The sequence below is a fragment of the Bubalus bubalis genome, chromosome 20 (genome assembly GCF_019923935.1).
Source record: "Bubalus bubalis isolate 160015118507 breed Murrah chromosome 20, NDDB_SH_1, whole genome shotgun sequence".
NCBI lineage: Eukaryota > Metazoa > Chordata > Mammalia > Artiodactyla > Bovidae > Bubalus > Bubalus bubalis.
In genome coordinates this window covers 64655980-64944337 of record NC_059176.1, presented here as the reverse complement: position 1 = coordinate 64944337, position 288358 = coordinate 64655980, and the positions used below count along the sequence as shown (strand labels likewise).

The 288358-nt window shown below is 46.4% G+C and overlaps 2 protein-coding genes, 2 long non-coding RNA genes and 2 pseudogenes across 8 annotated transcripts; 4 read left to right on the top strand and 2 right to left on the bottom strand.

The window, feature by feature from the left end:
- The first annotated feature begins 20149 nt into the window (after positions 1-20149).
- On the top strand, positions 20150-21143 carry LOC102394205 (annotated as a pseudogene).
- Positions 21144-69976: 48833 nt separating this feature from the next.
- On the bottom strand, positions 69977-204690 carry LRRK1 (leucine rich repeat kinase 1). 4 transcript variants are annotated; one of them, XM_025271629.3, is made up of 34 exons: positions 204539-204690; positions 199572-199824; positions 162167-162330; positions 154092-154263; positions 149260-149439; positions 148692-148840; positions 118659-118885; positions 117481-117608; positions 117218-117381; positions 116106-116243; positions 114603-114715; positions 113520-113596; positions 108177-108306; positions 106924-107036; positions 106343-106557; positions 103597-103761; positions 102923-103095; positions 102166-102286; positions 101621-101780; positions 100948-101224; positions 97673-97844; positions 94965-95128; positions 93830-93969; positions 92317-92566; positions 89758-89924; positions 87253-87450; positions 86055-86332; positions 84334-84528; positions 83479-83630; positions 78665-78782; positions 77476-77592; positions 73942-74792; positions 73462-73563; positions 69977-71349 (listed from the first exon to the last, which is right to left on the bottom strand). In XM_025271629.3, the coding sequence occupies exons 2-34, from the start codon at positions 199669-199671 to the stop codon at positions 71172-71174; spliced, it is 6048 nt and encodes a 2015-aa protein (XP_025127414.2). In that variant the 5' UTR covers positions 199672-199824; positions 204539-204690; the 3' UTR covers positions 69977-71171. The 4 variants fall into 4 exon arrangements, with proteins under 4 accessions (XP_025127414.2, XP_025127416.2, XP_044789206.1 ...); XM_025271631.3 differs by lacking the exon at positions 204539-204690 and adding an exon at positions 204232-204385; XM_044933271.2 differs by lacking the exon at positions 204539-204690 and adding an exon at positions 201138-201152.
- Positions 94772-95451, top strand: LOC123330869. Its single transcript, XR_006547113.2, has 2 exons — positions 94772-94943; positions 95129-95451. It is a non-coding gene; the product is annotated as an uncharacterized LOC123330869 (long non-coding RNA).
- Positions 106395-110449, top strand: LOC102392388. Of its 2 annotated transcripts, none has more exons than XR_328648.4 (3): positions 106395-106534; positions 109374-109497; positions 110305-110449. It is a non-coding gene; the product is annotated as an uncharacterized LOC102392388 (long non-coding RNA). The 2 variants fall into 2 exon arrangements; XR_006547114.2 differs by lacking the exon at positions 106395-106534 and adding an exon at positions 108241-108375.
- On the top strand, positions 133122-143791 carry LOC102392582 (annotated as a pseudogene).
- Positions 204691-208187: 3497 nt separating the features above from the next.
- On the bottom strand, positions 208188-251333 carry ALDH1A3 (aldehyde dehydrogenase 1 family member A3). Its single transcript, XM_025271628.3, has 13 exons — positions 251118-251333; positions 245763-245867; positions 243327-243467; positions 238681-238810; positions 238313-238374; positions 235869-235997; positions 234245-234358; positions 232262-232364; positions 229822-230006; positions 219194-219358; positions 217700-217857; positions 216871-216945; positions 208188-210073 (listed from the first exon to the last, which is right to left on the bottom strand). Exons 1-13 carry the CDS (start codon positions 251214-251216, stop codon positions 210001-210003), a joined length of 1539 nt encoding a protein of 512 aa, XP_025127413.1. The 5' UTR covers positions 251217-251333; the 3' UTR covers positions 208188-210000.
- Positions 251334-288358: the final 37025 nt, after the last annotated feature.

Below are 288358 nucleotides of genomic sequence, written 5' to 3'. Positions count from 1 at the left end.
TCTAGGTTGCTTCCATGTTCTAGCTATTGTAAACAGGGCTGCAATGAACAATGGGATACATGTGTCTTTTTCAACTCTGGTTTCCTCAGGACATATGCCTAGGAGTGGGATTGTTGGGTCATATGATGGTTTTATCCCTGGTTTTTTAAGGACTCTCCATACCATCTTTCATAGTGGCTGTATCAATTTACATTCCCACCAGCAGTGCAAGAGTGTTCCCTTTTCTCCACACCCTCTCCAGCATTTATTGTTTGTAGGCTTTTTGGTGATGGTCATTCTGACTGGTGTGAGGTGATATCTCATTGAGGTTTTGATTTGCATTTCTCTAATAATGAGTGATGTTGAGCATCTTTTCATGTATTTGTTAGCCATCTGTATGTCTTTGGAGAAATGTCTGTTTAGGTCTTTTTCCCACTTTTTGATTGGGTTGGTTGTTTTTCTGGTATTGAGTTGTATGAGCTGCTTGTATATTTTGGAAATTAATCCTTTGTCAGTTGTTTCATTTGCTATTATTTTCTCCCATTCTGAGAGTTGTTTTTCACCTTGCTTATAGTTTCCTTTGCCGTGCAAAAGCTTTTAAGTTTAATCAGGTCCCACTTGTTTACTTTTGTTTTTATTTCCATTACTCTAGGAAGTGGGTCATAGAGGATCTTGCTTTGATTTATGTCATCGAGTGTTCTGCTATGTTTTCCTCTAAGAATTATAGTTTCTGGTCTTACACTTATGTCTTTAATCCATTTTGAGTTTATCTTTGTGGATGGTGTTGGGAAGTGTTCTAATTTCATTCTTTACATTTAACTGTCCAGTTTTCCCAGCAGTAGTTTTTGAAGAGGCTGTCTTTGCCACACTGTGTATTCTTGCCTGCTTTGTCAAAAATAAGGTACCCATAGATGCATGGGTTTATTTCTAAGATTTCTATCTTCTTCCATTGGTCTATATTTCTGTTTTTGTGCCAGTTCCATAATGTCTTGATGACTGTAGCTTTGTAGTATAATCTGAAGTCAGGAAGGTTGATTCCTCCAGCTCCATTCTTCTTTCTCAAGACTGCTTTGTGTCTTTGTGTTTCCATATGAATTGTGAAATTTTTTGTTCTAGTTCTGTGAAAAATGCCATTGGTAATTTGATAGGGATTGCATTGACTCTGTAGATTGCATTTGGTAGTATAGTCACTTTCACAATATTGATTTTTCCTACCCAGGAACATGGAATATCTCTCCATCTGTTTATATCATCTCTGATTTCTTTCATCAGTGTCTTATAATTTTCTGTGTATAGTTCTTTTGTCTCCTTAGGTAAGTTTATTCCTAGATATTTAATTCTTTTTGTTGCAATGGTGAATGGGATTGATTCCTTACTTTCTCTTTCTAATTTTTCATTGTTAGTGTATAGAAATGCAAATTATTTCTGTGTATTGATTTTGTATCCTGCAACTTTGCTAAGTTCACTGATTAGCTCTAGTAATTTTCTGATACTATCTTTAGGGTTTTCTATGTACATATCATGTCATCTGCAAACAGTAAGAACTTGACTTCTTTTCCGATCTGGATTCCTTTTATTTCTTTTTCTTCTCTGATTGCTGTAACTAGGACTTCCAGAACTATGTTGAATAATAGTGGCAAAAGTGGACACCCGAGTCTTGTTCCTGATCTTAGGGGGAATGCTTTCAGTTTTTCACCATTGAGAATAATGTTTGCTGTAGGCTTAGCATATATGGCCTTTACTATGTTGAGATAGTTTCCTTCTATGCCCATTTTTTGAAGAGTTTTCATCATAAATGGGTGCTGAATTTTGTCAAGGCTTTTTCTGCATCTGTTGAGATTATCATATGGTTTTTATCTTTCAATTTGTTAAGATGGAATGTATCACATTGATTGATTTGCATATATTGAAGAATCCTTGCATTATTGGAATAAACCCAACTTGATCATGGTGATGAGCTTTTTGATGTGTTGCTGAATTCTGTTTGCTAACATTTTGTTGAGAATTTTTGCATCTATGTTCATCAGTGATATTACCTGTAGTTTTCTTTTTTTGTGTGTTGTCTTTGTCTGGTTTTGGTATCAGGGTGATGGTGGCCTTGTAGAATGAGTTTGGAAGTACTCCTTCCTCTGCAATATTTTGAAAGAGTTTTAGAAGGATAGGCATTAGCCCTTCTCTAAATGTCTGATAGAATTATTTGGAGCCATCTGGTCCTGGGCTTTTGTTTTTTGGAAGATTTTTGATCACAACTTCAGTTTCAGTGCTTGTAATTGGATTGTTCATAATTTCTATTTCTTCTGGTTCAGTCTTGGAAGATTGAACTTTTCTAAGAACCTGTCCATTTCTCCCAGGTTATCCATTTTATTGCCTTATAGTTGTTCATAATAGTCTCTTATAATCCTTTGTATTTCTGCATTGTCTGTGGTAACCTCTCCTTTTTCATTTCTAATTTTGTTGATTTGATTCTTCTCTCTTTTTTCCTTGATGAGTCTGGCTAAAGGTTTGTCAATTTTGTTTATCTTCTCAAAGAACCAGCTTTTAGTTTTATTAATCTTTACTATTGTTTCTTTCATTTCATTTATTTCTACTCGAATCTTTATGATTTCTTTCCTTCAACTAATTTTGTTTTTGTTGTTGTTGTTCTTTTTCCAGTTGTTTTAGGTGTAAAGTTCAGTTCAGTTCAGTTCAGTCGCTCAGTTGTGTCCAACTCTTTGCGACCCCATGGATTGCAGCATGCCAGGCCTCCCTGTCCATCACAAACTCCTGGAGTTCATTCAAACTCATGTCCATCGACTTGGTGATGCCATCCAGCCATCTCATCCTCTGTCGTCCTCTTCTCTACCTGTCCCCAATCCCTCCCAGCATCAAGGTCTTTTCCAATGAGTCAACTCTTTGCATGAGGTGGCCAAAGTATTGGAGTTTCAGCTTTAGCATCAATCTTTCCAATGAACACCCAGGACTGATCTCTTTTAGGATGGACTGGTTGGACCTCCTTGCAGTCCAAGGGACTCTGAAGAGTCTTCTCCAACACCACAGTTCAAAAGCATCAATTCTTCAGTGTTCACCTTTCTTCACAGTCCAACTCTCACATCCATACATGACCATTGGAAAAACCATAGCCTTGACTAGATGGGACTTTGTTGCCAAAGTACTATCTATGCTTTTGAATTTGCTATCTAGGTTGGTCATAACTTTCCTTCCAAGGAGTAAGCGTCTTTTAATTTCATGGCTGCAGTCACCATCTGCAGTGATTTTGGAGCCCAAAAAAAATAAAGTCTGACATGGTTTCCACTGTTTCTCCATTTATTTCCCATGAAGTGATGGGACCAGATGCCATGATCTTACTTTTCTGAATGTTGACCTTTAAGCCAACTTTTTCACTCTCTTCTTTCACTTTCATCAAGAGGCTTTTGAGTTCCTCTTCACTTTCTGCCATAAGGGTGGTGTCATCTGCATATCTGAGGTTATTGATATTTCTCCCGGCAATCTTGATTCCAGCTTGTGCTTCTTTCAGCCCAGCATTTCTCATGGTGTACTCTGCATATAAGTTAAATAAGCAGGGTGACAATATGCAGCCTTGACATACTCCTTTTCCTATTTGGAACCAGTCTGTTGTTCCATGTCCAGTTCTAACTGTTGCTTCCTGACCTGCATATAGGTTTCTCAAGAGGCAGGTCAGGTGGTCTGATATTCCCATCTATTTCAGAATTTTCCAGTTTGTTGTGATACACACAGTCAAAGACTTTGGCATAGTCAATAAAGCAGGAATAGATGTTTTTCTGGAACTCTCTTGCTTTTTCCATGATCCAGTGGATGTTGGCAATCTCTGGTTCCTCTGCCTTTTCTAAAACCAGCTTGAACATCTGGAAGTTCACGGTTCACATATTGCTGAAGCCTGGCTTGGAGAATTTTGAGCATTACTTTACTAGTGTATGAGATGAGTGCAATTGTGCGGTAGTTTGAGCATTCTTTGGCATTGCCTTTCTTTGGGATTGGAATGAAAACTGACCTTTTCCAGTCCTGTGGTCACTGCTGAGTTTTCCAAATTTGCTGGCATATTGAGTGCAGCACTTTCACAGCATCATCTTCCAGGATTTGAAATAGCTCTACTGGAATTCCATCACCTCCACTAGCTTTGTTCGTAGTGATGCTTTCTAAGGCCCACTTGACTTCACATTCCAGGATGTCTGGCTCTTGGTGAGTGATCACACCATGATGATTATCTGGGTTGTGAAGATCTTTTTTGTACAGTTCTTCTATGTATTCTTGCCACCTCTTCTTAATATCTTCTGCTTCTGTTAGGTCCATACCATTTCTGTCCTTTATTGAGCCCATCCTTGCATGAAATGTTCCCTTGGTATCTCTAATTTTCTTGAAGAGATCTCTAGTCTTTCCCATTCTGTTGTTTTCCTCTATTTCTTTGCATTGATCACTGAGGAAGGCTTTCTTATCTCTCCTTGCTATTCTTTAGAACTCTGCATTCAGATGCTTATATCTTTCCTTTTCTCTTTTGCTTTTCGCTTCTCTTCTTTTTGCAGCTATTTGTAAGGCCTCCTCAGACAGACATTTGGCTTTTTTGCATTTCTTTTCCATGGGGATGGTCTTGATCCCTGTTTCCTGTACAATGTCGTGAACCTCCATCCATAGTTCATCAGGCACTCTGTCTATCAGATCTAGTCCCTTAAATCTATTTCTCACTTCCACTGTATAATCATAAGGAATTTGATTTAGGTCATACCTGAATGGTCTAGTGGTTTCCCCCCACTTTCTTCAATTTAAGTCTGAATTTAGCAATAAGGAGTTCATGTAAGGTGTAAAGTTAGGTTGTCTATTCAATGTTTTACTTGAGGTAGGATTGTATTGCTATAAACTTCCCTTTTAAGACTGCTCTTGCTGCATCCCACAGGTTTTGAGTTGTGTTTTCATTGTCATTTGTTTCTAGAAGTTTTAAAATTTCCCTTTTGATTTCTTTAGTAAACTGTTGGTTATTTAGAAACGTGTTGTTTAATCTCCATGTGTTTGTGTTTTTTACAGTTTTTCCTTGTAATTGGTATGTAGTCTCATAGCATTGTGGTCAGAGAAGATGCTTGATACAATTTCAATTCTCTTAAATTTACTGAGGTTTGACTTGTGACCCAAGATGTAATCTATCCTGGAGAATGTTCCATGAGCACTTGAGAAGAAGGTGTATTCTTCTGCATTTGAGTGGAATGTCCTGAAGATATCAATGAGATCCATCTCATCTAATGTGTCATTTAAGACTTGTGTTTCCTTATTAATTTTCTATTTTGATGATCTGTCCATGGTTGTGACTGGGGTGTTAAAGTTTCTGACTATTATTGTGTTACTGTCAATTTCTCCTTTTATGTCTGGTAGTGTTTGTCTTATGTATTGAGGTGCTTCTATGTTGGGTGCATAGATATTTACAATTGTTACTTCTTCTTCTTCGATTGATCCCTTGATCATTATGTAGTGTCCTTCCTAATCTCTTGTAATCTTCTTTAAGGTCTGTTTTGTCTGATATGAGAATTGCTACTCCAGCTTTCTTTTGCTTCCCAGTTGCATGGAATATATTTTTCCATCCTCTCACTTTCAATCTATATGTGTCTTTAAGTCTGAAGTGGGTTTCTAGGTAGACAGCATATATATAGGTCTTTTATTTGTATCCATTCAGCCAGTCTGTCTCTTTTGGTTAGGAGCATTTAATACATTTACATTTAAAGTAATTATTAATATATATGTTGCTATTGCCATTTTATTAATTATTTGGGGTTGATTTTGTACATCTTTTTTCTTTTCTGTATTTCTTGACCATGTAAGTCCCTTAACATTTGTTGTAAAGCTGGTTTGGTGGTATTGAATTCTCTTAACTTTTGCTTGTCTGAAAAGCTTTTGATTTCTCCATCAATTTTGAATGAGATTCTTGCCAGATACAGTAATCTTGGTTGTAGATTTTTCCCTTTCAGTACTTTAAATATATCCTGCCATTCCTTTCTGGCCTGCAGAGTTCTTGCTGAAAGATCAGTTGTTAAGCATATGGGGTTTCCCTTGTATGTTACTTGTTGGTTCTCCCTTGCTGCTTTTAACATTCTTTCTTTGTGTTTAGTCTTTGTTAGTTTGATTAGTGTGTGTCTTGGTGTGTTTCTCCTTGGGTTTATCCTGTATTGGACTCTTCATGCCTCAGGGACTTGATTGACTATTTCCTTTTCCATGTTGGGGAAATTTTCAACGTTAATCTCTTCAAAAATTTTCTCATACCCTTTCTTCTGGGACCCCTATAATTCGAATGTTGGTGTGTTTGATATTGTCCCAGAAGTCTTTGAGACTATCCTCAGTTCTTTTCATTCTTTTTACCTTATTCTGCTCTTCAGAAGTTATTTCCACCATTTCATCTTCCAGCTCACTGATTCATTCTTCTGCTTCAGATATTCTGCTATTGATTCCTTCTAGAGTATTTTTAATTTCAGTAATTGTGCTGTTTGTCTCTGCATGTTTATTCTTTAATTCTTCTAGATCTTTGTTAATTGATTCTTGCATTTTCTCTTGCATTTGCTTTCAAAGTTTTTGATCATCTTTACTGTCATTATTCTGAATTCTTTTTCAGGTAGTCTGCCTATTTCATCTTCATTTATTTGGACTTCTGTGTTTCTAGCTTGTTCCTTCATTTGTGTAGTATTTCTCTGCCTTTTCTTTTTTTTTTAAACTTACTGTGTTTGAGGTCTCTTTTTCCCAGGTTTCAAGCTTGAATTCTTTCTTTCCTTTGGTTTCTGCCTCCTAAGGTTGGTCCAGTGGTTTATGTAAGCTTCTTATAGGGTGAGATTTGTGCTCAGTTTTTACTTGCTTGTTTGTTTGCTTTTCCTCTGATGGGCAAGGCTGATTGAGGTGGTAAACATGCCTGCTGATGACTGGGTTTGTATTTTTGTTTTGTTTGTTGTTTAGATGAGGCATCCTGCATAGGGTGCTACTGGTGGTTGGGTGATGCTGGGTCTTGTATTCCAGTGGCTTCCTTTGTGTGAGTTCTCACTACTTGATATCCCCTAGGGTTATTTCTCTGGTAGTCTGGGGTCTTGGAGTTAGTGCTCCCACTCCAAAGGCTCGGGGTTTGATCTCTGGTCAGGAATGAAGATTCCACAAGTGGTTTGTTATGGCATTAAGTGAAATTAAAACAAATATCCAAAAATGAGAAACCAAAGATGAACCCCAGACAAATGGCAGTTACAAAATCAGACAAATAATAATCAAAATAATGGAATATACATATATACATATACATCCATGAGCAACATCAAAACAGACCAACAAAAATAAAGTACAATAGATTGACCCAGTGAACAAAGGAAATAAAAAATTACATCTGCCAGTTAAGAACAAAACTAACTAAAGCACAAGCTGGAAAAGAAAAGTAAAGCAAGGTTCCAAGTGGGAAATTAAGCAATGAAAACAAAGCTAACAAATATGTTGAGACTCAAGGAAAGAAAGAATAGATAAGCAAAGTTAAATAGAGATAGATGAAGAAGATTTCTATACATTAAAGATTAACTGCAAGGGGAAAAGAACAGTAGGAAAGGCAAACAAAAGAATAAATGTAGAAAATATATATTATAGGTTTAAAAAATTTTAAAGTTAAAATTATATATTAAAACAAAAAAGGATGAAGAAAGAAAAAAAGGAAAACTCCACAGAACTGCAAAGCCCAATGTACATGCAGGGGTTTATGACAACAATAAATAGTGTGACTGAATATACACATATCCATATACACCCATAAGCAAAATCAAAACAGTCCAACAAAAATAAAGTACAATAGATTGACCCAGTGAACAAAGGAAACCAAAAATTATATCTACCACGACAAAACCAACTAAAGCACAAACTGGAAAACAAAAGTAAAGTAAGATGCCTACTGGGAAATAAAGCAATAAACACAAAGCTAACATGTTGAGACTCAAGGAAAGAAAGAAAAGAAAGAATAGCTATGCAAATTTAAATAGAGGTAGATGAAGGAGATTTATATACATTAAAGATTAACTGCAAGGGGAAAATAACAGTAGGAAGGGCAAACAAAGGAATAAATGTAGAAAAAACATATAATAGGTTATAAAAAAGAGAAAAAAAAAAGAGGAAGAAGAAAGAAAAAAAGGTGGGGGTTGGGGGTGGGGAGGAAAACTCCTCAGAACTGCAAAAACCCAATGTAGAGGAAGAGGTTTATAACAACAATAAAAAGTATGACTGAATATACACGTTTACATATACAGCCATAAGCAAAATCAAAATAGTCCAACAAAAATAAAGTACAATAGATTGACCCAGCAAACAAAGGAAACCAAAAGTTATATCTGCCAGAACAAAACTAACTAGAGCACAAACTGGAAAACAAAACGAAAGCAAGGTTTCAATTGGGGAATAAAGCAATGAAAATAAAAGTAACAAATATGTTGAGAGGAAAGGAGAGAAAGAAAAGAAAGAAAGAATAGATATGCAAAGTTAAGTAGAGGTAGATAAAGAAGATTTATATACATTAAAGATTAACTGCAAGGGGAAAAGAACAGTAGGGGAAGCAAACAAAGGAATAAATGCAGAAAAAATAATAATAGGTTTTAAAAATTAAAATTAAAAAAAGAGGAAAACGAACAGACAAAAAGCTCCCCAAAACCGCAAACGAACAACATAGAGGCAGAGGTTTATAACAACAGTAAAAAATGTGACTGAGAAAAAAAAGAAAGAAAAAAGCTCAAAAACTTAGTTAGATTTCATATCACCAATAAAATCGACAACTACAACAGAGGGAGGGAAAAGGGAAAAAAATCCAAAAGAAGATACAGAACAAGTCAAAACACAAGAATAATAAATATTTTTTCTTGAGTCACTGCTGTCAGGGTCCTTTCCCACGTTGGCAGTCATAGTTCACCTCACCTCCCTAGGATGCCCTCCAACACTGTGCTGATCTCTGGACTTGTTGTAGGGCAGCTCAGATTCTAATCTGGTCCTAACTCCTGTGTGTTCTTGCCTCCAAGGTCTACAGTTATCAGAACTAGTGCATTTTCTTTTGTGGGAGCTCTCAATGACCTTTTATATATTCCATAGACACAGAGTCTGCCTAGTTGATTGTGTGGATTTAATCTGCAGCTTATACAGTTGGTGGGAAGGTTTTGGGTCTTCTTCCTTCGTGACATTGCCCTTAAAAGCATAAAAGGGCAGGTCTGGTGATCTGGTCTAGTAGGTGGGGAGACAAGGATGAAGATGCCAGGATGTCAGATGTCTGTCTGATCAGGTTCCATCACATCCCCTCTCAGGAAACCACGCAGCTGCCTCGATGCTGCTGTGTCCCCTTCCATACCCATGAGTGCAAGGTGATGACTTGATTTACACAGCACGTCATACCCCTGGACCACTTAACCTCCAGCTCTCCTCCACTGCAGGCTTGTTATCATCAGCCCATCTCACAGAGGAGTAAAACAAGGTGCAGAGAGTTCTGGGGACTTGTTTAAGGTATAATGGCTGGGAGTGTCTTCTCCTGAACCCATACTCATTCCACACTCTAGAGCCTTTGCCCAGCCCCTGGGACTTCGGCCAGCTTCCTGAGGACATCACTTCTCGCTCTTGACCTTCCATGCCTCACCACTGGCTCAGAGTGGACTCAGGTCCTCTGAGTGCAGTGTAGCCCTCCTGGCTCTCCGTCTTCTCTCTGCCGAGAACGTGCTGATTTACTCTGCCTGCGGCCCGCCAAGACAGCTGCTCCCTACTCCCCAGACACCCAGGCCTCGGTCTCTGCCCCCACAATCACTGCCCACAGTCAGCACTCAGGAGATGCTGGCCTTAGGGGTTTAGAGGAATGAGAGGGACAGTGAGCTCTTCCTGGGAGAGGGGAGCAGGCGTCTTTACCTCAATAATTCAATTAAGGCATAAGTCAAGCTGAAGGGCACACCTCACCAGTGGATCACCTATCAGGCCATGCTGGTCAATAGCATTTTTATACAGATTCTGTGGCTCAAGGAGGCCACAGGTGAGAGCTGGGAAGGAAAGAATTACACTCACAAAGGAGCCCAAGTTCAGTGCTGAACTGGTGGGCTTGGTTGTATCTCCCAGGCTCCTGGGAAATGACCTTGTCATCTTGATAAAACCACGAGTAGGTCCATCTTGGAGGACAAATTCTGTTGGGACCTTTCAAGGCCAGATTCAGGAAACATCCAGGCTAGAAAGTCCCCTTTCAGCCTGGCCTCCCTAGGCACTCCTTGCTTTCTGGGGGTCTCTGGCGCCTTGGCAGGAGGGCTCAGGGCAAGCCAAGCCTGAGTGAGCAGCCCTTCCTCATCCCCACCAAGGCTGCCCTTCCCAGGATACTCCCAGCATGGCTGCCCCCTCCCATCTCACAGTCTGAACGACAGGGAATTAGAAACACACAGCTGAAGGTCTCTGACAGAAACAGGAGGTGTCAGAGATGCCTGGCAGCTGTGTCCTGGTCTGACCTGGGCCCTGGGACGCTGGGGTCTTGCCAGGCTCTGGAAGCAAATGATGGACATTGAGGCTGGGGAGGAGGAGGGTCTGAGGTCGGGGGGTGGGGGATGTGCTGCAAGGAAAATGTCAGTGAACACAGAGAGTTTTCAAGAGCAAAGAAGACCGTTTCATAACTAAATGAAGAATTGCTACTGGCCAACCAGGACTTCCCTGGTGCTGGGGAGGGACAGGCTGGTGTGGGCTGGCCTGGCCCACTTCCATGCTTGGGAGGCCAAGGGCATCTCCATATGCACCTCAAAGAGAAACTGCCTACCTCTCATTGCTAAGCCGTCTACTCCTTTGAACAAGCCTCTAGATTTGTATGTTTTCATTACGGGGAGCAGCTGTATTGGCCTCTCCTTGTCAGACTGGGGCCTGAGGAAATAGACCTGGTTGGCATTTACAAGCCTCTCAGTGCAGCCCACGCCACTCACTGCACAGACCCCATCCCAGTCAGTCTCCATCACAGAGGACTGGCTCTGTCTCATGTAGAGGTCAGACACAGCAGGGTGGGGAGGAGGGGCCAGGACGTAGGCCAAGCAGGGCCTTCAGAGCCCACCTTTGCACACTCTCACTGACCACTGGTACAGCCAGCCCGATTGTCTTCCTCCATGTGGAGCATGGAACTGGTCCTTTTGGGGATGCCCAGAGTCAGGGTTTGATTCATGTGTCTGGTTTGGGGTATGATCTGGGCTATGGGGCAGTGAGTCCCTGGATGAACCCCTGCCCCACACAGTAAAAGAGCTCTCCTCACCCCTGGTTTGTGTAGACAAGCATAGGTGATGTCTCGCTCCCAGGAAGGGGTGTTTATCAAGACACTGAGGCCACAGGGGTGAGTGACTCACCTGAGGTCAGACCAGGGTCCCAAAGCCCTGTGTGCCCTGAAGTCCAGGTTAGTTCCCACAGGAAAGTAGGCATTTAAGGTGGTGTTCTCATTCCTCCAACTCGATCCCTGTTCTTCCAGGGCCAAGCACCCCATTCCCATGACCAGTGTTGTATTATCCCTGAAAACATTTTATTTTTTTTTAATTAAATGCTTTTTAATTGACTGGAGAAGGAAATGGCAACCCATTCCAGTACTCTTGCCTGGGAAATCCCATGGACAGAGGAGCTGGTGGGCTAGTAGGATAGTCCATGGTTTTGCAAGAGTCAGACATGACTTAGCAACCAAACCACCACCACCAGCATTTTGAATTGGCTCCAACAGCACACTGGCACAAAATTCAGAGTGAGCAAAAAGGCATATGGTGAAAACCTTCTTCTCCCCCCCTGCTTCCAGATACTCTTCTCTGAAGATAGCCATTTTCTTGAATATCTTTCTAGAGATAGTTTTACTTGGTTAGCAAATGCATCTATAAAGATTCCTTTGACCACTTTTAATGGGGATAGCAACATACTGTACAGAGAGGTTTGTGCCTTCCTTTTTTCCATTTAGCATTCTATGGAGGTTGTTCCTTGTGCTTATTTGAGCTTCCTCCTTCATTTTAATGGTCACATTGCATTTCGTTGTAGGAGTCAGCATTGTTGTTTGCATAACTCCAGGGGTACCTCTCATGTGGTCGTTGATGTGAAAATCCTGAATAGTTACCTAAACTTATTTAACCAGTTAACCCTGTTAATGGATATTTAAGTTCTGTAGTCAGCTCAGGCTGCCATAAAAATGCTACAGACTAGGTGGCCTAAACAACACCTTATTTTCTCACAGGTCTGGATGCTAAAAGCCCAAATCAAGGTGTCCCCAGAGTTGGTTTCTTATGAGAGCTCTCTTTCTGGCTTACAACAGCTGCCTTCTTGCTGGGGCTTCTTCACATGGCAGAGAGAGGAAACAAGCTCTGTGTCTCTTTCTGTTCCGAAAAGGAACGATAAGGGTCTATGATAAGTGCTTTATCCCATGGCCTCTTGTAACCTGAACCACTTCCTTAAAGGCCCCATCTGCTTCAGTTCAGTTCAGTTCAGTTCAGTCACTCAGTCGTGTCCAACTCTCTGTGACCCCATGAATCGCAGCACTCCAGGCTTTCCTGTCCATCACCAACTCCTGGAGTTCACTCAGACTCACATCCATCGAGTCAGTGATGCCATCCAGCCATCTCATCTTCTGTTGTCCCCTTCTCCTCCTGCCCCCAACCCCTCCCAGCATCAGAGTCTTTTCCAATGAGTCAACTCTTTGCATGAGGTGGCCAAAGTACTGGAGTTTCAGCTTTAGCATCATTCCTTCCAAAGAAATCCCAGGGCTGATCTCCTTCAGAATGGACTGGTTGGATCTCCTTGCAGTCCAAGGGACTCTGAAGAGTCTTCTCCAACACCACAGTTCAAAAGCATCAATTCTTCGGCGCTCAGCCTTCCTCACAGTCCAACTCTCACATCCATACATGACCACTGGAAAAACCATAGCCTTGACTAAACCTTTGTTGGCAAAGTAATGTCTCTGCTCTTGAACATGCTATCTAGGTTGGTCATAACTTTCCTTCCAAGGAGTAAGCGTCTTTTAATTTCATGGCTGCAATCACCATCTGCAGTGATTTTGGAGCCCAAAAAAATAAAGTCTGACACTGTTTGCACTGTTTCTACAGCCACAACTGGGGTTAGGACTTTAACATATGAATTTTGAGGGGAACACAATTTAGTACATAACACTTGTTTCCATCTTTGGCTCTAGTTAAATTAAAAAACAAAACAAAACCAAGGATTAGGTGACCATGGATTTAGCATGTTTGAACCGGCTCATGCTGGCCATGGAGACAAAGCAAGACCTTTGGTCTGACCTCCACTTGACACACTAGCTGTGCTGGGGCTGACTGGCCCTTGTCTAGCTCCGTTGGGGTATGAAACAGTGCAACTTTGTATGTCTACTTAGCAGCTACAGATGTAGCATGTCTTGGATGTGTTTCTTGTTATTTCTGATGAACAGTTGGTTTCTCCAGAAATTGCTCCAAGATTTTTGTGCCTCAAATCTCATTTGTTGCAGCAGAAATGGAAATGACATTTTAATGATCATGGCAAATGAAACCATAATCTTTACCTTATTAGCTGCCTCTTTTTTTTTAATGAGCTGCTTATGCAAGCATTCTTTCCCCCTGTAGATAGATACACATCAACATTTTCCAAACCCTCTTTGAACCATTACTCTATCTTGTCAGCTTGCCAGTGGCCCCTTCCTGCAGGGTTAATAAACTTCAACATTAGCTCAAGAACAATTTGTGTTAAGAAATTTTGCTTCAATGCAATTACTGAAAACTCTGCAGCATCATCAGTCACACATCATTTCACACATGTGCAAATTTACTGTAGAGTACATTACCAGATATGTGTACAATGGATGGTGGTTTGACAGCTAGCATCCTTTCTACCTTCCTTTTATTGTTCTTTCAAAGACTGGAAAGTGAAAAAATTTCCTGCCTCCCTTGCAGCTAGAGTTCTAGATGTGAACTGGGTTCTGCCCAGTGGTATACTGGTAAATATTTAACAACCAGCTCTCCAAAAATTTTTAAAAAGTAAACCCTAGTTTGTAATGCCTGCTGATTTCTCTGGTGTGAGAACTCCCACCATGGTCAGTTTCCATCAAGCTGGTTATATGATGTCACTGAATGTGAGGCTGGGGTGAGCTGGCTCTAGCACATGCCCAGCTCTGCCGATTAGTTGCATGTCACTATGATTTGAGTTCAAGTGTATCCTCCTGATGCATTGGGATATTCCAGCAAGAAAAATTGTGGTGGTTGTTTCTCCTGCAGGGGCATTCCAGTGTTCATTCAGTTCCTTTGTGTGGCTGCAAGGCATGTGTAGAGGCAGCAGCAGTGACCCCCTGACCGCCACCTGCCTCCTGGGGCTGAGGCAGCCAGTCCCCAGGCATTTTCCTGGGCATCACTCCAACAGGCCTGGCCTGTGTCTGTTCCTCCAGCCCTCGCAATAAAACTGAAAGCTGCTAATTTCCTGTCTAAACTCCTTTTTGCTTAAAATTGTTAGAGTGGTTTCTGTTTCCTGTAACTAAATCCTGGCTGATATAAATTAGAATCTGAAACCATTTTTTTTTCCCCTTAAAGCATATATACATTTTTCTCAGGCCTATTCCCTAATCTGTCTGTGCTGAAGAACTTTAATGGGTTATTCAGTCCTGGAGGACAAAAATGAGAATGCTGACCCTTACAAAGCTTGGTAAATCTAGTAATTCTGGAGGGAAGTATCTAAGTACACTGAGAAGGACAGGACCCCCTTCTAGAGTTTGTGAGAATTTGCCTCTTACAGCAGATTCTGCAAGCCCTGCTGAGGCTGGCTGCATTCCTGGGGCAGAGGCTAGGCTGTTGGATGCAGTGCCATTTGGGGAGAGGCTAGATTTTCTTAGCTTTATATAACCAGACACAAGTCAAGAGACTGAATCATTTGTTACTCTAAATGCACTTTGGAGCTGACCTGAATTGGGGATCGTTCTCTCTCTCTTGATTTACCCTCAGGCAGGACTCATCTTTGGGGAGCAAACTCCTGAGGTGATATGGAGAAAGAGGGATGTATGTACAGATGATTCCAGCAGCCTAGTGAGGGGGCCTGATACCCTGTAGAGGCATTCTTTTGACTAATTAAGAAATATCCTCCTTGTTCAAGGCAAATACCTTGGGTACCTTAGTGTGCCTGAGTTTCCAGTTTTTTTTCTAGGTTGACAGTGACCCTGGGCTGAGGACACTTTCCTGGGAGCATGGCTGGGGTAAACCTGTCAGTAGAAAGGTGGTTTGGGGTCGACCTATGGAACTTTTGAGAAAGACCCGTCTGGATGGGGTCCCGTGGGTGGGGAGCTGGGCCCAAAACCAAAGTGGCTGAGAACTGGGGTCTAGCAGACCTGGCTTTTAGGCTCTGTCTCCCCCAATTAGCCCTTGGACAAGTCACTCACCTCTCTGTGCCTCTCTTTCCTCATTTGTGAAATAAGGATTATAATCTCTAACCTCATAATTCTCCTGAGGACTGACTAAAACAAAAACTACAAAGCATAAAGGGAACAGGAAGTATAGGCAGTGAACCAAGGGCAGGCTGTTGGGAGCCGTCTTCCTGGGTTTGGGCAGTAAAGAGGAGACTTCTGTAGAGAAAGGAAGAATAGTGAAATCCGCCCAGTCAGACTGCAGATTGTTTTTAAATCACTGGGTGTGATAAAATACTTTGGCCACCTGATGTGAACAGCCGACTCCTTGGAAAAGACCTTGATGCTGTGAAAGGTTGAAGGCAAAAGAAGAGAATGGCAGAAGATGAGATGATTGGATGGCATCACTGACTCAACGGACATGAACTTGGGCAAACTCCAGGAGATAGTGAGGGACAGCAAGGCCTGGCATGCTGCAGTCCATGGGGCTGCAAAGAGTCAGACATGACTTAGCAACTGGACAACAACAACATGATAAGATACTTTGTTGGTCTAAATTTTAAACAGTTGCTAGGGTTATTATGAGTATATATTATGTGCTACAGATTAGCATGATTTTATTTCATATCCTTTAATAAAGTTTGCAGTCTGCATGAAAGTTAATTTGGAGGATTCCCAAGTGTTCCCAGCATGATTTTATTTCATATCCTTTAATAAAGTTTGCAGTCTACATGAAAGTTAATTTGGAGGATTCCCAAGTATTCACCAACTATTGGTGCTACTGGTAAAGAATCTGCCTGCCAATGCAGGAGATTCAAGAATGTGGGTTTGATCCCTGGGTTGGCAAGAACCTCCAGAGTAGAAATGGCACCCCACTCCAGTATTCTTGCCTGGAAAATTCATGGGCAGAGGAACCTGGTGGGCTACAGTCCATGGGGCTGCAGAGTTGGGCATGACTGAGCAACTAAGAACAAATCACAGGTATACGGTCAGCCCAGAAACGTGCTGTCCAAAGTAAGTTGTCAGAGATTGGAAGCCATTTGGGACATAACTCTTGTCTCTAACCCTGGGGTACTGTAAATTCCTTCATTTAAACTGCAGATTTGACAAATGACAATAGTACAGTGACTGGAAAGATTAAGATCCAGAATTCGAGCTACTTCAATTTTGCCATTCTATGTGACTGCTGAAGATTTTGTTTTTAAAATTTAAACCAGTATAACAGCACCAACTGCAAGGTGAGTACAAATTTCAGTTCATATACAAAATATTTTACTACATATGAATAATAGCTTTAAAATTAGATGATATGCTTCTTACAATTACTAAATGGAAGCTATTAATTATAGAGACCCACATGTCAGAAATTTGGAAGTTGCCACTCTGTCCTAACAACTAAAAAGCTAAACAAAATGAAAAGTCAGCAACTCTTCTTGGATTTGCAAAAGAGGGAGATTTGTAAAAGACATAAGGCCAGTCACTGCCCCCAAGATTGGAGAGACAGAGGTGAAGACACGGAGCCACAGCTTCCCAGGGCAGAGACTCACGGCTGGAAACTATCGTGTCCAGCGCTAGGGTAGGAAATCTGAGCTATAACTAATGAACTGTTGAAAGCCCAGTGTAGACAAGTCTGAGAATTAAAAACTCCAGCAGACCAGTCCCCACTGTACTAAGACTAACCTCCAGGAGTTGACCAGGTCCTCATAGTATCAGAAGAAATTAAAAAAATCCCCTTGTACTTTTGGCAGTGGAGGGGAAAGGGAACCATTATGAAATATGCCCACTCTGTTCTCCTTAACAAAATCTGCCCTCAGGGTACACTAGTGAGCCAGAGCTTAGGCTGCTGGGGGTATTAGCAGAGCCCAACTGACCCCAGGGAAGGGAAATACCCAGCTCCAGACCACTCTAGCCATCCTGTCCCACCAAAGGTGGGGAGGAAACAAAACTGAGAAACACTTGTGAAATTCACAGCCCCAGCCTGCAGACTCACTAAAAGGTTGAGACTGATCACAGAATTCAGAACACTTCCCCACCTCCCACGCCTCACCACTACATTACTAAGGCCTGCTTCCAGCAGTTCATTCTACCTAGTACATCATGTCCAACTATCAAGAAAAATTACAAGGCATACTAAAAGGCAAAATATACAATTTGAAGAGACAGAGAAAACATCATAACCAGACATGACAGGTGTGTTGGAATGATCAGACAGGGAGTTTAAACAACTATGATTAATATGCTAAGAGCTCTGATGGATAAAGTACACAGCTGTTTTGTTGTTTAGTTGCTAAGTCATGTCTGACTCTGCGACCCCATGGGCCCCACCAGGCTCCTCTGACCATGGGGTTTCCCAGGCAGGAATATTAGAGTGGCTTCCCATTTCCTTCTCCAAAATAGACAGTACCCAACACAAATGGGCAATGTAAGCAGAGGGATGCAAATACTAGAGAAAGACCAAAGGGAAATGCTAGAGATCCAAAACACCGTAACAGACTGCCTCTGATAGGCTTACTAGCAGACTGCATGATTGAGGAAGATATCTCTGATGTTGAAAATATCAATAGAAAACCTTGAAAACTGAAGAGCAAAGAGAACAAAGAATTAAAAAAATGAAAACAGAGTATCCAAGCACTGCAGGACGGCTGCAACAAGGGACAGCAACAACACGTAACATACATGTAACGAGAACAGCAGAAGTAATAAATATTTGAAATGATAATGATATGATATGGTAATAGATGAAATGATGTGAAATGCTAATGACTGAGACTTTCCCCAAATGAGTGTCAGATATTAAACCACAGATCCAGGAAGTTCAGAGAACACCAAGCAGGATAAATGCAAAAAAACCTCAACCAACTAACCAACTAAACAAACAAAAAAAACTACACCTAGTGTATATAATTTTTAAACTAAAGAAAATCAAAGATAAAGATAAAATTTTAGAAGAAATCAGAGGGGGAAAAAGCCATCACCATATTTCATAGAAGAATAAAGATAAGAATTACATCCAACTTCTCAGAAACCATGTAAGAAGTAAGAGTTGAAACCACAAAAGGCAGACAAAAATACAAACAAAGAATAACAAACAGAAAATGGCAATAAATATGGTAGACATTAATACAACTATATCAATAATCACCTTGATTCAAAAGGAGGGAGGGGTTTGGGATAGGGAACACATGTATACCTGTGGTAGATTCATATTGATGTATGGCAAAACCAATACAATATTGTAAAGTAATTAAGCTCCAATTAAAATAAATAAATTTATATTTAAAAAAATAAATAAAATAATCACCTTGAATATCAGTGGTCTAAATTAGAAGGCAGAGATTGTCAGAGTGTGTCAGAAAACAAGACCCAGCTTCATGTTGTCTAAAGAAGCCCACTTCAAATGTAAAAACTCATACAGATGAAAAGTACATGAATGGAAAAAATACACCATGCTAGAAGGCAATGGCACCCCCACTCCAGTACTCTTGCCTGGAAAATCCCATGGATGGAGGAGCCTGGTAGGCTGCAGTCCATGGGGTCGCTGAGGGTCGGACACAACTGAACGACTTCACTTTCACTTTTCACCTTCATTCACTGGAGAAGGAAATGGCAACCCACTCCAGTGTTCTTGCCTGGAGAATCCCAGGGACAGGGGAGTCTGGTGGGTTGCCGTCTATGGGGTCGCACAGAGTCGGACACAACTGAAGTGACTTAGCAGCAGCAGCAGCAGCAGCAGCAGCACTAATCAAAAGATAGCAAGAGTAACTATATTAATTAGAGGCAGAGAAAACTTCCAATCAAGGAAAATTTTTAGGAATAAAGAAGTGCATTACATAATAATAAAGGGGTCAATTCTCCAGGAAAACTTAACAATCCTTAATGTGTATGCTCCTAACAACAGAGCATCAAACTATGTGAGACAAAAACTAATAGAACTGCAAGGAGAAACAGATGATTCCACTGGCATAGTTGCAGACTTCAGCATCCCTCGTTCAGACACAGACAAGCCTAGCAGGCAGAAAATGAGGACGAGCACACCTGAATTCAGCAACACCGTCAAGCAACAGAATATTATCACTGTAGGCTCTCTTTATCTGACAACAACAGAATACACCTTCTACTCAAGTTCACGTGGAACATTTACCAAGACGGACCACATTCTGGGCAATAAAATGGACCACATTCTTAAAATATTTAAATGAATAGAAATCATACAATGTCTGCTCTTAGGTTATAGTAAAACTAAACTAGAAATCAATAACAGAAAAATTACTGGAAACTCCTAAAATACAGAGATTAAATGAAATATTCTTAAATATCACATGGGTCAGAGAAGAAATTGCAAGAGAAATTTAAAAAATTATTTTAAGCTAATGAAAAAGAAAACAACTTATCAAAATTTGTGGGATAGAGCAAAGCAGTGCTGAGAGGGAAATTTATAGCATTGAATGTTTTTTTTTTCTTTTTTTTAAAATTTATTATTATTATTATTATTATTTTTTTACTTTACAGTATTGTATTGGTTTTGCCATACATCAACATGCATCTGCCACGGGTGTACACGTGTTTATATAAGAAAAGAAGAAATATCTAAAATCAATAGTCTAAGTTTCCATCTTAAGAAACTCGAAAGAGTAAGTTAAATCTAAATAATCAGAAGAAAAGAAATAATAAAAACTAGAGCAGAAATCAATGAAATTGAGCCCCCCCCACCCACCCCAGTTTCCCGTGCCTCTTTGGCAGCTGGCCACATGGTGAGGGGGAGGTGAAGATGACCGCTCTAGTCTGTGTCTGGTGTCATGCCTGGGCCTGGAGTGTACAGCTGCCCCTCAGCTCGAGCGTATGGCTCTAGGAACTGGTTCTGGGGCCCCAGTGACAGGCCACCTCCACAGCTCCCTACATGGGGTGAGAGTCACCTCTGGCCTGAGAATGGCTACCCCTTGATATGAGCCAGTGGCTGAGATTGGTATTGGTGTCTATGGAACAGTGGTCCCCACAGTGGCCACTTTGCAACCCTCAGGAACATACGAATCCCCTGCAGAAGAGATACCAGAGTGTGCCTGGCCATCAGCATAGTTCGTGAGGTGGGTGGCCTTACTGCAGTGACTGGAGGCTTTTGAGCTTCCCATCCTTGTTGGGCTGATTGATGTCTGTGCTACAGCCCAAACTAATCGGGAGATCAAAGTGACCCTTGAGTTGGAGTGTGTGGATCAAGACCTAAGGACATATCTAGACAAGGCACCCTCATCAGGCTTGCCAGTGGAAACCTTCAGTATTCTAGCCTGGAAAATTCCATGGACAGAGGAGCCTGGTAAGCTACAGTCCATGGGGTTGCAAAGAGTCGCACATGACTGAGCAACTTCATGTCTTAGATTTCCTTCATGCTAATTGCATCGTTCACTGAGACCGGAAGCCAGAGAACATTCTGGTGACAAGTGATGGGACTGTCAAGCTGGTTGACTTTGGCCTAGCCAGAATTTAGAGCTACCAGGTGGCACCACACCTATGGTTGTTACACTCTGGTACTCTGCTCCAGAAGTTTCTTTGAAGTCTATGTATGCAACACCTGTGGACATGTGGAAGGTTGGTTGTACTTTTACAGACATGTTTCATCAAAAACTTATCTTCTGTAAAAACTCTGAAGCTGACCAGTTAAGCAAAATATTTAACGTGATCAAATTGTACCCAGAGGATGACTGGCTCCAAGATGTGTCTCTATTCCAAGGAGGCTTTTTCCCCTAGAGGGCCCTGCTAGTGCAGTTGATGGTACCTGAGATGCAGAAGTTGGAGTACTGCCCTGCAGCTGGAGTTGTTGACTTTTAATCCATACAAGTGAATCTCTGCCTTCTGAGCCCTGCTTCCTGCTGCTTTAGTCACTAAGTTGTGTCTGACTCTTGCGGCCCCATGGACTGTAGTCTGCCAGACTCCTCTGTCCATGGGATTCTCCAGGCAAGAAATCTGGAGTGGGTTGCCATTTCCTTCTTGATTCTGAGCCCTACAGTACTCTTATTTACACAAGGCTGAAGGTAACCCAGAGTGGGCAACAGAATGGACGTTTTCCAAGTGAAAGTTGCTCATTTGTGTCCAACTCTTTGTGACACCATGGACTATACAGTCCATGGAATTCTCCAGGCCAGAATACTGGAATGGGTAGCCTTTCCCTTCTCCAGGGGATCTTCTCAACCCAGGGATTGAACCCAGGTATCCCACATTGCAGGCAGATTCTTTACCAACTGAGCTATGAGGGAAGCCCTAATTCTGTATGAGCTCCACCCAAAGATCGGCAGCCTTACTGCTGCATCAGGGCTGTGTCTGTGGGGTCAGCCACGAGAAGAGAGAATATAGCATGTCTACTGCTACAGCTGCTGTGTCAGCCGGGAGAGGATAAACGTGTCTGCAGTTTCCATGGCTCCTTGAGTCTTCTTCCAGCCTCTTAGCTCACACCTTGGCTACCCTGGGTCCAGCAAACAGTGAGAACAGTGAGATACAGTGAGACAGTTGGCGTCAGAAACAGAATCAGCAACACAAGAACCAAGAGAAGAGGCGCAGACATTTCCCTTCCTTTGAACACTTGAGTGGAGAGCCCTCACTGAGAAGGTGAGCTTCACCTCCATCTCTGAGGCTGTGGAGACTCCTCCAACCTTTTACAGAGAACGTTTTGCAGCTGTAATGACATTCCGTCCCACCCCTCCTTTTGAGGCTTATCCTTCTTCTGCCCCACATGTCCTTACACCAAGGGGTATGTCCCTTGTCCTCCCCTTCCTTATACCTTGATATTGGGATCGTCTTTTATACAGAAAAAACAAAACAAACAAACAAAAATGAAATCAGTGAAATTGAAAACAGGAAATTAATAGAGGAAAAGATGGACTCAAAAGCTGCTTTTTTGAAAAGATCAACAAAATTGATGTGTCTAGGCTTCCCTGGTGGCTCAGACGGTAAAGAATCTGCCTGCAATGCAGGAGACCCTGTGTTGGGAAGATCCCCTGGAGAAGGAAAGTGCAGCCCACTCCAATATGCTTGGAAAACCCCATGGACAAAGGAGCCTGGTGGTCTACAGTCCATGGGGTTGCAAAGAGTCAGACATGACTTTCACTTCACTTCACAGTCAGGTTAATTAAGGAAAAAAGAGAGAGGATTATTAATAAGTGAAAGAATGGACATCACTACAGATCCTATGGACATAAGAAGGATAATAAGGGAATAATTTGAACAACCTTATACCCACAAATTTGACAACTTAGATGAAAGGGACCATTTTCTTGAAAGACATAGTTTGCCAAAACTCATACAAAAAGAAATAGATAATCTGAACAGACCTTTATCTGTTAGAGAAAATGAATCAACAATCAATAATCTAAAACAGAAAGCAATAGTCCTGAGTTCAGTAGTGAATTCAACCAAATATTCAAGGGAGAAATTACATCAATTCTCTACAATCTCTTTCAGAGGATGGAAGCAGAGAGGATACTTTTTAGTTATTCTGTGAGGTCACCATTACTCTAAAACCAAGGCCATCAAAGACAAGAAAAGAAATATGTCTCATGAACAGAGATGCCAACATTTTCAACAAAATATTAGCAAATTAAACCTGACAATGTAGAAAAAGAATTATATACAGCATGATCAAGTGGGACTTATCCCAAATATGCAAAGCTGATTCAGCTTTAAAAAATCAATTATGTAATCATGCCAACAGGCTAAAGGCTAAAAAAGGAAAATTATTTGAACTTATTAGTAAATGCAGAAAAGCACTTGATGATTCATGATAAAAATTCTTAGGAAACTTATGAATAGAAGGGAATTTCCTCAACTTAATTTAAAAAAAATCTATAAAAACCCCACAGTAACATCATACTTAAGGGTGAGAAGCTAGGAGCTTTCCCACTAAGATCAGGAAAGAGGCAAATAAGTCACCTCTCACCACACTTTTCCTTTGTCATTTAAAAAATTTTATTGAAATATATTTGATTTATAATGTGTTAATTTCTGCTGTACAGCAAAGTGATTCAGATATGTGTATACATATATTTATCATTTTTTAATATTCTTTTCCATTATGGTTTTCACAGAATAGTGAATATGCTATACAGTTGTTGTGTAGTTGCTAAGTCATGTCTAACTTTTTGTGACACCATGGACTATAGCCCACCTGGCTCTTCTGTCCATGGGGTTCTTCTGGCAAGAATCCTGGAGTGGGTTGCCATTTCCTTCTCCAGGGGATCTTCCCGGACCAAGGATCAAACTCGTGTCTCCTGCATTGGCAGGCGGATTCTGACCTTGTTGGTTATCCATTCTATATACAATAGTTTCCATCAGCTAACCCCAGATTCCACTCGATCCCTCTCCCACTCCCTGTCTCACTTGGAAACCACAGTGCTCTATGTCTGTGAATCTGTTTCTATTTCATAAAAGCTCATTTGTGTCATATTTGAGATTCTACATATAAGGTATACCTTATGGTGTTCTTTCTCTTAGTATGGTGATCTCTAGGTTCATCCAAGTTTTTGCAAATGGTGTTCTTTTGTTCTTTTTTTATAACTGAATAGTATCCCATTGTACATATGTACCACATCTTCTGTATCCATTCATCTGTTGATGGACATTTAGGTTGCTTCTATGTCTTAGTTATTGTGAATAATGCTGCTATAAGCTATAAGCTATGGGGTGCATTTATCTTTTTATATTATATTTTTTCCCCAGATATATGTCCAGGAATGGGATTGCTAGATCATATGACAATTCTATTTTTAGTTTTTTGAGGAATCTCTATACTTTTTCCCACAGTGGCTGTACCAACTTACATTCCTACCAATAGTGTAGGAGGGTTTCCTTTTCTTCACATCCTCTCCAGCATTTGTTATTTGTAGCCTTCTTAATGATGGCCATTCTGACTGGTGTGAAGTGGTACCTCTTTGTAGTTTTGATTTGCGTTTCTTTAATAATTAGCAATGTTAAGCATCTTTTCATGTGCTTGATGACCAGATGTATGTCTTCTTTGGAGAAATGTCTATTTAGTTCTTCTGCTCATTTTTCAATTGTGATGCTTGTCTTTTTGTTGTTGAGTTGCAAGAGCTGTTTGTATATTTTGGAAGTTATGCCCTTGTCACTCACATCACTTGCAAATATTTTCTCCCAGTCTGTCAGTTGTCTTTGAGTTTTATTTGTGATTTCCTTTGCTGTTGCAAAAGCTCATAACTTGATTATGTTTCATTTGTTTACTTTGCTTTCATTTCCTTTGGCTTGGGAGACTGACCTAAGAAAACATTAGTACAGTTTATGTCAGAGAATGTTTTGACTATGTTCTCTTCTAGTTTTATGGTGCCATGTCTCATATTTAAGTCTTTAAGTCATTTTAAGTTTATTTTTGTGTATAGTGTAAGGGTGTGTTATAACTTCATTGATTTACATGTGGCTGTCCAACTTTCCCAACACCACTTGCTGAAGGAACCGTCTTTTTCTCATTGTATATTCTTGCCTCCTTTTTTTCAACATCATATTGGAAGTACTAACTAATACAATAAGATAAGAAAAGGGAACAAAATGTATATAGATTGTGAAGGAACAATAAAACAAAGAATAAATCAAGTAAGTTAAATATTATAGAAGTTTAGTAGTTGCCTAGTTTTTTAAATCTTTTTCAGATGTTTTTGGGTTTTAAATGAAAATATAATTCACATACCATAAAATTCATCATTTTAAAGCATACAATTCACTGGTAGTTAGTATACTGAAAATGTATGACCATCACCATTTGTCTAATTCTAGAACTTTTTTATTACTGGAAAAATAAACTGTATATCATTATCAGTCACTCTTCATTTCCTCCATCTTTCAAGTCCCTGAAAACCATTAACATATATGTCTATGGATTTACCTATTTGGGGCATTTTGTATAAATAGAATCACATAATGTATGACTTTTCATGTCTGACTTCTTTCAACTTATCAAAATATTTCCAAGTTTGATCTATGTTGTAGCATTTAACAGTACTTTCCTCCTTTTTATGGCTGAATAATTTTCCACCTCTGGATATATCACAATTTGTTTATTCACCCATTAATTGATGGACATTCTGGTTGTTTCTACTTTTTGGCTATTATGAATAATGCCACTATAAAGATATATGTACAAGATTTTGTATGAACATATGTTTTCATTTCTTGGGTAGATACCTAAGACTGGGATTTCTGGATCATATGATAACTTTATGTTTAACTTACTAAGAAACAACCAAACTCTCTTCCAAAGTGGTTGCATGTTTTTATATTCCCACCAGCAGTGTATAAGTATTACAGTTTTTTCACATCCTTGTTAATACCTATTGTCTGCCTTTAAAAAATTATTACAATAATTCTATTGTGAATGAGATAGACTGTCACTGTGATTTTGATTTGCATTCCCCTAATGACTAATCATGTTTAGCATCTTTTTGTGCATCTTTTCGAGGATCTTTACATGCAAATGCTCATTGGTCATTCATATATCTTTTTGGAGAAATATCTATTAAATTCTTTGCCCACTTAAAAATCAAGTTATTTGCCTTATTATTAAGTTTTAAAGAACTTACTTTATATTCTAGAAGTGAATCTCTTATCAGACATATGATTTGCAAATATTTCCCCCATTCTTTGTATTGTCTTTTTGCTTTCTTGATGGTGTCCTTTGAAACACAAAGTGTTTAATTTTGATGATAGCTATTGATTTATTTTTTCTTTTGTTGTTTGTGGTATCACATCTAAGAAATCACTGTTTAGTACAAGATCAGGAATAATTATGCATATGTTTTCTCCTAAGAATATTTCAGTTATAGCTTTCACATTTGTGTCTTTGATACATTTTGAGTTAATTTTTTATATGGTGGGAATCAGGAGTCCAATTTCATTCTTTTGGTGATGCCTATCCAGTTGTTCCAACATCATTTTCTTGAAAAGACTCTTCTTTCCCTTATCAATTTATCTTGGCATGCTTAGTGAAAATCAGTTGACCAGAGATATAGCTCTCTGATCTTTTATTTGAGTTTGTCTTTTCTTTCTTATTGAAAGCTCATCTTTCTTTTCTTATAAAAACTTTTAGAATAACATTTCAAAAAATTTAAGTTGCAAACTTTGACTCTTCACTCGTGTTTTGGTTAGACAGTCCTGACAAGCCCCCAGTGGTCTCACTCACCGCCTCTGGTGGGGCTGTTGGTCTGGCACATTGGTTCTCCCCCATATACCTCTTCAGCAGACTAGCTCAGGTTTCCTCACAGGCACCTGGGTTCCAAAGGAATGACAGTGGAAGCTGCAAGATCTCTTGAATTCTAGCTTGGAGTCAGACAACAGGACTGCACCACACTGGTCAAAGCAAGTCACACACTGGCCCAGAGTAGAAGAGTGAGGAAATAACTATAACTTTTGATGGAAGGAGCTGCAAAGAATCTTTAAAAATTTGCTGCCATTTTTAATTCACAACAGTATCTAAACACATCAGTGTATTTCTCTTAAGAACAAGAAAACTCTCCTGGATTACACATGGATTACATAATACTGTGAAGTAAGTCTTTTTAGAAGTCTTTTGATAGAGACCTGAATGAAGTGAGGAAATGCAGCATGGGGAAGAGTATTTAAATCAGGGAGAAAAGCATGTGCAAAGGTCCTGGGGCAGAAAAGTGTTTGGTGTGTTTGAAGAGCGGCACAAAGAAAAGTGTGAGCGGAAAGAAGGTAGGGCTGTTGTGAATGTCAGATGGGATAAAAATATGCCAAAATGTCATATTATGGAATGATAACAAGGTGAAGTATTACTTTCCATCACCATGATTCTTTCAAGATGTTTCTAGATGGTGGAAGAAGACAGAAAAAGAAGCACCTTCAGTAGTAATACCCAGCTAAGTCAGAGACAGGGACAAGCTTCAAGGATACCACATCCCAGCTAAGTCTCAGCGCTACCAACAACACCTGCCCAAAGTTGGTGCTGCCTTGGAAAACTGGGCCAGTCCTCCTACATGGGCTGAGCACCTGGCTTGGAGCCCCTTTCTTCCTTTATGCTCAGCCCCAGGTAGGTGGTCCGCCCAATAACCTCAGCCAGCTGGCACTCCCAGGGCACCCTGGTTTTCAGGGTCCTGGTTTCAGAGACTCCTAAGGGGGAAGGAGGTTTGAGGGCCTGAGCATCGAGGCATGAAGTAGGACTTGCCCCTGAGGCTGCTTCTGGTCCTGGGGCCTGTGTGAGGGTCCATAGGAACCCTGTCATGCCCTGAGCCTGAGCACTTACAGAGCCACACTAGCTCACCAGGTGACCTCAGGTAGGCAAGTCTTGGCCACTTTTATCTTTAAATATGTGAGAAAAAAAGGAAAGAAAGAAAAAGTAAAAGAAAGCAAGGACAGATGAAAACACGATTGCAAGTATTGAGGTGTATTTTCAATGTATTCACAAAGTGATAGTGGTTAGTGGATAGATAGTCCACAAGAACACAGTGGAAACCATTTGTTCTATTTACAACACAGACCTACTGAAAACCTTATTTCATCGTGCAGCCCAAGGCTGTAAGTACCTGGCAAACAACAGCTTCTTTGCAACGACTTCTTTCTATCCTGCCATCTAGATGCAACTACATTTGGAGAGAAGGTCGCCTAGCAAGCCCTCCTGAGCATAGCCGGCCAAAGGGAGTGGGCCTTTGGTAGCTCTGTTCCCATACAGAGCCTGTCCCGCAGGAGGGGAGCTCCAGGGATGAGGAGGTCACCTTTCTCTGCTTCCTGGCTACCTTCATCCTGTCTGAGAGAAGTCAGAGAGTTCTCTTTTCTCTTTTTCTCTTGTCTCTTTCTCTCTCTGTCTCTCTTTCTCCTCTCTGTGTCTTTCTTCATCTTTTTTTGTTTCTCTGTTCCTCTCCTGGTTATGTCTCTCATTCCAGATGCTGAAGTGGGGCCTTCCCACCCCACTGCCTGGCCTCCTAGCAGGAAAGCTGCATTTGAACATCTTAGGGTTGCGAGACAGCAGACAGTCTCTGACAGGGTGGGCATTTTCTTCTCTCCCAGCTGGAAGGTCCAGCAGTCCCTGCCCGGGACCCCCTGCTATGAGTGGTTTCTGGTCTTGGCTGTGGCCAGGCTGGTGGCGTCTGGTGTCTTGGCAGGTTTTGCATGACTGGAGCTAACCCAGAACATGGTAGAAGGTCAGGGCATTTCTTGGGTATATCCACACCCCAGTGTGGGGAGAATGCTCTGGAGACGCGTTCCCTCTCTTGGTCTTCTAACCTTCTCTAACCAGTTACTGGTCTCCCAGACACTGGGGAAAATGGGTGTGGATGGACATCACAGAGTTTGTCCTCCTACTGGGCCAGGCTTACTGGGTCATACTGGAGGCACGAGGGTATCACTCGGCCTGGGTAGCTGAGGAAGATGGCATACCCCTGAGGCGTAATCTGGCACCACTGTACAAATGTAGTGTTTAAATATTTCTTTCTAGTGGCCACTGGCTAGACAGAGGGCTTCATTTTGGTGGCGGCAACCCTGGAAAGTAAAACAATTTAGATCCCGGCTTGTCAGTCCAGCCTACCAGCTCCTGCTGGGTGGACCCTGGACACAGGGCCCAAAATGCCCAGGGTGAACAGCGAGGCCAGTGAACTGGGGGGCCCTGAAGGGAGCCAAGCTGGTGGGCTACCGCAGGCCCTCACTGAGAAGATCCCAGCCCAAATACCCCAGCTTCTGGGGCCCATCCCAGCTCATCTGCCTCACACTGGGCACTTGAGGGGCTGGTAGGCTGTTGGCCAAGTCTAGGGGCCTGGATCTCATGTGGGCATTGCTGACCTCCTTGCCCTCAGCCCAGGTCAGCAGGTCCTTGCTACCTAAGGAGGCACACCTGCTGAGTCTTCCTGCTTGTTCCAAGCTGGCCCCAGCAGTAACAGGTGGCAGCTCCTCTTTCTGCCATTGTTGGAGAGAGTGAATAAGGCTGAGTTCACCCTGTGGTTTGGACTTGAGAAAGCTGGGTGGTAGGGTCCTGGCCCTGCAGTGGAAAGGGCAGCTGGCCCTGCAGGGTCTGGGCAGCACTGCCCCTCAGGCCTCAGCCAAGCTCTTTCCTATCTTGCACGTCAGGGGCCTGGAGCTCCCACTGGAGAAAGGCTTTTCTTGGCTGAGATTGCTTCTCCATGGGAGTCTGGATATAGCCAGCCCATCTTGGGAAAGATGATGCCTGGAGGAGAGAGATCGCCTAACCATTTCTGGTTTTCTGCTTTTCAGAGATGGAAAGTGGCTCATAGACACTGAGACACTTTCCCCAGGTCTGAGATCAGAAAGGAGTATGGGTTAAAATCCAGATTGTCCCTGAGTTTTCGACCCTCTTCTGTAAGTCATTTATTGGCTATTAATACTTCAGAGAGGATTGATTATTTTATCATAGTGTTTCTTAAACCTCCATTTTAGAGGGAAAGACTGGTCTGATTCCCTACTATGGACTTAAATTGTTTTGCTTACAATGTTACTTAAATATGTAAAAACCTGAAAACAAACTTAACCCCCTTATGTTTATAACTGTTACAGAACCATACTACCAAGACCATTCACAAACAAAACAGCAAGAGAGTCTAGTGGAAGACATTAACCCTGTGAGGAGGGTGATATAGTTTTGCTGACATGAGTCACCGATTGCCCAAGACAGCTGCTGCTTCAGATCCACTGGGCCTGCAGGTCTCCCCACTGTTTTTACTTGATCTACGAAGCCTGTTTGGTTTACATCACATGGAGTTGTCACGTTGCTGCTGTTCAGTCACTCAGTCATGTCCAACTGTTTGCGACCCCACGGACTGCAGCACTCCAGGCCTCCCTGTCCATCACCATCTCCTGGAGCTTGCTCAAACTCATGTCCACTGAGTTAGTGATGCCATCCAACCGTCTCATCCTCTGTCACCTCCTTTTTCTCCTGCCCTCAATCTTTCCTAGCATTAGGGTCTTTTCCAATGAGTCAGTTCTTTGCATCAGGTGGCCAAAGTGTTGGAGTTTCAGCTTCAGCATCAGTCCTTCTAGTGAACTGTCAGGACTGATCTCTTTTAGGATGGACTGGTTGGATCTCCTTGCAGTCCAAGGGACTCTCAAGAGTCTTCTCCAACACCACAGTTCAGAAGCATCAGTTCTTCAGTGCTCAGCCTTCTTTGTGGTCCAACTCGCACATCCATACATGACTACTGGAAAAACCATAGCTTTGACCACATACTGAGGACATCAACGTATTCACCAACCCTGACTCATCCACAGGATGAAACCCTGGGGTAAAGTCAGGGTCTGTATCCTGGTTGCTAAGCAGGGCCCCAAAGGTATAGGGCACTGGTCAGGGAGGTGCGGGGGCAACACTGCAGAGGAGTGTGTGCCCAGAGTGGGATGGGAGTCCTGGGCTTTGAACAGCAGAGAAGCCAGGAAATCCTTTGCTCAGAGTGAAGGTGACAAGAAAATCTCGTGGCCTCCAACCTGTGGCCACATGTGAGTGAGTGAAGTTGGAATGATACGGCTGTCCTTTGTCCCTGGAAAGAGCAGCAGTCGAGCCCGTTCTGCAGGTTCCCTGTGGGCACTGCCTGGCTGGGGCCCCAGGAGTAGGCCAGTCATGCCACTGTCTCTGCCTTAGAGGTCCTGCCTGGTCCTCAATGCCCCTGACCAGCTCCCAGGCCTCTGAGAATGGAGGTCAGGGTAGCGGGGGTTCAGGCTTTAAGAAAGGATGGCCAGATTGAGTGGGGGGGGCTCCCCAGCGCTGACCCGAGGAGGACTGATAGGTTGGGACGCTGACTCAGAGCTGAGCCCCACACTGAGGGTGAGCTCTTGCTTGGTCTTTGTTCTTGGTTGCCATGACCAGCCTCCTCTCAGGCTGAAAGGGGCTTCCAGGAAGCCTGAGACCCCCTTCCCTCGGGACTTCTATTCAGAGTTGATTGTCCCTGGGTTTGTCAATTGGCCTCTCTGGGCAGCTGTTTTCTAATTTGTGAAATGGATTTATGTGTGGATTCCACAAGATGAATGGGCCATCTGTATTCGATTCTAGCCCACTTTCATGGATCTGTCATATATATACACATATATATGTATGTATATATATATAAAATAGATGAGGAAAATGGAAATAGCAACAGATTTCATTTTCTTGGGCTCCAAAATCAATGCAGATGGAGATTGCAGCCACAAAATTAAAAGACACTTCCTCCTTGGAAGAAAAGCTATGACAGACCTAGACAGGGTATTAAAAAGCAGAAATATTATAATGCCAACAAAGGTCTGTATCAGTTTAGTTCAGTTCAGTCGCTCAGTCCTGTCTGATTCTTTGAGACAGTATGAACTGCAGCATGCCAGGCCTCCCTGTCCATCACCAACCCCTGGAGTCTACCCGAACTCATGTGCATCGAGTCGCTGATGCCATCCAACCATATCATCCTCTGTCGTCCCCTTCTTCTCCCACCTTCAATCTTTCCCAGCATCAGGGTCTTTTCAAATGAATAAGCTCTTCGCATCAGGTGGCCAAAGTATTGGAGTTTCAGCTTCAACATCAGTCCTTCCAATGAACACCCAGGACTGATTTCCTTTAGGATGGACTGGCTGGATCTCCTTGCAGTCCAAGGGACTCTCAAGAGTCTTCTCCAACACCACAGTTTAAAAGTATCAATTCTTCGGCGCTCAGCCTTCTTCACAGTCCTACTCTACATCCATACATGACCACTGGAAAAACCATAGCTTTGACTAGACGGACCTTTGTTGGCAAAGTAATGTCTTTGCTTTTTAATATGCTGTCTAGGTTGGTCATAGTTTTTCTTCCAAGGAGCAAGCGTCTTTTAATTTCATACCTTTGGAATTAGTTGATGTGTCAATTATTAATAAAAGAGATGCAAAATTCCCTATTAGACTTTGCATGCCCAGCATCATCCCAGGTAGCACACTGAACTGCAAGGTACATTATCTCATGTTTCCTGAACCTAAACCTTTAAATCTCTGCTTTACAGTGGTTGCCAGAGATTTTATTTTCTGAGGAAAAACCCTGTGTTCAGATATCCTGGGCTTGATGCGAACATAGCATTTATTTTGCCAAGCCCTGAGGACAGAGGGTCTGTTCTTCTAGGAGGTTGCTAAGTTGGTGGGATGTTTATTTCTAACTCCCCTTATAACAGGGAGGCCTGCTTGTGAGAAGACAGAGACAGAGCGATGATGACAAAGATGCTGGATCAAGCTGCACATGAAGCCATCCACCCAGACATCACATGAAACTCCCTTCCCACTAGCACCAGCTCCTCATTTTTCCAAAGAAGTCGTTTCCAACTGAAAGCATCTTAGCCACTCTAAGTACCATTATGGATTAAGAAGGATTAGGACTTTCTCCTCCATCCAGTCCCAGGCTACGACATGTGGACCTTGGGACTGGCACTGCTGGCCCCAGGATAAATTACATCCTCAATTAGGGCCTCAGTCAGATGAGGGGGCAGACTTGAGACAAATCCACAAAGCCCTGTGCTGAGTTTTCCGGCAAGTTTGATTAGGGAAGAACTGACTCAGAGAGGGCTTCCCAGAGGAGGTGACATGTGCCTTGAACTTGAGGGGAGGATAGCATTTCGTCCGAGAGAAGACAGCATGTGGGCATGAGCCAAGCAGCTGACAGAAAATGGAGTGTGTGAAGAAACCGCAAGCGAGGAGCTGGCAGCCCAGCCTTCCCTGTGCTGGAAGGGGGCGGGAGTGGCGGGGAGACAGCTGCAGCCCCACCCTGGTCCCTGCAGGCGCCCCAGAGCCGGCCCTTCTCACTCCACCCCTGCCTGGAGTGTTGGCAGGAAGAGACTGCAGGGAAACTCGGGAAGACACGCATGGTTGAGAGCAGTGGGGAAAGGAAAGGATAAAGTCATTTTCCTTCCAGCTTCAAATGGTAAAGAAATGAGTTTCTCTTGCACGAGTTGGACTTCCTGCAGCTGGAAAAAAATATATTGCTGCCATGTTGTATGATGCCTGCCTGGGCTGATCAGGGCCCAGTTGGCCTGGCTGCCCTGATTGGACAGCGACTGTCCCGCTGGCCGGCCCTGGGCCCCAGGTCTCCATGTCCAGACTGGAGAAAATCGGCTCCACTATAGCTTTCCAAATAAAGTGGTTTTTATTTCCTATTCACCAGAGAGGTTGCAAAATATAATTGGGATTGCTGCTTCTCATATTATTAATGTAATTCTTCCCCCCATCTCCCTTTCCAAAAGCAACTCACAAAGGGTCTTTGTTCTCTGCACATTCAAAGTCAGCTCCTCCAATAGGAAACAAATTGGCAATTACAAGAAGGAGGCTCAGTTTTACTGGCTGTCAGACCAGAAATATGGGATGCATCAAGGTTCCGGCAGGAGCCGGGGAGTGTGCGGTCTGCAGACTGCAGAAGCAGGTGTGTGCTGCGGAGAGGAGGGGCAGGGGACAGGGGCAGCCCACGTCTGCCTCTGTCTAAGCAGCCTCCCCACGCGCTCTGCCCCACAGCCTCGGTTTCCTTACTCATGGAGCTGGGCACTGGTACTCTGGGCTGAAACTCAATCAGAGGTTTCCTTCCCTTCCTTGGAGCTCTGGGACTCTGCCGAGGGTGAGAGTCTCAGAACAGGACGGCCAGGGCTCGGGGCATCATGCCCACTCTTGCCCTTCCTAATGTTTGACTGACCGAATTGATGTCTAGGTCAGATTTTATTTAAGAAAAGGTTCTATCGATGAAAGTTTGCAAAAGGCTGACCTGGATGGTCTTGAAGGCCTGCAACTCAGAAGACGTTGGAGGCTCAGATCCCGGGATCCTGTGCAGCTCTGAGCAGGGTGGCTTGGTTTTGTGGGCTTCTTGTGTCTCTCTGGAAAATGTAGAAAGCTGCCCTAGAGGCTCCAAGTATGTGCCCAGAGGCACAGAGTTTCTAACTGCCCTGCTGGGAAGCCTACTCTTGGGTTGGCTAACTTTGGAAACACAATCTGTCTCTCTCCCATGGGCCCTCCAAAGAGATGAGGTTCTTCCTGTGAGGTGCCCTGGAGTAGAGAGAGCATTTGGAGACTAGAGAGCCCCTGCGTGAGCTTTGTGCAAACTGGAAGGAGAGGCTGAGTTTCTCGGAGGTCCTCCCTACTTGGCTCCAGGCTTCCAGGTCTCTCTAGGACAGTGATCACAGGGTGTCGCAGCAAAGCCAAAGCCAGACTCCAGTGGAGGCTGACACGGAGGCCCTCTGGGCTGAGGGCTTTTCAGAATTGGTACTTCCTTCCACGGCCAGACCGCTTCCCTGGATCGCCTCACCATCACCACTGCTGCTGGCTGTTGAGTTCACTGGTAAACATTGACTCTGGGAGCTGAGACATCAGGACCCAGGAGAAACTCAGGCTAGAGGCACTTTGCTAAAACCAGGTCTTGGGGGTGGCCTCTGCGTTCACATTGTTGTGCAGGAAATTGCTGTTTCTATAATAACAGCGTCCCTGTCAACCGAAAGACCACCAGTGGGGTTGTCGGCGTTCTCCGCAATCGTGGATCCCTGTTCACCCCCAGACTCAATGCACCATAAGAGGCATGCCTGCTCTGGGGGCACTCAGATCCACCACAGAGGTTGGGTCACGAATCTCCCCATTTTACAGACAGGGGTTAGGAGTTGGGCTGCAGGGTCTACTGGCTGCCATCCTGGGCCATCTTCACTGGGTGATACACGTTTCACACTGCGTCTCAGGGAGCAGGCAGGCACTGTGCTGGGTGCTGAGCCTAATGTTATCCCGTTCAGTTCTCAAGCGAAGTCTGGACCAAGTCTCTACCCATTCATTTTACAGATAAGAAACTGGGGGTCAGAGAGGTTGAGTTAGCTTGTGCTGAGTGGGCTAGGATTATAGCTCAGGCCTGTTTGACCCCAGAGGCCCACTGTCTTCCTGCAGGGCTCTGCTGCCTTCGTCGCTGTCTCCCCTAGAGCTCTCCTTAGCTGTTTCTGTGTCTCCCGGGCCTTTCTGGGCAGCCCTGTCCCAGGAGAGCAGGCCCACTCCTGGACATCCTGAAAGAAGGGAGCCTGGCTGGGCTAAGTCAGCCTCCTTGGATTTGAGACATCTGCTCAAATGAAATCCCAAATTTCCAGTAAACACGCTGGGTTAATCTACTTCCTCCAGCCTCCTGACCACCCAGTCGACAGAGGCCTCCAGACACTCCTGTGTCCTGCAGGCCCGTGCTCCTCTACCGAGTGTCTGACCCACATGGTCTTGCTCATTTATTTCTGTGCTTCTTCATGTCAGTGTCCTCTGGAAGAGGGAAGAGCCTTGACTGTCTTGTCCATTATGGTGTCCCTGGGCCTGGCATAGAGCCTGGCACATTGTGGGTGCTTGACCTAAGTGTGAGCAGCAAATGATGAACAAGGAGAGAGGGCCCCACCCATCAGGCTGTGGGTGTCCCTTGACCCCAGGGAAGGAGCCAGTCCTAGGAAACTCTCATCCCATAGGCTGAACAGGAAAATACTGGAAAACAAGCTCTCCTGCAGGAGAAGGGTGCAAGCTGCCTCCACTCCAGAGCTCTCTCCCTGGTCTTTGGTGACTCTCAAACTAACCCAGGTCCTCTGTGAGACTGTAGCCCTGCCCCAGAGTAGGGGCTGTGCCCAGGTTGGTTTCCCTGAGGGATTGGGTAAGGGGTCTGATGAGCACAACCCTTGGTGGAACCCAACCCGAACATCAAATGTCTTGTGCTTTAAAATATGTCCCTGCATCTGCGCAGGAGGGCACCCAAGACTTCCTAGTTCCCAGTACGGCCTTGGCTGGGCCACATACACCTCCTTCAGGGGTGGGCAGCCAAGCCCCCAGACAGGGAACTTTGTGCCAGCATTTGGCAACCACAGCGCTTGTGACCATGGCCTTGGTCAGATGGGCTCACCAGGGCCTAAACTACCCTTTCTTCCCTTCTCATTCCCTCCAGCAGGTGCAGGCCTGACTGGGAAGAGCCTCTGTCTCTGGCCCTCAGGCACTGACGCTCCCTGAACCCACGCATTAGAGCTGCTGTGAGCTTCTCAGGACCCAGGACCCTTGTCTCCACCAGCTCAGTTAGGTCTGGCAGGTGAGACTCAGCCTGGATGGCCTCACAGAGCATCTCTGAGAACCCGAGATGCTCTCATCTGCCTGTTGATGTCGTGATGGAACTTTAGAAATCAGGGTTATCTGCAGAGAGTGGGAGTATCTAGTGACCCTATGATAAATCTAAACGCCATGTGTGAGAAGAAGGTAGGCATGACCCCGAAGACATCTGAGATGGGCTTGGGGAGGTCATCACAGGGGGATGGGGTTGAGCTGAAATGGACGGTATATTTTGAAAGTGAGTAGGCTGCATTCCAGGCAGGCTCAAAAGAATCTTGAAAGTACAAGTGTCAGAGGCAGATGGCATGTCCCAGAAGAATCCCCAGGAAGGCAGGACATGTTGAGAGAGGCCTCAGATGCCATATTAGAGAGCTGGGCTTTTAGGCTACAGGTGAATGATGGCAGGAGAGATTAGATCTCTCTGTCGTTCAGACCCAGGAAATGACCGACGTGCAACCCAAAGGGTTATGGGAGGCCTACAGATGCCTGGTTTTCATCAATGGGTCATCTCCTTCAGCGTCCTGTGGGGCGATCTGGGCCCAGGGCTGGATGCACTCTGCAGCACCCAGGGATTCTACTAGGGGCCTTGGAGCAGTCGTTGCTGAGCCTGGAGCCTGCCCTCACAGCTCTGGATGGTCCCAAGCTATTCCTGCTGGCACTGGATTTGTTCAGAGATCTCAACCAGGACTGAAGACAGGTGAAGTGAAGTTGCTCAGTTGTGTCCGACTCTTTGCGACCCTGTGGACTATAGCCCGCCAGGCTCCTCTGTCCATGGGATTCTCCAGGCAAGAATACTGGAGTGGGTAGCCATTTTCTTCTCCAGGGGATCTTCCCGACCCAGGGATAGAATCCGGGTCTCCCACATTGGAGGCAGACGCTTTAACCTCTGAGCCACCAGGGAAGCCCGAAGATAAGCAGTCACTAAATATGTGTCCCTGGGGCCATAGCGCCTGATCAGCTTGGGCCGCATGACAATGGATCTTTGGCCCTTGTTTCAGGGACCTGACAATCGGTTGAGGAGGAGACAGCTCCTCAAAGTCTGTGCTGAAACCTGCTTTAGGAATCACACACAGAGCAATTTAGAGGGGAGAATTCTCTAGGGACCACTTGGTATAGATGAGGCCTTTGAACATCAGGCTTAACTTTTAAAGACATTTAGTGATGCAGTGATGACTATTTTTGTTACAAAGTCCTGGTTAGAAAGAAAGAAGAAATGAAAGGAGGAAGGGAGGGAAAGAGGGAAAGGAGAAAAAAAGAGAAGAAAGAAAGGGAGAGAGAGACACAAAGAGAGAGACAGAGGAGGCGGGGAGGCAGGGAGGGGAGGGAAGGGAGGAAGGAAGGAAGAGCAAGTTCAAAACTCTCTCCAAGGCTCCTTGGGTGCTGGTGTGTTATCACTGTGATCTCCAACATGCTTGTTTTCAGCACATAGCTGAACTCTTCTTGCTGTTTTATGAAGCGATGGGTCTTGTGCTGTTACTACCAATACCGTTTTCTGGAACTAAGGCAGCTAGTGCCTTGACTCCTGACTTCCTCAGGATGAAAGCACTGCAACAGTTTCTGAAAATTGCATAAGCAATGTCACAATGTGTCAGGAAAACAATGAGTGACTCAAGTATTTTTGTCATTGTCATAATGACAGCTGTTCAGTAAACATCACAAGAAGGAGGAAAAAAAAATCAGAATAGCAGCATTCCCACGTCACTGCTTCCATTTTTCTGGGTTTCCATATTGTGCTTTTCTTCCTTGTGATCTCAAATTGATCAAGTTCAGTATGTCCTGTTACTAGACATTTGCATGGTTTCTAGTTGTGCCTGGCGTAGATAACACTCCAGTGAACATCTCCATGTATGTGACTTATAAAAAAATTTTGGACTATTTCCTTATGATGAACTTCTTAAGTTGGAATCACTGGGTAAATCTGAAGAGGCATTTTCAGGGATTCTTAAGCACAATTCCAAGTGGCCTCTACTCAGCATACAGCCCTGAGGACTGTCTTCTTCCTACAATCTTTTTAAATTGAAGAATCACATCCCAAGCTTGATTCACACAATGCTGGTGCAGATGCTCTGGGGAGGTACTCTGGAGTCCAGCAGGCTCTGGGGTGACCCAACCATAAAGCAGTTTGTGCCACCTCCTCGGCGTATGGGGATGATGGGCTAGCTTCACTCTGATGATCCCCAGGCATTTCAAACACAGTTTGCCCCAGAGTGAACATCTCCCCACCAGAGTCTGCTCAGACTCCAATAGTTCTAGCATCCAACCTGGAAGTTAAAGCTTCTCCATCACCCCATCAACTCCCCAACACACATGCACCTAAATCCCTCACCAAGACTTGTAAATATCTTCTACTTCCTTAGATGCATTGTATTGTATGTGTGTTTTACCTCAATAATTTTAAAAGGTAATTAAAAAGAATCCACTCTGAATCCACCCCTCTTTTCAGCTCCAGCCAGCAGTTTGGTTCAGACCTTGGTCTAGAAGGCTCCGGCACCTGGCCTCCTGCCTCGAGCCAGACCACCACTTCAGAGTCATCTGGGAGCTTTTCAACAGGCACACCCCCGCATCACTCTGGGTCTGGGAGCCAGACCTGGGGACTGGCACCCCGCCTGGCCCCCCGGATGATCGGTGTGTAGACTGATGGTGAAAGTGCGCTGCAAGAGCCGACTTCTAGCAACTATTGCTCACCTTCTGCTGGTTATTTCTGACATTTCACTCTCTAGTAACAACAGAGCTTGAAATCCCCGCCCACCCTGACACACACACACACACACACACACACCCCATATGCATGTGCAGCGTGCTCTAAATCAGCCGGGCCTCTGGGCCTTCCTCTGCCCAGACTGTGCCCCTGCCAGGCCCTTCTCTCTGCCCCCTCATTCATTCCCCCAGGGAGGACACTATCTTTTCTCAGCTCATGTGGGTTCTTGATGGAGCGGGTGCATTCTCAGTACTCACTCACCAAGCTCTTTGGTGGAGCGGGTGGGAAAGAAGCATTGTGCGTAACAGGGAAACCCCAAGACAGGATTTAAAATGTAGGCAGGATAGCTTACCACACTCATTGTGTGTGTGTGTGTGTGTGTGCATAGAGAAAGAGAGAGAGAAAGGAGAAAAGGGATCAAGTTTTCAGAACAAATAAACAGCATCCTTATCTGAAAAAGTATTTTTTCTAATTTATAAAGAAAGCTGAGCACCAAAGAATTGATGCTTTTGAACTGTGGTGTTGGAGAAGACTCTTGAGAGTCCCTTGGACTGCAAGGAGATCCAACCAGTCCATTCTAAAGGAGATCAGTCCCGAATATTCATTGGAAGGACTGATGCTGAAGGTGAAGCTCCAATACTTTGGCCACCTGATGCAAAGAGCTGACTCATTTGAAAAGACCCTGATGCTGGGAAAGATTGAAGGTGGGAGGAGAAGGGGACGACAGAGGATGAGGTGGTTGGATGGCATCACCAACTCAATGGACAAACTCTGGGAGTTGGTGATGGACAGGGAGTCCTGGTGTGCTGCAGTCCATGGGGTCGCAGAGAGTCGGACAGGACTGAACTGAACTGAACTGACGAAAAGTCTCATAAGGGCACAAAATTAAGTGTGGTTGGTTATTCAGTCAACAAAACCACACACAGAATAACATGACATGAAAAAAATTGGAAATATTGAAAGGACTACATGGGATATTTGAAAGTTCGAAGTGGGAAACTTACTCCTAGCCCTTATTGCTAGACAAGTTAAAATTCTCTTTTCTTCAGAATTAGAGCATGGGTCATGGGGACACTGCTGGATTCCATGACAGCCCATGAGAAGATGGGCTTGGGAAGGGGCAGGCTCCTATAGTAGTGTGCCTACTCCCTCTCTCCCTCCAGCATTCTGAGACAGCACTGGGCTGTCCTGGCAGGATTTATTGCTTAACAGGAAAAATGCCTCAGGGAGTTCACCTAAGTTAGGCATGGCTCCACCTGTGGTACCCAAATCTGTTGCTATTCAGGGATCCTAAGTGCCCGAAGCACCTGCTTGTAAAATAAATTAGATTATGCAGTCCATAGGCTTTCCAGGAATCTTGTTTAGAATTCTGCAGGGGGGGTACTTGTCTGGGCCCTAAGCAGGCAATGGCCCAGACTGCCATCTGCCTCTGTTCAGAAGGCTCAGGGGGCTCCACTTCTGCTACATTTGCCTTGGCAGAGACTCTTGAAGACAACAAAATCTGTCACAGAGTGAGCTTTTCAGGGTTGGAGAGGTAGAGATGGAAGGAAGGATGGAAAGGTAGGTCTGGGGCCCTGCTCCCAGATCAGTGCCTCCTGAATGGATAAAGGCAGGAAGGATGCCTCCTCAGTGGATAAAGGTGGGAAGGATGCCTCCTGGATGGATACAGGCAGGAAGGTGAGGGTCTTGGACCGCAGTCAGGGATGAGGAGGACATCTTGCTGGAGAGGAGAGGAGAGGAGCGGAGGGCAGCTTGCTGTAAAGCCTTATCGAACCCCCCATGATACCCCCTTGCTCCCCAGCAGAAGCCCCTGGAGCCGCTGAGATTCTCCTGTGCCAGGGCAGGCCCCAGGCCCTACCCTGCTCACATTTTCCCCTCCAGGCCCCCTGTCTGCCCAGACCCCTGTGGCCCAGCCTCCTTTTCCTTTGGTCCTCCTTACTACCCATTTGACTTTCAAGCAGATCACTGCCTTCTGTTTTCCGACTACTTCTCCAGCCTCCACAAAAACCCACTGTCTGGATTCAGCTGACACCCTCGCCCTTTCTCTGTGGCCACCTCCCTCTCCCTGGAACGGCGGTAGGCCTGTCTCTCAGGCCCTCAGCCCTTTCTCTCTCTCTCTCCCATCTCACTCCATGGCTTCAGTGGCCACTCTGAATAAATGACCCTCAAATTTGTTTTATCCCACTGAGTTCTCCCAATAGCCTTGAAGATCTCCAGATGATAAACCTGAGCACCGAGAGTGCTGGTGACAAGCCTCAGGTCACCACAGCAGAGGCGGCGCTGGCTCCGCGGTGAGGGGCTCCTCCACACTGGGTCCCCCCGCTGGTGGCCTGGCTCTCCTGGGGCCCCTGATACCCTCAGGCCCCCAGGGATAAATGATACCCACAAACTACATGTGAAAATATTTACTAATTATAACATGTTATTCCTAAAATTTTCTTCCCTCTTATCTTAGAAGTATATTTTTACAATGACATGAAAGGCCTGAGTTCAAATTAGGAATGTTAGCACCTTACAAATTCTGCAGGAGAATGTGGTCGTAAGGCAGCCCTGCTGACCGGCCGTGGCCGGTCCTGCTCTCCCCGTAGGCCAGGTTCCACCCGTCCCTGTGAGCAGTCCATCTGTCCATGGACACTTGGATTGTTTCTGCTTTTCAGTTACTGTGAATGAAGTTTCTGTGAGCACGAGTGTGCTTCTTCAACAAATATGAATATTTTCCTTACTAGTGTCGGAGGAGGTGAGGACTTTGAGGCGCTGGGGAGGGGGTTTGGTGCCCAGTCTTCAAGCTGCTTCTCCCAGTCATGCTGCATCGGCAAGGACCCAGCATTTCCAAACTGGGCGGAGCCAGAAAACACACCGTGATAGGCTCATGGCCCCAGAATTTGGTCCTGGCACAAGTGTGATGTGTATCAAGGGGAAAGGAATTCTGACATTGAGATATCAGACTGAGTGTCTGTAAATGAACAATGACAACGTCAGTTGGCTACTATTGGTATTTAGCAAATTAGTCAGCTGGCAATGGACATTAAGTGATGAGACTGGTCTTGAAAAATAGCCACTTGCTAAAGTATAGTCAGTCAATCAGAAGACAATCAACTTTCTGAATCCATTTTGGTCCATGTTGAAGATATGAAGGAGTGAGAGTGAAGCCACACGGGAAAGGGGTTGGGAAGGCTGGAGGTGGGAAGAAGGCAGAGAGAAAGGGTCGGGGGTGTACAAGTGGTATCAGCCACTTTTGATTGAGCACTTGTTGAGTGCCAGGAAATATGTGAATTGCTTCTCACACATGTGGTGATGAAGGGGAGAAATGTTGTTCCTTGTAATGAGTTGAATGGTGGCTCTCCAAATATAGGTCCAAATCCCTCGAAATCTGAGAATGTTGCCTTATTTGGAAAAAAGGTCTTTGTAGATGTAATTAAGGATTTTGAGATGAAATCATCCGAATTACCTGGATGGGCCCTAAATCAATGACAAGTGTCATATAAGTGACAGAAAAGGAGACCCAGAGACACAGAGGAAAAGGTCACATGATCATGGAGGCAGAGATTGGGGCCACAGAGCCACTAAAACTGGACAAGACAAGGAGCCAGACTTCCCCTGGAGCCTCCAGAGGCGAGCTGCGCCCTACAACCCCCAAGTTGGGACTTCGGGCTCCAGAACTGACAATAAATTCTTGCTGCATTAAGCTACTCAGTGTGTAGCAATTATTGTAGCAGCCTCAGGAAATTAATACATCCCTTGAAAATTATATTATTAAAATCTGTGAAGGGGGTGTGGGTGAACTGCAGCTTTGTCTATCAGCTTGAAATCAGCCATTTCAGTTGGCTGAGGCGCGATGGGAGAGGATGGAGCACCAGAAGGGGTTTGGAGGATGGAGCAGCAGCCTGCAAACTAGGGCTGCAGGTGCAAAACTCTGGGAGAGCTTCTCCGCGCACGTCTGATTAGGATCTCATTTATCAGAAGTTTCTATTTGTCAGTTGTCCTGAAAAGCTCCCACCTCTCTCTCCTCGTCACACACTCACACACTTATTCAATGTGACCCAACTGTCTACACATCAGTGCCCGCCAACACTCTGACTATGCTCTAGGCTGACTTGCTTTATTGTAAACCTTAGAGAACAGCTTTCCCCATCTCTATGACAAACTTGTTAACTTTGATCACCATTTGCAACTAATTGTCTTTGTGAATCAGAAAAAAAAAAAGAACTAGAAAACCATCAAGCATAACCTTCAATTTTTAATTGCATCCAGGCCCAAAGCTCTGTCATACTTAGAGAAACAGTGCATTCGGTAATTTCCAACTTCACTTACGTCTTTCCAAAACATTTGGTCCATAATGATTTTGACTCAGATTCCCGCAAGCATCCTCAGTTGCTAACACTCTGAGATTCCTGGAAAATTCCTGCATTCCCAGCTCCTCATGCCAATGCCCCCCCACCCCCCGCCCCCAGTCCCTTCCCCATCTCTCCCCTCACCATGAGCTTTGGCCACATCAAGGTCCCCAGACAAGTGGGATCCTCTGTGGAACACACCATTCCATTCTCAAAGCTTTCTTTTTCTTCTATTTTGAAAATCCACCTTCTTGATTTTGTCCCTTGTGTAAGAGTTGGGGAGCATGAAGTTCGTGTAACCCATTGGGGTTAAATAATTTTCCTCCTGTCTCATCAGAGTTATACATCTAACTACATAAAATATTTTATACCTATAAAACCACTGCTTTTGTCTGTTGTATATAAAATCATGCTTTATTTAAGGGGGAGGGTCACTATAAAATATAGACTTGGAAGGAGGAAGTGGAAAAAGTGGGTGCTTATCTGCATTTATCCACCAGGTCCACAGAGAGGATGCTTGATTGGGTCCCAACCTTCTCAAGGCCTCACCTCGATCTGCAGGTGGGATCCCTCACAACTACCCCCCCCCCCACCCCGCCCCGTGCTCACAGTGCACTTTGCATTAGGTCCCTCGTGCCTTCTGGTCTCATCTCAAACTGGCCCTGGTAGGGAGCTGTGTTCCCCTCTACCAGGGGAGTGCTATTTGATGCCGGGTGTCAAAAGAGAGAGGACTGAACTGTCCACAATGTTTCTCCAGGCCAGAACACTGGAGTGGGTTGCCATGACCTCCTCCAGGGGATCTTCTAACCCAGGGATCGAACCCAGGTCTCCTGCACTGCATGTGGATTCTTTACCATCTGAGCCACCAGGCAAGCCCAAGAATACTGGAGTGGGTAGCCTATCCCTTCTCCAGAGGATCTTCCTGACCCAGGAATCAAACCGGGGTCTCCTGCATTGCAGGTGGATTCTTTATCAGCTAAACTACCAGGGAAACCCCTCTGCAGACACAGATTCTGGAAATAAGGTCAGAGTTCAGATGGATGGCCCAGGCTTTCTGGATTACAACAGGAAAAAACTGTGTGTTTTTAAAATGTTGGGATGTCTGCACATCCTCTTCTACTTTTATGCTAACTATAATATTCATTTCCTAAAACCTTGAACAACAGCCGTCCTCATGAGGAGACGTGCAGCATGGAGGGTTGCCATGCTGCCACTTGCTCACGGTGTTCTGATATTTGCCGGCAACTCCAAAAGGGATTGAAGTTCAAGTTGCCTTTAATTTGGAATTGATTGAGCATGCCTCCTCAGTTCCTATTAGCATGTGGGGCTTTGAACAGAGATTAAGCAATTCCATAGTGCTGGCCTAGAAATCAGTATCCTAATTAGTGTTCAAAGCAGACAGCCATTTCCAAGCAAAACCTCCTGTTCTGGCATAATCGGCTTGGATTTTCAATTTCAAGCCTCTTTTGGAAAGTAATGGCAGTGCCTGATTTAAATTTATCAGAGGATCTTTCAAATGTTCAAGTGTAATTTGGGAGGATTGGGATTATCACTTTGGAGTCTTACGTGTCCTACTGGGGAGAATATTTTGGTTCAAAGATAATGGCTCAGGAGTTATTAAGTGCCAGGCACTGACACAGGTGCTGCAAATACAGTGGTGAACCCAAAACAGAGAAAGTTCCAGCTCTGGTGGAGTTTACCGTCTAAGAGGGGGCAGATACGGGGAAAGGCCCTCAGGAATAAACGCACAGTCACATCAGTGGTAAGACAGAGACATGGTCTATGAGAGCTTATCCCGGGGACTCGGAGGAGTGACAACTGAGTTCTGGAAGGTGGGTAGGTGAGCAGGGGGGGACTGTCCATAGCACAGGACTGCTGGTGTGGCTGCAGCGGAGAGGAGCTATCAGTGCAGGAGCACTGAGAAGTGATGCCCTTGGCCAAGAAAGAAGCGCGGTGCCTGAAGCGCAGGAGCTGGTCCTGCCCCTGGGTTGGGGCGTCGGTGTTGGAGGCAGCTGGCCTGTTGCTTCCAGCCTGGTCCAGTTGTCCCGCAGATGCAAATAACCTCATGGGACACAACACCAGACAAGATGTCCCCAAGGCCGTGATGAAGGGTAACAGACTGAGGTCACTTGACAGTCGTGTCCAAGCACAGACAAGTCGAGGCGCAAACCTCAGAAGAGCACAGGTCCTTCTCTCTGGGTTCAAACCAGCGACTGCTGCTCCTTCACCTCCATCGAGGCTGCCCCCTTGCACACAGCATTTATCTTTTATCAGACGCCCGATCGCAGAGCTGTCCCCACTTCCTGACAACCTCTGTCTAGAGCCGAGTCCCACTTCCGTGGGCACCCCAAGTCCTCAGCCCTGTCTGCATCCTCTGTCCGAATGTCCCAGGTCGCCCTGGGTGGCTGTTCCCTCTCTGCGTTCGGTGATGCATCACCTCTTCCTGGTGGCGATCACCAGGAATCCGGAGCAGGGGAAGGGGTGTCATTGGTGTTTTCCCTCCTCTCCTCCCCAAACTTGCTCAGGTTCTGATGTCTTCCCTGTCCAAGAACAGTGAGGGAAAAGGGCAGGGCAGCCACAAAGCTACTACTTGGACTTCTCACCCTTGCGATCTCACATGGGCAGCATTTTTAAAGAACTCTTTTCTGGGCACTGACTTCTCCAGGGGCCCCACCGCACCCTCTGCTGGGAAGGCTCTGCTGAATGCATTGACCCGGGTGAGCGTGGTACCAGAGGGCTGGCACCTCCAGCTTTTCTCTGGCATCTGGGCCCATAGCACTTAACCTTTGGGACTGGGTGCAGGCTGTCCTTGCCCTCACTCTGCTGTGAGGGCTTCGTGCCAGCCCATCCTGTGGGCACGGACCTACTATGTGCCCTACACTGCAGGGAGACCGCCAGGAGATTCCAGTGGATCCTCTCGGGGCTCGGCTGGTGAGATCCGAGGTGAAGGAGGCGGCACCGTCTGCTCTTCTTCCCTTGGGGAGTGGAGCAGGGACTCAAAGGACACACTGGCTCTTTCCCAAACTCTGCTTTGCATCCCAGCTACCCCTGATACTCTAGACCCTCTGTCGGAGAGTTCAGGTGCCTTCAGAGCTTCAGCTGAAATGCAGAAACTATTGTCTTGGTATTTCAGAGGAAATGTGTGCAACATGCAGACGGACAGGGCTCTTGACACTTCACCCACTGTTCTGCCCACAGCAGGTGAGTTCTGGGCAGTCTAGGGGCAGGAGGGGCCCCAGAACCCTTCCCGTCCCTGCTTCCTACCCTCATGCCCCAGTAGTACCCGACCCTGGCATGAATGAGCTCCCATCCCATGAGCACTCATCTCGGGGCAGCTGCCAATTCTGGCCCCACTACTGAGGACTTGCCGATTTGTTTTCTATGTCTGTGAGTATATTTCTGCATCTGCTCTGCTTCCCTGGGCACCGAGGCCCGTGGCCATCAGGGTCGAACAGAGCCCCAGAGCCAGCCTTGGTGGTGGGCCCCAAGACCCAGGAGCCTCGGTGCACGCCAGACAGCTTCCCCCGGGAGGACAGGCTATGACAGCCTCAGTGCGAGTCCAGGGGACTCCAGCTGTCCTCTGGAGAAGTGTGACCACTGAGTCTGAGGAAACGGTGATGTCCAGACCCAAAGTGGCTAACTTTCCCAGCTGCCCTCCTTAACCAGTAAGGGGAACTTTGCCAAGCCCCAGCTGCAGGAGAGTCTGGAGTTTCTGATGTCATGCTCTTAGAAATGGTCTTTGCACAGCCAGGGATCCGCATGACTGGAAGAAAAAGCCCAGTTTTCTTCTTGGAAGTTCCAGCCAAATCAGGCTTGTTGAAGCACTTCACTAAATTCCAGGAGAAAGACCCTTTGCCTTCAGCCCTGAGTGTAGGATTCCGGTTCTCAGGCGGATTCTCTTCCAGTGAGATTTGGAGAGAGGCCTGGATTTGGAGTCTTCCACTCCTTGTGTGATCACAGGCAAGCCACACAACCTCTCTGGGCTTTGGCTTTCTTTTTTTTTTTAACTTTATTTTTTAATTGAAGTATAATTAATTTACAATGTTATGTTAGTTTTAAGTATACAGCAAAGTGAATCAGTTATATATATATCAGTTATATATATATGTTATATATATATATAATCAGTTTTATATACACACACACACACACACACATACTCTTTTTCAGATTCTTTTATGTTACAGGTTATTACTAGATAGTATTATATCTCCTGGTATACAGTAGGCCCTTGTCTACCTGCTTCACACAGTAGTCTGTGTATAATCCAAACTCCTAATTTATCTCTTCCCCACTCCTACCCCACTGTCCTCTTTAGTAATCACAAATTTGTTTTCTAAGTCTATGAGTATATTTCTATTTTGTATATAGGTTCATTTGTATAATTTTTTTTTAGATTGCACATATAAGAAATACCATGATATTTGTCTTTTTCTGTTTAACTTACTTCACTTAATATGTTAATCTGTATATCCATCCATGTTGTTGCAGTTGGCATTCTTTCATTCTTTTTTATGGCCGAGTAATACTCATGTGTGTATATATATATATATGTATATATGTATGTATGTATGTATGTATATACCACAGCTTCTTTATCCATTCAACTGTATGTAGACATTTATGACTGTTTCCACACCTTGGCTATTGTAAATAGTGCTGCTATGAACATTGGGGTGCATGTATCTTTTCGAATTAGAGTTTTCTCTGGATACACACCCAGGAGTGGGATTGCAGCATCACACGGTAGCTCTATTTTTAGTTTTGAAGGAACCTCCATACTGTTCTCCACAGTGGCTGCACCAATTTACATTCTCAGCAACACTGTAGGTGGGTTCTCTTTTTTCCACACCCTTTCCAGCACTTATTATTTGTAGAATTTTTAGTAATGGGCATTCTGACTGGTATGAGGTGATACATCACTGTAGTTTTGATTTGCATTTATCTAATAATTAGCTAAGGAGAAGGCAATGGCACCCCACTCCAGTACTCTTGCCTGGAGACGCCCACGGACGGAGGAGCCTTGTAGGCTGCAGTCCATGGGGTCGCTAAGAGTCGGACACCACTGAGCAACTTCACTTTCACTTTTCAGTTTCATGCATTGGAGAAGGAAATGGCAACCCACTCCAGTGTTCTTGCCTGGAGGATCCCAGGGACGGGGGAGCCTGTGGGCTGCCGTCTATGGGGTCGCACGGAGGCGGACGCGACTGAGCGCCTCAGCAGCAGCAGCAGCAGCAGTGATTACTGTATTGAGCATCCTTTCATGTGTCTGCTGGCCATCACTATGCGTTCCTTGGAGAGATGTATACTTAGTTTTTCTGCCCATTTTTTACTGGGTGTTTTATTTTTTGATATTAAGCTGTATGAGCTGCTTGTATATTTTGGAAATTAATTCCTTGTTGGTAACATCATTTGCAAATATTTACTCCAAGTCCATAGTCCGTATTTTCATTTTTGTTTATGGCCTCCTTTGCTGTGCAAAAGCTCTTAAGTTTAATTAGGTCTCATTTGTTTATTTTTGTTTTTATTTCCATTACTCTAGGAGATGGATCCAGAAAGATGTTGCTGCGATTTATGTCATATAAAGTTCTGTGGGCTTCAGTTTTCTTGTTTGCACAACAGGGGGAGAAGTGGTTTCTGAGGAAGGCAGTGTAGCTCCACGAGGATGGGCACAGTCCTGGGGAGACAGCTGCTTGTGCCAGGTGCCACCGTGGGCACTTGGGAGTTAGAAGACAGTGGTAATCCCTCGTTGGTTTGCCCTGTCTAGATGCTCAGGACTAAGGAGTGGAAGGAACTTCTGGCCAGGCCTCTGCTGACTTGATTCTTTTGAAACAACAGAGGCTGGAATTCTGCCATAATGATCTCCACTCCTCACAAAGCAGCCTGGAGTCATGTCCCACGTAGCTGGATTAGTGCTGCTTTTTGGTCTGATGTGACAATTAATTGAATGTGTGAGACAACATGAAAGCATGACAAATGACCCCTTCCATGTTAAGATTTCTAACTTTTCAGAGAACTATGTCATATGATGGGCAAAAAAAACCCCCATCTTTTAGCTTCATTCCTCTACAAGAGTTGCTGATCAAACAAAGCAGACAAATAGCCACAGGACACCTGGGTCTCAGGCAGGGTGTCTGGGCAGCTGCAAGGGTTTCTGCCAGAATGCATGCACTCTGCCTGGATCTGTCCCTTCTGGCTGTCTCCAAGTAGCATTGAGTCCTGGAGCAGCATTTTAAAAAGCTGATTTGGTTCAAGCTTTTTTAAAAAGATCAAAACAAAACAAACCCCCACCCCCGCCGTGATGAACAACAACTTTTTCTCAGGCTTGGGAGCTCCGCGGCCAGGTTGCCCCTGGTGACAACACATTTTGGGTTGACTGCTCCTCTGGGCCTTTGTTTCCCAGGTACACAGTGGGGTCACAGAAGGTCAAGCTTGTTTCCGGCTGCACTTTCTGGGAAGCCAAACCCAATACCTCATAGCCTCTCTCCTGCCCTTAGCACCCTGGCAAGCATTGTGGCAGGAAGAATAGAGCCATCTGGTTGCAGGATTCCCAGGGCCTCTTGCCTGGGAACAGATCATCTGACGGCAAATGACGGCGGCTGTTGACCACGCCGGGCCCTGTCTACTGCCCACCACCCAGTCCCTGGACCCGGGGGCACTCGCCCAGGCTGCCCAGCCCCCGGCCCAGTCCCACCTCTGGAACCACAGGGACCTTCTGTCCTCCAGTTTCCTGGAAACCTCTGCCCACCAGTCCCCTCCCAAGCAGTCTGGAAAAGAGAACCAAGCCTGGGCCAGGAGAGACAGGCAAAAAGGAGGCTTGCTCCCCCAGCCCACTTCACCTTTCCACAAAGGCAGCGCTTTGCTCCCACCTCTCCTGAGGCCTTGGTTGCTGCAGTAACCCACGACTTGAGCTCCATTCATGCATCATGCTCAGAATTGCTGAGCACAGGCCAGCAAATCCAGCCCTGGAGCTCAGCCAGCGCGAACGGCCAGCTCTCAGCTGCCAGTGCCTTCCTTGAGCCTGGGAAGATGCAGGCCATTTCTGCCTGGCAGGGTCTGCTGACTTTGGTTCCCTGGGCTGTGAGGGCTCTCAGTAAAGCTACCCTGTAGGAGGCAGCTCCCATGGCCCCGAGCCTGGGTCATTATCTGTTAAAGAGAGACTAACTCTCCAAAGGACTAATGGCATCTCACTTCCTGGCAGCATTCATGAAAGGGGAAGAGGGGTGGTTAACCCAGCTTTCAGGACACTTTCCTTGGCCACTCATGTAGTTTCTGTTGTTGTATAACAAGTCACCCCAACTTAGTAGCATACATCCAACTTCCTATATTCATAGTTCTCTGGTCCAGAATGCGGATAGAGCACAGGAGACTGGCTTGCCTCAACCCTGTTAACATCTGAGGCCTCAGAGCCTCAGGTGACAACCGAAGGCAACCAGATGGCTGGAGTCCTCTGAAGGTGACCGCCATCTTGTTTCCTTCACATGGTGCTGGTTGCTGACCGCGACCTCACCTGGGGCTGCTGGTCAGAGAGCATACACATGGCATCTCTGTGGGGCTTGAACTTCCTCCCAAAATGGTGGCTTCACCATAGTCAGACTCTTACCTGGGGCTCAGGTTCCCAGAGGTGAATGCCCAGCTTCATTCCTTTTCTGACTGAATTTTGGACGGCTACCCACTTCAGTATTTTTGGGCTTCCCTCATGGCTCAGCTGGTAAAGAATCCACCTACAATGAGAGAGACCTGGGTTCGATTCCTGGGTTGGGAAGATCCCCTGGAGAAGGGAGAGGCTACCCACTCCAGTATCCTGGCCTGGAGAATTCCATGGACTGTATAGTCCATGGGGTCACAAAGAGTCAGACATGACTGAGCCGCTTTCACTTGGAGGTCACACAACCTCATTCCATTGATTACAAGCAAGTCACCGGTCCTCTAGATTCAAGGGAGGGGGCGTAGGTCCCCACCAGCACCCTGATGAGAGAAAAGTCAAAGCCAGTTGCAGTAAAGCTCAGAGATGAGAGATACTGTCAAGCTTTGGGAAACCCAGCGGTGCACAGCACTCACTGTCTTTCTTCCCACTCTGCCCCAGTCACAGTTCAGCTACACAGACGGCCTTGGCCAGTCCTCTCCAGTGCCACCTTCTGTGCTTCATGTCTGTGGGGCAGGTCCTCACAGGCCCACCAGGGAGGCCCCTGCACCTCTGCCTGTCTCACCATGGCTGGACTAAAGAGGTGCGTTCAGGGTTAAGTGGAGCTCAGGGGGCCGTGTGGTGGTTCAGTGGAGGATCGCTGGCTGCCCGCCCCCTCCTACCTCCCTCATAATCCACAGCCGTTCATGCGGCTCTGGGTCTTGAGTTTCTTGGCTCTGAACCTACAGCTCCGGAATGAGGGGAGCCAGGGCAGAGCCCAGGGGCCCTGAGACTCCTCCATGGCTGTCATGTAAGGGGTAGGCTGTTCTTTGTGGGGACGAACTGCAGTTGTGCTCCCTGCTGCCCTCGTTGGCTGAGAAAATTTGAGGTGTTCATCTGAGAACAGTCCAAGGATGAGAAGGTCCCAGTTGTGAGGACTGTGGAAACTCTGTAGTTCCAGAAGCTGTCTGCACCAAAAGACTCTCACAGGAAAAGCATTTGGGTTCCCAGACTTCCCCTCCAACCTTTTGTCTGCTCCTGATACGTTGCTGACCCTCACCCTGTGAAAACCCCCAGAGTGGACATGTGGCCCTACTTGGGCTTGAACCTGGTCCACATGCTAGAGAGAAAAGCAAAGCATGTGCACACACACGCACACACACATACACACCCAAGCAACAAATACCACACATCACACTGATACGTACCCACACCGCACACACACATGCACACCACTCCGCCCAGTGCATACACGGGTGCCCAGACATGTACCCATACCATGCACCACACCCCCCACCCCCCACACTTACAGACACACACCCACATCACACACACATGCCTACACACGTACACACACCCACAGAAAATACTCTTCACCAGCCTGTGATATATGCAGAAACCAGGTTACATTTTAAACGATTTCTAGTCCCCGAGGAATGCAAGGTATCGATAAGAAAGTTCCAGGAAGTGCAGTGAAGAGAGCCTGCCGGCTTCCTTCAGCCGCTCCCCAGGGCACAGCAGGGCTCCTGAGGGCGGCTCCAGGGTCTGTGTTTACATGTGTCCACACACAGCCACAGGGCTCCTTCTTCCCCACATGGGTCACACTCGGGAATACTTGGTAAAGTAAACTCATCAAGCCCACAAACTCTTCTCAGAGGGCTGCGAGCCCGGGCATCCATTGCTTTGCAGGCCCTGGCGGCGGCGCCAGGCAGAAAGGCGGGGCTGGGCCGCCGGAGCGGGGCGCCCTCTGGCCGCAGGTCGGGGAACCGCTCCTGCCGGCCTGGGGAAACCGCAGGACCCCGCAGAGGCCCTGGAAACTCGCCGCTTTTCCTGGGCTCAGGGAAGGAGAGGAGTTCTTATGTCTCCGGGAAGTGCATGTCTTTGTGGGCAAGCCCCAAGCTGCTGGTTACCATGGTTGACCAGGTTCTTTCTCCGCCGTGGGAGAGGCAGGGGTCCCAGCCCTGGGACTTACAAAAGGGAGCCATCCTCTCTGTCTGGGGCCTAAAGGTGGCTGGGGAGGAGTGGCTTTCCAGGAGGAGCCTCTGACTCCCACCTCCACTTTCCCCTGGCTCAGCGTCCCCCTACCTGTCTCCCCATAACATATGTCCTCTGGGTCCAGCTGCTAACCTTGATGTAACTTGTTCCCAAGGACTAGGAAGGGTTGAAGAGCGGACGTCTTGCCGTGATTTTGTTTACAGCCTGCTCTGCTTCAAGCAAATGGAATTCCTCTTCCCGGTCTTGTTGCCTGGGGAACTGGGCCCTCAGCTCTGGCCCCTGTGTGCAGGAGCTGAAGAAGGGCATGCCCACAGCCATGTCTCCTCCTTGGCAAGAGCCGAAGTGGGCAGGAGGACAGACACCGCCCTCAGCCTAGATGGTGCCAACGTAGGAAAGCTGTGCAACCTCATGTGCGAGTGCATAGGCGTGTATGTGAGAGAGACACAGGGGTCTTCAGCTCTGTTCTGTGGATATCACCCAAGAAGCATCAATAGGAAAGGTTCTGGCACCTGGCCTGAGCACTGGGATCAGGGTGGGGCCTGTGGCACCTCCCCAACCCCGTCCTTGAGGGGTATTGTCTCCTGAGGGTTTTCATGCCCACGCAGAAGGTCAGCCCATCCTTACAACCTGCTACTGTTCCAGGCCCGTGTGGGCACTGCCTGTGCGCGTACACAAACACACACACACACACACACACACTCTGTGGGGATGCAGAGACCATCTCTTTGACTTAACCCTCTTGTGAGCCTGCAACAAAGTCAGCAACCTTGGTGAAAGAGGACACAGGACCTAAGAGCCTGAGAAGACAACCCTGGGCCTTCAGGGCAATTGCTGGGATTTGAACTTGGGTCTCTGAATCTCCAGACCTGTCCTTGCCACTGCACTGGGGACCAGTCAGTCCCTTAGTCCTCAGCAACTCTGAAAGGGAGGTTTGGGATGAAAGCCCTGGGCACTGGCTTTTGGAGTTCAGAGAGGCTGACCGTAGGGCCATGTAGAGACCCTGGTCCTGGCCAACCCTGCCTGTGCTCAGGGTGTGGTCTTTGTGTCTTGAGGCCCCCTCTGGCCTCCACGTGCGGGGCTCAGTGGTTTATTGAGCACAAGCCATGGGTTCTTCATCAGTCCCTGAGACACGAGCAGGACAGAGGGGCTGGAGGTCCCAGGAGGGCCTGTGGGCCACCCTGCCATGGTGGTAAATAGAAGGAAGGCCCAGTTGGTTTTCTGACTCTCACCTCAGCTGTTGCTCCCCACAGCGCACAGCGCTCTTTCAGTTCCAATCCCTAAGTGAAAGTGATTGGAAAGGACACCACTAGTTCAGAGCTTAAAAGACAGGAGGCTGGGGAATGGACGGACTGGCTGCTGGAAGGGGTCCAGCCCTTGGTTCTCGAGACCACAAAGGCCCTGGGTCCCCACTCCCCCACCAGGAGCCTCCTGGGGAAGGCCATCACCCTCATGGAGCAGGAGGCTGAGTTTGAGCCCATTCTCTGCACCCCGGACCCCACTGAAAGTGGCAAACAATTAGTGTATGCTGGATCAAATCTAAGCCATTGTTATTAGTACAATCTAGACTGAAGTTTATTTTCACTTCTCCAGCTGCATGTGGTTTGAGGCTTCAGTGACCTGACCCAGCTATTTCAGCGCTGAAGGTATTTTCTACCTCCTTCTGCTACATCTACATCTGCGGCTGAAGCTCCCACTGCCCTGGGCTTGAAGAGAATCTGTGCTAAGCCGGTGGGAAAGGGGTCACCTTGTTCCCTCAGCACAGAGGAGCTGAGAAGCTGGCTTCCCATCCCCATGTCCCTGTGCAGGATTCTCATAAGGGACCCATGTGTGCTTGAAGGCCAGAGCCAAGAAAAGGCACTCCAGGGCACTTGGAGAATTAATTTCTGCAGATTCAAAACATGCCCTGCCCCTCCATACCCACATTGTTTTTCTTCCCAGCTTTATTGAAGTGTGATTGACAAATAAAAATTGTACACATTTAGGTATACAACTCGATGTTTGCATACATGTGTACATTATGAAATTATTAACATAATCAATTAACATAGCCATCGTCTCGTATAGTTACCACTTTTCTCGGTGTGGTGAAATCTACTCTCTTAGCAAATTTCTAATACACAATACATTCTTACTAACTATAGCCACCATGCTGTTCATTAGGTCTCCAGAACTTATTCACCTCATAATTGGAAATTTTGTCCTTCGACCAATAAATCCCCGTTTTCCCCACCTTACCCTCAGCATCTGTTAACTGCCATTCTATTTTCTGTTGCTATGAGTTTGACTTTTTAAGATTCCATAAGTCAGTGAGATGCAGCATTTGTCTTTCTGCATCAGGCTTATTTTGTTTAACATAATGTTCTCCAGTGTAGCAGCCTCTAATGTTGCAAACGCAGGATTTTCTTCTTTTTTTAGAACCTGAATAATATTCCATTGTATATACACACCATATTTTCTTTATCCATTCATCTGTTGATAGACACATATATTATTTTCATATGTAGGCTACTAAGAATAATGCTGCAATGAACATAGGGTTGCAGATATCAATTTTATTTTCTTTGGATATATCTACCCAGAAGTGGGACTGCTGGATCATATAGTAGTACTCTTTAAAATTTTTTTGAGGAAACTCCATATTGTTTTCCACAACAGTTGTACCAATTTACATCCCCACAACAGTATATAAGTTTCATTTCTTCACATTCACACAAACACTTGTTAACTTTTGACTGTTTTATAATAGCCATTCTAAGAGGCATGAAGCAGTACCTCATTGTGGTTTGGATTTGCATTTCCTAATGACTAGTAATGTTGAGCATCTTTTCAAATATCTGATGGCCATTTGTATGTCTGTAGTAGCTGTTGTTTATGTTGGTCATTTTTGCTTTTGCTGCCTGTACTTTTGGTGTCAAATTTAAAATTCATTGCTGAGACCAATGTCAAAGAGCTTTCCCCTATGTTTTCTTCTAGGAGTTTTATGTTTTCAGGGCTAACATTTAAATCTTAAATCCATTTTGAGTTGATTTTTGTTTTCAGTGTAAAACAAGGGCCAATTTTATTCATTTGCATGTGGATATTCAATTTTCCAAACATCATTTATTAAAGAGACAGTTCTTTCCCCATTGTGTATTCTTGATGACTATTTCAAATCTTAGTTTTGATGAGTGGATTTACTTCTGGGCTCTCAATTCTGTCTCATTGGTCTGTTTGTTTTTTTGTTGGAATAATACTGTTTTGATTTCTATATATTTTTAATATAGTTCAATATCAGAACCATTGGATCATCAAAAAAGCAAGAGAGTTCCAGAAAAGCATCTATTTCTGCTTTATTAACTATGCCAAAGCCTTTGACTATGTGGATCACAACAGAGTGGAAAGAATGGAAAATTCTTCAAGAGATGGGAATACCAGACCACCTCACCTGCCTTCTGAGAAATCTGTATGCAGGTCAAGAAGCAACAGCTAGAACTGGATATGGAACAACAGACTGGTTCCAAACTGGGAAAGGAGTATATCAAGGCTGTATATTGTCACTCTGCTTATTTAACTTCTGTGCAGAGTACATCATGTGAAATGCTGGGCTGGATGAAGCATAAGCTGAAATCAAGATTGCAGGGAGAAATATCAATAACCCGAGATACACAGAGGACACCACCCTTATGGCAAAAAGGGAAGAAGAACTAAAAAGCCTCTTAATGAAAGTGAAAGAGGTAAGTGAAAATGCTGCTTAAAACTCAACATTCAGAAAACTAAGATCATGGCATCCAGTCCCATCACTTCATGGCAAATAGATGGGGAAACAATGGAAACAGTGACAGACTTTATTTTGGGGGGCTCCAAAATCACTGCAGCCATGAAATTAAAAGATACTTACTCCTTGGAAGAAAAGCTATGACCAAGAGAGACAGCATATTAAAAAGCAGAGACATTATTTTGCCAACAAAGGTCCGTCTAGTAAAAGCTATGGTTTTTCCAGTAGTCATGTATGGATGTGAGAGTTGGACCATAAAGAAAGCTGAGAGCCAAAGAACTGATGCTTCTGAACTGTGGTGCTGGAGAAGACTCTTGAGAGGCCCTTGGACTGCAAGAAGATCAAACTGATCAATCCTAAAAGAAATCAATCTTTAATATTCATTGCAAGGACTGATGCTGAAGCTGAAGCTTCAATACTTGGGCCACCCAACACTAAGAACTGATTCATTGGAAAAGACCCTGATGCTGGGAAAGATTGAAGGCAGGAGGAGAAGGGGATGACAGAGGATAAGATGGTTGGATGGCATGACTGACTTGATGGACATGAGTTTGAGCAAGCTCCAGGAGTTGGTGATGGACAGGTAAGCCTGGGTGCTGCAGTCCATGGGGTGGAAAGAGTCAGACACTACTGAGCAACTGAACTGATCCAAAGTGTGAGGCCTCTATCTTTGTTCTTACTTGAGATTGCTTTAGTTATTTGGGATCTTGTGCTTCTGTACAAAATTAGGACTCTTTTTTCTCTTTATGTGGAAAATGCCATTGGAATTTTGATAGGGGTTGCATTAAATCTATAGATTGCTTTAGGTTCTATGAACATTTTAATAATATTAATTATTCCAGAAGCAGGTTGTCTATGAATGGTTTAGCACTAGGTTCCCCAGGAACGTGCCATGTGTGACGGGCGAGGGGGCTGCCGCCTTTCCAGCCGTGCCGCGTGTCCCAGGAGGAAGGGCTTTCCACACCAGACCCCGGTCCTGGCACGTGCTGGGCTGCGCCCCTAGGGACAGTCTGCTGGCAGGGACTACAGGGGACCAGCTATCCGAGGCCAACCGAGGGTAAGCATTACCCTGTTACCAGAGGCAAACAAGGACACTACAAGAAAAGAAGTTATAGGCCAATATCTCTGATGAACACAAATGTAATCCTCAACAAATTACCAGCAAACATAATTCAACAGCATGGTTGAGGTAGGTACCTTCAACCAAGGTAGGTTGTATGTCTCTAGGAATTTATCCTTTGTTTTGGTGGCTCAGCTGGTAAAGAATCTGCCTGCAATGCAGGAGACTCAGGTTTGAACCCTGGGTCAGGAGGATCCCCTGGGGAAGGGAATGGCTACCCACTCCAGCATTCTTGCCTGGAAAATTCCATGGACAGAGAGCCTGGTGGTCTACAATCCATGGGGTCACAAAAATTCAGACATGACTGAACGACTAACATTTTCACTTCAGGTTGTATGTCTCTAGGAACTTATCAATTTTTTCTAGGTTATCCAACTAATTGGGGATATAATTGTTCATTCTAGTCTCTCATGATATTTTGTATTTCTGTGGAATCAATTGTAGTGTCTCTTTTTTCGTTTCTGTTTTTATTTTTTGAGTCTTCTCTTTTTTCCCTTAGTCTAGTTAAACGTTTGTCAATATTATTTATTATTTCAAAAGGCAAATTCACTTTTGTTTATTTCTCTATTGTTTTTTTGCTACTCTTTTTCTACTGATCTTTGTTATTTCTTTCTTTATGCTAACTTTGGTCTTCATTTATTCTTTTTATTCTAGTTCCATGAGGTGTAAAGTTAGATTATTTGAGATATCTCTTCTTCTTAATGTAGGTGTTTATCACTATAAATGGGCTTTCCAGGTGGCTCAGTGGGTAAAGAATCTGCCTGAAATGCCAGAGATGCCAGAGATGTGGGTTTGATCCCTGGGTTGGGAAGATCCCCTGGAGGAGGGCGTGGCAACCCACTCCAGTATTCTTGCCTGCAGAATCCCATGGACAGAGGAGCCTGTAGGCTATAGTCCATGGGGTCACAAAGAGTCGGACATGACTGAAGCTATGGAGCACGCAGGCACACAGCCCTATAAACTTCCCTTTTACAATTGTTTCTATTGCATGCTGTAAGGTTTGAAATGCTGTGTTTCCATTTTTCACTTTTTCCAAGATATTTTGATTTCTCTTTTGATTTCTTCCTTGATCACTAGTTGCTCAGGCCTGAGTTAATTTACGCATATCTGTGAATTTTTCAGGTTTCCTTCTATTGTTGATGTCCAGTTTCTTACTATTACTGTTAGAAAAAATACTTTCTATGATTTCTATCTTTTAAATTTGATTTGACTTATTTTGTGACCTAACATATGATCTATCCTGGATGATGCTCAAAAAGTGCTTTAGAATGTGTACTCTGCTGCCCTTGGAAAGAATGTTCTGTATGTGTCTGTTAGGTAGATTTGAAGTGTGTGTGTGGCTGAACTAGTTTGCATTCCCACCAACAGTGTAAGAGGGTTCCCTTTTCTCCACACCCTCTCCAACATTTATTGCTTGTAGACTTTTGGATAGCAGCCATTCTGACAGTGTGGAGATTCCTTAAAAAACTGGAAATAGAATTGCCTTATGACCCAGAAATCCCACTGCTGGGCGCGCACACCGAGGAAACCAGAATTGAAAGAGACACGTGTACCCCAATGTTCATTGCAGCGCTGTTTAAAATAGCCAGGACATGGAAGCAACCTAGATGTCCATCAGCAGATGAATGGATAAGAAAGCTGTGGTACATATACACAATGGAGTATTACTCAGCCATTAAAAAGAATACATTTGAATCAGTTCTAATGAGGTGGATGAAACTGGAGCCTATTATACAGAGTGAAGTAAGCCAGAAAGAAAAACACCAATACAGTATACTAACGCATATATATGGAATTTAGAAAGATGGTAACGATAACCCTGTATGCAAGACAGCAAAAGAGACTCAGATGTATAGAACAGTCTTTTGGACTCTGTGGGAGAGGGAGAGGGTGGGATGATTTGGGAGAATGGCATTGAAACATGTATAATATCATATATAAAATGAATCACCAGTCCAGGTTCGATGCAGGATACAGGATGCTTGAGGCTGGTGCACTGGGATGACCCAGAGGGATGGTATGGGGAGGGAGGTGGGAGGGGGGTTCAGGATGGAGAGCATGTGTACACTCTTGGTGGATTCATGTTGATGTATGGCAAAACCAATACAATATTGTAAAGTAATTAGCCTCCAATTAAAATAAATAAATTTATATTTAAAAAATAATAACAAATTGTGTGCGTGTTGATCGCTCAGTCTTGTCTGACTCTTTGTGATCCCGTGGATTAGGATTCACAAGGCTCCTCTGTCCATGGGATTTTCCAGGCAAGTATACTGGAGTGGGTCACCATTCCCTTCTCCAGGGGATCTTCCCCACCCAAGAATCAAATCCAGGTCTCCTGCATTGAAGGCAGACACTTTACCATCTGAGTCACTAGGGAAGACTGAAGTATAGTTCAAGTTCAATGTTTCTTTAATGAATTTGTAAGTGTTCTACCCACTGTTACAAATGAGTTATTGGTGTCCCCCACTATTATTGTATTGCTATTGTATTGCTGTCTACTTCTCCCATCAGATCTGTTAAAATTTACTTCATATATTTCAGTGCTCCAATGCTAGGTTCATTTATATATATATATAGTTTTATATATAAAAACCATTTTTATATTTTATATATAAAACTTCATATATATCCTCATCAATGGTTTTATCCTCTTAAATTACAATGGTTATATGCTTTTAATGAGTTCACCCTTTTGTCATTATATAATAACCTTCTTTGTCTCTTGTTACAATCTTTGTCTTAAAGTCTGTTTTGTCTGCTATAAATGGGTATAGATACCCCTGCCCTTTTTTGGTTTCTATTGCCTAGAATACTTTTTTCCATACCTTTGCTTTCAGCATATGTGTGTCTTTGAAGCTGAAGTGAGTCTCTTGTAAGAGCATACAGTTGTATCTTATTTTTTATTTATTCAGTCACTTACTGTGTTTTGATTGGTGATATATACATATATAAATTATAATTGTACAAAATTATATTTACAAGTGTAACATATAATATAGTGACTCACAATTTTAAAGTTTAGATGCCATTTATAGTTATTATAAATATCCTATTTATATTTAAAGTAATTATTGATAGGTAAGGACCATTGCCATCTTTTTCATTATTTTATGGCTTTTTTGGTAGTTCTTTCATTCCTTTATTCTTCTCCTGCTGTCTTCCTCTGTGATTTGATCATTTTCTTGTGGTGCTATGCTTGGATTTCTTTTTCTTCATCCTTTGTGTATCTATTAAAGGTTTATTCTTTTTAGTTATCATGAGGCTTACAAAAAACATCTTATAAGATCTTAAGCTGATAAGACTTATCTTAAACTGATAAGAACTTTGGTCACATATAAAAACACTATCTACAGCGGGCCATGGTTCAGACTAGATTACCGCTCATCTGGGTCTCCTTTTTGCAGTCTCCAGGGTGGGGAAGGGAAGTCCTAGAGCTGCATGACCATGGGATGGTGTTGGGCCATCCCTGGCCTCCCAGATTGCTGCTATGTGCCACCTCGTGAAGATTTGCCTCTGCAGAATCCCACAGGTGTGCCCAGCAGGGCGCCTGTGCTGATCTTTCCTCCCACAGCTCACTCCTTCTGGGTCCTTTGTGGGTGCGGCAGAGGTGGGGGATCTGCCCTGGAGTGGAGTGGCTTGGAAAAGATGGAAATCGGATGCTGTCATCCTCTGGATCTTTCTGGATCCTAGGTCAGAGAAATGGGGGACCTGGCATTTTAAGATGGCAAACCCAAAGCATCTCCCTAGCCGTCTCCCTCTGCCTTCAGTTAACTCTGGGATCATGCACATTTCCTGGGCGCAAGGCTGGGAACCAGGCTGTGGGCATGCTGTTGAGCTTACATGTTACTGTCTGTACATTGCTGATGCCTAATTTATCTGGCTTGTGAATCTATTAAACATGAAACAATAACCCATCTCTAAATATTAATACACTTCTTATATATCTAACACATAACAGCTGAGTATTGACAATTTTATCTAATTAAACATTTAAAATTTTATTGAATCCCACTTATAAACAATTAAAATCAAAGTCTAAAATACTAGATTACCTTCAGCGCTAAGAAACAGGCAAAACACATATGAAATGCTACAAAGGCTACACAATCAAGTGCTGTACTAACTATAAAACTGTGCCCCAAATGCCTTGGACTCACATTTTTCTTCCTTGTTCCACACTAACCTTCTTCTTAGTCATCTTCATATTCAACTTAGTCATAGTTCTTCCTGTGGTTTCTGAGCCTTCCTAACTTTGCAGTGTATGGGTCTCACACTCAACCCAAATATGGGAGAAGGGAATTTCCATACACCACCAAGTAATTCTCTGAAATCAGCTGGAGGTCTTACAATTCAACTCAAACCTGACACTATCTACCCAGAGACTGCCCTGCCCTTGACACACATTTCACATGCCAATCCAAGTCCAGATCATCACCCGTGCTTCTAACTGACTGGCTATAGACTGGAGATTCCAGTAAGCCCCACTAAAGTGGCTCACAAACCTTAAAGAAACATATTGCTTACTAGATTATGAGTTTTTTATAAAAGGATATAACTCAAGAACAGCCAAGTGGAAGAAATACATAGGGCAAGGAATGGGGAAGGAGTGTGAGTGCCCTCTCTGGGTGCATCACCCTCCACAAATCTCCATATGTTCACCATAGGGAGAAGCTCTTCAACTCTGTCTTTTTGGGTGTTTATGGAGATTTTATTATATAGGCACGATGATTAAATCATTGGTCATTCCTGATCAATTCAAACTCTAACTCATCTCCTCTCCCTGGAAGTCAGGAAGTGGGACTGAAAGTTCTAACCCTCTAATTACATGGATTATGTGATTGGTTCTCCTGGAAAACAGTCTTCATCCTTTGTTGTTGTTATTCTTATTCAGTCACTAAGTCATGTCCGACTCTGAGACCTCATGGACCGCAGTACACCAGGCTCCCTGTCCTTCACTATCTCCTGGAGTTTGCTTAGATTTGTGTCCATTGAGTGGGTGATGCTATTTAACCATCTCATCCTCTTCTGCCCCCTTATCCTTTTGTCTTCAATCTTTCCCAGCATCAAGGTCTTTTCCAATGAGCTGGCTCTTCGAATCAGGTGGCCAAAGTATTGGAGCTTCGGCATCAGTCCTTCCAACAAATATCCAGAGTTGATTTCCTTTAGGATTGAGTGGTTTGATCTCCTTGCAGTCCAAGGGACTCTCAAGAGTCTTCTTTAGCACCACAGTTCAAAAGCATCAATTCTTTGATGCTCAGCCTTCTTTATTGTCCAACTCTCACATCTGTACATGTCTACTGAAAAAAAACATAGCTTTGACTATTTCGACCTTTGTCGGCAAAGTGATGTGGAAACAGAGGCTCTTTTTACACACAGAGGTTTTTTAAACACTGTCTAGGTTTAGCACAGTTTTCCTTCCAAGGGGCAAGTGTCTTAATTTCACGGCTGCAATCATCATCTGCAGTGATTTGAAGCCCCCCAAAATAGTCTGTCACTGTTTCCATCATTTCTTCATCTATTTACCATGAAGTGATGGGACTGGATGCCACGATTTTAGTTTTGTAAATGTTGAGTTTTAAGCCAAATTTTTCACTCTTCTCTTTCACTTTCATCAAGAGGCTCTTCAGTTCCTCTTCTCATTTGGCCATAAGGATGGTGTCATTTGCATATCTGAGGTTATTGATATTTCTTCTTGAAATCTTGATTCCAGCTTGTGCTTCATCTGGTCTGGCATTTTGCATGATATAATCTGCATATAGGTTAAATAAGCGAGTTGTCAATAGATAGCCTTGATGTGCTCCTTTCTCAATTTAGAACCAGTCCATTGTTCCATGTCCAGTTCTAACTGTGGCTTCCTGACCTGCATGCAGATTTCTCAGGAGGCAGGTAAAGTGGTCTGGTATTCTCATCTCTTGAAGAATTTTCTAGTTTGTTGTGATCCACACAAAGGCTTTAACCTAGTTAATGAAGCAGAAGTAGATATTTCTCTGGAATTCTCTTGCTTTTTCTATGATCCAACGGGTGTTGGCAACTTGATCTCTGGTTCCTCTGCCTTTTCTAAATCCAGCTTGAACATCTGGAAGTTGGTTCACGTACTGTTGAAGCCTCACTTGGAGAATTTTGAGCATTACTTTGCTAGTGTCTGAGATGGGTGCAGTTGTGCAGCAACTTGAACATTCTTTGTCATTGAGTTTCTTTGGGATTGGAATGAAACCTGACCTTTTCCAGTCTTGTGGCCACTGCTGAGTTTTCCATATTTGCTGGCATATTGAGTGTAACACTTTAACAGCATCATTGTTTAGGATTTGAAATATCTCAGTTAGAATTCCATCACCTCCATTATCTTTGTAATGATACTTCCTAAGGCCCACTTGACTTCACACTCCAGGATGTCTGGCTCTAGGTGAGTGATCACACCATCATGGTTATCTGGGTTGTGAAGATCTTTTTTGTACAGTTCTGTGTATTGTTGCCACCTCTTCTTAATATCTTCTGCTTCTGTTAGGCCCATACAGTATCTGTTCTTTATCGAGCCCATCTTTGCATGAAATGTTCCCTTGGTATCTCTAATTTTCTTGAAGAGATCTCTAGTCTTTCCCATTCCATTGTTTTCCTCTCTTTCTTTGCAGTTTTTTCACTTTAGGCAGGCTTTCTTATCTCTCCTTGCCATTCTTTGGAACTCTCTGTTCAGATGGGTATATCCTTCCTTCTTGTCTCAGCTATTTGTAAGTCCTCATCAGACAACCATTTTGGTTTTTTTGCATTTCTTTTTCTTGGGGATGGTTTTGATCACTGTCTCCTGTACAATGTTATGAACCTCTGTCCATAGTTCTTTGGGCATTCTGTCTGATCAGATCTAATCCTTGAATCTATTAGAAATTATACATATCTTTTAAATTACAACTACAATTGACATGCTCTAAATAACTTCTCTTTTTTGGTATCATTCCAACTTTTTACAACTTGTGTTGCAGGAAGGATGACCCCTTCCAGGGCCTGAAGGTGGACTCCTGTCTGACCCTGGGAGATGAATTGTCCAAGGAGACATACGTGCTGACAAAGCAAAAGGCTTTATTGGGAAGGAGCATCCGAGCAGAGAGCAGCAAGGTGAGGGAACCCAAAGGACTGCTCTGCCCCATGGTTTGTGGTCTCTCGTGGGTTTTACTCTTTGGTAAAAGGGTTAATTTCCAGGGTGTCTCTGGTCAGTCACTTTTCTTGGCCCCTACTCTGACTCGAGGTCCTTCCTGGTGGTGCACACATCTCAACCAAGATAGATTCCAGGAAGAAGGATTCTGGGATGTTGGTAGAACATGCCAACCCCCCTCCTTTTTCAGTTCAGTTCAGTCACTCAGTCCTGTCCGACTCTTTGCGACCCCATGAATCACAGCATGCCAGGCCTCCCTGTCCATCACCAACTCCCGGAGTTCACTCAAACTCATGTCCATCAAGTTGGTGGTGCCATCCAGCCATCTCATCCTCTGTCATCCCCTTCTCCTCCTGTCCCCAATCCTTCCCAGCATCAGGGTCTTTTCCAATGAGTCAACTCTTCGCATCAGGTGGCCAAAGTATTGGAGTTTCAGCTTTAGCATCAGTCTTTCCAATGAACACCCAGGACTGATCTCCTTTAGGAAGGACTGGTTGGATCTCCTCGCAGTCCATGGGACTCTCAAGAGTCCTCTCCAACACCACAGTTCAAAAGCATCAATTCTTCAGCGCTCAGCTTTCTTCACAGTCCAACTCTCACATCCATACATGACCACTGGAAAAACCATGGCCTTGACTAGACATACCATTGTTGGTAAAGTAATATCTCTGCTTTTGAATATGCTATCTAGGTTGGTCATAACTTTCCTCCCAAGGAGTAAGCGTCTTTTAATTTCATGGCTGCAAGTCACCATCTGCAGTGATTTTGGAGCCCCAAAAAATAAAGTCTGACACTGTTTCCACTGTTTCCCCATCTATTTCCCATGAAGTGATGGGACAGGATGCCATGAGCTTCGTTTTCTGAATGTTGAGCTTTAAGCCAACTTTTTCACTCTCCTCTTTCACTTTCATCAAGAGGCTTTTGAGTTCCTCTTCACTTTCTGCCATAAGGGTGGTGTCATCTGCATATCTGAGGTTATTGATATTTCTCCCAGCAATCTTGATTCCAGCTTGTGCTTCTTCCAGCCCAGCATTTCTCATGATGTACTCTGCATATAAGTTAAAGAAGCAGGGTGACAATATACAGCCTTGATGTACTCCTTTTCCTATTTGGAACCAGTCTGTTGTTCTATGTCCAGTTCTAACTGTTGCTTCCTGACCTGCATATAAATTTCTCAAGAGGCAGATCAGGTGGTCTGGGATTCCCATCTCTTTCAGAATTTTCCAGTTTATTGTGATCCACACAGTGAAAGGCTTTGGCATAGTCAATAAAGCAGAAATAGATGTTTTTCTGGAACTTTCTTCCTTTTTCCATGATCCAGTGCATGTTGGCAATTTGATCTCTGGTTCCTCTGCCTTTTCTAAAACCAGTTTGAACATCTAGAAGTTCACAGTTCACGTATTGCTGAAGCCTGGCTTGGAGAATTTTGAGCATTACTTTACTAGCGTGTGAGATGAGTGCAATTGTGTGGTAGTTTGAGCATTCTTTGGCATTGCCTTTCTTTGGGATTGGAATGAAAACTGACCTTTTCCAGTCCTGTGGCCTTTTGGCCCCTTCCAAATTCTGTTTTCTTGTGGCAGCACCTTGTTCCTTACTGGGACCTCTGATTGCAAGACAATGCTTACAAGTGATTATCATTGTGCCTGGCTACGTAGGCGGTTTGGGTCAGTGGTTACTAAGACTTGAACTATTTCAATTACCTAGTTAATGAACCTTCAGAACTCAGCCAGAGTAAGCCCCTTTTTGGTGGGCCCCTTTATCCTTTAAACACCGTTCCTGAAATCCTTAGATACCCAACTTGCCTCAGGTCCATTCTAAGTAGTATGTGTACGCTTATGTGTGTTTGTATGTACATATTTTTGCATATGCATGTGTGGACGTGTGTGAGTGTGTGTGGAGATGGAATCAGCAGCCTTCTGAACAAAAGCTCTGCTACCCTTCAGTGGAGAAATGCAATAGGTCCAGATCTAAGATCCAGGGGCATACATGAGAATGGCGAAGTATACATGAGAATGGTGACATACAGGTGAGAATGGCGACGCATACGTGTGGATGGCGACGCGTATGTGAGGATGGCAACGCGTACGTGAGGATGGTGACGCCTACGTGAGAATGGTGAAGTATGAAATGGCCACTTTTAATAACAGAGCTCCAAAATGCTTTTGATGATTTTATATACTAGTTTTGATTTTTTAAAATAAGTAACACTCATGTATAAAAAGTCCATCCTAGCCATCTGACTCACTTCTCAAGGCAATTACAGGTCTGAACTCTTGGTCTTCTACACTGAAGGTTATGAAACCACGTGGATGGTTCCTGTGTCACGAATTATGGTACTCCACCTCCATGTCTTCCTTTTCTTTCAGGATGAGGCTTTTTGCCCATTTGGATCTCAATTTCCTGTTCCCTTCCTGGAGAAGTTCTGAGTCTGGGAGAGCAGGGCAGAGAGGACAGCACTATAGAGGCTGGTCTGTGGGCACAAGAACCCTGTGTGAGTATGCTGCGGGTGGGCGTGGAGGCGGTGAGGCATCAGGGCTAGTATCAAGCAGCATGGCCAGGTGAACTTGGGTGACAACCACAAAGCTCACTTCTTGCTCTTGCTGTGTGTCCGTGGTGGAGTGTTGGGACACTCTGGGTCACCTCTCGGAGACTCAGGCTGATTGAACAAGCACCAGCTCTAGCTGCAGATCCTGGGGACAGAGTGGAGAGCTCCCTGGAGAGTCTCACAGGGACAACCCAGTGCTCTCGCCCCACGTGATGGGCAACCCTTCCACTCACCCCACACCTTGTTTTCCAGAACTAGTCCCATGGCCTCTCCTGAAGGCTGGGGGTAGAATATGCAGCCAGACCCCAGGCCCAGAAGAGCAGGGAGCACAGTGACAGCCCACAGGATGGCACAGCCCATGGAGGGCAAAGGGCAAATTTTAAAATTTTATTTGTGTGCCTATCATTACTTCTATTTCATTTTTAAAGCATGTGTTCCCAGTGGGAGTCCTATTGCCTTCTTACACCCATACATCAGCTTTCATCTACTGTGATGTGCGTTACACCTTAATTCTCAAGCAAAGTTAGTAAAAGTCTTCTTGATACTTCAGAAAAAAAAGAGATTTATTTTTAAAAATTTAAAACATTTACTTGGCTGTGCCGAGTCCTAGTTGCAACCTCGGGGATCTTTAGTTGTAGCATGCAGGATCTTCAGCTGTGGGGTGAAATGCTCAGTTGTGGCATATGGGATCTGATTCCCTGATTAGGGGTTGAACTCGGGTGCCCTGCATTGGAAGCACACAGTCTTAGCCACTGGACCACCAGGGAAGTCCCAGGAGATTTATGTTTAAAGTTGGGCTGTTTCACAGAGACAGAGCTGTGTTTCCCTGGAGCAGTTCTCAGAGAGGACTTGTGTGTGTGCTGGGTGAGGGTCCTGTGTGCCCACTGAATCAGGTGGGATGGTGGTCATGACCAGGGGCCAGGAGGCAGTCCTGGCCCTGGGTCAGGGGTGAGGCTAGATTGTCACGTATTTGTCTCTCTTGGTCCCCAACCAACCCTGGTGGGTTAAGACATGTCATGGCCATCTCACAGAGGAGAAACCAGAGCCACAGGACTAGGGTAGCTTGGCTGGGGTGGACGGTTTAAACTTACAGATGTCACACCCTTAGTTTTGGCCTTTGGGAAGGAGGTTGAAGCCCCAGACCTCCCTCTGTACCTGTGGTCGCTCCAGGGACAAGATCTACAGGCCAAGTCGTGCCCAGTGCTCACACTGCAGAAGTAAGCTTCGGCATGGCCAGCCAAAGAATGTTCCAGTCCGTCGTTACTCAGGTCTCTGCCCAAACTTGAACAGATGCTTGTTAGGGTCAGCTCCAGAGCATCACCTGTTAGGTCTCGGGGCTTTGCTTTGGCCAGTAGCAAATACACCTGAATTGCACTTGGCTCCGGGTTAACAGAGAGCAGGAAAATGCTTATACAACAAAGCACTTTCCTTGTCTATGACATGACAAAGAGCCCAAAGGGAGGTAGCTGGGGCTGATGTGGCAGGTGGTTCCCCCTTCACTGCCCAGGGCCTCCCTGCACCCCTCCCCCGGTGAGGGGGGGCCCTGCCCTGGTGCTCCAGTGAGGACCAAGGAGGCGGAGGAGGGCCACAAAGGCTCTTGCCAATTCGGCCCTCACGGATTCTCCTCAAGCCCTACTCAGGCGTCTCCACAATGTCCCTGGGCAAGCCCATAAACAGCATTTCATCGTTGTCTCCACAACTCTTGCCTTACTGTTGGGTCAGGCTGAGTCTTGTTTATGTTCTCTACCTGTTTTCCTGTTGAGTTTTCTCTTTTTCAGCAACAGCTACAAACTTTTTGCTTAAAGGATAAACCAACTATTTGTCTCTCCTATTTATTACAAATATTTCCTCTCAATTGACTGCTTATCTTTTTAGTTTGTAGAAATTTTTCCATTTAAGTTTTTAAGTTTAAAGTATTCAGGTTAATGAACCACTTCCGTATGATTTCTAACTTTGGTGGAGACGACCCCCAAGATGGCTCTCAAGAACACGGGCCAAGCTCACTGCAGCTTGTCGCCATCCTGGGGCTGGGCGAGGGCGGCGGGGAAGGCTGGGACCTGACCCGGGGCTCCTGAGGGCCACAGAGCAGTCCGGCTGCAAGTGAGGTGGAGCACAGGTTTGGGACAGAGGAAGCACAGGGCCTGGTTTGCATTTGAGAAGTTAACTAGGCAGCCAGGCAGTGTGGAGACAGCAGGACGGGGGAGCAGTAATCTCCGAGTCCCTGCTGGGGGTGAACGGCAGGGATGTGGGCTGGAGGCTCAGACTCCAGTCCCCCTGAGGCCACGGAAAGCAAGTGGGGAGACTGACAGAGCCCATCTCTGCCCACAGAAACTGCTGGGGGCACATGAGCCCGGAGGGCACGCCCCTCCTGCCAGGACAGCAAGTGGGCCGGGTGGGTGAGACACGCTCGGACTGTTACTGTGTGCGCTCTACAGACAGAAGCCGTGACTTCATTCTTGAGAGTCTGTTTATTTTCAGATAAAAGGAATCACATTTGCCCAGCAAAACCTAAAGTTTGAGTTTTATAATTTAATTTTAGAAAAAAGTCAACAGTTTGCACTGGAGGATGATCTCAGGTTCCCACTCCTGTTCTGGGTTAAGCAGCCTCAAACAGTTACTCTTGGTGATGATGTGAACGTGAATGCATGCGTGTGTACACACAAGTGTGTGCATCCTTTATGAAAGTTCTTGCTGTTGAACCCATACATCCCCCTTTGACAATTTCACTTTTTAAAATTCTTCTGTACTACTTAGCAAATAGATAATTTCATACAATGTGGTACGATGTGATTTCACAATAAGAGGTCTAACCATGGAGATATGACTTAATATGTTAAAGTAATAGAAAAGCTTATTATGTGCAAACAAACAGGGCTTATGCTGCAGCTGCATCTGAGTTTATTTCACAAAGCTGTAAACACAGGCCCTTTCTCAAGTCCTGCTGATGGATGGAGTCTCTCCTGCCTTCTGTCGGCAGGAGAAGAATGCAGCGGCTGAGGCGCGCTCCGCCCTGTGCGGCTCTTGGCTTCCCAGCCCGTCACTTAAAGGAACCCATTCATCCCCACGCCGGGCAGTGCTCCTCTTGGGGTCCTTCTGAGGCTTTTCACACACAGGCTTTCCCAAGCGGGAGACATCTGATCTCCGCCTGCCCAAGCGGGGCCCCAGGCCCCAGGGACCCGGGAGCTTGAGAAACGTGCTGAGAGCCGGGGAGCTGCCAGGGGAAGGGGCAGGGGTCACAGCCCTCATCCCTCCCTGCCCTGAGCTGCTCCCCGACTGAGGGCCCTAGTGTAATTCCACCCCAGGCCTGGGGGTGAAAGTGGGGAGGCCCACGAGGCCAGCCAGGCCCAGCCCTGAGAGTGGACGGAGGGGGCAGGGGCCCAGTCAGTTCTGCCCACTGCCTTCCCTTGGGCTGTAAAACCAGCACTGGGGGGCAGGGGGTGGTTACCCAGGGGACTGTGCCCTGGAACAGGAGAACCCTTAAACCCCCTGTGTGGTGGGGTCGTCTCAGCATTTCTTAGCAGCAAGTGGTTCGGAGGACAACCCAGCCTGCCTGCCGGGTCCTCAGAGGGCTGCGGGCTGCAGGCAGAGGGCTCAGGCTGCGGGCCCACGCTGGACATGTTCAGCGAACGCTCGCCCCACAGGAATCACCTCCTCTTCCGCACGCAGGCCTCCAGCCGGCCCAGCTCCTCGTAGGACTGGTAGAAAATGTCAAACTCCTGCATGCCCCAGCCCCTCCAGACAGCCAGGCACCACTCCAGATTTTCATTCTCAAAGCCGCACACAACTGTGTCCTTTGCCACCACGGCAGCCTCCGTGAGAACCCTGCGGAGAGAAGGGGTCTGAGAAAACCCACGGGAGTTCCTGCTTGGTCAGGGCAGCGACCCTCACCCTGCACCTTCTCAGAGGACAGAGCCTGGCTAAGGGGGCATCTGTGCACCCCAGTCTGGCACCAGCGACGTGCCTCTCTGTCTGGTGGTCTAGCATGTAGGCAGTCTTTCTAAAGCCTAAAAATGGGGCATCATTTAAGCTTGACCTCAGAGCAGGTATCCTCCCTAACATACCTCAGACCCCAACATGTCCAGAAAAAATGGTCAGCCTTCTGTGTCTACGAGTTTGGCATCCTTGGATATGGAGGGCTGACTGTCGTCCTTGTATGTGCTTAATTGCTCATTCATGTCGGACTCTTTGTGACCACATGGACTGTAGCCCACCAGGCTCCTCTGTCCACGGGATTCTCCAGGCAAGAATATTGGAGTGGGTTGCCATTTCCTCCTCCAGGGGATCTTCCTGACCCAGGGATTGAACCTGTGTCTTCTGCATTAGCAGGCAGATTCTTTTCCCACTGAGCCACCTGAGAATCCTAGGGCTATCATTTTATATATAAGGACTTGAGCATCCTTGGACTTTTGTATCTGTAGGGGTCCTGCAATCAGAGCCCCCGCAGATGCTGAGAGAGGCTGGAATGATCAATTCTATCTAACAGTTCTTGCTTATCAATGGTCTGTGACAGGTTTTAAGCTTTAACTCAACTCCCTTGCCACTCAGTCCAGGCATGATTCTTCTCTATTATTATGTTTCCACACACCTAGGAAATATAGGGGAATATACTAGACAGAAAACCTGTACCAAGTCCAAACTATGTACATTTTTAAAAGCAAGTTCTGCATGACCCAGGCACACCCTACACATTTCCTTCCCGGCCTCTGCAGGCCGTGTGCCCCGCGCTGAGCAGACACTGCCAGCCTCTCCTCCCTCTGCCTATGCGGCCTGACGGCACCAAGGCCACCATGTAAACTGGGATGTGTACGGAAATCTGCTCTCGTGGGCCTTGCATATCTTGGCCACTCAGTAGCTCTTTGCCAAGGGACTAAATGTCTCAGCACGACTGAGTGACTGAGCAGCAGTAAATGTCTCAGACGCATCTCAAAATGCTGGTGGGCTCAGGCTACGGCCTTCATTTTGCTGGCTGCCTGGGTTGCTTTCTTCCTGCAGTGAGGGTGCTTGCTCTTGGTAAACCTGTCTTTGGGGGAAAAACAATGGCAGGGGAAAAGTCAAGGGCACTGATGGTGGACACTCCGAGGTCAACAGGCCCGGGCTCTATAGACATACCTGCTCCCCTGGGAGCCTGACCTGGGACCTGAGGACCACTGCCCCCACACTCAGCCAGCGCTCAGGAGCAAACCCAGCTCCAGTCTCCAGAACCATGGGTAGGGCAAGGGCCACTGGCCCAGGGGCCATGTACATCTCCATCATTAGTGTGCTCCGGGGAAAGCGGGCCGAATGCAATTTCTCCATAAGGGAGAGAAGCGCGTGGGACTCAGCCCAGTGAGGGGTGTGGACGCCGCGGGCTGCCTGACAGCCCCGGGAACACTGGCCAGACCAACCTTGCATCAGTGCAGCCAGGTGGGCTGGGTCCGACAGGCATCCTATGGTGGTGTCTGGCCTGCCTCCTGACAGTGGGCAAGTACAGCTGAGCCCAGAAACGGGCATGGCAGGCATGGACATGGTGAAGGCTGGCGTGGCCTGGCAGCGTGGCTCCACCTTGTGCCCAGTGGGAGGAGAGGCTCCTCAGGAGGGCTCCCCTGCTTGGCAGGAAGAGTGGGGGACCACCTGGATCCCCATTGCCACTGCAGCTGAGCTGGGGCTCTGCAGGCTCCCTCGGGTGGGGCAGGTTGTCCATAGGTGCACGGGGCCCCCCAGAAAAGGCAGCCATGACTGTGACTGATGCCCAGCTCAGCTGGCATTTGCTGATCCCCTGGGAGCTGCCTCCTGCAGACTCTGTGTTGCTCCCCCTCTGCCTCTGCTGACAGGGGTGGATGCTATCGGTTTTGGGTAGAGGACGGAAGGGCCATGGCCATCACGCGGGGAGGTGGCAGCGGGGCCTCGATTCCCTAAGCTACAGCCTGGCTCCCACATAGCTGCCCTCTGTCTTACCCGTGCGGAGTCAGCTCTCGGGCTTTCAAGACAGCAATCACGTGGCCCCGCTGAGTTCCTGCCTCCTTCTCCAGGCTAATGACGATGATATCTCCACCGCGCCTAAGAAACCAAAACCCCGCAGGGGAACCGTTTGTCCAGGGCTGTCCTCTCCAAGGGGAAACGGAGCGGGTGTGCAGAAAGGCAGGGAAACAGACTGAGCTTCGCAAATGGATCGGGTTACCGAGAGGGCCCCAGAGCTGGGTGAGAAGCCCTTTGCCGGTCGGAAACCCGACCACGGCTCTCCTCTTTGGTGCCCTGAGCTCTGGTGGGCCGACAGGCTTCTGTGCAACCCTTCTTAGGTTTGCTAAAGGGAGCCCTCCAGTTCCAGGAGAGAAAGGCGGCCCCTGATGCACCTGACTGTACTTGAAGGTTCCCTGCACTCTGGCCCCAAAGCAAGAGCAGAGAGGGCGCAGGGTGACGCCCCTGCAGGACACCTACCTGGGGACCCAGATGACGTCTTTCACGGCAAGGATCTTCACAGCCTGCAGGTGCTGGCTGAACGCCTCGCCGTCCACTGGGCTCAGGTCATGCACCGACCTGTCGGAGCCCACAGCGGGCTTGGGCAGCTGGCTGGTGTCCTCGCAGTCAGAGGAGAAGGGCAAGCTGGCAGAGCTGGCCGGGGAGCAGGGCAGGCTGGACAGGGCCATGGGTGCCGGGTGTGGCGAGGCCGCGGAGCAGGAGGATAGGGAACAGTAGTCGGTCAGCGAGTCCTGGTGGGTGAGGATCTGCGTGCCCAGCTCCTCGCTGAACATGAAGCTCACGTCGGCGATGGAGCCCCTCGCGGGCTCCCTCGCGCTGGCTGTGGGGCTGTCCAGGGGTGGTGGGCCCATCGGGCACACGGGAAACACGTCCCCTAGGGGGCTGGGGTCCCCGCAGAAGTAGCGGGCGCACAGCTGGTAGGTCGCCGAGTGGTATAGCACCAGGCAGTTGGCCCTATCGTCCAGGCACCACACCACCTCCTCGCCACGGCACTCCGAGCCACACACCACAGATGTGACCACCGAGGGCGCTGCGTAGGGCTCCAGCCGCCGGCGGATCTCCAGGGCCGCACAGTCAATGACCAGCAGGCCTGGCCCGTTGCTGTACCAGACCTCGGACCCGCAGTTGACCACCTCCATGGCCGTCACGGGGTAGGGGTTCTGCCGGGCGTCCTCGTCGGGGATGCTGAACTTGGCCCTGTTGGCTGTGTGCGAGCACAGGTAGGAGCAGCCGTAGTCCGGGGCGCCCCACGCTGCCGGGAACACCGCCACCAGGCCGTCCGCTAGGCCTGCCAGCACCAGGTGGGAGTTCTGAGGAGGGAAGACAGGGTGTTTGATGCCCTTGCAGCTCAGGCATCCCAGGAGAGAGACAGTGTGCGCCCAACCCATCCCTGCAGGTACCCCATGAGCAAGCGCTTTCTGCTAGCACCTCCCGGCTTCTAACAAAGGCCAGGGCTGCCAGGAAGGCCAGGGCTGCCAGCAGGATCTTCCGGGTGTGCTCCCAAAGGAGGCGTGGCTCAGGCCCAGAAGAGCCGCCTCCGCCCTCCTTCCTGGGAGCAGAAGTCCCTGGGAGCGAGGGCCATGTGCTACTAGGACCCTCGGTGAGCCTGGACCTCTTGCCAGGCCAGGAGGAGGGAGCGGCCTTCCCCTCGGTCCCCAGGCCTCCTCCGAGGCGGCAGTGGTGCCCTCTTTCCCCTGAACTCTGCTGCGTAAACTCACGCTGGCTATGGGTGCCCCACTGGGCTGGGACTCCTGCTCGCTGCTCCACAAGAGCAGGCCTGGGTCTGTGCATCCACCCCTGCCCCCAGGGCCGGCCCGCACAGGGAAGGGCTGACTCCTAGCCACCTCGGGGACACCCCCCCAGTTTTCTGCTCAGGTACCAACGGGTGCCTGCTGAGCTAAGTCTTGAAGAAATCACTTCCAGCTCAGTCCTCTAACGGAGGCACCTCTTGGCCACCACGCTGCATGCCCTGCTTCCCACATCTACTCTGAAACGCCTGTGGCCCAGCCGACACTGAGAGGGTTCTTGGGGTGCCCCTGCCCTGCCATGAAGCACGTGTTCTACAACCACTAGAGGTCACCAGGCAGAGGCAGTGCTGAACGCTGGGCCTGGCCCCGGGCGCCTTGGAGCGTCTGTGCAAAGCTGGGAGCGGAGAGCAGCTGAGTAGGCTCTATGCCCAGGTGGGCCGGGAGAGGGGTGGGAAGGGTTCTGGAGCACAAAGCCAGAGCCGGGAAAGGGCAGCGGCCCCGGCCTTGAGCCAGCGAGGGCGAGCAGCAGAAAGCCTCCTTGTCGAGAGCTGGGAAGGCAGGCTGTCCAAGGCGATGAGTGAACCAGCCCCGAGATCAACAGCCCTCAGAACGCTTATCAAAATCCATCTTCAGGATTCCAGGACAGAAAAGAGCCAAAGCAAATAGGAGCAAGGTCTCTCTCTGAGTCCCAGCTCCAGGCCCCAGCCAGGCAGCGAGTCCCACGTCCCAGCTGGGTGTGGACACGCACGTGCAAGAATTCAGGGTCTGCCCTCTGCGGCCAAGGGGCAGCACGTCCTCTGAGGGTGCAGACACGCCGATGGGGAGGCTCTGCACAGAGCCGGCTTTGTTCCTGCCGGCCGCCCGGGCAGCGGGGCCCCGGCTCGGGGCTCTGGCCAGCCATGGCCTTAAGCAACACTTTGTGTCGTGCTCCGTGGTTCAGTGCAACTGGGTCCTGAGCTGCCCAGCCGCGCCTGTGGGGCCACAGTCATAACTGACTCTAAGATTGATTTCAGGTTTTTTTTTTTCCTTAAGAAATGAAACTGTAGAGGGGTGGAGAGGAGAGTGTATGTAGTTCACGACTGTCAGGAAGTAGCAACAATGCTCTCTTTACCCAGTGTGCTGGCCCAGGGCTTTAGGTACGCTGTGCCCAGAGATCCTCCTTACCATCTCTTTTATGTGCACTTTGCAGATGGGAAAACTGGAATCAGACGATGACAGTCAACTTGTTTTAACAAAGCCGCACCAATAATGGCCCTTCGAGCGGGGAGCTGAACAAACAAGTGCCTCAGGGCCCACAAAGGGGTTCCAGAGGCTGGAGAAGCCTTGGGCACATCACCGAGGAGCTGGGGAAAGGGGGGCTCAGCTTCTCAGAGCGGGGGTCATGGCCCTGATCTTCGTAAATGAAGAGGAAGAGGTGTGAGCAGCCAGATCGCTTCTGGAGGGAAGAGCCTGCTGGGCATGTGGTGCTGGGTGGGGAGGGGTGCGGCAGGGCTGGCCTGTGGGCTGGGTCTCATCTCAGCTGCAGCAGCGCTCCGGGTCCTGGCTGGGGCGGGCACCACTTGTGATTCACTTGAGAAAGGCAGGAGCTAGAGGCTGAGATGGTGAGTCTTTGGGGCCAGACTGGACACACAGGGACTGAGGTCTGGGCTGGATGGTGTGTATCCCAAAGCAGGAAGAGCTGGAGGGGGCGGGGATACGGCTGCCCAACAGGGGTGGGGGCCTGCCAGGGCCTGGGGACTGAGTGGCCACGGAGGTGCCGGGCCAGGTTCTCAGAGGGCACATGTGCAACTGCTCCTGGACACCAGCTGTACCAGAAAAGCGTCTCACTCCAACTGGAGCTGTGGCATTTGCCTGTGCTTAGCCCTTAGTTTTACTGGTCACTAGCTTCCCTGGTGACTCAGATGGTAAAGAATCTGCCTGCAACGCAGGAGGCCCAGGTTCAGTCCCTGGGTCAGGACGATCCCCTGGAGGAGGAAATGGCAACCCACTCCAGTATTGTTGCCTGGAGAATCCCAAGGTCAGAGGAGCCTGGTGGGCTACAGTCCACAGGGTCACAAAGAGCTGGACACGACTGAGCAGCCAACACTTAGCTTCTCGGAAACCCAGAGGCACTGAGGATGGCCCGGGCCTCCTGTCTCTATGGCTGACTATGACCTAGGCCTGGTGGCTCTGCTCCCTTCCCTACCAGCCCAGCGGAACAGGCGACGGAGAACCAGAAACCTGTGCACCCACCTCCTTATCTCACCTTTTTTATAACAGGTACCGCCAAGAAGCAGGTGACGATGGCCGGGGTGTCCAAAGCCCGCTGGGGTGTGTTCAGTGGACACATGCCCTTGAGGCTGTAGATGTAGATCTTCTGGTCCTGCAGAGGAAACAGCTAGCATGAGAGCTGGCTGCAGCGGGCCTGCCAGCTCCCGGGGTGCATGCAGCCTCAGGAGGCCCCTCACCTCTAGGGAAGTAACATTTATTGAGGCCTTCTGGTGGCTGGTTTCATACCTCTGCTCTTTCTAGAAACTCTGAAAACTACAGAATAGTCTAAAGAAAAACATAAAGTCGTCCACACCACAATCCAATTTTCAGGGAAAGCCACCTTTGAAATTTGCGGCCCAGACTTCCAGTTTTCTCTGTGTACTGGTGTGTGTCTGCATCCCCAACAACAGTGGGACCACACTGCTGTGCTGTTTCTGTGCTTTTCTTCTCCCAGGATGACAAGTGTGGGCAGAGGCCCTCTCCTCCCTGGTCTGTTAGGGAATGAGGTATGTCCATCACTTGAGTGCACCAGAATTTGGCTTATATGCGCTCAGATGTTTATTTTGTTTATTTTCACTACTGTGACTTACACTGGAATAAGTATTCTTACCCTCCTGTCTTGTCTGAGTGTTTCTCTGTTTGCATGTCTTGGTTTTTTCCTTAGAGCAAATTCTTAAAACTGAAATTACTAAGGCTTACAAAGGCATGAATATTGTTGAGATTTGTGATGCATATTTGAACTATACTTGCCATCTGGAAAGGTGGCATCAATTCATATTCTCCCGCCCAGTAGCTTCAGATCATTTGTTTTTGTGGCATTCCTCTCTGGAGTTCTCAAAAGACAGTTCCTTGTGCCTTCTGCTGACCTCTTTACATGAAAGCAAGAGGCCTCAGAGCTGAGCGGATTTGCTGTTAGACAGGCGTTGTTATAAGAAACCCAGTCACTTCACCAGCCTACCGGGGTGAAACCCTCTTGCTGGGATTCTGCACTTGACACATCAAAGCTACATCCCAGCCACCAGTCAGTAACTAGGCGGGTGAGCCGGCCCTGTGAAAAGTGTAGGCTGGGGTTATATCTGAAGTTCGAAGCGTGCCTGGGTGTCCTGCCTGTTTTGTTGCTAAACCCGACCCCCCAGGGGCAGGAGTTACCCACGTCGATTAGAGCCCTACAGGGACGCGGTTACCTCGGTGGCCGTCCACAGCGAGTTCTGGATCTTGAGTTGGCAGCTCAGCTTCATTCCCGCACAGCTCATGTGCTGCACTTCCAGAAGGCCCTTCTCCGTGTTCACCACCGTGTAGTTCCTACAAGTGGCAAAACAGTACAGTCAGCGCGGGCCCCCCTCCCGAGGGCAGGCCTGGAGCAGCCTTGGAGGAGGGCATCAGCTGAGGGCCTTGCCTACCCCTTCCAGCCCAGGGCCCGATTCTGCACGTTCTGAGGGGCTCAAGGCTGTGGCAGAGCCTGGTTTACCTGCCTGGTGATGCTTGAACATTTAGGCTGAGAAAGGCCATTCCCAATGATCCTCTCTCTGTGATCTTTGATGGCTCAAAAAGTTGCATGAAGGGACACCAGGAGGCTGTACGGGCACCACAGTCACTCCCTGCCCCCTCCCTGGGCATGTCCCCTCCCCGCCCCCAGCAGAGTACACCAGGCCCACTAGAGACACGGTGAATGAGCTGCAGAGTAGACGGAGGGGCGGGGGGCGGCGAGGGGGGTGGGCCTCGAAAAAGCATAAGTGCCCTGAGAACTCACAAGCTGCTGTTTACGAGGGTGGCCTTTCTCTCACCCACCCACCCCTATGTCCCCCCGCATTGCCATCTGTCTCCCCACCACCCTTGATGAACACCCAATGTGCTCACTGCTGCAGGGGAGGCTGCAGCTGGGGCAGGGGTGGGTTCTTCACCCAGACCCTGCAGATCCGTCCTGCAGTCCAAGGGAATAAGTCAAGTGAGTGGCTAGCAGTTCTCAATGTAAAACTTTTTTGCCGTCAAATTTTGGAAACCCTTGCCACGGTTGTCTGATATATCACGTGTATTTGTAGATGACAGAGTTGAATGAAAAATCAGCAAATGAACACTTTCTTGAAAGTTATATTCCACCTCCCCTTTTCTCCAGTCTTTTTTCTATGCACTGAGAATATAAAAAATAAATAACTACATTTAACTTGGAAGAAATTAAAACACAGAGAAACTTACAGGATAACACTCCCCTATTCCCTCCAACAAGAATTTCATGCATGTCCTGTTTTCTGCATGTACCCACTTCCTTCTTACCCCTTTGTTGTTGTCCAACTGCTAATTGACTCTTTGCCACTCTGTGGACTGCAGCACACCAGGCCTCCCTGTCCTTCACCATCTCCCAGCATTTGCTCAAGCTCATGGCCATTGAGCTGGTGCCCTTCTCCTCCCTAATTCAGGATGGTCTCATTTTCCCCTCCACTCTCACTTTCCAGGACCACTGCCCTTTGTGCTCTGGCTTCAGTGAGCGTGTCCCTTCTTCAGGCTGGTGGTGAGCTTTTAAAACCTCCCCACATCACAGGGGCCTTTCCCTTCCCACTGGAGATGAGCTTTTACTGCTTTGGGTAGTGTTGTCTCCAATATTGTGGGTGAGTCTGTAACACTGAGATGGTAAAGACAGCACCGTCGTGGGGCGGCGGGGAGCGGGGAGGTGGGGCAGAGCCGATGCCAGAAGCAGTGCCGAGCACAGCACCCCTGGGAAAGGCCCTGCTGCTGCTGCTCCTAAGTTGCTTCAGCTGTGTCCGACTCTGTGTGACCCCATAGACAGCAGCCCACCAGGCTCCGCCGCTCCTAGGTGTGCAAATGCTGGGTCAAAGGGCACGAGTATCTCAAAGCCATTTAAAACATATCGACAAATTGTTTTTCAGACAGATGTGCAAATTTACATACTCACTAGTAAGGTATGACCAACCTTCAGCAGTTTCCATTATTATGTTTGAAAACAAAGTTTGCCAGTAGGATAAGAAAAAGGAATCTTGCAGATTGAATTTATATTTCTTTGATTATTACAAAGTTCTAATGTTAAAAATATTCCTTGCCTATTTTATGACTGAGATTTTAGTATTTTTTCCCACTGATGTGTAAAAGTCTCTGAAATAACAGATAATAATTTCTAATTTTCTCTATTTGTTTAAAAGATTTTTGAGAGTCTGCTGAGAAAATAAATATTGATGGGAAAATGGGATTTGTTTTTATATTTATACATCTGATGAGCATTTCACTTTGTTTTATGTGTACATTTATATCCTTTAACAGTAAGAGGGCCTTATTTTCACGACAGACAGCATGCCTGTATTTCCTGGTCTTCTGAGAGTGTGACACTCCCCAAAAGCATTTGTGACATCAGGATGCCATCTGTGCCCATGAAAGGAATTTGAAAACTGTGTGTGCTAAGTCACTTTAGTCGTGTCTGACTCTTTGTGACCCCATGGACTGTAGCCTGCCAGGCTCCTCTGTCCATGGGATTTCCCAGGCAAGAATACTGGAGCGAGTTGGCATTTCCTTCTCCGTGGGATCTTCCATACCCAGGGATCGAACCCGTGTCTTTTATGTCTCTTGCCTTGTGCTGTCATTCAAACCAGAGCGCCAGCCCCGCCCCCTCAACTCCTCCCTCCTTTCTTCTTTGGCAGTGTGCATATCACAGCCCACGCGCTCATCATCCAGCTTCAGGAACTATCACTCTCTGACCATGTCAGTTTATCTCTGCCTCCATCCATTGTTTTCTCTCCCCAGATTCTTATGAAGCAAGTCCCCCAAATCATCCTTTTATCTAACTTTTATCTGTGTTTATCTCTAAAAAATTATTAGGAAAAAAATTAGAAACCTAACCACAGGGCATGACCACACCTAAGAAGAGATGCTAATTCCTTACTGTCATGAATGCCCAGTGTTCCAACTTCCCTAATTCTCTCATCATTGCTTTCACAGTTTACTTGAATCAGTAGTGAAAGAAAGCCTGCATTTCTGCTGATTTTTACATCTCCAAGTCTTTTGATAGGCTTCCCTTCCCTTTCTCGTTCTCTCAGAGCAGGTCACATGCTGAAGACACGGGTGGTGCCCTGTGGAATTCCTGCAGCCCGGGGCATCATCCACCTTATTCCACTGCTCCCCATCTTGAGTCTCGATTAGATTTCATCTGATTTCTTGGGCTAGAAGCCGTCCTCATTAGGATGTGCGCTTCTCTTGGGAGGCACACAGTGTCAGGATCTGGCTCCCTCTGTGATCGTTAATGGTCACTGCCTATGTCCGTTACTTCAACAGGGATTACAAAATACTGTCATTCTAATTCTAGTATCTTTCTCCATTTACTAGCTTCATTTACCCTAAAAAGAAAAACCTCCTCCTAACATCTCTTTTGCTAGCTACCCTGGGGCACAGCTCACATTCCAGACAGACTAGTTTTCGAAATATTAAGTTTGCTCTCTAGGAGCCTCCAATGATGATAAATGAGGAGTTTTTTTAATTAAAAAATCTTTTTAATTACTACTTTTTATTAAGTAGCATTAGAAACTTGTGAACGTAAACAATTTGATGTGTCTCAGTTTATTGCAGATGTTTATTCCTGCTGAGGCTTGTTGCCCTATCTTTGGCTCATGGGAACCTCTTCAGGTTGGATCCTGAGTCCGTTTGACCTAGCCTCACCGTCTCTGACGGCATCCTTGTTGTCAGAGTGTCCAGTGTTTCAGGCCTACTTCCTCCCCCAGATCTGGAGTCAGTCACTTCTCCAGTAAGCTTTGGTTCCCTTGGCACTTAGAGAGGACCATTTGAATCCTAGGGGGTCTCATTGGCATTTGGTCAGTCATTGTTTCTAGGCTTTTTCAATGGGCAGAGCTAGGAAATATGAGTTCATTATTCTTAAAGGTAAAATACTCACAAATCTACCCAATTTAAATTCAGAACTACAGAAGTTTTAACCTATTTTTTATATTTTACATGATAAATATCACAATTTGCAAAGCATGGCGTCAATATAATTAACTCATTAACTTTACCCTATAATTATAAGCAATGCCTTAAAACAGCAACACTACCATCACCATTATAATTACTGTGTGTATACACACACACACACACGCATTTTTACATGGATATGGGTATTTATGTACACACTGTTTACATATATACTTTTCTTTTTTCCTTAGGGCATGGTTTCTCAGAGCATGTCTTAGGTCAGAACGCTCCGTCACAGCGGCATAAACCCTGATGAAAACCATACCAACAGTGACCTAAGTAAAATGGCAAAGTCCTTCTCATTTATTTCATTGCATCTTAAGCTTTGCTTCATCTAAGCCTTACCAGATTTGCACACCTGCACATATTTGCACTAGGCTTCCTAGATCATGCCATGAAAGGCTTTCCTGCTTCTGAAGGTGTCACACTAGGTAGGTGGGAGAGGCCAGGACTGAAGCATCTCACACAGGATATGCTTTTCTGCAAAGTCTCTGATGCTATCTTTCCAAATCCCTGGCCTCGGTGTCCTTCTCCTTGAATGAATATGAAATCCTCTCCCCCAGGCCCTTGTCCTTCCCGCCCCATCACGAAGAAGAGATGTGCCTGGAAGTTGGGTGGGCGGCAGCATGAATCCCTATTTGGGCACCCTTTCTGCTTAACCAGGGGCTCCTTCCCTCCTCTCTACTCAGCACCTCCACAAGCACCTTTCTCTCTTCCTGGCCCCCAGCATCATTTACTGTCTCTGCCATCGAGCTGCAAGTAACTCCCACCTTAAAACATAACCCTCCCTTGACCCCTGCCCTTCATGTCCTAGGCAGACACCACATTTTCTCTGCTTCTCTTATTCACAAACCCACATGTGCTTGTCTGTATGCATGTGGACTGTTTTCTCTTTCTCTCTTGAGCAGACGCCATCAGGATTTCAACTTACCATTCACTAAACACCTCTCACCATGGTCATCCACGACTGCTCCCCACCCACCGCTGCCCCCCACTCTGACAGCAGCAGGTTATGGCAAGCCTCGGATGTTACCTGGACTCCTCCTTGCCTTCCCAGAACACCACCATGTACTCCTGGCCCTGGGATGAGAAGAAGGATGTCTGCTTCCCGCAGGGCAGTTGGTACATGAAGGTCGCAAAGGTCGGGTCCTTCATTTGGCTCACCACCGCCAGGGCCAGTGGTCGCTGAGGGAGAGAGGCCCACAGAGACATGAGTGAGGGTCACTTACAACCAAATGAGTGCCCACCCTGTCCTCAAAACTAAGGGTCTTAAACCAGGAAGAAGTAGAATCTGCTTATTCAGGACCCAACCAAAATAAGAAGCCAAAACAACTTCAGATACCAGAAATAAACCCTCCCAGGCGTCTGGTCCATGGCAATTCAAAACCAGGTGGTCAGGTGAGCTTAAGTTCTGATATTCCAACCCTTTTGTCCAGAGACACACAGTTGTAGAAAGAATTTTTCTCAAACCTCATTTACTCTCAATAACCAAATCTAATTTGATAAATGAGTTTTAATCCTGAAACCATTGATCTCTTCCAAAAACAAAATGATAGCTTCAAAATGATAATATGACTCCTGTTTCTCATGAGCAAACTTTCTTCCCATTCCTTTAAAAAGATATGTACATTCGCACTGCTCTTGCCTGTGCATAATGATGTAACATAAAAGTTGGGGAGGAAAAGAAACTTTGTTTTTCCTGAGAGTGACACTCACACAAAGAAAATGAACTGGGTGTGTCAGAGTAATACATGTATCTTTGTAAAAGAGCAGAGAAGAGCCCATTTGTTTTAGACCCTCAGTGAAGAGTGGGCAGGCAAGCACACAGGTGCGCTCTGGAGACCCACAGCCTCCCACCAGCTGCTGGAGCTGCGAGGACCCCAGGTACCTTCTCGGGCTTCGTATCCCAGCACTCCATCATAAGCGCCTGCAGTCGGTGGAACTGCACTTCCTCCGGCTGACCCAGAACTGGGCGGATGCCCTTGGACAGCTTCTTGGAGATCTGAAGCTGGTGCTGGCCCAGTGCGGGCCGCTGTCCTGACAGCAACTCGTAGAGCACCATCCCATAGGAGAACATGTCTACCTGGGCAGAGAGGCAAGCCAAATCAGACACCCTGCCTGGGCCCAGCAGATCTTGCAAGCTGGTCCTGACAGAGAGGGAGCAGGGAGACACATTAGAGAAGGAATGCGTGGGTTCTGCCCAAAGGAAGGCAATCATTAATTCACCCATCCATCCACCTCTCTCCACCTGTCCAAACATTCCACCAACCATCTGACCTTCCATGAATCTGTCCCCTAATCCATTTATCTTCCAGTCCTGTTTTCCCTTCCTTCCTCCCTCCCACCTTTCCATCCAACCATCCATCTACCCACACACATGATCACCTTCCCTTCTGCACATTTATCTGTCTATCTTTCAATGTATCCATATATGCAGCCCTTTGACTGTCCTGTCCATTTACCCGTCTTCCCAAACTTCCTTCCTTCCATCCATCCACTAAACACATGATGAAAACCTGGTGTCAAGCACTGCGTAAGGGTTTGAAGGATGCCATGGTACTTTCCCTTTATCAAAACAAGGCAGGAAAATGCAAACCCTTGGTTTAACATGCTTGATAGTAAGAATACATGCAAATCACAAAAAAGGGGAAAGTCTCCCAGATCACATCATCCTGATTCATCTAAATGTCATGAAAAATCCCCTAAAGGAGAGAGTGACACAGGTCTCCATAAGGGTCAAGAAATAACCTTTTAGCAGGAAAATGGCTAAGACAGACCTGAACATTTTCAATGTGAAGGTTCTGTTATAAATTTAGTTATGAGGTGCTTTGCCGCCTGCTACTCAGAAGCTTATTTTTGTCATCCTGATTTGCCTTTTCTATCTTGGTTAATAGCCACGGTGCTGGGTTAACATGCTTGGGTCATTCGTGGAGCCATCAGTCAATGACTCATCTGCAAGTCACCAAATAATGAGAAATTATAGACAAGAGGAGTTTCACTGCTGGATCGCTAATTAGCCAGGGCCAGCCCTAGATGCAAGGTGAGCACTGCAAGCGAGTTTGGAGTTGTCTGTGTACCTGCACCTACCCAACAGTCCTCAGGGAAGAAGGCCCCGTCCCAGTCAAGGCTGGCCACACGGCCGTCTAGGAGGCTGTGCTGGACCTGCCGGAATCACTCTCTCCTCCTGGCTTCAGTGCTGCCTTTTGATCTGACCAGGGGCCTTTAGCAGCCTTATCTGTCTGTCGCTCATAAGCCACTGCGAGGCTGGTCCTCTGTCCCCCTTTTGCATATCTGCCTGGCAGAAGTGGGACCCAAATCTGGATGCATCTCTGTCTTGGACTTTTTGTCCACTGTGCACAGCCTCTACTGTGTTTCTGAACTGAGGTTTGAGAATTCTGAGGTTCGGTCACTGTTCTGCAGCTAAGGAGATGTCACCCTTGACATTTCCAGGTAGACATAGGCCTCTATGCCCTTCTGGTTCATTCCAGGGCCTCCCGGTCTAGCACGGGAGAGGAGAGATGTGTGCCTGAGGGTGTGTAGAGCCCAGAGCTGCAGGTGCCCCAGGACCAGGCCATCCTGGGCTAGGGGACTGCTGTGGGTGGGCCGTACCTTCTCGTCATACACGATGCGAGGCCGGATCTCCGGGGCCTGGTAGCCGGGAGTACCCTCCACGCCGAGGGCACCCTCGTGGAACGACTGCCGGGAGATGCCGTAGTCGGACAGCTTGATGTTGATGTGCTCCTTGATGTCCAGAGACCAGACCAGGATGTTGTCGGACTTCAGGTCACAGAAGATGATGTTTTTCTTGTGCAGGTAGGCCAGGCCAGAGGCTATCTGGTAGGCTATTTTTTGGGTGAGCATGTGTCCCAAGGGCATAAAGGAGGAATCTTGGCAAAGAAAAAATATCAAACTATTATCATAACAACTCTTATTTTCTTACCTCTGTCTTCCCCAGTATTTTATAGTCTACAGATGCATTCTCATTGTTCTCTAGGCTGGGTGCCAGAAGAGACAGAGGACAACCTTCTTAGGATTATTTATGTTAGAGATGCTTGTTGTGAGTGCTTCATTCACAGTATCTCATGCCTGCAGTGGTTGGTGGTTTTACTAAAAAAAAGCCAGGATTCAAAATTCCTAGAGCTCATCTCAGGCCAAGATTGCTACTATAATGTCAAGGAGTGAGTTGCAGGTATAAGAACTCCATTAAAAAAAAATCTCTTCTGTTGAAAGAGAAATAATTAATTTTCATTGATTAATTTTAATTGCATTTCTTCTTCCTGAGTTAAAAGACAGCTATCTCTTTCCCTCTGTCAGTTCTTTGGAATTTAGTTACTCATTTCTTAGGGAAAGTGTTCTAAAGTTTTGTTGAAAAATAATGTAGGCTAAAACTGACCGCAGGGCCTCGGATGTTTAACCATGGTGGATGGACACGGAGCCCAGAGAGAGACTTGAGCGGCTGCAGGCTTCCCAGGCTCTGCTGCTTGGGGCTCCCGGGGCTGCCTCCTTTGATGGTCTCACTGCCCTCCAAGGGGGGCTATTACCTCCTTTGATGGGTGAGTAAATGAAGCAAATTCCCAGATTATGGCAGAGAACCTGGACTCAGAACATGGTTCTGTCTGACTCCAAGCAGCAACTCCTCCAGCGGTGCCAACGGCACTGGCCGGCACTGAGGCCTGCAGAAACGCTCCCGTTTCCACCGGGCATGGCACACGAGACTCCGGCAGCTGTGCCCGGCCCTGGCTGGCTCCCGGGGCCCTGTGCTGCCCGCCGTGGGCCCCTGGGGGAAGATTCCAGGTGCAGCGCTTACCTCTGGCGTTCTCGGACAGCACGGTGTTGAGGCTGCCCAGCGGGGCAAGCTCCAGCGCGAAGCAGAGCGGGTGGATGCTGATGCCAATGAGGGACACGATGCAGGGGTGCTGCAGGGCGTGCAGCATGCTGGCCTCCTGCCGGAACTCCGAGAAGTTCCTCATGGCGTCAGTGGCCCGCAGGTGCCTCAGCATGGTATCTGCGGAGAGAGCTCGGCTGTCAGCGCCACCAGGGGTGGGGGCCCCGCCAGGCTCACAGCCACCTCTCGGGGACTCCCGGGGTTGGCTGGGGCCAGGACTTGTACCTCCGGGGGCTGCAGTATCGTCACCCAGAATTGAGCACCAAATGGGGGCACTCCTGAGGCATCTGGGCTGGTATCAAGCCCCCTCCTCGGGCACCATACTTGTCAGCTGCTACACTCAGTGTTCCAGACCCTTTAGTGGAGGGCTGCACACCCCCACCCTCGTCACCCACACTGCTGCCTTCCCCTCAGCCTGCTGTTCACCACCTAAGGCTCTTAGCTGCATCTTATTCCAAAACTGCAACCCTGAGGGCCACCCAGAGCCTGGAAAGTAACCAAGCCCCCACTGCTCAGCTGTAAGGATTCTGGGGGCTTGGTCACTGCTGCTCACCTTACCCCTAGAGGCTGGGGCCGTGAAGGCAGACTGGACTACCGCCCTCGTGTCGTCCAGAAGAAAAACCACAGGGCGGTCACGGGCCTGTGACAGGCCATCTCAGGCCAAAGAAGGAGCGTCTACGGGCAACGGTGGGCTGTGCTGCAACGTTCTCACACTCCCCTCACAATCACCCCACATGGAAGGCATTTGCCTGAGTCCCCCTGAGGGGCCTTTTCCACCCATCGGTCACCCACCAGGCTGTGGCCAGCCCTGAGTCACTGAGCAGTATTCACCCGGTACTGCTTGTCCTCTTGGGTCCTGATCTGTCCCTCCCCTGTTCAGATTTTAAAATCAGGAATCACTGGACATGGAAGTTTAAACCGCAGAAAGAAAATCTTGGCAGTTAAAATGGATCGATTGTGCCAGATGGATGTGTGAGCCAGACAAATTTGTTTTTAAGTGTAAAAGTTGTTTTTCACATTGGGCCTTTAAACCATTAATCAAGTATTTTTGACTATGGCTGAAGTCTCTGCCCCAGTTTAATAAACAGCCAGCCTTTCTCTTGACTCCCGACATTACCTCTGTCGTGTGCCAGCCTCTCGCACACATGCAGGCTCTCTCTGTTCCCGACAGGCCCAGCCGTGCCCAGGAGTACCCCACCCTAATGCTTGGAGCCTGGTAAGTCAGGACGTTTGCTGGGCAAGCCTCTCCTCTTTGTCTTCCATTGTGGAGTTTTCCTGGCTGTTTTGGGGTGTTTGTCATTTCACATGCATTTTCTTTTTCTTTGAATTTTAATTTATTTAATTGGCCCTGCTGCACGGCACACAGGATCTTAGTTCCCCGGCTGGGGATAGAACCCCGGCCCCCTACCGTGGAAACACAAAGTCTTAACCACAGGACCACCAGCAAAGTTCCCACATGAATTTTAGAATTAGTCAGATTTCTCTCTCTTTCTCTCTCTGTCTCTCTCTCTCACACACTGCTGGAATTTAGATGAGAACTAAATTGAATGATATCTATTAATTATTTCTCAATAACTTGTGGCTTAATGGCTGCCACGGAAGGCATTGTCTAATGGGTCACTGTTGCCAAATTTGATGTCGAGCTCACATCTAGCAACTGTATCAAACTCTTGCTGGCTCTGACGCTTGTTAATAGTCTCTTAGATTTCCATTCTCTTCCCACGTCTACAGTTTTGCCTCTTCCTTTCTAATCTGGTTCTTCATATTGTTCCACAATTCTAATTTTCTACCAAGAGTGTAAATTCCTTCTGTGATCATGATGATAACCATGCTAAGCCAGGGGCCATGAGAAATGCAACCCCAGTGGCTGGAAGGTAGAAGGCCTCCACGTGCTCGCCTTTGATGGGCATTAGGTGGTGGCAGGTGGCTCTGGAGCACCTCTGAGCTGCACACGGTCAGTGGACAAGGGCGGGAGGGGAGGGGGTGAGGGAAAAGCTACCCACGATGGCTCCCCAATCCATTCATGTGGACTGGGATTGAGACTTAGCCACTATCCTTCCCTTGGTAACTGCATGGGGGGCGGGGTGAGTCCTCAGGGTGAGGGGTCCACTTGAGGTCTGCCTGTGTGCCCATTATGTGGGCACTGTGCTGGACATGCAAAAGATAGAAATTGTAAGGCTGGCCCATGCTCTTGGGGGCTCATGTCAGACAAGCAAGTCACCTCCGAAAGCAATTTCTAGGCCGTGCTCCTCCTGATCCTCAGTCCTGGCCCACGTCTCACCAGGCAGAAAGCAGGACCACCCCTGGGGCCCACACTGGCATCATCCCCCTCTTCCGCTGCCTGTGTGGCCTCGGGCATCTAATGTGGTACAGGTTTGGACTAAGGGAAGACATGTCTGAAAAGAAACAACCCAGGGCCCTGTTTACCTGCAGGGGCATTTGCACAGTTCTTGAATTTCTTGATCTGGAATCGCTTCACAGCCACAGGCTGGCCTTGGTACCTGGCCCGGTAGATGACGGTGCCACTCCCACCTTGGCCCAGGACAGCACTCTCATCCTCGCTGTGCTCCAGCTTGCTGTTCTCCAAGAAGAGCCTGCCAGAAACACCGTGTGTGTGCTGGGGGTCAGAACAGACCTCCCTCCTGCCCCATGTTCCCCCAGAGATTCCCACCGAAGTTAAAGGCGGGTCCTGGGCCGGGTGGGTGCAAGAATGTGCTTGGCTATCAGTTCCCACTGAGCAAAGTCAGGGTTCAAAGCCACCTGGTGGGGGGGGGTCAGACAGATCTGGGATAAATGCCAGCTCTGGGTAGGTCACTTAGCCTCAACAAGCCTTGGTCTCCTCTGGAAAGTGGATTCATAACAGGAACGGTCTCAGAGGTGTGAATGTTGACTGGCATAGGATGGAGCTTCCAAAGGTGGTGGACACAGAAAAAGAATGCCTGTGGACCTTTTCCTCCAGAAGGAAAATGCTTTGAGAGCTAGCATCTATTGGAAATTGCATTTATTTATTGCTAGGTTAGCTGTCTCATTTCTTACTAGTAAGCCAGTGATTATATAAATGGCCATGTAGAGCTCCTGGTCAGTGTGGCTAGTGTCCCGACAACTGATGGCTAGGATTTCACCCAAAGGCAGAGATTTAGACCTTCCCACCTGTTTGTATGTTATAATCCTAGGTCAAAGGCAGACTTCTGTTGGAAGTACTGCAAGTCACTCCTGGGAGGGACGGAAGGTGGATGGGGGAGGGAGGAGGGGAGGGTGGCAGGTGAGCACCCCAATGTCCTCCCATCTCAGGGTCCCCCCGGCCCTGCAGAGGTCCCCAGGTCTTTCTCCTCTGCTACCTCCACCAGGTGCCTCTACCGGAGCTCTCCTGACCGAACAGACTGACCCCTTCTGCCCCTCATCACCATGCAGTCTTGCCCACGCCTTCCAGGAACAGACTGTGCAGCAGCTGAATCTATGCAGAGCCTGACCACATCACACTCCACACAGATGCAACTGTACCCACAGTGGACCTTGGTGATCAGCTGAAGAGGAACCAGGCTATTCTCCAAATGCCCACCCCAAAACACCTGCTCAGAAGTGTGGCCCTTGGGAGCCTCCTGAGACAGGGAACAGTGGGAATGCTGGAGATCCCTCAGGGCCTTCTGTCAGGACTCCTGAATAGGGACACAGGACGAGGCTCTGTGGAGCCAGACTCTCCCTGGCTGCACCTGCCCAAACTCCCAGCTGGGGAGTGTGATGCTTTGAGGTCCTGTTTCAGCCAAAGTTTCCAGAGAGTCTCTGCTGGATTGTGAACCCTGTTCAGATTCTTGGGTTTTTCAACTCCCAGCCAAGTACTTTGGTTTAAGAACCATGCTACAGCTTGTAATTAGATCCAAACCAACAGGAACAACCAACCTGGCTTTCCAGATTCCACACAGTAGATTCCAGAGTCCAGATTCAGTGGGGGCATAAAACATAAAAAGGTTCAGCAAATAAATAAAAACACTAAAATTTGGGGCTGTTTAATTGGGCACCCCATCATGAAATTTGATTCATACATATATAAAACTCTGTATGTGGTCTCTGAGAAGTGATGACCCTCATGTTAAAGATCTAGGAGCAAAGGGAAGTTATTTCGCAGAAGAGTAGTATTTAATTTTCATTTGCACCAATGAGGTAACTGGGGAATATGAAAAAGAACCATGGGGGAATTTCCCCAATGTAGGAAGTGATTTCTTAGTTTAATAGACTCATCCAGAAGCATGTTTTGGAGCCACAGTTCTGCAGTATCAGAGTATTCTACATCCATTTTCTTGGGTCAGGGAAACAATTTGGAAAAAATGATGATACAAATATTCTTACACCCCCAAGTTTAATTTTCTTTAAAGAAATGAGATAAAGCAATTCTTTGAATAAGAAAACAACTCCAAAACACTCCCAAAACACTGCTAACCAACAAGGTCAAATTGTTTCCAGGGAGACCAAATCATGGCTTCTGGTTTCCATGACTACTTGGATTCTGTGATGGTTTCCTATAGGACGGGACCACAAAGTGTTCTCTCTTTTCTCCGCATTATCTCCCCAGTTATTATCTTAGATTAGTATATTAGGGATAGATTCAGGGGATCGAAATGCTCAGCACCGGAGCAGCAGTAAGGAGTCATCATTTGCCAAGAAAGGAAAAGGAGGTGGTAGGTCTGGGAGCGCTTCCTTCTTGGACACCAGTGAATCTTTGTCTTCTATTCCTTGATCTGGCGGCAAAGTAGGAGTCAGAGAAGAGGGTCAGCTCAGCAGGAAAGAGTGCCAGCTAACGTGAGGGTGAGATGGGGTGGGGCCCCCAAGGTGACTTTGCCCTCCAAGTGGTCTGCCTGCTGGCTGGGCCTGTGTGCCTCACAAACAGAGAGTGACAGCCTGGCTCCCTTTAGGCAGCCTAGGCCAGGAACCTAGACGCCACCCGGGGCTGGATGGGAAGCAGTAGGTCTATGTGTCAGCATGGAGGCCTACCTGGCTGGGAAGTCGGTCATGAACAGCTCGGGGACCAGTTCCTGGAGAGGCACCGGGAGGTCAGGGTGCCTGGGGCAGGAGATGAAGTCCCGCTCAATGGCTGTCAGCACGCAGTCCTCCATGTCAAAGTACTGCACGTCCTCTGACCTCTCGCTGGGGTTGCTGTGCTGAGCCCAAGAGGCCTCGCAGACAGGGCAGGGCACATACTGCTCCATCAGTGGGGTCCCGTCACTTTCCGTGGCCGTCAGGGCTAAACAGGGACAGAGCGGGCGTCAGCTCACCTGAAGGCAGCTGCAAGCGGGCCCCTGACAAGCACCTGCACCCCCGGCTGGGTGGGCCTTTCACGAGAGACGGGTCTGCCTTCCCTGGCCTGAACCCCCAGGAGAGGCTGAAATGTGACTGTCACACTCTGGTTCTTTTTTGGAGGGCACTATCCTCAATCCTAAAAGACACTCGCAGGGAGGGGCCAGGGATGCCCTGGACAGTCACCAAGGGGTGCAGACCCTGAGCTAGCTGGCCGAGGAGATGCTGAGAGTCTGGGGATCCCTATGCAGGACACTGCAGGCTGGGTCTGAGCTATGCCACACTCAAATGACCAAGCCACAATCAGTAAGGAGCTGTTCTTAAAATTACCTTCTCGTAGGCCCCTATCTATGCCTTTTCTCCTTGTAGGTCACCTTTCCCGTCAACACGCAAAGGACACCAGACCCTGGAGTCCAGAGCATGCCCAGCCCTGTCTCTTGTTTGCTCTGATGCTCTCCTGGGCAGCCAGCTCAGGAGGCCAGAGGACTGGACCGGCAGGCCAGAGGGGGTGCTCAGATCTCAGACCCACTCTCCACTCTCTCGGTCTCTAGCCTTCCAGTGCTCACAGGGAAGAAGTGGCCTGGTTTTGCTCAAACGGCCTCCGTGCGGGATACCCTGCAGTGGGTTTGTCTCCAGTTCAGTAACAAAACAAACAGAGGACCTCAATGGCTCTACTTCAAAAAGTATTTTCTTTGGGTGGACTGTCAGTGAAGAAACTGATCAAAGGGGCTGGAAAGGGCTGCGTGGGTGGCTGATCACTGCTGGGACTTGGGGGTTTGGGGTAGGCATGGAAGGAGAATGGAGGCTCTTGGCAGGTGTTTGTGGAAGCTTCCCTCCCACCCCTGCGCAAGGGTGGTTTTGGGCTCCCCTCTGGATTTCAGCAGCTTTGTCCTCACCACGTAAACAAGACCATGTGAGGCGCCTATTGAAGGTCCTCCTAGACCACATGTGGTACCTGGGGCATTCTTCCTACACGCTGTGGCGCCAGGGCCCAAGTACCGCCTCCAGGTCCGCATCTCACCCTTGGCGCCCCCGGCTATGCCTGCAGCTGGACCCCCAGGGCTCAGAGCTCCACCAGAGGGCTGCTAGGACCCCTCTGGTTTCCTCGGGCTGAATCCCAGCGGGATTTCTGTTCTCCAAATGGGCCCCACCCCAATTTATAAAGAAATACTACCATGAGCCAAGGCCTGGTTCAAGAATGCTTTCTTACCGGGAAACCACTGATCGATCAAGGAATTGACATGGTCTGTGATAAAAGCCATTGCCGAGAAGTCCCTTATTTCTGATTGGCACATGATTTTTATTCCTCCACTTTTTTTCTTTTTCCAGTTCACATCCGAGGATTCTACACTGCAACCCAGAAACCAAAAGAGGTTCATTGCAATTGGCTGTGAAGGGCCCTGGGATAAGCTCTCTGCCTCCAGGGTGAGGGTACAACTTCCAGGAGGCTGCCCCCCCGGGGGTGGGGAGGTCCTGAGTCCGTGTACTTGTGTGCATGGCCCTGCCTCGTCCCCCTGCTGCCCCCAAATGGTGAGGTGGACACGAGAATCCTGCCGTAAGGGGTGCTCAGGCTGAGCTCTGAGCCTTAGATGTGACGCTGGGGAAGGGTTTCGCGTCTGAGGCACAGGGCTTTCGTCCATCAAGTGACGACTGCGCTTTGAGTGCGAATGTTACCTGAAAGCCCCGGCGCCAAGCATGGCCCGAATCAAGCCCTCACAATAGTCACTTTCCCCTCTCCCCCTCTCTTCTCACAGAGCTGACAAATATTTTTTGAAAAACTCAAAGTATGAAATAATCCTGTGTCTATCAAATTAAACCTGATTAAAAATCAGTTATTAACCTGTTGAGCCAACTTTTTCTCTCCCTCTTTCTCTTCCCCACCACCAAAAAAAAGAAAAAAAAGAGAACAGGAAAAATGTACTGTTAGGTATCACGAGATGTGGTCTGGGGACCGTGTCTTCCCCTGGGGCGCCCTCTCTTAGGACGAGGCGGAGGTGCACCAGACAGCTGCGAGGCCCTAAGGAGCCCCCTCAGTGACCGGGGTGCTGGGTGCTCCGACCCTGAGCTCAGGGGCCGCCCACTGCCCTCCCGCCGGGCTCGGTCCCCACACCCTCCCTGGCCTTTCCTGCCCTGTCAGGAGACAGGAGGAGACGTGAGGAGATGGGGACCCTCTCGGACAGTTGCTAGGGGGGCCTTTCTACTTCCAGCAAGCTTCTGTGTATATACGCTGCCCTTGGGAACGGGGCTCTGCATGCCAAGCGGACAGGCGTCCAGTGGTGGCTTCTCCGGGGGCCATTCCCAGTGCTCCATGGAGGCCCAGTCAGGTGAGCCCCTCATGCACCTACCTGAGGTAGCCCCCATCAAAAGTGACCAGGAGCCCCTCCTGCCAATAGATGGTCTGGTTCCTTTTCACTCTGAATGTGCTGCAACGATTTCTCTGGTTTCCTGTAAAACTATAAATGGTGACTTTCCTGTGCCTGCTCTTAGTATTCTTCCTGTTTTCAAACAGCTGAAAGAGAAAAGACCCTGCTTGAGTATTCTGGGCTCCGTGCTGGCCCTGGGCAGAGCTGTGAGGAGGCCCGTCTGGCCCCGTCTGGACAAAGGACACCGCCTGTCTTCCCGCCCCCCGCCCTCCACATCTTCATCTTGCTGCCAAACGAAATGCTGCATCATCTGAAGGAGTCTCCAGGATACTCTGGGAACACATTTTCCCTAAAACACCGAAAATAGGCCTTTCTTTTCCCTCCCTGATTTTACAAGCAAAAGATTACCTTAGAAAAATGTGGAAAATACAGAGAAATATGAGAGAAAATAAAATACCAGTTTAACACACACGTCATGAAAATTTTGGTATATCTTATTCTAGGTTTTTTCCTATCTATCTGTAATGTTTATAAAACAGCTGAGGCCGTATTTTGTAACTTTGCATTTCTAAACTTCTAATTGTGTGTACTTTTAAAAACTTTGCTTTTCCTGTCTGATTAGAAACTCATAAAATTCATTTTTCTAAATCTCAATATTTTATTAAGTAATGTGTTGAGTCATTCTCTTCTTTGGACTTTTAGATTGGTTCCAGTCTTTTGCTATTCCAGATAAGCCAAATGAACATGAAAAAAGCACAGAGCTTTCTCTGATTTCAAATGACTGCTATAGTTCAGATTTATAGCTGTAGGATTACTGGGTCAAAGGGCTTGAACGTCTTCAGGCTCTGGATTCCTAGTGATGAATTGCTTCCAGGGTGACTAAGCTGTACATCCACTCACCATGACGTGCGAACCTCCCTGATTGTGGAGGAGAGAGCTGTCAGCTCTCTGCTAGTTTGATAGGTGAAAAGTAGTAATATTATCCATGCTTGAATCTGCATACCTTTGGTTACTTCTGAGACTGAATTCCAGCAAAGCTGCTTTTCCTAATTCTGAGTGAGGGACGCTGCTTTGAAGGGCCCTCACCCGGCCAGCCACTGAGCACCCTTAGGAGCTCAGGCCTCACACGACGCCGAGCTCGGTGCGGGGTGGGGGGGTGTGTGACCTCCCACTTAGAACACGGCAGGAAGCAGAGTTCAAAGGGAGGGAGGGTGACTGAGCGGGAACACTGGGACAGCCGGCCCTGCGCCCACTCCTTCCTCTGTCAGCGCACCCAACTGGGTTGCTAACAAGCCTCTTTCCTGCTAACACGAGCTGTGAGAGGTTTTGGTACTTTCAGGCTCTTGCATTTACTTTTGGACATTTCAGTAAAATGGGAAGATCAAAGAATATCTCTATTTAATAGGCAGGAAGTTTAATTCCATAAGGGCCTTGTAACTCGAACATGTCAAAGGCAAACTCACACTGAGTTTACTGACCGTTTTTCAACAATTCTGGCTTATGTCAGGGGTTCTCACAAGGTGAAGTAGGTTGGAATTCTCTGGAAGGCTGAGAAACAGAGCCCTGAGTTCTATACTGGTGCTTCTAATGCAGGGGGTTTGGAGTAGGCTTGAGGGCTACCCTGAGAGCTCAGTTGCTAAAGAATCCACCTGCAATGCAGGAGATCCTGGTTCAATTCCTGGGTCGGGAAGATCTGCTGGAGAAGGTAAAGGCTACCCACTCCAGTATTCCTGGGCTTTCCTTGTGGCTCAGCTGGTAAAGAATCCACCTGCCATGTGGGAAACCTGGGTTCAATCCCTGGATTGAGAAGATCCCCTGGAGAAGGGAAAGGCTACCCACTCCAGTATTCTTGCCTGGAGAATTCCATGGACAGTGGAGCCTCATGACTGAGTGACTTTCAGTACAGATTCACTTTGAGAATCTGTACTTCTAACAAGTTCCCAAGTGAGGCCGATTCTGCTGGCCCAGGAGCCCCACTTTGAGAACTACTGCTCTAGCCAACCGCCACTTCTGTATTATTGCCCTGCATGAAATGAATATTGACTGATAGCCAAGCCCTCCTTCAACAACCCCCGTGAACCCACAGAAAAGAACTCCTTCCATTAGGTCTTTACCCCTCCCAGACCAAGTTAAAGCTCTATGCCAGTGGTTCTCAAGCTTGACTGGACAGTGAAATCAACCACCTGGAGAGCTTTAAAAAATATGATCCCTGTGTGCCACACCCACAGATTCTGACTTGTTGGTCTGTGCCTATTAAGAGGTCCCCAGGGGAGTTCAGTCACAGCCTGAATGGCAAAACCATGATTCTCCCAGCATCACCCCTGAGCAGCAGCATACTCAAGGTCAGTGTCTGGATAAGCAGATTGTGAGTTCCAGTCCACAGCCATAGAGCCAGGGAATGTGGACGTCGGTAAGACTGAAACCATTGCTCCTCATGGGATAGTCTGCCCAAGCCAACTGGGTGCTGATTTGGCATTCACAGAATGACTCAAGTGGGTCTGTGGCCCACAGGGGAGAAGGCAGCCGTGCTGTACCAGGGTCTGGACCCTAAGCCAGCAGTTCTGCTGCAGGAAAGGTCTTCAGTCAGGCTCCTCCAGCAAAGGGTATCTCCCTCCCCCTACTCCCACCAGGGCATGGCCGCAGGTGCTTGGCCTGCAAGTAAATAGTGCCCTATGCAAAAAACGCAATACCTGGAGGTCCATCTCGGCCAAGCTGATCAGCATCCGCGCTATAAACCTCTGCCAGAAGCCAACCGGGACGAAGCTCATCTTAAACACTCTCTGAATGGTGTTGGCTGTGGGGTGCCGCATGCCGTGGGTGTCCAGGCCGGGTTTGGATGGAAGGAGATGTGGCAGGAGATAGCTGAAACACCAAAGGGGGCTGGTGAACCAGGGCCTGAGCTCTGCTGTGGGGCTCTGACCCCTGCAGACAGCCTGGCCTAGGGTGGGATCTGCTGAAAAAGCTCAGGTTGCCTGATGCCTTCCTCCCAGGGCCCTTGGAACCATTTTTAGAAAGAGAGCGTAGTTTATATGGTAAGCATAAATACTCCAAGAGAAAATGAAGATAGGCATAGCGAATCAGTTTGTTGAAGTCTCTAAGATAGAGACTAGAACATGGCGAGGGAAGACGTGAAAACATCTGCGGTCATAAACACAGACACAACAAATCACAGTTGGTTCTCTGTAAACCGGGTTGCGATTGGGGAGTCACTTAAAATTAACTTCGGATGGTGAAGGAAAAACAAATACAGCTGCACAGTTCCAAGGACAAGATATCGGGGTCAGAGAAATGTCTTTGGCTTTAGAAGCTATTTATTGTTCTTGGCCAGTTGAGACAACACAATTACCTTGAAATTTCTAATGAGGCTCTTTGTGCAAAAGAATGATGTTTTATAAGAGCACTCTTACTCATCACAGTGTCAGTGAGCTGTTCATGACTGTGATCATTTGTAATAAGCTGAAACGAGGGAGGTCCCTCCAATAATTCCCTGAAAACCAGCATCTTCTGTGTGTGCTGGAGGAGCTAAGGTAGCCTTGGGCAGAGCCTTGGGTGTGTCCTTAAAGCCTTGCCTTCAGTTCTCCTAATCCTCTAAAATTCCATCAGTTTAGGTCCTATAAAATGTCTTTAGGACTTTCTGAAAGGAACCCCCGAAAATACTGTAGAAGGAAAATTCAAAGACAGCCTGGGGGTGGAGTATCCAGGGTGTCTTCAGCACACAGCCCTATCCCATTGCCATTCTGCTTCCTTGATGGCGGAAGAATGGGGATGCCAGCCTTGCAGGGTTAGAGGACAGACAGTGGCTGTGTAGGTGAGGGCCAAGGGGACAGATGGTGAGGTCCAAGGGGGACAGATGGTGAGGTTTCGGTCCTTTTCAGCCATTATAGGTCTTGGCCCAAAGGACCTTGTCAACGACCCCAGCTGGAATGCCTCTCTCCAGAGCCAGGAATTCTCTGGCACATGCCTTTCAGTTCTGAGAAGTCCTTCTTTATCTCTCTGACCTCAAACAGGAGGCCGTTGTCAGCACCCAGTGAGATCTAGCCTGCTTCTTCTGCCTACGTCATGCTCAGCTTGGGTGCATGGGACCCCCTCCATGGCTGTGCCCTGGGACTTCCCGATTCTTTCTATGTGGCCGGCGTGCCCTGAGGGAGGCAGCACGCTCTGTACCCAGGTGACCCAGCACGCAGCACACACAGCAGGTGTTCAATATTTTTGAAGGTACAGATGACTTAAAAGCCAGCATGGCAAGTGAAGAGGTTTAAACTGATGGGCAAAGGAAGCCCCTCTCAACGTGAGCAGAGCCCTGGGCGAAACCACTGGCACTGGCTTAAGAGCAACCACTAACAGGGTAGGCTGCCAAAGGCGTGGGCTTGGGCAACTAAGAAGGAAGTTCTTCATGTGCCTGCCGACTAGAAAGCCACGAAGACCTGGGCACTGCATGGGGTTTGCACTACGGCAGAGCCAGTCCATGATATGTCCCTGAGGCTGTCTCAGCAGTTGGGGCAGAGCCTTCCCCAAGTGTTGAGAGCCAGTGCACCCCTGCCTGGAAGAAGCACAAAAACTCGGAAGTGCAGAGAGAGGTTTAGAAATGCCCTGAAGGTTTTCCCAGGGACTGCAGGTTGAAAGCCACGCTCTAAAAGGAGCAGCAAATGCCTTTGTTTTTGTTGATCATATAAAAGCTTATGGTGCAAAGAGCTGAAACTCCTTCTCTCTGGGGTACAAGGGACCCATTATATCTACACTTAGAGGCAGGTATAATGCTCAGACACTCCTGACTTTAGATGGAACTAGACACCACTGACTACGAGTACTTAACGCAAAGATAGTAACAATAACAGCACTGATAATCCTTGATGTCCCTGAAGCTCAAAGGTGCAGGAGATAACGTTTCATAGTTCACATGTACTCTGATTTAATTCTCACATTGACTATAATACTAGTAGGTGACTGTATTATTTCTATTTTACATATGAGGGAAAAAAGAGGCAGTTGCTTTTACAGAGTGAGAGTATTTCCGCAGTCCTCTAACCTGTTGATAAAATAATCAGAAAACTGTCAAATTCCGCCAATGCTGTAAACTCACAGGCTGCTTTACCAAGGGCCAAAGTCAAGGACACACCTTGGCCAGGATGTGAGGGGTCATGTGGATTCTGAATTCCTCTTTAGGGTTTCTCTTTTTAGGACTCACTCTTGGTCCCCGTGGGGCTAAAGCAGGAAGGACTGAGGCCCCTCCCATAGTCATTAGACCAAGTGGAAATGTGGGTGGGAGCTCAGGCAGAGATGGCCTAGAGTTGGCTCCCAAGAGACCCAGTTGGTACTGATGGAATTGTTCGGCTGGCCACACAGGGGCCAGGCCAGCCCCCTGAGAGTCCAGAGGGTGTTCCCCCGGAGCTCTGGGGTTAAGGGGCCGGGTGCTGCTGTGTTCTATGACAGGCATCAAAAGGGTCTGGAGATTTGGCATCCTGGCTACTGCCTCATGGTGAACATCAGCATCAGACCCAGGAAACAGCTGAAACTGAAGTAGAGAAAGGAGGCCCTGAGAACGAAGCCAGACCGCTGTTAGATTGAACCCACATGCCCCTCGAGTCCTTGCCCTCCCTGCATTTTGAAACTGGGCTAGATGGTTAGCATGCACACTTTTGTACCTACTCCATTTTTATTCATCAAATAACCAATCAACCGCCCAAAGCATGAACTCCCCAAAGCTACTTTTAAGGCCACTGCCATGCTTACATGTTTTCCTATGCCTTTCCAATAAATGGGTTTCTTTGAACCCCCTAAACAGAGACACCCAAGGCACAGGGAGAAGCAGCCAGCCAGGACCGGCTGAGCCCAACCACCCTGCCCCAGCCCAGGCAGGCAGCTGCTATGAGGTCCCATCCTTGGAAACCTTGTCAGGCCACCAGAGGCCCCAGCCCTAATTCCCTCCTGCGGGGAACAGCCAGCGAGGCCCAGTCTGTCGCCTCACCTGTCATTGGCAACGGGTAGGGCGATCTCAAATTTGGCCAGGAACTGGAAGTACTGCTCTTCTGTCTGCTTCGTGAAGCCCGTGCCAACCAGCAGCAGCCGAAGGTCCTCGGCCCTGATCACCCCGTTCTTGGCCACTGACCGAGAGCCCTTGATGTTGAAGATCCTCTGCAGACACTCGGACAGCCAGATGGGGTCTAGGAAGTAGAGGTTCCTCAGGCCGTGGCTGGTGTCCGGGAAGTGCAGCAGGGAGCCCGTTTCAATGAGGAAGCTGATGGCTGCCCGGGGAGGGGAGGAGAGGACAGCGTCAAACAAAGGGCAGAAGGGGCTCTGGGTGACCTCCTCCTAGAGGGGCCAGGCCACAGATTCTTCTTAGGAAGCTCCCAACACATGGGGCCCTTCACAGCAGTCAGCTGCCTCCTCACAGGTTCTCAAGAGGCCAACGTACTGACCTCCATAATTCATGCATTCCATCTATGCAAATCTGCTTACATGTTAATATGGATTTGCCACCCCAAATCGATAGCTGAAGTCTTTGCTGTCATTTGAAAACATGCGCGGAGCAGTGAAAAGTCTGGGTGCCCCTCCCCAGGACCCCACCCATGGCTGTGCCTGCTGGCACCCAGATGAGCCCTTGTGGCCCGCCCGCCCAGCCCGCCCTTGCTGCTGCCCACCAGACTGCAGATCCTCGTAGTCCTGGATGTCGCTGCAGGGCATCTGGTCTACCAGCTGCTCCAGCTGCCGGTCCGTCAGGTACTGCACGTCGTCGCTCAGGCTGCGGCGCTGCTGCTCCGCCAGCACAGCCTCCTGGAGGCTCAAGTAGCTCCTGGGGATCTGGGGCGGGAGGGCAAGGCTGGGCCCTCGGGGCTTGGGGCCGCCCACCCGCCTCCTGAAGACCGGGCAGGTGGGCTGTCTCTGCCACGGCCCCCCACCTTCCCCTAGAAACCGCTCACACAGGGGCCTCAGGGCCCGATCCACAGCGTGCACAGCAATGTGCCTCAGGGCAGGGGGGAGAGGGAGGTGCAGACCCCCTGACAGGCGGAGAGCGGGCCCTTCTGGCTTCCAGGGGGTGAGGAGAACCCACCAGCCTCCTGCTTCCTGGGAATGAGGGGTACCCACTAGCTTCCTGGGAATGAGGGTTACCCACCAGCTTCCCCGCTTCCCGGGGATGAGGGGAACCCACCAGCTTCCCCGCTTCCAGGGGATGAGAGGTACTCACCAGCCTCCCTGCAAGTCGCTGACAGCCGATGGTGCTGCCCACGTCCTTCATGTTGCACGTGACCTGGAAAATGAGCTGCCGCAGCCCTTCCTGACCTTCCAAGCTCTTACAGGAGAGTTCGCTGTGGGTACAAAAACAAAGCGTGCACACTCACCAGACCCCCCTCTCTGATCAGCACTGCAGGGTCTCTGTTTTCCCAAAGGTTCCATCCCAAATACTGGCAAGTTGAGAAAGCTCATGACAGACAGACACAGAGACTTACTGAGGCCTGACGCGGTGCAGGGCGCGGTGCTGGGGGACCATGGTGTGGCGCCGCAGTCTTTCCAGTGTGCCCATGTCACCCCCCGCGGCACCCTTGCCCATCCCAGCCCTCAAGACCACTCGGACCCAAGAGGCGGCCCAGGGCCACGCCTGGGGGCTGTTCTTGCCCAGAGACCAACAGTGTGCTGGGTGGTGTGTGAGCTCCTGTCTGCTGGTGCCACTGGGGCCACACACACAGTGCTGAGCATGGCGGTGGGGAGACCCAGATGGAAAGTTCAGACAGCGTCTCCAGGCCCTGCCCTGCAGGTCCTCGGGCAGCGCCTCATCTTGCTCAGGCTGAAGCTGCCACACTTCACCCTGGACGGGGCTCCAGAGGATCAAAGCTCCCCCTTAGGAGCCCCTGTGGGCAGAGCAGCTGTCTCTGGAGATGGACAGCGAGGGGTGGGCAGCCACAGCCCTGAGAGGCTGGGTGCACAGGATGCCGTGGGACACTCACTGCAGGTGTTTACACGTGATGTCCGGGAAGCCGGTGGCCCTGGACCCAGAGGGCGAGCGGCAGAGGGCCAGCACGTAGGCGCGTAGAGTGGCGATCCTCTCCACACGGAATTTGGTTTCAATTAAGTCCAGATGTGTTCCCACCACCAGCACCACAGCGTTTGGGGCCTTGGCCTGCAAGAGAGTCTGGGCTGAGGACAGGAACAGTCCCCTGGGCGGCGGGTGTGTCAACCCCGGACGCCCACAACCCTCAGCCGGTGCCCTGAACTCCTCTCTGTAAACCTCGAGGGCCTGCCGCACGCCAGGGGTGTGTGAGGGCCCTCGACTCTTCCCTGGGGTCTCTACCTCTGATTCCTTCAGACCGCACCCCACTTCCTGGCCCACATCAACTTTCCACTGCAGGAAGAGAGCCCTGTTCTCCTCCTGGGTCCAAGATGTGGGGCTCTTACACGGAAGGAAGCAGCAAAGGACAAGGGCACCATCAACCATGTAGTGGAGGAGTGACAGAAGGCTGCGTTTCACGGCGATCTGTGGTCCTGGGGCCTCCGTGACCGTGCAGCCAAGCGCACCCTGGGTCTCCCTACCCGTCTTCTGTGCCCCACCCCACCCCTGAGAAGTGCTGGGGCCCCTGCGACGTCCTGAGGACTGAAGGCTGGAGGGTGGGGGCCCCCTCACCTCGATGTTGAGCAGCCAGAACTGAAGGCTGGCCACCGCCTCCTCCCCCAGAGCCAGGTTCCAGACCACCACATACAGGGCCTTGTCCGTGAAGAAGCACTGGTTGACCGTGGCCATGCTGGCGGGGCCGCCGATGTCCCAGACGGTGAACTCCACAGACTCAACCTACTTGAGCAACAGGGCAGCAACAGGGAGACACTTTAGCAACCAGGGCGTTAGCCAGTCCCTCTGAGAGAACTGATCCCTCAGCACGTCGCACACGGGGGTCTGGAAAAGGCACAGCGGCGGAAAAGCACCGCCCACTCTGCTGTGCGTCTCAGGGACCAGCCGTCAGAGGGACAGAAGGGGGTCCAGCAGCAGGGACAGAGGTGGGCTCTGGGGGGTTCTATCTCCTGCTGTGGGAGCAGTGGGGGATGGACGGCTGGCTCCCTCGGACGGGGGCATCTGTGGAGCGCAGGACGGTGCTGTCTGTATCCGTCTGAGGTGCGGGAGGTGAGGAGACGCCTGTCAGAGGCTGACGGCAGCGCTCACAGCAAGACTGACGCTCCGTCTGAGCGCGGTCAAGGCCACGCAGACGGGCCGCTGGACTGCGCCGGCCAGAGGGCGGCGGCACAGGGCCCTGACGGAGCACGCTAACAGGTCAGCTGCGGGGCTTCGGGGGAAGGCTGGTGAACGGAGCTTTCTCTATCGCGCTATGAGGTCAGAGTCTGGCCCGAGCTGCGCTTCTTGGTGGCAAAGAATCATTCCCACCATGATGCAGGTTGGCCTCCAAAACAGCGTGCTGACCGGCTTTTTCGGTAAAAAAGATGAAAATGGACAGCTGTTCTAAGCTGGCTTAAGGCCCGGCCACACAGAGAGTTCCAGAACTGAGCATTCACAAGATCAGGTGGTTGTCCTTCACTGAAAAGGGTAGGCGGAAACGTGAATGACGGCAGAAAGGAAGTGGTGGGGGGCGGGGGGCGGTCACTCCTCAAACCTCAAGACGGCTATTTGCTGAAGAACAGCTGGAAAAAAGCGACACAGAATAACAGCTCAAAAATGTAGGAGAGAATCCAGAGGTTCTGGTTACTTTCAAAAACCTTTGGACACGCGTTACCTAGGTTCACTTCTGGGGTTTTCTGGGCAAGAGGGCAGTGCTGGTGTTCATTATTCCACTGTTCTGGCCCTAGTGCGCAGATCTCCACTCGCTAGAGAACTGATTTCCGAGTCCATATCTACATTCACCCACCTCACTACAACCGACTCAGATTCATTCCTTTTTATGGCTGAGTAATATTCCATCGTGTATGTGTGTCACAAGCTCTTTATCCATTCATCTGCTGATGGACATCTAGGTTGCTTCCATGCCCTGGCTATTGTAAATAGTGCTGCAGTGAACTGTGGGGTGTATGTATCTTTTTGAATTGTGGTTTTCTCAGGGTATAGGCCCATTAGTGGGATTGTTGGGATGGGCTTCCCTCATGGCTCAGCTGGTAAAGAATCCACCTGCAATGTGGAAGACCTAGGTTCGATCCCTGGGTTGGGAAGATCCCCTAGAGAAGGTAAAGTAATTTGGCCTGGAGAATTCCATGGACTGTATGGTCCATAGGGTCACAAAGAGTTGGACACGACTTAGCGACCTTCACTTTTACTTTTCATGGTAGTTTTATTGCTAGATTTTTGAGGACTTTCCATAACACAAGGAGCCCAACCTGGTATTCTGTGTGACCTAGAGGGGTGGTGGAGGGAGGCTCAAGTGGGAGGGGATATATATATATATATATATATACACACACACACACACACTTATGACTGATTCACATTGTATGGCAAAAACCAAAACACTGTAAAGCAATTATCTTCCAACGAAAGAGATTTTTTAAATTATAAAAAAATAGACATTCAGCTTAAATGCCTAATGACTCAAATTGGATTTCCTTGACTTGCAAAGTAATTTTGTATGAAAGACTCTGCAACAAAATTGGTTTCCAGGCATGGGGAACATCATGCAGCCTCTGGCCTCAAGGCTGCTGAGTTTTCCACAATTAACCTCCTTGCGCCTGTGTCCCTGTGTGGCCACATGTATACCACAAACACAGCAACAGGTCAGGGAGGCATCACTGGCACGTGCCCATCCCTTGGGCTGGGAGAAAACAGGCTCCCTTCTCTGATTCAAGTGTAAGACAATTCTTGCTTTCATCTGTCTCATACTGAATGGAAAACAGGATGATTAACAGGTTCATTGAAGGACTCATTTAAAATAGGGCTTAGAAACTGGACTTCTCAGAACTTGGGGTGAAAGCGGGTGTCAAGGAGGACAGGGCCTTCGTTCCGGGGCTGCCTTCTCAGCCCTCCTGCTAGGGGTAGGTACTGGTGTGTCTCACTCCTATAGTGGTAGTTCATTCTCCACCATGGGGAAGGGCCCTGTCCCAGGCTGTCTGAATCACAGTCCTTGGGGTTAGAGCTGATGAGGCCTGGGCACTGTGGTCTTTAAAAGCTCATCAAAGAAGTCTAACTGTCAGCCAGGCCTGGAACCACTGGCCTAGAACCTCAGCTCAGCTATAAGAGAAAAAATACAAGGACATTTAAGAAATGATTCACTGTCCTTGGCAGGAGCTGGTTTAAAACAGTACATGATGACTCTTGTAAATATCCTGGGACTCAGACACTGGGCAGAGAAAGTCCTAGGCTTTCTGGAGAGGAGGAAGCAGGGGCCCTGAGCGCACCCTCCCTCCCACAGGGACTCTGCACGCCAATCATCCTTGACCTTGGCTCTCGAGCCAGCCGGCCTCTGCAGCTCCCACTTGGTGGTCCTGATGGTGGCCTCGCTGTGTACCACCTGGGGGGCCCTCCCCGTCTGTAAGATCTCCAGGAGGGTGGACTTGCCCTGACGCGGCGGACCCACGATGATCATCTTCATCTGCTTGCACTTCTCTGCTTTCCGCAGCTGAGCACGCAGGTAAGACAGCATTGCTTTGGGGCCTGTGCAAAACCACAGCGGGGCAAAGGAGATGCTGCTGCTGACACAGAGCAGGGAACACACTCACAGTTCTTGAGAAACAAAGTCCTGAATGAAGGAGCACCTTCTGTGTATTCTAATGGGATGAACTGAGAAGACTTTTGGGTCTATGGAGAGAAGGTGTGATACAATTCACCCCAAAGTGAAATCTAAAAGTCAGGGATCTAAAGACAGCATCCTAGTTCTGCAGAACTTGGCAGCATCTTCCCAAATGTGGGAGCTGGAAGGAGGCTCCACGGGTCCCCAGGAGTGTCTACTCCAGGTCCTTAGCAGCTAGACTTGAGCATCTTTCCCTGGGAGGGGGGCTTGTGATGCTGAGGAAGCCCTACCTTCTTTTCTGATCTCTGCAGGCACATTGACGATATTCAGGTCTTCAATGTCCAACTGCCAGAGGTTCCCCAGCTGCCCCAGCTCAGGAGGGAGCTCTCGGAGGCTAGGATTGCTGAGGGCATAAACACACCATGGGAGCACACATACACACCACAGGAGAACACACACACACACCACGGGAGAACACACACCGCGGGAGAACACACACACACACCACAGGAGAACACACACCGCGGGAGAACACACACACACACCACGGGAGAACACACACACACACCACGGGAGAACACACACCGTGGGAGAACGCACACACACACCGTGGGAGAACGCACACACACACCGTGGGAGAACGCACACACACACCGTGGGAGAACACACACACACACCACGGGAGAACACACACAGACACCGTGGGAGAATACACACACACACCGTGGAAGAACACACACACACCGCGGGAGAACACACACACACAGCAGCCTGTCAGCCTCCAGGGCCTGTGGGGCCCACTGACAATCTGTACCCCAAACCAAATATCTTGGGCCCTGATTTTAAGTGTTTCATTTAAATACTAATTCCAAAGACTTTCCAAGTGGCACCAGTGGTAAAGAACCTGCCTGCCAATGCAGGAGATGCAAGAAACGCAGGTTCAATCCCTGGGTTGGGAAGATCCCCTGGAGCAGGAAAAGGCAAGCCACTCCAGTATTCTCGCCTAGAAAATTCCATGGACAGAGGAACCTGGTGGGCAACAGTCCATGGGGCTGCAAAGAATCAGACTGTGCAACTGAACATGCATGGTTTTCCAAAGCCTTTTCCCCTGGGAAGCCAGTGGTACAATGGCAGCTCTGTCTTCTGCAAATCCCCCCACTTCCCCATTTCTTCAATTAATTACACTATCATAAAGATGATCACTACCTCTTCGAGTCAAGGCAATGTAGCCTGAATTATTTTGCACACCATCTGAATCCTTCAGCACTATTTGGCAGTAGGTACTCAGTGAATGAAAGGAGGGATGATTGAGCTGCTCTTCCCATTACAAATGAGTGAAACAGCAAGGAAGACATCCTTGCATAGCTACTCCTACCTCCCCCTCCTCTACCTCTTTGACTAAGTCTGGCTCTGAAAATCCAACTGCTGCTTCTTGGTATGTAGATAATGTCTCCCTGGCTCCCATGTCCTTGGATGGTTCACACAAGGACATTCTGCTTCCTGGGCTGAAGGGCCGGTGCAGCGGTGCTGGCTGTGTACTTACTTCCCCAAGTAGAGCTCTGATAAGCTCTTCAGTAGGCAAACTGAGGGTGGGACTGCATCCAGGTGGTTGTCGTTCAGACAGAGGACTTCCAAAGACTCACTTAGGAAGGCGGGAAATTCGAGTACACACGCTGCAAAGAAATGGCGAAGCAGACTGTACATTGGAAGAGAATTCTGGGCCATGACAGCATGGAGGCCAGGTGGGTGCATGCACTGGTACAACTTCTAGAGGGTATTTTGACAAATCTATCAGAATGAGGTGCTCATCTCACCGACCCAGGGATTCCAACTCTAGGAAATGGTCCTACGGACATCCTAGCATGTGTAGCAAAGATGTGAGAACAAGGACACTCAGTGGCACAGTTTGCAGTAACAAAGGTAGAAGACAGCTTGTATGTCCACCCACAAGGAGTTGGTTAAATGAATAATGGGATTCTATACAATTATTACAAAGCACAGGGTGGGTCTACATGTATAGGTATGAAGAGATACACAAGAGATACTGGTAAATCAAAAAAGCAAGGTGTGGAAGCAGGTATCTAGAAGCTTAAATTTGTGTACCATAAAAAGTGTACAGACATGTGAAAAAGCAGCCCCCCATGCACTTAGATATGTTATATGCATGTATGCATAATTATGCATGTTATATGATGCTATGTGCATGTGTATACAACACACATGCCTACATGCTTTTGTTACATGAAGTTATGTGCATGCACATGTTATATGCATGCACACATATACCACACATGCACATTAATATGTATGCATGTTACATGTTGTTATCAGCATGTGTATATACACTACAAATACACACATTACATATGTGTTACAGTGCATGTCAGACACAAATGCAATTGCTACCACAGACACGTGAAGTTCCGTAGTTCTCTCTGGAGAAGGAGATCACTGGTGTAACTTGAGCAGGACCCTATGGGGCTTTCCCAGAACAGCCCTCCCCAACCCCACGTCCTCTGCTCGCCTCTTGTCTGTAGAAAAACTGGGGCCTTCTAGGCTTTCCCAGCTCCAAAGAGTACTTTTCATCAGAGAAGTTGAGAAAGTACAGAAAGAAAGGAAAACAGCCAAGCAAGCCAAAATAATAATAATTCATCCATTAAACAGAGTCAAGGAGCTTTAGTTCCTCCTCAAGGGCTATAGAGAATATTCTGAGTCATGAATATTTTGAGCTGTTTTGCAGAGTCTGAGACCCCCAGCAGGTGGAAGCAGTTAACTGTGTGCCGTCCACAAGCACATAGACCCCAGACCGGTTGGAACCAGAAAGTGGATGCTGACTCCCGACGGCCTCACCACCAATCAGTCAGGTGAATGTCCATGAGCTGCTCCCACCACCACAACCCCCCTCCCTCGCCGTGTCTTTAGAAACCTTTCCCTGAGAGCCTTTGGGGAGTTCAAGCCCGTGAGCGCCAGCTGCCTGGACAGCTTGCTTGCCTAGACAGGCACCTGCAATAAACGCTGCACTTGCCTTCACCACGACCCAGCGTCGCTATGGTCTTTGCTGGACATGGGTGAGTGGACCCGAGTTCGGTTTGGTAACACTGGAAGACTGAATATTCACTCCACACCCTTGGGTGCAGTTCAGAAATTTTGTTTACCATATATTAATGCATTTATTACTTCTTCAATTGAAAAAAAGCCAGTTAACTGAAAAATAATAATGTGGACTTGGTTTTTATGCTTCCAAGGAACAAGTCAACTCTCTAGTACATTTAAGTGATTTCAGTAATTATGCTGGTTTTGAGGTTCCTATTAAAATTACATCAAATTTGCTGTTTCTACCGCACCAGAGTGTATGAGTTGAGAAAGAACGTGGGGAAAGCTTGGAAACTGATAGGAATCAGAGGGTCGGATTGCAACAGAATCTCTGAAGCGCCTTCTCCTCTCTCCTGAGGCAGGGAGAATGGGGGCAGGTGAGCACCCCCCCTGAGGGTCCCTTTCAGCTCAAATTCAAGATAAAACAACTGCCTCAAAGCCCTCTCAGCCAGGTCTCAGCCAGGTCTCTGCCAGACACACAAGATAGAGAAGCTGGAATTCTTTTGTGGGGTTGAAACGATGCCTCTGCCCTGGATCACAGCTCCTCCCTTAACTCTGGCTTTTCTCCCCACATGTAGACGCAGTCTCAATGGTAACAGGGTAACCTGGCATCAGAGAATGTTCTGAGAGAGACGATAACAGAATACTGATATTGGCGCCTGGATAATTTGCCCGGCTAATACCACATGAATGGGACTCAACACAGTGGCCCCTACAGAAATAAATGTGCAACAGACTCTTAAGGACAGCTTTGTTCTTAATCCTTGTTCTATAAGAAAAATGTTCAAAAAGTGTTGATTTTTTTTAAATGAACAAGAATGATCAACTTCACCCTGCCCTAATTTGCATGAAAAAAAAAAAAAAAAAAAACATCAAGAAAGACCCACTCTCTTCCCAGAGAACACGTTCTGAACACATGGCCTCTGTAGTTTCCATATTTAGTTTCACCTTGGTGTTTAAGAAGCCTCTTTAAGAAACAGACAGATGGAATAAGGGACTTGTCCTCTAAACAGAGACAACACCTGTCACAGACCTCTTGGCCCAGAATGGAAACTCTAAAAACCGGGCTGGGCAGAGAGCACAGCTCGAGGTATTTATGAACTGTAATTACTTATTCAAACGTTATTTATGACTCAGCTGGTCTGAATTTTACTGTAAAAATGGCCATCCAAATTATTTTTGGACAAGACCACTGTGCCAACGTGACTACTTGAATGTACATAAATCTACTTGGAGTTTTCTATCCATCTGCAAACAAGTAGAGATGATGCCTTACCACAGGTCAACAGCCCGAGAGAACAACCCTCCTAGGAAAAGCATCTCTCCCTTTCTCCCAGGCACGGGCCTCAACTCTCTAGATAAAATCGACAAAATCACAGGGCTCTTGTTGCGTGCGGACAGCACAGCGCCCCCACCCCTGCCAGGGAGCCTCCCAAGGGCTTGGGTCCTCCCCAGCTCCAGCCACGCCCCTACTGGCCACCGCAGGGCCACTTTTCAGGGCATGTTGCGTGTTTCTGCCCCGCTGGGCCCCGTGTGCCTCTGGTCTTGCACTCTGGTGGTTTCATGAAAAAGCGGCTGGTCCCCGGGGAGTGCTGGTCCACCTCCTAAGGCGCCGGCACGGTCTGCCTTTCTGGACTAGAGACACCCTCCTAGTCCACTCCAACCCCTGAGGCTTGGCCTGCCTCAGTGGGAGTGCAGCTGAGGTCCACCAGCAGCCCTTCTCCTGCCTGTCAGCCTGTTTGGGTTCCATGAGACAAAAAATGCTTGCTTTTCCTTCCTTCCAAGTGAAATCCTCAGGTCTGGACTCAATTTCCAAAGTCCTAAGGCTCTTTGTTTTGAAAAGGATCAGTTATGAAATTCCAAATTGCATTTCCCTAGTAGCGAGGTTCGAGGCCTTTCTGTTTCTTCCTGGGCCATCTGGACTTCCTTTCCTGTGAACTGTTTATATCCATTGCCCAGTTTCTGCCTATTGGGTTGACTTTTAAAAAAGTCAATTTGTAAGCCGTCTTTGTATATTAGGGACTTAAGCCAGTTTATGTTGCAACAATTTTTGTTGCAAATATTTCCTCTTGGTCTGTTTGCATTATGACTTTGCTTACGATGCCTTTTATTGAACAAAGTTTTCCCATGTTTTTACAATGCTAAAGATTTTGCTTTTTAAAAAATTACTCTTGGATTTCCATCTGCCTACACTCAAATTATATATTTATGCTCTTAAATGTTATTTTCTTTTTTCTTGTATGCTTCAAGCTGACATCTGCATGGAGATATTTGTAACTGATGTAAGGTGGGCACCTACCTAGTGCTGTGTTTTCCCTTCTTTCAGCTGGACAAGCAGTTATATCAGCACTGTTTATTAAAACAATAAAACATTCTTTTGCCCACTGAATTGAAATGCCACTTGTGTCGTACTAAATTCCTATTTTTGGACTCTTCTCTGTTTCACTATGATACATTCTTTTTTCAATCATATATAATCATCAAAAAAGGGCAACAGGTAGGTCGACTGTTTAGTTCACCTCCTGTAAATGTGTCTTGGCCTCTGTGGCATTTCTTATTCCCAGCTGACACCACCTACACTTAAAAAGCAGTTGTCAATATAGATCAATCAAGCTGAAGAAAGAAGTTATATTACGCCTAAAATAACCTAAATATTGGTTCCATTGGACAGTATCCACAGGGATATATCTGTGAGTGTTGATGGCTTTAGAACTCCTGACTTTCAGATTAAATAAGAGGGCTGGTGACTGAACGAGAGGGACAGTCCACACCTCTCGCTGTACCCTACAGAAATGAAGACCTAAAAGAACTATTTTCCTAGAAACGTTCTCTGCTGAACTGGCCTTGTCATGTGGCCAGTCCCAACCCTCTAGAAAAGGTTCTGTTTCTGACGAGTCTGGAGGAAGACCTTGAGCTCCTCTAGAGCCTCAATGTAGCCAGGACAGCCTGCAGGACCCAGGACCGCGGTGTTTCCACGGGCACCTCACAGGAAGCCACGGTGTGGAGGCAGGAGAGCACTGCCCCCAGGCCCAGGGCCGATGCTCACGGCGCTGGCCTGGCTCTCCCGCTCAGCAGCCCCTGCCCACATCAGTTACCCCTGTGCTCAGACTGAATCGGGTCCCCTCACATCCGTGAGTGGGGGCCCTGACCCCCAGCGCGATGGCATTAGGAGACGAAGTCTTTGGAAGGTGACCGAGTTTAGGTGAGCTCATGAGGGTGGCCCCACGATGGTGTTACTGTCCTTATAAGAAGAGACATCAGTGGGCTCTCTCTGCCGTAGGACAGAGCAAGAAGGCAGCTGTCTGCAGGCCAAAAAGACAGCCTTCACCAGAAACTCACTGTGCACCCTGACCTTGGACTTGCAGCCTCCAAAACCTAGAGAAAATCTATTTCTGTTGGTTAAGCCACTCAGTCAGTGGTGCTTTGCTATGGAAGCCTGAATTAAAGACACTCCGGAGGCTCAGTTTCCTCATTGGCAAGATGGAAAGTCACAACCCACATCATGCTGTGATGGTTACAGAGAGACTGACACATGCAAGGTATCTAAGGCAGTTCTCACACAGCAGGCCATCCATACGCGGGAGCTGCTAGACTTACTGGGCTGCAAACAGGAAAGGGGGTTTTGGGACCCAGATTGGTCATCTGTGTGACATGAGCCACGGGCACAGTCAGGAGCCCGAATCAAGCACAAGCGTCTCTGGCATTCCACCGGGCACGGCAGGCGAGAGCCCACCGGAGCCGTCTCCCTCCAGGGCCCCCCAGCCCTCTCACCTCCCGGCAGCAACACACACACCTGCCTCCGTCCCCGAACGCTGGCGGCCTCTGGTGGTGAAAAAGGAAATGCGCTTTGTTTTAAGGACGTCTTCGTTTCTGTAGGGGGAGAAACGTCCAGGTTTGAGGAAAGCATGGCAAAGACGTTTCTTCTCGGTCTGTGACTATGCAATGGCACGCAGAAAGAAGGGAGAAAATACCCCCAGAAGGGTGCTGGGGCCCCTGCAGCCGATGTGCAAGCGTGGACAGCCACTGTCTGCTAACTGCACCAGCTGTGCTCACAAGTCTTTTGGGGGAAAAAAAAAAAAAAAAACAACAAGCAGAGAAGATAACGTAATGCCAGCAGGACTGGCGGTTTCCACTCCTGAGCTTTTCCGTCTCAGGCAGGGCAAGCCTGGCAGGAAGGCCCGCTCCAGGGGCTGCAGCTTTTCTCTGCACTGGGGGAGCTCAGAGGGGTGAGTCCCACTGAGATGCCGCAGCGGTGGCCCTCAGCCAGTGAACTAAGGAAGCTAGTCTTCCTAAGGAGACCTTGGAGGGTACGTTTTATTCAGTCTACACATACTGGCTAGTGACTGGCAAAAACTTTTGAACAGAAGGACAACTGAGGCTGATACAGGGAGAGTCTCCAGGAGTCTTTAAAGATTGGCAATTGTAGGGTACTGTGCTGGGCTGAATGGTGTCCCGCCCATTCTCATGTTGAAGTCCTAACCCCCAGCATCTGAGAATGTGAGGTGTTTGGAGACACGGCCTTTAAGCAGGTTGTCCAGTTAAGATGAGGTCATGAACGTGGGCCTGGATCCAGTCTGCCTGGTGTCCTTACAAGAAGAGGCGATCAGGACACAGACGGCACGGGGGAGACCACACTGACACAGGGTCCGCTGTCTGTGTGCCGAGGAGAGGCCCCAGGAGACACCGGCCCTGCTGCCACCTCCCCTCAGGCTTCCAGCTTCCGGAACTGGGGGAGATCCATGCCTATCGTCTCAGCTGCCTGGTCAACAGACTTTGTCATGGCCGTTCAGCGAGCCCGCAGGGATGCCATCCCATGGGTCTGTGACTGGGCTCACACACATCTGAGAGCTCACCGGGGACAGAGACCCCTGCTTACTTGCCAAAGTGGTTTCTGGAGAGATCCAGGGTTTTGAGCTGTCTGCAGGTCCACTTCTCTTGAGGTGGGAGTGCCACCAGCTGGTTTCCCTGTAACTTCAAGAACATGAGGGCCTATGGCAGAGGGAGAGAGGGCAAAGGTGATGTCAGATACCACAGGGGTGGAGGAACAGAAGGGAAACCAAACGGCTATAACCAATTCACTCTCACAGGGATTCCAACAGTGAGGGGCCTCACAGAGTCTTCAGACTCCTGACATCATAGCAGAAAGGGCAAATGGGACAGTTAATAGATCCTTCCCTTCAGATCAAGGTGAGGCAATTATTCCAGAATGAAAGGAATGAACTGACCCTTCTTAAGAGTGACGATTACTTGTGGACCCATCCTGGGAAGAGCAGAAGAGTCTGAGGCCCTGGAGGTCACAGTGCCAGGGCAGGAAGCGTGGGCAGAGCATGATGGCTCCCTGGGCCGGCCCAGGTGACACCCTGGACAGGGGTCTTGTGGCAGCAACACCGAGGGTGATCCGCCCGGGTCATGGAACCTCTGCCGGCTTGACACGGACTCCTCCGGGGTGATGGAGAGTTCCCCACCCAGGCCTGGCTCTGCGCACCAAGCGGTGACTAGGACCCATGCTGCGCTTTCAGAGGCTCCCACTGGGCACCAAGCAGTGACTAGGACCCATGCTGCGCTTTCTTCAGAGGTTCCCACTGGGCACCAAGTGGTGAATGGGATCCATGCTGCGCTTTCAGAGGTTCCCACTGGGCACCAAGCGGTGACTAGGACCCATGCTGCGCTTTCAGAGGTTCCCACTGGGCACCAAGTGGTGACTAGGACCCATTCTCTGCTTTCAGAGGTTCCCACTGGGCACCAAGCAATGACTAGGACCCATGCTGCACTTTCAGAGGTTCCCACTGGGCACCAAGGGACGAATAGGACCCATGCTGCGCTTTCAGAGGTTCCCACTGGGCACCAAGTGGTGACTAGGACCCATGCTGTGCTTTCAGAGGTTCCCACCAGAGCAGGAAAAGCGGACAGGTCTGGTAACAGCCCTGCTGGGACACACACAGCCAGGGCTCTGGCACAGGGAGGGCATTTCCTGAGTTCATGCCCAGCAATTCCAGTTCTTCCGCTTCCGGGCAGGGAGCAGGGACACGACGGCAGTGCCGCCCGAGCCTCGTGCGCCAGCGGGCCTGCAGGCCCACCTGTGCGCTGGGAAGGAACAAAGCCACAGAAGGTCCAAGGGGCTGCTGGGCTGTGCTTACTGTCAACATTAAAGAAAATCCTAGAAATAAAAACCCATCAGTTTCTCCCAGAGCTGTTGTCATTTTGCGCATTTCCTCTCAATCTTTGCACACAACCATGCATGATCTTGACGGTTAAACTTTTCTTTCAACTTATTTTTTCTTTGTTTCAAAAGCTCTGAAGAAGTACATAGAACTGCAACGTGGAGTGGTTTTCTTACAAAAGCTGAAAATGAGAAATAAGGTGCTATTACTTGACTTACATCAAGTTGGAAAAGTCCCAGGGGAACTTCTTTCAGTGCGTTTTCTGAGAAGTCCACATCCTTCAGGTGGTTCTTCCAAAACACAGCCATTTTGTCTGGTAGAGACTCCAGGGCATTTTTGGATGCTTTGCAACATTTCTAGGAGTATGACAATAAAGAGAATTAATCAGCTTTTTAAAGGCAGAGGGTTCTATGAGAAAGACTTTCCAAATTTAATGTTAAAAATAAGACCATTACAAAAACCTCTGTAATAAATACAATTCAGCTAATTAAGAGGCTACAGACTATTCTTGGGCTTCCCTAGTGGCTCAGCAGTAAAGAACCCACTCCAATATTCTTGCCAGGAAGTCTTCATGGACAGAGGAGCCTGGTGGGCTACAGTCAATGGGGTTGAAAAGAGTCAGACTTGACTGAAGCGACTGAGCACACGCACGCAGACTCTCCTTGCCCTGTTTTCCTGTCCTTGCTCCAAGGAACGGGTGGGAAAGGTTTCCTGGGGAGACCAAGGTGGCTCGTGGTCTTTTCCCTTCCCCCAGGACACCTGGTCCATTGTCCTTGAAAATAATGGGACGATTCAGGACAGTGTTCTGAAGAGGAGCCTACACCCCACGCGCATATATATTTAACCTAGAAATATTAATGTAGGAATGGAGAATTTCCATATTTGCTGTTAAAAATAACAGCAAGAAAACACAAATATACTTTATGCTATCCCATCCATTTTAACAAGCAAACTTGCCAAGAAGCAAAACCACCATTTGAAGGGGAGTGCTATGTATGCAGACTACGTCTTCTTTCCTTCATTCTTATTTTATGGTTGTCCTAAGGAATGGCCTCGTGTTTTTGGACAGAACTCAACCCGGGCCATCCCATTTCCAGGCTGTAGCTGTAGAAAGTCTCGTAGGTGCTATGGTGCCAATCTCAAACCCAAAGCCGGAGGGGCTGGCTCTCAGGTGAGTTACCTGCCTGAGACCCTCAGCTGCTAGATGCTGAGTGACAGACACGCTCATCTATAACATGGGACCACTCTGCACACTGAAGGGAGGAGCACGGTACACCCTCAGCGCTGTGGGACTGACCGCTTCCTTCACGGTTTCTGGCAAGTTACTAACCAAAGGGCAAGCCCAGGCATCTGGAAACGCCTTCAGGTTATTTCTGGAGACGTTGAGACAACTGAGCGATTTGAAAGAATGGAGGAAAAGTGCAGGGAGCTCTGTCAGTTTGTTATCAGAAACATCGAGCTCCTGTAGCTTCCGTAAACCAATCCAGTTCGTGGCTAGGAGAAAATAAGAGAGGATGAATTGGTAAAAAAAAAAAAAATCCCAATCAAGAAGAAAATGTCAAAGTATATCAGGTTACTGATGACGAAACATACCACTCTCTTCTTCAAACAATTTTTCCAAATAGTTTTTTGAAGCCGTCAGTTTTTGAAGTTTTGAGAGATGCAGGAATCCTGGTGGGAGGTGGGACAACTTGTTGCTGGAAATGTCAATTTCAAGTAGCCTGTAGTTGGGAAAGAAGGAAGTCAAGGCATTGGAAGCAAGTCGTGGCTGCGTACTTCTCTGTAAACATGTGTCTTCTCCTGGCACAAGGATAAGGAAGCATGGAAACACCAACGTGACTTTTGTTAATTGTGCTGCTGTCATTGTGTCGAGTGTAGAAAGAAGACCAGAGCTCTCTGGTCAACCCGGGTCTCACACACCAGTAGGGATGTAACCTTTTTCACGTATGTGATAACAGAACAAGCTGGTGTCCTGAAGCTACTGGAAGTCCAGAGAGCAGTGCTTTGTAACCTTTTGGACTCTCGGGTCTGCCCCGGTTAAGGACCCCCAACTCCATGGCACTTGTTTAATTTTTTGTACAGGGCTTCTTTCCCATGAGCTACTGCTGACCCTATGCTCTTATCAACATTCTTCTCCTCACTTCACTTAGAGCCTTAGCTTTTGAAATTAGCTCACATCCCATTCAGAACGAGGGCTTACAGGCATGATCATCAGTACATCAGGGAAGGGAAGGTCCTTCCCCTCCCCGTGCAGCCTCAGCGGGGGGCTTGGGTGTCTTCCCAAGGCCTCCCAGAAAAAGAGACAGGAGCTGCCCACACTGTCAGACCATGGCCAGAGTCCTGTGCAGTTAACTGCTTCTTGGAGGCCCTGCTCTCTTTCCTTGGGAGGTAGGCCAAAAGCTGGGGTGTCTGGGCCCCATTGCTTCCACCAGCCCCCTTCCTCTGATGCCTGCCTGCAGGACCAAGACTGGGCATTGTGGGCCGGCAGGCCTGCATGGCTGCAAAGAGCAGTGGACACGTGGGCCAGACAAACCACCCTGTCAGAACTCTCTGTGTTCACGTGGACAGCAGGCCGGGACCTTGTGCCCAAGAGCTTGCTAAAGGCACGCACAACTTCCTTCTCTCATTTTAGCTGAAAATCTGTTTTCCAAAGCACCAGCTACAATCAGGGAGCACGCCTGCAGGAAGCAGATGCTGCAGGCAGAGGGTGTGGGGGCAGCCAGGCTCACACGGCGAGGGCCCCCCACCGGGGCCGCGGGGCAGGAGCCCACCTGGAACAGATGATTTCATCTGATGACTGCACGCTGGGCAGCTCCCCCAGGTGGTTGTCTGAGAGGTTCAGCTTCCGGAGGTTGATGAGGCCCCAGGGGATGACGGAGGGGAGGGACGCCAGGCAGTTGGCAGAAAGATCCAGCTCTGTGATCTGGCAGGAGATGTCGATGAGCCAGTCCAGATCCACCCAGGGCAGCTTGAGGTGGGACCACTTCACACGAAGAGCCTGGGTGTTGGAGAAACGGGCAAAGCACACGCCAGTGATAAACCCAGGGCTCACACAGACTTGGAATAAAGCAATGGTTTATCCAAGTGTGAATCTGTCTGCTCGTCTCAGCAGAGTCCTGTGAGATCGGGAGCACTGGGAGCACGCTGTCACTCAGGGGGCACCTGTATCCTTGAGGGAATCTCTGCAGACACAGCAACGAGCTCTCCAGACTCGAGAGGGAGCACGTGGGCTTCGAGTCACCTCTGAGAGGGCTGATCACAGCCAGGCAGGACACACAGCAGGAATGGCCCCTGCTCTGTGCAGAAGAGGCCACCCCAACTTGGAGGACCCTACCCAGCCTGCAGAAGAAGGCGGAGACCCAAACCTGGGTCTTCTCCCTTCAGGTCACTCTTCCCCGTGATTAGGGCAAGAAGCGCCTGCGTGTGCTCACACCGTGTGGGGTGCTTTGTGGATGCACCGCTTCCAGAGTGAGCGACAACACACAGGCAACGGCCAGACCACATGCGAAAAAGAAGACTTTGACCCACAACCTGCAGCTATCTGCAACCACAGCCTACCAGGACACTAATAACCCCTCATCTAAACTGGAAGGAGGGACAAAGCTAGGGAAGTGGTTACTTCTCAGTCGAGTCCCAGACGTTTGGGGCCAACTGTTACAGAAGTTACCCTGTAGCTTCCTGGACTGTTACTAGGCGTTGTAGTGAGTCAGGGTTGGGGCCTGGCATTTGGCATTTCCTGCAAGCTCCTAGGTGACGCCAGATCTGCTGGTCTAAGGAACACGCTCTGGGAAGGAAGAGACTGAACTTGACCTAGAGTTTGACTCATTCTATTTAAAGAAATAAAATACAAATTATATGATCCTTTCTTTCAGGTGAGAAGGGTTCTTAAGCCCTAGGCTAAGACAACTGCTATGACTAATTAGGGAAAGTCAAACATGCTCCCCCAACCAGTTATGAAGGATGCCCCCTTCTAGGTCACCACCTCCAGCTTGCCCACCCAACAACCTCCAGACAGGGCACACCCGACGGCTTGCCCTTGTCCGTAATAAAGCCTCTCCACTCCTCTGACAAAAGGCGAACGACGGTGTCTGATTCGCTACCAAAAGCGCTGAATAAATCTCCTTTGCTTTTCTCATTTGGTTGGGTCAGAAAGGCCAGCACCTTGCTGGCACATGGTGGTAAGTGGGATCTGGTGAAGTGTTCATGAGCAGGGCTTTGCTGTTCTTGATCATCCAAGAATGTGGGGCTCACTGAGGCTTCTGGGTAGAAAGGAAATCAGCTCTTTTGGCTAGTTTCTCTAAAGCAGCTGGAAATCCGTATCAGAAAATTGGAGAAACAAGAATTAGTGCTTCACTAAAGGGAAAATGTTGCAACTGGGAAAGATACCAATAACGTGAGGTAAGTTCGCTTTCAAAATTGGCAGCTATAGACTCCCTTATCTGGTCACAAGGTGGCGTGTGCACCTTGTCTTCGTCTCCTTGGCTAACTTGCCAGGACTGGAAAGGCTGGGTCTGCTGTGCCTTCTCAAAGCTCTGGGTTTTGAACCAAGGAGACGGGGGCTCTGTCTCTGTCTGCCTGTCTCTCTCCATTCACCTGGATGGAGACAGGCGGTGGTACACTGGATTTCAGGTCAACAGAATGGAGTTTTAGTCTCAGTTTTATTTTCGACAAGTCAAGCTTGAGCTGTAGGCCTGTTTTTATTATCATTATTGTTTCCCCCATAATTATTTATCTTGAAAAATTTCAAAACTGCAGAAAGGTTTAATCAGTTCAATGCATATCCAATCATATGCACTTCATCTAGATTCACCAACTGTTAATATGTTGCTACATTTCTTTTTCTTCTTTTTTCCCTCCACACAAACACACACTTTTCATTTTTTGCTGAGTCATCTGAAAGTAACCATGGCACTTCATTCACACCAACATTAGCTCGGAAGAAATGAAATCAGTACATTATCAAATCCATACTCCATGTTCAAATATTCCAGAAATTCCTTTTATAACTATTCTACATCTTGATCCAGGATCTTATCAAAAATCATACACCGCATTTAGTTGTCACGTCTCTTTACTTTTCTTGAATCTAGAAGAATCCTCATGCCTTTTGCTGTCCTTTTAAACTTTGACACTGTAAGTTTTCAAGTCATTCTAGTTGTTTTGTAGAATATCCCATAATCTGAATTTCGTTTCCTAATGTTTAGATTCAAGTTAAACATTTTTGGCAAAAATCTCAATTTTTATTCCTACTAACTGAACTCCACAAGAGGGCACCTGATGCCATGTTATTTCACTAATGGTGATGCCAAGTCTGATCCCTTGGTTAAGGGATCTGTCCTTTGTAATGCCACATTTTGTGTGTGTGTGTGTGTGTGAGCACGCTCAGTCATTTCTGACTCTTTGGGACCCCATGGACTGGAGCCCACCAGGCTCCTCTGTCCATTGAATTTCCAGGGCAAGAATACTGGAGGGGGTTGCCATTTCCTCTTCCAGGGGATCTTCCCAACCCAGGGATCAACCCTGAGTCTCTTGCTTGTGGGGTTGTGGGGTTAATAATTTGTTCTCAGTAGAAGGTAGAAGAAACCGGGGAATGGGCCAACTCCTAGAACTGAGGATTCAAGACTAAAGGAAAACTTCCTCCACTGGCAGGCAGACTCTTTACCTCTGCGCCACAAAGTCACACTGTACTCTTTGTGATTAGCGATCTGAGAGGGTGATATTCCGAGACTAGTGAATGCTTTCTGTTCCTACATCAGTTCATCCTGTGGTTTTAGCATCCATTGTTGATCCAAGGTGTCCAGATCGCAGTCTGACTCTCTCCACTCTGCACGGCCCTGTATGGCCATTCAGGTCACTTGAACTGATACGGCAGTCAAATGCAAAGTGAAAAGGAGACTGGGTTTGCTTTTAAAGAACAAACCTTAGGTGTCGATTGAAAGTTTTATAAATAAAACTTTGTAAGGGCCATCAAAAATAAATAAAACAACAGGCATAACTCAGGTTGTTATGGTGACATGAACCAATTATGACACAAATCAATCAGACATCCTTGGGGAACCAGCTGAGACTTTGTGTCCCGACAATGGCAGCCTTCCTCCTGCATCTCCTCTGTGTCAGCCTCTCTGATCCTGGAGCTGCAGCCTAGAACTGCATAAGGAGCAGGGACTCTGCCTCGGGGACTCGAGCCCTGTGTTTGCCTAACTCACCCCATGTGGGGCCTTGTGCAAGCTGAGTGGGGGTGAGCACTTTTTCAGGCACTGTCAGGCTCAACTCCCTTTTTAGGAAACCGCCTGTGGATTCCATGCTGCTCTAAGTCAGCCCAAGGGTCGTCTCCATCTCCTCTGCCCCAGGAGGCAGTGTGGCCTTCCAGAAGCTGGACTGCATGCATCTCCAGTGCTAGGCCTCATGTAACCACCTCTGAAGCTCAGCACTGTGCCTAGCGTGCAGCAGACACTCAAGGAATATTTGTGTGCTGAAAAGAGTCAAGCCACTGCGACCAACAATCCATCTACTACCACCTCTAGCCGTATCCACCACTCTAAACTATCAAGGTCTGCTCAAACCCCACAGCCTCCCGCACTGCAGTCTGTCTGCAGAGAACACCTCAACTCCTGCCCCGGACAGCCCCGCACCTCCACAATCTGCCCCAAACACTCCCAAAATTTCTGACCCACTCTTTCTCCCAAGACCTCTGCCCACCCTCTGGGTTCCTTTTGGCAGATGGCTTGTGGGGTTAATAATTTGTTCTCAGTAGAAGGTAGAAGAAACCAGGGAATGGGCCAACTCCTAGAACTGAGGATTCAAGACTAAAGGAAAACTTCCTACTAAAGCCCAGAAACTCAGTTCAGTTCAGTTGGTCAGTAGTGTCCAACTCTTTGCAATCCCATGGACTGCGGCACACCAGGCTTCCCTGTCCATCACCAACTCCTGGGGCTTACTCAAACTCATGTCCCTTGAGTTCGTGATGCCATCCAACAGTCTCATGCTCTGTCATCCCCTTCTCCTCCCGCCTTCGATCTTTCCCAGCATCAGGGTGTTTTCCAATGAGTCAGTTCTTTGCATCAAGTGGCCAAAGTATTGGAGTTTCAGCTTTAGCATCAGTCCTTCCAAAAAATATTCAGGTCTGATTTCCTTTAGGATGGACTGGTTGAATCTCTTTGCTGTCCACGGGACTCTCAAGAGTCTTCTCCAACACCACAGTTCAAAAGCATCAATTCTTTGGTGCTCAGCTTTCTTTATAGTCCAACTCTCACATCCATACACGACTACTGAAAAAACCATAGCTTTGACTAGACAGACCTTTGTCAACAAAGTAATGTGTCTGCTTCTTATTATGGTGTCTAGGTTGGTCATATCTTTTCTTCCAAGGAGTAAGCGTCTTCTAATTTCACGGCGCAATCACCATCTGCAGTGATTTTGGAGCCCCAAAAAAATAAAGTCTCTCACTGTTTCCATTATTTCCCCATCTATTTGCCATGAAGTGATGGGACCAGATGCCATGATCTTCATTTTTTGAATGTTGAGTTTTAAGCCAGCTTTTCACTCTCCTCTTTCACTTTCATCAAGAGGCTCTTTAGTCTTCACTTTCTGCCATAAGGGTGGTCTCATCTGCACATCTGAGGTTATTGATATTTCTCCCAGAAATCTTGATTACAGCTTGTGCTTCTTCCAGTCCAGCATTTCTCATGATGTACTCTGCATATAAGTTAAAGAAGCAGGGTGACAATATACAGCCTTGACGTACTCCTTTCCCGATTTGGAACCAGGCTGTTGTTCCATGTGCAGTTCTAACTGTTGCTAGTTGACCTTCATACAGATTTCTTGCGAGGCAGATAAGATGGTCTGGTATTCCCATTTCTTTAAGACTTTTTCACAGTTTGTTGTGATCCACACAGTCAAAGGCTTTGGCATAGTCAATAAAGCAGAAGTAGGTGTTTTTTCCGGAACTCTTGCTTTTTTGATGATCCAACAGATGTTGGCAATTTGATCTCTGGTTCCTCTGCCTTTTCTAAATCCAGCTTGAACATGTGGAAGTTCATGGTTCACATACTTTTGAAGCCTCGCTTGAGAATTTTAGGCATTACTTTGCTAGCATGTGAGTTGAATGCAGTTGTGTGGTAGTTTGAGCATTCTTTGGCATTGCCTTTTTTTGGGATTGGAATGAAAACTGACTTTTTCCAGTCCTGTGGCCACTGCTGAGTTTTCCAAATTTGCTGGCATACTGAGTGCAGCACTTTCACAGCATCATCTTTTAGAATTTGAAATAGCTCAACTGGAATTCTCTCACCTCTACTATCTTTGTTCATAATGATGCTTCCTAAGGCCCACTTGACTTTGCATTCCAGGCTGTCTGGCTCTAGATGAGTGGTCACACCATGATGATTATCTGGGTCATGAAGATCTTTTTTGTACAGTTCTTCTGTGTTTTCTTGGCACCAGAAACTACCTGTTCATAAATGAACCACAGGACTCAGAAAGTGAACCCAACACTAGAATTCATAGAAAGGTTGTGGGGCCAAGGGATCGTGGCCTTGCTGTCAGTAACCAACTGACTAACCTGCCAAAGGGCCACCAGGGTTCTCTGGAGCTGTTGGAAACACCAGGATGGTGGGCCTGGAGCCAAGAGAGTCTTGCACAAGTTTACAGGTGAGAGAGGTCGCTGTTGATCCTGGGTTTCACAGGGTTACTCAGGGACCCCAGATTCTGCAGGCGGTCTGGCTTCTGCCTTTGCACTGTCCTGCCACCACGACAAAGGGGACGGGGTGCTTCCTGGTCTGTTTTCTTTCTCCTGGAGTTCAGAGCCCTCATCCTTTGAGTCATCTAAAGCCTCCTGAACCTGCAAGTCCTTCAGCGAGGGTCTGCGTTATGGCCCCCAGTTAGGCAACAAGGATGCCATCCTGCCTCAGAGTCAGCACTTACTTGAGCGCTGCCAAGCGCAGGCCAGCCTGCCAGGCACTGTGGCTCTGGATGCTGCAGATGGAACCAAGGCCCAGGGAGTTTATGGCTCAAAGGAAGAGCTGTGTGTACTGACCATGCATCTAGACATCCTAACTCACCAGTTTCTTGGTTTTCATGGACTAAGAGCATATGATGTTAACCACAAAGCCAGGAACGAACACCCGCTGGGAAGCCTCTCTGCTTCTTTGGAGGCACTATTTATCAGAAGTAAATCATCAATAAGAAGTGAGTGGCTGTGTGTGGCACTCAGTAACCTGGACATAAGGAAGGGGAGGAAGCAGATCCTCCCAGTTCCTAAAATTGAGCTTTTTCTAGGTCTAATGCCCACCAGAGTTTCTGCAGGGTTGAAATCTGAAACTCAAGCTCAAACCCTGAGAGAAGCAGTAAAAAGCAGAAGTCTGAAAACATGATGACACGGACACACTTAGAATTCAGACATGCAAAAAAAAAAAAAAAAAAAAAAGAATTCAGACATGCTTGTGAAAAGACTTCTGGGCTGGATGGTGGTTGGAAAAACACGTAAGGTTTCTACCTGGTCTTGGATTAGTCTGAGAACTTTCACCTTCAAAAGTTACTTTCCTTTTGGTGCACAAACATTACAGGGTGTGCAAGTATTTCCAAAGCGGCAGTGAGGAAGAAGGAAGGAAAAAGGATGCATAGAAACCTAGCTGGGCAGCCCTCATTACTTATTTGTGTTTAGTGCAGACAGGACCACAATAAACCAGGTTCTGAGGGAGACAACCTAGCAAACGTATCATTAAATCCATGCACGCTGAACTGCAAAGTCAAAGACAGCTGGATGTAGAGATCCCAAAATTCAACAGCACCATGGTTAAGGCCACATCACCCTGGAAGAAGAAGGCAGACAAAGTGCTATGTTTGTTCTTAAGCATGAGCCCTTTCAATTCTGGACCAAAGAAAAGGAAATACTGATCTCCCAGAAGGCAATGAAGGTGACTTAAGAAACTTGTTTTCCAAGGCCGTGATGGTAACTATGACCAGTTTAAGGAAGACCAGGACACTAGGCTCAGTACAGAGAATGATGTTTGGGAGGACCTCTGCATAAGAAGGTCTTGTCCTGTGATGGAAGCTGTGGTCCAGGAAGGCAATTGCCTGCCTTGGTACACTGCTGCCTGAAGCTTCCATAGATAAATGTCACAGAGATTGAGTCCAAGACTGAGAGCATGCCTTCTTTCATGCTTTTATGTTGGCACAACCCTTATGGTTGAAGAATATAATGGTTTATGAAGGGCTGAAATTGATAGTGCTTTTAGGCTGGCTTTAACCTGAAGAGCTGAGGGGCTGGCAACTGGGCCCTGAGCAGACACAGAGAACTCTGCTCCACTGCCAGGAGGACGTGCCTCTGCAATCTTGAGCACAGCTCCAGCAGAGCAAGCTCCAATGCTGCCCCCTTCTTAGGTCTCCGTGGAATCCACAAAGCAGAATCTGCATCCCTTCTCCTCATATTCTCATCTCACTGTCCCTTGAGGGGACAGATGGGAACTCAATGACAGCAAGGCATGGCACAAAAAAGGCACTCAGTGCAATTAATCTTTTCAGTCAAGACACATGAGCTAAAATGGGACAGAAATGCATAGAATGTTCTAAAATGTATTCATGGACCCTTAGACTACATAGGGCTTCCCTAGTGGCTCAGATGGTAAAGAATCCACCTGCAATGCGGGAGACCTGGGTTCAATCCCTGGGTTGGGAAGATCCCCTGGAGCAGGAAATGGCAACCCACTCCAGTACCCTTGCCTGGAAAATCCAATGGACAGATGAGCCTGGTAGGCTACAGTCCATGGTGTCCCGAAGAGTTGGACATGACTGAGCAACTTCACTTTCTTTCTTTCTTTGGACTACATAGAACCTAAGATGTCCTTTTTGTGAGAAAGCACATTCCTGGGTGATGGTTCTTTGTTGAAATAGACAATAAGACAAGAACTACCTCCTGACTTCAAAAGAGTAGTCAGGGCACCAGACAGCTGAAGGAGTGCAAATCCAACAGGTGTAATCAGAAAGGAACAGACTCACAAAAAGGTCTGAAGAACAAGCCAAAAGAAACCTAAGAACGAAGGTGTCCAGAGCATCACTCAGCTGCAGAATCTAAAGACAAATCCTAGGCCTCCCGAGTGATGTCAGTGACTGCAGAAGGGGGTCTGTGCGTGGAGGCCAACAAGTTAGAGGTAAATTTCAAGCCTGCAAGTGTCTTCTGGAGCCCAGACTGTCAGAGGAGGCTCTGCGTGATGGGGAGTCAGCTGGATCAGCGTGCTGGAGACAGCAGCTCTGGCCCAGTCTCCCTGTGCAGGTGAGGGCCATGACAAGTGAGGACTGACTGTGCTCCCAGCCATGGCCTGGAGAACCCTCCGTGCAAGGCTCCCGAGTGCCTGCTCAAGTCCGCACACCTGGCAGGGACAGGCTCTCGGGGGAAAGGGGCGTTGAAAGTGGAAGGAGGAGCAGGAGCCTGGACTTGACTGGCTATCTGCCTGTGTGTGTGAGACCACCACGGAGGCAGACTAGGCCAAGGGCAGTGGAGTAACAGCCACAGGATGGTGTCATGGGAGGAGCTGTATCCTGGCAAAAGATATGCTTCTTTTCAGGTACCTGCAAATAAGCTTATTTGAGTTTGTTTGGAAACAGGGTCTTTATGGAGGTAATCAAGTTAAAATGAGGTCACTAGGGTGGGCCCTAGTGTGACTGGTGTCCTTATGGAAAGGGGAGGTGAGACATAGAGGTGGACACATGCAGAGAAAAGAAGAAAAGTCAGGGTTGGGGGATGGCATGAAACTGGAGTGATGGGTCTACATGCCAAGGAACACCAAGGACTGCCAGTAGCCACTGGATGCTAGGAAGTGGCAGGGAAGGGTCTTCCACTGGAGCTGTGACAAGGAGCACAGGTCCTGTCAACACCCTGAGTCAGATGTGCAGCCTACAGAACTTGCGACAATACATTCCTGTTATTCTAAGCCAACTCGCGTTTGTTGCTTTGTTACAGTGGCACTGATACAGAAGGTAACAAGTTAAGTGATGACGGGAGAAGTCAAGACCTGAGAATCCAGAACATTTCATCAACAGAAGCCCACAGATTAAGAAAGGAAATGAAATAAGCAGAGATTCTTAAAAGCCACAGGGATGCCTCTTGAGATAAGCAGATTAGAAACACAATAAAAATGTAGCGAAAGGACAGTGAAACCAGTTATTAATTTAGGGAAAAACCTAGGAGGACTCTATGATGAAAAAGGAGAAATTTGAAAATGACCTTAGGATAACAAAGGGGGTAAGGGAAGGAGAGAAGAGAAAGGGGAGGATAGCCTAAACTCAGAAGAAAGATTAATTAAATGACTCAGTTATTAAATTAAATGACTTAGTGAGAGAAAAAAAATGAAATCAGTTCTGACAAAAGCCTTCCTGCTAAAAATATTGTAAATATCAGAATTAGTGGTGGTTAGCTGCCAATAAAATTTCAGACAAAGGAAAAAAAAAAGGGAAACATAACCAAGCAAGCCAGATCAATGCAAAATGTAAGCACAAAAATAACTTATAAACAATCCTGCAGTGGCATTTTAAACAGTCAACACGGAACAGTCTGTTGCCTAGTAGGGCACACTCAAACCTGAACCCTGTAGGAGAACCTTCTGGAAGTTGAGCTGTGATGGCATGATAATACCTTCCTGGTAACTCTTGGCAAGGCATACACAGAACTTTTTCACATGACCCTCATAGTAACCCTGTAAGCGCAGGTACAATTTGCATATTAACAGCCTCAGTGAGGAAATTGTTTGAAGGTAAGAGAACTAGGATCACAGTTCACATCAGGAGCCTAATGTTCTCTTCCCACTGACTGTGTTCAGTCACAAGGCCATGAAATAGCTGACACGATTTCAAAGGCATTAGGAGAGATAATCAAGGTGCCTCAATGATGGTAAAGCCCCAAAATACATCATGCTAAATCTCTGGGTTCCAATCCAGGACAAATTCATGAAAAACAAACTCATGAAAATTTTAGAAAAATATTAGCAGAATATGATAGGTCTCATATGCAAAAAAATGAATAGAGAATTATAAAATTACACATAAGAATGGGAGTAGGGGCCAGGAGACCAAACTCTTTTCTCAAATCAGTATGAACTTGCACATAAATTGTTAGCATTCTGAGTAAGAAACAAAAGGAAAAGGAAAAAAGGGAAAAGGCAAGCCTCCTGCATATCTTATTGCTGGACAAAGGCAAAGTAAAGGTAGAAATCAATGATGAAATCAGAATTGAAAGGTATCCAATTATTTGGACACTAAAAATGTCCTTTCAAATAATGCTTGGAGCAAAAACAGCTCCCCTGGTGGTTCAGATGGTAAAGAATCTGCCTGCAAAGCAGGAGACCCAGGTTCCATTCCTGGATGGGGAAGACCCCCTGGAGAAGGGAATGGCAACCCATTCCAGTATTCTTGCCTGGAGAATTCATGGACAGAGGAGCCTGGTGGGCTACAGTCCATGGGATTGCAAAGAGCTGGACACGACTGAACAACTAACACCACCACAGGAGAGAAAAACCAATTCACAAGAGTAGAATATATTTTTAGAGCAACAAAAGCATCACAAGTAATGGGGACAAAAACTCTGATAACGGTTATCAAAAGGAAAAAGTAAAGCGTCACAAACTAGCCCTGCCCTGCTTAGAATGGAAAGCTAAAAGAAAGTGGGGAAATGAAATTAGAGTAAAAATAGAAAAACCAAAATGAAATAAAAACAAAGAAGTTGCAAATAAAACCAATTTTAGAATAATTTGAAAATAATAAAGTTGATAATCAATGACTAAATTAAAAATAAAAGTACCTTAATAATCTAAGAATAAAAATGACAATCTATCAACCACTGGAAAATAATGTTTAAGTTATGGGAGATGTCCTCAGCCAGAGCTAAAAAAACAAATAATGATGTTGAAATGCAAGATGTGCTTCTAAAATAAAAAGTTCTCAAAGAGATACAGTGAGAGTAAAAACAAAATAATGTATATGAGACAAACAAGGAAAATAACTAAAGGATCACTCTCCAAAGGCTCCTAATTCAATATAGCTCTTTTTCAATCCAGTCTTTCAAAGAACTAATTGTCTCTGTGTTACATACATGGTTCCTTAACAGAAGACTCACTTCATTTTATGAGTAAAATCAATTATTCTTCAAGAGCCATTAAAATTCTAAGTCAACTACATGTAAACCTATGGATGTAAAAACTGGAACAAAATTTTCTCTAATGGAAATCAACAACTGAACTCAAAGGTTTCAGTTCTCCAACCAAGCAGGATCTATACCAAGAAAAAAGCACAGTGGTAACTTCTGGAAAACCATCAAGCACATTTTGTTAAAGAAAAGTGGTCCTCTTTGAATCATCTAAATGCCAAAACATATTAAAATTTATTATTTTTTCTTCACTAAAATTCTTAAAATAGGTAAACAAGGTCTGCTTTTAAATCAACGTTGTGCTTTTCTCCCTGTAGTATTTTGGTCATTCCTTTTAAAAACAGGAAATTTACCAAAAAATCTTCCTTCCAACTTAAGAATTTTGCCAATAGCAATTTGAGAGAAAGAAAAAAGAAGGAAATAAAAATACTATTCTGCAATTACTACCCTATTCAAGTTACTGTTTGAGAGAACTCTGTTTCCTCAATTTTTAAATAAAGACAATTTCTACCTCATAGATTTGTATAGATGATTAAAGTAGAATGTTTTGCAAAGTACTTTGTTAGCCATGAAGTCCTTTGTAAACAGAAGGTTGCTACATGTGTAAAAATTGATCCATCTGTCTATTTACCTGTCCATCCATGCATCCGCCCAGGGAGCCCACCGATCCATCCACCCACCCACCTATGTTCCATCCATCCATCCATCTAAGCAACCATCTACTCACCCTGTTCCAGGCCCTACACTGAGAGGCAAATACAGGGTGAGCAAATTCTTGCTTTGGATAAACTTCCAGTTAAATGGGGGAATTGACATTAAACAAGAATATCACCCAAACAGACAACCCCAAACTTTAAGTGCTATGAATAAGAGGGAAGGGAGCTCTAGGAGAAGGAAGAGGGATGTGACCCGACCTGTGGGCTAGGGGAGCCCTTCCCGGGCCTGGGGCTGAGGTGTGGCAAGCTGGCGGGGTGGCGCAGTGCGGAGCACGAGCAGGGCACTGTCCCTGCTGGGCAGTGTCTGCCTTTGGGTAAAGCACACCCGCTGCAGTTCCCCTGCTGCTGGGTAGTGGGGGTTTTCTCCTACTTTCTTATAAATAGCCATGCTTTGAGCAGTGCCGTTGTGGCAATTACTTTTTTTTTTCCTTTTGAGTTATGTCCTAGAGGTATCTTTCAGAAAGGAAATACCAAATTCAGAGCTGTTCTCTGCGAGAAAAGCACTTTATAGCTTTTGTCACATGATGCCAATTACTTTCCCCACATATGGAACCAATTCATATCGCCAGCAGCAAGGCTTTGGTGTCCCTTTCTCTTTGACGCTGCCAAGTGTCTTACTCAGCATTTATATTTATTTTTGTGAGTTTAACAGGTATGTGACAGCATTTTCAAGTTATATTAATTTTTATTTCTGTAGTTTCCAATAAAGTTGTATGTGTTTCCATGCCACGATTTACTGTCTGTGTTTTCTCTTATGTAAATTAACCATTCATTTCTCTGAACTTCTTACCCAAGGCCATTTGTAAGCAATATGACCATGGCTCTGGCTTGGGCACTGAAGAGTACTAAGCATCTAATAGATGATCTATAAACACTGACTGAATTAAACTCAATTATCAATTGACATATACTTGTATCAATTCTTTTGGATTTCAGTTTCTGTCAGTTTTTTCTCAAGTATCTTCTAATGTTTTTCTTTTTAATATTTCTTTAAAAGTTATATTTTACTATACTAGTATACTATAGTAAAAATATATCTTACTATATTACTACATTTTACTATAATTGATTTTAATATATATCATTTATCTTATTTGTGACTATACATCTTGACATACCTTTAAAGTTTTGAAATGTAATCATTTTCTTTTATAACTGGAATAAATGTGCTTTTAAAATATATTCTAATGAGTTTCCAATGCTTAACTTTTACCTGTCTGGAATTAATTTGCATAATTATGAATATACTTGTCTATGGCCACCTGATGAGAAGAGACAACTCATTGGAAAAGACCATGATGCTGAAAAAGATTGAGAGCAGAAGGAGAAGGGGGCAACAGAGGGTGAGATGGGTGGATAGCATCACTGACTCAATGGACATGAGTTTGAGCAAGCTCTGGGAAACAGTGAAGAACAGGGAAGCCTGGTGGGCTGCAGTCCATGGGGTTGCAAAGAGTTGGACATGACTTAGGGACTGAACAACAATGCTGATATCCAATAGTTTCAATGACATTTCCTTTTCTTCTCTTATTCTTTCCTTATTGTGTTTTCTGCTGCTGCTGCTGCTGCTGCTAAGTCGCTTCAGTCGTGTCCGACTCTATGCGACCCCACAGACAGCAGCCCATCAGGCTCTGCCGTCCCTGGGATTCTCCAGGCAAGAACACTGGAGTGGGTTGCCATTTCCTTCTCCAATTGTGTTTTCTAGTTTGTCACATATTCCAAATAATAGTATTTCTGTATCTCTATGAATCATTTTCTCCATTGTAAATTAAATGCAAGCGGTTTGTATAGCTGCTGGTTTGTGTTATGTTTGATGATCCATTAGGGACGTCCCATTAGGGACACCCAGCATGAACACCTGCCTGGAAGGTTACACGGTTCCCTGGCTCACCTGTTCTCCTCTGTGACCCTCACTGTCTGTTCTCCAGTTCTAGGAAGCACTCACCGTGCGGACGGCATCACAGTGGCAAGTTTATTCCATAGGGAAAGCATATGAACAGGGCATGAGGGTGGAGAAAGCTGTGGCATTCGGAAACTAGAGAAAACAGACACGTGCAGGATCATCGGCTGAATTCCAGGGCAAGGGAAAGCGGAGCTTACTTCAGAGGCCATGACCGTTCTGAGTTTGATCTCATATCTAGTAACTCTCACAGGGCAGGTGAGGTAGTGAAGAGGCAGACTAGCCAGTGGTGAAGAGGCAGAACCGCGCATATTCAGGCTGCCCCCGCGCTGCTGCGCACCGGCTGGGCGGGCCACACCGCCCACCCCGCCCGAGGAGGCTGCGAGGAGCCGAAAAGGCTCGCGGTACAGATGCAGAGATGCCCTGGAGAGTTCACAGTTCTCAGGTAAGACCCTGACACCAAACCCCAGGCCTAACTGGGGCAAGGATGCGCCCCAGAAGCCTCACCTCCCCCAGCACCAGCGGCCCTCGGTCAGCTGTTCACGGCGGCTGGAGCAGAGCTGAGCAGCCGGCCCTGCGGCGGGGGTGCCCCTTCGAACGCCCGCGTGTTCCTCCTGGGACCCTCCAGACCGCCCTGATGTCTGAGAAAGGCGGCCTCAGCTCCCCAGTGCAGCCAGGCCCTTTGTGCTCCGGCACAGACACCAACATCTGGACGGACGGCCACCAGAAATGTGCAGGTTGCATCAGAAGTCAGAGCTGATCCAAAGTGCCAGCAGTAATAATGACAGTGTAGCAGGTGCAATGAATGATCCTCTCTAGGTTCACTATCAGACCTGACATCATTAGAGGCTTCTAAAGAAAATTGGTAAGTTCCCAACTGGGTAGTTAAAAAAATTTCAGTTCTAATCCACTTACTCCAGCACTCAGACCAGCCCAGCAAGCCCTCCAGCTTCTCACTGCTGAATGGGACAAACACCGTGCCAAGTCCAGGCCCTGCCTTGGCCTCCTGGCATTTGTTTCTTTCTGGCCATGCCAACACCAAAGTGTTATTTCTCATGGCAACAAAGCAAACACTGACAGGATGGTCACCACGAACACAGGCCAGCTCATTAAACATCCAGGCAAGGGTTTGGGCGACTTTCCAGAGGGGCACCCGGGAGCCAGAGCTAGGAACGATTTTGGTCAGGTCTGACTTGGCTTCGCTTTTGCTCTTTGAAAAATGCATCCAGACCATGTGATGCAGGCCCCTAGACTTTCCTTTCCAAACACCATCAAAACCTTAACTGCCCGCTGACTGTGGAAAATCAGTGTGGGCTTCTCGGCCCTTCCCAGTTGCCGGCAGAGATAGATTCTGGCAGCCTGAGAACTAGGCTGGGCCTGACACAGAGGCGTGGGGAACCTCAACCAGCCATGGCTTCCACAGAGGCAGCAATTCCATTAAAAAATACCAACTGGCTGGTGGGGAAGGCAGAGCACAAAAACAGAAGAAAACAAGATGACTGCTTTAGCAAGGTCGCTGCCATGAATGGCCAGGAAGACAGGGAGTTTTCAGGCTGTGTACACACAGCAGCCAAGTACCCTTTTGACACCAAAGCCTTAGTCCAATATTCTAAACCCCAAATGCCAGTTCAATCCCCCTGCACACCTGGGAAGGTCAGGGCACTTACCTCTGGCTCCCGAGTCATCATTCCTGAGGCTGGACCCCCACCACGCTGACCCCCTCTCTTCTGCTGGCAGCACAGAAGGAAAGTGCTATCATAGGTCAGCGATCCGAGCAGCCAGACGCACCTAATGCAAGGCACTTGAGTGTGAAATTCACTTGAATAATAATAATTAAAAAAACACCACCCTCTTTGGGGAAGCACAAAGAATCCTTATGACTCAGGCTGTACTGTAATTTCATTTTCTCTTCCTATGCTACCCAAGAGAGCCAAGGAGAAGAAAATCAACTGTGTCTTGTCTTTGCGTTCTCATTTACAGAATGCAATAATCACGTGCACTCTCTATCCCTGCCCTGGCAAGTTAGCAGGAATTACCGGTTGAAAATATCACAGACACAGATCTCAACCATTTCTGCTTTTAACCTTAAACCAAAAAAAAAGAAAGTTACCAGGTGCATCTTAGAGTCACTTGGGAACTTTCTAAAAAATACTGATTCAGGTCCCATCCTACAGGTTCGGATTTAGGTAGTGTACAATGTGGCCTGCACACTGTGGTCTTTAAAAGCCACCAGGGACTCCAATTACAGAAAAGTGCAAGAACCAGTGATCTACACGAAAGACCTGAGGGATCATGAAATGAGAAAATCCCCAAGTTACAAAGATTCAGATTCTGGTCTCAGCATCCCTGTTTAATATTTTCGGTTCTCAGACAAGTAACAGAATGTCTCCAAACCTCAATATTTCCATCTGGTAAACAAATTCTATTTCTTGCAGTTCTTACTGAAGTGTTATATGGTTCAAATATGATAAGAAAGTGCTAGGAAAAACACTAAACACATGTAAGGGTTAGATGATCAGTATTTCCTTTTGCAACCTGAAGCTGATGTTTAATGTTTATTGAGACTTATTATGTGCCAGGCCTTGGGCTAAGTGCACAGCTGGCTTCCAAGGTAGATACTATAACTACTTCTGTTTATAACTGAGACCAGCCAAGGTACAGAGAGGTAAGAAGGTGTGGAAAACAGAATATCAGTGTTCTCTAGAAACTCGCAAATCAGAAATGATTAGAAAAAGGTAAAAAGGGACCTCCCTGGTGGTCCAGTAGCTAAGACTCTGAGCTCCCAATGCAGAGGGCCTGGGTTTGGTTCCTGGTCAAGGAACTAGATCCCACATGCCACAAATAAGGACCAAAGATCTCTTGTGTCACAACTAAGACCCTAAGCAGCCAAATAAATAAGTAAATAAATACTAAGAAAAGAAAAAGGTAAAAAGGAAATGTTGCTGTTCAGTCGCTGAGTCATGTCTGACTCTTTGTGACCCCATGCTCTGCAGCACACCAGGCTCCTGTGTCCTCCACTATCTCCCAGTTTGCTAAAATTCATGTCCAATGAGTCGGTGATGCTGTCTAACCATTTTATCCTCTGCCACACCCTTCTTCTCCTGCCCTCAGTCTTTCCCAGCAGTGGGGGCTCTTTGCATCAGGTGGCCAAAGTATCGGAGTTTCAGCTTCAGCATCAGTCTTTCCAATGAATATTCAGGGTTGATTTTCTTTAGGACTGACCAGTTTGATTTCCTTGTAGTCAAAGGGATTCTCAAGAGTCTTCTCCAGCACCACAATTTGAAAGCATCAATTATTTGGCACGCAGCCTTCCTTATGGTCCAACTTTCACATCTGTACATGACTACTGGAAAAACCATAGCTTTGACTATATGGACTTTTGTAAGCAGTGATGTCTGTACTTTTTTTTCTTTCTTTATATATATATATACATACATACCCATATACACACATATATACAAGCTGGAATCAAGATTGCTGGAGGAAATACCAATAACCTCAGATATGCAAATGAAAGTGAAGTGAAAGTGAAAGTCACTCAGTCATGTCTGACTATTTTACCCTATGGACTATACAGTCCATGGAATTCTCCAGGCCAGAATACTAGAGTGGGTAGCCCTTCCCTTCTCCAGAAGATCTTCCCAACCCAGGGATCAAACCCAGGTCTCTTGCATTACAGACAAATTCTTTACCAGCTGAACCACCAGGGAAGCCCAAGAATCCTGGAGTGGGTAGCTTATCCCTTCTACAGCAGAGCTTCCTGACCCAGTAATCGAACTGGGGTCTCCTACATTGCAGGCGGATTCTTTACCAACTAAGCTATCAGGGAAGCCCTAATGGCAGAAAGTGAAGAGGAACTAAAGAGCCTCTTAATGAAGGTGAAAGAGGAGAGTGAAAAAGCTGGCTTAAAACTCAACATTAAAAAAACTAAGATCATGGCATCTGGTTCCATCACTTCATGGTAAATAGATGGGGAAAAAATGGAAACAATGACAGATTTTATTTTCCTGGGCTCCAAAATCACTGTGGACATTGATTGCAGCCATGAAATGAAAAGATGCTTGCTCCTTAGAAGTAAAGTTATGACAAACTTAGAATATTAAAAAGCAGAGACATCACTTTGTTGACAAACATCCATATGGTCAAAGCTAGTCATGTATGGATGTAAGAGTTGGACCATAAAGAAAGCTGAGTGCCGAAGAATTGATGCTTTTGAACTGTGGTGCTGGAGACGACTCCTGAGAGTCCCATGGACAGTGAGGAGATCAAACTCATCAATCCTAAAGGAAATCAATCCTAAATAGCCATTGGAAAGACTGATCCTGAAGCTGAAGCTCCAACACCTTGGCCACCTGATATGAAGAGCTGACTCTGGAAAAGACCCTGATGCTGGGAAAGACTGAAGGCAGAGGAGAAGGGGACAGCAGAGGATGAGATGGGTGGATGGAATCATTGACTCAATGGACATAGGTTTGAGCACACTCTGGGAGATAGTGGGGGACAGGGAGGCCTGGCATACTGCAATCTATGGGGTCACACACTCAGATATGACTGAGTGAACAACAACATAATAGTTGACTTACAATGTTTCAGGTACGCAGGAAGGTGGCTCATTTATACATATACACATATATTATTTTTGAGATTATTTTCCATTATAGGTTATTACAAGATACTAAGTATAGTTCCCTGTGCTATACAGTAAACCTTTGTTACTTGTTCTATATCTATTTTAACTTAGAAATCTAGCATTTTAGTCATACTAAGGCAAACAAGTGGAATCAAAATGTCATAAATTTTTTAGTTAGGCAAAAATTCATGTTTCCTAAAATATATATATTATACATACAATTTATATATATGTATACAAAAGTTTTTCTGCAATGCTTTATAAAGCCTTGAGAAAGAACATAAACATAAAAAGAAGAAATTGGAAAACATAAAATGAAATGGGAGCACTTAATATGAAATAGAAAAAGTGAAACAAACTGCATAAAAGATCATCATAGTCCAGTTGTTTTTAAACATGGCTCCTCATTAGAGAGCTATCTGGCACTCTGGAGGAAAAAAGCAATACCTGGGCCTTTGTATTTTTCAAAAAATTCCAAGAAAATTCTGATATGAATCTGGGTTTTAAAAAGAGATTACAGGTTTTGCGATTAAGTGGTAATTTTGGTGATACAGAATTCTATTACTTTTCTGTTGACCAATCGTGATACAGTCGTATTTAATGAATAATAGTTTACATAATCACAATAGTAAAAGATGTTTATCAGTTTCACAATCAATAGCCAGACAAAAAGTAAAAGATAATTATAACTGCAAGCCATAATGGAAACATGACTGACCTAACAATATAAAATAACCACACACAATTTGGGGGGGGGGGGCGGTCAAGGAGAGTGCTGTGGTCAGCGGAAGTGCATACATACACGTTTTCATCCGCTCACCAGTCTATATTTTTTGGTTGGTGCATTTAATCCATTTACATTTAAGGTGACTATCAATATGAATGATCCTATTACCATTTTCTTAATTGTTCTGGGCTTATTTTCTGTAGGTCTTTTCCCTGTCCTGTGCTTTCTGCCTTGGAAGTTCTTTCAGCATTTGTTGTAAAGTTGGTTTGGTGTTGCTGAATTCTCTTAAATTTTGCTTGTCTGTAAAACTTTAGATTTCTCCATCAAGTCTGAAGGAGAGTCTTGCTGGGTAGTCTTTCTTGGTTGCAGGTTCTTCCCTTTCATCACTTTAAATATATCATGCCATTCCCTTCTGGCTTGTAGAGTTTCTGTTGAGAAATCAACTGATAACCTGATGGGAGTTCCCTTGTATGCTATTTGTCATTTTCTCTTTGTTGCTTTTAATGTTTTATGTTCATCTTTAATTTTTGTCAGCTTGATTACCACGTTTCTCAGTGTGTTCCTTCTTGGGTTTCTCCTTCCTGGGACTCTGTGCTTCCTGGACTTGGCTGACTATTTCCTTTCCCATGTTCAGGAAGTTTTCTTCAGCTATTGGTAGGCAATAGTCCTTGTGATCACAAAGAGTCGGACACAACTTAGCGACTAACACAACACTTTCAGAGGTCTGTTACGCTATCTTCATTCTCTTTCATTCTTTCTCCTATATTTTGTTCTGCGGCAGTGATTTCCACCATTCTATCCTCCAGGTCACTTAACTGTTCTTCTGCCTCAGTTATTCTGCCATTGATTCCTTCTAGCTCATCTTTGTATGTTCTTTAGCTCTTCTAGCTCTTTGGCAAACACTTCTTGCATCTTCTTCATTCTGTTTCTGACATCTAGATAACCTTCACTATCATTATTCTGAATTCTTTGTCTGAAAGGCTGCATATCTCCACTTCAGTTAGTTGCTTTTTTTTGGGGGGGGGTGGTGGGTTATATTGTCCCTTCATCTGGGACATACATCATTCTATGCTATTTCATCCTGATTAACTTTCTATAGGGTGGCTTTTATTCTAGCTGCTGTGGGACTGTGGTTCTTCTTGTTTCTTCTGTCTGCCCTCTGGTGGATGAAGCTAAGAGGCTTCTGTCGGCTTCTTGATGGGAGGGCCAGGGTGGGAAAAACTAGGTCTTGCTCTGGTGGGCAAGGCCTTGCACAGTAAAGCTTTAATCCAATTATCTGCTGATGGATGGGGTTGACCACCATCCCTGATAGTTGTTTGGCCTGGTGACCCAGCCCTGGGGTCTACAAACTCTATGGCAGAGTTAATAGGGACCTCCAAGAGTGTTTACTTCAAGGGGGACCTTCCAGGACTGCTGTTGCAGTGCCCTTGTCCCTGTGGTGAACCCCTCCTGACCTAGGAGACACCCCACCCCAGTAGGTAGTTTTGGTCCAGCCTCCTGTATGGGTCATTTCTCCTTTCTTCTGGGTCTGGGTGCATGCAAGATTTTATTTTGCCCTCCAAGACTGGAGTCTCTGTTTCCCCCAGTTCTATGGAAATCCTGCAGTCAAGTCCCACTGGCCTTCAAGGTCATATTTCACAGGGGTTCCCAGTCCCTTTGTTGGATCCCCAGGCTGGGAAGCCTGACACAGGGCTTAGAACCTTTACAGCAGTGGGAGAACTTTGGTGTTATTGTTCTCCAGTTTGTGGATCACCCATTCAGCAGGTATGGGGTTTCATTTTAACATGTTTGTGCCCCTTCTACCACCTTGGTGTGGCTTCTTCTTTGTCTTTGGACATGAGGCATCTTTTTTTGGTGGGTTCCAGTGTCCTCCTGTTGATGGTTGTTCAAAAGCTGGTTGCAATTTTGGTGCTCTTATAGGAGGAGATGAGTACACATCCTTCTACTCTACCATCTTGAACCAGAACTGATGTCTCTGCTTTTTAATACACTGTCTAGAGTTGTCATAGCTTTCCTTCCAAGGAGCAAGCATCTTTTAATTTCATGGCTGCAGTCAATGTCCACAGTGATTTCTGAGCCCAAGAAAATAAAGTCTGTCACTGTTTCCACTTTTTCCTCTTCTATTTGCCATGAAGTGATGGGACTGGATGCCATGATCTTCAATTGTTGAATGCTGGGTTTCAAGCCAGCTTTTAACTCTTATCTTTCACCTTCATTCAGCCCTGGGATTTCTTTGGAGGGAATGATGCTGTAGCTGAAACTCCAGTACTTTGGCCACCTCATGCGAAGAGTTGACTAATTGGAAAAGACTCTGATGCTGGGAGGGATTGGGGGCAGGAGGAAAAGGGGATGACAGAGGATGAGATGGCTGGATGGCATCACTGACTCAATGGACGTGAGTCTGAGTGAACTCCAGGAGTTGGTGATGGACAGGGAGGCCTGGCGTGCTGCGATTCATGGGGTCGCAAAGAGTCGGACACAACTGAGCGACTGAACTGAACTAAACTGAAGAGGTTCTTTAGTTCCTCTTCACTTTCTGCCATTAGAGCAGTATCATCTGCATATCTGAGGTTATTGATATTTCCTCCAGCAGTCCTGATTCTAGCTTGAGCTACATCCAGCCCAGCATTTTGAATGATGTACTCTGTATATGTTAAATAAGCAGAGCAACAATATACAGCCTTGTCATACTCCTTTCCCAATTTTGAACCAGTCCATTGTTTCGTGTCCGTTTCTAACTATTGCTTTGTGACCTGCATACAGATTTCTCAGGAGGCAGGTAAGGTGGTCTAGTACTCCCTTCTCTTCAAGAATTTTCCACAGTTTGCTGTGACCCACATAGTCAAGGACTTCAGCGAAATAGAAAGGAAATAGAAATGTATGTAATCAAAAAGGGGCTTCCCAGGTGGTGCTAGTGGTAAAGAACCCACCTGTCTATGCAGGAGATGTAAGAGACAAGGGTTCAATCCCTGAGTTGGGAAGATACCCTGGAGAAGGGCATGGCAACTCAGTCCAGTATTCTTGCCTGGAGAATTCCATGGACAAAGGAGCCCGCGGGCTATAGTCCATAGGTTTACAAAGAGTCAGCCATAATTGAAGGGACTTAGCACACATGCATAATCCAAAAGATGGAAGGCATAAACCAATATGACAGGTCCTACAAAAATGTGAATTAGGTGTGTTCCTCTTTCAAAACACATACTCTCAGTTGGTATTAAAAACTCATTGCTGTTTACAAGAAATACACCAAAGACAAAGACAAAACTGAAAATACAGGCAGTCACTACAGGCCCTGGGTTTGGTGCAGACTGCTCTGACTGTGCAGTAACGCACTGACAGAGCAGGCGGCACTGACTAGACGCGCAGGCCTCGCTGCTCCTCCCCGCCCAGCCTCGGGGCTCCTCCCCGCCCAGCCTCAGGGCCAAGCCTGAAGTGGCAACCTGGCAGTGACTTTCCAGATCCTTCTCCTTTGTGCAGGTTAAAGCTCCTGTAAGGCTGTATTTGTTCTGTAAATCACTGCTTTTCTAAAGCCTCCTGTTCGTGTAGCCTGATGACCGTTGCGGGGGTGGGGCTGCGTGAGGGGCTGAAGGCATCATGGAAGGAGGGGTGTCTGACTGGCTGCCCTTCCTCCAGGCGTGCGGGAGGGGAAGCACCCAAAGAGCTTTCCTTTCTGTTCTTGTCTTTTTTTTTGAAAAAGGTCTGGGTTTTTTTTCTGTTGTCGTTTTTGTTTTTTTTCTGTTTAAGTTGGGTGGAGGGTGGTAGAGAGGAAAATTAAGTATTTACTGAAGCTTGCTGCTAAGTCACTTCAGTCGTGTCCGACTCTGTGCGACCCCATAGAGGGCAGCCCACCAGACTCCCCTGTCCCTGGGATTCTCCTGGAGTGGGTTGCCATTTCCTTCTCCAGTGCATGAAAGTGAAAAGTGAAAGTGAAGTTGCTCAGTCACGTCCAACCCTTAGCGACCCCATGGACTGCAGCCTACCAGGCTCCTCTGTCCATGGGATTTTCCAGGCAAGAGTACTGGAGTGGGGTGCCATTGCCTTCTCCATTTACTGAAGCTTATACTTTGGTAAAATGTGTGGGTGGGGGAAGGGCAGACATTTTTCTCAACTGCCTGTTATATGCCAAGTGCTTTTCCTTCTGGACTTGATGCTTTTGACTAAGATCATGTTTGACAGACGTAAATATTAGTGTCAAAATAGAAGCTAGGATGAAGTAACACTAATTAGTAGGTGTAGAATTTATTTCAAATTACGTGTCATGACATAATTTTTATGGCTTGGCTCAAGAGACAGTTTTAAGAGCACATCCTCATTGATGCTACATTATTGCTTTCTAACCATCTACTTCGTGGCCTGTTATGATGATGAAAGTTGACAAAGTAAACCAGTATCAACAACTAAGTCTGGTAGATCTGGGAAAAATACAAATAGGTCCTGAACCCACTCTTTGGTTAGCCAAAATTGTCCTGCATGAGATGGCACTGAAGATATACAGAAGCAAGTGGCTGTTATCACACACTGAGAGCTGTAATGCACAATCTAGAAGAGGATGGAAAAGATACCCTTCAGTGCATTGCAGAGATGCTGCAGATCACCAAGCAAGCCATGAGATTAGATGTACGTATAATAGAGAGAAAGCTTGAGAGAAAAATCAGTAAACCTCACAAAGACATCATTGGCATCAGTTCTCAAAACTAAGGCTCTTTGGCCCAGGTGAAAAGTTTTTAATGAGTAAATTTTCATCTCTAAATAAAAAAGAGATACAGACCAAATTCATTGTAAATACTGGTAACCTATGAAAGTTCAGACATCTTACAAACTCTGAAATGAAAGTTAACTTTCTAAAACCAAACTTAAAAGTAAATCTTTAGAAATCAGATAGTTGTCTTGAAACCATGGAAAACACAAGTGTGATGGATAATAAAGCCCAGGCAGAGTCAGATGGAGAAATGTCTTCAGATAATGACTCATACCATTCTGATGAATTCCATACAAATTCTAAGTCTGATGAAGACAGGCAGCTAGCTAACTCTTCAGAGAGTGTAGGGACAGCAGGCTATTTCTTCCTAATTGTGGTATTATTGCTTCAGCACCTCAATTAGGCAGAAGATCTTAGTTTACTAGAAGCACTGATATTAGCATTCATGTTCCTTCAGAGGTTACTATTGCTCATGAACGTGGGCTTGGAAAAGGCCATGAGTCTTCTTTGAAGAAAAGTCCTTCTGCTGACATCATATACACGTTGACTGGCTTTGCCAAGCCTGTAGATATTTGCTGCCACAGATTTGTTCAAGATGCACAAAACAAAATGACCAAGCTATCAGAAACCAGATCTGTTTCTCAGCAGGATAGGAAGAAAGGAAATCAAATGACTAATCAAGTTTCTCATGAAGAAATTCAATTGAATCAATGGAAACAGATACCTTCTCCACCATCTCAATTAGATGTGTCTTTTTCTGCAACAGGCCCACAGTTTGTGTCAGTTGAACTAGGGCATTCAGTTGTATCTCAAAAGACCACCGGCTCCAAATCCAGCATGCTTGAACTTGAGACAGGGCTTCATGTAACTCTTTCTCCTTCAGACAGCTGTAGCAATAGGGCAGTCTCTCCCTTTGGAAAGGTTTGAAGTTTCACAGAACAGGTTGCTAACATTACCCAAGCTGGATTAACCCAGGGGATAAAGTTTGCAGTGGCAAATGTTCAGAAGAGCCCTGTAGACCCTGAAGTAGTTAAAGAAGTCCAACAAAATGGACTTTAAAATATATTTACACAACACCAGACACGAGTAATTCCAATTTAGTTTTTAGCCACACAGAATCCTGTGGTTTTCATTTAATCCAAAAAAAAGGAGGTGTCACATAATCTGTACTCTCTTTGAATTTAAGTATCACAACTTCTAATTATGTTTATTTGGAAAGGTTGTAAAAGGAGACTAAACCTGAGCAGATTTCCAAATTATAGAGCTAGGACAATCGAAGTGCATCATCCTAGGATGTGTAGACTTAAGTAGCTTATACACTGTAGGGGAAATGGCACCCCACTCCAGTATCCTTGCCTGGAGAATCCCATGGATGGAGGAGCCATGTGGGCTACAGTCCACGGGGTCACAAAGAGTCGGACACGACTGAGCGACTTCACTCACTCACTCACTCACTCACACTATAGGGAGGTTTGTCTCTTGAAAAATAATTCAGGAATAGATTACTTTGGAATGTAATAATCTGAACGTTTTTTGGAGTGGGCTGGGTGGGAAGAATGTATGAAATAGACACAAAGAGTGGACATGGATCCATTTAGGTAATTAGCATTTTTCATAATTTGTTTCTGTTCTGGCAGTTCATTTCTGTGTGTTATCTCTACAAGGGAAATACTTAGTTTAGTGACTTTAAAGTGTTACTAGTATGGAGTAACTGGTATTTACATTTTAACATAAAAAACTATTGCTTTAGCTTTTGATGCTTAACCATTCCCTATAGAGTTAATTGAGGGCTAATGGCACTATATAGTCAAGAAATGTATGCCCATTTGATTCTAATTTTCCCCACATTCTACATAAACAAATTTAAAATATTGCTACCTTGTAAACCCCAAAGTCCAGGAGCATTAAGACTTGCCAGTCATAAAACTTGAGATGTCAGATGTGAATATCAGAACCTATTAAGTTTGCTCTTTTCAGAATTATTTAGAATGTACACATATTGGATACTGGTAATGCCTGAAAGAAGTCTTCAAATTGTAATTTTTTGCAGAAGGCAGTCCATCACCTGGAGAAGGAAATGGCAACCCACTCCAGTGTTCTTGCCTGGAGAATCCCAGGGACGGAGGAGCCTAGTAGGCTGCAGTCCATGGGGTCACACAGAGTCGGACACGACTGCAGCGACTTAGCAGCAGTAGCAGCAGCAGCAGTCCATCACATATTGTGTAAACTATCATAACTATTTAAAATTTAGTCTGAAGCACGATTGTGCTAAAACTTTAGGTTTTATGACTGTAACCTTGACCACATGGAACCACGACCTCTTCTGTAAGCCCATCATTAAGAAAGTTGCCTATCTTATTCCAAACAAGTATTGGTTTATCTGGCACCTTTAGAGCCTTATGCTATTGAAGTGATTCTCAGCTAAACATTATGTCTGTTGTAACTTTGACAAGTATATCCACTTTTGTAATTTATCAGTGGTATATCTTTTTTTGAAGTGTCAAATACTGTGACTATGCAAAATAAAATATCATTATAATTTAAAGTGAAAAAACCACAATGCTGTTTATAAGAAATACACCTAAGACAAAGAAAAAACTGAATATAAAGGCTGCAAAAGCTTATACAAGGTGGGTGCAAAGGAAAAAAGAGAAGTGTGGCCATGTGCAGAGCAGACAAACCCAATTTTAAGGACAGAAGCTTTGACGGGGTTAAGGCAGATATTTGACATAATGAATAGGTCCAAATGGTTATAAAGCCATAAACCAGGAGTACAAACCAAAAACTTTCAGAACTATGTGAAGAACTAGATAAAAATCAGTAGATGAGGAAGCCAAGACCCAGAGATGTAAGGAACCAGATGGAGGTCCTAGAGCAGTGAGGCCTGGAGCCCAGATTAGAGCACAGCCAGGAAGCCTCCCACCAGAGCCGTGCTTGACCACAAGCCCATCAACCAAATATTCAGAGATGATGTCAAGATGGTTTCAGTACAGAGAAAAGCCAAAGTGAATGAAGGAACAAACAAAATAAATCATGAAAAACAAATAAAATGTAGTGGTTCCTTGAGGACCTCTAGAATATATAAAACCCTGACTAGCCTGATTAAATTTAAAAGAGAAAAAGTAAAACATCATAAATCTATACCATGAATGGAAATATAACTACAGACATAGAAGAAAATAATTACTGAAAAAGGTAAATGTAACATGCCATGATGGCAAATTCAAAACTCTAAAGGAAATAGATGATTTTCTACCAAAATATAACCTCTTAAACTGCATGTAAACAAAAGCAGAGAACCTGAACTGACCAATGATTTCAAAAGATGTCTGAAAAACAAAGACCTGCTTTATCTAATCAACCATTAGCAATAAATAATTCCTATGAAACTTCTCCAGACTGTAATAAAATGGGAAGTTCTCCAAGTCATTCTGTAAAGCTAACATTGTCTCATACCAAAATCTCAAAGACAATAAAAATAGAAAAGTATAGATCAATTACCTATAGATATAGAAGCAAACATTGTAAATAAAATATCAATAGGTCAAATCCATCCATAATAACACCAATTAAGATTTATTACAAAATTTCAATATTGGGTCAACACCTACTATCATTCATTAGAACGGCAAATTAAAGTAGAAAGACTATGTGAGTATATCCACAGCTGCTAATATAGATCCAATAAAATTCAGCAACTTTTCTTAATAAAAACCTAAGCAAAGAGGAATACATGGAAACTACCTAAATATATAGCAATAGTCTATTTACCAAAAATGCTGATGCCAAGACCTTTAAAATCAGGAACAAGAGAGATACATCTGCTCTTTTCAGATGATTCAACTTTTGACATTTCTGCTAATACACAATAAGCCACGAAATAAAGTTAAATAAATATTAGAAAAGACAAACGTGCTTTGAATTTGCAGATAACTTGATACATACCTAAAAGTTTTGAGGAACTTCTCTGAAAACTATTAGAATTAATAAGAGAAGTTGGTAAGTGGATTGGGTAAAACAAATAAATAGACAGAAGAGCTTTCCTTCATATCAGCAATGTTAAGTTGGAAATGGGAAAGAATGATATACATTCCATTCAAACAATGGCAAAAACAATAAAAAATAAACAAAATAGGTTCAGGAAACCTTTATCAGGAAAACTATAAAATCCTGTTAAAGGACCCAAATGCAGCACAAGTCACCATGGAAGTTACCGGGGGAAATGCACAAAAGGGAAAAAAACAATGTCTGACAACAGTTAGGGTATTTTTGAAAAAAGCAAATAAGGAGTAGAAAACTTGCATTAACCAGTCGTAAGGTTTAAATAAAATGCCTGTAATCAAAACAGCATGGCATTTGAACAGAAATAGATTAAAAGGCTAGTGGACCAGTGCAGAGAATCCCAAAATGTATATAAGTATATATTGGAAGAAATGGCAATGGTGACATTTTAATCCCGAAGGAAAATCAAAGCTTACTTTAAAAATTGTGCTGGAATATTTGATCATCCACCTGGAAGAGAGGAAAGTTAGATTCCCTCCCTCAAACCACATACACAAAGAAATACCAGGAAAACTAAGACCTAAAATGTAAAAAATAAAAGAGTCAAAATGTATAAAAGACTCTAGGAGAAAATTTACATAAAAGTGAGGGGAAAATGACTTTCTTATATAACCTAAATGCCAAAAAGGAAAAGACAGGCATATTTGATTATATATTCACATATCTTTGTTATCTCAAAAGATAACAGACAAAAGACAAATAATGGATTGGGAAAAATATTGGTAACATCTATGATAAACAAAAAAGGTTTAAAATCTCTAATATACAATAAGACGCTTCAAAATTAGAAGGAAAAGGTGAGTAATCCTTGAGAAAAATAATAAACTGTAACAGGCAACTCACATAAGGGGAGACACAAATAATTTATGAGGCTATGCAAAGATGCTCAACATTAAGATAAGAAATACAGACATTAAAACAAGAAGATTCCATTTTTACCCATCAAAGCGATGAAAATTAAAATGCCCCTGGACATCCAGTGCTGGCCAGGGTGTGGGGAATAGAAATCCCCATGTCGCACTGGTGAGAGTGTTGAGTTACCACAGCATTTGGGGAAGTGATTCCAAAGCAGTCCACTTTCAGGACTTTGATCTACATAAGAAATACCCTAGAAATCAGGTTATATCACAGGGGCAAAACCCAGAAATAATCCAAATGTCCACCACCAGAAAAAGGGCTGAGTCAACTAAGCTACATTCACTCTAGATTTAAGGCACATATCGAAAAGAATGAGATACAGCTACATTGACTGAACGAGGGGGAGTCAGTGATAGAGTGCTCAATTTAAAAAGCCAAATTGAAGATAATGTAAATAATGCAATCCTATGTTTGTTATTAAAATGGTAAACTAACTAGAACTAATCCCCATATGTGTTTTTTCCCAGTTTTATTGAGCTACAATTGACATATGACATTGTGTAAGTTATGACGTGTTGATCTAATACATTTATATATTGTAAAACGATTACTACTGTAGCCTTAGCTGACACCTGTACCACGCCACTTAATTACTATTTCTTTTTTGTGGTGAGAACATTTAAGATTTATTCTCTTAGAAACTTTCATGTATATAATACAGTGTTATTAGCTGCAATCACAGTGCTACACATTAGATCTCCAGGGCTTATTTATCATATGGCTGAAGTGACCAACACTCCAGCTATATGACCAACATCTTCCCATGTGTCCCACCCCTCAGGCCTTGTCAGACCATCTACTGTTTCCACGGTTTGGCTTTTTTAGTTTCCACCTATAAGTAAAAACATACAGTGCTTATCTTTCTCTGTCTGACTTCTTTCACTTGGCATAATGTCCTCAAAGTCCATCCACGTTGTTACAGATGGAACCATGTCCTTCTTTCTCATGGTTGAAGAATAATCTGCTGTATGTAAACACCACCTCTTCCTTATCCATCCATCCACAGACAAAGACTACTCACCATTTTTCCCGGACAACTGCTGGGCAAGGCGCTTGCTTCAACAAAATACTTCCTGAGGAGATGTTTGCTGGGGTCAGGACTGTCCAGTAAAATGTAGGAGCAGAAAAAGGCTCCATGCCGAATCAGGAAGATGGCAATATCTTCATTCCCTACAGGACAGAAAGCAGAGTGCTCAGGGCATTCGGGACGCAGAGTGTGTCACGGTTGTCCAAAAGGCCAGACACGCACGTGAAACGAAAATGAGAAGGGCATGGAACTGCTGAACGTCTCTGTTGCCTCCCTTGACTCCACAGGTGCCCGTCACTGAGAGCACTTCTGTGGGGCTTTGCCCTCTGCAGCACGCGTTTGCCGTGGTTGGTCCCTGGCACTGAAATCCCCTTGCAGGAAGGAGTCGGGGGAAGGAAGAAGGACGCAGATCTTTTGAAGAAGAAGCCAAGAACAGAGCTGCAAAACTCCACACAGGCCGCTGGCTAGTCACACGAGTCACACGAGCCAAAGGCGAGTGTGATGGGCGGGCCCGCGTCTCTACAGGACAAAGGCTCTCGCGGGAGGTCTAACCGGGACCCACCTGACTTGATGGCCGCGTACAGCGGCAGGCGCACGATGACAGGGAACTCGTTCTTCCTGACTGCGTAGCTCTCCGGGTCGGCCCCGTAGGTCAGGACCAGGAGCTTCACCACTGCCAGGTGCCCCTGCTGGCAGGCCAAGGCCAGCATCCAATTCAAGAGCCGCTGGGGGCTGCAGGGACCTGCACAGATGACGGGACAGAGCGTGGCTGAAGGGACAGTTGTTTCTGCTCTGAAATCCCCTCCAGCCACGGCCCTGTTTCCCGTTGAAAGTTGCTTGTGTCCAGTTGACAGTGTCTATGGAACAGACCCCCTGAACTGCATATGACATTTCCCCACATCACTATAAACCCACCTGCCCGTCAAATAACACCCGCTGGGGAAAAGGAGCATTCAGAACAGCACATGCAGTGAGATCGTGATGAAAAACGTATGTGTGGAAATAAGACTAGGAAGAACCGCCTACCCTTAGAGCTGCAGAATTCTTTCCAGGTGGTAGGACAGTGAGATGCCCTTACTCTCTGCCTCATCCCCAGCCCTGACCACAGCCCTGGAGCAGCATCACACACAGGGACACAGGTTTTGGAGACAGGTGACTTAGGATTAAAACATTTCAACTGTGTCATCTGGGGCAAATTTCTTATCCTCTCTGTGGCTGATTTTACCCATAAGCAAAACGGGAAGAGGAACACCCTGCCTTCCAAGTTTAATGTGAGGATTAAATGACATTGTATATGTCAAGTACTCGACTCAATAAACTGTCACATCTGACAAGTGCCTGATATAACTCATTGTGGTATGTCATTATGTTCTTAGAGTAATAACACTTTTTGCTTTCCCGAATTATCTGTAATATACATATACCACTTTCATAAGTTAAAAAATACTTTGATGAAGAAACAGATCAGCCCAAAACTTAAGAGAACTGCTCCCTAAAAGAACTGCCTACTTAATTCCAGGATGAAATAACACACTGAACGAACAGGGACAGCATGGTTTGAAATGTCACAGTATCTTTAAGTTCAAAGTAATGCAAGGTCTTTTGGATCTGGCTGCCATGGAAAAATGATCTCATCCCCCATGTGGACACTTCCCAATTGCATCATAACACTCATTTCCAGAGGTGGAGAGTTCTCAGGAACCAAAGTGCTCTGGAGCCTGGAGAGAGTGCCCCTCTCTGTCATAGGAAATTGACCAGGAAATGGGGTGAGGTAGAGAAGGCAAGAATTAAAACCCAGTACACAAGGTACCTGGCATCATGTCTGGGGTGCAGAGGGTGCTAAATAAATATCCCTTCTTTGCCCTCAATTGATGACTAAAATGAACAACTCGGAGGAGGAGGTACATGAGCAGAAAACAAACTGCCCCTAACTCAGTTACGATCAGATGCCCAGCTGTGAGAAGTGCAGTGGTCATGCTGCTAACCTCTGCTGAGGATGGGGTGCGTCCGTCTCAGGAGGCAGGCCCTGTATTTCACAGTCATCATTTCAATATGAGGAGACCAAAGCTCAGGGACAGTCGGGAACTTGCTGAAGGTCCGACAGTTGGTAAATGGCAAAGTCAAGCCTTAAGTTCTGCTTTACCCGCAACCAAAGGGTACTATCTTAACCGTACAAACCCCTGTGTGTATTCTTTGAGGCCCAAATCCAGCTCAAAGAGCCCCATTTTGGTTTCCATCTTTCTACTTCCTCTCTCTCGTCAGCCCTGCTGAGCTACAAGACCAGAAATTACATAATGATGTCCTTCGAATGATGTTCATAATTACACAGTGATGTACCCGCCCACCATGGACCTCTCCTCCCTCCTCTTCTTGGACCCACCCTTGTTCTCCAGCTGCCTCTTATCTTACTTACTCCTGACAAGGGCCACCCTCCCTTCAGGCTGGGAACCCCCAGAGGACAGACACTGTTCTGCCCATCTCTGCATCCCAAGAGGGCTCAGCACAGTGCCCTGAACTCTTTCAGTCCCACTAGCTCTGTCCCAAGTTGAATTAAAGACAGGACACCCCAGGAGCTGCTGAAAACCATGCCCAGCTCCAACATACTCAGGTCCAGCCAAGCTCCCCGCTCTGCAAAGCAGGCAAACCAGGCTCTTCCTTTGTCTGCCAAGTAAACCCTACTCAGTCTGCAAAGCCCAGTTGAGATGTAGACTCCTTCTGAAGACCCCAGCCTGCACGCAGACAAGACCACCCCCTGATGTGTGGTCACAAACGACTGTGTAGACATTTCAACCTCTGCATGGTTACACCACACAGTTACACTTTTCTGCCTCAATTTCCTCTGCTGGACCAGGAGCTACTAAAGGGCTGGGACCACCTTTTTTAAAAAGCCTCTGTGTCTTTCAGGTTCTGTAGTGTGTCCAGTGCTTGGCAAATGCTCAATAAATGTAAGCTATCCAATGAGTGAGTCAGCCAGCATAGACTCTTTGGGGCAAGAACAGAGCTACTCTTGGGGATTCCTGAGGAGAAAGAATCAGCCATTGGCACCTCAGGGGCTCCTCTCTGTCTTCCTATACCTTGCTTGACCCAATATGTGTCTATGGGCCCTAACAGTGCCCTGATTTCTGTTCATAAACTCATTCTTCCTCCAGGCATATGAGGGTCTTGCCAGCTTGGAACCAAATCTGAGCACAAATCTACCTCAAAGGACACAGTCAGACACTCCCTTAACAGTGAAAAAAAAAGTGAAAAGTGAAAGTCATTCAGTCGTGTCTGACTCTTTGCAACCCCATGGACTATACAGCCTATGAAATTTTCCCAGAACACTGGAGTGGGTAGCCTTTCCCTTCTCCAGGGTATCTTCCCAACCTAGGGATCGAACCCAGGTCTCCCGCATTGCAGGAAGATTCTTTACCAGCTGAGGTATAAGGGAAGCCCAAGAATACTGGAGTGGGTAGCCTATCCTTTCCCCAGAGGATCTTCTGGATTCAGGAATCAAACCAGGGTCTCCTGCATTGCAGGTAGATTCTTTACCAAGTGAACTATCAGGGAAGCCTTTAACAGTACTACTGCATAATTTGTGGTGTGTGTGTGTGTGTGTGTGTGTGTTAGTTGCTCAGTCGTGTCCGACCCGTTGCAACCCTATAGCCTAAAGCCCGTCAGGCTCCTCTGTCCTTGGGATTTTCCAGGCAAGGATCCTGGAGTGGGCTGCCATTTCATAATTTGTGGGGTCCCATGTAAAACTTAAAATGGGGTCCCTTGTTTAAAAATTATTACAAATTTCAAGAGGGTAATTGCAGAGTGTAGTGGGCTTCCCAGGTGGCGCTAGTGACACAGAATATGTTTGCCAATGCGGGAGACCTTAGAGATGTGGGTTTGATCCCTGGGTCGGGAAGATCCCTTGGAGGAGGGCATGGCAACCCACTCCAGTATTCTTGCCTGGAGAATCCCACGGACAGAGGAGCCTGGCAGACTACAGTCACAAGACTGCAAAGAGTTGGACACAACTGAAGCGACTTAGCAGGCGTGCTCACAAACCAAGTGTGGGGCCCTTCTAAGTACAGGGCCCTGTGTGACTGCATTGTCACATACCCATGAAGCTGGCCCGACTCCCTTGCAACATTCTAACTCCCAAAGACCACTGCTAAGACAATGCCTCAGCCTATAGCTGTAGCAAGAGCTGTAACAGATCCAAGGCCATTACAGGAAATCAAAGGAGACCAGGATGCCTGAGTCTACCAGAGGAAAAAATTACTTGTTATTAAGCAAGCAACATAGCAAGGAACATCCAGACAATGTAATATTATTCAGTGATAAAATATGTGTGTGTGTGTGTGTGTGTGTGTGTGTGTATGAGCTCTCAAGTCATGAAAAGACATGGAGGAAGCTGGAATGCATACTGCTAAGTGAAGCAATCTATCTGAAAAGGCTATATACCATATGAACCCAACTATATGTCATTCTGGAAAAGGCAAAACTATGAAGACAGTACAGAAATCAGTGGTTGCCGGGAGCTGAGAAAGAGATGAAGAGGTGGAACAGGAGGGCAGTGAAATTATTCTGCATGATACAGTAATGGTCCATATATGTCATTACACATTTGTTAACAGTCATAGAATATACAACCCTAGTACAAACTATGAGTTCACATTAGTAATAATGCATCAATGTCGGTTCGTTCATCAATTTTAACAACTGTACCATTCTCACACAAAACATCACTAACAGGGAAACTGAGGAGGGTGGTATATGAGAATTCTTGGTGCTTGCTCAACAATTCTTCTTTAAACCTAAAACTGCTTTAAAGAATACCCCCAGATTTCTGGATCTGGATTGGTAAACAGTATGAGGACATAAACATTTTGGAGTGCAGTACCCCACCCCCAATGTCTGTCTGGTTCCTAGGAAAAGAGGGTCCCTGAAGGACTTCCCTGGTGGTCCAGTGGTTAAGAATCTGCCTTCCAATGCAGAGGATGCTGGTTCAATCCCTGGTTGGAGGACTAACTCCACATGCTGTGGGGCAGCTGAGCAGGTGCGCCACAACTGGACAGAAGCTTGCGTGCAGCGACAGGGATCCTTCATGCCACAACCAAGGCTCAATGAAGCCAAACAAATAAGAAAATAAGTATTTTTTCAAAAAGAGTGTCCCTGAGCAGGGGTGAAGAACTCACACCCTGGGACTTACCTGGCAAAATGAGTGAAGTGGCTCAGTCATGTCTGACTCTTTGCAACCCCATGGATGGTAGCCCACCAGGCTCCTCTGTCCATGGGATTTTCCAGGCAAGAGTACTGCAGTGGGTAGCCATTTCCTTCTCCAGAGGATCTTCCCACCCCAGGGACTGAACTCGAGTCTCCCGCCCTCCTGTCTGAGCCACCAGGGAAGCAAAGCCTCTTTACCTGGCAAGGACTCGAGTAGCTCCTGGACGACATCAGTGTGCCCAAACTGTGCTGCAACCACGGCAGGGTTGTCGTCAGTGGGCTCCGTCGGTAGCTCCACCAGCCTCTCAGTGAGAAGATACCGGACGGTCTCCAGGTCACCATGGGCTGCAGAGATACTCAGGAGCTGGCCCTGGTCAAAACAGAGCCAGGACAAGACGTCAGCACGAAGAGTGCTGCTGGGAACTGCCAAGAGAACCAACTCTAAAGGCTCACCAAGCCCACGGGCAAGTCTGGGACTGTGCTGCCCAGGACGGCAGGACCAGTCATGTGTGGCTGTTAAGGCTTGAAACATGGCTCACGCAAAGTGAGATGTGCTGAAAATGTAAAATCATATGTGATTTCAAAGTTCAGTTCTGTTGCTCAGTCGTGTCTGACTCTTTGCGACCCTAAGCAGCATGCCGAGCTTCCCTGTCACACCAACTCCTGGAGCTTGCTCAAACTCATGTCCATCGAGTCAGTGATGCCATCCGACCATCTCTTCCTCTGTTGTCCCCTTCTCCTCCTGCCTTCAGTCTTTCCCAGCATCAGGGTCTTTTTCAGGTAATTTCAAAGACTTACTACAAAAACAGTAAACTATCTTGTCAATACTTTCTGGGGCTCTAAAATCACAGTGGATACTGACTGCAGCAAAGAAAATTAAAACACACTTGTCCCTCGGAAGGAAAGCTATGACAAACGTAGACAGTGTATTAAAAAGCATAGACATATTTTGCTGACAAAGGTCCATGTAGTCAAAGCTATGCTTTTTCTAGTTGTCATGTATGGATGTGAGAGTTGGACCATAAAGAAGGCTGAGCGCTGAAGAATTGATGCTTTCAAATTGTGGTGCTGGAGAACTCTTGAGAGTCCCTTGGACTGCAAAGAGATCAAACCAGTCAATCCTAAAAGAAATCAGTCCTGAATAATCACTGGAAGGACTGATGATGTAGCTGAAGCTCCAATACTTTGGCTACCTCATGCAAAGAGCCACCTCATTGCAAAAGACCCTGATGAAAGATTGGAGGCAAAAGGAGGAGGAGGCAGCAGATGGTTAGATAACTTAGACAGTATCACCAACCAAAGAGATTTGAGTTTGAGGAAGCTCTGAGAGATAGTGAAGGACAGGGAAGCCTGGTGTACTGCAGTCCATGGGGTTGCAAAGAGTCAGACAGGACTTACTGACTGAAAAACAAAAACAATCTTGTCAAAAATTTTTATATTGATTATATGTTGGAATGATAATCTTTAATATATTCTAGTTAAATAAAACAGAGTATTAAAGTTTACCTGTTTTGTGAAATTTGACCAATATCTGTGCTTTAGTTAATAATATTGTATCACAGGTTAATTTCCTCTTTTCTTTTTTTTTAATTTAAATTTATTTATTTTAATTGGAGGCTAATTACTTTACAATATTGTATTGGTTTTTCCATACATCAACAAGAATCCGCCACGGGTTTACACTTGCTCCCCATCCTGAACCCCCCTCCCACCTCCCTCCCTGTTTTCTTACAACATGATATTTCTTTATATTTTCAGAATTGTATTAGAATACTAGTAATAGTTATATAATCACAATAGTAAAAGATCTTCATCAGTTTTCACAATAGTCAGACAAAAAATAAAAGATAATTATAATTACAAGCCATAATGGAAACATGATTAACCTAACAGTATAAAATAATTACAATCTGAGGCATTAAGCAAAGTGATGTGGTACATGGAAGTACATATATGCACAAGTTTTCATCCACCCAGCCAGTCCATGTCTTTTTGGTGCATTTAATCTATTTACATTTCAGTTAAGTTTGATATGTATGATTCTATTACCACTTTCTTAATTGCTTTGGGTTTATTCTTTGTAGGCATTTTCCTTCTTTTGTGTTTCCTGCCTAGAGAAGTTCCTGCAGTATTTATTGTAAAGCTGGTTTGGTGGTGCTGAATTCTCTTAACTTTTGCTTGTCTGTACAACCCGATTTTGACGTTAAATCTGAATAAGGTGTTGCCGGGTAGAGTATTCTTGGTTGTAGGTTCTTCCCTTTCATCACTTTAAATATATTGTGCCATTTATTTCAGGCTTGCAGAGTTTCTGTTGAGAAATTAGCTGATAACCAGATGAGAATTCCCTTGTATGTAATTTGTCATTTTTCCCTCGTTGCTTTTAATATTTTATCTTTGTCTTTCATTTTTGTCAGTTTGATTACTACTTAATATGTGTCTCAGTATGTTCCTCCTTGGGTTTATCCTGCCTGGGACTCTGTGCTTCCTGGACTTGGTTGACTATTTATTTTCCCATGTTAGGGAAGTTTTCAGCTCTTACCTCTTCAAATACTTTCTTGGGTCCTTTCTCTCTCTCTTCTCCTTCTGGGACCCCTATAATGTGAATGTTGGTACATTTAATGTTTTCCCAGAACATTCTTAGGCTGTCTTCATTTTTTTTCATTCTTTTTTCTATATTTTGTTTTACAGCAGTAATTTCCACCACTCTCTCTTCCAGGTCACTTATCCATTCTACCTGTGATTCTGCTGTTGATTCATTCTAGTATATTGTTCATCTCTGTTTGTTTGTTCTTTAGTTCTTCTAGGTCTTTGTTAAACATTTCTTGCATCTTCTCCATTCTTTTTCTGAGATCCTAAATCAACTGGATCAAATTGCCAACATCTGTTGAATCACTGAAAAAGCAAGAGAGTTCCAGAAAAACATCTACTTCTACTTTATTGACTACACCAAAGCCTTTGACTTATAGAGCACAACAAACTGTGGAAAATTCTTAAAAAGATGGGAATACCAGACCACCTGACCTCCCTCCTGAGAAATCTGTATGCAGGTCAAGAAGCAACAGTTAGCACTGGACATGGAACAACAGACTGGTTCCAAACAGGAAAAGGAGTATGTCAAGCAAGGTTGTATATTGTCACTCTGCTTATTTAACTTATATGTAGAGTATATCATGTGAAATGCTGGGCTGGATGAAGCACAAGCTGGAATCAAGATTTCCAGGAGAAATATCAATAAACTCAGATACACAGATGACACCACCCTTATGTCAGAAAGCAAAGGAGAACTAAAGAGCCTCTTGATGAAAGTGAAAGAGGAGAGTGAAAAAGTTGGCTTAAAACTCAACATTCAGAAAACGAAGATCATGGCATCAGGTCCCCTTACTTCATGGCAAATAGATGGGGAAACAATGGAAACAGTGACACTTTATTTTAGGGGGCTCCAAAATCACTGTAGATGGTGACTGCAGCCATGAAATTAAAAGACGCTTGCTCCTTGGAAGAAAAGTTATGACCAACCTAGATAGCATATTAAAAAGCAGACATATTACTTGGCCAAAAAAGGTCCTTCTAGTCAAAGCTATGGTTTTTCCAGGAGTCATGTATGGATGTGAGAGTTGGACTATAAAGAAAGCTGAGCACCAAAGAATTGATGCTTTTGAACTGTGGTGTTGGAGAAGGCCTTGAGAGTCCCTTGGACTGCAAGGAGATCCAACCAGTCCATTCTAAAGGAGATCAATTCTGGATATTCATTGGAAGGACTGATGCTGAAGCTGAAGCTGAAACTTCAATACTTTGGCCACCTGATGAGAAGACCTGACTTATTGGAAAAGATCTTTATGCTGGGAAAGATTGAAGGCAGGAGGAGATGGAGACGACAAAGGATGAGATGGTTGGATGGCATCACTGACTTGATGGACATGAGTTTGAGCAAGCTCCGGGAGTTGGTGATGGACAGAGATGCCTGGTGTGCTGCAGTCCATGGGGTCACAAGGATTTGGAAATGACTGAGCGACTGAACTGAAGTCATCTGCGCTATTATTATTTTGAATTCTTTTTCTGGAATGTTGCCTATCTTCACTTCATGTAGTTGTTTTTCTGAGGTTTTATCTTGTTCTTTCATCTGGGAGATAATCGTCTGCCATTTCATTTTGATTAAATTTCTGTGGCTGTGGTTTATGTTTTGGAGCCTCTAGGATTGTAGTTCTTCTTGCTTCTTCTGTCTGTCCTCTGGTGGATGAGGCTGTTGGGAAGGACTGGTATGGGAAAAAACTGGGTCTTGTCCTGGTGGGCAGGGTCATGCTCAGTAACACTGTAATCTGCTGATGGGTGGGGCTCCCTCTCTATTAGCTGTTTGGCCTGAGGTGACTCAGCCCTGGAGTCTACAGGCTCTATGGCAGGGTTAATAACTACTTCCAAGAGGGCTCGCTTGCCAAGGGGCACCTCCCAGAACTGCTGCTGCCAATTCCTCTGTCCCCGTGGCAAGCCACTGCTGACCCACACCTCCATGGGAGACCCTCCACTGTTCATTATGTGTTTTCAAGATTCCACATTGTATTTAGTTGCATTGAGCAGTTTCAGCTACATGTAACAGGTTCTGATAAATTCTCCTTTCATTTTTAGTCTGTTACAGATATTTTCTAATTTTCCTTGTTATGGTTTCTTGGATACACCCATCATTTAAAAGTGGACGTTTATTTTCCAAACACATGGAGTTTTTAAAGTACCCTTGATGCTAATTTCTCATTTTGATATTAGCTTCTCATTTAAATTCTTTCTTCTCTGCAATCACCTTCTGTGTTTTCTCAGTCTTTTAACCTTTTTGAGGTTTTCAATGGCTAAGTCTCTTGGTAACTGTCACATTACACTTGAAAATATGTGGGTTATTTTCAAATATCTTTTGATATTGATTTCTAACATAAGTGCACAGTGATAAGAGAACATATTCTGTATGATTTCAATACCTTTGACATGAAAGTTTTGCCTTTTGTTTTATGTCTCTGGATACGTTCCAGTGTCTCCTGGTTTATAGTCTACGGCAACTTGAATAGAACTTGTACCCTGCGTTGTGTGAGAATTGTATACATCTTAATAATGTTGAATTGATTCACAGTGCTTTTCAGGTCTACTATATCCTTCTACTTTCATGTCCAGTTATTCTATTAACTTTTGAGGGTTTGATTTATTTTGAAATCCCAACTAAAAACCTTAATTTATCTACTTAAAAAATTGTAATACATAGTAGAACTATATGTAACTTTGTTCTGCATTTTTCAAGTCTTCTGTAAATGTGTTATAATACTATCATAATTTAAAAAATTAAGAATTAAGAAAAGTTTACCTGTTTTTGTTTAGTTTTTTAATGCTACTTCTAGAAAACTCTACCTTCTAAGTGTCTCATATTCTGTTTCTTTGGAACAGCATCATTGTTTTGCCAAAAGTTTTCACTTTCATCTCAGGTTCAGATTTGTTAACAAATTATATTATATAGTTATATATATATATCTCCTCATTGTATACAAATTAACAATACAAATATTTATTAGAGAATTATCTAGTCTACTTTCGATACACATTAAAAGAGAAAAAAAGAAACAGCAGAGGACAGCAATAGCATATACACCATGAAACTGAATTTGCTGACATCTGGACTTAAACATGCCTTCCCAGGTGGTGCTAGTGGTCAAGAAACTGCCTGCCAATGCAGGAGATGCAAGAGGTCCAGGTTCAATGGGAAGTTCTGTGTGACGGCAGTCTGGAGTTCCATTTGGGAAAAGGTCCCAGGCAGTGCGACTGCTCTGTGGGTAACACTTTGGACTGTTGCTTCCTGGGTCCCCGCTTACAATCCCCAGGCCAAAAACAATGGGCCAACAACTTTGACCTGCTCCAGTTCTCCCATAAGAAGAGAGGTTTTGACCACATATACTGTGAATTCATAATGGGAGGAATCAAAAATGCTCAGTTCAGTTCAGTCACTCAGTTACATCCGACTCTTTGTGACCTCAAGGACTGCAGCACGTCAGACTTCCCTGTCCATCACCAACTCCTGGAGCTTGCTCAAACTCATGTCCATTGAGTCAGTCATGCCATCCAACCATCTCATCCTCTGTTCTCCCCTTCTCCTTTCCTGCCTTCAATCTTTCCCAGCATCAGGTCTTTCCCAATGAGTCAATTCTTCACATCAGGCGGCCACACTATTGGAGCTTCAGGTTCAATATCAGTCTTTCCAATGAATGATTCAGGACTTACTGCCTTTTGAATTGAATGGTTTGATCTCCTTTCAGTCCAAGGGACTCTCAAGAGTCTTCTCCAACAACACAGTTCAAAAGCATCAGTTCTTCAGCACTCAGCTTTTTTTATGGTCCACCTCTCACATCCATACATGATTACCGGAAAAACCATAGCTTTGACTAGATGGGCCTTTGTTGGCAAAGTAATGTCTCTACCTTTTAATAGGCTGTCTAGGTTGGTCATAACTTTTCTTCTAAGGAGCAAGTGTCTTTTAATTTCATGGCTACAGTCACCATCTGCAGTGATTTTGGAGCCCAAGAAAATAGTCTGTCACTGTTTCCATTGTTTCCCCATCTATTTGCCATGAAGTGATGGGACTGGATGCCATAACTTTAGTTTTTTGAATGTTGAGTTTAAAGCCAACTTTCACATTCATCAAGAGGCTCTTCAGTTCCTCTTTGCTTTCAGCCATAAGCATGGTATCATCCGCCTATCTGAGGTTATTGACATTTCTCCTGGCAATCTTGATTCCAGCCTGTGCTTCTTCCAGCCCAGTGTTTCTCACGATGTACTCTGTATATAATTTAAATAAGCAGGGTGACAATATACAGCCTTGATGTACTCCTTTTCCTGATTTGGAACCAGTCTGTTGTTCCATCTCCAGTGCTAAGTGTTACTTCTTGACCTACATACTGATTTCTCAGGAGGCAGATCAGGTGGTCTGGTATTCCCATCTTTTTAAGAATTTTCCAGTTTGTTGTGATCCACACAGTCAAAGGATTTGGCATAGTCAATAAAGCAGAAGTAGATGTTTTTCTGGAATTCTCTTGCTTTTTCTATGATCCAACGGATGTTGCCAGTTTGATCTCTGGTTCCTCTGCCTTGTCTAAATCCAGCTTGTACATGTGGAAGTTCTTGGTTCACATACTGCTGAAGCCTTGCTTGAAGAATTTTCCAAAAATGCTCTCTTCTCAATAATTATCAAGCACATTGAACTTGACTACTTCCCCCCCAAAATTCTCTTACAACTTTGAGAACAGGCTGGAGGTTTAGTAATTGAGCTATTTCCAGCTATTAATTAAATGAAGACCTTAAACTTGTGCTAATCAAAGTATTGCACACAAAACATCAATAAAGTGCTCTCCTGGTTTACAGCCAATAAGAATTTCCCACAAGGACCAGAACATAGCAATAATCTTCCCAAGCTGTAGGCCAGCAAGAGGGTTGATCTCTATAAGCTTTTGGAAGAAGTTTGGCATATGTTTCAAAATTTTTAAAACGCTCTTACCCACATTCTCAATTTTTGCAAATCTACCTAAGTGAAGAAAATAGCTGACAATAAGAAAACTATCAGGCAAAAAAAATTCAGTATAGTATTCTTTATAGAAATAAAAAATTAGAAACAATCCAAATATCTAACCAAATGGAATAGCCAGATAAATGAGAGTGTCTCTACCAGATGAAATGTCATGTATCCACTGAAGGTGAGGCACATAAGGAACTTATAGTCATACAGAAAATGGTTCATATAATATTAGGTAAAAGAAAGCAGTATGCAAAACTATACATAAATAAGACTCTATCTATATTAGAAACAATAAAAATAAAAAACGAATGTTCAGATCAGCAACTCGAAAAAGAGTATACCAAAAATGCTCAGTGGGATTGTTTGGATGATTAATTTTGGTTCTTTTTTCCTTTACTTTTATATGTTTTTAAAATTTTCAGTTTGCACATGTGCTATTTTATAGTGGAAAAAAAGTATAAAAGACTATATTAGGTTAAACCCTCGACTGTCAGTTTTGTCCTTTTCCTTTCTGTGACCCCCTTCCTGCCCCTGGGAATGATGGCACAGCATGCTTACCTGACAAGCTGAGAAGTCCACTCGAAAGGACTGACACCAGGAGGTTTACATGAGAAACAAGGTATTCAGAACCCAGGAAAGATCCCCATTATTCTAATGATAACAAGAAAATAATTTTCATGGTAACCTTCACTCAACCTGGGTCCCCAGTTCTGGCAAGAAGGGCTGGCATAGACCTTACCTTTTCCAGCTGGGATGTGCTCTCGTCACAAGCTTCTCGGAGCAGATGCTGGGCTCTGCTGATGTCTCCTCGCCTGTACGCAGCATGAATGCCTTCCGTCCTGGGGCTCTGCACCATGGGCTCACTGCCTGGCATGGAGAGTTTGCTGCCCATGTCCCCAGCACCTGGGTGAACAGAGGCACACACACATCACCTCCACCGCCAGTGCTGCTTACGGGAACCACCAGAGAGGAGAGGGGGATGTGCTTAAGCCAGAGAGGGTTGCTCCAAAATGCTGCCAGTGTCGCCCAGCACAGCCAACTTCAGCACCTGCCCCCCGTGGAGGCACTCCTGCACGGAGCCAGACGTGAAGGCGTGGGGAGGCTGGAAGATTATGGAGTGAGACAATGCCCAGAGAGCGGGTCCAGGTCTCCCAGGGCAGCTGCCTGGCAGGTTGGCCTCACCAACAGCAACACCAAACTGCCCCACTGCTGTGTCCCTCAGAGGGATACGGTATCCCGTGAAGGAAGAAAGGCAAGTCAAAACCTGAGTATGTGGAAATCTAGACCCTCTCTGCCTGGAAAACGCCAAAAAGGCATGGGATTTAGAATGGCAGCCCTCACTCCATACTTGCTGGGTCTGAAGACGCAGACATGAAAGCTGTCAGCCCTTGGAGCTCCCACTCTAGAATGGCTTCATAATTAGCAGTCTGTAGATCCCAGAAGGCTTCAGAGACTTCCTGCACATCCTAAAGTTGCACAGAAAATTGTGTGTATATGTGTGTGTATGCACGCACATTTCTCTGGGAAGAAAATTCAAGGTTCCTACTAGATTTGTAAATGTGTTACTGAACCAGAGTCTAAAGTTCTGTCTCTATCATAGAAAAGACTGCAATGAATGAGTAGTTACATTTTGATTGTGTTAAGTGGCAGCAGAAATGGAGACAGAATTCGAAAATCATTCTTGGCCAAGTCCACACAGCTCGTAAGAGGCAAACCGTGACTGAGGTTTGGTTCACCAGCTCTTAGGCTGGGGCTAACCCCACTCCATCTCTTTGAAGAGATGAAAAAAAAAAAAAAAAACGGCTTTTTTTTTCGTGTTAAAATGTAAATGATGATGAAGGTTGCCTTCCAAACATTCACATCACAAAAGCAAATCACATTACAGCGGCTAATGTTTGGAAAAAAGTTTTTTTCAAAATTTATTTACAATAGGATAAAAATTACATGTTTAGAAATAAATTTTTTAAATGATGGATAAGATCTACACCCTGAAAACTATAAACATTGCTGAGAGAAGTTAAATAAGACCTATACAAATGGAAAGACATCTCATGTTCGTGGATTAAAACAATCAAAATTATTAAGTCTCAATTCTCTCTGATTTTATCTGTAGATTCAATGTAATCCCAACCATAATTCCAATAGGATTTGAGGGAGATAAAATTGACAACCTGATCCTCAAATTTGTTCAAAAATTCAAAGGATTTACCCCAAACAATCTTGAAAAATAAGAGCTGGAGGATCTACACTACTTGATTTCAAGTCTTACACAAAACTATAATAATAGTCAAAGCAGTGTGCTGCTGCTGCTGCTGCTAAGTCGCATCAGTCGTGTCCGACTCTGTGCGACCCCATAGACGGCAGCCCACCAAGCTCCCCCGTCCCTGGGATTCTCCAGGCAAGATCACTGGAGTGGGTTGCCCTTTCCTTCTCCAATGCATGAAAGTGGAAAGTGAAAGTAGGAAGTCACTCGGTCGTGTCTGACTCTCAGCAACCCCTTGGACTGCAGCCTACCAGGCTCCTCCGTCCATGGGATTTTCCAGGCAAGAGTCCTGGAGTGGGGTGCCATTGCCTTCTCCGAGTGTGCTACTAGTATATACAAATTTATCTGTAGAACAGAATAGCTTCTCAGCTTTCTGTTGGGAAATAGACTCATACTTGTACATCCAATTAATTTGTGATAAGGGTGCCAACACAATGAGAAAAGCAAAAATTATTTCAATAAATCATGCTGGGACAACTGGACATCATTGAATAAAAAGGGATTCTGACTCCTACTTCTCACCACACACAAAAATTACTTTGAAATGGATCATGGATTTAAACATAAAGGTTAAAACCGTAGTGCTCCTAGGAAAAAAATATCACAGGAGGACATTTTTATGACTTGAGAGTAGGCAAAGCTTTCTTAGATGGGACACAGAAAGTAATAAACATGAAAGGAAAAAATTACTAATTAGACTTCAACAAAATTTAAAACTTATGCTCATCAGAAGGTTGATCTACCATTTAAAAACTATTTACCATTTGACAATGAGTAGGCAAGTTACATACTGGAAGAAAATATTTGCAAAACATACACCCAAAAAACGAATGGTATTCAGAAAACAGGAAGAACTCCTATAACTTGGTAATAAAGGACAAACAACCCAGTTAAAAACAAGCAAAGATTTGAATAGCAGAAGAGGTTCAAAAAGCTCAATATCATTAGTCATCAGGGAAATGAAAATTAAACACCATTACAATCCCACGAAAGTCAGTAAAATTTAAAAAGACTGATAATACTTGGTGAGGATATGGAGAAACCAGAACACTCATACCTTATTGGTTGCGTCTAAAATTGTACAACCACTTTGGAAACAAGTCTATTGGTTTCTTACGAAACTAAGTACACACCTATCCTATGACTTCCTTATTCTATTCTTAGGTATTTACCCAAGAAAATATGCCTAAAATATATCCAATAATGTTTATATTAAACGCCATTGGGGTTGCAAAGAGTCGGACACGACTGAGCAACTGATCTGATCTGATCTGATCTGATAGTATTTTCAAACTGTAAAGGTGTCCATCAAAAGGAGTTGAATAAATAACTCCCATAGTATAGTGACTACTCAGCAATCAAAAGGAATAAACTGCTGATCCAGGAAATGACTGATGGTAATCTAAAAACACACTGCTGAATGAAAGAATGACTTCATAAAATGATCCCATGTATATGCTGTTCTGATCTATGGTGGGAAAAAAATCAGAACAGTGGTTCCTGAGGGTGCGCATGAAGTTCACCAGAAAAGGGCACGAGGAAATTGTTTAGGCATGGTTCTATATCTTGATGACGTTTTCAGTATACAGGTGGTGGCTTTTGTCAAAACTTATCAAATAGTCCAATGAAGATATGTACATTTTCTTTATATAAATTTTATCTAAAAATTATAAACAATATTAAACTATAGTGAATAAAATGAATACTAAAGTATTTGAGGGTGAAAAGTACAGATATTTCCAACTTAATTTGAGATGCATTAATAATAACAGATTGATAGATGGACAGAAGAACAGATAGATGGATAGAAATGAGAATAATTTCATAAAGTGTTAATGGTAGAATTTAGGTGGTGGGTATATGGACATACATAGTTCAATTCTTTCAGTTTTACTGTATGTTCAACTTTTCACAACAAAATCTTGGGAGAAGTAAATCAGAATAACGTACCCTAAATGCAAGGCCTGCCATATGGCATACTGAACGAGTTCCACCACCAGCGCAGAAAAGTCCTGCTTGGGGAGACAAGGAAAGACAAACTGCTTACAGTAGAGGTCCTTGATACCATTCAGAGTCTTTGTAGCTCACTCTAAGCCATGACTATTTCCAAGACAATCATTCTGAAAACTCACATTAAGTGGATTTCAGGAGCATCACTCACAATCTGCACCCTTCCTGAAACATGAATGCAAGACTGTTGTGTTTAAATGGAGTTTACTGGGGTTTGGGCTCTGTATTTTTAGAAAGAGGAATCAGAAAAGGGTATAGTGTGTAAGAAGTTATACATTAGGCAGCTTCCCAGGTGGCGCTAGTGGTATGGAATCTGCCTGCCAGAGCAGGAGACACAAGAGATGCAGGATATTGGGAAGATTCCCTGGAAAAGGAAATGGCACCCCACTCCAGTATTCTTGCTTGGAAAATCCCATGGACAGAGGAGCCTGATGGGCTACTGTCCATGGGACCACAAAGAGTCAGACATGGCTGAACACACACACTTCAAGGCAGCTTCACGTCTCAACGCACACTAACAATCCTCATTAACCTTTATTTTTTTATATTTGTAGTTACCTTTTATTTAACATTTTTATTTCTCTCATTTATCTCTTTTAACTAGAATTACCATCTTATGTCATTTCTTTTTATTTATTTTTAATTGGAAGATAATTGCTTTACAATATCGTGTTGTTTTCTGCCATATATGAATCAGTAATAACTAAATATATATATATACACACACACACATATATATCCCCTCCCTCTTAGTGCTCCCTCTCACCCACCTCTCTAGGTCATCACAGAGTGCCAGGCTTGGCTCTCTGTGTTATATAGCATCTTCCCACTAGCCATCTATTTGAGAGAGTGGCACACCATGTAAAAGACATGTACAATTTACTACCATGTAAAATAGAATCCTCATTAATTATTAATAGTCAGAGACCCTGAAACATTTGAGCGCCACGGGCAGGGAGGAGGGAAGCCACTGGAGGGAGAAGGCTTTGTCGGGGCAGAAGAAGGCAGAATACACGGCAGCGTCATCCATCAGAAAAGGCACTTAGTCACGTCACTGCTCATCTTTCAGAATTAAGCAAATACCCCCCTTAGCTCCATAAAAGACAGGTGTGTGCAAAGGCATAAAGTAACTTCTTCTCTTCAGTTAGGAATAAAGTAAGCTCTTCTGTTCACCTTAGGAACATAAACAGAAACTTCACCTTTACACCCAGGTTAAGCAACACGGCGAAGGTGGAGCCTAGGACATGGGAAATTACAAGGGTGGCAAAGTATGTGGAATAAATGACATAATTAGAAACACTCTGCTCAGTTCTGTTTACATATATATTTGTTTTTAATGCTGTGGTTTTTTCAGTTTGAATCTGATTTTCTTAAGTTACACAGACAACACGTGTCCACTGTCACTGACACAAGAGCTGGGGGTTCTGGTCCAAACAAACTCTTAGAAGGACCTTATGGGAAAATATCAGTTAATGCATATGCATTTAATTTAATCTGCCAATTTCATTTAATTTCCCAAAATTGTAAAGAGAAGGGTTAACATTTATTTAAATTGAAAAAGACCAAAATGCTAATGATAAGTATTACTGATGGGCTGAGGGGAATTAGATAGGATTAGAAAAGATTTTTCTTTATTCCCTAAAGTCTCTGCAATGGAATTACATGACTTAATTTAAAATTTTAAAGAAATCAAATAAGTAATAAAAGAACACATTCTCATTGAAAAAAAATTAAATAGTAGAGAGATACATCATGTAAGGCAGAAACCCTCTTCCCCACCATGAAACGTCTTTTGTTAAAGGTAAATACATGTACTTTAATAGTAATTTTATTTTTACAAAAATACTACTAGAGTTTTATATTGAGAATTGGTGACCTTTGATTTAAACTTAGAGCAAGATAATTTATTTATACTATTTGAGATTATTCAATTATTTTTGCCTATTAATCAAACATTTCCATAATTATATTCTTTAATACAGTAAAACATCACAGTTCTAAATATTTTATTCATACACATTTAAAATTCATACTCAAAATACAACCCCCAAATATATTCTATTTCCATACAATATTAATGTAGCAGAGAACTAAAACTAGTAGGAAATTAATAGTAGAACATTAGAATGATTCAGTGTCAAAATTTTTTTAAATCCTTTTTGTTCTCTATTACAATGGGTGTAGTTATTTTCCTAGATAACAATGAAAATTCCATATATATATATATCAACAGGCATCCTACTTGCTTTTAAGATAAAGTTAATATGCTTAACAAAGAAGATAACTTAAAAAAAACAAGGAGAAGGGGAAGCCATTAGCATAGTTTTTTATTTTTAAGGTTTGATTAGTGTTGCTTGTTTGTTTTTGGGAAAGAGACAACCAGCAGTAAGTAGAAGTAGGAACTAGTGAGGGAAAGCTATAAATGTAGTGGATGACTAGCATTACGGATTTAGCACATAGACTTACTCGAGAATGCAAGAAATATTTCCAATAAGCTGTGACGATGACAAGTGATCATACTTCTGGTGGGTGATAAATGTTAATATTTATAAGGCCCAGTATTTAAATACGCTGGATATGGGCAGTAAACGAAAGTTCATTATGTGAAAAAGTATTTGTTAAAAATAGTCTAAAACATATGAAACCAGAACATCATTTAGGCTTTGATAGTCACTTTCAAGTTAATAATCTATTTACAAAAAAAAAAAAAAAAAATACTTTCAGTAACCCTGTATGTTTTACATATTCTGACATTTATAGGATAAATGTTTTTAGTTGCCAATAACTCAACCTCTAAATGTTATTTCTGTAATTCAGGTTTTAGAAAAATAAATTATTTTGACTATAGGAAAATGGGCAGGAATTATTCTTCTCTTTTATTTTGGGCAAGTACTGAAACGGAATTTCACAAATGTTACAGAATGATACCTGGTGACACAAGCCAAGCCGCTTACAGTAACAGTTCATCGTGGCTTCCCCATCCCAGTCCTCCTTTGTCTGCTGATTCTGAATCTGTGCTTCTTTATATCCTCACAAGGTATTCTTACCTTTTCTTCTAGAACAGAATTTGTTAAATCATTCCTCCTGACCCACAGTCAGACTAAAATTCTCTCTCTACTGCTGTTTTATTTTTCTGTGAATCTAGGCCAATGGAGAGGTAGTATGAAAGTGACTTTAATTCTATCAGTTCTAAATCAGTTTGTCTCTTACCTATGTATATTTATGATACTACTGTTTAATTCTCTCATCCCCATCAAGGAAAGCATGCATGACAGAAGACAAATGTTCTTTCTTGATTCAAAAATCTCTGGCATCTCCTGTGTATCCTAGAAAAGACACTACCATTTACATGAATACATGCTTTAAAAAAAATTACATTCACCTGCATCAATGGACTAGCAAAAAGTAAAAATATATCTAACAACCCAGAGTTCACTGCAGAATAAAGAGTAAATTCTAGACTGCGACTGACCTGGTCATAATTGTTCAATGGCTTTCCTGTGCCACTGTCCATCGAATCCCTATGTGGTCAAATCCTGGGGTCAGGGGCTGTCCCTCCCTGGAGCGGACACCCTCCTGGCACTGCAGGGGCCCATCCACCGCAGTCCTGGGCTCACCAGCCTTCAGTGAGAAGGATGCTTCTTTCTTTGTCAGCTGTCCCTCTAGGGTTTTAGCCTCAGCAGCACTTTTCATCTCTGGGTTGCATTACAGTGAAATCCAACCCTTTACTTCTTCAGGGAAGAGGCAGAGGTTGGGAGTGTGGAGGGCGACATGACCCCCAGGGTGACCCTCAGCAGTAATTCCTCACCGACTCCAGATGGCTGGGGGTCAGCTCCATCAAGCTGGGCCATCAGACCAGCATCAGAAACGAAAGCAAAGACAGAGGTGGCCTTGGCCAGAGGCCTGGCTCATGGCTCACACGGAGCAGATCTCCAGCCGTGCGGGCTGCACGTTTCTCACACCAACAAAGCCTCCCAGCACTGATCGGAAACTTCTCTGTGGATATTTTCACCAAATCCCTGAAATGAATTTTTGCTAATAAAAGGGGCTTGGGCAGTTATACCTACAAGCAGGCTGGACAGAGGGAAATCACACGTATAGTAGTGTGATTATCTTTAGAAATAAAAGATACAACTATTCATAAGACATCATGTTATGTCTACCTGATAGAGTGAAAAATTTAACAAGCTCTAACATTTACTGCTGGCCGGAGTGTGGTGGAATTGGTGCATTTGTCATGGGAAGCCTTACTGAGACAGGCTGGGACCTGGGACCCTTTACTGTAGTTCTGCAGTGCTTGCACCTAGACCAATGTCTCTTGGAGCTACAAAATACAAAGAAAATAAAGAGGCTGAAAGTAACTGATGCATGCCACACTTAGTGCAAATTATGGACAAAAAGATACAAAAAGACCGAAAAACAACAGCCACATCTGAAGAACAGGGAGTAAAAGCAGTGTACTGTACACACCCCTTGCACACACCACCAGGGAAGCAGTGGGCAAAATAAACTAAGCCACCCCTCCAGTCTGACCCCTGGACACACCACCACCTTCACCCCATGATAAGAACCAGCTCCCTCCTCATCCCTTCCCCCTCTAACCCCAGGGAGCAGAGCAAGCAAGGGAAACAGATGAGGGAAGCCAGGATGAAGACACTCCATGGTGACAGGCCAGCAAGCATCAGGGGTGAGAGTGATGGAGCAGGGCTCTGTGGCGCTGGGGCCCACAGAAGCCCCACGACTTTCCTTTCCACTTTCATACTTGAGATAGGCTGCATGCTTTGTCCCCCTAAAGTTCATGCTTTCATCCTGATGCCCAGTCTAAGGAGGTGGGTCTCTGGGAAATGACAGGCTCATCACTTGGTGTTATGGGCGTTATGAGCTAGCGTTATGGATTAGTGCCCCCCCAGAAGAGAGAGAGAGAGCTCACTCCTCTCTCCCATGCGAGGGCGCGGTGAGAAGGTGGCGTCTACAACCAGGAGGTGGGTCCTTGCCGAGAACAGAACCTGCCAGCACCTCATCCTGGACTTCCTGGCCTGTGGAGTGAGAAAGAAATGTCTACTGTTTAAGGCACCCAGCCTTTGGCAACTTTATAGCAGCCTGAGCCATCTAAAGTAGTAGAAGCGTTAGCCGCTCAGCAGTGCCCAACTCTTTGCGGCCCCATGGACTGTAGCCTGCCAAGCTCCTCTGTCCATGGAATTCTCCAGGCAAGAATACTGGAGTGGGTTGCCATTACCTTTTCTAGGGTATCTTCTTGACCCAGGTATCAAACCCAGGTCTCCTGCACTGCAGGTAGATTCTTTATCATCTGAGCCAGCTGGCCCAGTAGGACCTCAGGATACTTCAAAATGAGGAACTACCATGCAACCATTAATACTGATTACATGGAAAACTAAGTAAAAAAAAAAAAAAAAAACTACTTATATGATATTAAGCTAAAAGAGTAGAATATGGAGCAGATAGGAAAAAATGGGAAAATATATAACACAGAAAACAGGTTGGAATCATTTGAAAATACACAGTGAAAGTGAAAGAGTTTATTCCAGGCTTGTAGATGACGTCTTATTAAAATGCATTAAAATGCTTGGGGGGAAAAGGGAGATTTCTAATGAGCACAGGCTATTATTTCTGTTTATAAAAAGTTAGTCTGTGTTTTCCAAAATCTTTTCCTCTTTCTCATCAAATTTGTACTGATTTTGAAATTAAGAAAAGGCAAATGATAACATATGGGTCCAACACAGAGTTAACTCCTTTCAGATTTAATGAAGTAGTTCTTTGATGGTATTATTTAAACTAAAGTAGCTCTTGGGTACACCACGTCCTGACACGGTTGCCCTGGGAATAAAGAGAATAAGAACATTTTCTGGGACAATAATTGGCAAAGGTGTCATGGACTTTAAAAGAGAAAATAAAATGATCTGTGATAACATTTAGTAGATCATTAATTGATACTGATTATTAAGAACTGCCAAATGCTATAAGAAATACTCTACGTACATCCGCCTTCCTCCTAACACCCACGCAAGACAGGGGTTCTTACCACCACCTTTCACCAGGTGACCAGTGCTCTGAGTGATTAGATAAATCGCCTCCACCCCGCTTCTAAGAGCAGATAGGGACTTGAACCCTTGGCCCTGTCATCAAAGTCCAACTCCTCACCTCACAGGCTGAGTGCACCCAACCAAACGTGGGGCCATTGTTCAGAACATAATGTGCCAGGGAAACATGTGGGAACTAAAAGGTAAGATGATTGTCTTGTTGTTATTCTTGAGTCCCTCAGTTGTGTCAGACTCTTTGTGACTTCATGGACTGCAGCACACCAGGGCTCCCTGTCCTCCAGTATTTCCTGGAGTTTGCTGAAACTCATGTCCACAGAGTCAGTGATACCATCCAATCATGTCATCCTCTGTTGCCCCCTTCTGCCCTCAGTCTGTCCCAGCATCAGGGTCTTTTCCAATGAGTCAGCTCTTCATATCAGGTGGCCAAAGTGTTGGCGCTTCAGCTTCAGCATCAGTCCTTCCAATGAATATTCAGGGTTGATTTCCTCAAGGATTGATTGGTTTGATCTCTTTGTTATTCAAGGGACTTTCAAGAGTCTTCTCCAACATGATAATTCGAAAGCATCAGTTTTTTGGCACTCAGCCTTCTTCATAGTCCAACTCTCACATCCATACATGACTACTGGAAAAGCCATAGCTTTGACTAGATGGACCACTGTTGACAAAGTGGTGTCTCTGCTTTTTAATACACTGTCTAGGTGTCTCATAACTTTACTTCCAAGGAATAAGCATCTTTTAATTTCATGGCTGCAGTCACCGTCCACAGTGATTTTGGAGCCAAAGAAAATAAAATCTATCACTGTTTTCATTTTTTCCCCATCTAATTGCCATGAACTGATAGGACTGGATGCCATGATCTTTGTTCTTTGAATGTTGATATTTAATCCTGTTTTTTCATTCTCCTCTTTCATCTTCATCAAGAAGCTCTTTAGTTCCTCTTTGCTTTCTGTCATTAGGGTGGTATCATCTGCATATCTGAGGTTGTTGATATTTCGACTATTTTGATTCCAGCTTATGATTCATCCATCCTGGTATTTTACATGATACACTCCACATAGAAGTTAAATAAACAGGGTGACAACATATAGCCTTGATGGACTCCTTTTTCAATTTTGAACCAGTCCATTGTCCCAAGTCCAGTTCTAAGTGTTGTTTCTTGGCTTGCATACAGGTTTCTCAGGAGACAGGTAACGTTGTCTGGCATTCCCATCTCTTTAAGAATTTTCCCCAGTCTGTCATGATCCACACAGTCAATGGCTTTGGTGTAGTCAGTGAAGCAGAAGTAGATTTGTTCTGGAATTCCCTTGCTTTCTTCATGAGCCAACGAATGCTGGCAATTTGATCTCTGGTTCCTCTGCCTTTTCTAAGCTCCGCTTCTACATCTGAGAGTTCTCTGCTCATGTACAGCTGAAGCCTAGCTTGAAGAATTTTGAGCATTACCTTGCTAGCATGTTAAATGAGCTCAATTGTAAGGTAGTTTAAACATTCTTTGGCATTGCCCTTCTTTAGGATTGGAATGAAAACACATTTTCCAGTCCTGTGGCCACTGCTGAATTTTCCAAATTTGCTGACATACTGAGCACAGGACTTTAACAACATCATCTTTTAAGATTTTAAATAGTCGAGCTAGAATTCCATCACCTCCATTAGCTTTGTTCGTAGTAATGCCTCCTAAGGTCCACCTGGCTTTACACTCCAGGATGTCTGGCTCCATGTGAGTGACCACACCATCATGGATTGTTGTTGTTCAGTCACTCAGTCATGTCTGACTCTTTTTGACCCCATGAACTGAAGCATGTCAGGCTTCCCTGTCCTTCACCATCTCCCAAAGCTTGCTCACTCTCATGTCCATCGAGTCAGTGATGCCATCCAACCATCTCATCCTCTGATGAGAGATTCCTTCAATCTTTCCCAGCATCAGGGTCCTTTCTAATGACTCAGCTCTTTATATCAGGTGGCCAGGTATTGGAGCTTCAGCTTCAGTCCTTCCAATGAATATTCAGGATTGATTTCCTTTAGGATTGACTGGTTTGATCTCCTTGCTGTCCAAGGGGCTCTCAAGAGTCTTCTCCAACACCACAGTTTGAAAGCATCAATTTTTTGGTGCTCAGCCTTTTGTGATCCAACTCTCATATCCATACACGACTACTGGAAAAACTGTAGGTCTGACTATATGGACCTTTATCAGAAAAGTAATGTCTCTACTTTTTAATATGCTGTCTAAGGGGTCATAACTTTTCATCCAAGGAGCAAGGGTCTTTTAATTTCATGGCTGCAATCACCATCTGCAGTGATTTTGGAGCCAAACAAAATAAAGTCTCACTGTTTCCATTGTTTCCTCATCTATTTCCCATGAAGTGATGGAATAGGATGCCATGATCTTAGTTTTTTGAATGTTGAATTTTAAGCCAGATTTTCACTCTCCTCTTTCACTTCTATCAAGAGGATCTTTAGTTCCTCTTCACCTTCTGCCATAAGGGTGGTGTCATCTGCATATCTGAGGTTATTGATATTTCTCCCAACAATCTTGATTCCAGTTTGTGCTTCATCCAGCCTGGCATTTTGCATGATGTACTCTGCATATAAGTTAAATAAGTACGGTCACAATATATAGCCTCGATGCACTCCTTTCCCAATTTTGAACCAGTCCATTGTTTCATGTCTGGTTCTAACTGCTGCTTTTTGACATGCATATGTGTTTCTCAAGAGGCAGATCGGGTGGTCTGCTATTCCCATCTCTTTAAGAATTTTTCCCAGTTTGTTGTGATCCACACAGTCAAAGTCTTTGGCATAGTCAACAAAGAAGAAGTAGATATTTTTCTGGAACTCTCTTGCTTTTTCTATGATCCAATGGATATTGGCAATTTGGTGTCTGGTTCCTCTGGCCTTTCTAAATCCAGCTTGAACATCTGGAAGATCTTGATTCACATACATTTGAAGCCTCATTTGGAGAATTTTGAGCATTACTTTGCTAGCATGTGAGATGAGTGCAATAATGCAGTAGTTTGAACATTCTTTGGCATTGCCTTTCTTTGGGATTGGAATGAATGCTGACCTTTTCCAGTCCTGTGGCCACTGCTGAGTTTACCAATTGGCTGGCATATTGAGTGCAGATTTGAAATAGCTCAGCTGGAATTCCATCACCTCCACTAGCTTTGTTTGCAGTGATGCTTCCTAAGGCCCACTTGACTTCACACTCCAAGATGTCTGGCTCTAGGTGAGTGATCACACCATCGTGATTATCTGGGTCATGAAGATCTTTTTTGTATAGTTCTTCTGTGTATTCTTGCCACCTCTTCTTTATATTTTCTGCTTCTGTTAGGTCCATACCATTTCTGTCCTTATTGTGCCCATCTTTGCATGAAATGTTCCCTTGATATCTCTAATTTTCTTGAATAGATCTCTAGTCTTTCCCATTCTATTTTTTTCCTTTATTTCTTCACATTGTTCACTTAGGAAGGCTTTCTTATCTCTCCTTGCTAGTCTTTGGAACTCTGTATTCAGATGGGTATATCTTTCATTTTCTCCTTTGCCTTTTGCTTTTCTTCTTTCCTCAGCTATTTGTAATTCTTCTTCAAACAACCACTTTGCCTTTTTGCATGTCTTTTTCTTGGAGATGGCTTTGATCACCGCCTCCTGTACAATGTTACACACCTCCATCTATCAGATCTAATCCCTTGAATCTATTTGTCACTTCCGCTGTATAATCGTAAGGGATTTGTTTTAGATCATACCTGAATGGCCTAGTGGTTTTCCCTACTTTCTTCCATTTAAGTCTGAATTTGGCAATTTGGGTCATTACAATCTTTTTTTGTATAGTTCTTCTGTATATTCTTGCCACCTCTTCTTAATCTCTTCTTTTTTTTCTGTTAGATCTTTACCATTTCTGTCCTTTATTGTGATTCTGTCTTATTAGATGAAAAACCAGAGAGGAAATGGAAACCAATTCATCCACGAATTCAGCAGCAGTTGAAAAGAGACACAGAAATACAGACCTACAAAGATGAATTTTTTCCAACATTGAGTCCTCTTCTGAAAATTAATTTATTGCTCACTCATTTTATAAATATTTAATACCTACAATGTGCTGAGCTAGAGCCTGGGGACACACATTGATGAGACAGGTTGGAAAAGCTAGAGTGTGGAGCTGTATTCTTTCCAGATTTTACTTTAAAAAAAAAATAATTGAAGTATGGTTGATTTGGGTTTCCCTGGTGGCTCAGACAGTAAAGAATCCACCTGCGATGTAGGAGATCTGGGTTCGATCAGTGGGTTGGGACGATCCCCTGGAGGAGGGCATGGCAACCCACTCCAGTACTCTTGCCTGTAGAATCCCCATGGACAGAGGAGTCCCTGGGGTCACAAATAGTTGGACACAACTGAGTGACTAAGCACAGAATTTTGCATAGAATTTAAATAAGCAGGGTGACAACATACAGCCTTGTAATACTCCTTTCCCAATTTGGAACCAGTCCATTCTTCCATGTCCGCTTCTAACTGCTGCTGCTTGACCTGCATACAGGTTTCTCAGAAGGCAAGTAAGGTTATCTGGTATTCCCATCTCTTTAAGAATTTTTCTACAGTTTGTTGTGATCCACACAGTTAAAGGCTTTAGCTTAGTCAGTGAAGCAGAAGTAGATATTTTTTCTGGAATTCCCTTGCTTTTTCTATGATCCAACGGATACTAGCAATTTAATCTCTGGTTCCTTTGCCTTTTCTAAAGCCAGCTTGTACATCTAGAAGCTCTTGGTTCATGTACTGCTGAAGCCTAGCTTGAAGGATTTTGAACATTACCTTGCTGGTATGTGAAATGAGTACAATTATGTGGTAGTTTGAACATTCTTTGGCATGGCCCTGCTTTGCTAGTGGGAATGCAAAATGGCACAGCCTCCATGGAGGGAAATTACCAATACCTAGCAAAATTACATGTGCATTTTCCCTCTTAGCCCAGCACTCTGTATTTTAGAAATGTATGCAAAAGATATGAGACAAAAATACAAAATCATGTCTAGTATTACATTGTTATTGCAGGGGAAAAAATCTAGATGTCCATCTATAGAGAACCAGCTACAGAAACTATGGAACATCCATACAATAGAGTCCTATGAAGCAGTAAGAAGGAAAGAGAAAGAGTTCTCTATACTGGGGAGTCATCTCCTATTGCTCTGTGATTCTCAGGGCAGCTCCCATTATCCCTCCCCAGGGTAGGGCACAGGACATGCCAGCCTCCAGTGACCCTGTGTGCTGGGTCTGCTCACCCCATCCTAGAGCTGGGAAGGCAGACTAGCTCAGCAGAGGGCAAGTGCGGAATCTGCATTGCGTCCCCAAGAGGCAGCTCGGCACAGTGCAGCAGAAGGAAGTACAGCACTTGTGCTTGGCTTGAGTCTGACCAGAAAGCGATACTGGTTCCGGGAAGAAGGAGAGGCCCCTCCCTTCATCCCAGCACCTGTGCCCGCCTAGGGGTTACTGCCAAGGACCCTCCTCGTGCCCATCTGTAGTCTCAGAGCGTCCGGAAGTACTGATGGTGGGGAGGGAAGCTGCAAGCAGATGTCTTGTCTCCATCTCCTCATCCTCCTACGTAGCATCTGGATGGCCTTACTGGTGCAGGGCAGGCAGGGCAGGGTGCTGCGGTGTCTTTACCAGAAAGGGCAGGAGCAGGGCAGGCAGACAGAAACAGACTCTCACTAAGACAAGACAAGCTGACTCTGGGGGAAATGCCTGGGAGGTCTCTTGAGAGAACAAGATTAGAGACTGAGGACAGAGGCTGCACTTTGTGAACTTCTGGGAAAGATCTGGGCAAAGGAGTTCAGAGGTTTGGCCGTGTGCTTTAAATGGAATTCCTTGTGGATGTCCTTTCAAAAAACTTAAGATCTAAGCTGCTTTATGATTTTAAGATTCCAGGCTGGAGTTTCCTTGGAATGTGGAGGCCATGAGTGATTTCCCTGGATCTCACATAAATATTTATTTCTCCTTTTCTCCCTTTTTAATGAATGAATTATACTACGATTATGTTCTGCAACTTGCTTCTCTCACTTGGAAGTTCTGTGTCGGCACTCCAAGACCCAGCACAGCTGTTGTCATGGCAGCCCTTTGTCTTCATTGATGGATATTTAGGGCAGGTCTAGTTTTGTGTAACCCCCTCCACTGCTGCACTGAATATCCTTATGTGTGCATTTCTCACACATAACCTGAACTGTCTCCCCAGGTTAAATTCCTAGCAGTAGAAGAAGCAGAGGATATAGTAGGCCTTGATTTTTATAAAGATTACCAATTTGCTTTTCCAAAAGTTGCATCAATTATGTCCTTACTTATCAACCCAATATTAGTTTAAAATAAAATATGAAAAACAGAGCAAAACGTATCTTTGCTGTCTTAAATGATATCAAAATTCCTGATTGTTTACAATCTGCAAAGCAAAATAACATATTTCAAAATTGGTTTTGGTTTCAATTTCTTCTCATATGAATGACATTCAATATATTTTCACATTGATCCATCATTTCTATCTTTTTCAATGAATTAATAAACTCTCTAAATCTCTTCTTTGGTTCGTTTGAAATTGGGCTATTCTTTCTATCACTGATTTACCAGTGCTCTTTGCAGTATATGTTGAAAACAGTTTTGACCTGTTTGTTGGTTGTCACTTCTATTTCTGCAGAATAGTTCTAATTGTTAGGTAATTATTTTATTAATTTTCTCCTTTATGGTATCTGGGTTCTGTACCATGCTTAGGAAAAAGTCCCTCCTCACTTCCAAATTATATTATCATTTTCCTAGACTTTTAGTGGTATTCATTTCTATGTTTAAATATTTGATTCATCTGACACTGATTTTGGTGTGGAAGTGAGGAAGTAATATGTTATTTTTGTCCTATTACCAAGCAAACTTTCTTTTCTGGACAAATTTGAAATCCTAAATAGTAAAGCAAAACTAATGTGCATTTGGCCTATTTGTTGAGTTGTGGCTCTAACCCATTGCTTTTCTTGTCCTTTCCCTCTCTAGTCTCCAACACGTTTCATTACAATGGCTTTGTAATAATTCTAACATTTGGTACTCTTTCTTTCAACTGACCTCCTTCTCATTTGAATTTTCTTGGCTATTCTCATGTTTATTTTTCTACATAGAATTTACTTCTCTATGTTCTAAAAGAATCTTGTTTGTATTTTAATTGAAATTGCACTGAATTATAAAATCAACATGTAGAGAACCAATATATTTATAATGTTGTCTCTCTATATAAGAGGATGATATACTGAAGTATAGTTGACTTCCCTCGTATAGTTGGACTTCCCTCGTAGCTCAGTTGGTAAAGAATCTGCCTGCAGTAGAGGAGACGTGGGTTCGATCCCTGGGTCGAGAAGATCCCCTGGAGAAAGAAATGGCAACCCACTCCAGTATTCTTGCCTGGAGAATCCCATGGACAGAGGAGCCTGGCAGGCTACAGTCCATGGGGTCGCAAGAGTAGGACACAACTTAGTGACTAAAGAGACAGAGAGATAGTTGACTTATAGTATTACATTGGCATCAGGTGTACAATATAGTGGTTTGATACTTTCATAAATTATACTCTAAAGTTATTAAAAATATATTATATTCCCTGTGCTATATATTGTATCCTTGTACCTTATTTATTTTATACCTAGTAGTTTGCACTTTTTCCTTCCCTTCCTTGATCTTGTCTCCTTCCCTGTCTCTTTCCCCTCTGGTAATCACTAGCTTGTTCTCTATAGCTATGAGTCTCTTTCTGTCTTTTTATATTCACATGCTTATTTTTTAAGACTCTACATATAAGTGAAAACATAGTTTCTGTCTTTCTCTGTTAGACTTATTTCACTTAGCATAATACCCTTCAGGTCCATCCATGTGGTTATAAAGAGCAAAATTTCATTCTTTATTACAGTTGAGTAATATTCCATTGTGTGTGTATATATATGTTGTTGTTATTCAGTTGCTAAGTCATGTCCAACTCTCTGTGACCCCATGGACTGCAGCATGCCAGAATTCCCTGTCCTCCAGTATCTCCCTGAGTTTACTAAAACTCATGTCCATTGAGTCAGTGATACCATCCAACCATGTCATCCTCTGTTGCCTCCTTCTCCTCCTGCCCTCAATCTTTCCCAGCATCAGGGTCTTTTCTAATGAGCTGGCTTTTCACATAGGTGGCCAATGTTTTGGAGTGTCAGCTTCAGCATCAGTCCTTCCAGTTAATATTCAGGGTTGATTTCCTTTAGGATTGACTGGTTTGATCTTGCTGTCCAAGGGACTCTCAAGAGTCTTCTCCAGCATCGCAGTTTGAAAGCATCAATTCTTCAGTGGCCAGCCTTCTTTATGGTCCAACTCTCACATTCATACTGACATCTGAATACTGGAAAACCACAGCTTTGACTATTGAGGACCTTTGTCAGAAAAAGTAAAGTCTTTGCTTTTAATACCGTTTGTCTAGGTTTTTCCCAGCTTTTCTTCCAAGGAGCAAGCATCATGGCTGAAGTCACTGTCCACAGTGATTTTGCAGCCCAAGAAAATAAAGTTTGTCACTGTTTCCATTTTTTCCCTATCTATTTGCCATGAAGTGATGGAACCAGATGCCATGATCTTTGTTTCTTGAATGCTGAGTTTTAAGGTAGCTTTTTCACTCTCCTCTTTTACCCTTATCAAGAGGGTCTTTAGTTCCTCTTCACTTTCTGCCATCAAAGTGGTGTCATCTGCATATGATAGGTTGTTGATATTTCTCCCCGCAATCTTGATTCCAGCTTGTGGTTCATCCATCCTGGCATTTTGCATGATGTACTCTGCATAGAAGTTAAATAAGAAGGGTGACAACATATAGCCCTGACTAACTCCTTTCCCAGTTTTGAACCAGTCTGTTTTTCCATGTGTAGTTCTAAGTGTTGCTTCTTGTCTTGCATACAGGTTTCTCAGGAGACAGTTAAGTTGGTCCGGTGTTCTCATCTCTTTGAGAATTTTCCACAATTTGTTGTGATCTACACAGTTAAAGGCTTTAGCATAGTCAGTGAAGCAGAAGTAGATGTTTTTCTGGAATTCCCTTCCTTTTCCTATGATCCAGCAGATGTAGGCAATTTGATCTCTGGTTCCTCTGCCTTTTCTAAATGCAGCTGGTACAACCAGAAATTCTTAACTCACATACTACTGAAGCCTCGTTTGAAGGATTTTGAGCATAATCTTGCTAGCATGTGAACATTTTTTGGCATTGGCCTTCTTTGGGATTAGGGCTCCCAACATGGCTCAGTGGTAAAATAATCTGCCTGGCAATGCAGGAAACACAGAGAAATGGGTTTGATCCCTGGGTAGGGAAGATCCCCTGAAGTAGGAAGTGGCAATCCACTGCAGTATTTGCCTTGAAAATTCCATGGACAGGAGAGGCTGGCAGACTAGACTATGGGGTCACAAAGAGTTAGACACAACTGAGCAACTGAGCATGCATGCATTCTTTGATATTGGAATGAAAACTGACCTTTTCCAGTCCTGTGGTTCATGCTGAGTTTTCCAAATTGACTGGCATGTTTAATGAAGCACTTTAACAGCATTATCTTTTAGGATTTTAAATAGCTCAGCTGGAATTCCATCACCTCCACTAGCTTTGTTCATAGTAATGCTTCCTAAGGCCCACTTGACTTCACACTCTAGGATGTCTGCTTCTGGGTAAGTGACCACACCATCGTGGTTATCTGGGTCATTAAGACCTTTTTTGTACATTGTATTCTTGTCACCTCTTCTTCATATCTTCTGCTTCTGTTAGGTCCTTGCCATTTCTGAATTTTATTGTGCCCATCTCTGCATGAAATATCCCCTTGGTATTTCTAATTTTCTTGAAGAGATCTCTAGTCTTTTCCATTCTATTGTTTTCCTCTATTTCTTTGCATTGTTCAAGTAGGAAGTATCTCTCCTTCCTATTCTCTAGAACTCTGCATTCAGTTGGGAATATCTTTCCCTTTATCATTTGCCTTTTGCTTTTCTCCTTTTCTCAGCTATTTGTAAGGCCTCCTCAGACAACCACTTTGCCTTCTTGCATTTATTCTCGAGGATGGTATTGGTCACTACCTCGTGTACAATGTTACGAACCTCCATCCATAGTTCTTCAGGGATTCTGTCTACCAGATCTAATCCTCTGAATTTATTCATCTCCTCCACTGTATAATCATAAAGGATTTGATTTAGGTCATACCTGAATGGTCTAGTGGTCTTCCCCGTGTTTCTGTGTTTAGTCACTCACTCATGTCCAACTATTTGAGACTCCATGGACTATAGCATGCCAGGCTCCCCCATTCATGGGGGTTCTCCAGGCAAGAATACTGGAATGTGCTATGGATAGATCAACTAAACAGAAAATTAGCAAGAAAACACAAACTTTAAATGATACAATGCACCAGTTAGACCTAATTGATATCTATAGGACATTTCACCCTAAAACAATGAATTTCACCTTTTTCTCAAGTGCACACAGAACCTTCTCCAGGACAGATCACATCCTGGGCCATAAATCTAGCCTTGGTAAATTAAAAAAATTGAAAACATCTCAAGCATCTTTTCTGGTCACAATGCTGTAAGATTAGATGTCAACTACTGGAAAAAAACTGTTAAAAATACAAACATATGGAGGCTAAACAACACACTTTTGAATACCAACAAATCACAGAAGAAATAAAAAAAAGAAATCAAAATATGCATAGAAATGAATGAAAATGAAAACACAACAACCCCAAACCTATGGGATTCAGTAAAAGCAGTCCTAAGAGGAAGGTTCATAGCAATACAAGCCCACCTCAAGAAACAGGAGAGAAATCAAATAAATAACCTAACTCTACACCTAAAGCAACTAGAAAAGGAAGAAATGAAGAACCCCAGGGTTAGTAGAAGGAAAGAAATCACAAAAATTAGGGCAGAAACAAATGCAATAGAAACAAAAGAGACCATAGCAAAAATCAACAAAGCTAAAAGCTGGTTCTTCAAGAAGATAAATAAGATAGACAAACCATTAGCCAGACTCATCAAGAAACAAAGGGAGAAGAATCAAATCAACAAAATTAGAAATGAAAATGGAGAAATCACAACACAGAAATACAAAGGATAATAAGAGACTACTATCAGCAACTATATACCAATAAAATGGACAACTTGGAAGAAATACATGAATTCTTAGAAAAGTATAACTTTTCAAAACTGAACCAGGAAGAAATAGAAAATCTTAACAGACCCATCACAAGCACAGAAATCAAAACCATAATCAGAAATCTTCCAACAAAGAAAAGCCCAGGACCAAATGGCTTCACAGTTGAATTCTAACAAAAATTTAGAGAAGAGCTAACACTTATCCTACTCAAAGTCTTCCAGAAAATTGCAGAGGAAGGTAAACTTCCAAACTCATTCTATGAGGTCACCATCACTCTAATACCAAAACCAGACAAAGATGTCACAAAAAAAGAAAACTACAGGCCAATATCACTGATGAACAGAGATACAAAAATCCTTAACAAAATTCTAGCAAACAGAATCCAACAACATATTTAAAAGATCATACATCATGACCAAGTGGGTTTTATCCCAGGGATGCAAGGATTCTTCAATATTCACAAATCAATCAATGTGATACACCACATTAACAAATTCAAAGATAAAAACCATATGATTATCTCAATAGATGCAAAGATAGCCTTTGATAAAATTCAACATCCATTTATTATAAAAACCTCCAGAAAGCAGGCATAGAAGGAACATACCTCAACATAATAAAAGCCATATATAATAAACCCACAGTAAACATTATCCTCAGTGGTGAAAAATTGAAAGCATTCCCCCTAAAGTCAGGGGCAAGACAAGGGTGCACATTCTCACCACTATAATTCAACATAATTTTGGAAGTTTTGGCCACAGCAATCAGAGCAGAAACAGAAATAAAAGGAATCCAGATTGGAAAAGAAGAAGTAAAACTCTCACTGTTTGCAGATGACATGATCCTCTACATAGAAAACCCTAAAGACACCACAGAAAATTACTAGAGACAGTCAATGAATATAGTAAAGTCGCAGGATATAAAATTAACACACAGAAATCCCTTGCATTCCTATACACTAACAATGAGAAAACAGAAAGAGAAATTAAGGAAACAATTCCATTAGCCACTGCAAAAAAAGAATAAAATACTTAGGAAGAAATCTACCTAAAGAAATGAAAGACCTATATATAGAAAACTATAAAACACTGATGAAAGAAAGAAGACACAAATAGATGGAGAAATATACCATGTTCATGGATCGGAAGAATCAATATGGTGAAAATGAGTATACTACCCAGAGCAATCTATAGATTCAATGCAATCCCTATCAAGCTACCAATAGTATTTTTCAGAGAATTAGAACAAATAATTTCACAATTTGTATGGAAATACAAAAAAACCTAGAATAGCCAAAGCAATTTTGAGAAAGAAGAATGGAACTGGAGGAATCAACCTGCCTGACTTCAGACTATACTACAAAGCTACAGTCATCAAGACAGTATGGTACTGGCACAAAGCAGAAACATAGATTAATGGAACAAAATGGAAAGCCCAGAGATAAATCCACACACCTATGGACACCTTATCTTTGACAAAGGAGGCAAGAATATACAACGGAGAAAAGATAATCTCTTCAACAAGTGGTGCTGGGAAAACTGGTCAACCACTTGTAAAAGAATGAAACTAGAACACTTTCTAACACCATACACAAAAATAAACTCAAAATGGATTAAAGATCTAAATTTAAGACCAGAAACTATAAAACTTCTAGAGGAAAACATAAGCAAAACACTCTCTGACATAAATCATAGCAGGATCCTCTATGACCCACCTCTCAGAGTAATGGAAATAAAAGCAAAAATAAACAAATGAGACCTAATTAAACTTAAAAGCTTTTGCACAATGAAGGAAACTATAAGCAAGGTGAAAAAACAGCCTTCAGAATGGGAGAAAATAATAGCAAATGAAGCAACTGACAAAGAATTAATCTCAAAAATATACAAGCAACTCCTGCAGCTCAATTCCAGAAAAATAAACGACCCAATCAAAAATGGGCCAAGGAACTAAACAGACATTTCTCCAAAGAAGACATACAGATGGCTAACAAACACATGAAAAGATGCTCAACATCACTCATTATCAGAGAAATGCAAATCAAAACCACAATGAGGTACCATCTCACACCAGATAGAATGGCTGCTATCCAAAAGTCTACAAACAATAAATGCTGGAGAGGGTACAGAGAAAAAGAAACCCTCTTACACTGTTGGTGGGAATGCAAACTAGTACAGCCACTATGGAGAACAGCGTGGAGATTCCTTAAAAAAATGAAATAGAACTGTCATACGACTCAGCAATCCCACTGCTGGGCATACACACCAAGGAAACCAGAATTGAAAAAGACACGTGTACCCCAATGTTCATTGCAGCACTGTTTACAATAGCCAGGACATGGAAGCAACCTAGATGTCCATCAGCAGATGAGTGGATAAGAAAGCTGTGGTACATACACACAATGGAATATTCCTCAGCTATTAAAAAGAATGCATTTGAATCAGTTCTAATGAGGTGGATGAAACTGGAGCCTATTATACATAGCAAAGTAAGTCAGAAAGAAAAACACCAATACAGTATATTAATGCTTATATATGGAATTTAGAAAGATGGTAATGATGATCCTATATGTGAGACAGCAAAAGAGACACAGATGTAAGAACAGTCTATTAGACTCTGTGGGAGAAGGCGAGGGTGGGATGATTTGAGAGAATAGCATTGAAACATGTATATTATCATATGTGAAACAGATCACCAGTCCAAGTTCGAGGCATGAGACAGGGTGCTCAGGGCTGGTGCACTGGGATGACCCTGAGGGATGGGATGGGGAGGGAGGTGGGAGGGGGGTTCAGGATGGGAAACACATGTACACCCGTGGAGGATTCATATCAATGTATGGCAAAACCAACACAATATTGTAAAGTAATTAGCCTCCAATTAAAATTAAAAAAGACATCTCCCAAACAGAAAAATAAATAAATAAAATATATGTAAATCTGTAGTATATTAAAAAAAAAAAGAATATTGGAGTGTATTGCCATACCCTCCTCCAGGGGATTTTCCCAACCTCGGGATTGAACTCAGGTCTCCCAAATTGCAGGTGGATTCTTTACTGTCTGAGCCACCAGGGAAACCCAATGGTCTTCCCGACTTTTTTCAATTTGAGCCTGAATTTTGCTAGAAGAAGTCATGGTCTCAGTCACAGTCAGCTCCTGGTCTTGTTTTTACTGACTGTATAAAGCTTCTCCATCTTTAGCTGAAAGAATATAATCAATCTGATTTTGGTGTTGACCATCTGGTGATGTCCATGTGTAGAGTCTTCTTTTGTGTTGTTGGAAGAGGGTGTTTGCTATGACCAGTGAGTTCTCTTGGCAAAGCTCTGTTAACCTTTGCCCTGCTTCATTTTGTACTCCAAAGCCAAACTTGCCTGTTAAATCCAGGTATCTCTTGACTTCCTACTTTTGCATTCCAGTCTCCTATGATGAAAAGGACATCTTTTTTTGTGTGTTAGTTCTAGAAGGTCTTGTAGGTCTTCACAGAACTGTTCAGCTTCTTCGGCATTAGTGGTTGGGGCACAGACTTGGATTACTGTGATGTTGAATGGTTTGCTTTGGAAACGAACTGAGATCATTCTGTTGGTTTTGAAGTTGCACCCAAATACTGCATTTCAGACTCTTTTGTTGACTTTGAGAGCTACTCCATTTCTTCTAAGGGATGTTTGCCCACAGTAGTAGATATAATGGTCATCTCAGTTAAATTCATCCATTCCTGTCCATTTTAGTTCACTGATTCCTAAAATGTCAATGTTTACTCTTACCATCTCGTGTTTGACCATGTCCGATTTACCTTGATTCATGGGCCTAACATTCTAGGTTCCTATGCAATACTGTTCTTTACAGTATCAGATTTTACTTTCTCCACCAGACACATCCACAACTGTGGTCTCTTTTTGCCTTTTCATTTTGTTCATGGGGTTCTCAAGGCAAGAATTAACATATATGTATCTCATCTTCTTTATTCATTCATCTTCTGATGGACACTTAAGTTGTTTTCATATATTGGTCATTGTAAATAATGTTGCAGTGAACATTGGAGTACATATATCTATTTGAATTTTCTTTTTGATATAAATCTATTTTGAATAAATCTATTCATTTTCTTTGGATATAAACCCAGGAGTGAAATGGCTGGATCATATGGCAGTTCTATTTCCAATTTCTTAGGAAACTCTATACTGTTTCCATAGTGTTTATACCAATTTACACTCTCACCAACAATGCATCAGGGTTCCTTTTTCTCCACATTCTAGCCAATATTTATTATTTGTAGACATTTTGATGATAGCCATTCTGACAGGTGTGAGGTGATATCTCATTGTGGTTTCAATTTGCATTTCCCTGATGATCAGTGATGTTGAGCATATTTTCATGTGCCTGTTGGCCATCTGTATGTCTTTTTGGAAAAATGTCTGTTTAGGTCCTCTGTCCATTTTTAAATCAGATTTTCTTTTTGTATTGAATCCTATGAGTTCTTTATACACTTTGGATATTTAGCCCTTATTAGATTTACTTAAACCTAAACGCATGCATACATGCTAAGTCTCTTCAGTCGTGTCCAACTCTGTGCGACCCCATGGACAGCAGCCTACCAGGCTCCTCTGTCCATGGAATTCTCCAGGCAAGAGCACTGGAGTGGGTTGCCATTTCCTTCTCCATTAAATCTAATTATTTAACCTAAATCTTAAAGGTTCCTTTATATGGCCCTGTATATTTATCATTACTTTCCCAAGACAGTGTACATTTAATTTATATTAATTCAATAATTAAGAAAAAAGCAAAACATTTCTACTGATAGCCCCTTGGACATTCAAAGTTCTCATTTCAATTCTTCAGAGCTTGTAGGTGAGACTGGATAGGGTATTTAGTTACCCACTACATACAATGTCAATGCAAAGAGCTCCCAGGAAAGATAAAGAAAGACCAAAAAGGTCCTAGAGGTTGATAAGGAAAAGATATGAAGAGAGAGCTCAAAAAAAGTAAATATAACCAGCTCTCACACACACTAAAACATGCTAAGTCTCACTCATCTTAAGATAAATGCATATCAAAACTATACTGAGACATCTTTTTTCACATAGCAGATTAGGAAAAATCAAAAATTTGATAACACTGTAGTCAGGCCTATAGCGAAACAGGCAAGCACATACACTGTGGAGGCAAACAGGAAAAACTCCCATGGAGGGTGATTTGGAAGCATATGTTCTCTGGCCTGTTGGGGCTTCCCAGGTGGTGCTAGTGGTCAAAGAACCCACCAGCCGATGCAGGTACATGTAAGAGACACAGTTTTCATCCCTGGGTCAGGAAGATCCCCTGAAGGAAGGCACAGCAACCCACTCCAGTATTCTTGCCTGGGGAATCCCATGGACGAGAATCCCATGGACGGGGGAGCCTGGCGGGCTACAGTCCATAGGATAGAACAGAGTCAGACACGACTGAAGTGACTTATCACACACGCACGCACACATTCTTTGGCCCATTACTTTGAGAATTTACTGTGTAGATATACTTTTATATGTGTGAAAAGACATCAACAGCATTATTCATTATATACCTAAATATTAATAGCCCAAATGTCCATTAGAGGGGAATGCTTACTGAGGTATAATACAATAAATAAATACATAAACTGAGCTACAATACAATAGATGCTATGCATTTGTCAAAAGAATGATGATGAATGTGTAAAAGAAAGAGGCAAAGTGCAGAACGGTGTGTGTGATCAGCTACCCACTGTGTAAAAGAGGGAAAATATGAGTCTACATTTGTTTTGCTTGTATACATACAAAGACATTCTGGAAGGATGTAAAAACCAAAGAATTGTAAATTGTCACTATGGTTGTTGAGTAGTATGACTGTATTCAAACAACTAAAGTTTTAGGATCTTGGCAAGGAAAAAGACATGAAGTCATTCACTCTGCCTTTTCCTCTGCATGTCTTCAGGCAGAGATACACACCCTCGAATTCAAACAACAAAAATTGACTCCAGCTGATTTGCCTCAAAACTGAGACTGCCATCTGCCTTCTAAATCTCAAAGCAGGCACACACAAAAAAGCAAAAAGCCAGGATAAGGGGTTCTCTGTAGCTCACAGAGTTATGAGTTGATGTATTTAACACGTGGATTTGAAGGGAACCCCACGGGTGATTACAAAGCGGCCTCTGAAAAGTTAAAAGCAAGCACCACAAATATATCTGCCTAAAAGATAATGCTTAACAGAAGCAAATGCCTGCAGCCTCACCCTTTTGCCCTGAGACAAAAATGCAGAGATTTTCAGTCTGAGTAAGAGTTTACATTCCTGGGCACCCCATTCCTCTGTGGCTAGGTTTGTAGCCTGTGGCTGAGTTGGACACAGTTGCTCTGTGATTGTCATATTCACTATTTTCCTCTATGGAAATGTCCACTCAATGGACATTCCTTTATGGAAATGTCCAATGTAGTACAAACTTCTTTGGTTAATACAACCCTCACCAGACAACAATATGGCCCTTGATGTTTATGAGTGCTGTTCTGATTATTAAAGCAAGAAATGCCACGACTCCTCAGAAATCACAAACATGCCAAGAAGCCTGGGTTCTGCTACTGTGGCCCTTTGCCCACCAAAACCTGACTCAGCCATCACTATTTCTCTGAGTTCAAGGCACTCCTTATGGATAGCTTTTGGCTGAACATTTAGGATACTCATGAATATTAGAACTTCGAGCTTTAGTAAAAGACATACAGGTTTTGTAATCTGGCCAAAAAAAAAAAAAGCATTCTGAAGATAAGGTGAGGAAAGATTTCGACTTCAATGAAAATACTTTCAACTAAAACTTTAATTAAAGTTTTAATTAAACAATTTTGAAGATTAAATTGGGGTCATCACATTTCAGTGATAAACACATTTTGAAAATGAGGACTCGTCAAGTTTTAAATTCCATGCCTTTTATAGCTTCAAGCCTCCAAAATCCAAGATCCCCATTTTTAAGGACCTCCTCATTTTTATCAGTATAATAATATCATCATTTTCACTAACAGAAACAGGATCCAGCTGAGGCTATATGATTTACTGAGGATTTACCAAGTATGCATACTTAGCAAACAGATTCTAACCATTTCTGTGTTACAGATGAGGACTGGGGTACAGAAAGATCAGGATTTGAACCTGGCTCCTTCCAACTGCAAAGTCCACAATTTTAACACCATCACTCAGTTTCTCCTAAGGTTGTGCAAATTGCACACCTGGGAAATGCCAAGGAGAGGCTGGAAGATAAGATCCAGACAGTAGGCTGAGCCCTGACTGTAGCTACAAACTCCTATACAGAACAAATTCAACAAGCCATGTGAACACAGAAAACAAGGAGACCTAAGAGGGCCAGAAACCATTGTGCAAGAGGTGAGCAAGGTTCAGGAGTGCTGCAAGGCTGCATGGAGTGCATCCAGGAAGTAAGGCCTCCAAAGCCACCAGCAGGGGTACTGCGCAGAGGGAAAGCCCACAGGAAGCCCTTCTCCAGTCTGCGCCAGGCAGCACAGGGCCAAGGTTCCTGTCCCTTGTGTGCTAGAGACGAAGTGTGAAACCTCACACTTGGTGGTCCTGGTGGCTGACACTCAGGAGGTGTGTGTAGCCCCCACCCAGAAGACATACACCCAGGTGTACCCCCAGGGCAACCTGCTACAGTCTCCCTGCCCAACTCTCTGCAGCCTGCATTAACAAAAATGGCCTTCACAGACAGTTTTGGGGAATCCCAGATACAAAGATCAACATCCAACCACATACCCACAAACATTTGAGGAAGATTAACATCATAAAGGAGAAGCACCCAACTCTGAGAACCGCGCCTCCAAGCAAGGCAGCTGCAGATAGGCAAGAAGAGACCCCTCCCCACTCCCATCTCCCCCACACGCAAAGCTAGATTAAGTTCCCTGCTATTAAGCCAATGACCTAATGCCCCTGGGGGCATGTTGACTGCCCCCCGCCACCACCACCACCACCACCCAGGGCAGGAGAGGATGAGGCATATTCCACTACAGCTCTCCCTTGGGCCTTAGAGTCTCCAAGGGGAAGTGAGCAGTTGACAGTGACAATGCTTGGGCAAGGCAGGGTCTTACCAGATCTGAGAACCTGCACCTCTTGCTTTCCCCTTACATTACAGCTCAGTGAGAAAACCTACACAAATAACCCAGTCACCGAGATAAGGGGGTGTGGGCAAACTTTGGACTGGCTGATGATTAAACTTGTTATTGGCAACCACTACTCTCATCTGGGAGTCAGTGCCTGAGCTCCCCTAAGCAGGATCTCGGGCTCTAGCTTTCCAGAATCTGGGGGGGCCATATCCACCTAGAAACAGTGTTATATAGCAAGAACAAGCCCTCAAAATAAATATGACTGACGTCTTAGAGAGATACAAGGGGACACAGCATCCATATCAAAGAACTGGCTGAAAAGCTGGGAAATTAAAGTGAAAGAGGTGATCTATAAAACACAAAAGGTTTGCTACAGAGCATAATGGACAGAGCCAGAGGACAAATCAGCAATGTGGAAGACCAAGCAGAGACTGCAGTACCAAGACACAGAGAAGTTAAAGCACAAACAAAAACTGGAGAGACAGGGAAGATGCTCTGGGTAAGCTTCAGGCTCTGCCCGCTGAGAATGGGGTCGGGGGACGGGATGCCCCAGAGAGCCAACCTGAAGAGCAAAAGTTAAAATTTTGCATAACCTTCTCCTTCTCCTCCTGCCTCTGTAACTCGGCCTGCCCCTTGTAAATTCTAGATCACGTAGGTCATGTAATCTCAGAAAGCAGGGCTTACAATCCTAGGAACTGAAGTTTATCTCACTCACCCTTGTCCTGCTCTTTGCAACTGCCGAGCCCCTGCAAACCTGCTTAATCATGCCTGTCCGTGTAAAGGACAGGTACCCCCTTGCTCATCTTGACTGCTGTTCCCGCACATGCGAAATCCCTTAGTTTAAACCAGCCTATTAACAGCTAGTGTTGTCCACTGCAGTCTGTCCATAAAAACTCTGTAACCCCTTTGTTCGGGGCTCAGAGCTTGGAGTGTTAACTCCTCTGGGCTGGCTGGCGTAATAAACCTGAGTTCTCCAACTCTCCAAATATGATGCTTGGTTTCTCGAGTACTGGTTTCTGCGAGAAACCCACAGCAGCAGGGACAGGGAGGGTGGGAGGCTGTTCTCTCCTTGGGCCCAGGCGGCCATGGCCTAATGGTTAGTCCACAGACTAAGGAGTTCTGCTTGGTGACACCCGAGGGAAATGTGTTGTGGGCTACCTCTCTTGAAAGCAGTGGGATGGTTAGCGCAGATTAAAATGGAGTCCAAGGCCGAGATACTTAGTTATTTCAAGGAAGGGATTAAGGGATGCCAGTCAGCCTAGGCAGTGGAGCCAGAGGCAGCAAAGACGGGACTGGCCTCAGCAGCACTGATTTCCCACCAGAGCAGCCCACACGAATATCTGAGAGTCAGCTCCCCGATGCTAGAAGTAAGCAAGCATAGTCTGAACAAATAATCAGAGGATTTGAGCCTCAGATCCAGGTTAATGGTAAAAGCCCCATCAGACCCAGAGCTTCCGCTGCGGGCAGGTCTTCACCGGCAGGAAGCACAGCTGTGTCAACCGCTCCCACACAGATGGACGCTGCTGTCACTTCTCCCAAGACCTGGGCTGCCACTCAGCCTCCTTCCCCTTCACCTCCCAGCGAGGGGCTCTTGACTGGACACTGGCCGCTCCCTGGCGGCCCACGGCTGCTCCTGCAGCCAGATCCCTTCCTGGCAAGGCCCTGTCCTCCCAGCATGCATGAACAGGACACCGAGTCCAGGAAGAGCTCCAAGGCGTGCGTGGGCAGTTACGCTCGGAAAGGCACCCAAACCAGGGATCTGCCCCTTGGAGGATTTCCTCCCGAGGCTCACTGAGGAAGCATGCAGCCACACAAGAGGCACTTCCTATTTAGGCTATTTCTATTTCTGGAAGGCAGACAAATCTGCTTGGCTCTTCCATTAAGAAGTTATTTTCAACACAGATTTGAAAAACTCAAAGCAAGAAGAAAAGGACATTGGAAGTAGCTATGTCAAAACCTGGGACTCGAGGGCCCTCTGGAATGTTTCTTCTTCTTCAGTCCATGCTGGGCCCAGTGGAGGACAGTGCTCAGCGGCAGGCAGCAGAGCTCAGGGCAGCTCACGGAGAAGAGCGGGGTGAGACCCCCTCGGGTGACGTCTGTCCAAGTGCCCCCCAGCCTCATGGTCCTGAAGAGTCTTACCAAGCATTCTTGGCCAGAATTATCTGGAACTTTCCTCACTTCTCTGCTTCCGGGGAGCCCTAACCTCAGCTGACAGGACAGGTTTTTCCACTTTGACTAGTGTGAGGCAGATGTAGAAGAATGTCTAATGACCTGTTTGTCAAACTGGCTCACCCGGCAGTCCTGGCCCGGGATCTCACTGACCCTCGCTCTCTCAGCTCACGCACTTGGGACCCATCCACACTTTCCAAGTATGCCTTCTGTATCCAAGGTCGGGGGAATGCTGACGGTGTGAATACGGTTGTGACAAGCCTTTCTGGGGCACAACTGTGTTGCACAAACCCAGGACAGGCGCCTATAGCCCGCCTGGTACCACATGCATATTCATGGGCGCTGCAAGGATTAACCATTCTGAACAAGCACAAGGTGGGCTGCACAAGTCAAAACAAGTAGAAGCACTAACAAACACACCCAGTACACACACACAAAAGACCACTACCAAAACCCCAAAAGTAAAAAAGTTTTCTTTTTTACGAATTTTTATTAAAGTTTGGATCTTTTCCTAACTCTACCTGGAGGTATAATGGTAAGATTATTTCCAAAGCATGCTACCTTCCAAGGATTTTTAAAGGGTGGTTTTATTCCGACATTGAGAATAACTTGAGTATCACTGCTCCTATTTCTGACAGTTTTCCTCAGGCAGTGCTGAGAATTAAGTCTGCAAGGATCTTTCCTGGGGTGAAGTTGGTGGACTGGGGAGAAGGTGGGGCAGAACACTCATCCAACAGGGACAGAACTAAGAGGGTAAGCGCTGTGAGAGGCACAGCTGCAGATTCCTGAAGCCAAATACTGCCCCATTTAATTCAGAAAGAAGTGAATGAGCGAGAGGCCAGTTAAAGCAAATTTAACCTTGGAAGTCAGCACCCAGTTGACGGAGGAGGTATGCAGATTGGATCCTAATCACAAAATTTCTGTACTTAGGCAACAATTCTTTAAGTAAATTGCAATATTATTCTCCTGGCTGCAAAAGTAATGCAAAACAAGAACAAAAGAACACGTGCTCACTGTAGAAAACATAAGCTCTACAGATAAGTAAAAGCTATAATCCCCGAGGACTGTACTTTGAGTGTCACCTGCTCCCAGGCTGTGGTCTTGGTGCACATATTTCTGCTTTGTGAAAATGAAATCCAACATGCAATGTTTTAAAATAGGGCCCCCAGAGCTCTGGGTTCAAGGCGAAGATCATTTCATCGGTGAGATTCACCACTCCCACCCCTCCACAACTGCCCATCGAAGCTACCCCACTGCTAGCTGTTAGTGGGGCTGGGGCTTCCTGTCAAGGTTCACGGGAGAAAAGGGCTCTGCTGGCTGCTTGTGAAAGTCGCTCAGTCGTGTCCAACTCTTTGCAACCCCATGAACTATAGACCATGGAATTCTCTAGGCCAGAATACTGGAGTGGGTAGCCTTTCCCTTCTCCAGGGGAATCTTCCCAACGCAGGGATCAAACCCAGGTCTCCTGCATTGCAGGTGGATTCTGTATCAGCTGAACCACAAGGGAAGCCCTGCTGGCTGCTTAAATAAATATAAATATATGGATAAGATTTTTTTTTTTTTTAAAGAATTGAGCCCACCACCCCCTATTGTGGTAGATGGAATGACAGACACTAATTTTTACCCCCTGCCTGCATCCATAGCCTGGCAGCAGCCTCCTCATGGAGGCAGCTCTTCACTTGGGCTTCTTTACGTGACTTGTTTCGGCCAAGGGTGGAGCATAGTGGCAACAGCGTGTCAGTCTGAGACAAAGCCTTAAGAGACACAGCTTGCTTCTACTTTCACTGCTTGCACCTCTGCAACCGGCAGGGAAGAAGGCACCACGCCAGCCTGCTGGGCTCTGAGGAGAAGAGCCATGCAGAGTACAGGATAAAGCAGGGCCTCAGGACTCCCATGGGTTAGTGGGCCAAGAATAAACGCTGACGGGTATATCCGACTGAGATTCTGCGTCTGTCTGGATCCGGGTTCAGAGACATTGAGCCAAGCAGCTGAGGAAACCCAGAACTAAAAACTGGCCTAATGAGCCCCACAGGAAGGCTCTTGAGCCCTTCTCACACTGAGTGAGTCCCAGGAGTGCCTCCCCAAACCTGCTCACTCAATAAGAGAAAACACAGATTTAACCACCTGTGGGGCTCTAAGCAAGACAGGCATGGGGGTGCCCATCACTCCAGCATGCACAGAATTAGTAGTGGCTCCTTATCCAGAGTCCAAGGTAATGGACTCTGCGATCCCAGCATCCACACAAGTCCCCGTGGTGACACTGTCCTCCCCCAGACCCAGCAAGAAAGCAGACAGTGTTCTCCACTGCCCTCAGTCATGGCCCTCAGTCACTGTCCTCACTTACTGCCCTCACTCACTGTCCTCACTCACTGTCCTCAGGCACTGCCCTCAGTCACTACTCTCACGCACTGTCCTCAGGCACTGTCCTCACTCACTGCCCTCAGGCACTGTCCTCACTCACTGTCCTCAGGCACTGTCCTCGGGCACTGCCCTCACTCACTGCCCTCAGTCACTGTCCTCACTCACTGTCCTCAGGCACTGTCCTCACTCACTGCCCTCAGGCACTGTCCTCACTCACTGTCCTCAGGCACTGCCCTCAGGCACCGTCCTCAGGCACTGTCCTCACTCACTGCCCTCAGGCACTGTCCTCACTCACTGTCCTCAGGCACTGTCCTCAGGCACTGCCGTCACTCACTGCCCTCAGGCACTGCCGTCACTCACTGTCCTCAGGCACTGCCCTCAGGCACTGTCCTCACTCACTGCCCTCAGGCACTGTCCTCACTCACTGCCCTCAGGCACTGCCGTCACTCACTGTCCTCAGGCACTGTCCTCACTCACTGCCCTCAGGCACTGCCCTCACTCATTGCCCTCAGTCACTGTCCTCACTCACTGTCCTCAGGCACTGTCCTCAGGCACTGCCCTCACTCACTGCCCTCAGGCACTGTCCTCACTCACTGTCCTCAGGCACTGCCCTCACTCATTGCCCTCAGTCACTGTCCTCACTCACTGTCCTCAGGCACTGTCCTCAGGCACTGCCGTCACTCACTGTCCTTAGGCACTGTCCTCAGGCACTGTCCTCACTCACTGCCCTCAGGCACTGTCCTCAGGCACTGTCCTCACTCACTGTCCTCAGGCACTGTCCTCGGGCACTGCCCTCACTCACTGCCCTCAGGCACTGCCGTCACTCACTGCCCTCAGTCACTGTCCTCACTCACTGTCCTCAGGCACTGTCCTCAGGCACTGCCCTCACTAACTGTCCTCAGGCACTGTCCTCAGGGACTGCCCTCACTCACTGCCCTCACGCACCGTCCTCAGGCACTGTCCTCAGGCACTGTCCTCACGCACTGCCCTCAGGCACTGCCGTCACTCACTGTCCTCAGGCACTGTCCTCAGGCACTGCCCTCAGGCACTGTCCTCAGGCACTGCCCTCAGGCACTGTCCTCACTCACTGCCCTCAGGCACCGCCCTCACTCACTGTCCTCAGGCACCGCCCTCACTCTGCCCTCACTCACTGTCCTCACTCACTGCCCTCAGGCACTGTCCTCACTCACTGCCCTCAGGCACTGTCCTCAGGCACTGCCCTCACTCACTGCCCTCAGGCCAGCTGAGTGGTAGAGGAGGAGGCCAGGAGGGGCCCCATGCCTGATGGCCAAGCCACAGAAGCAGCCTGTTGCCAGCAGGACAGGGCACATTTCTTCCCCCTGGGTCCTGGGGCAGGGCCTCCACACAGCTTTTCAGCTGCCTGCCATTATGGGACCTTTTGACTCTTGGAGAATGGACACGCATTTGTCCTTCATAATTTCCACAATGCTGAGCCATAGGAGAGAATTTTCCAGTGTATTTTAGGTCACTTTGCTCTCTTCTTCAACTCTATGGCTTACATGTTTTGTTCACTGCATAAACACATCCCTCAGCACCAGGGTTCACAAGACCTGGGTCCCCGCTGTGGGACCCCCCCAGTGTAGGCACGAGAACAGCACCAGGACGGGATGCACAATTCCCAACAGGCTGGTCAAACCTTGCGCGTGTCCCAAAGCTCATCCAAACTGGGGCGTCATGGAGCCCTGAGATTCCACTGGCAAACCGCGCCCTGAGGAGAGAAGACTTTTCTGAACCTGCTCTGTGCTGCTCGGGGATCATAGCAGTTGTAGAGGGGGGGCCACGGTCATCAGGGAGGGGGACCATGACGGTCAGAGGGGGGGCCATGGAGGTCAGAGAGGGGGACCATGATGGTCTGGGAGGGGGGACCACAGTGGTCGGGGAGGGGGGGCCATGGCAGTCTGGGAGGGGGACCACGGCGGTCAGAGAGGGGGGCTACGGAGGTCAGAGAGGGAGACCATGGCGGTCTGGGAGTGGGGACCATGGCGGTCAGGGAGGGAGGGCCACGGAGGTCAGAGAGGGGGCCCACGGTGGTCCGGGAGTGGGGCCCAGCCGTAGGAGCAGCACAGTTCAGACCCAGACCTCAAGGGAGAGAAACAGGGGCTGGGAGTATCAACCTTTGGCCTCTTGGTGCACACGAACACTTTCTGGACATCACCCACCTCAGGCCCCGAGGCAAGGCTGGTTTCTGTCTGTCCCAGGTCCCCAGGACCTCTGTGAGTCAATTAGATCCCTGGGCACCTTGGAAAAGCCAAGGTCTCAGCCCTGCCACTTCGTTGGTGGACCGTTGGCATGGCCTGGGAGCCTGTTAGAGATGCCTATTAGAGACGGGGGTGTCCCACACCCAGGGGATGAGAATCTACAGCTCACTAAGGTCCTCAGGGGACTGGAGTATACACCGCACTGTGAGAAAAGCTGCGCCAACGCGCTGGGCCGAATCATCCAGACCAGGTGATTCTCACCCCCAGCTGCACATCAGGATCGCAGCGGTGGGGAGGCAAGAACTTTTCAAAACTCCCGTGCCTGTACCTCCCCACAGGACGCCGCTCTAGGGGGCTGGGCGGGCAGTTCCAGGCTCTTCCCAGCGTTTCTGGGGCCAGGGTAGAGATGTGCTCACTCAGACCACCAACTTGTGCCCAGGATGAAGATGGGGCAGAGTCCCTGCTGGGGCTTTCTCAGATGACACAGTCACCCACCCAACGAGCCACAAAGGGACCCAAGGTCCCTGCCCCAGCCCCATTCCTCAGGATTGCTGAGGGGAGAAGATGGGACACTGAGGGACTGCTGAGGGAGCCTGGAGAGAAGCTCTACCCCAACCAGGACTAGCATGCCACAGACAGGGGACCTTGATCCTGTAGTAAGGTAAGTAAGGTAGTAAGGTAAGGCAGGGCCTTCCTAACAAGCAACTGAAAAAAGTCAAACATCTGAAAAACACACACACATGCACACACAAAACTTTTCAAAAGATGCTAGTCAAACACTCTGGGAACATTCAGTGCTGGACAATGTCAAGAAGCAAATTCTTTTCTCATTTCATAATCTAATTAATGTGTAAAAAAAAACCTTGCAGAAACATCACCTTAGTCAGACTTAGGGCATTTTCGATGGAGAAAAATTACTCCAGTAACTGAACATAATGTCTGCGGAGTCAGGTACCACACTGAATCACTAACTTGACGGAGGTGCAAACATACAGGTCTTCTCAAAGCCTGCAGGACGGCCTACACTTTGAGGATTAAGGGTTAAGGAAGGTTCAAATGGCAGTTCTGCCCATTCCAAGTTGTTGACATCGACCAAGTTTCTACATCTCTCTTACTCTCATGTTCCTCAGGTATAAAATGGGGATATAAGTACCATTTATAAGTTGCTGTGAGGATTAAACGAGGTTATTTCCTAAGGCACTGAAACTAGTGCCTGGTATGTACTTAGGGTTTAACAAATATTTATTGTTAACAATATCAATTCTATACTATTAAGGATAAAAGTGACGCATCTCTGGTGGACAACCCAGCAATACATAAAGAGGCTTAAAAATCTTCAAACCTAATTGTCCTGCTTCTGTAGATCAATCTTAAAGAAATAATCTCAAAACCATGTATAAAAAGGTGGACATGGAATGATTTAGGTCTGAGTCAGCAACTAGAAGAAACACAAATGCCCCAAAACATCCAGCAGGAGACTAAGAATTAAGTCAATCATTTCACACATTTTTCTACTTCTTTTTTCTTTTTTCAATTTTTGTGTAATAAACATGTAGTAGCTTTATACTGAGAACACAAATCCAAATTCCCATTTCAAAAAATCCTTTTAACCAGTACGAAATGATGCCTTGATTCTTAAGATCCACATACATTTTAAGTCCACATAAATTTTGTCCCATGACATCTTCAATGTGTAGAATTTAAGTGAGACTCCCACAGTATGTTTTATAATGAAAAACTGCACAAGTCATCAAATAACTGGCACTTTACGTGTTTTGGTTGAGAACCCCTGGTTTGTGCACAGAGCATGCAAAGCAGATGTGACCAGCCCTGCCCGTACCGTTCTCCTGGGTCTCCATGGCGCGTCCTGGACACACAGCTGACCCTGCTGGCCCCACACACCAGTACATGCTGGGCGGTAGCCGAGACATTCCAGCCATCAACGCTCGGGGTAGCTGCTCTCCCAAGTCAGTTCCGCCGTGGTCACAGTTGCCACTGCTGCTGCCCGAGGGGTAGACTAGGTCATGGCTTAGAGTCCAGGGTGGAACATATCACAGACCCACCGTCATGGCTGAGCAGAAAACTGTCTTCTCCTGGTGGTGAAAAAACATCAAGTCAGAAGGCTTTTCTTAACTATCAAGTCCCTTCCCAAACCCTTGCACAAACACTTATATTTATAAGGCCATGGCAATGTGCACTGGTCATCTCCCTCCCCCATTTTTGCAACACTTCTCTTTATATTCCATCTCTCGAGCCACCGCGGGTCACATGTGGGCAGTGAAGAGACAGAGCTCCCCCACCACACCTGGCAGCTGGGCTTCTGTCTGCCTGAGAAGAGTTCAGAAACCCCAGACAATCGCAGAACACCTACTGTTAAGGGCTCAATCACTGTTACATCAACACGCACTCACTGTCACCAGCAAGGGGACACTGAGACAGTGAAATGAGGTTCCTGCCTTCGGGGTTTTCACCCTCCAGTTGGGGTGAGGCAGATGCACGTAAACAGAGCCAAGGCTTCCCTTTGCCCAGAACAGACCCTTCCAGAAGCCTGGAGCTTGGGACATAATGACAAAGCGGTAAGCAGGCAACAGTCCCAAAGAGAAGGGTCCGGAAGGCGCTGGCTATGAAGCCAAGTGAGAGTGAGTCCTGCGGGGTGGCGGAAAGGACCCCCCATGTTCCACCAGTCCCCACCACCCTGGGGGTATCTGGCAACGTCCAGAGGCATGTTTGGTTGTCACAATGCAGGGTGGAGGTGCTTACAGGCATTTAGCAGGTAGCAGCCCGGAGGGACACTGCTGAACATCCTGCAACACACAGGACAGCCATCCACAGCTGAGAAGTACCCAGAGAAATTCTGAGTTGGATTAAGACACATCTCCTAAGACTAAGGAGTCTGTGATGAGGCAAGACACTGCTCTCACATGCGGGGCTCCCACTGAGCTTGGGGTCCCTGACATGACAACCCAGCCTGCTGATTAAATGACCAGAAGCACCCAGAGGGCAAGATCCCTGCCCGGCTCTGCAGGACCTGGGGTGAGCTGCACGGTGGGAAGGGATGACCACATGAAACGCATGTGTCCCGCTCAGCATTCCCATGGAGTCTATAGTATAGACATAAAAAGTATGGTGTCATCAGCAGCTAATCTCTGAGACAGACAACTCTGAAATGGAGGGTGATGGTAAAGCCCCCCACACACAAAAAATAAACAAGGTAATATATATGATGCCTAAGACAATATCATCTTTTAAAAACAGACATGCACCCTCCTCCCCAGGCAACCCTTCAGCATTGGTGTGAGATTTCTACCAAGGTCAAGTTTCTGAAGTCACTTTTCACAGGACTGGAGATGGTTCTTCCTTGCAACAATAATAATGGGAGAACTGGGAAGCCAGCAGGGTCTCCTACCTGCCCTCTGATTAACAAGCTCAGAAGGAGACTTCTCTGGCAGTCCAGCAGTTAAGACTCCATGCTTCCAATGCAGGGGGCATGGGTTCAACCCCTGGTTGGGGAACTTAGACCCCACATGCTATGTGGCCGAAAATTAAAAAAAAACAAGCTCCGAAAATCGAGGGCCAACCCACTGTTGCCCCAGTAAACAGGTTCTAGAAGGTAGGCACTGAACAAGCTGTGGAGCAAGGCTGTGAGAGCACCAGAGTTCTCTCATCTTAGGGCCTGAAAAATCAGGCCCCTGGCCCAGGTGATCTGTATTCTTACAAGCAGGGAGAGGTGGGGCTGGGAAAGCCCCAACCAGAGGCCTTGCCCTGAGGCTTCTGTGCGCCTGCATCTTCTTGAGCTAGAGAGCAAAAGGTTCAGAGAAACCATGAGTGGGGAAATCTATGTTTGAAGTCTGGGAGCCTGAAAAGTCCAAGAAGGAAAGAAGGAACACAATTTTGGAGACAATCAAAGCTTTATAAAATGCAAAACCTGATCAGGAAAATCAACTTGAGAGGTGACAGGGAGAAGCAGCAAAACAGAATATCTGTTCTAAAACAGAAGCTCCAAATCACACAGCAATGTCAGAAACCAAAGTGTCCAGCTGTTACCTGCTTTCAAGCGCCTCTCAAAATCAGCTACCAACTATACCCAACAACACCTCAAAAATCCAAAAGCTAGATGTTTCTTCTGAATCAGAAATATCTTACCATATAACGTTTTTAAGTTAAAAACGTCTTAAGAATATTTTAGGCCAATCCTCGCCCAGCCGTTTTGTTCCCCTTTTTATTTTCAGTTTCCTTTTGAAAATCATTTTACCCATGGAGGATTTTGCGACTGGAGCAATTTTTCAATTGTAACTGGTTTTTGGTTTAGACTTTAGGGTAGTAGTCTTAAAATGAAGTAACTCAAGTTTTGCCCTGTATTTGCCCTCTAACAGATCTTAGCTTCTTCCTGCTTCTTTTGGGTTCAGATCAATGAAACAAATAATGGTTTCAAGTTACATGTTTTCTTTTCATAATAGTATATATATCCTAACGAGGGCTTCAAGAAGTGTCCTGCAATAATAATTTTAATAGTTTAAAAAATCTCATCAAAGATGAAAAAGAAAAAAAGGAACCTGATATTCCTTCTACAAATATTTTTATTGGGTCCTTTTCATAGGGAGTGAGCTTCAACAGTTAATGAAACTTACCATTGGTGAGGAAGACACTGTTAAGTACTTACTATACACTTTCTGCCACGGAAGGAACATCCTGACTCTGCTCACTTGTCATTTTAAGAAGTTTGAAGAGGGCCGTCAGTGCCAAAGAGCAGGAAGACACTTGTAAGTGAAGCACGTTAGAAACATACTTATCATCCAGCTCTTTTTTGAATCAAAAGCCTAGTTGAGATGGTTGGCACATCTCTGAGACACCCTTTTGACACTGTTGGCATCCCTTGACGAATTTTGGCTTGCCTACGAAACGTGTTTAATGTATTTGTGGACATCAAAATATTACAGAGCTACAAATTGGAGAAATGTGTACTTCTCAATCCCAGATGAGAACAGAAGCCCTTCAAGAGCCTAAGCCATCAACAACCTAAGGCTGTCAATTCACCACTCAGTCTTTCTACTTGTATGCGTTTGGTGCCTCCCGGACAGCTCTGGGAGTAAAGGCGAAGCAGAGAGCAAGGTAGGTAGGGTCTCTGACACCCGGAGCAGCAGAAGAGACCTCCAGGAGGAATTAAAGGAGTAATTAAACAGATAAAGTAGGAACACAGACAGTGGTAACTAAAAAGCACACAGATGGATGAGAGAATGAGGCTGGGTTTGGAGAGGGTGAGGGCGTGAGCCAGGGGGTCTGAGATGGCAGAGGCCAGATCAACTGGGGGATGTGAGGGGAAGGAGGTCTTTGGGATTTCATGCCAAGCATAAGAGGAAACTATCGAGGATTCCGAGTAGAGGACTGGCACGCTATAATTTACCTTTTTAAACAATAAATTACTCCAGCTATACTCTGGTTCCCAAATAGAGAATGGGGGAGAGGAGAACTGCAATTGTAGGAAAGAGATGCTGGCGAGGGAGAAGGGGCTGGACCTGAACACTACCTTTGAGAGGCCGACTCAACAGTCCTTGCCAATAACTGAACTCAAGGGATGAGGACACGGGAGGGAAGACAGCTCCCAGGTTTTTATGTCTCAGGGTTTCATCTGAGTCTACTAGGGCCGCTCCCTGAGGTGTGGAAGCCTGCAGAGGGAAAGGTTTAGCAGGCCCACAAACCTCCTGTAGGGACAAACTGGGTGTGAGGTTTGTATGTTTTCAATTTAATTTTTTATTCTTTTAGGACATTCATAAGGATAACTAAATCAGACCACAAAAGAAGTTGAATGTTAGCATTTTTCAAAATCGTGCGTACTCTAGTTGCCTCTTTAAGTGAAGTCGCTCAGTCGTGTCCTACTCTTTGCGACCCCGTGGACTGTAGCCTACCAGGCTCCTCCATCCTTGGGATTCTCCAGGCAAGAATACTGGAGTGGGTTGCCATCTGCCCCTTTAACGCCCAGGGAATCTGGATACAATGGGAGTGAGTGGCAAACTCTAAAGACAGTGCAGAGGGATGGTATGGGGAGGGAGGGAGGAGGGTTCAGGATGGGGAACACATGTATACCTGTGGCGGATTCATTTCGATATTTGGCAAAACTAACACAATATTGTAAAGTTTAAAAATAAAATAAAATTTAAAAAAAAGTGCATTTGGTGAAAAGCTCGATAAACACGTAACTGCACGCTCCTATTTCCTTACATCTCCGATGCTTGTGGGAGAAAAACTCCCCGGCCTCACAAGGTGGACGGGCAGGGTGAGCGGACCGCAGAGATCCCAGAGCCTCTGTCGCCTGGGGTCCCCGGCCTTCCCCGGCCGCGATCGCACTCATCCCCCGCGGCCCCGCCGCGGAAGGTCGCCCGCAGAGGCCGCCAGAAGACGGCGGATTCCATCCCGGACTCGGCGGGGGGCGACGGCGCCCGGGCGCCCCGCGCCGCCAGGCCGTCCCGGGCCGCGCCTCCGCGCCGCCCTGCACTCACACTCACCCCGCGCACACGCGCGCCCGGCGCGGCCGCTCCCGCTCGAAGGCAGGGGCTTCTCAAAGGGCGGAGGAATCGTGCGGACGCCTCGGCGCCTCTTCCTTTTGTGGCTTTCGCCCGCTCCCCCGGCCCGGGCGCCGGCCTGCGGGGTCGGGGTGCCCCGCCCGGGCGCCCCCCCCCAAACCCTCCAGCCCGAGGGCGAGGCGGGAGACGCAGGGCCTGTGCGCCGGGGAGGGCGGGGGAGACGCTTCCCGCGCGGGGCCTGGGCGGCGGAGCCGGGACTCTGCGCCGGCCGCGGCGGGGCAGCGCTTACCTGCGGGCGGTGGCGGCGGGCAGGGCCGCGGGCGCCTGGGGCGCGGGCTGCGCGGGACCGGGAGGACGGCGGCGCTCGGGGCCGGGCCGCCCCTCTGCCCTCCTCCGCTGAGGCTCCGGCCGCGCGCCGGGGGCCGGGCCGGGCCAGACTCACTTCCTCAATCCTGAGCGGGGCGGGCGGCGCGCGGGGCGCGCGGGGCGAGGGGCGGCCGCCGAGAGGCCTCCGCAGAGCGCGCGCGGGAAGCCCCTGCGCTCGCCCGCCGGCTTCCCTCACCGAGACCCCGGAGGCCACGGGGTCAGCAGGCGCCCCCGGCGCCGGTCTCCTCCAGATCTGGGTCCCCTGCCCTCCTGCAGGGCAGTCTCAGCGGCGAGCTGAGCAGCCCAGCTTTCCCTGCCCCTCTGTTCCGCTCAGCAGCGAGATCCGCTGGTGAACTCCGGACTCGTCTATGGAGGCAGTAAATACTCAAAAGACAGGAATATTCGTTTGTGTACAACTCTTCATACAGCAGACTAGACGTATGAAATGTAAAACTTCAATAGTTTGCAAACCTCACCCCTTCCACCACATGGATTTACTAAGTTATGGTTACATACAAAGATATCACTGGTGAATCATTTTAAATTGTCTGGATTTATTTTGGGGGTGGCAGTGGTAGATAAACCTGCTGGAGTGTAGGCAATTTATATTTCAACCTAATAAAAAGATGTACCTACAATTAAGGCCATTATCCAAAGGCAGATCATAATGATGTACGTCCATGCGGGCGGGCAGGCTTTAGACTGGGCTCCACGTGCCCACCCGGGAAAGAGAAGACTTCTTCGGAAAAAGCGGATGGTTCTGCATCCTGGCGGGACCTGCGCGCCCCAGGTTCCTCCCGTGTACGGCTATGACTGGAACATTCCCAGGGTTTAATCCCAAGGCTCAGAGACAAATCGCCAGCACCCTCACTGCGTTTCACAAAAGCCGGCCAGCAGCAGCCAGCTCCCGCCTCCACGACCTCGCATACACTCTGAGCGGTCACCACGGACGAGTTCCTTGGGTCCCTGTTCGAAGAGGGGACCACGGGGCAGCTGAGTTTTGCGCCCAAGAGGCTGCCCCGCCGGCTCTCCCGCACCACACACCCCTCCAAAAGGAAGGATGCAGTTCTGCAATCCTGCCTTCACCACCGCGGTTCTAATTCCAGTATGCAAAAGGCGGCAGTATGGTCGCTACCGAAAAGTCCCTAATAATTTGCGAGGCGTGGCATCCACTGTGCCGAGTGAGCCGGGCACCCCGAGGTGCCCGGTCCTGCCATCTAGCGGGACCGCAAGGAAGCGCGCGTAGGGTGACCGGCCGACCAGGGGGGCAGACGCGGCCCAAGAGGGTGAGGACAAGCCCGTTTTAAATGAGCTTGCCATCCGCTTAGAAATGTGTCCAAGGTAGAAAGAACTTGTCACATGGGTGGCCTGTTTCGAGCTGGTTTTATCCCAGCATTTAACCTTATCCTTGGCATGCGTTACTTACAGGTTTGCATGAGGCGATTGTTACAGGTCAGTTAAGATTTCTTTATGCTTCTTAACCCCCACTGACCAACATCTCATGCTGGAAAGCTGGTAAAGAATCCACCTGCAGCGCAGGATTCCCGAGTTCTATCCCTGGGTGTGGAAGATCCCCTGGAGAAAGGAATGGCTACCCACTCCAGTATTCTGGCCTGGAGAAAAGGAGTGGGACACGACTGAGTGACTTTCACTTTCACTTTCTAAGTTTTATCCTAAGTAATGGAGGCAGGGAAGGGTTTCCCTGGTGACTCAGACGGTAAAGAATCCGCTTGCAATGCAGGAGACCTGGGTTCCATTGCTGGGTTGGGAAGATCCCCTGGAGAAGGGAGCAGCTACCCACCCCAGTATTCTGGCCTGGAGAATTCCATGGACTATACAGTCCATGGGGTTGCAAAGAGTCGGTCAGGACCAAGCGACTTTCACTTTCACGGTAGGGTCAATTGGAAGCTACCTCCCTGAGCTACCCTTTCTGCCTTCTGAAGGTGTGGTAGTTTTTTTTTTAATTGGAGGATAATTGCTTTACAACATTGGGTTGGTTTCTGCCACACACCAACATGAATCAGCTATATACACACATCCCCTCCCTCTTGAACCTCCCTCCGATCTCCCAGCCATTCCCACCCCTCTAGGTTGTCACAGACCAAAGGGTCTGAGCTCCCTGCATGCCCACTGGCTATTCATTTTACATATGTAAAGTGTTTCAATGCTACTCTCTCAATGCCTCTCCCAGCTGTGTCTGCAAGTCTCTATGCGTCTCCATTGCTGCCCTACAAACAGGTTCATCAGCACCATACTTTTTGTTGTCGTTCAGTCGCTCAGTCATGTCTGAATCTTTGTGAGCCCATGGACTGCAGCACAGCAAGCTTTCCCATCCTTCACCATCTTCCAGAGTCTGCTTAAACTCATGCCCATCGAGTTGGTGATGCCGTCCAACCATCTCATCCTCTGTCGTCCCCTTCTCCTCCTGCCTTCAACCTTCCCCAGCATCCTTCCCACCATCCTTCTAGACTTCATATATATGCATTAATATATGATATTTGTTTTTCTCTTTCTGACTTACTTCACTCTGTATAATAGGCCCTCAGTTTCTAGTCACCTCCCTTCAGCTTGGGTATTCAGTTTCCACTGATATTTCTCCTGGGGCACTTATAAAATGTCCCTTATTGTCAACCTTCAAGCTCAAGACAGGCTAGGAGCAAGAACTTCAAAAGGGCTCAGCCTGCCATCAGGAGAAGCTTGGGTGTTTCAAAGGGTCCACTTTTAGAGAATGTGCCAACTTACTGTCCCCACCCCAAAAAGCACTGTACACACACATGCACACACACACACACCACAGCCACAGTGTATGTCCTCAAAATGGTTCCTGTCATGGTATTGACAAACAAAGGAAATGCTGTTTTCCTTGAATTTTCTGCTCACATTTTGGTTGGGAAATGGAAGGTTTCTAAATGCATTCAAGCATACACAAGTGCATAAATTAAGATGGATCTTATCCAAGGCTCCCTCAAGTTTTCTCTGAAGGGGTGGAACTTTGCCTCTACATGACCAAAATGAAATGGACTCAAAACTAGAGGCATGGTTGAACACAGTGGACCTAACCAAGTACAGAAATATTCATCTAACCTCAGTATCAGTGTACGACTCAGTGTGAGGCTTACTGGTCTGAAGCCTTAGAAACTCTGGGTAATTTAAACACAAACACAGAGATCCTCATAGAGAAAAGTGACAAAAATGAATGCTTGTGCACACAGTTGCAGGATACAGTGTTTCCCTAAGCCCCCAGGCAACCTTCCCCACATTTTCCACACTCACATCCTCATCGCTTTATGATAAAAAGGGACTCAGTAAGCTCAAATGACAGCTTTAACTTCACCAACTAAGATGCAGAGCCTTTGAGGCCAAGCTTGCTGCCTCATCCACCCCCAAAACCATAAAAGTGAGTTTCACACTCAAGTCCTTAAGCACAGGACTTGATTGATTAAATGTAATTTTATCCTTAAGTGATTGAAACCACTTTATTGTAAGTCATTTTGTACCAAAGTTCTAAGGAAGAGAAAGGTCAGTCACAGAATTAAAAGGGGTCTTCTGGTCTTTAAATGAAAAAACATAGCTTTTTTTCAAATATCTGATTTTATTTTATAGTTATTTCATCATTGGACACAATCTGCAATTAGGGTCAGAATTCCCAGGCCAATAGATTTTTTTAAACCATACCACAGGAGTAAACCTTAAAAGAACTAGAGTCTAATACTATATAGATTTCCATTTCTAAATACAGTATATTACAGAAGGTTAAATACATCACCTCTGTTTACTTACAACTATAAAAAGATACATTAACTCTACCAATTATAAATAATGTAGCATCATATTAAAGGCATTATTGTACAATGAAAGAATAAGAACCCTCTAATGTATTACTATCAAGGTTAATGTCTTTAGTTACTTGAGATAAAATCCTGAAAATTCAGCATATGAAGTCAAATCCTGATTTAACAAGTTACTGGTAGTCTAAGTGATGTGTTGGTAATTGATTGAGAGAAGGTGAATTGCATATTGCATATTTCCAACAGGAATGATAACCTCATTTCACATAAGACTTTCTCTATACATAACACTGGTTTTGACATAGACCTCCATTTTATTATTCTCCCCCCCAACTTAATTCTCAAACATAACTTAATTCTCAAACATAAGCACCATTAGAAAAGTACAAGTTAGTAATAGTAAAAGTATCTGAATAACACAATTGCAGTTTGGTTTTGTTTTTTTAAAGCTCCGTGGGACACTTTCAGTTTTCCAAGCTGAAACTTGGAATTGCACATCCTTTGGGTACACAAAGAGGAAAAGAACACTTTTCAACCTGTCAGTGCAGTGCTTAAGCCACTCTAGTAGCAGACCCAGTTCCTCCATGAAGTTCAGATATTCTTTGTTAATTAATCACTAATTAATATCAAAACAGGACTTTGAAAAACCAGAGCTGTATTACAACAGCAGTCTTTTCAGTTGTGTATGTTTTACTCATCTAAAATGTTGATAACCCATCTGGAGAAAAGGAAAACTATATAGGGTTATCATAAATCAATGCAAGTGGTAGAAATGCCTAACTGGGAAAAGCACATTATGGCTTTAATTAGTAAAATGTGGGACTTAATGATCCTAGAATCTGTACTGCCAGAGCACTGGGTCTTTAGCAGTGATGGTAACATTTGCGACATTTCCTGCCTTGATGAAGGTAGACCATGACATGCGTTAGATAAGCTCTTACAGTTGTTGATTTGGTCGTATTCCAAAGGCTGTATTGGTTTTAAGCTGAGTTCCATGGTCAATGTCAAGATGCAGTCCTTGAAGACCATTCATACCAGGGCCTTCAGGACCCTTCCATGGTACTTGCTTCCCCAAAGTCTCCCACATCAGATCCTCCCAACCTTGTTTTTTAAAAAAAATTTTTTTTTAACTTAGTGCTATTCCTTCCTACTGAGTAGTCGGAGGGGCTTGTTCTGTGGGCAGGTAATCATGAGGAACCCGCAGGTAGAGTCCTGTTTGCAGAACGAACAGGGAATTTTTTTTCCAAATCCTTACTGGAGTTAGAGTCAACAGAACATTTTAAAGTGATGGCTCGATACTTCAAATACCACTTCCTGTTGACAGTGCCCTGAACCTCCTCACCGTCCCAGGGATCTGGGGGAAAGCAGAAAACAGAGATGGCCCTTAGTCCCACCCCAGGCAGGACTGCAATTTCACACACAGCATTTCTGTCAATAAAGAGGAATGTAAGAGGAAAACAAAAATCGTTCAAATCCAGCAGATTTAAAGTCTCCAGAAGAAACTATCCCAGGAAGGTCAGAATGTAGATTTTTCTTCAGTAAGTTCGATCAGCCACATTCAGTTGTCAGATGTTTGAAGAAGGAACCTGCTTCTCCTTCAGGAATCCTTGTCATCAAGTTTGATGGTGACAGTTTTCACTTCTGTGTATTCAGCCAGCGCATATTCACCTCTGTGATCACAGAAAAGAGTGAGATATAAAATGGCACTTAGCCACTCCGCATGAACTTCGTTCTAATGCTTCAAAGGTGAGTACTCTGTTGGGCAGTCTGGAGTCTGAGCAAAAGGCCAAAAATTAGGATTTAATAGAGTCTAAGGGCTGTAAGACCATCAGTAAGTTTAAGTATCTGGATGCGTAACTAAAGGTTAAATGCCAAGTTTTGTGTGTGCGTGTGTGTGTGTGTGTGATGCTTTTGAAATATTCAGGACTAAGGATTTGCCTTCAAAGGATGAAGGGGATTTAAAACAAAGTGATGAATTCCCTGGATGGGTGGTGGGGGTGGAGGGGGGCAAGAAGAGAGAGCCTGTGCAGTGAGGGATGGGCAAGCTGAGGAGTAGATGGATAACTTCTGCAGATTTATAACTTCTGCGGGCAATTTGGAGCTGCTGGAAGAGACAAGAGAGACAGAGGCCCAAAGCTATTGACTGGGCTGTGGCCAGAGCATCCGTGAGAGGCAGGGCTAGGAAGGACCTGGAGCCGGTCTTGAAAAGCACAGCTGGGGACCAGCTGTGAGAAGAATGAGGCCCAGGCAGGGACACGGACGTTAGCAGAGTGGACATGAGGGAGTCCACGGCCTCTGAGTCCATGTTTCTGATATGTGTCCCTTCCTGAAGTCCTGCAGAGCCCAGTAACCTGACTCAGGCTCCATGAATCATGCTTAGGGCCCCTTCCAAGAATTGAGAGGTGGCTTTGGATCGATTTAAAAGTCTCTGCAACCCTTGCTCTCCCATTATGTAAATAAGAATGTGTACCTGTTTAGGAAAAGAGGTAGCTGTTGAGGGGGCTACTGAGGCTCTGCCGCTAGAAACATGCAAGACAGAATCCCATCTCATCCCTTAAACCAATGCTTTTCAAAGTGTGGCTCCCTAACCAGCAGATCAGCCTCACCTCAGAACTTGCTAGAAATGCAGAGGTTCAGGCCCCCCAGACCTTCTGTGGGAGGCAGAATAATGCCCTCCTCAAGGTGTCCTCATCACAAGTCACTGAAGCTTCGAAAATATCATATGATGACGGGGAATTAGGGTTGCAGACAGAATTAAAATTGCTAGTTAGCTGACTTTAAAATAGGGAGTGTATCCTGAATTATCTGGGTGGACCCAGAGTAATCACAAGGACCCTTGAAGGAGGAAGAGGGAGATGGAAGAGATTCAGAGGACGGCGAAACGACAGAACAGCTCAGAGAAATGCAACGCCGCTGGCTTTGAAATGAAGGAAGGGGCTGCCAGCCAAGGAATATGGGAGGGAGGCCCTGGAAGCTGGAGAAGGCAAGGAAATAGATTCTTTCCCTAGAGTCTCCAGGAAGGAATGTAGCCCTGCAGACATCTTGATTTTAGCTAAGGGAGAGCATGTCAGATTTTCAGCCTTCAGGACCGTAAGATAATAAATTCATGTTGTTTAAGCTCCAAATTTTGTGATTACTTATTATAGCAGCAATAGAAAATTAATGCATCTATTGAACCTAGGAGTGGGACCCAGAAATCTGTGTTTTAACAGCCAGAGGATTAACAAGTCATTGGGTTCTGATGCAACTCAAGTTGGATAACTACAGCCTTGGATCTATGCCATCTAGGCAAGTTTTTTGCCTTCACTGAGCCTCAATATTATCATCTGTAAAATGGGAATACCATCACCTCCTTATAGTTAGAATTGATTCAAATAGAACAAATTTGCCTACCATGTGCTAGGTAAAAAGTAAATGGTAGAAAGTAATATTATTATTTTATTGCTAATGTGTCATTGAGATTCTTTGGTAGTGTCCTAAAACCAAATTCAAGGACCCATGATAATGGTTGAATTATTTTGTAATTCTTTTCTAAACACAACAAAACATAGAAGCCATATACAGAATGTTAGATCCAACTTTTACAGAGCAGAAAACTCCATTAAAAGCCCAAAGGCAAATTATAAACTAGAAAAAATTACATTTACAACACTGTGAGAAACAGAGTGCTGTTTACCTTAAAGCACAAAGAAGTCTTACAAACCAATTTTTTTTAAAAAATGGAAAAATCAACAAAAGATACGCAGTCTGCAGAAAAAAAAAAAAATTAAAATTACCAATAGGTGTTATTAAGGTGCTCAATCCCTTACCATTAAAGAAATGCAAACCAAAAGAGTGAGGGGCCCATTTTTCCTATGCTAGATACCTGATTTGGGGAACTTCTGAAAACAATTTCCCACAAGTGCATAAGGACTGATGCACAGGAAGAACATCAGCTGCCTCAAAGAGGCAGCAAAACTCCTTGGAAAAGCACGAAAGTTAGTCATGGGAGCCCACCAATGAAAAAGACAGCATAGCCAAAGCACATTCATAACAGCACAAGTATTTTCCTCTCAAATCATTTGAAAACAGAAAAAAACCATGCACATTTACATCCCCTGTATGCATAGAAAATGTACAAAACTTTGAAATATGATAGATCTGATAGAGTGCCGGATGAACTATGGATGGACGTTCGTGACATTGTACAGGAGACAGGGATCAAGACCATCCCCACGGAAAAGAAATGCAAAAAAGCAAAATGGCTGTCTGGGGAGGCCTTACAAATAGCTGTGAAAAGAAGAGAAGCAAAAAGCAAAAGAGAAAAGGAAAGATAAACCCATTTGAATGCAGAGATCCAAAGAATAGCATGGAGAGATAAGAAAGCCTTCCTCAGCGATCAATGCAAAGAAATAGAGGAAAACAGTAGAACAGGAAAGACTAGAGATCTCTTCAAGAAAATCAGAGATACCAAGGGAACATTTCAGGCAAAGATGGGCTCAATAAAGGACAGAAATGGTATGGACCTAACAGAAGCAGAAGATATTAAGAAGAGGTGGCAAGAATACACAGAAGAACTATACAAGAAAGATCATAATGACCCAGATAACCATGATGGTCTGATCACTGATCACTAGAGCTAGACATCCTGGAGTACAAAGTCAAGTGGGCCTTAGAAAGCATCACTATGAACAAAGCTAGTGGAGGTGATGGAATTCCAGTTGAGCTATTTCAAATCCTGAAAGATGATGCTGTGAAAGTGCTGCACTCAATATGCCAGCAAATTGGGAAAACTCAGCAGTGGCCATAAGACTGGAAAAGGTCAGTTTCATTCCAATCCCAAAGAAAGGCAATGCCAAAGAATGCTCAAACTACCACACTATTGCACTCATCTCACATGCTAGTAAAGTAATGCTTAAAATTCTCTGAGCCAGGCTTCAGCAATACATGAACGGTGAACTTCCAGGTGTTCAAGCCGGTTTTAGAAAAGGCAGAGGAACCAGAGATAAGATTGCCAACATCTGCTGGATCATTGAAAAAGCAAGAGAGTTCAAAAAAAAAAACCATCTATTTCTGCTTTATTGACTATGCCAAAGCCTTTGACTGTGTGGATCACAATAAACTGTGGAAAATTCTTCAAGAGATGGGAATACCAGACCACGTGACCTGCCTCTTGACAAACCTATATGCAGGTCAGGAAGCAACAGTTAGAACTGGACACGGAACAACAGACTGGTTCCAAATAGGAAAAGGAGTACGTCAAGGCTGTATATTGTCACCCTGCTTATTTAACTTATATGCAGAGTACATCATGCGAAATGCTGGGCTGGAGGAAGCAAAAGCTGGAATCAAGATTGCCAGGAGAAATATCAATAACCTCAGATAGGCAGATGACACCACCCTTATGACAGAAAGTGAAGAAGAACTAAAGAGCCTCTTGATGAAAGTGAAAGAGGAGAGTGAAAAAGTTGGCTTAAAGCTCAACATTCAGAAAACAAAGATCATGGCATCTGGTCCCATCACTTCATGGCAGATAGATGGGGAAACAGTGGCTGACTTTAGTTTCTGGGGCTCCAAAATCAGATGGTGACTGCAGCCATGAAATTAAAAGACTCTTATTCTTTGGAAGGAAAGTTATGACCAACCTAGACAGCATATTAAAAAGCAGAGACATTACTTTGTCAACAAAGGTCCGTCTAGTCAAGGCTATGGTTTTTCCAGTAGTCATGTATGGATGTGAGAGTTGGAGTGTGAAGAAAGCTGAGCGCCAAAGAATTGATGCTTTTGAACTGTGGTGTTGGAGAAGACTCTTGAGAGTCCCTCGGACTGCAAGGAGATCCAACCAGTGCATCCTAAAGGAGGTCAGTCCTGGGTGTTCATTGGAAGGACTGATGTTGAAGCTGAAACCAGTATTTTGGCCACCTGATGCAAAGAGCTGACTCATTTGAAAAGACCCTGATGTTGGGAAAGATTGAGGGCAGGAGGAGAAGGGGACGACAGAGGATGAGATGGTTGGATGGCATCACCAACTCAATGGACATGAGTTTGGGTGGACTCCAGGAGTTGGTGATGGACAGGGAGGCCTGGTGTGCTGCGATTCATGGGGTCGCAAAGAGTCGGACACGACTGAGTGACTGAACTGAATGGAACGTAGTGTTACAGTGTAAAAATTCAAAGTAGTGAATTTTTCAGCTTCATAAAGAAAAGCAAACCAAGTGATGGAATCATGTTGAACCAGCACATAACTAGTAAGTCCAATATGAAATCACTCCTGTAAGAGGAAGTGCATGAATCACTTCATTCTTTTTATTCACTTCATTCTTTTTACTCCTGCACTCACTGCTCTGCTCAAGTTTTTGTCACTTTTATTTTACCCACTGTGGCATTTCCTAAACGGCTTCTCACCCAGTTTTGACCACCTTGGGGCTCAAGACCATCCATAAGCCCAGTCTTTCTGCTACTGGACCTCACCAGAACACTGGGGCGCTGGTACTGCTGATTACAGAGTTCACCACTGTGTGCTCAGCACCCAGCATGTGCCCGGGGCATCAAAGGTGCTCAGTTAATATATGCCAGTGAACAAAGAATGAATGCACAAAAGGAACACAATGGATGATGGAACAGTGGTTACTTCTAACAAATGGGATTGAGGGTCAAGGGAGGGGAGCCTTGACTTTCCACATGTCTCTACAGTGTGGAATTTTTTTCCCTTACTGTATCGCAAAGCTAAACAAAGAACTAAGAAAAACAGCCAGGAGGAGGAGAAACTACAGGCTTCGTTCCCAGATCTACACAGGAGGAGACGTGAGGGGCCCGTGGGTGGCCAGAGGACAGCCCACCAAGCCAGGAGCCTGGGGACGGGGAAAACCATGGAATCCACCACATGGGGCTCCACATGGAAAAGGGGAACTTACTGCAATGTGAAGACACTAATTAGAGACAACTGAAAGTGGGGATTTGTTTTTGAGCCAGTTTCCGGGCTCCTTGTGGATTATGTTAAAGTACATTGTCAAAAGCTTTGGGAAAAATATATGCCAAGGGTCAAAAAAACAGACATCCACAAAAGTCCCCGTTGCAGCTAATCAGCAGGGTGATACATGGACTGGGTGCAGCAGACACCCGGCCTGTCTTACAGCGGACAGGCAGAACCACGGAGGAGGGGGGAGATGCAGGCTAGGAAAGCAGGGAGCAGACAGAGGGTAGGAGTCAGCTGCCTAGGACAGGTGGGTCCCACACACCCTTCCTGCAGCTCTGACACCCAAGGACACCTGCTTTGGGGACTGAAGTTTCTGCCGCGGGTGGAGGCTGTGCCTGGCCCCTAGAGGAGGCCTCGGGGGGTGCTGGCTGAGGCCTCAGCACAGAGGAGACAGATAAGGGGAGCCCAGGGAAACAAGGCCTTGTAGTGTGTGGGGTTTAAGAGTTCACACTCAGGGGCTTCCCTGGTGGTTCAGGGATAGAAAGAAGCCACCTGTCAAGGCAGGAGGCATGGGTTGCATACCCAGTCTGAGAAGATCCCACATGCTACAGAGCAACCGAGCCCAATGCCACACTATTGAGCCTGTGCTCTAGAACCTTAATTACCAAAGCACGTGCCCCGGAGCCCCATGCCCAAAGGAAGCCACTGCAGTCAGAAGCCTGCACAGCACAACGAAGAGTAGCTCCCACCAGCCATCGCTAGAGAAAAGGCCATGCAGCAGTGAAGACCCATCACGGCTAATGAATAAGTGAGTACACAAATTAATTAAAAAGAGTCCAGTCCCAGCTTTGTCACTTACTGGCAGTGTGACCTGGGGAAGGCACAGGACTTCCCTGAGTTTTCTCATCTAAAAACAGGGACAGCAGCAGTACCCACCTGCGATGGACTGCACGTGTGTGTCTGCCTGAAATTTGCCGGCCCTTCATGTGAAGAAATCAGGAGGCGGGGCCTTTTATCTTGGGCCCGACACAGTAGACCACAGCCTAGGCCGATGGGGCACGGCCTCCCAAAGGGCAAGACAGAAGGACACCATGGAGGAGTGCACAGAGTGACAGGCTGAGGGCTCAGTGTGCTGCAGGACCCCTCTGGGGAAACGCCTGAGACCCCAGGGTCTGTCCTGAGACCTTGCTAGTGGGCAGAAGGGCCACATCCTGACCATGGAGAGTGCCCACCCTCCCTGCCGCGGGCTTTCCCAGCCCTGCCCTGTCCTCATGTGGAGGTTCAAGCACCTGCTGCTGCACAGCTCCATGTGGGCTGGGTGCTGGGGGTTGCTGAGGCTGGGGGTCGGTCCTGGGGCAGGAGGGTGTGGGTGGGGCAGGGGGAGAGGGAGAGAAGACGGGGGGTCAGCCCAGCCCAGAGGGAAAGGATCACCAGCCCGCAGGTACAGCTGACCCAGGCTGGCACGCACGAACACAGGGCAGGGCTCTGGGCCAAGCACCCACCACTACCCTGTGGACCTAGTGAGTCTTCCATCCGCCCTGCGCACAGGCGTGCAGTGACAAGAGCACTTACAGTTCTCTGCCGTTCCCCGACATTTTGAAGCCACCAAACGGAGCCTGTGCATAGATGGCGTTGTAGCAGTTGATCCTGGAAAGAGAATAGAGAGATGCTCGTGGTCACCGGGAGAGGACCTGGCCGGCCCTTGAGTGCTGCGGGCACTAGGTGCTGGGTGCAGAGCATTGCTGAAGCGATGGTCTGTGTCCAGGTCTGATACCAGGAAAGTTGTGTTTTCAATCTCTGCCTTCTTGCTCTCACCACCAGAAACTAAAGTTTGAATACTGTGAAGTATAAATCTTCTCACAGGGGTAGGAAGGAAATGACAAGGGGAGAAAAAGAAGCAAATTTTGCTGAGGGAATAAGAATCAGCTCTGAAAAGAGACAGGACTCATCTCAAAGTTCTCCTGCTTCTTGGCCTCCAATTCACATTTATCTTCTAAGATTATCTTAAAAATGAGGATAGTGTCATCAGCAGATGAAAGAGAGACTTTCATCCATACTTTCCACAAGAACATGCGCTGCTCTTAGAGTATAAAGGGGAGGTCCAACACGGTGGTCAAGAGCACTAGCTTCATCAGAGCTGAATGGCTGGCTCTGAGCTCTGCTCTGCCGTGTGCTGGCTGTGTGACCCCGGACAAGTCACACAGTCTCTCTGCGTCTCGAGTCCCCCATCTGTGAGACAGAGATGACGACACCATCCCGCTCAGAAGGTGGTCACAAGGAGCGGGGAACTTGCTCAGATGTGTGTGGTGCATAACGCAGGACGGAAAGCTCTCTGCTCACAGAAGGGTAAGGAGACCGGCTGGCCGGCAGCTCGGGGGCTGGGCACTCATGCTCTACTTACCAGACAGTTCCAGACTCTAATGCGGAGGCCAGCTTCAGTGCTTTATCGAGGTTTTTTGTGAACACAGCTGCCGTGAGTCCATATTCAAGGCTGTTTGCTCTTTTGATCACTTCTTCAATATTTTTGAACTTCAGTATTGGTTGCACTGGTCCAAAAATCTATGATTAATTGGAAGGATGGCAATGAGAGGCTGCGGAGTGAAGCGTGTGTGCCCTGAGCAGGCACCTCCTTCACATATGCTCTTTTCACACACCCAGTGCTCACACCCATGGGAGAGGATGAGTGAAGGACAGCACCCAAGCATTCTTTTTAGCTGTGCGATGGTTGAAATCTGAAGGAAAAGACTGAACTAAACAAAAGTAAAAAATAACCACCAAAATACTATGTTGGGTGGAAGCCCTCTCACTGTGGTCAGGGCATCTAGAGGTCCCAGCCTCAGAGGAGCCTCTGCGTGCTGGGACGCACAGACAACTCTGAAAGTCATCCCTGGAAAGTTACTGTGAAGGGGGTTTGCAGGCACAGACTGTGGGCCCTGGCCTCTGTGCTGTGTGTTCTATCAAGGAAGATGCCCTGAAATGGTTCCCTAATAATTCCCAGGGGAAGGAATGAGGCCGTGTTCCTCACCATCTGCAACACAGCAAATAAAAGGAAAGAGTTACGAACATTCAGAGGTAATTTCGAAAGGAGCCTGTAATGGCTTCAGTGTTCAGCACCACAGCTCAGGAGGACAGTGTCAGCCTGCCAAAATACCTCCCCGGTTCCCAAGGAGCTTCTCTCACGGAGGTTAAACAGCTGAGTCTCATGCCATCACGGTACAGTTAGTAACTCCCCAAAATCTCAAGGAGAACGTGTATAAACAGCTCATACCAGCAAGACTCTGGCAGTGATTCCCTCTTTCATGTGCCCCCAAAAATGCCACAGCCTGGGGGCCGAGCACCTGGGACCCAGGTGGGAACCACTTCCAGCTAGCTTAACAGTGGCCCCAAAAGATAGAATTACACTCTTACGGGAGTTACCCTAATTTCCACCACTCCAAGGATGCCCACGATGGACAACTTCTAAGAGACTTCTAGTCAGGACAGGTCTTTGGGATGAATAGTTGCCATTTAGGTTTGGTCTGGTGGAGTGAATGAGGCTTTGGGCCCTGAATCCCTGGCTCAGTTTCTGGTTAGAGCACAGGCTCTCCACCTGCAGCTAACCTGAGGACACGTCAGAGCACAGAAGAGGGACTGTTGTTCCCAGAGAGGATGAGCAAAGCATGGAAGTGGGGGTTAGGACAAGCTCTACACAGTTCATGGGTCCCGGGGCAGGACGACCGCCCAGAGGACTCCAAAGGAGAGGGAAAAGACCTCAGAGCAAGGAAAACACTCCCTTCCCAAAGGCTTCGGGGATCCCTTGGCCCTGGAGAAGGCTCTTTTTGAAAGGCCCAGCCCCTTTCCCCGCTCCCAGGGCCCCAGCTCGCACAGGACATGGTTTTCCTCACAGCCTGCTGACCTCCTCTTTGGCAATCCGCATGGTGTCCGTAACTTCTGAGAAGACAGTGGGTTTGATGAAGAGCCCCCTGTCTTCCATGGCAGAGCCCCCACATTCCAGCTTGGCTCCCTCCTTCTTTCCGCTCTCGATCAGATCGAGGATTTTGTCGAACTGCTTCTGGTCAATCTGTAAAACAGAGAGAAGTAAGCTTGGCTTCTTTCTGGATGCTGGCTGCCAGGGTATGTGTCCAACAGCCTCCTATGTGGTGGCTGACCTCATTATGTTCTAGCCAAGACAAAATTCATGGACCAGATGTGCCTTGTATGCAAATGTAGCTCCAATGCACAAATCTAGGTTCTCTGGGGCAGGGGAGAGATGGGCTGTTCTCATCCTCTCCAGGTATGAGTGTATTCATACATCTGACCCCCTCCATGGGTGCTGTGTGCTTAGTTGCTCAGTCAAGTCCATCTGGACTTGCAACCCCCTGGACTGCAGCCTGCTAGACGCCCTTGTCCGTGGGACTTTCCAGACAAGAATACTGAAGTGGGTTGCCATTTCCTTCTCCAGGGGATTTCCACAACCCAGGGATCGAACCCACATTTCCTGTGTCTCCTACATTGCAGGCAGATTCTCTACCCACTTAGCCATCAGGGAAGCCATGCTCTTAAGCAAATCCATGGGTGAAACAAAATCTGAAGTGGTCATATTCTTGGTTCTAACTCTTGAAACTTTCTAGGGTTGTCAGATTTAGCAAATAAAACCACAGGATACCCAATTAAATTTGAATTCCAAAAAAACAAGAAACGATTTTTAAAGTATAAGCAAATCCCAAACAATATTTGGGAGATACTTATGCTAAAAATGTATCCACTGTTTATCTGAACTAGGTTGTCATTGCTTAGTTGCTAAGTTGTGTCCGACTGTTTGTGACCCCATGGATTGCAGCATGCCAAGCTTCCCTGTCCTTCACCATCTCCCAGAGTTTGCTCAAACTTATGTCCATTGAATCGGTGATGCCATCCAACCATCTCACCGTCTGTTGCCCCCTTGTCCTCCTGCCCTCAATCTATCCCAGCATCAGGGTCTTTTCCTATGAGTTGGCTCTTTGCATCAGGTGGCCAAATATTGGAGCCTAAGCTTCAGCATTTGAACTAGTTGCCTTGTATTTTATCTGGCAAAACTGCACACTGCTCCTAGGGCACCACAGATCAGAGTGTAACACTTACTGGAATTCTCCAACCACAGGGCAGAGAAGTGAGAAATAATGCTGACGACCTTACTCATCACCTGTGGACACAAAATAGAGGCTCGAGGGGGTAGACAGGCTGCTCCTGGTTGGCGGGGAGCCAGCTCATCAGAAGAGTTCTACTTTCTGCCACTTTGTTTAAGGGGTCTCCTCGGCTGGAGTGTACCCTATAAATATCCAGCTTGTGGATGTTATACTCAACCAGCTGGCAAAGGGCACCTCTCTGGGAGACTCAAGGTGGGGAAGTGCTCTCCCCACTCAAAATGGTCCTTCTTACCAAGTCCATGGAACCTTGTTCTTACTGTGACTCTGTTGTAAATCCCTTTCACTCTGGCTGGGAGAGACAGAGTTTTGTTAGATAGGTTTGCTGTAGCTGTGAGTTTCAGGTAAAAAAGTGGCTCAACTTAAGCAAATTTGAATAAAAAAACAAGCAAACCTAAGGAGAAAAGGAAAGATATACCTATCTAAATGCAGAGTTCTAAAGAATAGCAAGGAGAGACAAGAAAGCCTTCCTAAGTGATCAATGCAAAGAAATAGAGGAAAACAATAGAATGGGAAAGACTAGAGATCTCTTCAAGAAAATTAGAAATACCAAGGGAACACTTCATGCAAAGATGGGCTCAATAAAGGACAGAAAGGGTATGGACCTAACAGAAGCAGAAGATATTAAGAAGAGGTGGCAAGAATACACAGAAGAACTATACAAAAAAGATCATAATTCCAAGTAACCATGATGGTCTGATCACTTACCTAGAGCTAGACATCCTGGAGTCCAAAGTCAAGGGGGCCTTAGGAAGTATCACTATGAACAAAGCTAGTGGAGGAGATGGAATTCCAGCTGAGCTATTTCAAATCCTCAAAGATGATGCTGTGAAAGTGCTGCATTCAATATGCCATCTAAAACTCAGCAGTGGCCACAGGACTGCAAAAGGTCAGTTTTCATTCCAATCCCAAAGAATGTTCAAACTACCTCACAATTGTACTCATCTCACATGCTAGAAAAGCAATACTCAAGTTCTCCAAGTGAGACTTCCACAGTATGTGAACTGAGAACTTCCAGATGTTCAAGCTGGATTTAGAAAAGGTAGAGGAATGAGAGATCAAATTGCCAGCATCTGTTGGATCATCGAAAAAGCAAGAGAATTCAAAAACACATCTACTTCTGCTTCATTGACTACTCTAAAGCCTTTAACTGTGTGGATCACAACAAACTGTTGAAAATTCTTCAAGAGATGGGACTACCGGACCACCTTACCTGCCTTCTGAGTAACCTGTATGCAGTTCAAGAAGTCACAGTTAGAACCTGACATGGAACAACGGACTGCTTCCAAATTGGGAAAGGAATACATCAAGGCTGTATATTGTCACCCTGCTTATTTATTCTATCCTGAGTACATCATGTGAAATGCCAGGCTGGATAAAGCACAAGCTGGAATCAAGATTGCCAGGAGAAATATCAATAACCTCAGATATGCAGGTGACACCACCCTTATGGCAGAAAGTGAAGAGGAACTAAAGAGCTTCTTGATGAAAGTGAAAGAAGAGAGTGAAAAACCTGGCTTAAACTCAACATTCAGAAAACTAAGATCATGGCATCTGGTCCCATCACTTCATGGCAAGTAACAGGAAACAATGGAAACAGTGACAGACTATTTTCTTGGGTTCTGAAATCACTGCAGATGGTGACTGCAGCCATGTAAATAAAAGACACTTTCTCCTTAGAAGAAAAGCTATGACAAACCCATAATACATATTAAAAAGCAGAGACACTATTTTACCAACAAAGATCTATCTAGTCAAAGCTATGGTTTTTCCAGTAGTCACATATGAATGTGAGAGTTGGACCATAAAGAGAGCTGAGCACCAAAAAAGTGATGCTTTTGAACTGTGGTGCTGGAGAAGACTCTTGCAAGTCCCTTGGACTGCAAGGAGATCAAACCAGTCAATCCTAAAGGAAACTGGTCCTGAATATTCATTGGAAGGACTGATGAAGTTGAAACTCCAATACTTCGGCCACCTGATGTGAAGAACTGACTCATTGGAAAACACCCTGATGTTTGGAAAGACTGAAGGTAGGAGGAGAAGGGGATGACAGAGGATGAGATTGTTGGATGGCATCACTGACTTGATGGACCTGAGTCTGACCAAGCTCTGGGAGTTGGTGATGGACAGGGAGGCTTGGTGTGCTCCAGTCCATGGGGTCGCAACAACTTGGATATGACTGAGCGACAATGCAAAGAAATAGAGGAAAACAACAGAATGGGAAAGACTAGAGATCTCTTCAAGAAAATTAGAGATACCAAGGGGACATTTCATGCAAAGAAGGGGCTCAATAAAGGACAGAAATGGAATGGACCTAACAGAAGCAGAAGATATTAAGAAGAGGTGGCAAGAACACACAGAAGAACTGTACAAAAAAGATCTTCATGACCAAGATAATCACAATGGTGTGATCACTTGCCTAGAGCTAGAAATCCTGGAATGTGAAGTCAAGTGGGCCTTAGAAAGCATCACTACAAACAAAGCTAGTAGAGGTGATGGAATTCCAGTTGAGCTATTTCACATCCTGAAAGATGATGCTGTGAAAGTGCTGCACTCAATATGCCAGCAAATTGGGAAAACTCAGCAGTGGCCACAGGACTGGAAAAGGTCAGTTTTCATTCCAATCCCAAAGAAAGACAATGCCAAAGAATGCTCAAACTACCGCACAACTGCACTCATCTCACACGCTGGTAAAGTAATGCTCAAAATTCTCCAAGCCAGGCTTTAGCAATACGTGAACCGTGAACTTCCTGATGTTCAAGCTGGTTTTAGAAAAGGCAGAGGAACCAGAGATCAAATTGCCAACATCTGCTGGGTCATGAAAAAAGCAAGAGAGTTCCAGAAAAACATCTATTTCTGCTTTATTGACTATGCCAAAGCCTTTGACTGTGTGGATCACAATAAACTGTGGAAAATTCTGAAAGAGATGGGAATCCAAGAACACCTGACCTTCCTCTTGAGATACTTATATGCAGGTCAGGAAGCAACAGTTAGAACTGGACATGGAACAACAAACTGGTTCCAAATAGTAAAAGGAGTTTGTCAAGGCTGTATATTGTCACCCTGCTTATTTAACTTCTATGCAGAGTACATTATGAGAAACGCTGGGCTGGAAGAAGCACAAGCTGGAATCAAGATTGCCAAAAGAAATATCAATAACCTCAGATATGCAGATGACACCACCCTTATGGCAGAAAGTGAAGAAGAACTAAAAAGCCTCTTGATGAAAGTGAAAGAGGAGAGTTGAAAAGTTGGCTTAAAGCTCAACATTCAGAAAACGAAGATCATGGCATCTGGTCCCATCACTTCATGGGAAATAGCTGGGGAAACAGTGGAAACAGTGTCAGACTTTATTTTTGGGGGTTCCAAAATCACTGCAGATGGTGATTGCAGCCATGAAATTAAAAGACGCTTACTCCTTGGAAGGAAAGTTATGACCAACCTAGATGGCATAATCAAAAGCAGAGATATTACTTTGCCAACAAAGGTCTGTCTAGTCAAGGCTATGGTTTTTCCAGTAGTTATGTATGGATGTGAGAGTTGGAGTGTGAAGAAAGCTGAGTGCCAGAGAATTTATGTTTTGAACTGTGGTGTTGGAGAAGACTCTTGAGAGTCCCTTGGACTGCAAGGAGATCCAACCAGTCCATTCTAAAGGAGATCGGTCCTGGGTGTTCTTTGGAAGGAATGATGCTAAAGGTGAAACTCCAGTACTTTGGCCACCTCATGTGAAGAGCTGATTCATTGGAAAAGACTCTGATGCTGGGATGGATTGGGGGCAGGAGGAGAAGGGGACGACAGAGGATGAGATGGCTGGATGGCATCACTGACTCGATGGACATGAGTTTGAGTGATGGACAGGGAGACCTGGTGTGCTGCAATTCATGGGGTTGCAAAGAGTCGGACATGACTGAGTGACTGAACTGAACTGAACGAATTGAGCGACTGAACTGAACTGAATGGTGCATTTGGATGACTCTGTCCCTGAGGCACAGGCTGGCTTTCTTTGAAAGAGTGGGCACAAACCATGCAAGCACCTTTACCAGTTATCTCATGAAATGTGGATTCAGTGTTAAAATACCAACATGATCCATACCTCACACTTTGTACTAGGATAGATTCCAAATAGATCAAAGACTTAATCATGAAAGGTGAAGTCATAAAAAGTTTTCAAATTCTCTCAGGTGGGAGAACGCCTTGGTAAAACAGGAGTGCTGATGGCCTTTCTATGACTTGAAATGCAGAAGCCAAGAAGAAAAGATTAATAATTTTGAGTAAGTAAAAAAGGAAGGCAAAAGCATCATAAGCAAAGTCAAAGGGCAAAACAGCAAACTGGAAAAAACTGACAAGTCACATAATAGATAAAGCTAATCTCTCTAGGATGCAAAGAATTCTTATAAGTGACAAAAAAATGATCAGCAGTACAAGTGAAAAATATGCAAAGGACATGCATGGTTGATAGAAAAGGAAACATAAATGACCCTTAAACATAATACTAACATGTTCCTCTTTACTCTTATAAGAGATAGGCTATGCTCTGTGCTGTGCTGTGCTGTGCTCAGTCGCTCAGTCGCGTCCGACTCTTTGAGACACCATAAACTGTAGCCCACCAGGCTCCTCTGTCACTGGACTTTCTCCAGGCAAGAATACTGGAGTGGGTTGCCATGCCCTCCTCCAGGGGATCTTCCCACCCCAGGGATCAAACCTAGGTCTCCCACATTGCAGGCGAGTTCTTTACCAGCTGAGCTACCTAGGAAGCCCATAAGAGATATATGTACATTAAAAACAAATGAGATATCATTTTGAACTATTAGATGGGCAAAACGCTACACATATTCTGTTAGTAAGGCTGGAGAAACAGGCAGGCTCATACAAGGTTGGTGGGAGCATGAGCTGGTTCATCCTTTTGGAAGGTAAATTGGTGATGCTTATAGAAATTACAAATGTTCTCTCACTCAGCAATCCCACTTGGGCAATTTGTCCTGTGGATTTCCTTGCACACATGCAGAATGACATACTCTGCGGTGCTGTACGTGATTGCACACACCCACAGACTTATCAGTACATGTTTCTAAAATTCTGTTGGATTCATACAGTGGAATTCTATGTACTTATAGAAAAGAACAAGGCAGGTTCCCGTGGTTTGGTATGGTACAGAAGGCTCTTCAAGTTTCTTGTTAGGGGATAAAAATCAAGGTGCAAAACAATATTGTGCACAGGTATCTGGGGTAAAAACAGGGGAGACAAGAATTCATATTACATTCTTGTATACATACTCAATTTTGGTTGTATATACAAAAATTCTGAGACTTTTCACCTAAGAACTAAGTACACAGGATACCCATGGAGGGAAGCGTAATAACCATGTCTATGAATGAATGGAAGGGAGCTTTCTCACTATTGACCTTTATATGTATTTTGGCTTTTGACCATGTGTATGTGTATGCGTGCTCAGTTGCTCAGATGTGTCTGACTCTGTGATCCCATGGACTGTAACCTGCCAGGCTCCTCTGTCCATGGGACTTTCCAGGCAAGAATACTGAAGTGGGTTGCCATTTCTTCCTCCAGGGGATCTTCCTGACCCAGGGATCAAATCCATGTTTCCTATGTCTCTTGCATTGGCAGGGAGATTCTTTTCCACTCTGCCACCTGGTAAGCCCCCCATGTGTATGTACTGCCATCTCAAAAAGTAATTCAAATTACAACGGGTCTGGTAATCTGGTAATTTCTCTCTGGGTGAACCAAGTCTTGGGTTAAAAGCCAGGATTGCTCTTTCCTCCTCTTCGGAGACCAAGAGATTTGTGGGGCTTCAGCAAACTACAGATCTTCAGTGGCCGCTGACCATGTTCTGCCTCCAAGACCATCTATCCTGCAGCCAGCACTGGGTCTCCCTGGAGACTCTACCCATCCAGATTGACTCTCCCTGGTCAGTCTGTGTGAATATGTTGTTTAAATCTAATAATCCTCCATGAATGTCAGCTTCCGTCTCACAGTGCAGGAGAAGAACCTGCTATGAAGTGAGGGCTGCGCCAGAGCGCCGCACCAGAGATAGAGAAGCAGGGCCCAAGGGCAGCCAAGGCAGCGAGCAGCTCTGCTGAGAGGAGAGGGTGGAGAGGACTTGGGACCCTGCCCTGCACCAGGTGGCCTGTGTGAGTCCGTGCATCTCTTTGCTCAGTTGCCAAATAAACTTGAATAATTTTGGAGCATGCCGGCTGCCTGTAAGTGGACCCTGAGCTGGTCAGCTAGTTGTTTTACTGGCATGAGATAGACAGGACTATTTAGACAGCTGTAAATCCTCTCAGAGTAAAATCTTATTAACGTAGATGAAAAAGCACTTTGGGAGAAAAAAAAAAAAAAAAAACTCAGCAGCATCCCTAAATAATATACTGAAGTTAGATGGCTTAAGGGAGTTTTCAATAGGACTTTCAGCAGCAGCATCAAAAGCACTGATGAAATCAACACCACTCCGCTCTCTTGGAAGAGATTTGTATATCTGGCTTCAGAAGTCAAGCCTGAAACCTTGGAAAGAGACTTACGAATAATGATGGGGTAAAAGGGATTCCTTAGGATGGATCAGCTCACATATTTCCCACAGATTCTGGATTAGCTTCACAATCACAGCAGATTCGATAATGACTTGTGGCCATGTCTGTACGCAGACCTGAAATCCAACCAAGGCCGCTGGACTTTGTCTCACTGGCCACTACTAGGTTGGGGGTTGAGGCCTGACAGGAAGCGGAGCGTTGGCCACAAGTAGAGATATTTCTCTCCACCAGGATCACGTGGCACCAGAACCACAGCATGTGGGCTGGGCCAAGGCAGAGGTGGGCGCCGTGGCCAGACACACACCTTTTCCACGTGGTCCTCCCCACTCCCCAGCCAAGGCATCCCCCCAAGGATGGTCAAGTGCCGGGAGCCGGCATATTGCATATTGAGTGCATATTGCATATTGAGTGCAGCACCTTCACAGCATAATCTTTCAGGATCTGGAATAGCTCAACTGGAAGTCTATCACTGCCAGGAGCCAGCGTGAGGAAATCCTCCTGTGGCAAAGGTCATGAGGAAGGAGGCTTGGCATACGCAAAGGCGGGATCAAGCCTCAGGAGTCTCCCTGGAAATTCTCGAGCATCTACCCCTAAAACCAGAGTCTGCCTACTTTCTGCTTTGTGCTTTCACCTACACCTCTGACTTTACGGGGGGCTGTCCCCTACTACCTCTCTCTGAAAAAAGAGTTAGCTTACAGCTCCAGTTAATAATTCCTGGGTGTGACAGTGTTTCAACCTACAAACTCCTTTGGAAGTCCTCTAGCCTGCCTGAATAGGTTTTTCCGGCCACATGTGATTGCTCAGAGCCTCCCAGCTGTGAGAGGCATGAGATGTTCTAAACTGTCTAAATACAGATTCCTTTGAGCAGTTAAAAGATTGATTAGAAATTGTATTGGTGAAGGGTTTTTCACTTGTTAGGCCAATGTTTGCTGCTAAGTCTCCATATCCCTTACCTGCTGCGTCCCTGGCAGTGTATTGATTAATATAATTGGTGTAAATAGTAGCTTTAATGTTTGTAACCTGGGACCCTTGAGTTAATTCTTTTTCTTGTTATAGCCCACCACATCTTTGCTCTGTAGGAATGCAACTTTATCTAATGCTTTTGGAGGGTGGCGCTTGACTAATCACCTTTAGAGAAAAATAAGTTTTCTGAAGAAAGGGTCTTAAAATGTTAACAGGCCTCCAGGCCAGAAGATGATGCAAATCACCTAAACTTTTGCATATGATAAGTTTGCAGGAAGAAAGCCTGGCTTACCGCATGACTCTACCCCTTCCCCCATTATCCTCTATGCATAACTTAAGGTATAAAAACTACTTTGGAAAATAAAGTACGGGCCTTGTTCACCGAAACTTCATCTCCCCATGTCGTTCTTTCTTTCACCTTCTAGCTAAACTTTTCCTCTGAGGCAGGGAAGCTCGTCAAGCCTACTAATTTTGCCTGGGCTTCTAAGATCTGACCGGGGAGACCCTAGTGTCTCCTCTCCTTCGGGAGAAAGGGAGGACGCCTGTGGCCTTCGTAGGTGACGTAAATTCCCTGCTTTGGAATTTTATTCAGCCTCTTTTCTTCACTGAATTTCTTCGCTGAGCTGTCCTTATTTCACCACTCTTTATATCCTTAATAAACGTTTAATTAAGCAGTTGTTTCCTGATTTTCGCCGACGCCATCCCTGCTTCGAATTCCCTGGATCCACCGGGGCTGGACCCCGGCAGTCAAGCAAGACCTAACTGATGTGGCTTGAAGTCATGTACATTCACTTCCACCTAGCTTAGGAAGCCTGCCGTTTAATGCCTCTCCCCTTAAAGAATAAAAACTTATTAGATGCCTTGAAATTTCCTTAATATGCATCAATAGCTCTGTCTTCCAGATGAGGAAACTGAGGTTTGGCAGGAGCCTGTGGTTTTCACAAAATTCCAGAGCCAAACTTGTCCTCAGTTCCATGGCTTCCTGTGGAAACACACAGGGCCAATGCAGTGGGTGAGTCGCTAGTTCCCGGGACAGAGGCAAATGGGTGAGTCCTGACATGTGATTTGAAACTTCCTGGCTGGAGCAGGACTTTGGCTACAAGTAAAGTGGGTTGCTGTTGAGCTCCATTTCAATAATTCATGTGATGGTTAGGCTGTCCTCTTTTAAATATTTATCCGTCTGCTGCCCTGCACAGTTAGAAAGCGATACAGGATGTGCCCTCTTCCTGAGGTTATTAAACCTTGGTGTTATGATCATTTTCATCCTGTTGTTAGCTTCGCAAACCAGGCCGCCAGAGACATGTTCCTGCTGTTCAGAGATGTAGCCCGATCCTCTGAGCCCTCTCTGCTGGGATTCTGATGGTCACCTCGTCCTGTGACTCCCATGGGCTGGGAGACCGCTAGGCCTCTGACCCCAGGTGCCACTTCCACCCGCACTCTGCTGCCTTTCAGCCAGGCTTCTGACTCACTTCTGCAGAGAGGCCAGCTAAGCAAGCAGCCTCTGCCTGCGGCTCTCTCCTGGGGACACTGCGGCTCAGAGAAGAGGTGCCTCTGGCTGGGGGGTGCAGGCACACGGGCTTCTGAACCAGGAATGCCTCCCTTCTGCCAAGGCCCAGAGCTCAGTATTACCTGCCGTGAAGAGTCAAGTGTCTGCGTGTTCACTGTGATTTCATAACCCTACCAAGGCCTGACAGGACTGAACTGTCAGTCAGCATTGGAACAAGGGCAGGCAAGCGGGTAAGGGAGCCCTTGCTTCAAGAAGGACCCTGAAGCCAGGGAACAGCAGAGCTGTGCAGGGCCAGAGCCCTGCTTGCTTAACCCCCCAACATGCACTTGGGACGTGACGCCTCGGTTACCTGGGGGCCCTGTTCGGTCCTGACGTCAAAGGGGTCTCCAACCGGCCGCTTCTTGGCATACTCCACGCTCCGCCTGACAAACTCGTCATAGACCTGCTCCTCCACGAACACCCTGGAGGCGGCCGTGCAGCACTGGCCTTGGTTGAAGAACACTCCCTGATGGGCGCACTCCACCGCCAAGCTCACTGCAGGGAGGGGCGGCGGGGAGAGGAAGCGATTAAGTCGTTAGGGCTGGACGGGCGACAGCTGCAGCTCTAATTGCCCACACGGGAAAACAGGCCTCGGGTGGCTGCGCTGCAGACTTTAATTTTGCTCAGCATTTCGCAAAAGCAGAGGATGGGAAAGGGGGTTTTCGGGTCCACAGAGTTCTGGGTTAAATAGGTCCCTGACTGCTGGATGTCTCAGCATCTTTACTGCGCTAATGAGCACGGAGACTGTTCATATCCCCATCTCCCTTGCCCACGGATCCCTCCCCTTCCTTTTCTGGGGACTAGTGGTCTATAAAATAACCTTTTGTAAGTATTGATGTTGACCAGTTGGTGAGAATTTTTCAAGGGGCCGAAATTTTCCACCTTGAATGACAAGGGGGAGCTTATGAAAGGAACACAACACTATGTGTGACTTAAAAGGGTTTAAAAAAATGTATTGATTCTGCCTAATGAAGGCTGGATCTGCACTGTAGAGCTACACTGAAATAAAACCAGGTACTCAAGCTGAACTAGCAGGGTGCTCAGGGAGAGAGGCCATTGACATCTGCTGAGGGGCTTCTACAGCCCACCTGCCCACCCCCCAACTCCAGGGCAGCTTCCCTTCGCATAAAGCAAGAGCCAGGCCCCCCTGGATATGGGTGGAGGGTCCACGTCAGCCAGCATTGCTCTCTGGGCAGCTCTGAGGAAGGCTGCTCTGGGCTTTGAGAGCCGTCGTTACCCAGAAGCAAGGGCTTCTGTGTCAGTCACTGTCACAGCTGGACAGCGTCACAAGGTTCTGTCTCTGCCTGCACCCCACCTCCTCCTAGGCAGCTTCAAACTACCCCTGCTCCAAAACAGCTCATTTACTTCCTGACAGCACCCAGAGGCGGGCAGCTGCCGTGTTGGGAGACGGTGGCATGTTACTGTTGATACTATGCCTGGGATGCCAGCTATGCCAGGATTGAATTTTGTGGATGGGCACTGCCCAGCCGAGGAACAGGAGATGGGTGTTTATGACCCTTGTCAAGCCAACACTCAGACAGGAGTCCGTGTTTCTGCTGCAGGCTTCCCGGTTGGGACGGAAGAGGGCGCGCTGACTGGCAGAAGGGGCGTCCGGATCTGGAGTCACAGGAGGGCACAATAGGAGTCCTGCTCTCTGAGACTGGAGCTTCAAGCTCCACATGTGGGTCACAGCGGGGCAGCACCCAGGACTGCCCCACGTGGCTGCACAGACCATTAGCAACACTGGTCCTACTTCCTGTAGGAAGCAGCAAACCAGGCGAAAACAAGCAGTCTGTCTTCACACCCAGCTCCCCTTCCTTCGGTGGTGCTTGAGTCCTCGCCCAGTCCTCTCCCTCGCTGGGAGCCCACTGCTATCAGTGATCTACACCTGGGCCAGAAACAACGCTAGGGTCACTTCTTCTCAGGGAATTGTGCAATTCCAACCTTATCTGACCATGGAACGGGAGGCTTCGGACTGCTTGAAAGGCATCCCAGGCACCAGTGGGCAGGCAGGGAGGTGCTCATCGAGGCAAAGGCTTTTTAGTGTCCTTGAGAAGTCACACCTTGGGCAGCTGACCCTGCCAGCAGGTCAGCCACGGCCCGACGTGGCCCTTTCTTCCCTCTTCTGGACACGGCAACCCAGAATAGTGCTTACTTTAATGTTGTATCGTGAAACACACGCTTCTGGACGGGCAGGCTTTCCCAGGGAAGAGACAGTCAAGGGAAAGACAGCACCCAGGCCAGCAGGATACTCCTGAGGGCCCCTGCCACGGGCCTCTGATTTGTCAGGTTTGAGACAAACAAGAAAGGAACCCCTCAAGTCCTCCAGAGCCAGCAAGCGGTGCAGGAAGCACTGAGCTAGAGGGCAGAGTGTTGAATGACTGTGGGGTGCCCGTCCCCTCCTCCTGACCTCCCCCTGCCCCCCACAGGGGCTCTGAAGAAGACCCAGACCCACTTGTCACGGCCCCAGCTCTGCGGGGACAGGGAAGGAAAACTCAGCCTCGAAGGGCAGAAACAGGCGGCCCTTGTGGCTACACATTTTTATGCCCTCCTCCAGGGCGGCTTCCCACTGCCAGTGAAGCTGGCCTTCGGGTCTCCATCTGCCTGTTATGTGATGACCCAAGGTGGAGAAACGTCCCTGCAATGCGTGTGCCTGTTTCCCTCAACTGGTTCTGACTCAGGCAAGGAAGTGAGGAGAAAGCTGTGGACCGAGTGAAGCCTCTGCGACTCCAGGAAGTGGGGAGACTCACGGTCAGCATCAGCACACACGATGCAGGGGTTTTTCCCACCAAGCTCCAGCGTCACCCTCTTCAGGTTGCTGTGGGAGGCCGCCTCCTTAACCAGCTTCCCAACCTTCGGGATAAAAACCAGACAGGAGAAGCCTCAGACAGAGCTGAAGTGGTGGGATGATCTGAGCAGGCCCTGGGCCGTGGTGCTGCCCACTCCGTGCCCTGGGCTCTCGCAGCGTGTCCTCCTGGACTCGACCATGACCCGGCTGAAATCCAGGCTCTGAGCGGCTCCCTGCAGGGGTGGACTGGAGCCTCAAAGGCCCATGGCTCGCCCACGGCCACCCACGGCGTGCGGCGGAGCTGACCTCGCCTGCCGCCTACCGCCAGCAGCAGCTGGTCTTGACTGAGGGACCGAGGGGCGGCCGCTCTGCACGGCCCTTTGGTCTGATCTGAGGGACCTCCAAGGGCTAGAGAAACGGGGGACCTGATCTGCAGGACGGGAAGGTGCCCATTCTCTGGAAATGCACCCCATGACCGAGTGCCCCAGGAGGAGGGAGAGAACGGCTTCTCCGTTTCACCGTGGTAACTCTGTAAGCTGTGCCCGTCACTCCTACACCGCTGGAGGGGGGCCTGGCTCAGCAGTGCCTCGTCCTGGGGCCACCGGCTCAGGACCAGCAGACTCAGAGACCAGGGCACACCGGGGCCTAGGGCCAGACAGCCAGCAGGGGGCGGAGCTGGGCTCCCCAGGGCTGAGGGGAGGGTGCCAGCATGAAGCAGGGCACTCAGAGCCGATGCGCCGGGACAAGCCAGATGGCCCCACGGGCAGCCCCACGGTCCCAAGAGAGGGCAGCTGGGGCAGGGACGCGCCCCCTGTCGGGGAGAAGACAGGAGACCTGGGAGCCACTGCGGGGGGCTCCTCTCTGCCCCCACCCCTCTGTCCCGTCTTGAGGATCCTGTCCTCCAGCCACAGAAGAGGGGCTGGGGACCCCTGCTGGACGAAACTAGGAGAGATAGGCACGCTTATTGCCTGGGAGATTTTATCCATCTATTTTTTAAGTACAGAAGTGCTTTCTCATTAGAAATAATTCCACATATAGATGCATATAAATTAAAGGGGAAAGATTTTATCTCCCCTCATCTGTTAATGCCCCAGGACTTACCGAGGAGGCCACAGTAAGAATTTCTTGGGAGTCTTTCCGGGCAATTTCTATTTCTCTACACACACCTTTTTATTAATAGTATATATATATATATATATATATATATATATACACACACACACATATATAGTAGTGTTAGTCACTCAGTCATGTCTGACTGTTTGTGACCCCATGGACTATAGCCTTACCAGGCTCCTCTGTCCATAGAATTCTGCAGGAAAGAATAGTGGAGTGGGTTGCTGTTTCTTTCTCCAAGGAAACATATATACATGTGTGTGTGTGTATATATATGTGTGTGTGTGTGTGTGTGTATGTATATGTGGTATATACTTTCCTGCAGTTTACTATTTGTGTGTGTGCTTTAGCAATAGATCATGGCCCAGCTTTCCTTATTGTAATGGCTGTAAAACATCATATAGTATAGATACAATATAATGGAAAGTACGTCCTTGAATGCTCATGAAAACAGTAGTTGCTAAGCAGCTACTTCAAAATGGACTTTCTGAATCAAAAGTTGACACTTTCAAATGTGTGATCAGTACTACAATATTGCCAGTCACCCTAGGCTAATTTTTTTTTCACCTTGATTATGCAGTTTATCCTATGGCTATTTCACATTTTTATCTTATCTAACAGTATTTTCTTTTGAGGCTTCTGAATGAATAAATTAGATATTTATTTAGTTTGGAAACTGGACCGGTAGCTTTTTTTTTTTTTTTTTTTTTTAACTATTGCTATGTACTAAAGTGGGGTCAGATTTAGCACAGGGACGCATCACAGTTTAGCCTCTAAAGGAAAAATTCCCAGCGACAGCCGGTGGCCTCCCCGGTGGGTAAGGAGTTACCTCTGTGGACCCAGTGAAGGCTATCTTGTTGATCTGAGGATGAGAAGAAATTGCTGCTCCCACTGTGGGCCCAAATCCTGGCACGATGTTCACCACGCCCGGAGGGAATCCCACCTGGGAGGAAATCGAGACGGTGTTCAGAGGAGGAGGTTAGGAGAGCCACGGCTGGGCGAGGTCCCTGAGTGGAGTGGCAGCCTCACCTGGAAGCTTGGGCCCAGGTTCAACAACCTCTCCAGGGCCAGACCCAGTCAGCCAGCGAGTGGTTGGGACAGGGTGAGGCCTATACCCCTCTTCCGGGTGGCCTGCCTACCCCAAAGGGCTTCTGAACAAAACGGCAGTTGCCCTTTGTAGCAGAGCACCATTCTGCGTGTGTCTGCATGTGTGTGTGTGTGTGAGTCGGTATGGGTCTCTCTCTGTGTGTCTGTATCTGTCTGTGTGTTGAGGGAGCAGGGACACCTTGGTGACAGCCCCCAGGCTCAGAGGCATCTGCAAAATACACTTCCTCAGCTTCAACTTATTTTTTTTTAAATCTGTCCCATTAATGTTCCAAATGGCAATATGGTCTCACTCCCTCAAAGTCCCTGACTGTTGAACCTGGGTCACTCTGAGAGCTAGCACATCCTGAAGGTGGGGAGCAACGTTTCGTTCACGTGGTGCTCTGCACATGCTAGGTGCTTTTTATTAACCAAGAGCAGCGCAAATGAGCTGGAGGGTGGGGGGAATGCTCTTCCACTGGGGGATGCCATTCTCTTTGTTATTATAAAACACATTAATTCAGAAATGGTAGATTTTAGGACATGGTGCCTGAGTCTTCAGTTTTCCTAAACACTTTTTTAAACAACTGTGACTTTAGAATCTGTAAGTCTAATTATATGATGTCATCAGGTCCCACATCACCGGTCAGAGGAGAGTGGAAAACCAATCAGTTGCTGGCTCTGCAGCCTTACATCTAAACAATAAATGTTTCACTTCCTGGTTGTATTGGCCTAGCTAAGAGATGAAATGAATGGACCTTTCCTCCCATCCCTCTTTTCTTCCTGTTTCTTTTAAAAAAATCTTTGCAACATACAGTTTGGGGACAGAATGACTGAAATACATTGCCAGGTGTGTCTGGAAGGAGGTGGCCCTTTGAGCAGCTCATTTCCCCAAGTGGTGGCTGCCAGGGAGAGGACAGGCGCCTGAGAGCCAGCACTGGGGAGGAGGCTGGGGCTCATAGTAGCCCCTCTGGGGGGCTGCTGGTGGGGGTCACAGCTCCAGGAGAAGGACAGACACCACACAGACAGGGTCTGGAGAAGTCACCTCTCAAGCGACCCCCTTGCAAATTCTCTAGAAAAAACATTTGGCCCGAGACCACAGGTTTGAGCTTGTCATCAGAATAAGCATTCTCATTAGGATCAGGGGGAGGAATGGAGTCCCTTCTAGTTCAGCAGCCACAAGCAGGAGTGGGGAGGAGCGGCTGCCAAGTGAAACCAGGAGGCATTCCCGTCCCACTCAGCCGGGAGCCAGTGGGCGTGGGCATGCACGGCCCGGCTCTGCAGGGCAGGCTCATCTCTGGCGGTGGCGCTGCTCCCGGGAGTGGGAATGTTCCTGATGACATAGAGCATTTTCTCCTGGGACGTCTCACCTCTTTGATCAGAGAGCCCAAGTAGAGGGCGGTGAGGGGGGTCTGCTCCGCCGGCTTCAAGACCACGGTGTTCCCGCAGCAGAGAGCAGGAGCCAGCTTCCACACCAGCATCAGCAGAGGGAAGTTCCACTGCAGCAAAACACAGAGGGGTTGGGGGCCCTGGGGCTGTGCACGACGCCGTCCCCAAGGCCCAGGGATGCCTGTGTGGAGCACTTGCTTTGCATGGTTTAGATGCGGGGTATAGGAGGTTATGCAGGAGTATGCAACAGTCAGGGGCTTCCCTGGTGGCTCAGGGGTAAAGAACCTGCCTGCAGTACAAGAGCCCCGGGTTTGATCCCTGGGTCCACAAGATCCCCCGGAGAAGGGAATGGCTACCCACTCCAATATCCTAGCCTAGAGATTGCCATGGGCAGAGGAGCCTGGAGGGGTCCTCATATAGTCCATGGGGTCGCACAGATCAGAAATGAATGAGACAGCTAAGCAGGAGCAACAGCAGCATGCAATGATCAGAACTGCATTCCTGCCCAGCGTCTCCTGTACTGCATCCTAGGAGATGCTAATAGGTGGTCACTGCAAAGAGGATTTTGCTCTAGGTGTGCTACTGTGTCCTCCTGCAGGTTAACAATGCCAGCAGCATGTTAGTATCTGGGAAAAGCCCCAAAGGAATGAGGCCTGCCTCTCCTCAACTCAGATGCCACCCTATCTCTCTTCCTACAGAGCACAGACCAACCCCTGCCTGATGGGTGTTTGGTGACATTCATCTTGGAAAACTTTCTTGTCCTCCTTTCCCCACAGAGGCAGGGACACCAAAGTCCCCCTGGCATCAGGCCTGAGAAGCACCCTCACCCACTGGGCGTCCACTGTGAGCCTGGTGCAGTTCCAAACGCTGAACTCATCTGATCCCGACACACCTGTGCGGGGACAGTCACACTGCCACTCCCCTGGACAGAAGAGGGGACGCGGTGCAGAGGGTGAGCTCACTGGACCAAGGTCACAACTGTCAGATGAAGGCCGGATTCACAGCCAGGCTCGTTTCCCTCACTGCACTGTTGCCTAAGTGTCATCTGTGATGAGACGAGGTAAAACCGAGCATCTCCAAGAGCACACCGAGCTTGATTCTGGCCAACCCTCATCTCTGTGCCCACTCCCCCCAGTTGGCTCCTTAGGCTCCGTGGATGCCTCTCCCCCAGCAGGGCTGACGAACAGCCAGCTAGATTTCACCCCCAGCTCTGTCTGAGATTCCTACCACTGTACACCAAACAGAACACCCCAGGTCCCAGGGGCCCATGAGGCTGGCTGATGACAGCAGGCACAGCCCCACTGGTCCCCGGGGTCTGCTCGTCTTCTAGACCCCCTCCTGAGCACCCAGATGCCATCAGCTCTCCTCTCCAACAAGCAAACCTGCACCTTCTCCTGGCCTCTGCCTCTCCTCCCGGCTCCCTTCTCTCTCACTGCAGCTTCTGGAAGGCCCAAGCCCATGTGCCCAGCTCCCTTTCCATTGGCCCTAGCTACATCGAAGATACCCCCAGCACCTCTCTTGGGGAGCACATCTAACAGTAGGTGTCTCTGTTGTTTTGAATTTCCAGGTAAGAGATGACTGCATCGACCGCAATCTCTTTCTGAATATGTATCACGTCCCTGGGGGCCCCTGACCCTGGCTGCTCAGGCTTCTTCCTGGGATTCCTTAGCAGTCCATGGAGCTCCCCTGGGCCCTCTTCTTTTCTCAATCTACATCCATCTTTAGGGGACCCCCTTCCAACTTGATGGGCAAGAGCACCTCTGGCCTGACCATTGACTGGCTCTCAAACCTTCCTTGCCCCCAGAGAGTGCTTCTCCAAGCCTCTCCACACTGCTGCCTGCCTCCTCAGCTGCCGCAGTGGCCTGGGCCTTCCTCCCACAGACAGCAGAATCACAGCAACCCTGGCACCTGCCAGGCACTCCCCTACCCAGAAAGTAAAGTCCTGGGCCCTGGGCACCACGGTGCTGGACGCTGGGCCGCACCACCTGCCGGGTCCGCCTCCTCATCCTCGCTCTGTCCCTGCCTAAGTTCCCACCTCGCCAGCTATCCCGCTGCTGCCCCCAAGTAGCCAGACACTTTTCCACCCTCCTGCAGGCCATTCCTATACTCAGAAACCCCTTTGTCCTGGGGAACAACTCTTTCCTATCCTTCAAGGCCCAGTTGATAGCCTCCTGCCCAAGGGGAGCTGACCATTCCTGACCCCTCTGGTTGGAATCCATGTGTCTTCTGCTGCATTCCTGGAATTGGCCCCTTGAGAGCAGGAATGGGGTCGGATGCATCTCGGCCCCCAAGCATCAGGGTCCATGCCACACTGCGATGCTCCACTGGTGCCAGTGCAGTGAAAACCCATTAGAGACTGGTTCCAAAGACCGAAGTGCAGTGGAGTGGGATCTACAGATCTCACGAGAAAAGCTGCCGTACTTACAGGAGTGATAGCCCCACATACACCGATGGGCTCGTGCCTGGTGAAACACACAACGTTGTCATCTGGAAGAGACATTAAGAATCTCTTAATCTCATATGGATCGAGCTTAAGAATCCTACATAATTAAAAAGACAAGAAACAAACCCAGAGGCCCATCAAAGTGTCAACTCTAAGTTTTATCTGTTTCGTAAAGAAGTGATCTTTAACTCAATTTCAAAAGCAAAATTCCTTAGAGGAAGGATCCGCACGGTGCCGTTTCTTTTGCCGGGGGGCATGGGAAGGATGCTCTGGAGAGAAACAAGAGGCTGCTCTGAAGAGGCTGCCTGGAGGAGAAAGAAGACCGGGCCGGGAGTTCTGAGCTGGCTCACCTGTGGGGATGGTCCTTCCCTGTATTTTGTCTGCCCACCCAGCAAAGTATCGAAGGGTTTTGATACAGCCTTCCAGGTCGATGAAAAAGGCATGAAGGAACGGCTTCCCTGTGTCCATCGTTTCCAGGGTCTGCAATCATAAGATGACATGTTTTTAAGACACGGTTTTCCGTTTGACCCTCAGATTGGTAAAGACAGTGCAGGGAGAGAGAGCAGGGTCCTGGAGTGCTGCCCTCAGGACCTCCCAGCCACGCGAGTCTCGGAAAGCAAGACAGCAAGTTCAAGAGAAGACCTGTCCCAGGCTGTCAAGGACTGCTTTTCTTTCAGAACACCTCAACCTGGGGGATCGGCCAGAGCATGGCCACGTGTCCCCTGAAGGACGGCACGCGGCTGGTCTGGCGCCTCTCTGGGAGAGAATAAACGCGCTCTAGCACAGCCTCCTGTCGTCCTTCGGGAGCGCCGTTGGCCACGCGAGTCCGCGCGCTCCAGGAAGCTCGCAGAAGGTGTGCCGGCTTCAGGTTGGCTGGGAAGGGGGCTAGGTCCCCTAACAAAGGAGAAGGGGCCCCGGGTTCTCTCTTCTCGGCCTCTAGGACCAGCATAGCTGTGGAAAGCATGCCGGACCCCAAAGAGTCGACAAGCAGCACAGAGGTGCGACTCCGCACTCCTCGCCAGTCCTGCGCTGGGCAGCCAGGCGGATGCGGGCTGGGAAGCGAGCAGGCTCGCCCTGGGTGGTGAGGGGTGACTGCTCCCCAGGCGAGCATGCAGCCACTCAATGGTACGGATTCTTTTCTGTTTCCAACCAGGCTCACGAGAACCCCTGTGTCCCTCAGACAAGCGGCCCCAGGTGAGTCCAGGGCTGCAGCCGCCCATCGTCATCCGTGGCTGCAGGAAGCGGCCACCCTGACACAGAGCCCAGGGCAGGATTCTGGTCGCAGAGTCGCTGGGGCGAGATGGCGGTTTACAGAGGAAGAGAGGCCCCTCCGTGCGCAGGCGCAGACGCCTCGTCTCCAACGGATGGCTGTCTCCAACGGACGGCTCTACTCCTGCTTCAAGGTGCAGACACCAAGGCTAACGGAGCTCAGGACTCATTTGTGTTATCAAGAGGGCAGGGGCATGGCTGGCACTGAATCTGGGCCTTCTGACTTCCGTCAGGTCAGTGATGCTCTTTAGGCCGCTGCCTTGGATTTTTGCACCAGGGCATGTAGGATGGCTAGGTGAAAGGCTGGGGCCACTTTATCTTTGCTTCAGGAATGAACCAAGCATTCTCTAAACAGGAGGCAACCTTTTCTTAGCTGAGCAGTTGTGGCAAGTCCCTGAATGTCATCCTGCCTCAGTTCCCTCATCTGTAAAACAGCACTAATAATGGTATCTACCTTACAGGAGTACTGTGTGGGTTAGAGGAGTCCCATTCATAAAGCACTAACAGCAGTGTCTGCCCATGGTACCAGTCACATCCACTGTTCAAATGATGGTAATAAGAGCTGTGACGATTGTCATCATTTTCTCTTTTGGGACCAGACAGGTGGTCAGCAGTCCTCATCTGGGGACAGTGAGGAGACAGGAGTGTGTATTGCTAGAGATGACAGGGCTGCTCTGGGTCTGGGGTGTGTCTCAGGCCTTGTGGAAGCTGCTCAGGGACCCAGTCAGGGCAATGTGACAGCCAGTACACTGTACCTTTGGCTCCTATTGATTTACATTCCAAGTTGGAACTTTTCTTTTCCCAGGGGGAACTCAACAATTGTAAATAATGCCAAAATTCTCTAGGGCCCAGCTGCTCCACACAGCATCTGGTCGTCTATCAGCAGAACCTGGAGCTTGTTCTTGGCGTTTTTCAGGGATGGGAAAAAAGGCAAGGGCTGGGCAGAGCTTTGTGGGGACATGCGGGGCCACTGCCCAGCTCCAGTCCTGGCTCACCCTCCGGCTGGGTAAACTAGGACAGATGGACCTAACCTCTCTGGGCCACAGCATTCTTATCTTTTAAACAGGATGATAAATACTACAGATCAAGTGCCTGCAACAAGCCTGGGACAGAGTGAGCATTCAACAACCATTGACTATTTTTATTATTAATTTAGTCACGTTTGCTTACTCTCGTGATAACAGGAATTTGCCAGGTTGGTGTTATGGAATCTTTCAAAGCAAAACTGGGTCATGATAGCTTTAGAAAGGAAACTCTTAAAAAAAAATCAAAAACAATTTTCAGGTGATTATGCAGACATGAAGCAGAGAGATGAAGAGTTAGCTACTCGCTGGGACTTTTAAACAATTATTGTGGCTGGATCATGAGAGAACCACAGCTGCTTTTAAGTTTCTTTTTAACATTTTAGGATAAAAATATACCTTTTGAGAAATCAACACATGGTAACCCTTAAATACTAAAGAATGAAGGGAAAGTGCGGTAGGGACGTGACCATGATGCCCTAGTGCTGAGGCTGAAACGAAGGGCTCAGAAGTGGGGCTTTGATTGAGACGAGAGCAAACAGCGACAGCTCCTCTTTGGAGGCTCCCAAGATGAGCATCCGAACACCAGAGCCTGGGTCCAGGTACCGCGGTGAGGGAGAAAGTGCCAGGCTCACTGGATCTGCCCACGGTCTCCAAACACTGAACACGAAGTATTCAGGCCCAGCTCCATCAGAGCCACCAAGCTGGCAAGGGAACATGATGGAAGAGGTATTTTGTGCAGGAGAAGGCAGGAAAACCCTCTCAAGGGTGTGCTTTCTCTTGATGCGGTCTGGGTTCTAAAAACTGTATTTGCCGGTCACTCGCTTGTCCCTTCCACGGTGTGGTGAAGAGCTGGACCTTGCTTCTCGTGGGCAGTGAGTCTTGATGGCAGAGGCACCCTGCTCCACGTGCACTCACAGCAGCCTTCCAGGACAGCCAAGAGGGCTGAAGGTGAAGGGGGGGGCCTTGCAGCCACCACGCCCCAAGATGATACTGACGCTTAAGGACAGGGAGGGGAGGGTACCGGGCACATCCTCTCCCGCCTGCTCTGAGTCCTCACGGACATTGCAGACAGATGAGCTCATGCTGGGGGAAAACAGAAATGTTTTTGAAGAAGCCAGTTTGGCAGCTTGAGAGTTGAGACTGGCTTTTGCTGCAGGAAGAACCAGAGGCTCTGTGGAGAGAGACACTGACCCTGGAGGGAATCTCTCTCCCCCACTGCAGGCTGGCCAGCTGGGGTGGAGGAAGGAAGCTGCAGGTCTCTCCGTGTTTGTGGACGCACCCGCAGGGCAACACACCCCAGAGCAGCACCCGAAACGGAGTTTCTCCAGCCTCCACCCATGACACACACGCAGGGCCAAGAGAATCTCAGCGTCCTTGCTGGCGCTGACCTCCATGAGGGTGTCCACCTGACCACTCATTCCCAACATCAAATCAAGAAAGGAAAGAACGGTTTTTCCAAATCAGAGGCCAAAAAGGAGGTTTCCTTTCCTACCAACTGGGCCTCCAGTTCTGGGACAAGTGCTACACGGGAGTCTGAGCTATGAGAGCTGTGTGTGCAGGCGGCAAAAGAGAAGGCGCCAGGGCCCCAGGATCTCCTCTGAGACCAAAGGAAGGTCTGAGGATCGCAGTAAACTCTGCACTTGCTACTCCTAAATGTCTTCACAGCTCATCTCATGAGAGCAGCCCAACTCACGCAATGGGATGAATAAAGACACACATTTTGCAGCTGAGGAATTACGGTGCTAGAAATCACCAGGAGAACACACAACTGAGCTTAGAACCTGGTCCTCAGATGGCATTATTAATAACTTCATCTGTTTAGTGCTTACTGGATGACAGGTACTGCAAAGGATTTTAAGTGGATCATTCTCACAATACTCAGATATCAATAATAGTGACATTCTCCGTGAAGAAACATACACTCAGGGAGGCTGGACAACTTGTCCAAAGTCACACAGCTGGTAAAGCGGCAGAGCTGCAGTTTGAACCTAGGTCTTTCACACTCTGAAGTTTCCTGTAGCTAAGTTATCCCCTCACCATCACCCCACACACACTTACCACTGCCCATTTCAAGGGTGAAACGGGTGATTTTTAAGCTATATAAGGACACTTTTTCTGTGCCAAGGGGTGGCATTTATTTTAATAAGTATTAGAAAAACCACACCAGCACATTACACCTGTAATTTCATAGACACTGTCCCTCAGGATGAGGTTAAATTTCAGTTTGGAAAGGAGTTGATATAAGAAAACAAGTTAAGCTCTAACTGTGCAGTAGGACCAAGGGACGGCCCAGCCCGGCTGTCTGTGAGCATCTCGAGCCTGGGAGCCACTAGTGGATCAGAACTTCCTCAGGCAGAGAAGACAGCGGCAGGGGCAAAAGTCTGACCTCAGAACGGATCGTCTGAGTCCAGGGGTGCGGACGCCGGCCTTGGGCTGGAGAGCCGTGCCTCAAAAGGCAGCGCAACCCCACCACCTCCAGACCCGGCACCCGACTCCTGTCTCCTGCGCTGGGAAGGGGCGGGCCTGAGGGCCAGCGGGCCACGCCCCCTCCCCGGGGCGGGTCCCGGGGACTCACCGCCAGCACGGCGCGGTCCCTCCCCCTCCCGACCCCGCTCCCCAGTTCTCTCTCCTGCGCCGGGAAGGGGCGGCCCCGGGGGCCAGCGGGCCACGCCCCCTCCCCGGGGCGGGTCCCAGGTACTCACCGCCAGGACGGCGCGGTCCCGCTCCACCAGGTCCGCCAGCTGCTGCAGCAGCCGGCCACGGCTCGGGGCGTCCAGCCGGCGCCACGGAGAGCCCCTCTGGAAGGCGGCTTGTGCGGCCTCCACAGCCTTGTCCACGTCAGGCTGCAAGGCCGAACAACGGAGAGAGCGTGTCACCTTTCGCGGAGGGCTCGGCTGTCCAGGAACTGCAGAATCCGGCCTCCATCCCGGCACAGAGGACGGAGGTGGGCGGGCAACTCAGAGCAGTCGCCAGGTTTCTAATCACTTCAATGGTCAGGGACTTTTAAGGGATTTTGTTTTTGCTTTAAGTCTTTCAAGGTTTCTACAAGGGCCAAGGATTAACTTTTCTTCTGATTGTACAAAGTATTTAAAAGAGTCATAAAACCACTGACTGTAATCATTTTTCTTGCTGACCTATGTCGGAAGAGAGCATCTACTTGCTACCTTAGTTTGGACACAAACACATTCCCACAGCTCACCAATGAGGTGGGGAATGTCTGTCTTGGCACTTTACTCCAGCTGAGAACCACATGCGGTCCAAGAACGGGGGCAAGAGTCCTCCTCTGGGTCTCAGAACTGACGGTATTGAAAAAGTCCACATCAGGGACTTCTCCCTTTAGCCTCACTTCACCTACCCCTGGGGCTTCCCTGGTGGCTCTGCCTGAAATGCAGGAGATGCGATTTCAATCCCTGGGTCAGAAAGATGCCCTGGAAAAGGAAATAGTAACCCACTCTAGTATTCTTGCCTGGAAATCCCATGGACTGAGGAGCATGGGTCACAAAAGAGCTGGACGTGATTCAGCAGCTAAACAACACTATCAGCTATCCCCTGGGAGCTGTGATCATTTTATAGACAAAGAACTGGATCTTCTGGGCACTAACAGAAAAATTACAATCAAATCTTCTTTACTAGGAAAGAACGAGAGCTATTTAGAGTAATGTCTCCCATTCTCTCAAAATTTTTATTTTTTTAATATTGCTTGGCCACATCATGTGGCCTGCAAATCTTAGTTCCCTGACTGGGGATCGAACCTGCATTCCCTGCAGTGGAAGCTCAGAGTCCTAACCACTGGACTGCCAGGGAATTCCCTGACATCCATTCTTATGCTCAAGAAAATGAGGTTTGAGGCTTTGGTTGGTAATGATCAGGGGCTCACCCCCCAGATCCCTCTGAGCCTCTCTTCCTTAGGGAGATGCAGCCAGCAGTGGACACCCAGCACCAGTCAAGAGGGACACTCCACCAAGATTCTGTGTATCCAAAATGGGTTTGGAGGGGAGTAGAAACTTTGGCAAGGGAGATATTAGGGCTTTGAATTCCTTGTCCCAGGCTCTGGGGTTGGAGGCCAGGAATTCTCCAGCTGCAAGGATGGGGAAGCCTCTGTCTTCTGGTGCTTGGAACAGTCACTCAGACCATGGGATGAGCCAGAGCCCATGGCGGGGATCTCACTGCTCCCTGACCCCCGTGTACTACACCTGGGAGACCAGCTCAGCATCGCGTCCCACCCCTACACCCTGATGTCTTCACATAAGCTCCTCGGTGCTAGTATTATAGACACAGAGCTCTTCATGGGGCGCTGCACACGGGAGGGGCGGAACAGGTACAAACACGGTGCATGGCACACCGTCACAAAAATCCTGCTACTAGAATCAAACTCAAGCCTATTTTACACATGTCGTTCACACTACCTACATATTTATGAACATCAGATAAGTACTCCAGTGGTTGAGAAGACGGCTCCGTTTCTCTTCCCTCCTTACAAAAGCTGTACTTTCAACCTTTTCCCCAATGACACATATTCAAAAGATATTTTATGGTTCGAAATGTATCAAGGACATATTCAGGAGTCGCTTAGCTTTATATATAATAATGAAATTCATATATTACATATATAACACATAACTTATACAATATACCCTGCACTATCAAATAGGGTTATAGGCTATAGCTTTACACAATCATTTAAGTTTCTGGTAGAAAAAAAAAAAAAATCTGGCAATTGCATAACATTATTACTTCTGCATGACTTAGCAAGTCTTTGGTCTCCTTCAAGTCTTTTTTTTAAAAAGTGTCTCCTGCCAGAATGTTGCATTTGGTGAAACACACCAGCCAGCCGGAAATGCTTTCAGGAAAGATTCTTTAATGCTGCCAGGTTCAAATCATTGATAAAAACCTTTCCTTTAGCCACGTGATAAGGACGGCTGAAGTCATCCTCACAGATGGAAAAACATCTATCAAAGGAGAAGGACTCTACAGCACAGGGTCCCTAATTGATCCCATTCTGGGCCATGTGTCTACGAAGCAGCTTGCTTAGATTCGGCCTCAGTGTGGGCCAGCTCTGACTTACAGCTAAGCTGAAGCACTTCCTTATCCTCTAGTGATCAGTAATTGAATTACTGGGCCAGGGGGAGGGCACCCACCTTATCTCCTTCTTCTACTTCACATATTTTCTCTAGAGTTGAAGGGTTATACGTGGCAAACTTTTTTCCACTCTTGGATTCGTTCCATTCATTGTTGATGAATATCTAACCAGGAAAGGAAATTGTAATGCATTAGGCTTAAATCAAAATCATATAATTCCAACATGCTGAGGACCTTAGGTCACGTCTTTTCTTTCCCTCCTGCCAACCTGCCCGCCTGCCGTTTTACAGGTGGGACCTGGAAGGGGGGAGACAGTCACATGCCCAACTGGGAGCACATTCAGAATTATCAACAGAATCCAAGTCTTCTGATTTTTAATACATTTCCAGAGAACTACAAATTGTCAAAATAAAACTGAAGTAATTTAGAATTTTTTCTAAAATGTTTTTAGACAATAAGATGGAGTCACAGAAGAATAAAAGAGTTACAAAAAGGACATGAGTTAAATTTTACACACTCATCAAGTTCAGGGGACCAACACACACACACACACACACACACATGCAGTGCCAAGCAATCTGCCTGCCCCTGAAGAGTATGTCAGCAGTGAACGTTCCCTTCTCCCTCCTTCCTGCTGCAACCCCCAGCTGGACCGCCAAGGAACTGGATTTATAAAAGGATCTCACTATAACCCTTTAGCCCTCATTAATGCACATTAGTGCCATCTCCCCATTCTCTTTAAAATGTCTATTTTCATGTTGGGCTTTAATAAAAGCCAGTGTTGGAATAGCAAGATAAATATCTGGGTTAGGAAATGTTCAGGTTATATTAACATATGTTGCAAATAACTGCTTATATCCAGAACTAAAGAATCAACTCACAAAAATCACTTAGTTCTGAGACTCGGTTATCTAGAACACAGCCAAGAATAGATATATTAAAAAAAAAAAAAGACATTATGAACAAACTAAAAAGAATTTCATGGTCTATGCAATGAAATATGTGTACTGTTTACTCTTAGCTTACCCTAAGTTCTTAAGAAATATTAAAAGAGAGGATTTGGGGGAAAGAACTAGGGACTGAGGTGACAGATACCACACAAATCATTTTCTCACAGTACGGAGGTCCTGGCCACCCAGTGAGAGGACAGAATCTCCCATTGTACCCACTAGGGACCACCTCGTGGTCAGAGCCCATCGTGGCATCACAGAGACCCCAGTAGTAAACATGGCTAAAATGCTTTTGAAGCATCTCCGTAGAGTAAAATGTCATCAACAATTTCTAAATACAGAACTAGCTCATCAGATTCCATCTTTATATTTATGTACATGCTAGGTTGCTCAGTCGTGTCCGACTCTTCATGACCCTGTGGACTGTAGCCCTTCAGGCTCCTCTGTCCATGGGATTCTCCAGGCAAGAATACTGGAGTGGGTTGCCATGCCCTCCTCCAGGGGATCTTCCCTGACTCAGAGATTGAACCCGAGACTCTTATGTCTCCTGTATTGGCAGGTGGATTCTTTACCACTGAGCCACCAGGGAAGCTTCCGTATCTATATTCATATGTTTATACACATACATTTATATGCATGTCTTTATATCCATCTATTCTATTTATTATATGCTTATCTTTGATTCATTTAAAGGGAGACCTGCACCACTACAGGGCTAATTTCCATCACTGTGACTACAGGGCTAATTTCCACGACTATGAATTTCGTTCATTTGGAATACCTGGTTCCCCGGTGAGGACGGGTGAGAGGGTGGCCGATTTATCCAGCATGTGACCTGACTATGTTCTCTGTCCTCAGCTGTCCTGTAAAAACTCTGAAGTTCACGGGAAAGGAAGCCTTCTCTGGGAAGCCACTGGGGTGCTGTTTTGATAACTCTCCTTGGAAAGCAGAGAAATTTGAGAGTGGTGGGGACAAAGCACAGAGGGCCAGCCCTGGCTGGGCAGGTGAGCAGTGTCCCTGCTTTCTCGTGTGGGTCCAGGCTGACAGTGGCCTTCGACTGTGGGACGTGCCCATCCCACTTCTGGAAGCTCAGTGCCTTCAGCCTGAGGCCAGGCCCCCAGGGAAGCATGTGGGAAAGGCCAGGCTACAATTACAGGCTTATTCTTCCAGCTGAAACCAAATCCGAGAGTTCACTTTTGCCATCCAGCAAGCAATCACTCGGTAACAGTGAGAAATTAATAAGTAGAGCAGAGGGGTTAAGTTAGCACAGGGAGGAAAGTGCAGCCAGGAAGAGAGGCCCATTTGTCGGAAGATGAAATTTCGTGGGTTAGATAATAGAGACTGTCAGTGAAATCTGCTGATTCTAGGACCTTCCTGATATCAATTCCAAGGGGGAGGGAAAATGAGCAGGTAGTAGAAGAGAATATAAATAAGGGGATAAAAACACGTTGCAATGATCAGATGTCTGTTATACTTCAGCTTCAAGCATGTTCCTCCAAAAAAATAATTACTCAGTTGTTTTGTGACATTGATCCATAATCCTTTCTAACCAGCAACTTAAAAAAAAAAAAGTTCAGGCTACTCAACTTTACTCATATTTTCCCATCACAATGTTTCTAATTTAGCAAAATTTTTTGCTTTATACTACATTACTAAGCAATCTTGTAAGTGGTTTCTACTGTTGATTTTACTCTGCACTAAAAGAAAACAAAAACACAAATGAGGAAGGGGTCAGAGAGTGTGGCCTATCAATTATGCTAGCTTTCTTGTTTTGAACCCCAAATCAGGAAAGTGGGTCTTAAAAAAACCTGTTTTCCTTGACTTTTGAACTGGTAAGAAACAAAACTTTCAGAGGAATAAAACTACGTTACACAGAGCGGATGGGATTCACACTTTATTGGAGGAATAGAATGGCATCCTATCCAGACTGAGTTGGAAAACCACAGCCGTGGTTGCAGTCAGGTGCCCCAGAGAGGTGAGGGTAGTTGTTACACAAGAGAGTTCTGCAGTCACCGCTTACAGAAACTTCCACTGGACCCCAGCTCTACTCAAAAGCAGTGTTTTCAGAAAAGGAGATTTGAGGGAATTTTACTTTTCATAGAAAACAATCATTAAAAACCAGCGTTTTATTGAGCCAGAAAATCTTAAAAAATTTTTTTCTGCTACTGTAAGAATCATTAAGGAAAGTCAGGGACCTTCTGAAGTGAAAGGGGCTGCTACCCTCTAAGACCTATGTGGGGCTTCTAGGGGACCTCCCCTCCCCAAAATCAGAGAACAGAGCCCAGTGTTAAAACATGCAAACAAACAAAGGCGCTTCTTCCTTATAGAGACTGGACTTACCCTGGGACGTGGCCCCCCAAGGCTGGGGCCCAGACCCACCATTTCCTGCATGTCTTCCATTAGCAAGAAGCACCAGGAGTCGGGTTTGAAAAACGACAGACCGTTACCGCTCACACGCTCCACAGCCAGGAGGGTCTCGATTCTGTAGCTCTGATTCTCCGTTTCTTTCCTCGCACTGGGGGCTGCCTCTGCAGCCAGAAGCTCTGCAAGCATTGCTTGCCTGGGGTCCCACCCTCAGTCACAGCCACCCTGGCGCCCCAACCCCACAAGTGCTAGGAGGAGGCCTCCGTGAGGTGGGCCTGGAGCAGGGACAGCGAGGCTCCAGCAGAAGAGAGGGCGCAGGGGCCTGCTGTTGGGCTTCCCCAGTCTTCATCGCCAGAAGCGGCTAAGGATCTGGCTTTCCAGCCCCCTCCATCTCATGCCGTCCCCTGAGCCTTAGTCACAACCCAGTTCTATTCCACTAAGAAGACGGACACCCAGCCAGACAACAAAGACTGACTGGTCACTCTGTGAACATGCTAAGATCCACCTCTCTAAGTAAGGGCTGCATCTACGCTTGCAAAGGGCCAGAAAGAATTGCAGACAAAGAGGCAACTTTCCATATGTGGCAACATTGCTCTGATAGCACTATAAAAGGTAAAAAGGAATAGGAAAACAATATATGTAATTTTTAGTTGCTATAAAAGAAAAACAAAATGCCACCACCACCTACAACAGGTGACAACCAACAGTTTTAGGGGCTAAACACATTTAGCTACTATTTTCAGTGTTTCCAGAATTTGCACTCTGAGGCTGCTCCTACTTATGAAACTACATTAAAAATGGTCTCCATCGGACTGTCTCCGTTGATTACAGAGCCCTCTGGAAACAGTTAATTTTAATGTCATGTGATCAGAGGTCCAGCCGACCATACGTGCCAAGAGATCAGAATCTGAAGGCCACACATAGTGGCCTGCAACTTTCTCTGCTTGATTAAAACTATTTGAGACACATAATTGCTACTTTTGAAAGCAAATTGATGGAGGAATTTTCTAAGTGCTGTGTCAGCTGAAGTCGGGGCGGGGGGGTGATAGCAATGGATAAGACGCAAAAATAAAAGGAGATAAACTTGAGGAAAGTGAAGCCCACAGTGACTTTTGGCCTGCGTCCCTGAAATGCCCCCAGACCCAGTCCAGTAGCTTCCAAACAGCCTCGGGGTGTCCCTGTACTGGAGAGGACGCCCTCCGCGCTGGCCGCTGAGCTGCCAGCTGTGCCCAGCTCAGGCCTCGCCATCTTCCTCTCTGCCCCAAGCAGGTGATCCCGCCGCTTTGCCGTGCTCCAGGCTGCCGGCCCCGCGGCGCAGAAAGGACCGTGAGGTGCGGGACTCCGCGGCACGATGGAGCCCAGCAACCCGCGGTCTCCCAGGCCCAGACCCGAGACCCTGATCTGCCAAGACCAGGGTCTCGGGGCTCCGGGACACCTTCCCGCTAGCCCTGGCTCCGCTGGTAAGCTGGGACGAGCTGAGCTAAGCACGGGAGGTGCCCTTCTCTCCGCTTGCTCCCTCTGACATTTCCGGAAGCTTCCCAGGGCAGCCTGACCTCCCAGAGCGGCTCTCAACGTTTTCAGGCACCCTCTGACCACCCCGAAGCCCGACCCCTTCAGTCCCGGAGACCTCGCCTCAGAGTCTGCGGGGAGACCACTGCTCCGGTCCCCGCGGCCCACCGCTGGCCTTCAAAACGGGCCTGCAAGGGCACGTCGGGGCCGCAGCGGCCGCAGCCTGGCACGGCGCGGCCGCTGCAGAGCCTCCCTCGCGCGGGTTCGGCGCCGGAGAGTCCGTCTGGGGATGCTGATCTCGGGGTCCCTCTCGGGGTGCGCGGCGGACGCGGGTGGGGCGCGGGCTTCCGCCGGGATGTCCAGCGCTGAACGCGGCTTCGGGAGGACCGGGCCCGGCGCAGAGGCTCGGGTCCCAGAAGCCCCGGGCGGACTCCGCCGCCCCAGGCCCACTCCGCCGCCCCACGCCCTCGCACGCCACAAGCGCAGCGGCGGGGCTCCCGGCCTGCGGGCCCCTCGTCCACGCCCCCGGCCCGGCCGGGTAGCCCGGCGCAGAGCCAGGCTGCCGTCGGGTGGGACGCGGGCCCGTCTCACCTTGGTGAACTGGACCTCCAGGTTGCGGACGGGGCGCGGCAGGGCGGGCGCCTTCCTGTCCGGCTGCCCGTTCTCCACAGCCCCGTTGGTGGTGGCCATGGCTCCTCGGCGCTCCCCGGCCCGCGGCGCCCGAGTCCTCGGCGCCTGCTCCGGCCTGGGCGGTGCGCAGCCTGCTCGCAGGGTGACAGCTCCGCGCCGCTTTATGGAGCGCCCCACGCCTCCCGCCCGAGGGGGTTGTCTAATTGGCTGCAGGACGGGAGGAAGGGCGGGCGGGCGGGCGGGGAGGGGGCCGGCCCGCCTCACCCCACCCCGCCCGCCGCCCCTGCGGGAGCCCGGCCACCCCCGGCCCGGCCACCGCGCCGCGCGCTCCCCGCCTGGGAGGCCGCCCTTGGAGGAGCGCCCCTGAGCCCCGCTGGGCCCCGGAAGTCCCGGGACGGGGAGCGGGGACTCGGGCCGCGGCCCCGGCGCCCTCGCCGAGGTCGAGCGAGCCCGTCCGTGGCACCTGCCGCCCCCGGCCGGCCGCTGCTCGGCGCACTCGCTCCTCCTCGGGAGGGCGCGCCCTCCGGCCGGCCCGCTGGGGGCCTCGCTCCGCGCCCCGCGTCGGAGACCCAGCGCGGCGGCCCCGCGTCGCCGCCCACGTGCCTCGGCCTGGGGTCCGGCCGCTGCCGGGGCCTGGCTTGCGGGACCGACGCCCGCCGTGCCGCACTCGGCCGGCGCTGGAAGCTCCCGGGCCCTGGGCGTCGCACACGGAGGGGCAGAAGGTGAGGGGAAAGCCTTTGGCCCTGCCTGCCCCGCGCTGTGGCGTCCCAGGCCGCCGGCCTCTGACCTTCACAGCCGCACAGCGGGCCTCCAGCCTAAGTCCCTGGGATGCAACCGTTTCGATTTTTTAAAATGCATACATTATATGTCAATTAAAAAAAAAGAAAGAAAAACAGAAAAAGAGAGAGACAGCACATGAGATCTTTGCAGCTTTGTTTTGAGCGGACGCGCTTGTCCCATAGGTTGTTCAACTTGCCAGCTCTCTTCAGAGGACCCAACGGTGCCAGAGGAGACTTGCTCCAGGTCCCATCTGAGGCTTGGAAGCGGCTTCTCATGCATGTCTTCCCTCAAGTTTCTGGAAGGATGATGTGGGGGCACGACCTGGGGGACAAAAGCAGTGGTTTCATCCCAAGAATCCTCAGCCCCTCAGTCCATTTCCTTCTGTGAGTAATCTCCAGTGACACACAATGGAGACACTCCTTACTGTCCAGAGGCTCCTTCTGTTTGTTTTGGGGCTCCCAGTGGCATCTGTGTCCCCTCTCTCCTTCCTCACTGCAGGGCTGCTGAGTGTTCGGGATTGTGGAGTAAGCTTTTAAACTTTCCCAAAATTGTCATCAGATCACCTGCCTTCTGGGCACGAAAGGTTCCTGTGCTCTTGTGGCTTAGAATGTACACGTGAGGCAGGGCAAGGGGACAATGGGTTCCCTGAGCAGGCTCACTGATGTACTGAGTCTGTCCTTGATGCTGTGCTTCCTGACACTGATGAGTCCCAGAGCAATTCTGTCTCTTTTCTTAGCTGCTCCTGCCAGACCCTTGGCTCCCTGTCCTCGTGGCCCCTACTCAATCCTCCTGGAAACCTGTGGGCAGCGTCTGAAGCCGGGGTCTCTACCTGGATGCTGAGCCCAGCATTTGGGTGCTGGGGCCCAGAAGGGCCTGCAGACCCTCCTGATAGGCAGCCTCTGGCCTTGGGGACCAACCACCTCCCCTGGGGCTCATCCTGTTGACATCCACCCACGTGATCCTGGGAGCTTAGGATGGGTGTGGGGTATTCAGCCAAGGCAGGCGGCTCCCAGGTCAGGAGGATGGGCCTGGCTTGAGACCTGTTGAGACCAGCAGGCTCCCTCTGCTCCCCAGTCTTGCCACTCAGTGGAAAGAATGAAAGCAAATGCTCTTCTTCCCATTTTACAGGTGAGTAAATAGAAGCATGCAGATACTTGCCTGAGACGGCATCTGCAGTGGAGGAACCAGGGCCAGATGTGTGTGGGTGGGTCGTGCAGGGTGGTGGGGAGGGATTTCTCTTACCTTCCTTCCACACCCTTCTTTCGCCAAGGGTGGCACCTGTCTCTAGGGCCCCATGTCACGGGCAGCAGAGAGCACAGTGAGGCGCAGGCGCAGATGCTAGCAGCATCCCTCCAGGTGTGCTTTGCATGGAAATCAAGCCCTTAGCTCCTGGCCTCAGAAGTGGAGACCATAGGTGCCAGGAAAGGAGAAAGGACCATTGTCTCCCACAGTCAGCCGCTGGATGTCTGGGCGGCAGGGGGATTGCCTGAACGTCTAAGGCCTCAGAGGCCAGACCGCTCTGACCACAACCCTGACCTTGATTCCAGCTGTGCGCCCCTGGCTCGTACACTTCACTCTGAGCTTTGGTTTCTTTTTCTGTAAAATAACCTTCTTACTTTACAGAGTTGAGGGAAGCTTGAGCAAGAAAATGGTGCTTTATAATATGTAAAGTGCTGTGTGCATGCCAGCTCCTCGTTGTCCTATTCTTCCTGGAGATTGATTCCTCTCAGTAGGCTTTGTTAGCAAGTCCCCCTGGATTCTCTCTGGCTTCCACCAAGTACCCTGGTCAACAGTCACTCTGCTGTGATTTTGTTGTAAAAATAAAATCATATTTGTACTTTGTATGCAGTTATGTGGTGGTACTGCTTGCTGTCCGCTGCTTGGCTTTTTGGCATCTCAAATTATCTAAGTCCAGGACATCTCATACTGAGGGCCTGCTTGCTTGATGAATATTTCATAAAAATTAGCATGAATAAAGAGAAAAGACTGAGATAACATTTGTTAGATGTCCCATCCCCTCCAAAAGCTCATCTTAATTCATTTTCAAATGCATAAAACTTGTGGGAGATATTTAAATCTGTAGCAAATTAATTCATAATGAGAATGAGGGTAAAGGAACCCCATTTTGTTTTACCTCATTTCTAGTCTGGTTCCTAAGCCTCACGGAGGGCCCTTCTGACAGCCCTCAGCACCCCCAGAGCTGGCAGCCAACGCAGAGCTGCCTCCCACAGGCACTTACCTCACGCAGTAGCCAGGAGTCAGTGCTGGGCTCTGGGACCTCAGTGTGTGGAAGCCTTTCCGTGAAAGACCCGCTCCTTGGGTGAAGGTGGTTCTCTACAGGAGGGGAGGAGTGTGGCCTGCAGTGCAGGCGACCTCACTTCAGTTTTCTTGGCTAAGAAAATGGGCTGACGAGGGCCCATGAGATGAGGGAAGACTTCACTGCAAGTACCTCCCCACTAGTGTCAATGACGTGGATTATTCAATGTTGCTCAGGCTTGAGTAGGGGACTACTTCCCTTTCAGGCTCCCTGTAACTCAAGACCCCCATGCTACCACATTATTTTCTCCTCAGGGGTCATGCAAACACATCTGCTTTCCTGCGAGATTTTGTCGGTGATGACACCAGAGGCCTGAGGAAGATGGGCCAGGGGGTCACCTAACCCTTTAACCCCTCTAGTCCTTTATGGCCTTGGGGAAAGATCTCCCAACCCAACATTGATCTTGGATAGATCAGTTTTAGACCAGGCAGAAGGACAGAACTAAGTACGTCAAAGCAAAGAAGACACATCAGAATCTTTGTGGGTCAGGCCAGGATTAGGTCTCACGCACCTAGCCTGACAGTTCATGGCTGCCAGAATTTTCTTCTTGGTCCTGCTTCTACCAGTAACTTCTGTGGTTAAGAGTTGTGACAAGGGCAGGAGAGAGCATGACGGGTAAGGTAGAGACAACTGGTTGACTGCCAAATTCTTCTTTCTTGCTGGTGGAACTTTTGTATTATCGAGGGCAGCAATATGCTTTGATAATACATATTTTCCAGCTTCTCTGGAAGACAGAAGTAGTTAATTAGATATAAACCAAAAGTTTTGGTTTGGGCATCTAAAGAAGCTCATTAAAGGGGACTGAGTCATTGGAGAGACTCTTCTTCCTTCCTGCTGCCTAGAACATAGACATGAGGGCTGGGGCTCCAGCAGTCATCTTGAGACCATAAAGCAACGCTGAGAATGGAAGCTGTATGATAAGGGGAGTGAAGCAGGCAAACAGGAAGAGCCAAGAGCCCAAGTCCTTGAGGACCTTGGAACTAGGCTTTATAGCCTGGATTTCCTTTCTTGGATTTCTTGCATGTGATCAAAGGGTAAATCCCTGTTTGACTTAAGCTTGCTATTTGGGCTTTCTGTTACATGTGGCTGAACCTCATTACTAAGTGATACAGCTGACTATTTAAACCATGCCCCATTACCATGACAAACTTCTAAACTCAACTGGAATCATTATGTCATGTTTGTACAGAAAGAGCAGCATACTAAAAAAAAACAACAAAAAAACTTCTTATCACCATCTGTACTTTTTTGGCTTTGATCAAATGCCCTGAACATTCTGTGCTCAGGTTTATAGTAAAAATTTTTAAAAAGACAAAACTAACCCTGGCATAGAATAAATGAAGCTAGCTTGTAATCATTGTGTCTCACTTATGATGCTCACACTTCTGAGTACCCCCACCAGATTTCCTTAGTGACATGAAGATTTGTTTGTAAACTTTCTAACCCTCTTAGAAATTCAGGGATTCTAAGTTTTGAACAAAATTTGAATTATTTGGGAGTTTGAGTTCAATTTACTCCCGAAAAAACGTGCTTCCTGGTTGGAAGGAAAGTTGTCTAAGGGGCTTATAAAAGGGTTCTGGAATATTCTTGGACACAAAGTGGCTCTCACTAACAATTGTGCTGAGTTAAGCTGAATTGAATCAGAAACATATATATTAAATTTTCCTTGAAATCCACAGGGGTATAAAAATGTCGGGAAAGGGGGCTTAGCAAGATACAGTTTGCCAAACCCAAAATGTTTGAAAACTAATTTGAGTGTGTTTGGCAAATCACACTCAAGTTATAGACGGATGGGCTCACCGTGACAAGACTTTCCTCCTGCCTTTCAGCCGGCTCCCTGCAAAGGAGCATCAATTACCAAAGAATCTCACCTTGGGTTTTTGCCATTACTTGAATCCTGGAGGAGACAGGGTGGGAGAGGTTGTTAAAATCTGTATTCTTATGAGATGGCCTGAGGATCCTCCTGTGTTCGTGTTTGTGGTCTGAGAGTTGCTCAAGTGGCAGTCTTGATGTTCCCCTGTGATCAGAAAGTCTTCAGAAAGCACATCATGTTTTAGCATATGTTTAGTGATGACAGATGGGAAAAATATTTATATATATTTAATCTAGTTTTCTTTTTTTTTTTTGGTATGACAGTATGGTGATCTGAAAGCACCCCTAGGGGATTAGCTCTGTAACATTTCCAAATTTATAATGTTTTTCAACTATTAAGCATGTCTGCAAGCTTTGGGTTTATATTATATTGTACATATATTATTTATATTCTATTAATTCTATTATATATATTAAATCTACATCTTATCATATTATCATCAAATACAGTTTCTCAGTTAAAAGATGATTGGTTGGATAAGGTATTTTTACCACCAGCAACAGTTAATAAGCATAAATATTACAAACAAAACTGGAATTACAGGTTTTGCATGTTTTAAATGTGCATCTTCTGAATTCCATGGACACAAGTTATTATGATTTCAGCCCATCTTTTACCCCGGGAAATGCCACACTTTGCACCTGCTAGCAATGTCCAGTGATTCCATTGCACTCTTTCAGTTGGCCACTAGATGGGACCAAGTTAAGTAGGAAGTTCCCATGAAGTTTTTTCTACTGTGAGAAACAGGACTTCCCCAACTTACGAAGAAATGGTGCTGAGACTAGAGTGCCCCAAACTTCAGCTGTATCATAGACACAGTGCTAGAACTGGAGATTAGGGCACAGGATGGCCTACAAAAGCCCACTCACCTCTTAATGAGCCTAGAAGGGTTCCTGTCTTTGAGACCAGACATATGTAGGTGAGACTCTTTGCCCAAGGGGCACTCAGACCTGGCACCTGAGGTTTTCAGGACTCCAGTTCCTCTTTTGAAAATGGGAGTCATGACTTCTGCCTAGGTTGGGTTGGGGGGGGGGGGGCGGGTGGTAAAGGAGAGAGCAGGCATGACATGCCAAGCACTTGCAGTGAAACGGAAAGGAAGACATCGTGACTGCCCAGCTCATCACTGATCTGACAGAGCCCCGTCCTGCCTACTCTCAGCTCCCCACCGACCAGTTCTCATCCCTTCCTGTTCCTCACACAAGCAAGGCAGTCAAGGACTCTCTAATGAAAATTTGCCAACAGATTGCAGGAAATAGAGTTTTTTCATGCTAAAATACATATACGTATGAGCCTAGCTGGACCTTGCAAGCAGAGCAATTGGGTCAAATTCCTGCTAAGGCATTTTTTAGCCTCCTTATTCAGACCTTCTGGGACTGTTCCCTGATCTGTCAGAAGGGGACGATAGGACCTCCCTCAAAGACTGAGGCACCTAAATGAGATCACCATTTAGGTGACAGGACTCATCTCTGCCTGTTGTGTGGTAATTGCATCATTAATGCCCCCTGAGACTCTCCTGCTGGGGAGACAGACCCCAGCCCCTGCCTTCAACCCTGGACAAGCAACTCCCATTTGGGCTCAACCTTTCCAGGACCTCTTTCCTGGTGTACTCCCTGGTCAATGCCACAGGTGACTTTTGGCAGCTCCAGAATCCAGAGACCCTTCTCTGGATGACTCTAGGTCTTCTCCCTCTGAAACACATCCCCTCCACATATGTCTGTGCTTCATCTCATGCATTGGAGAAGGAAATGGCAACCCACTCCAGTATTCTTGCCTGGAGAATCCCAGGGATGGAGGAGCCTGGTGGGCTGCCGTCTCTGGAGTCGCACAGAGTCGGACACGACTGAAATGACTTAGCAGCAGTAGCAGCATCTCATCCTTGCAGACCCTTCCTGGGCTCCTTTTAGAGATCTTTCTGGTGTGGGGGCCTCTGCAATCAGACTTTGCTCTGACCTGTTTCTCTCTCTTGTTTCATTAGCCATATGTGAGGGCTGATTCTTCTTTGTCTCTCTAGCCCAGAGCAGCCACAAGGCTCTTTTCCCAGCTGACCTCAGGCATTCGCAGGGCACTGGCAGCACCATGTGAGAAAGGGTCTCAGCTCATCGTGAGAGTGGTGACGGGGGAATTGATGCCTACTGCGGGCACAGTACGCAGGGAGAGCCTGCAAACCAGCCTTGACATGCTGTATGGGGCACAGGAATCCCCTGCGATGTTGCTGAAGCGAAGACTCCACTCATAGATTTGAGGCAGGGCTGAGGAGGCTGTACTACTAACAAGCTACTGACAAGTATCTCAGAAAATGCCACTCTACGTTTTCAACATCACCATGTCCTAGGAGTTTTTGAGAAACAGACTCTCAGGCCCTACCCTAGAGCTAAAGAATCAGAATTTGCGTGTTAACTGGAGCCCCAGGAGTTTCCTGTTTGCCCTGTGGAAGAGCGCCACCAGGCTCTGATACCACAGTTCAGTTCAGCTCAGTTCAGTTCATTGGCTAAGTAGTGTCTGACTCTTTGCGACCCCATGGACTGCAGCACACCAGGCCTCCCTGTCCATCACCAACTCCCAGAGCTTGCTCAAGTTCACATCCATTGAGTCAGTGATGCCATCCAACCATCTCATCCTCAGTCATCCCCTTCTCCTCCTGGCTTCAATTGTTCCCAGCATCATGGTTTTTTCAAATGAATCAGTTCTTTGCATCAGGTGGCCAAAGACTGGAGTTTCAGCTTTAGCACCAGTCCTTCTAATGAACATTCAGCACTGCTTTTCTTTAGGATGGGCTGGTTGGATGTCCTTGTAGTCCAAGGGACTCTCAACAGTCTTCTGCAACACCACAGTTCAAAAGCATCAATTCTTTGGTGCTCAGCTTTCTTTGTAGTCCAATTTTCACATCCATACATGACTACTTGAAAAACCATAGCTTTGACTAGACAGACCTTTGTTGGCAAATAATGTCTCTGCTTTTTAATATGCTGAGTTGGTCATAGCTTTTCTTCCAAGGAGCAAGCATCTTTTAATTTCATAGCTGCAGTCACCATTTGCAGTGATTTTGGAGCCCCCCAAAATAAAGTCTCTCACTGTTTCCATTGTTTCCCAATCTATTTGCCATGAAGTCATGGGACCAGGTGCCATGATCTTAGTTTTCTGAATGTTGAGTTTTAAGCCAACTTTTTCACTCTCCTCTTTCACTTCCATCAAGAGGCTCTTTAGTTCTTCGCTTTCTGCCATAAGGGTGGTGTCATCTGCTTATCTGAGGTTATTGATATTTTTCCTGGTAATCTTGATTCCAACTTGTACTTCATAGAGCCTGGCATTTCTCATGATGTACTCTGCATATAAGTTAAATAAGCAGGGTGACAATATACAGCCTTGACGTACTCCTTTCCTGAATTGGAACCGGTCTTGTTCCATGTCCAGTTCTAACTGTTGCTTCTTGACCTGCATACAGATTTCTCAGGAGGCAGGTCAGGTGGTCTGGTATTCCCATCTCTTTAAGAATTTTCCACACTTTGTTGTGATCCACACAGTCAAAGGCTTTGGCATAGTCATTAAGCAGAAGTAGATATTTTTCTGGAACACATGTGCTTTTTTGATGATCCAACAGATGTTGGCAATTTGATCTCTGGTTCCTTTGCCTTTTCTAAATCCAGCTTGAACATCTGGAAGTTCATGGTTCATGTACTGTTGAAGCCTGGCTTGCAGAATTTTGAGCATTACTTTACTAGCATGTGAGATGAGTGCAATTATGCGGTAGTTTCATATTCTTTGGTATTGCCTTTCTTTGGGATTGGAATGAAAACTGACCTTTTCCAGTCCTGTGGCCACTACTGGGTTTTCCCTATTTTCTGGAATATTGAGTGCAGCACTTTCACAGCATCATCTTTCAGGATTTGAAATAGCTCAACTGGAATTCCATCACCTCCACTAGCTTTGTTCATAGTGATGCTTCCTAAGGCCCACTTGACTTTGCATTCCTGGATGTCTGACTCTAGGTGAGTGATCACAACATCATGATTATCTGGCTTATTAAGACCTTTTTGTATAGTTCTTCTGTGTATTCCTGCCAACTCTTAATATCTTCTGCTTCTGTTAGGTCTATACATTTCTGTCCTTTATTGAGCCCATTTCTGTATGAAATGTTCCCTGGGTATCTCTAATTTTCTTGAAGAGATCTCTAGCTTTTCCCATTCTATTGTTTTCCTCTATTTCTTTGCATTGATCGCTGAAGAAGGCTTTGTTATCTCGCCATGCTTCTCTTTGGAACTCTGCTTTCAGATGGGTGTATCTTTCCTTTTCTCTTTTGCCTTTCACTTTTTTTCTCAGCTATATGTAAGGCCTCCCCAGACAGCCATTTTGCTTTTTTGCATTTCTTTTCCATGGGCATGGTCTTGATTCCTGTCTCCTGTACAATGTCACGAACCTCATTCCATAGTTCATCAGGCACTCTATCTAACAGATCTAGGCCCTTGAATCTATTTCTCACTTCCACTGTATAATCATAAGGGATTTGATTTAGGTCATACCTGAATGGTCTAGTGGTTATCCCTACTTTCTTCAATTTAAGTCTGAATTTTGCAATAAGGAGTTCAGGATCTGAGGCCCAGTCAGCTCCTGGTCTTGTGTTTGCTGACTGTATAGCGCTTCCCCGTCTTTGGCTTCTAAGAATATAATAAATTTTATTTCAGTATTGACCATCTGGTGATGTCCATGTGTAGAGTCTTCTCTTGTGTTGTTGGAAGAGAATGTTTGCTATGACCAGTGCATTCTCTTAAAAAAACTCTGTAAGCCTTTGCCCTGCTTCATTCTGTACTCCAAGGCCAAATTTGCCTGTTACTCCAGGTATCTCTTGACTTCCTACTTTTGCATTCAAGTCCCCTATGATGAAAGGAGGACCCCATGCCCAAAGGGCGGCAGCCAAGAGGAGTTACCCCACGTCGGAGGTCAGGGACAGCGGCCGAGAGTACCAGACTGCGACGGTGCAGGAACGGCCAAGAGGAGCTACCCCACGTCCTAGGTCAGGGGTGGCGATGAGAGGAGTTACCCCGCGTCCGAGGTCAGGGGTGGCGACGAGAGGAGTTACCCTGCATCTGAGGTCAGGGATGGCTGCCGGGAGGAGATACCCCACACCCCAAGCCCTAGGCCAGGGGCAGCGGGCAGGAGGAGCTACCCCACGCCCCTAAACCCGAGGCCAGGGGCGACGGGCAAGAGGAGCTACCCCACGCACCCACTCCCGAGGACAGGGGCGGCGGCCAGGAGGAGCAACCCCATGTCCAAGGAGCCTTGGCTGCGCAGGCGCAGGAGGGCCTAGAGGAGCTATCCCACACTGAAGGTCAGAAAGGGCGGTGGTGAGGAGATACCCCTCGTCCAAGGTAAGGAGAAATGGCTGTGCTTTGCTGGAGCAGCCGTGAAGAGATACCCTACACCCAAGGTAAGAGAAACCCAAGTAAGACGGTAGGTGTTGCAAGAGGGGATCAGAGGGCAAACACACTGAAACCATACTCACAGAAAACTAGTCAATCTAACCACACTAGGACCACAGCCTTGTCTAACTCAATGAAACTAAGCCATGCCCATGGAGCAACCCAAGATGCGCGGGTCATGGTGGAGAGATTTGACAGAATGTGGTCCACTGGAGAAGGAAATGGCAAACCACTTCAGTATTCTTTCCTTGAGAACCCTATGAACATTATGAAAAGGCAAAATGATAGGATACTGAAAGAGAAACTCCCCAGGTCAGTAGGTGCCCAATATGCTACTGGAGATCAGTGGAGAAATAACTCCAGAAAGAATGAAGAGATGGAGCCAAAGCAAAAACAATATCCAGCTGTGGACGTGACTGGTGATAGAAGCAAGGTCCGATGCTGAAAGGAGCAATATTGCATAGGAACCTGGAATGTCAGGTCCATGAATCAAGGCAAATTGGAAGTGGTCAAACAAGAGATGGCAAGAGTGAATGTCGACATTCTAGGAATCAGCGAACTGAAATGGACTGGAATGGGTGAATTTAACTCAGATGACCATTATATTTGCAACTGCGGGCAGGAATCCCTCAGAAGAAATAGAGTGGCCATCATGGTCAACAAAAGAGTCCGAAATGCAGTACTCGGATGCAATCTCAAAAATGACAGAATGATCTCTGTTCGTTTCCAAGGCAAACCATTCAATATCACAGTAATCCAAGTCTATGCCCCAACCAGTAATGCTGAAGAAGCTGAAGTTGAACGGTTCTATGAAGATCTACAAGACCTTTTAGAACTAACACCCAAAAAAGATGTCCTTTTCATTATAGGGGACTGGAATGCAAAAGCAGGAAGTCAAGAAACACCTGGAGTAACAGGCAAATTTGGCCTTGAAATATGGAATGAAACAGGGCAAAGACTGATAGAGTTTTGCCAAGAAAATGCACTGGTCATAACAAACACCCTCTTCCAACAACACAAGAGAAGACTCTATACATGGACATCACCAGATGGTCAACACCGAAATCAGATTGATTATATTCTTTGCAGCCAAAGATGGAGAAGCTCTATAGAGGCAGCAAAAACAAGACCAGGAGCTGACTGTGGCTCAGACCATGAACTCCTTATTGCCAAATTCAGACTTAAATTGAAGAAAGTGGGGAAAACCAGTAGACCATTCAGGTATGACCTAAATCAAATCCCTTATGATTATACAGTGGAAGTGAGAAATAGATTCAAGGGCCTAGATCTGATAGATAGAGTGCCTGATGAACTATGGAATGAGGTTCGTGACATTGTACAGGAGACAGGGATCAAGACCATTCCCATGGAAAAGAAATGCAAAAAAGCAAAATGGCTGTCTGGGGAGGCCTTACAAATAGCTGTGAAAAGAAGAGAAGTGAAAAGCAAAGGAGAAAAGGAAAGATATAAGTATCTGAATGCAGAGTTCCAAAGAATAGCAAGAAGAGATAAGAAAGCCTTCTTCAGTGATCAATGCAAAGAAATAGAGGAAAACAACAGAATGGGAAAACCTAGGGATCTCTCAAGAAAATCAGAGATACCAAAGGAACATTTCATGCAAAGATGAGCTTGATAAAGGACAGAAATGGTATGGACCTAACAGAAGCAGAAGATATTAAGAAGAGGTGGCAAGAATACACAGAAAAACTGTACAAAAAAGATCTTCATGATCCAGATAATCACGATGATGTGGTCATTCATCTAGAGCCAGATATCCTGGAATATGAAGTCAAGTGGGCCTTAGAAAGCATCACTACAAACAAAGCTAGTGGAGGTGATGGAATTCCAGTTGAGCTATTCCAAATCCTGAAAGATGATGCTGTGAAAGTGCTGCACTCAATATGCCAGCAAATTTGGAAAACTCAGCAGTGGCCACAGGACTGGAAAAGGTCAGTTTTCATTCCAATCCCAAAGAAAGGCAATGCCAAAGAATGCTCAAACTACTGCACAATTGCACTCACCTCACACGCTAGTAAAGTAATGTTCAAAATTCTCCAAGCCAGGCTTCAGCAATATGTGAACTGTGAACTTCCTGATGTTCAAGCTGGTTTTAGAAAAGGCAGAGGAACCAGAGATCAAATTGCCAACATCCGCTGGATCATGGAAAAAGCAAGAGAGTTCCAGAAAAACATCTATTTCTGCTTTATTGACTATGCCAAAGCCTTGGACTGTGTGGATCACAATAAACTGTGGAAAATTCTGAAAGAGATGGGAATACCAGAACACCTGACCTGCCTCTTGAGAAATTTGTCTGCAGGTCAGGAAGCAACAGTTAGAACTGGACATGGAACAACAGACTGGTTCCAAATAGGAAAAGGAGTTCATCAAGGCTGGATATTGTCACCCTGTTTATTTAACTTCTATGCAGAGTACATCATGAGAAATGCTGGACTGGAAGAAACACAAGCTGGAATCAAGATTGCCGGGAGAAATATCAATAACCTGAGATATGCAGATGACACCACCCTTATGGCAGAAAGTGAAGAGGAACTAAAAAGCCTCTTGATGAAAGTGAAAGAGGAGAGTGAAAAAGTTGACTTAAAGCTCAACATTCAGAAAACGAAGCTCATGGCATCCGGTCCCACCACTTCATGGGAAATAGATGGGGAAACAGTGGAAACAGTGTCAGACTTTATTTCTCTGGGCTCCAAAATCACTACAGATGGTGACTGCAGCCATGAAATTAAAAGATGCTTGCTCCTTGGAAGGAAAGTTATGACCAACCTAGATAGCATATTCAAGAGCAGAGACATTACTTTGCCAACAAAGGTTCGTCTAGTCAGGGCTATGGTTTTTCCTGTGGTCATGTATGGATGTGAGAGTTGGACAATGAAGAAGGCTGAGCGCCGAAGAATTGATGCTTTTGAACTGTGGTGTTGGAGAAGACTCTTGAGAGTCCCTTGGACTGCAAGGAGATCCAACCAGTCCATTCTGAAGGAGATCAGCCCTGGGATTTCTTTGGAAGGAATGATGCTAAAGCTGAAACTCCAGTACTTTGGCCACCTCATGCAAAGAGTTGACTCATTGGAAAAGACTCTGATACTGGGAGGGATTGGGGGCAGGAGGAGAAGGGGATGACAGAGGATGAGATGGCTGGATGGCATCACTGACTCGATGGACGTGAGTCTCAGTGAACTCTGGGAGTTGGTGATGGACAGGGAGGCCTGGCGTGCTGCGATTCATGGGGTCGCAAAGAGTCGGACATGACTGAGAGACTGATCTGATCTGATGATGAAAGGAATATCTTTTTGGTGTTAGTTCTAGAGGGTCTTGTAGGTCTTCATAGAACTGTTCAGCTTCAGCTTCTTCAGCATTACTGATTTTCTGGTTGGTCACTATCTGGATTCTTGTGAAAAGTGTCTCCTGTGCACCAACCTGAAGCCTATTTTGTTAGGATGGCTGACATGAGTCCTTCTTCTCTTTCTAGTTCTATTACTTTCAGATTGAAGATGACTTTACATTACACCATGAGCCCAAGGAAGTTCTAATACCTGTCCCAGCCAGGAGCTGTCTGCCCACACTCTTCAGAGAGGCGCTTACAGCTGCCGCCAAGGGAATGGCTTTGCAGAGTGTTAATCAGTACATTTTTACAAGGTAGAATCCCAGAAACACCAGGGTAATACTGTGAAGACGTTATATTGTTATTACATGGAATGTAAATTGCTCTTTTTATCCATCTTGAATTCAGGGGTTTGAGGATGGCAAGTGATTAGACCTTGTGCCCACTGAGGGGCTTAGATGGGTATTACTAGGCCCAGGACATGAGACTCCCCTCCCCAGGGCACAGGAGGTCACCACAAGGTGTTTTCTCAGAATGACTAAAGTGGAAACATGCAAGGGGCAAACATGCATGGGCAGTGGACGGTCGAAGCAGGCAGTGGGATGCCAGAGCACGATGGCACAGGGCCTCCAGGTTCTTTGTAAGCACATCAACTCTAGGCATTGTGCATATTCCAACTCAGGGTGTAGCTGCTGCTGCTAAGTCGCCTCAGTCATGTCCGACTCTGTGCGACCCCATGGACTGCAGCCCACCAGGCTCCTCCGTCCATGGGATTTTCCAGGCAAGAATACTGGAGTGGGGTGCCATTGCCTTCTACATTATAATAAACATGATTTTGTGTATATGCAATTATAATTAAGCATTCTTTGTGTAGTCATTGATTCAATATTACTCTTTTTTTGAAATTAAACTGAGCTCTGTGTAGGAAGGGATGTGGTCTCATCTCTTCACTATTGCCAAGCCAAGTGGCCAACATCGTGGAGGTGCCAAAAAAAAAAGTCACTGAATGTTGAGCCCATGCATTGCTTCCATAATTTGTTTGCATTTTGTTAGAGAGGTGACATGACTACTCTCAGGCATCCTGGCTCCAGCAGTTGCTGGCTGTGTGACCTGGGGCCAGTCTCCTTAACTTCAGCTTCCAACTCTGAAAAATGGGACAGTTTCGTAGCCCACAGCTGCATGGATGTCCTGGTGCTACTGGGCTGTTCTGGAAATAGGTCTTTCCAGGTGAGGGTACCTGGTCAGGCCGGGTGTATGGTCACCCTTCATCTCCTCAAGGAAGGATTCTCCAATGCCATAAGGCATTCACTGGCAAAGGTCAGGGTCAGTTTGTTCCCAGTGGGGTGGAATGGAAGATTGGTTAAGGGAAGAGAAGCTTTCTGGAGATACCCGAGCAAAGGCTAGACTAGAAAGAAACACTGTCTAAAGTTGACCTGACTGCACAAGACTCAGAAGGAACAGAGCATAGAAGGAACATGTTCCTTCCCCTAACTCTAACCCCGTCCAGGGTGAAGCAGCTCCACCCTCTCGGGAAGGCTGAGGGTGACTGCCTTCCTGCTCTTCACCATATCCATGCCACACCGCATATTTGCCAGGCACTGGCCGTGCAGGGTATCTTTCACTTCTGAAAGCATCATCATATCTCCACCCAGGGCCTTTGTGACTGCACTTGCTTCTGCCTGGAATGCTCTTTGTAACCTCTTCTGTCATGGGAGTCATATTTCAAATGCTGCCTTATCAGAAAGGCCTTACCACATAATCCCACTGAAAAAAATTTCCCATCCTCTCTCACCAGACTCTACTGTCTTTATAGCATTTCTCATACTTTTCAAGTTGTTGGTTTATTATCTGGAGTCCTATTTCCAGAACCTAAGTGCGTAATTGTAGAGACCCCCATAGCAGCCACCAGGTGGTGTCAGGGACCCAGGACTGCCTGGTACCAGAGGTCCCAAAGGGGCCCCAAAGTATCGAAATGCAAATGGCCTTTTATATTCTTGGCACATTGATCAGCTGTCAGTAGGATGGTTGATTAGCAGGTCTACAATGAATGCATCAGGACTAGTTATGTTTCTAAAACAAATTAAAATGAGGCTTTGGACTGGAGTAATACAATGTCTTCCCATCCCTTCCTGGTACATTTATTGATGAAATAACTTTATCAGTGGTTGGCCTATATTGTAGGTCTGGTAGAGGCTGTACAGATCTCCAAAACCCTTTTCTGTATTTTACAATCAACTCTGGACTTGGAGGGGCAGTGTTTGTCTACAGTCATAGAGTTAGCTGATTCCAGTTCAGGATGTTTTCTTCTGCACACGTGGGAATCCATGATTCACAGGCACACATGCCCAAGCACCTGCTTGATTTGTGTCTTCTCAAAAGTCAGTCCTGAGTGAAGAGGACTTCAGGTAAACCAAAAGGCTTGAAACTTTGATAAAGTGTTTTAATTGGGTTTCATGACTACAGAGAAGGCAATGGCACCCCACTCCAGTACTCTTGCCTGGAAAATCCCATGGACAAAGGAGCCTGGTAGGATGCAGCCCATGGGGTCGCTGAGTCAGACATGACTGAGCGACTTCACTTTCACTTTTCACTTTCATGCATTGGAGAAGGAAGCGGCAGCCCACTCCAGTGCTCTTGCCTGGAGAATCCTGGCGACAGTGGAGCCTGGTGGGCTGCAGTCTGTGGGGTCACACAGAGTCGGACACGACTGACTCAACTTAGCAGCAGCAGCAGCATGACTACAGAAAAGTAGGATATTGCTTTTACTCTCAAGAATTTGTAATTTAGGTGGGAAAATATATCCAGGCAGCATATTTATCAGTTCAAGATATTATGCCATTCTGGAAAGGCAAGAGATGGTACTCCTGAGTACAGGGAAGGATTTTGTAGAGGGAAATCAAAGGTAGATACTTAGACCTTTATGTTGTCACCCCACTTGGGTAAAATAAGGGCAAGCAGCATTTGTTCAACTCTGCCAAGGGTACCAGAGAGTCCCAGCTTCCAAGTCTGTGTGAGGCTTGTGTGCACTACCCTGGAGGCGAGGTCCGGTGAGCTGTGGCCCAACGTATCACCCAGCACCATCACCCTTCAGACCTCCCACTTCTCAGCATCTCCCGCATAAGGCATTCTTGTGTGTGCTTTAGAGATGGGGCAGCTCCTCAGACAGCCCTCGAATGGTCGCAGAATCTGGAAGTGCTGAAAAGAGGCCTGATTTGGGCATTACTGGGGGTGTCTTGCCTATGTGTTGGAACACAGAGTAAAGACCACCGACTTAGAGCAGAACCCCCTTCGGAAGGAGAGAGAGAGCTGCTGTCCTTACTGTCTCCTGGCTTCTGAACTGGCGCTCGAAGCTGCATTGTCAGGTTGCTTGGTAAACCCGTTCTGGGCATTCTGTCTGGGGTGCTGGTTCTCAAGGGGGACGTTATACTTTGGTATTTTCTTTTCTTAAACCATAGCATGAAGTGATCACATACTGCTATTTTATCTCTACTCTGTGTTTAAGGACTAATAGACAAACTTGCTTTTACTCCTCCAGTTGTACTGGGTTTATTGACTCTTATTGGCATTATACATAACAAAAGCTTGAGTGTAGGTGGTCTGACATATCTTCGTCTGTAATAGCATTTATTTACCTACATCCGCTCTCATCTTTCAAATGATCTAGCAACTTCCTTTGTGTTAACTTCTGTGATTGAAGGAACTTATTTTTGGTAACTTTCCCAACCCACAAAGCCAATCCCATTTTAAGGTGGAAAAGTACAGTGTAACAATGGCATCACTGTCTTTTTGTTGGGGACATGAGAATGTTGAAGCTTGACCCTAACACCAGTTACCATCGAAAGGTAATGCCTTGTACAAAATAACAAACCAAATCCCAAACTGTCTGTTTACGGTCATCACAGTTCACTTCATTAAGCCATAACTCTGATTGCATTCTTTCTTCTGCCCTACCCCAAAGGCTGAGTTCTGAGGCCAGAGGGCCTCAGAGCCCTGGGAACTGTGTGTCCAAAAACACATTTGTGCAGAATCAATGCAGGAAACATTCAAGCTCTGTGGGGACCTTACTTTAGGGATTCCTTCCGTCCTTGGAGTCCTGCTTCCATCTCCACCTTTCTAAGCACCTCGCCCCTCAGGGCCCTGCTTCCTGTTGGGCCTACGGACATTGCACCGGGAAATTCCTGGCTGAGGAGGGAGAGAATGAGGTAGGTAAAGTGCGTGTGGGAATATGTTTTAATTTGTGAGAAATGATACACAGACAGAAATCTTAAAAGGATGGGATGGAGTGAACAGAGGAAGCCAATGGCTGTAGGTTTTGGGGGGTGAGTGACCCTGAGTCTCTGTGTATCAGCCCCCCATCAAGTCACCTTTCATCTTGGCAACATTTTCCCTAGAACCCCATCACTGCTGGAAATGACAGATCTAAAATATGGAGGAGAGATCTGTCCTCAACCTAGTGTGTGTGCAACTCTTGACAATGTGTGCTTTGGCTTTGTATGTGCCTTTAGGAACAGCCCTGTGTCCACGGGCCTGAGTGAAGAAGAGGAGAGAGACTGGGCTGTGGAGGTGGGTTGCCCTGGGTTCCATCATCCCCCCCCCCCCAGTGGTGTAGGGCCAGGGCAAGTCCCCTCACCCCTCTCAGCCTAGGCCCCCTTACCTGTAACATAAAGACTGTCACACAGACTCATGGGGTACTGCAGGGGAAGCTTATCCCCAAATATGGCTCCCGTGAATGGTCCTCCTAGGGTGCACTTACTTGTGTGGCTACTCCCGTGCTAACTTGGGGCTGGTCCTGCCTGTGCTTTAACAAAGTCATGCGTAAGGTCTGGAAACTTCTGCTTCTGTACTTTTGGGGGCCTGAGATGCCATCTAAGAAGTCCAGATATCCTTCAGAGAGACCATGTAGAGAGATTACAGAAATAGAGAAGCCCTGAGACCCCAGAAAGAGACAAGACCAGTCATCCTGATGGCCCAACTGCCTTCCACCTATCCCTGCTAAAGCTCCAGGCAACTGAGTGAAACCATCTTGGATGTCCAGACCTGGTGCCATCTTGAACAACCAACCCTAGCCACCATCACGGACATCCATTCCCAGTGTCATCTTGGATAACCAGCTCCAGCCATCTTCTGACTGTAGCTAAATGAGCACCAAACAAAACCAGCAGAAGGGCCCTTTAGCTGAGGCCCAAGCAGCAGTTAAAATCATGTTTTAAGTCACTGAGTCTTGGGGCAGTTTGTTACAACAATAGATCATGAGGCCAGGGGGATATACTAAAGTAAGAAACGCTAGCTATCTACACGATAGTCACTATGAGGATCCATAAGATTTTCTGTTAAACCCCAATACAGTGCCTAGCATATAGCAGGTGCTCAAAAATAGCCATTTTATTGTTATAAATAAATATAAATAGGTGATTTTCCCTCTTCTAAGACCTAATTATTCTAAACACTGACCTCTCATGAGCCTTGACTCCTGATATCCTGTAAGCTTGATTAACTCTATGGAAAGCAGCTCCAAGGGTGCCTATCCACAGGCAGAGCCATTTTTCAGGGGCCTCTCATTTAACAAATATTTATAAGGCTGCTACTATGTGCCACGCTGAAAGCCAGACAATGAGGCTTCAGAGGTGAAAAGAACGGATACACTGCTGATCTCATAGCTCTTACAGGGAGAAGACAGTCTCAGAATAAGAAACTGCAAGTGTGAATAACAGTAGGGAGAAATGCAGAAAGAGGAGAACTTAGTTTAGTTTAGCTGCTGGGGATAGAGACTGGAAACCAAGGTGACTTAAAGTAAATAGAGGTTTATTTTCAAATAAAAAAATGCAGAGATGGGAAGTCAAGAGCTGGTAAGCCAGCTCCACACTCAATCACCAGAGAGACTGATGCCTTCTGTCTTTCCTTCTCTGCTCAGCCGTTTTAGCTTGTACATTACATCTTCAAGTTAGTCCCAGGAGGGCTGCTGGAACTCCAGCCATCATGACTATATTCCAAGTAGGAAAGTCAAAGAAGAAAACCTACCTCCAGGTTTAATAATCCCCCTTTTGAAGAATTTTCTCTGAAGCACCACCCCTCTCCAAAAGGCATTTATATCTCCTTGACCTAGATATCTTAAACCTGGTAAACGTAATTTTCTTCCCTGGGCTCATTGTTGTCCCCAATAATATAGGGGTCTGTTAGTCAAGAAGAAAAAGGGATATGTATTGGTTGACAACTAGCAACCTCTGCCACAGGGACCACTTCCTGATCACAGAAGTTGCATCCTGGGGAAGTGACATTTTTAAGCAGAAAGAAAGGATGAGTGCATTAGGTGAAAAGCTTTGTGGAATCAGAGAACCAACTTTTGCTTAAAGCCCAGAGGTAAGAAATCTCAAGAAAACTTTAGGAACTCACAGGAGTCCAATATGGACCTTTTGCCCCTAAATATGGTTGCGTTATCTGCATAGTAGAAGCTTACTTTAGCTTAAGACCTGTGAAAATCTGATTCTTTGCCTCCATCCAATAAAGTTGGAATCCCCTTTCATATATGGGTGTGAGCGAGGTTTCACTCTATAGTACAGACTCATAGGTTGAGAGAGGTGAGAAGCTGAGGCCCTGGAATATGATGGGGAGAGAGAAACCCGGAAAGTTAGGGGAGATGCAACTTCACCTCCCTCTTCTCGGCTGAAGTGACCTCTGAGGGCAAGGGGCACAGGTGACCCTCTAAAGCAGTGGCCGGAGAGGCCACAGCTCTAAGACTTTCGGTAACTTCCAAGAGGATTTGGCACCCTGCTACCTGTTTGCTGAGCTTGTATCGTAAGTTCATATGAAACAGTATTTTACAATTACAACTTCCTAAGCTCTGGGCCCTATAGCAAGAACTACTCTAAATTCCTTTTGTTCTGATCACACACATCAATTCAGCGTGTGAGGGGGTCTGGAGGGAACTCAGATATGCAAGCCAGACAAACGTAAAACATGTTTTCTTTTTTTTTTTTCCCTTGTCTTTCAACAACTGAACCTGCCAAGCCCACTTCAAGGAAAGGAGCTGCATTTTAAGTTAGCCCCATTTTCTGGAACTGTGGGAATATCTTCATATTTTTGGGTTTCCTCCTGTGGTTACCTTGCTCGGCTTCCCAGTTCCTCTGTGTCCCCTCCCCAGCTACATCCTGGCTCCTCGGGCTTGATTTCCCATCACATCTGGTGTGGGCTGAGTGCCCAATCATTTTCCATGAATGTCTCTGTACAGAGAGGCCTCCACAGCTGCATGGCTCGAGGTGTACTGTACCCAACCAGACGCCTGGCAACTATGGCCAGAGAGCTATTGGAAACTGGCATTGACCAGGGAGCGATGTGACTTTGTAGTCACACAGCCCAGTTCTGTAGCCTGTGCAGTCCTGAGTACTCCCTTCTCCCAGGAGCTTCCTGTCCCTCACAAGTTGCTGTTTGGAAATATGAGGCTCAGAAAGGGAAATAGAAGGTGGTAGCATCATAATATGGAAATAAAAGGGTATTTGCATACTTTCATGAGAGGTCCAGGCCACGGTACACATTGGGTGAAATGTTTATTGTTGCTCCTTTGAGAAATGAGCTATAACTCTTTAAACTCGCCAGAGTCATCACTACCAGGGTCTGATTCTCATCTCTTAGAAGGCATTACATTGCTTTAATATGCAACAGTCTAACAAAACATTAAATCATTTTTTAAAGTTTCATCTAGTTGAGCCTGAGCCAAGAGGTTCTTGGGTTGGGTTTTTCACAGCCACCCTTTTTTTTTTTTTTTTTTTTCATATAGTTAAAAAGAAACACACGACAAAATACCTATCGGGTGATTTCACTCTTGCCAGCATCCAAGAGTGATCTGCGTAAGTGGGCCCTTTGGGCTTCCAGGGGCCCCACGCTATGGCTTAGTTGCTGTCAGGATCAGCAAGTATTCTCCAGTGCCCACCACATGCACCACACTGAGCAGGGGGAGATGGGAGGACACAGTAGGCCGGGTGCAGCTTAGAGAAGGCTTGGGTTTCCATGCATGCCAAGGACTCGGTTGGAATGCTTTTGCCCCATTTGTAAGCAATGCTTTTGTAAAAGTATCACTTCATCTTTGCTCCATTCCCCTGCAAGATTCCACTCATCCACCAAGGCTGAGTGAGGGCAGCCCTCTTGGGAAGGCTTCCTCCTTCCTGCACCAAAGCTTCCTGTTTCCTCCTCATTCAGGACCCCTTCTCAACCTTTGAAATAACCCTCAGTAAACTCCGCCTTAGATTATATTTGGGTTGTTCACATGATGGTCTCCCAGCCTAGTAAGAGAAGGGCCGTGTCTTGACCACTCTAGAATCTTGGTGACCTTGCAGAGTCCTTTGGTGGCCCCGAGAATGCAGCAGCACCCCCTTCCAAACACACTGCTGGGAACATGAGAAGCTGCAGCTCCATCGTGCCATCCTGCCTTCTGCCCAGGTTCTCCCCATATCTCACTGGTCCCTCGTGGTGGGCTCCCCGGCCCACTCCCACCTAGGTGGGCACACGTGACTGGTGGCAGAGATGAATCTGAGGACAGTTGGTGAAAGGAGCTTCCTCCCAGCCTCAACTACTTCTGGGGAGTGGCCCATGCCCTTTGGACTGGGTGATGGTTAGGAAGAGGTTGGTTAGGTCAGCAGAGGCCAGATGGCTTCCTGGATTCCTGGCAGGAAGCTCACTGTCAGGGGCCCAGCACGGTTCTGAGGACTTGCTAGATGATCCACACTCTGTCTTCATCCAGGAATTCAGCCTCTTGGGAGCCTCCTCCTCGGCCTTGCCCTACCTGGTGCTGCCCAGATATGGGGGGTGTATCCAGCTCCCCTGGAGCTGCCAGGGTCCTGTGTTGCAAGCCTGTCTCTTTCCAGGGCCAGGAAGACAGTCTCCCTGGCCCGGCTTCGCCTTCCCAGTCAGCTTGGTCGGTCTGGAAACAATGACTGTAGCAAGAAACTGCTTCTCACGGGGTTTTGGAAACCGCGGAGGGACATCCGCAAACAGCCTGTGCACAGGGCTGTGGCTCCAAGTGGAGGAGATGCTTCAGTGCTGGGAGGGTGGAGAGGAAGTGACAGAGACAATGGGCAGCTTTGTGTCTTCTCCCAGGAAGCTCTGCTCTGCGCAGCTTTTAGGGAAATTGACTCTGGGGGCAGCTCAGTCTGTTCCAAAGCAACAGCTTTATGTGATTATTTTAGTCGCAGGCTAGGACAAACCCGCCCTTTCTACCTCATTAACAACGCCAGCAGGGACCAGCCATGCCACAGGGGGCTCTGTGCCCTAATTCGTTGGGCAGGGGCTGAGTGTAGGAAGTCGGAATAACAATGCATCTTGGAGCAGAAGCTGTCCATGAAGGGGGTGCAGCTTTGATGTGGGGTCCTGTCCTGATTAGGAATGATGGCTGGGGCCCCGGCCATGCTCGGGAAGGTGGTGTAAGCCGGGATGGCGTTTGGGATGCGGGTTTTTGCACCTGGGTCTGATGCGGTTTGATGGGGTTTAACACATGCAAACAGCAGCTTTTGTTCTGGAGGACAAAGGCCTCCCCTTCTAGGGCCCAGACTGAGACCCCGGTGGCACCCGTTTCCTCCCCGTCGCCTCTTGTCACTCTCCTCGTCGAAGTTTAATTAGGACAACGAGCTTTCACAGGCTCATTTCTCACTCCAGCAACTTTCTAACACTTCCTAACGAGGAGGCTGGAGCCTGAGGGCTGGGGGACGGAGCCGGGCTGTGGGGAAGGACAGGAGGACCGTTGGGGGGACTGGGAGGGACTGGGCAGGGGGCGTGTGGAGAGGAGCTGACCAGGCAGGCACAAAGGAAGCGCCAAACCACACTGGCTCCTTGGGGAACCGGGGATTGATCTGGGAAGCAAAGAAAATAAAACAAACCCGGGCTGGCCTTTGTTTTCTGGGTGGCCAGACAGTAATTTCCCCCAAATTCTTTACGGTTCCGGAAAAGAAAGCAAAGAATCAATCAGGGCTGACTTTGTGACTTTCAGAACTGGATAACACGAGCCCTTAACACCTTCAACTCCTCTAACTCAGGAGCAAGCTGTTCCCATCCGCTGGGTTCTGAACAACCAGAGCCACGGAGACAGTCCCCAGCCTCCCAACCCATGCCTGCGCTGACTCGGAAGTAAGGAAGCGCAGTTCCCTGTCTGGACGGTGGGAGTCCCATGCTCCTGGTGTGATTCTGCTGACTCTGATGGAGATGTTGGCTTCCTCCTGCAAAGAGCGAGAAGAGAAGGAGACCGGGGTGGAGGATCCCTGTGCAGGGATTGCCTGTTTTAGTCAGTATGGTTCTAGACCTGCTACAGTAACAAACACCCCAGAAGTATCTTCAAACCCACAAAGACCTATTTCTTCTTCTGCTGCTTGTCCATAGTCAGTCGGCTAGGAGCTCTGTAACAATCACCCCCTTCGTGAGTCCTCAGCATGGTCCCTGATAGGCAACGTTGATGACTGGTTTGGTAGAGGGAGAAAGATGGAGACAATGTGTTGGCTCTTGAAGTGCCCTCAGGGAGGTGACCCACATCAGTCTTGCTCACATTTCTTAGTGAGAGTGAAGTTGCTCAGTCTTGTCTGACTCTTTGCAACCCTATGGACTGTGACCTACCAAGCTCCTCTGTCCATGAGATTCTCCAGGCAAGAATACTACAGTGGATTGCCATTTCCTTCTCCAGGGGAGCTTCCCAACCCAGGGATCGAACCCAGGTCACCCACATTGCAGGAAGACGCTTTACTGTCTGAGCCACGAGGGAAGCCAAAGACAATTATATAAGCATATCTAAAACTTCCCCAGAGGAATGATATGTCCTCCTGTCATGTTTCTAGAAGGTATAATCAGAAATATCTGGTTATTAGTACTAAAACCCTTCTGTTTTTGTATTTGTTGCAGTGTAACAAATCGCTCCAAAACTTAGTGGCTTAGAACAGTAATTATTTTCTTACTCAGGAATCTGAGGTGGTGCTGGATCAGGGTCTCTCCTGATGCTGCTGCTGAGGTGTTGGCTGGGTCTGCATCATCTGAAAGCTTGCCTGGGATGGACAGTTTGCTCCAAGATGGCACCTCACATGGCTGTTGGCAGGAGGCCTCAGTTCCTCACCGTGTGGGTCTTTCCACTGGGCCACCCAAGAATATTCATGACATGACAGCTGGTTTTTCCCAAAGCTAGTTACCCAAGAGGGAAGGAATCAGAGACAGAGACACAGAAAGAGAGAGAGAAAAACAAGGAAGAAACTACAGTGCCTTTTAGGACTTAGTCTTAGAGTTACACTCCATCACTTCTGCTTTCTTCTATTTGTGAAAATGGAGGTGTTAAGTCCAGCTCACAATTAAGTGGAGGGCCATTAAGCTCTGCCTCTCAAAGGAGGAGTATCCAAGAGTCTGGGGTCATGTTTTCATACCCCTTCACTTGCTGGGTGAATTGGTCAGGAGCTCTGTAGCAGTCACCCCAGATTCACTCTTCGGCAGCCCACAGAGATTGGTGTTGGTGGCAGATTCTCAGTTTGGAAAGGAAGCAGCAAGAACATTAAATTTGTTAAATGACATCATGCCATTTGTTCAGAAGAGTTGTCAGTAAGGACAATGGTCTTATATCAACTTCACCTACACGAACCCCCCAGCTAACTATTAGATCCTGGGGCCAGTCTGCCAGGCTGAGAGTCCATTAGGTCCAGTGCAGCCCTCTTCACTTGTAGCTGGGCTTATCCATCCATCCCTGTTGGCCCCCAACAGGAGGAGGGTGAAGGGCATACCTTTCAAAACAGTCTCCTGATGAAAAGGGAAAATGAGAGAGAAAGAGAAATGCTTCAGCCCATGAACTCTCCCTAACTTCTCTTGCTCAACCCAGCTCACCGCTGCCACAGGTAGACTGTTGGAGTCAGAGGTCTTGGCCTGGGCAGACTGAGATGCCCCTTTGAGAAGAGGTGAATAGAGAGCTGGTGTCCCTCACTAGCTAACACATATGGTACCAAGCCCATAAGTTTCAAGGGCTTGGGATTCAACTTTATGCTACCACAAAACTACAAACCTTTGATTTACATCTTTGAGTTATACCCAAACTCTGAGTTACAAATGAAACTTTCAAGGCCAGGGGCCTGCTGAACGTCCTGGCCCATGTGAAACCCCCAGCAGAGACTCTAATCAACCAACCTAGAGTTGAAAGGAAGGAACACAAGCTTTGAGGGTAAACCCAGGAGAAAGTTAGCCAGTGGTGCCAAGGAAATGGGGCATGAGATGGGGAAGGCGCCTTGACCCAGAGGTTCTAAACTTTGCCAGTCAGAAGGCCTCCAGATTCACCCTTTGGCAGCCCACACAGATCCTGCTGGTGGCAGATTCTCAATTTGCAGAGGAAGCAGCAAGAATATTAAATTTTAAAAACGATATCGTGCTGGTTGTTCAGGAAAGTTGTCAGTAAGGACAATGGCTTTCTATCTCCTTTATTTCTAAAATTGCCTGAGAGTGGCATCTTAGGTTCCTACTTCCTTTGGGATTCTGGCCTAGTTAGAGCCCAGAGCCCAAAGACCTCCTTCTGGGCCTCCTGTGGGTCTGAGCATAAGTAGGGAGGATATGGTGCTGTCCCCGGGGCAGGCAGGACCCAGAGAGGGCGGCAGGACCACTGTGAGTAGGGGTACTGCTGGCCACGGGGGTGGCAGACTTCCTTAAGTAGCCCCACTATTTACTTTTTGGTCAATAATTAGGAAGATTTTTGGAAAAAGAGAACATATGGGATTTGGTACAAATGAGAAAGGCTCGGGTGGCTTACTGGATCAAGCAGGCAAGTCCTATGAGTATCACTCTTCAGGGCAATGAACTGGGCTGGATGGTACTAGAGGCAGCCTAATCCCAGAAAGCCTGTTTGTCCCAGGAGAATCCTGGCCACACACATGGCCACAAGCCCTAAGGCTGTGAGCTGCCTTCTCTGACCACAGTGGGTAGGAAACAGGGCACCTGAACAGAGCCAGGGAAACCGAGGCCAGCTCCTTCCCTGGGAGTGATTTCAGTTTTTGAATTAGTTTTTCCTCCCTTTCCTTTGCTGGAACATGGTGACTCCTTTTGGGAGCAATGGAGGAGATTACATCCCTTATTGATGTTCAAAATGTGTCCAATGGGCTCCTGGTGACAAGGCTGGCTGATACAATCTCGCTGGAAAGCGATCTGGCAGAATTTACCAAAGATACACATACTGAATGCCTCAGGAATTCCATTCTTGCCCAAAAGGAAAAAAGTGCTTACGTTTACCCAAAGACATGAACCAGAGTGTTCACAGCAGCTTTCCTCCTAAGAACCGGGACATATACAAATGACCATAAAAGGTAGCATGGATTAAGGGTGGTATATCCACACAAAGGAAAACTACTCTGAAATGAAGATGCCAGAACCCAGGGCAATGTGGATGGACAGACTGGACACACAGCCTTGAGAGAAAGAGGCCAGACAGAAAGGTGTGTTCTGTGAAATCCAAGGACAGGCCAAACCTCTCCAGGGGATGGAAATCAGGATGGAGGCGCTCTTGGGTGGGGTGATGACCGGAAGGAGTTAAGAGCTTTCAGGGATCAAAGATGCAGCTTTTTATTCTCAGTGCTGGTTACACAGATATATACCCAGGTGAAAAATTCATCAAGATATGCTTCTCCGATGTGTGCATATCACTGTATGTGTGCTCTGCCTAGAAAGAAAGATAGTTTATGGAGTAACCAGGTTTTCTGCATGTTCTGGCTCTTTCTGGAGCTTTCAGAGATGTTTCCTCCACAATGAAGCATCAATCATTCCATAAAAAACAGTACAGATGTCACTTTCTCTACTAGGCTTTAAGAGTCTTTTCACAAAAAAAATCATCTAGGGGAGTAAACTCTAATAGCAGAACTTTGTCCCTCTGAGGAGACGTGCCCTGCCCCCTCCTCCTGTGTCAAGGTTTGTGCAGCAAATAGTTTCAACTTTCAGATGTCATCCTTCAAGCAAAGAGTTCTTATTATGGTCTAATTACCTTGGCTGTTGGAAACAGGAAGCGAATAGCCGAGCTATTGAACTTGGGGAAAAAAAGAAGAGAACCACTTCCTACCAATATTTTTAGTCTCAAAAAGATCACTGCTTAGTCCCCTCAGAGCTATTAGGTGCATTGAAAACCTGCCTAATTATATATTTTAGCAGGAAATCAGAGAAAAGATCCAGAAAGTGCAACTTCAATCTTCTGGATAAATAAAACTGAATGTGTGGTGTAAGCTATAAATAAACAAATCTTGTATTTTAAAATGTTTAATCACATATTTGCTTAAGGAATTTCTGCACATCATGGTGAAAAGGTATGTCTTACATTTTCCTCTGAAATATGTGAACATATAAATAAATAGAAAACATTCCATTCAAAAAATTGTATATGAATTCTGGTCAGTAGGGTTCCTTTTTCTTCATGAATTTTTATGATTTGTATGAGCAATCTAGGCAAAGGAACATTGTGAAAGAGATCGTAGTGATAGAAAGTTTCAGAAATAGGAGGACTTGTCTCTCTGCTGAGGGCTTTATATCATACCACTGACCTCCTACCCCCACTTCTGCTGCAGAGTTCTCTCTGCGGGGAATGGTGAAAAGTGAATCCCACTGATTTCTCATTGTTCTTGTAAAATATATGTTACGCCTACGAGCCTAGAGAATGGGTCCCCCATCAGAAGCATTTCCCTGTCGTTCCGCTGCCAACCTCTGTGACACTGGATACTACATGAAAACTAAGAAAGCAAGCAAGATGGACATGAAAACGCTGGGAAACAAAATCTGCATATTTTATTTCAAAGGAAATGTCTTCATGAATGTCTCTCCTTGGCCCTTTGGAGACACACTGAACATAGCATACTTTTAATCAAGTAAATTAAACTTGCTTTAAAACGAAGTGAAGTAGCTGAATTGCATCCTGCTAGAGAGATTGGCTTCGATGAGTAGAAGCACACCAGGTCTCTGGAAACACAACACTGGGCAGGGAATAATTAATACTACTCCCACCATTTTAAGGAAATTGTCTGCAAACCAATAGAATCCTTTATGAACATTAAGTAAAAGAACTTGTTTTTAAAGTGTCAGTCAAGTGCAGATTCCCAATTAGTCTTGTGCAAAGGGTAGAGTCTTAAGAGTGGCTTTACCTGGTTTTCTATCCCTCTTAAAACATATCTGTGTCATTAGCAAAAGTTAATGGCTTTTGTTAAAATGTATTTAAAATGATTATTGCTATTTGCAATAGCTTAGTGGTCACGCAGTTCCCACTCTTCTGTAAAAAACGTGCATTTCTTAATTTATTTCCCCAGTTCCTCATCTAAAGGGCCTACAAGTTGCTTATTCTTCATATTCACATGTAAATAATTGAACTAATGACACAAGAATTAGCACACAGACATTATTGGGTTGTTTTATTTTTTGCTGGGGTGAAAAAAAGATATGTTCATACAACTATCTTACAGACAAAGAGAAATCAGTGGGTCTGGGAAATTGCCTGTTCTGTAGGCAAGTAACTGTTGTTAGGACGTCCCTTTTTATCTCAGTAAGGCCTGAACTGGCAACCCCAGCATCTCCTGGGAGCGTGTTAGGAAAGTGCTACATCAGGCCTGACTTCACTACTGAGTCAGGATCTGCATCTCAGGGCACCGCCGTACACACGAGGGTTTGAGAAGACACGGGGTGGCTACTATATATCCCATCTGGGCACCGGAAGTGAGGAGCCAGCAAAGACCTTATATTTCATCAACATAAGGTTAAAAGATGTTAACAGAGGTGGGATATTACCTTCAAAAAGTCACATGGTGTTTGGACCAGCATCTGCCTTTGGATGGCCCCTGGCCTTCCACACTGAGCAGTCATCCTGTTCTCTCGACAAGCAGGCGTGAGGCTGTTAGTTCCTCATCCTGACCCTACACACCTGCCTCAACTTGCGCCTCCAAACTGTCCCAAGTTACATTCCTTTCTGTGGCTGCTGGATCTGCCATGGCGTGAAGATAAAAGAAGGAACACGAGGTTTCCTTACAGAAAGTCAATGTTTTGGAGCAAATGTGGAAACACTGGGTTTCCTAGGTTTCCAAGGGAAGCCATCCACAGCTGCACGCCCTGACTGATGCCGTGCCAAGCGTCTGCCTGCTCTCTTGGACACACAGCCAGCATTCTTATCTGGTAGATGCTTCAGGAAGGCGAGAGCAGGCTGGGGGCAGGAGGGTAGGTTCCCACCCTCCATCCCTGAACCCGAGTCCTTCTGCTCTGCCCCGTACAACGCTGCCTCTCAGCTATGCGGTCCTCATCTGTGTGGCCCTTCCATACAGACGCAGGGTTCCCTCTGCCATGTGGCCGCAGCCCACAGCAAAGCCTGCAGAAACTAGGCCCCACGGAGCTTTGGGAGGGCTGGCCTTCCACAGACAGGGGTGTGACTAGGTCTCGAGAGCCCCCTCCGCACTGTGGGCCCAGAGAGGCCCCCCTGGATAACGTGTTCCAGGTGTTCAGTCTCAAAACAAAGAAGCTTTTCTCTGTTGCCTGAGAATGAAGAGTCCTCACTGCTTGCATACAGTTTTTCCAAGATGGTAATATTTGGTTACAGTGAGATCTGTTATTTCACAGGAAACCCAGCAGAGGTGCCCGTAATTTGATTCATGTAGTAACTGGGAAAACTCAAAGCAGGGAACTGGGGGGAGTGGAAGACCCCAGCTCGCTAATGCAGCGCTCAGTGGGGTCAGCGTTTAACCCTCTGGGCAGAACTTCACAGGAGCCTGTGGGTTCCCAGCCACCTCTGAGGTCGGGGTTGCCATGGAAGTTTTGCTGGCGTTACTCTAAGTATAACACCCCAAACAGATTCCGTGACCTGCATTATATTATTCTTCTGATTGCTCGTGTAGAGCTCTAAAGCCCGAGCAAACAGCATTATGAAACAGAACTAAATCAACATCTAAGAGTGTCAAAAGTCAATTGCTACAAATATGTCGAGGGTGCTATAGTATTTGGTACCTGTAGAACACAATTTTATAAAGTATCCAAGGGGAGTTGAAATAATGCCTTAGGTTTTCCTAAGCATATTAATTCATACCTTTTGAGAATTTTTTTATTTAATGTACTATATTATAATACTAATTAAATCTATGACTTATGTATATGAACGGCTTAAATATAATTTATTGGAACATATTTTATCTAAAATCAAGAGCCCTAAGAAACCCATACATGTAATGTGAGAGTGCTTAAAGGTGTTTATCAGTGCCCAGATCTGCTGATGTATTTACTTAAGCCTCTTAAATAGTTTGTTCCTGCTGTCCAGGGCCAGGCAGCAAAATGCTGGGGGAGAGAGACCCTTTCTGGAGCAGCTCCACAAGCCCTCATGTTCACTCTTGCTCCCAATTCCAGGAGGTACCCATAGCTGGTTTCTCAGATGCAGAACTGGGACAAGATCTGGAGATTTTAAGCTGTTGGAGTGCCAGGTATTGTGGTAAACTCACAGTTCTAATGATTATGTCTTTGCTTCTCATTCTTTTGAGTCCATTTGTGGAAGAACCAGGACTGATGAGTGGTGGGGCTTCCTGGTGACCCGCAGTCACCAGTTTGGGGGATGGGAGAGGATGTCGGGGTTGGGGTGTCACCCATGGGTGTTTGGGAAGAGGATGGAAGCCACAGATGTGGGGACCTGGACTTACTGATAGCTGTCAGTTCCATGGCCTCCCTCCACCCTGGTCCTCCAGGTAGACACTCTCCACGCTGGGTGCCAGCACATACGGCATCGGTCCCACCAAAGCACATTTATCAGGTCACAAAGTTGTTGTCTGGAAAATGCTTGGCTGATGACAGCTGAGATGTGCTTTGGTCCATTTGTTTTGGATCTGGCTTCCCAGAGTTATATATTGTAGCAGGTGTAGCCTGATTGGTATAAATAAAGTAGAAGTACTCAATAAAATCATCACATGCTACCCTCTCTCCATCTCTTTTCCCTAGGTTTTAATATCCTTTCCCACTTTTCTCCACTAGAGTTGTTTCAAACTAAACTCCCAAGTTTCCCTGTCCCACTTATACTTTTGGTAAAGTCCTAGACCTTTCTGTTCTCTAATTTGTAACATGGGCTGAATATACTAATCATTTATATTTATAATGCATGATTATCTATCAGTATTAACTTATTAAAATTAATAAACATTTAAAAATGATTAGTAAAATATTTAGATACTTTACATTTTCATTTTTTCCAAATTTATAAAAATGTGAAAACCATTAAAAGGATAAATAAACTTAATGGAAATATTTATAATACTATATTTTAATAACTTTTAAATATATTCACTTTTCTCATCTTTAAAATGATAGGCTGCTCCTAAAATGTTATGTTCAAAGATTTGGGTTGTGAGTCTCTTATCAGTCAGCACGCTTCAAAAGAAGTATAGATAGATAGATCCATTTTTTTTCCTACTTGAATTATGAAAAGTTTTAAACATACGAAAAAGGTGAAAGAGTAATACAAGGAATAACTGTGACTCCTCACCCAGATCCTGTGCCTATAAGCATTTGCCACATTTGCTTTATCTCTGGGTCCTCGTAAACCATTTGAAATTAAGCTGCAGACATCATGCTTCCTTCCTCCTGAAGACCTCAGCATGCCTTTCCTAGAGGCTAAAGACATTCTCCTGCATGACAGGATACAGCAGTCACCCTTGAGAGGATGAACAGCACCGAGGTACCCTGACTCTAGCACCCGTGCTGCTGATCATCTGAGAAGACACGCTGTGTCTCGCTGGTCTCTTTTCATCTACATCTTTCCATCCTTCCTTTTTGTGCCTTGGTTTCCCCATCTGGGGAGAGTGGCAGAATCTCCCTGTAGCTTTGTTGAGAGGATTCACTCTACTCTGATATCAGCAAAGTGCTTAGGATAGCGCCTGGCACATGGTGCTCATGAGTGAAGGGGAGTTTGGAAAAGAGTGTATTTAGCCAGGTGTAGGTGCCTTTCCCAGGGACAGGGGAGCCTGGTGGGCTGCCGTCTATGGGGTCACACAGAGTCAGACATGACTGAAGCGACTTAGCAGCAGCAGCAGGGGGTGCCTTTCCAACAGCCTCTGTGAAGAGACCTCCATATATACACGGCGGGGTTCACCGAAGGCTCTGTGTTAAATGGATACCACACGCTGGTTCTGTATATCCAGCAGAGGGACTGTATGGGTAGCTCTGGGGACACCGGGGTCATTCTGTGGGCCACCCTGCTCCCTTCATCACGCACAGCATGCACCCACATGCATACTGAGTGGGCAGCACTATCGCCAGATGTCCCCTCTCATCATCCCCACGTTGCACCCCTGAGAAACATGCAGGTAAACATAACACTGAGAGCTGGCTGAATATGACTCGTCATGTTCCATTACCCCATATGCCTGTTGCTAGGTTTACTGTACTTTCTTCTTGAATGGAAAATAAGAAAGATTTCTATTTGAAATGACAGCTGGGGGAAGAATCAAGTTGCTAATTTCCCTGAGATGCATTAGAGTGTGATGACAGAGAGAGGCTGGAGACCAAGAGTCACTTCCCTTAAAAGATATATTTGAAAGTCATTCTTTAAATGACTTAGATCTGACCTTCTGAGTTTCAAGGTCCTATTAAAAGCAGAAAAGAAGGGTGGAGGAGGAAGGAGACATGGTGAGATCCAAATGGTTAGTGGTCCAGAATACATCACTCCTTGGGACTCAGAGACTATTTGCAGCGGCTTTTGAAAAGCCCGTTAACACTGATCCAAGTCATCAGAAGTCACCAGGAAATGGAACTTCCCTTTCAGAGGCAGTGGCAGACTCATTCTGGGGCTTTTGCCTGAGAAGGAGAAGGAGGTGGAGTCTCTTGTTTGCTCTGGACTTCTCATCAAAAGCCCAGCAGGCCTCAGTTGGTTTGCCCATCTGTTTTGTTCCTGACCTGATTTGTAACTTCAGGCAAATGAGTCTCAGATTTTTCATATACTAAATAAAGGATGAGGGTGAAGTGTCTCCTGCTTTCCCTCCTCCAAAGGTCTTTTTGAGCTCTAAAATTCTATAATCAGAATCACAGCTGAACTGTTTTCTATTTATTTTGATATTTTATTATTTCCCACTGTCGTCATTTCAGAAAATACATAACATTTTAAATAGCTAGTGATCATGGAAATCAGTGAGTATTATCTAGAAGGTTGGTCTGTTTGTGTTCCTAAGGTTGCAATAAAACTGGTATTGCTTGTGGAGCTTGCCACTGGGCACTAGGAACTGGTCGTATAGTTTTGAGAAAGTAACTTAGTGATATATATCAGGGGTTATAACACATTACATGCTATCTGAATAATAGCCCCTTTTGGAATTTATCTTAAGATAACAAAAAAATATTAGTGTATGTCTGAAGGTATTCATTATAGTAGTGGAAAAATTAACAATAATATATATATATATATATATATATATATATATATATATATATCTCAACAGGTCAAATTTATACTATGATATCCAGGGGTTAAAAATTATGTAAATGCTAGAAATAGGGGAAGTATTAATGATACAATGTTTTTTGAAAAAGAAGACAACAAAGGCAAATATATGGGATTACAATTATGTAAGTATATGTAAGGGAGTAGGCAAAAATAGAAGTAGCTAGTATATGGTACGGAGAAGGCAATGACACCCCACTCCAGTACTCTTGCCTGGAAAATCCCATGAACAGAGGAGCCTGGTAGGCTGCAATCCATGGGGTCGCTAAGAGTTGGGCACAACTGAGCGACTTCAATTTCACTTTTCACTTTCATACATTGGAGAAGGAGATGGCAACCCACTCCAGTGTTCTTGCCTGGAGAATCCCAGGGACAGTGGAGCCTAGTGGGCTGCCGTCTCTGGGGTAGCACAGAGTCGGACACGACTGAAGCGACTTAGCAGCAGCAGCAGCAGTATAAGGTAGTAAAATTATGAGTACAGAGTAGACAAAAATAGAGCTAATTAGAGTAAGGTAGTGAAATTGTGAGTGTACTTGTTTTTATTCATGCATTCTTACCTTTATTGTTTCAGAAACTTTAAAACAAATTGCTAGTTTTGTTCCAGGTTCGGTTCACGATTCAATTTAAAGTCATGCATTAGGAGAGTTATTTACTTTTTAACATACCCAGCAACAAGGAGGGTAAAAACAAAAACAAAGAAAGTCAGGGCCATGTCACTGACAGTCTCTGAGCGAGCCTGTTTTTCCAATATTTGGTCCACTCAAAGTTGGCACAAGGGGTGGCAAGCATGCCAACTTTGGAGCAGACTGAGCCTCAGTCTGAGCCTCCATCCCAGCTTGGACCTTCCTCAGCTGGGTGGCCTGTTTGACCCAAGCTTCAGTTTCTCCATCTGTGCTGTGGGAGAATAGCTCCTGCCAGTACAGGGCAGGAGTAGAGTTGGTGATCATGTACCTGGTGAGTGTGAACTCAATAAATAACAGCTTCCCTTTTACTAGAAATTTTAAAAATCGTATTTTTGTAACATTTATCACACATAGTTACAAATTTTGTTTTTACATTTGTTATTTTTTAATTGGAGGACAATTGCTTTACAATGTTGTGTTGGTTTCTAACATATAATGACGTGAATCAGCCGTGATTATACATATATCCCCTCGCTCTGGTGCCTCCATCTCCTCCCCCTCCCCCACCCCTCTAGGTCATCACAGAGCCCCAGGCTGGACTCCCTATGTTATACAGCAACTTCTCCCCAGCTAGATATTTAACACATGGTAGTAATATAAATGTCCATGCTACTTTCTCCATTTGTCCCACTCTCTCCTTCCCCCACTGTGACCACAAGTCCATTCTCTACACCTGCATCTCCATTCCTTCCCAACAAATAGGTTCATTAATACCATTTTCTAGATTCCATTTATATGTGTTAATATATGATATTTTTCTCTTTCTGACTTATTTCAATCTGTATAACAGGCTCTAGGTTCATCTACTTCACTAGAACTGACTCAGCCTCATTCTTTTTTATGGCTGAGTAACATTTCCATTGTATATATGTACTGCATCTTCTTTATTCATTCATTTGTAGATGGATGTCTAGGTTGCTTCTATGTCCTGGCTATCGTAAATAGTGCTGCAGTGAACACTGGGGCATATGTGTCTCCTAGCATTGTAGCTTTCTTGGGATATATGCCCAGTAGTTGGATTGTGGGATTATATGGTAGGTTTATTTCTATCTCTTTAAAGAATCTTCATACTGTTCTCCATAGTGGCTGTATCAGTATACATTCCCCTCAACAGTATAGGAGAGTTCCTTTTTCTCCATATCCTCTCCAGCATTTATTGTCTGTAGATTTTTTGACAGTGGCCACAGATTATTTTTCTTATGATGAGAACTTTTAAGATTGACTATTTTATGCACTTTCAAATATGCAATACAGTATTTTTAACTATAGCCACCATACTGTGTATTACAGGACTTATTTATTTTATTATTGGAAGTTTGTAACTTTTGACCACCTTCATCCATTTTGCCCATACTACCTTCTGCCTCTGGATACCACCAACTGGTTCTCTGTATTTGTGAGTACAGGCTTTTTGGTTGTTGTTGTTTTTAGATTCCACACATCACTGAGATCACAAGTCTTTATCTTCTCTGTCTGGCTTACTTCATTTAACACAATGCCCTCAAGATCTATCCATGTTGTCTCAAGTAGCAAGATTTCTTTCTTTTTGGCTGAATAATTTTCCTATGTATATACTATATATTTACACACAGCTTTTCTTTTAGAGCAATTGAAGATGTTTATATTTCCCTTTATTATCATTTGAAAAAACAAATATATTAATATGCACAGCAGATGGTATGAAACATTGCTTAGTTATAAAACATCATACTGCTATCCACTCACAAAGACAGGTTCCTGCCCTGCCCAGTGCTTTCCCCCTCCCCGCCACTGCCCACCTATTCAAGGAGACTCATTCTCTTCTTAATTTCAAAATAAGAAATGCACACTTGCCTTAACCACAGTGGAAGTCATTGCAAATCATTCCAAAATATCAATTCCTGGAGGTGATAGAAAGAAGCCTTTTCTGAGTAAGTCTACTTCAGGAAAGTGAGCAACTTCTCAGTTGAAAAATATGTAATTTTGTTGTTTACGTATTGGATTAAGGTGGTGGTGTTCAGTCACTAAGTTGTGCCCAGTTCTTTGCAACCCCATGGACTGCAGCACACCAGGCTTCTCTGTCCTTCACTATCTCCTGGAGTTTGCTCAACCTCATGTCCATTGAGTTGGTGATCCCATCCAACTATCTCATCCTCTGTTGCCCCCTTCTCCTCCTGCCCTCAATCTTTCCCAGCATCAGGGTCTTTTCCAAAGAGTTGGCTCTTTGCATTAGGTGGCCAAAGTATTGGGGTTTCAGCTTCAGTTCTTCCAGTGAATATTCAGGACTGATTTCCTTTAGGATTGACTGTTTTGATCTCCTTGCAGTCCAAGGGACTCTCAAAAGTCTTCTCTAGCACCACAATTTGAAGGCATCAATTCTTCAGTGCTCAGCCTTCTTTATAG

Bases quoted from the DNA above. Each gene is read 5' to 3' on its own strand.
- LRRK1 (XM_025271629.3), bottom strand. From the start codon at position 199,671: ATGGCTGGAATGTCTCGGCTACCGCCCAGCATGTACTGGTGTGTGGGG. The intron at 101,781-102,165 runs GTGAGTACCTCT...CTCCCGCCCCAG, and splicing joins AGCGACTTGCAGGGAGGCTG to ATCCCCAGGAGCTACTTGAG. The intron at 74,793-77,475 runs GTGAGATAAGGA...TTCCCTCCTCAG, and splicing joins CGGTACCTGTTATAAAAAAG to AACTCCCACCTGGTGCTGGC.
- ALDH1A3 (XM_025271628.3), bottom strand. From the start codon at position 251,216: ATGGCCACCACCAACGGGGCTGTGGAGAACGGGCAGCCGGACAGGAAG. The intron at 245,868-251,117 runs GTGAGACGGGCC...TTTCCTGGTTAG, and splicing joins TGGAGGTCCAGTTCACCAAG to ATATTCATCAACAATGAATG. The intron at 235,998-238,312 runs GTAAGTACGGCA...GTTTTGCTGCAG, and splicing joins TATGTGGGGCTATCACTCCT to TGGAACTTCCCTCTGCTGAT.